The 245,027-nt window shown below is 40.4% G+C and overlaps 2 protein-coding genes across 6 annotated transcripts; one reads left to right on the forward strand and one right to left on the reverse strand.

The window, feature by feature from the left end:
- Positions 1–7,122: 7,122 nt before the first annotated feature.
- Positions 7,123–16,186, reverse strand: fgf20a (fibroblast growth factor 20a). Its single transcript, XM_043701650.2, has 3 exons — positions 15,614–16,186; positions 13,917–14,020; positions 7,123–9,106 (listed from the first exon to the last, which is right to left on the reverse strand). Exons 1-3 carry the CDS (start codon positions 15,885–15,887, stop codon positions 8,861–8,863), a joined length of 624 nt encoding a protein of 207 aa, XP_043557585.1. The 5' UTR covers positions 15,888–16,186; the 3' UTR covers positions 7,123–8,860.
- A 21,563-nt stretch (positions 16,187–37,749) lies between these two features.
- Positions 37,750–237,490, forward strand: micu3a (mitochondrial calcium uptake 3a). 5 transcript variants are annotated; one of them, XM_043690223.2, is made up of 15 exons: positions 37,750–38,211; positions 75,305–75,458; positions 101,991–102,022; positions 103,637–103,715; positions 113,792–113,839; positions 114,885–114,967; positions 134,175–134,249; positions 134,627–134,668; positions 149,513–149,611; positions 162,601–162,695; positions 184,096–184,267; positions 200,746–200,854; positions 202,623–202,780; positions 221,655–221,723; positions 236,193–237,490. In XM_043690223.2, the coding sequence occupies exons 1-14, from the start codon at positions 37,921–37,923 to the stop codon at positions 221,721–221,723; spliced, it is 1,506 nt and encodes a 501-aa protein (XP_043546158.2). In that variant the 5' UTR covers positions 37,750–37,920; the 3' UTR covers positions 236,193–237,490. The 5 variants fall into 5 exon arrangements, with proteins under 5 accessions (XP_043546158.2, XP_043546176.2, XP_043546168.2 ...); XM_043690241.2 differs by lacking the exon at positions 134,627–134,668 and having other exon boundaries at positions 134,175–134,246; XM_043690233.2 differs by lacking the exon at positions 134,627–134,668 and having other exon boundaries at positions 37,752–38,211.
- The last annotated feature ends 7,537 nt before the right edge of the window (positions 237,491–245,027 follow it).

Here is a 245,027-nt window from a genome sequence, read left to right on the forward strand (position 1 = left end):
AATAAAGAAATGAATATATAGCACCAACATCAGAAGTGTAACACTCATGGGTTCTGTGGCAAACTTCTTAATATTGATGATACTATCCAAAAAGCAAAACAAGCGAAGAGAGGAATGGGGTTATGAACTGCACTCCCTTTGAACATGAAGCAAAAGATGATGTTTTGATATTAGAAGATGACATGCTCGTTGCTTTAATTAAGAAGACTTCTATCAAATAAAAAAAACAATTCCATTATTTTCTTTAATTTCTTTCATATACAATCTCATTGTTGAGGACAAATGGAATTAAGAATAGAAGTGATCTATGTAGGAGAGCCAAAAGCCTTCACAATCCATTCAGCATTGATGTCACATTTCAGAAATAGCACACAATGGGCCTGATTTAACCTATTCGAAACCACTCACTTACAGAGTTAAAATCAGGTTCAATATTTGCAATTTAATCTTCAGATTTTATGATTATGGATGAAAAGAACTTATGAGATATCAGAAAGTGAGCTGTGTCACTCCTTTAACATTTGCTGCTCGTAAGTTATCAATCGTTTTCAATGGGCTTTTAATAAATATGCCCATTACATTTTCAAAATATGATCTAATAAAGAGATTTTTCTTTAATAAACTATAGTTGATAGCTGTAGGATCATAATTCTAATATACATAATGCTTTCATGAGGTAGTTTAAAAAGTGATTGTCCTGGTCAAATATTTTCTCAATCCCAGTTTTAAAATTAGAGCAAAATTGAATCAGTATCACAAATCTTATTGACCGTAAATTTTAATAATATAATAATTATTTCATTTTAATTTAAAAGTAAATGACAAACTAATTTACATTCAAATCAATGGTGATCAGTTAGCTCAGTTACTGGAGGGTTGATTTGCAGGTTGGAGTGATGTTAATGCTATGGGTTTAATTCCTGCATTAGCTGAGGTTACCATGAAGGATTCTCCTTCTCAATCTCTCCCTTTACCAAGGTGTGGTGATCCTCAGGTTAAGCCACCACCAGCTCTCTCTCTAATGAGGAAGAAAGTCTTTTTAGACTATGGTGATTTTACCTTTATTTAAATTAATCTGAGAAACTACTGTAAGGTAAGACTTAATATTTAACTAGAACTTGTAAAACTGTTACCAAACAATGATAATCAGATGAAGCCTGTTATTGTAAAGAAAATTAATACATCTTAGTGATATATACAAAATTTACTGATATTTTAAAACTATAAAATAATTGGGTAAATTGAGTTTGTTTTATTTAAGCAACTTGGCTGACAAAGTGACTCGGTGATTAGCACTACTGCCTCACAGTGCAAGTGTTCTGGGTTCAATTCCACCCTAAGGCAACCATCTGTGTGGAGTTTGCACATTCCCCCTGTGTCTGCATGGGTTTCCTCCCACAGTCCAAAAAATGTGCAAGTTAGGTGGATTGGCCATGCTAAATTGTCCATAGGGATGTGCAGCCTAGGTTGGTTAGCCATGGGATATATAGGGTTGTAGGGATAAAGTAGGGGATGGGATACTCTTCAGAAGGTCGGTGTGGACTTGATGGGTTGAATGACCTGCTTCCATTTTGTAGGGATTCTATGATTCAACTAGCTGGTTTGCAACACTGGAGCAATTAGGATTACAAAGAGCATAAAATAATTCAAACAAAATAATTAATTCTCCTAAACTTAGCTTTACAATTCATCAGTAATTTCTAAAATCTTATTGTTCGAAATGCACTCAAAATCTATGAACTGGTATTGTTTGCACAACTAATATTGTAGGATGGATGGAAATGTTATCAGTCAACTCATTTAGTTTCAAGTGTGGACATTTACAAAAAAGAATTCATAAAATAAAGCATATAGTATGTTGAATTTTGCTTACCATTAAAAATGCCATTATCCAGCAAAAAACACAGTCAGGGTCTGATTTAGGTAACTGTCATAGTGATCTTAATATCTTAGAACGATTCTTCTTTAGTTTATCTTAGTATCATCATTATTAGGTCATACTGACAACAAGCTCTTCAGCACAATGATGAACAATCTAGAAAATGACTAAGCAATAGAACCAAATTAATCAAATCAAATACATTTATCCAAAGTCTATATTATCTCTATATCACCCAACATTTCTCTCATTAAAGTATAAGGTCACACCTAGAATTTCTGCTGGGGCTGAAACCAGCCAAACAAGTAGAGAAGATTGAGGAATTTCAAAAATAAGTTGCATTCTGCAGAAGTCCTTTTACACTGGTTTAAAAATAATTGTATAGAAAGTCAGCTCCACCCAAAACTGATCAACTTGCAAAGTAATATAATTAACATGAAAAACTTCTATCAATTGGCTTTTAAAATTAAGACATTATTTTTTCTAGGTGCACAGGCAATAATAAGCATCCTTGAAAATCTCAGCAGGTCTGGCAGCATCTGTAAGGAGAGCAAAGAGCTGACATTTCGAGTCTAACTGACCCTTTGTCAAAGCTAAAAAAAAGGGGAGAAATAGGGAGGTATTTATACAAGGCTGAGAGAAGGTGAGTCATGGCTCCAGAAGCAAAGGTAGTAAAGGAGCTCTTTTCTCTCCTTACAGATGCTGCCAGACCTGCTGAGATTTTCCAGCATTTTCTCTTTTGGTTTCAGGTTCCAGCATCTGCAGTAATTTGCTTTTATTTTAATAAGCATCCTTAATAACTTGCCAAAAAAAATGGTCAATTTTCTAAGAAACAGACTCATACACACCAATTGAACGAATAAATTGTTCCATATTTTAATCTAAAGTTATTTCAAACAAAATTTTGAGCAGTTTTAAATTAGACATTCCTATTAAAATACTTATTTTTCTGTGATAAACCTATTTTCATGTGTATTAAAAGAACCGCGTTGGAACAGCACATAAACACTAATGTAGATTAGTCAGGCCAAATGCCAGTTTCTGTCCTGTAGCATTCTCATAGACATTTATAGGGCTTGAGGAGGCCATTTGGCCCATTGTATCCATATTGATCTGACTACACCAATCTCATTTTCCAGCTTCTGGTCCATAGCCTGGGAGGCTATGGCAATGCAAGTAAATATATTAATGCTGCGTAAATGTTTTGAGAGTTTATGACACCACCACCCTTAAAAGCAGTGACCTCCAGACTCTCACTACCCATAGAGTAAAAAAAACTCACTTCGACTCCCCTCTGAGCCTTTATCCATCAGTTGACCCACGATCTCCTGGATTGTTACAGAAATATTGCATTTTTTTCTCAAGCATGGATAAAATCTCAAAATGTAGAAGCCAAGTTTAAAACCTAGCTGCACTCTGCAATTTAGAAACTTCAGAGTTAGAACAGACAGTATTCATGCAGCTGGCCTTGGACAATCAATTCACTTTGAAAACAGACAGTTTCCCATTGGAACTGCCTGACCAGGTGCTAACGGCCAAATTGTTTCAGAACAAACTGCTGTTATCCCCTCCAGTGAACCTGCCTTTGTTAGAAGAATGTTACACAGATTAGGTGGCAGCAGGAGGCCAAAGACACGGTGTGACAAGGACGGCACTTGATAGTTGAAGGTTCAAAGCCATGTTCTGCAAATTCCAAATATGGAAATTAGTCACCCCATTGGATCTTCCTGCCTCCGCCCAATAGTAGTATTGGACATAGGCCGCAAAACCTTCAAGAAGGGGCAACTAGAGCATGAGCTCTCTCTCTCTCTCTCTCTCTGCTTTTTGCACCTTCTTCAATGACATCTGTAGAAAGACCACCTCAGTGTGATGACCCAAAGACTAGACCAGCTCTAGGCAAGAGTGGAAGCTCAAATTGGCAACTACAGATTCTGAAACATTAGCCAACCCTCAAAGATCAAGAAACAGCTTGCCCCGCCTTATTAAATGGCTTTCAGAAAATTCAACAATTCAAACACTGTGGTAGGGACCTGTGAATAGAGTGAAGTGAAGTAGATAGCTACTGTAGATTTGAGACTGTTTTCTGAAGAGTCCTATGAAGAGATTGGTAGAGTTCAATTAAAGTACATAGTAAAGTCTAATAAATATTGTCTTTCTTTGATGAAGTGTTTAATAAAGTTATGTTTGACATTTCCCTGATGCTTATCTCCTTTGTCCATCTCACTGTGTAATATGTCTGAGTTAAAAAGCAGTTACTGCAAATTGGTCAAGTTTAGTTAAGGGACATTTACACACCCTTACACTTCATAATATTTAAATCTATGTCCCTCATTTTATTGGCTCCTCTATTAATGGAAAATGTACCTTCCTGTTCACCCACCTATGTCCCTCATAACCTTATCTACCTCTATCAAATCCCTTCTCAATCTTTATTTAGAGAAGAAAAACAATCCCAGCCTATTCAATATTTCCCCATCGTTTAAAGTCTCGAACCCAGGCAGTATTCTGGTAAAACTCCTCTGGACCATCAAGTGCAATCACATCCTTCCTATAATGAGGTGACCAGAATTGCAGTACTCCCTTTGTGGCCTAACATTTTAAGCATAACTTCCTTCCTCTTCTATTCTATCCCTCAGCTTATAAAGGTAAATTTTTCATATGTCTTCTTAACTACCTTATCTACCTGTTCTGTTAACATCAGAGATCTGTAGATATGAGACGTTCCTCTAATCTTTTGTACTTTCCAGGATCTTACCATTCAAAGCGCAAACCCTTGCCTTGTTAGCCCTCCTGAAATTCATTACCTCACACTTCTCTGGGTTGAATTCCATTTGCCACTGCTTTGCCCATCTGTCAGTCCATTGATATCCTTCTCCAATTGATGGCTAAACTCCAATATGCTGCCCTACCAGTTTTCATGTCACATCCATGATCTTCTTCATCATATAATTTACATTTAAGTCCAAAAACAACAAACATCCTGGGGAAGTGTGCTGGAAACAGACTTGCAAACACAGAACAAATAAAATGCCACTTGGCCTTGGGTCCCATTGTCTCTTATTGTCTTGACTTATACATCATGAGGGACCTTATCAAAAGCCTTGCTAAAAGCTGATTCTAATCACTGAAGTATTATAAGGTATATTTTGCCATATGTAGGCCAGACGAGTGACTGTGACTTGCTTCTTAATTGATCAATAGGATCATTGAGTATGATTTCACTTCATGAAATTATCTGATTCAGCTGACAGTTGTAACAGGTCTTTCCACTGTAATAGATTGTGTAATTGTATCATCATTGGAATTTTCTTCATATGATCCTCTTGTCATCTTTTAACTCACCCAAAGCTGCATTCTTACATTCTGCATGAGTCAGGGGACACTACTTGAAAGTTAGGGATTGCCCTTTTAGGTCAGAGATGAGAGTTTTTTTTCTCTCAGAGTATTGTGCAACTTTGGAACTTGCTGCTTCAGAAGGCGGTAGAAGCCTGTCATATTTTTAAGGTCAAGGTAGTTGGATTCTTGTTAGGAAAGGGAATCAAAGATAATCGGTGTAGTTAAGAATGTGGAATTCAAAACAAACATGATCTTACTAAATTGCAGAGCAGACTCAAGAAGCCAAATTTTCTACTTCTCGTCCTAATCCTTATGTTGGTAACCATTCATTTTTGTGTAATTTTAATGACCCCCAGAGATGTACTATTAGGAATAAGGATCAGAACTTTTAGGAAAAAGTTATTTGATCCAATAAATCCAGCCCTTCTCAAATATCAAATTGTGGAGAAGCTACACTAAATCTACATGGCTAACATAACTGTCTTTCTGTGAGTGATGAGGGTTGATGTTTTTACAGCATGCTCTTTCTATCTTAAGATAATGGACATGCCTTTTTTTCTGTTAAATAATATCCTATATCTCAAAACACATATTTCATACCATTGAACACAGATGTTGACTTGGGCCTTAAGATACCTAAAATCAGGGGCATGAATGTCCATTACATGTGTTAAAGAATACCATAGCTAGAGTCAGTAGAAATGGTTCAAATCTGCTGCAGCAATATTCGTACAGAATATTAGTCTGATGTTTCAAGTTAGCATTGCATGTTTAAGTATAAAAATCTACAATTCAAGAGAGCTGCCAATGCAATCCACATCTGAAGTTTTTTCCCGATTGTCGAGACACCAGTAAAGTTCATAATATCATCCATTGTACTACTTATCATACTCTGGCAACAATGATGAAATAAAGTTTCTAAACAAAACTTCTGAATAGTATTTGTTATTTAATTCTGACAAGTGCTAATATTAATTTCAGTAATTATAAATTAAGAATTAGGAATTGCTTTCATATCAGATGACATTGAAGTTAGAGTTTATCAGACTTAGCAATCCTATTCATTGCCTTTTTAGTATCAATCTAAAGTGCACCAAAATATTTGAACTAGATCTTGCTTTTATAAAGTTGTAAAAGTGGGTCATTGCGTGCCAGTAACTCATTTAATATCTGCACTTTTTAAAAGATTTATTACGTACAAGAGCTACCACTTTATCTTTAAAATTTAAATGATATGGCTTGGAATATGCAGAACGAATCAAAATATTAATTATTCACTTTAACATTGTTGATTAGTATTGCGAAAAATGATTTTAACCTGCAGTCTATCAGTTTGGATCATGATTTGCCCTAACTCTGGCATCGAAGAACATGGCGCTCTAGCATTCATTGAGCTAAAATAATGTAGGTATCTACTTACACATTCCGCTATATATATTAAGGATCAACATTTATTATTATTTTATTCTTATTTGAAAAGATGTTAATTTCAATATTCACAAGATGTAGGGAACTGTACATACTTGGAAAATATTCAATGCCTATCAGTCTGTGAACTTCTCAAAGGTGAAGTTGGCTTTGCAGACTAATGTAGGAGTGGGTCAGACAGATATTTCAATTTACCAGCTCACTATGAATTTCTCATGTAAAAACTGGAGAACAGTATAGAAATTGTAATGTATTAACAATAAGAGAATTGCAATTTCATGGATGTCAAGGTACATAATTATGTAGCAAAACCACTGTTTAAAACACAACTATGAACTAAATCCATCCCATTTGATCTATAACAGTTAAAACCTCTGTTGGAATGCCTTATTATATTACTCAAACCTAACACCTTAATCATGGAAATGATTGTTCTTTCATTGTTAGATCTACAGATGAAAGAAGACATCATGTCAGTGAAACATTTTCAATACTTTAATTTCCTTTTAGAGGCATACTGCATTTAGTACAGAAGTAGAAAGGATTCTTTATAAAATGAAATGAAACGTGTGCTTCTCTCATGTTACAGTCAAGAAACAGCTACACATTAGATTATTACAAATAATAAAATGTCTCTGAAAGGAAAGTCTATGGATGAAACCTCTTGTTCCACAATGTAGTAATCGCTGTTTGCATTGAAAGATCCTCTGAGTGAATAATGGCACAGTTCATGTTGTGCTTTTTTTAAATCTCACCTGTACATTTCTCAGTAAAAATAAACTCTTCTTAATAAATAATTATATAAAATAAATATATGTGATTTGGAATTGTATAAATACATCCAACGTTGCCCAAGACAATGTGAGTTAAGGTTCTGCCCATATTTTTTGGATGCCGGTCATGTCAATGCACTAGAAGTTACTCTTTCATTGTGGTGATATTCTGTGGTAAGAGTGAAAAGTCTGGTAGTGCTCTTCACAGTTGACATTTTACCAAGGTGATATTTTTTCCAGTTACATGAAGAAACAAGTTAGTGTAACTATTATGTGAATCCCAAAAAGAAGGCACTGGCAGCAGGACATATTGAAGTTTATGATCAAATCAAGCCACCTCCCTTCATCTGCTGCTAAAATATAACATTACTGATATCAATAACTTGTAAACTCATAAATGTAAAGAATAAAATCTGGACCAGGTACTTTTTTTTCTTTCAGATAATGTAGGTATTGTAGGCTCAGCCAGCATTTGTTGTCCATCCCTATTTGCCATTGATAAGTTAGTAGTATGCCATTCTTGAACCACGGCTCATCATACTATAGGGACACCAACAGACCTGTTATGTTTGGAGTTCCAGAATTTTGATGCAGTGACAAAGAAGAATTGGCATGTAGTTCTAAGTCAGGATAGCATGTAACTTTGAGTTGAACTTGCAAATGGTGGTGGTATCCTTGTTGTCCTAGATGGTAGAGGTCACAAGTTTAGAATATGCTGTTGAAGCAGCCTTGATGAGTTACTGTGATGCATCTTGTTGATGGTAAATACTGCTACCACTATGTTTCAATGGTGGAGGGAGAATATTGACAGTGATGGGTGGCATACAATCGAACTAGTTGTCCTGTCCTACGTGGTGTTGTTTTGTCCTTCTTGAGTGTTATTGGAGCTGCATTTTTTCAAACAAGTAGAAAATATCCAACATATCTCTTGTGCTTGTAGATGGCAAACTAGCTCTGGGGAATCAGGAAGTGAGTCAAAGAATTCCTAATCTCTGAGCTGCTGTTAGTTTAATTTAATCTCTAGTCAATGATAACTCTGACGTTAGTAATCCCAATGATACTCATAGTGGTTTTCAGCAATGGTAATGCCATTGAATGTCATGGGAAAGTGGTTAGAAATGGTTATTATCTGATCCTTGCCACTTTGAGATCAAGTCTGGATGTTGTCAAGGCCTTGTAGCATTTGGACACACGTTGCTTCCGTTCTGAATAGTGAAGAATGACACTGAAAATTGTGCACTTCTAACTTCTGAAGACTGAAGGTCATCGATGAAGCAGCTGATTTACACACTTTTAGTGCTTCGTACTTGAAGAAACTAAGGCCACATCTCAGAGAGGGCATCCTCTCTCCAAATTACTTACAGCTGTAAGAAGCTGTTGTTCTACATCCTTGTTTCTGTGAAGAAAGATTAAATAATTCTTCTTCATCAGGTGCTGAACAGCTTCAACTATATCCTAATAAATCTCGATAGAGTTCAGGTACTTTCTCAGGATCCACAGGTCTTGGCAAGAAATGTGTAAACTTCTGATGCCTTTTGGATCTGCTTCCATCTCTTGGAGATCCATCTTTATTGAGTGCAATGAAATATCGTCTTCCGGTGTCATTGTGTTTGTACAGATTTGAGGAATAAGTATTGTACCAATTCTCTTCAAATTGCTCTCTGAAGATGCATTCTGCTGTCAGTTTCTCCTGAAAGGAAAATAAAGGAAAATGAAAGCTACAAAACTATAAAGAGTAGGTTAAAATACTGTTGATTTACAAATTTCTATCAGATTATAAAGCAGATTGCTTGCTGTAACTTGGCCATATTGGGGAATTAATTTATTTCTTAGAATGCAGTATTTTTCAGAATACAAAATAACCTTGTCCTAATTTCAGCAAGACTCCTATTCCATTCCTCAAGTTCTCTGTCTTAATTTCTAGCAATAGGCTATCAACTACTATTCATTATAAGTCTACTGATTCCCATAGTTATCTTGACTATGTATCCTCACATTCTACTCCCTGAAAAGATTCCATTCCATTTTTCCAGTTCCTTTGTCTCTGTCCCATCTCTTCTTATGATGCACCCTTCTACAACCAGGGATGGCATGATGGCTCAGTGGTTAGCATGCTACCTCACAGCACCAGGGGCCATGGTTCAATTCCCACCTCAGGCAATTGTCTGTGTGGAGTTTGCATGTTCTTCCAGTATCTGCGTGAGTTTCCTCTGGGTGCTCTAGTTTCTTCCCACAAACCAAAGATGTGCAATTCAGGCGAATTGGCCATGTTAAATTGCCCATAGTGTTAGGTGGCTTAGTCACAGGCAAATATAGGGTGGGATTCTGGGTGGGCTGCTCTTCGGAGGTTTGGTGTGGACTTGTTGGTCTGAAGGGCCTGTATCCATAATGAGGAAAGCTATTCTATAAAACCTGTATAACTTTTCCTTTTTCCTCAATTTCTATTTCTCGCCCTTCACACTGTGAGTGATGTAGTGAGTGATGGTATCAACCATATTTACCACATTTCTGCTCTCATTCCTTTCCATGATAGTGTTCCCCCGGTCCTCATCTTCCACCTTACCAAGCTCTATATTCAACCAATCATTTGAACCATTTCTGTTAGCTTCAGCATGATGTCACCACCAAATGCATATTCCCTCCCTTTCCCTTTCAACATTCTAAGGAAATTATTCCCTCTGTGACACACTGGTCCATTCTTCCTGAACAAGGGCTTATGCTCGAAACGTCGATTCTACTGTTCCCTGGATGCTGCCTGACCTGCTGCGCTGTTCCAGCAACACATTTCCAGCCCAGCATTCTTTAATCATGTCAAACATCTCAAACCCTTATCCCACACCTTTCCATTCAAACACTGGTGGTATATAAACTACCTTTTATCTTCTTTCTTTTCACCACTCTAGAACCCAAAAATGTTTTCAAAATACAGCTGCGATGTGTGTGCATTGCATTCACTGCTCACAATGTGGTCTCCTCTACATTAAGATGATTGCAGTCAGAAATGGAGGAAATCATAATGGGGAATAAAGAAATGGCAAAGAATTGAATACACATTTTGGTCTGTCTTCACAAAAGAGGACACAAGCAATCTCCAAAACTTGTTAGGTAACCAAGGGACTAGTGAGAGGGAGGAATTGAAGAACATCAGTATTAGTAAAACAAATATGGTGTATGAGAAATTAATGGGGTTAAACGCTGTAAAATCCCCACCTCCTGATAATTTGCATACTCCTAAAGGAAGACACGCTAGAAATATTAGATGCATTAGTGACCATCTTCCAAAATTCTGGAGACTCTAGAGCAGTTCCTGCAGATTGGAGAATAGCAAAGGTAACCCCATTATTTAAAAAAAGAGGGAAAGAAAAATATAGAGCATTACAGACCAATCAGCCTCATATCAGTAGTGGAGAAAAATGCTAGTATTTATTATAAACAACGTGATAACAGAATGCTTGGAAAGCACTAAAAGTGTTCGATAAAGTTAGCATGGGTTTATGAAAGAGAAATAAAGTTTAAATAACTTATTGGAGTTTTGAGGATGTAACTAGGGTAATAGATAAGGCAGAACCATTAGTTGCAAAGTATTTAAATTTCAAGAAGGTTTATTGCAATGTCCCACATAAGAGTCCAGTTGGCAACATTAAAGCACACAGGTTGTGGAGAAATATTCTGGATTGAATTGAGAATTGATTGACAGACTGAAAGCAGAGAGTGGGAGTAAATGAATCATTTTCTGGGTAGCAGGCAGTGACCAGTGGTGTAAGACAGCAATCAATAGCATAGAAGGCAGTGGAGACCAGGGCACTGAGTATATTCAAAAAAGAAATTCATCTTTTTAGATCTTTAAGGCTAGATTAGCATTCAATAGGTATAGAGAGAAAATGGGAATATGGCATTGAGATGGAGGATCAGCCATGATCATATTGAAGAAAAGGATACACTTCAAGGGCCAAATGGCTTATTTCTATCCCTTGCTTCTATGTTTCTATCCCAAGCCTCTGGTGGCCTGTAATTTAATTATCCATCTTGCTCTCACACTAACACTTCTGCCTTCAGTTTACTGTACTGTTCCAGTGAAGCTCAATACATTTCAGAAATGACCATTTAGCATTCAATAAGGCACTTCAAAGACTTTTGAGCTCAACAAATTATTGTCTCCATTTTGTTTCCTTTGTTTATTTTGTTTTCCTATATTCTTTCAAATAATACCAAACATGTTCTAGACACATCTTCTGTTTTTGTTTTCTGCCCCATCACAATTCCCTAAGTCCTGGAGGACTAACTTTTCTATCATTCGATACCTCCACCCAATCACAGATTTTCACTTTGTCCTTGCCCCATCCCTCCTTTGGTCAAACCCTATTACATTTATAACTTTTCCCAATTCTGATGAAATTTCACAGACCTGAAACACTAACTTTGTTTCTTTCTCTACACTTATGATGTCTAGCCTGCTATGATTTTTTCCAGTATTTTCTGTTTTATTTATATAAATATAGGAATGTCTGCAAGCATACAAACTTGTCATGTCCACACAAATTGTTTGAATGAAATAAATTTTATAAGGTCATTTAGATCCTTTAGACAATATGTGATTAATATAGATTCCACAATAAAAAATATTAAACAAATGTTCTTGATCTTGGACCAGGATATATTGAACAGCATGTGGTTGATTCTTAACTGCTGGAAGAAAAAGCAAGATCGATCCCAGCAGCAATGATTGCATCTATAGTTATAGAAATAGTGCTAATGTCCCAACATGTTATTTTTGTGGTCTCTCCAAATATACAATTGTCAATGTGATTGTGGCAGTTTTAGGAAACTTTACTCAAAAACTAAGTGATTCTTCTAAACCTTTGACCACAGCAATTAACTTATATTCAGTCATAAAAGCCTAAATCATCTAGACAATTTTATTTTGACCTTGGAACTTTTTTTATGGTTAGTGTTGACTGGACTGATATAAAATGACTAATTGTTAAATCAACATAAGATTGGAAATTATGTTTCAATCTTTAGAAACAACCTGTTCCGATGGGTGCCACAAGCCATTGCAGGGAACTTGTAATTTAAGCACCACCTGCTGGAACTTAAATCCATTACAGGAAGAAACGTATAAACGGTAATTTTGATTGTTACTACACTGTATGTAAAAATAATGTTGCTTGAAATTTACTTTTCACTCTATTCACAATTTATACGCAGCTTCTTTTATTTATTTTAGAACATTAATTACTATAATGGTTTCAATAAACTATATTAATTTACCAGTATTAATGTTATAAATGTAATAATATTCACCTGCTATGTGTTTGTAATTTCCAGTAAGATTTCTATTTTAATATGACATGTTTGGTGCACATTATTGTACCTTCATGATATAGAGGTAGGTGTAAAACAGTAAATGCACTTGCAAAATGTGCTGATCATTGTGCGAATCCACTACCTGTACTAATATTCTAGCTTGGTATATTTCTCTTAGACCGCACATTACATTAATTGGACCAAAAGCCTTGAATTCTCCCTGCACTCATTGACAATATCAGGACAGGTGCAGAACAGATTATACATAGGACAGAACTCCACCTCCTAGTAATGCTCCTGAATTAGAGTCACACACACCACACAACACTGAAGTGCTATTTTTGTTTCCACTGTGAGCTATGTTTACTACCTATCTGAATGAGATTACTTAATTAGTACTAAGTATTGAGCTGTAAAACTGTAGATTTGCAGGCTTGGGAGCTGGATTAAAAATGCAATGCTGTAGCAATCTAGTTAAATCCTTAATACAGCAGTTAACTCTAATACTGGATTTGTTTCTGGATAGCTTGGTTTTGAACAACTGTAAAATTAAAAATAAAACTTGCAGTACAAATTTCATAGAGACATATTTTGTACCTGCCAGAAATTAAACTTTTCGTTTCACATAAGAATTCCAGAAGCATTTTTAAAATAGATTATTTCTAATTGTCCAAAGAACTGAACTCTCCAAGTAATTCCCCAGCAAGCCACATCCAGCTATCATAGGAACTGAACATACAGGAGGAAATCTAAAATCTCATTGAGCAAAATTGCCCATTTTGATGCTTTTGAAGATATTTGAGAAATTAACATAATTATCTTTTTTACAAGCTAAAAACTGAATCACAATAGCTCTTGTTAAATCAATGAAGAGGAAGAGATAACTTCCTTCATGTTATACTGGCATTGTTTCAATCAATGATATAAAGTATTTGGCGATATACAACAACATACTAAATTATGAGGTTTCTTGATTAATAGCTCTCAGCTCTCAGACCCTCCTGCTGCCTTTCTCTTCAGCATTCCTAAGCGTTAAATATAGAAATTCGTGGGTCCAAGAGGCACTGATGGCGTTAGTATTCTGATTTATCTAGTACAAGATTTATCACAAAATATTCGCATTGCAATATTAAATGTAATCTGCTTTCCTAATATAAACGTCTCCATCAGTTTAAATAAATCGCATTACTTACTGAGCCGTACAGTTCTCCTTTATCGTTCATTCCCAGGTAGAGGCCACTATCCACTCCCCTAATGCTGACCAATCCCACAGCAATGCTGATAAATTCCAGGATCCCTGTAAAACAAGAAAGACTTGACAGTTTGTATGCCCAAAGACTTTTGAACAAGTTAATAAATGAAATGCTTACATTCGTTAGGCAATGGCGCGGTGTACTGCTATACATTTTGTGTTGTACTAACTGGCAAAAAAAACGATCAGAGCGGGCAGGGTTTTCTTGTGGGCTCGGAATAAACACTTTTTGGAAGTGGTTGTATAATTTTGTCCTTACAACACGACCCACATAATCTTAATCATTTCCGCTGCTGCTTGCCAAAACCTGAAGCTGCTTTTGGGCACCATTCCATATGGGTCTCTTGATGACACAGGTTTATTAGTGAGGCAAGAAGAGATTTTTTTTAAACTTTAAAATTAAAATAGCATTAATTTGCTGGACGGCGGGCTGGAAATGTCTGAATCGTGAACCCCTGCTGGAAGAATCGCCAACTCTGAGATATGTCATTGGTGTTGGCTCGGTGCCTGTGCAGCAAAAATGAGAAAGAATTGGGATAGAATCCGCTCCCGGAGACAGCTATTTTGTGTGAAAATTATTAAAGGACAATAAGGTGCTTGGTCCGGGCAACACGACCTGTTAGGATAGGTACTCGAGTCGGTGGGCTACCCAAGAGTGACTCCAATATTTGTGGTTTGTTATCATTTCCCATGTTTCAGTTGTGCCGCTAAGAATGGAACCACCGATATGTAAGTGCTCTCTCGTTTATGATTGCAATTCTGCAATTTATTTATTTCTTGAAACGCGGGGTGACTTTTTTTTCTGAATTACGTTCATGAAATTTTTTTTTAAAAATGCCTCAGCAAAATCGGCGTTAATAAAACATTACAGGTCAACCGTAGAGGGGTGTTTGTCCGATTACAGAGATCTCAAATTCGAGAATTCTGACGGGGGGAAAAAAGCTGTGATCCATCTCCTGGCCCGACCACATCAGTAAGAAAGAGCATGCGGGCATGGAGTTACAGAGCAACAAGCGTTTGCGAGGATGGTAGATGACTTGCTTGTAGGTATTTTAATTTAGCCTTGCCCTGATATTGATGACAGATGTGGTGGCAGGGGACCGCGGTAAGTTGTTGGTTAAACGTTACCTGAAAATAAAAGTGTAGTGATGATCCGCCTCTCCGATGTCCTCCGTGTACATCTACCCCCCACCCCCTACCCCCCATTAAGAAAACTGCGAGTGGTCTCGGCCTGGGGACATGTTTGTACCGAGCAGCGTGTTTCAGTGATATTCATTCCAAAGCTGGGGGATTCATCCTGAATCTTAATCGTCAAAAAACGTTCACCGGGATGACACCTAATCCACAAATGTAAAACATTGATCCATTTATTTTCATGTCCGCAGCACCTGCTAATGGTTAATATTTTCCTGCAGACGGGACTGATGCACAAATCCCGAACATTCAGCTAAAAGAAAAATGAATTGGAGATGGTATCAGAGACGTGAAACCAAAGCGAATAAATGTATCTCTGATTGTAATCGGAAACAGTGAATCTTCAGCGCACGTTTCAATGTGCCTGTGTGTAGTAACCTAGTGAAGTTTAACGGGTAAGGAAAATTGACGGAGGTGAGTTTAGAAAATAAAAGGCAGACGTACCGAAAGGGCTATGGTCCCGCCTGGTCCCCTGCACTGTTCCACCTGGAAGGATTTCCAAATGAAAGCCAGTCCTACAGTACAGCTGTCTCCTTCGCAGTATCCCCTGCAAGTGCACCAAGTCGGTGGTGGTGCTTCGCGATAACCTGCTTTCGGTCTGGGCGAGGTGATCGCTCAGGAGAACCGGCGAGTCAGCTGCGGGCAGGAAGAACGGAGCCGCGATGTGTCCAGCATCCAGACCGCCCAAGTAGCTCGCGATGTCGGCTAACGGGGCCATGGTGAGCCGCTTGACCGAGTACACCGTTACACACTAAAATGGGAGGGGGAACAAAAAGCACACAAAAATAAAAAACTCTAAAAAAAAACCAAGAAAATAAAAGGTCGCGCCCCTGATGATTTGCGTGGTTTTCACTCAGCGGTACACTATCTATTTCATGCTCTTAAAAAAGTCCAGAGACTTAACGCCGAAAGGAACATATTCTAGTTTGGTTCTGAAACGAATCAGATTAGCCGACTGTTTATATACATACCGTATGTAAATAAGCCCTCTGGGCATATGCTAATAAACTCGTCTCATTCCGATCGCCAGTTTTTATTTATTTACTTTCAAGTGCAACCCACACGACCACCATATTTTACACAATGTTCAGCAGACTAACAGTACAAACAATACATTAACAAGGCGAAAGGGAGTCACAGACTGTGCTCCCAATCTCCATATTAGGTGCCGAAAAGATGTCGAAAGCCTTCACTTACCTTTTGCTCAAGATAGTAATATATTCGAATTATTTCTCTGGTCCAGGACATGCATTTTATATAAACACCGGGGAGTTTGATTTAATGAGTACTGCTTGATGTCTGTGTATTACGTGGAACAGGTGCAAAGGGAAGGTACAAGTGGAGGCGTTACCTAACACTGGTACCTGCCCAGACACATTACAGCGAAAAAAAACCCAGTGATTTCTGGAACCAAACTTCAATCGCATATACAACACATGATGATAACATACTCTAGTACTGGTAAAGAGATTTCTCAGAAACGCAAAATAATAACTTGAGCCGCAATTATATTCTAATGAAACGTTATGCAAAGTCCCTTTCTGAACAAGAACATGTTTCATTTCGAAGTCATTTTATTTTGGATCAAGAAAAACACATGGGCGCATTATTATGAGTTAGCTCTTTATTTACCAGACTCTGGCGTGGAAACAGTACAGGGTTATAAGTATTATAGCAATTAGCTACATCTATTTATCAGTCATCCAATTCCAGGAAACACTGAATTCACTTTTTTCATAAACCTCTGTTAAAAGAAACGGCGGCATGTACTTTCTGAATCCATGTATATTAAAAAAAGCAAAATAGTGATTGAGCAGCGTTAGGTTTCCCAGAAACCATTCGAAAGTGTGCGTTAAATATTTGGGCTCTGCGTCGGAATTTCAGTCTTGATTTCTTCTTATAATCCCCGTGGTTCCAATGTCAATGAAATAGGTTCTTTTTTTACTGCGGTCACCTTGGCAATAAACATTAATGAAATAAACGACTTCAATGCATTACTTAATCCACTTGACAAGAACGATCCTTCCATACAACACGACAAAACTACTTTAAAAGGTTGCGTGTGCCTACGAATCAGGTTGGCAACGGTCCAGCAATGGAGGGATTTCCAACGTAATTATATTTTTGTCTTCAACAGTAATGATGAATTACACAAAACGACCTCATAACAGGTGTCTGTTGTATTATTGCAAATTGTAAACTATGAAGTCATGTGGTGGGTACTGCTAACCGCTCGAATTGCAAACTCAAAGCATATCTGTGTGAACACAATAACTGAAATGTTAACACTTCCACTGATCAGTTCTTTGAAATCTCTGTCTGATTGTAGTGTGGAATCAAAGAGAGCAGATCAAAGTTTGGAAAAATCCCATATTCAAACACGACGTTCTCAAAGCAACTTTTATGACTGCTTGAAGAGCAAGAGGCAATGGCTGGGGATCTGGTTTTTACACGTTGAAACGATTGGAATATTCAACGAAACGTACCGCTCATACAGAGCGTTGTTGAAGCAAATACCATTAATATAACATGCAATATTGTTAATCAATGTTTATACTCTAAAATGGGTGGCACCCTGAACATTTTCCGTACTCAATTGGTAAGGAGGATTTGATTACACAGCAAATTATATTTCCCTTGGGAATAATGATAAGGAAGTAACTTAATTGAATGTCTCGATTCCTTCAAATTATCTTCAACATTCCGAGCTATGATTGTATTTCTAGAGTGTTATTCTATTTTATTTGGGTTTGAGAACACCAATTCCGCCACTACGCTGACGGTCTCAGTCGTAGGGTTAATAATTATGACATCGTAAGTCCGGATTTGATTACCTTAAAAACATTTCGATTATTAACTCTTTTATGTGGAGTAATGAACAGCCTGATTAACGGCTAGGTCCGCAGCCCGCAATGGCTTGCAAGCCAAATTCTAGGCAGATCCATTGAACTAAATTGGGCGAGGTGGCGGGGAAAACCCGGCTTTAAAGATACTGGTTAAGTGTTTTTTAATTACCAGGCTGCATTCAAATCAAATGAGTCAGGAGATAGAGAACAGTGTCTGAGCACACATTTACAAAACGTCTCAATTGTTAATCTCAATGTAAGTGCAGTCGGCTGTAAAACCTCATGTCTAAATTCGGCATTATTGGTTGTTTAGATACCGGTAACGTTTAGTTCTACAATTCCTGGATCCTGGCTACGGTAGTCTATTCGGTATTCTCATTAAACACTATCGGAGTAGCTTTTTGAAAGTACCTGACAGAATTGATGGAGGTCACTATTTCTAGACAGACATTGCAGTCTGGATATTGAGACAATTATCTAATGTAGATGCAGAAATTTTGAGAACACCACCTTATTTCAGGTGAAGAAAATACACAAATCACCCATAAAACTTGCGTCAAAGCCTTGTTTTTAGATTGTTTTTGTTTAGTTTTCTATATTCCATTTCTTTGAAATGTTATTGGTGCCAGATTAGGGTGCCATTAATAACTAACAATTAGCCAGTATAGAATGAATGAAGTTGGAAGGACAAAGGCATATTTAATCATATTTCATTTTAAGAAAGAACTCCAAATTCTAGCAAAAGAATGAGCTTTAAAGTTGTCATAAAAATGGATAGTGCTGGAGAAACTCATCAGGTCTGCACCCAAGAAGGCTTTGGACTTAACATGTTAATCCTGTTTCTCTCTCCACTAAAGTTGCTGGACCTGCTGAGTTTCTCAAGAGTTTCTCTGAGTTTCTGTTTTCATTCCAGATAAACAGCATCCACAAGCAGTAATCCATGAGAACATCCAGTACCCTCACGTTGTGCATCACGTGGTGTTCAAGTTATGTGACTGTGCAGCAATGTAGGGATTTGATTATTAGAAACCAGCCATTAATCCACATGGTCAGCAATTAAAGTCAAATAGAAATGAGCAGAAATTTCAGTCTGATTTCATCTTTCTCACATTTAAATGAATAAGAAATACTAGGATTAGAGGTGAAGGTTAAAATGAGTGTGGATCAAAAAAAGATATATAGGAGAGATTGTTTAAACACAAGGTAAATAGAGTTATTTGTTCAAAAAGCGTTATTTTTGAGTTCTGAAGCAATTTGCTGAAATGATTACACACTCCCCTGAAGATTATTTTTCATCATCCACTGGACACTGACCAGACCCCAAAAGATTGGAAAACAACAAATGGGAGGTTGAGAGCTATCAACTAGGCCATTGACACACAACCATTCCCCTCACACATCCAGTCCTGTAAAAATTAAGCCACTGCTTCTATATTCTCCAAATTCAGACCCTCAAGAGGTATTTTCCCTTCCTCAACTATGATATCAAAATCACATTGTGAAATAACTATGCAATCATGAAACAAGAAAATGATTTAAGGAACAAGCAGTGTAACGTGGAATACAAAATCAAATAAGAAAAGATAAAATAATGAAACATCAGTGAACTATTCCTCTGTGATATATTTGTGTTTATGTCAATGCCAATTCCACCAGGATCAACACGAATTACTTCAACAGAGGTGGTGACATGTTGCTGTAGACTCTATCGCATGAAGGTCAACCAGAAGTGAGTCACTATATTCAATATTGGTTGAGAGGGTGGCAGTGGATGAAACTTAGAGATGTCATGAGATAGGTTTGCAATTATCTAGCCTGGATTTCTTTTGTTCTTGGGACAATGCAATAATTGGGATGATCGCCATTTATTACTCAACCCAAATCATCCTTGAAAAGGCAATGGTCGTCACTGCTTTCTTGAACCATTGCAGTCGGTGTGGTTTACAGCTACAGTGATATTAAGGAAGGAGATCCAGAAACACGGAAGCAACATAATTCCAGGCAAATAGAGAATATTCTGATGAGAACAGCTTTTTCTTTCATTGGAACCTCTTCAAGCACAAGTATGAGACAAGAAATCAAAACCTACATTTAGGCCTTTGTATCTGAGCTTATGTAATGAAAAATATATTTTTTTTATTTTTCAGGAAACTAGACCTGAGCAAATTTGCCCCTTATTATGACTCAAGGCCACAGTATGTGGTTAACACCTTATGCTCTCTGGCATTCAGTCTGTCTCTCTCTCTCTCTCTCTCTGTGGATGAATAAGTCAATAAGCTGTAAAAATAATCAATTAATTATTTTAAAATTCTGCTCTCCATCTCCTTCACAGAATAATTAGGAATAGAATATAATATTCTGCCTTGGTAAGGCACTTTGCATCCCAAGAACAAACAATATAATGCATAGTTTTAGTTCTTAAACATTACAATTGCAACTGAGAGTCATAGAATCATAGAGATGTACAGCACAGAAACAGACCCTTTGGTCTAAAGCGTCCATGCCAAACAGATATCCTAACCTCATCTAGTCCCATTTGCCAGCACTTGGCCCATATCTCTCTAAACCCTTCCTATTCATATACCCATCCAGATGTCTTTTTAATACTGTAATTGTACCAGCCCCTACCACTTCCTCTGGCAATTCATTCCATACATCCAACACCCTCTGTGTGAAAACATTGCACCTTAGGTCCATTTTATATCTTTACCCTCTCACCCTAAACCTATGCCCTCTAGTTCTGGACTCCCCCAACCCAGGGAAAAGATCTTGTCTATTTATCCTATCCATGCCCCTATCCATGATTTGATAAACTTCTGTAAAGTCACCCCTCAGCCTCTGATGCTCCATGGAAAACAGCCCCAGCCTATTCAGCCTCTCCCTATAGCTCAAATCCTCCAACCCTGGCAACATCCTTGTAAATCTTTTCTGAACCCTCTCAAGTTTCGCAACATCATTCCGATAGGAAGGAGACCAGAATTGCACATAATATTTCAAAAGTGGCCTAACCAATGTGCTGTACAACTGCAACATGACCTCCAAACTTCTATGCTCAATGCCCTGACCAATAAAGGAAAACATACCAAACACCTTCTTCACTATCCTATCTATCTGTGACTCTACTTTCAAGGAACTATGAATCTGCACTCCAAGATCTCTTTGTTCAGCAACACTCCCCAGGACCATGAAGTGTATAAGTGCTGCTCTGATTTGCTTTTCCAAAATGCAGTACCTTGCATTTATCTAAATTAAACTTCATCTGCCATTCCTCAGCCCATTGGCCCATCTGATCAACATCCTGTTGTACTCTGACGTAACTTTTTTTGCTGTCCATTACACCTCCAATTTTGGTGTCAACAGCAAACTTACTAACTATACCTCCTCTGTTCACATTCAAATCATTTGTATAAATGACGATAAGTAGTGGACCCAGCACCGATCCTTGTGGCACACAACTGGTCATACGCCCCCAGTCTGAAAAGCAACCCTCCTATACCACTCTGTCTTCAACCTTCAAGCCAGTTCTGTCTCCAAATGGCTAATTCTCCCTGTATCCCATGAAATCTAACCTTGCTAACCAATCTCCCATGAGGAACCTTGTCAAACGCCTTACTGAAGTCCATATAGATAAAGTCCACTGATCTGCCCTCATCAATTCTCTTTGTTACTACTTCAAACAACTCAATCAAGAAGTGAGACATGATTTCCCACACACAAAGCCATGCTGACTATCCGCATTCAGTCTTTGCATTTCCAAATGCATGCAAATCGTACTCCTCAGGATTCCCTCCAACAACGTACCCACCACCGATGTCAGGCTCACCGATCTATAGTTCCGTGACTTTTCATTAAACAGTGGCACCATGTTAGCCAACCTCGAGTCTTCCAGCAACTTACCTGTGACTATCGACGATAGAAATATCTCAGCAAGGGGCCCAGTAGTCACTTCCCTGGCTTCCCACAGAGGTCTCAGGGACACCTGATGAGGTCCTGGGAATTTATCCACATTTATGAGTTTCAAGTCACCCAGCATCTCCTCCTCTGTAATTTGGACAGTTTTTCAAGATGTCACCATCTATTTACCCACATTCTATACCTTCCATGTCCTTCTCCACAGTAAACATTGATGCAAAATACTCATTTAGTATCTTCCCCATCTCCTGTGGCTCCATACAGAGGCTGCCTTGCTGATCTTTGAGGGGCCTTATTCTCTCGCTAGTTACTTTTTTGTCCTTAGAGTATTTCTAAAATCCTGGAGAAAGTGGGAACTGCAAATGCTGGAGATCAGAGTCAAGAGTATAGTGCTGGAAAAGCACAGCAGGTCAGGCAACATCTGAGGAGCAGGAGAATCGACGTTTTAGGCATAAGCCCTTCATCAGGAATCAAACTTCAATTCTCCTGCTCCTCAGATGCTGCCTGACCTGATGTGCTTTTCCAGCACTACACTCTCGACACTATTTATAAAATCCCTTTGGATTCTCCTTAACCCTATTTGCCAAAGCTATCTCATGTCCACTTTTGCCCTCCTGATTTCCCTCTTAAGTATACTCCTACTGCCTTAATACTCTTATAAGGATCCATTCAATCTCTCCCACCTAGAGCTGACACATGCTTCCTTCTTTTTCTTAACCAAAACCTCAATTTCTCTTGTCATCCAGCTTTCCCTATGTTACAACATGGCCTAAACTCGCCTGCTTATTTTAAAACCAGCAACATAGAAAAAAACTATTCCGTGTAGTAATCTGTAAACATTCGAGTGGCCAAGAATTATTTAAAGTAAAAATTAACAACTTTATTTCTTAAAGTACAACAGAGAATAATTAACTAACAACTATTTACCATTCCTTACTCAAACCTATCTGTTACCTTCCCTTATATAATACTAGTCCAATAAAATTCCCAATCAAAATTTATAAACCACATTTCTTATCTCAGAACTAGGCAGGTTTCATTCTTCTATTCAGATTTTCCTGTGTCTTCTTTTCTTTTTCTTAGGAATTGCTGCATCACAGATTGCTGATCAAATAGGTACCTTTAAGAGAATTATTTTTCAAGCAGTCTATAGAAATACAGGGTTGGCAGTTCTCATCTCAACTGTTCAATTTTCCCTGGTCTTATACCCCCCCAAAGCATTGGATTGTGTCATTGGCTTTTAACATTGTCGGTATACTCAATTCAAATTGAATTGGAGTTTGATATTTTTCAGGGTATAGTTTAAACTGATCAGCCTAATTTCAAACTGTTTTTCTCATTTCCAGGCAACTCAGCGAGTGCTGTTTGTTGTTAACCAAATGTTACTTTGCAAATTCTCCAGCACTCGGTGTACTTGCCAAGTCCTTCACTCTCTTAAAGGTACACCCACATCTGCATAACACCTACACCTACCAGCCTTTCCTTTCACCCTAACAGGAATATGCTGTCTCTGGACGCTCGTTATCTCATTTTTTAAGCCTTCCCATTTTCCAGCCATCCCTTTACCTGCAAACATTTGCCCCAATCAAATTTTGAAAGTTCTTGCCTCACACTATGAAAATTAGCCATCCTTCAATTTAGAACGTCAACTTTTAGATCCGGTCTGTCCTTTTCCATTACTACTTTAAAACTAATAGAATTATAGTCACTGGCCCTAAAGTGCCCCCCCCCCCATTGACACCTCAGTCACCTGCCCTGCCTTATTTCCCAAGAGTTTGTCAGGTTTTGCACCTTCTCTAGTAGGTACATCTACATACTAAATCAGAAAATTGTCTTGTACACACTTAACAAATTCCTCCCCATCCAAACTCTTAACATTATTGCAGTCCCAGTCTATGTTTGGAAAGTTAAAATCCCCTACCACAACCACCCTATTATTCTTATGGATAATGTAAATCTCCTTACAAATTTGTTTCTCAATTCCTGCTGACTATTAGGGTGTCTATTATACAATTCCAATAAGGTGATCATCCCTTTCTTATTTCTGTTTCACCCAAACAACTTCCCTGGATGTATTCCCAGGAATATCCTCCCTAACTATAGCAGTAATGCTATGCCTTATCAAAAATGCCACTCCCCCTCCTCTCTTGCTCAACTTTCTATCCTTCCTATAGCATTTGGTAAAAATCACACAACACCAGATGAAGGAGCGTCGCTCTGAAAGCTAGTGTGCTTCCAATTAAACCTGTTGGACTATAACCTGGTATTGTGTGATTTTTAACTTTGTACACCCCAGTCCAACACCGCATCTCCAAATTCTAGCATTTGTATCCTGGAAAATTAAGCTGCCAGTCCTGTCCATCCCTGAGCCATGTTTCTGTAATTGCTGTGATATCCCAGTCCCATGTTCCCAACCATGCCATGAGTTTATCTGCCTTCCCTGTTAGGCCTCTTGCATCTAGTTCTCTGCTTTGTTTCTGCCTGCCTTGACTGTTTGACTTGCTCCTTTTCCCAACCTTACCAGTCTCAGATTGATTTCTTTCCTCACTATTTCCCTGTGTCCCACCATCCCACATTACTAGTTTGGGCTGTATGACAATTGTTGGATATAATAATGCACATCTCCCAGTATCAAGGTGCCTTAGTAAACTTTAATTATTGGGAATCAGGAGACAACTCTCCATTGGCTGGAAGATTCTTTGTGCCTAAATGTCCCACTTCATTGTATACTATATATTATATTATATATTATTTACCAATTACATGTCCAATCTGGAAATGTATTATTTGTCTTCCTCTAATGAAGCATATGTTTGTATAATTATACTAGCAAATTTGATGTTATACATAAATTTTCAAACAGTATTACTGATTCTTGAGTCCAGATGATTTATACTAAACAAAAACTGAAAGAACATTGGATGCTGGAAATCAGAAACAAAAACAGAAATTGCTGGCAAACCTCAGCAAGTCTGGCAGCATCTGTGGAGAGAAATCAAAGTTAACATTTAAGGTTCAGTAACCCTGCATCAGAACTCATGGTAGGAAAATGTTGGTTCATATTCAGAAGATGGGTGGGGGAGGGAAGAGGAATGAACAATAGGTTGAGATTGAACTCAAAGAGAGAGAAAAAACATTTTCTGGGTAAAGATCAGTCTGGGGCAATAAATAGCTACTAATAGGGATCATTAATGGCTGACAATAGGTTGTGTGTGATAGCAGCCCATTTGATGGCAAGGCCTGATGTGTGGGGTTTAGGGTAAGGACATGGGAGAAAGTGTTTAAGCCCTCAAATTGTTGAATTCCATGTTGAGTCCAGAGACTGCAGAGTTCCAGTGTGGAAAATGAGGTACTGTTCTTCCAACGACAAAGGAAGTCAGGAAATGTATCATAGAAAAAGAGAGAGCCTATAAAGTGGCTAAGAGCACTGGGAAATCAGAAGATTGAGAAGACTACAAAAACAAACAGAGGATAACAAAGAGAGAAATAAGGTAGGAGAGGATCAAATATGAAGGTAAGCTGGCCAGTAATATTAGAAATTATAGTAAAAGCTTCTTTCAATAAATAAGAAACAAATGAGAGGCAAAAGTAGAAATTGGGCCGCTCCAAATTGTTGCAGGAAGGCAAGTGATGAGAAATAAGGAAATAGCTGAAGAACTTAATAAGTATTTTGCGTCAGTTTTCACAGTGGAAGACGTAAGTAATATCCCAACAATTAAGGAGAATCAAGGGGCAGAGTTGAGTATGGTAGCCATTACAAAGGGGAAAGTGCTAGAAAAGCTAAAAGATCTAAAGATTTATAAATCTCCTGGCCCCAATGGGCTGCATCCTAGAGTTCTGAGGGAGGTGGCTGAAGAAATAGTGGAGGCTTTGGTTGTAATCTTTCAAAAATCACTGGAGTCAGGGCAAGTCCCAGATGTTTGGAAAATCACAGTTGTAACCCCCTTGTTCAAGAAAGGTACAAGACAAAAGATGAAAAATTATAGGCCAATTAGCCTAACCTCGGTTGTAGGTAAAATTCTAGAATCCATCATTAAGGATGAGATTTCTAAATTCTTGGAAGTGCAGGGTCAGATTAGAACAAGTCAGCATGGATTTAGTAAGGGGAGATTGTGCCTGACAAATCTGTTAGAATTCTTTGAAGAGGTAACAAGTAAGTTAGACCAGAGAAAGCCAGTGGATATTATCTACCTAGACTTCCAAAAGGCTTTTGATCAGGTGCCTCATGGGAGGCTGCTGAGTAAGGTGAGTAAGGTGTTCGAGGTAAGTTAATGGCATGGATTGGGGATTGGCTGTCTGACAGAAAGCAGAGAGTTGGGATAAAAGGTTCTTTTTCAGAATGGCAGCTAGTGACAAGTGGTGTACCGCAGGGTTCGGTGTTGGGGCCGCAGCTGTTCACTTTATATATTAATGATCTGGATGAAGGGACTGGGGGCATTCTGGTGAAGTTTGCTGATGATATGAAGTTAGGCGGACAGGCAGGTAGTACTGAGGAGGTGGGGAGGCTGCAGAAAGATTTAGACAGTTTAGGACAGTGTTCCAAGAAATGGTTGATTAAAAGTCAATGTGAGCAAATGCAAGGTCTTGCACTTCGGAAAAAAGAATACAGGGACGGACTATTTTCTAAACAATGAGAAAATTCCAAACAATGAGAAAATTCCTAAAGCCAAAGTACAAAAGGATCTGGGAGTGCTAGTCCAGGATTCTCTAAAGGTTGACTTGCAGGTTGAGTCAGTGGTTAAGAAAGCAAATGTAATGTTATCATTTATCTCAAGAGGGTTGAAATGTAATTGTAGCAATGTGCTACTGAGACTTTATAAAGCTCTGGTTAGGCCCCATTTAGAATACTGTGTCCAGCTTTGGGCCCCACACCTCAGGAAGGACATACTGGTACTGGAGCGTGTCCAGCAGAGATTCACATGAATGATCCCTGGAACGGTAAGCCTAACATTCGATGAATGGCTGAGGATCCTGGGATTGTATTCATTAGAGTTTAAAAGATTGAGGGGAGATCTAATAGAAACTTACAAGATAATGCATGGCTTAGAAAGTGTGGACGCTGGGAATTTGTTTTCATCAGGCAGGGATACTAGGACCCATGGGCACAGCCTTAGTATTAGAAGGGGTCAATTTAAAACGGAAATGAGGAGACATTTCTTCAGTCAGAGAATGGTAGGCCTGTGGAATTCATTGCCATGGAATGCAGTGGAGGCCGGGACGTTAAATGTCTTCAAGGCAGAGATTAATAAATTCTGAATCTCGCAAGGAATTAAGGGATACGGGGAGAGTGCGGGAAGGCGGCATTGAAATGCCCATCAGCCATTTGATGGGCCGAATGGCCTTACTTCCACTTCTATGTCTTATGGTTCTGTAAAGTTAACACATGGTCTGCGCTTCATTTCCTCAATGTAGAGGAAACCACTTAGTGAGCAACAAATCTCTCCTGCTCCTTGAATGCTGCTTGACCTGCTGTGCTTTTCCTGGCTCTCCAATATGTGCAGTCTTCACTTCCACCTTGCAATAAATACAGTAGACTAGACTGAGCAAAGTGCAGAAAAATCGCCACTTCACCTGGAAGGTGTATTTGGGGCCTTGGATGGTGAGGAGGAGGAAGTACACGCGTAGGTGTTACAACTTCTGGTATTGCAGGTGAAGGTGCCAAGAGATTTTGCAGACATGTTGGGAGTGAAGGAAGAGTGAGCTGGGTATCTCAGAGGTAACATCCCTGTCTAAGGCTGACAAGGGAGGGGAGGGAAATATGTGTCTGATAGTGACAACCCATTGATGGTGATAGAAATGGCAGCTAATGATCCTCTGGATGTTGATTTGGTGGGATGGTAGGTGAGGATGTTCACTTTACACTTCCCCAGAATGGCAACAACAAAAGGGTGTTGGTGTGACTCCATTAGACGCTTTGAAACCAGCTCGTGACTCCAAAGGCCACAGAACATTTGTGAAGGTGTCTTTTGAGCTGGGTTAGGAACACACAACTGGAAACCACCCCCTCAGCAAAGACTCATAGCAAGACCCGCTTAAGACTCACAGGCCAGCAGCACAACCCATGGCAGAAGACCATGAGGCAACCCAGAAAGCCCCAGGAGAAGATTTGTCCTGACTTATGAGACCCACCTTCATGGTACGGAACCATCTGCACGTCAGAGAGGAAGGAGATTCCTATGGCCCAGCTCAAACACGTGGATCAAGGCGGATAATATCTTTTCTCAGAAGGACAGAACTAGATAGTGAGTAAATATTGTGGGAATTTGGGAAATGCTCACAGTTCGTTAATAAAATTGAACTGTACTGCAAACGAAGTCTGTGTTAATATGTCCACCTCACCAACAAAGTTCTTGGGTCAGTTGTTTTTATACACAAACTGGTCAAAGTATCCAAAGCATGGACAACATTCTATTATTTCTGTGTCTGCAGAATATATTACTGCTTCCTTTTATATTCTTTGGAAAGTCAGCTTCATTCTTTCTCTTCACCTTTTTAACCTTGTTTCCTAACATTTTCATATTCTGCAAGTTTTTTTTATTTTGTTGTCTATGTACCTTTTTCTCCTTATTTTTGCTTGTTATTACTTTCTTAATGATCCATGGTATGTCATTACTGATTAGGTTTCTCTTTGCTTTTTAATGGGATACATTTCTTTTGGATTTAATTGATTACCATTTTGATTGTTTTCCACTGTTGATCTATAACTCCAACAATACATCTTTTTCCTTTATGTCTTTCTCGGCTCTGTTCTTCCTTCCGTAAAATATTATTTGTCACATTTTTCCAATTTTGGTCTTTGTCCTTCTCAATCTTTACCTTAAAACATAGCTTAATAATCATGGATGATTTTAACTATAACTTTTCACTCAATTTATGTATTCACTCATATATTACTTCTTCCATTTCCTATTAGTTGGTTTGCAAATCAGCTTTAATAGAATGATAGATCCTTTTTTTTATTTTCATCTACTTGGATTCTGTTCATAATCCTCATTTCCAAAGTCCCTTTTTCCTCCTGCCATGATGTTAATTAACTAGCCAAACCTACATTGTTTTTTGCCCATATTTTCAGATTGAGTTATAACTTCATAAATATATTTGTCAGACCTGTTCTTTATGTAGTCATGTTTCAATTGCTCTGATGACATTCAATTCTTCGCTATGAATTACTGCTTTCAATTTTTAACAGTGATATAAAACTTCCACTTTATACTTGCATTTGTTCTGTGAACATTTGTACCATTCTTGTTCCTTACCCTTGTTCTGACCTTTTTGATTTCCTATTTGTTTTAATTTCAGAAACCAGGCTATTTCTGCCAGGTTGCCCAGCCATACCATTTTTTTAGACTAAAAGTCCTATTGGTGGCCCTATTTAATCTTTCCTCTAAATAGAACATTGGTCCCACTTCAATCCAGGTGAAGTCCATCCTAACTGTACAGTTCTTTCCTATTTCTCCACTAGCTCCAATGAAACATAAAAGAATTCCCACTTTCCCACACAGATCATCAGGTAGACCTGCAGTTACCAAGGCAGATGGTGGCTGCCAAGTAAGTTTAATCAAGTTTCTCAATAAATAAGTCAATTCATGAAATACATCAAATCTTGTTTTAATGCATGGACCTTTACTGAGCTCTGCTTAAGAGGGTAGAATTAAAATTATAAACTTGTAGTCAGTGAGACGAGTTGCTTTCTTTGCTGAGGCTTCTAGTAATTTTTTTTAAGAGAATGCAAACTAATTTGCAGGTTTTTTTTTATAAATAGCAGCAGAAAAGATGGGTTATTTTCACTGATACTGCAACATATTCAAAGGAAAGGTCTCAAAATATTAGCTCGCTTAGGGTTTCATTTTTCCAAGGCCCATTAACTGCATGCTGAGAGTTTCAGATTGTACAAATTTCTGGTTTCCACTTTTTGTGCTACAACTGGAAATAACAAAATAAAACTTACAATAATGCAATCATACACTACCATCAAGCTTGTACCACCATAAAGTTACGACTATACTTACCTAACACTCGCTCCACCTTCCCACACTAAGCCCAAAACTTTGAGTGCTCATCCAAGTACTTTTTAAAGCTTGTGAAAGTGTTTTAAAGCACCTCTACTACCCTCCCAGGTACTGCATTCCAAATTCACACCATCCTCTGTGTGAAAATAAATTTCTTCAAGCCCCCACCAAACATCCTGACTTTCACCTTAAAACTACTGACTGTTCCCTCATTACTGACTGTTCAACGGCTGCTTTCTATCCACTCTGTCCATGGTCCTCAAAATCTTATTCACTTTAACCAGTTCCCTCTTAGTTTCTCTGCTGTAAAGAAAACAACCCAAACTTATCCAGCCTCTCTTTAAGATTAAACTGTCAATCCCAGGAAACATTCTGGTGAATCTCCTTTGCACCCCCTCCAGAACAATCAAATCCTTCCAATAGTACAATGATCAGAACTGCATACAGTACTCAAGCTGTTGACTAACCAGTTTTGTACAGCTCCAATATAACCTCTCTACTCTTATAATTTATGCCATGAGGGGCATGGATAGGGTAAACGGACAAAGTCTTTTCCCTGGGATGGGGGAGTCCAGACCTAGTGGGCATAGGTTTAGGGTGAGGGGGAAAGATATAAAAGGGACCCAAGGGACAACTTTTTTCATGCAGAGGGCGATGTGCATATGGAATGAGCAGCCACAGAAAGTGGTGGAGTTGTAACATTTAAAAGGCATTCTGAATGGGTATAAGAGGTAGGATTTGGAGGGATATGGGCTGGGTGCTGGCAGGTGGGACTAGATTGGGTTGGAATATCTGGTTGGCATGCTCAAGTTGGACCGAAGGATCTGTTTCCATGCTGTACATCTCTATGACTTTATAACTGATAAAGGCAAATTTCTTTATTACCCTACTAACCTGCCTTGCTACCTTCAGAGATCTGTAGACAAGGACCCAAGATCCCTCTATTCCTCTGAGCTTTCCACTATCCTGCCACTCATTGAGTACTAAACAAAAAAATAAAAGAACTGCGGTCGCTGGAAATCTGCAATAAAAACATAAATTGCTGGAAAAACTCAGCAGAACTGACAGCATCTGTGGAGAGAAAGCAGAGTTAACGTTTCAGATTCAGTGATCCTTCTTCAGAACTGTTTGTGTCCTACCACTCAGCTCACTTTGGATCCACCTTGCCAAATTACCCAGGATCCCATCTTCTCTTATTGTCTTTATCACTCTCACCAATGAGACCCTGGCAAAAGCTTTGAGGAAATTCATAAAATGACATCAACTTCACCACCCTTGTCTACACAACTGATCACCTCTTTGAAAAATTCAATAAATTTTTTAGGCATGACTTTCTTCTGATAAAGTCACGCCAACTATCCTTGACTAAACTTGATGGAGATTAATTCTCTCCTTCATTTATTGAATCATTTATTATTATGTGTATTCCATCTAATCAATATAAAATATAGCAAAAAGTGTGCACCATCGCCATGCATAGCACCATTCAAATTAACCTAAAATGAAATAAAAAATAGAAAAAGATAACATAAAGAGAGTCCAACTTTCCCTTCTCCACCACTCTGGGTGACGCCAGCCCATGCCACGCAGAAGTGAGAGACCCGCTCCAGGCTTCACAGGCCAGCTGACTCTGTACCACGCTGCCTCTGAAGATGCTGCTGCCACTCCAGAGCTCATTGAATTTTCTCTAATAGTTTCCCTATCGTTGATGTGAGATTCACTGTATTGTAATTCCTTAGTTTATCTCTACTACCTTTCTTGAAAGTGGAACCACATTAGCTGTCCTCCAGTCCTCTGGCACTTTCCCTGTTGCCATAAAGGATTTAAAAACTTGGGTCAGAACCCTTCACTCATCTCTCTCAGCAGCGTGGCATACAACTAACTATTCAGACCTAGGGATTGTTCATTTTTAAACCTGCTAAAACCTCCTAAGTATTTATACTTACTATGGAAATAGGCCCTTTTGCCCAACTTGTCCATGTTGATCAGATTTCCTAAACTGAACTCATCCCATTTGCCTGCATTTGGCTCATATCTCTGAAAATCTTTCCTATCCATATAACTATACTCTTAAATCTAGTCATAATAACAAAAATTGAAAACATTACTGCAGTTCAGGTTCATAATGTTTAATGTAACAAAAATGTAGTAAGTTAATAACTCTACTCAGCTCATGAAAATTGTCCATAGAAATTGCTACATGGTATTCCACATTACTGCTCTTCTATTTCCAGATGGCTGTGTGTGCATTTTTGTTCCTTTTTTCTATTTTTATCTATTGTTAATAAGGGGATGCATTTCTTTGAACACCCCTCTGCCCCCCCTCCACACTACTCCAAGATTGTTAAAGATCCCATTTAAACGTGTAAACAGAACTTCCTCCTAGTTTTAGCAACATAATGGAAGGAACTCGAAGGAAATTTATCCTGAAATATCATCATTCAGTTCAATTATCTGGATACCATGCTAAATGTTGTCCTAACTAGGCAATAAGATGTTTGTGCATACCAGAATTGGCAATTCTGTGTTTGGAAGTTTAAAAATAAAGTTTAGGACCAATTTGAGATCAAATCAAACAAGGCTGAACATGTCCAGAACCATTGTTATTACTAATTTTCTGTACTAATAGGAACCGTTGACAAGTTATCACAAGAAATTCACCAAGAAAGATTTTCTTTCCACCAAATCTTTACAGCATTAATAATATTAAAAACTATTACTAATGAACATTCCCACTGGATACTCTGAACTACAATATCAGATTGAATGTTAGCTTCCTTTGATAATGCATTTTTGTGCATTCAACTTCAAGTGGTACTTTGGAATAAGAACCTTTGTCAGATACACAGGAGAAAAAGCAGCCTAGAATGGAAACATGGAACCAAAAGAGTCATGTAACAACATATATTAAGTGGTTATCACTTTTTTTTATTATTTAAACAATTTTTCTAACCAATCTGTTCAGAGTGTGTTATTACACACTTCTGGAGTAGTTAGTACTTGAAGCTGGGCTTCCTAATCCTGGGGCAGGAACAAGACTTTTGCACCACAGGAGGATCCCCAGGTTATCACCTTATATCTATCATACTCAAACCTGATCAGTAAAGATATTTAAACTCCAGCAATTTTGTTTCACATCTGTTCCATTCATGAAAGTCATTATTGAAGTGAGTAATAATGCAACATCGGCAATTATATTAATTCATCAGTTAAATGTTCTAAGTTCCTGTTTAATTAAAGTATTATTTCGATCTAGGTTTACTTTAAAATTTTTAAAAGTGATCCAAGTTAGGAAGTTAATGTTTACTCCCTTTACCATGCTCATACCTGATTACCCGCATTCTAGAAACAGAGCTGGCATTTTTGGAATATTGCGTGCAATTCTGGTCTCCCTTCTTTCGGAAGGATGTTGTGAAACTTGAAAGGGTTCAGAGAAGATATACAAGCATGTTGCCAGTGTTGAAGGGTTTGAGCAGTAGGGAGAGGCTGAATAGACTGAGGTTGTTTTTCCTGGAGTGTCAGAGGCTGAGGGGTGACCTTATTGAGGTTTTTAAACTCATGAGAGGCATGGATAGGATAAATAGACAAGGTCTTTTCCCTGGGGTGGGGGCATCCATAACAAGAGGGCATAGGTTTAGGGGGAGAGTGGAAAGATTTAAAAGGCACCTAAGGGGCAACATTTTCAGCCAGAGGAAGTGGTGGAAACTGGTGTAATTACGACATTGAAAAGGCATCTGGTTGGGTATATGAATAAGAAGGGTTTAGAGAGATATGGGCCAAGTACTGGCAAATGGGACTAGATTAATTTAGGATATCTGGTCAGCATGGATGAGTTGGACTGAAGGATCTGTTTTCGTTCTGTACACCACTATGATTTTATGTGGAATAACTTGCGGGCGGCACGGTGGCACAGTGGTTAGCACTGCTGCCTCACAGTGCCAGAAGACCCAGGTTCAATTACCACCTTGGGCGACTGTCTGTGTGGTGTTTGCATATTTTCCCCGTGTCTGTGTGGGTTTCCTCCCACAGTCCAAAAGATGTGCAGGTTAGGTGAATTGGCCATGCTAAATTGCCCCTAGTGTTAGGTGTAGGGGAATGGGTCTGGGTGCGTTGCTCTTCGGAGGGTCAGTGTGGACTTGTTGGGCCGAAGGGCCTGTTTCCACACTGTAAGTAATCTAATCTAAACTTCAGTTGTTTAAATCATTTTTCATTTCAGTTGGGTTGAAATTTTTCCTCTTCCAGCATGTGCATCTTACCCACTTCTTCAGCTGGGGCCTGTTTCGTTGCTGCTTTTCAGTAGTTTTCAGTGGCAGCTTTCTGAGGTCCAAGCATTCCTTTGTCTCTCTGCCAGTAGCCATGCTTCTACATAACTCTTGATCACTCAATCTCAACACCATTTCATCATTATGGTATTACTTCAATCCAGCTGCATATTGTCTTTTATGTTTAGTTATTGAAGTGATTGCAAGGCAGATCTGCCCAGTCAGGATCTCATGGTAATGCTTACATGACGACAGCAAACCAAGCAGTATCGTATTGCCTTTCTATCCCATATATTAACCTCTTGAGAAGAGATGGATCTAACAGCATTTAGGGATTGGGAATGTGAATTGAATAAATTGAAGATTTGAATTTGGGATTGGGCAGGTAGTAGTCTGGGAGTAACAAGAAGTGACTGAGGTTGAGCAGACAGGGTAGTGAAAGACAATAAGACCGAGCATCAGTTAGGAATCTACATTTCTTGCAGCCTTACATTACTTACCAACTTGCTTATAAGCTCTCTGTGACTTTACATATAATGAATGAGAGGTTTTTCTGTTATACATATGGGCTGTAAATGTGAGAGCTGGGATGCTTTATCATTGAAAGGGTTCGAAGAAAGAATTTGCACTTGTGCATTACCTTTTACAACCTCAGGATAACTCAAGTGCTTGTGAAGTAAATTTGAATTCACTGTTGTAATACAGAAAATGTGACAATCAAATTTACGAACAAGTTCAGACAACAGCACTGAGGCAATGACCACATAGTTTGTGAGAAGATTTGTAGCTCGGGTGCTCGTTGTTGTGGTTGTTCGCCGAGCTGGGAATTTATGTTGCAGACGTTTCGTCCCCTGTCTAGGTGATATCCTCAGTGCTTGGGAGCCTCCTGTGAAGCACTTCTGTGATCTTTCCTCTGGCATTTGTAGTGGTTTGAATCTGCCGCTTCCGGTTGTCAGTTCCAGCTGTCCGCTGCAGTGGTCGGTATATTGGGTCCAGGTTGATGTCAAAACTGGGACAACACTACTGTTATAGGACAAGCCAAATAGAGATTAGCCAGGGAATTCCTAGAGGCATGGCACTCATCCACAGATTCAATCAATAAGCAGATCGACCTGGAGCCAATATACCGACCACTGCAGCGGACAGCTGGAACTGACAACCAGAAGCGGCAGATTCAAACCACTACAAATGCCGGAGGAAAGATCACAGAAGCGCTTCACAGGAGGCTCCCAAGCACTGAGGATGTCACCTAGACTGAGGACAAAACGTCTTCAACATAAATTCCCAGCTCAGCAAACAGAACCACAACAATGACACACAATTTATTTTATTGATGTGGATTGAGGTACAAATAATGACCAGCATACTGGGCTTAACTCCCCTCTCCTCTTCAAAATGGGATCCTTTACGATCAACTGAGAGAACTGACAGGGCCTTAGTTTAATATCAAATCCAAAGAATGATTCATCTAATGCTGCAGCACTCTGTCAGTACTGCACTGAAGTCCCAGACTGGACAATATGTTCAGATCATTGGAATGGATTTGACCCCATAAGGCTAAGGCTGATTTTCAAAGGAGTTTGAAAGAAACATGCTTGAAGATAATGATGTACTTTGTTTGATTAATACTTAGAAAATACATAGAATCCCTACAGTGTGGAAACAGGCCATTTGGCCCAATAAGTTCACACCAACTCTCCAAAAGGTAACCCACCCAGACCCATTCCCCTACTCTATTTCTCTACATTTCCCCTGACTGATGCACCTAACCGACATACCCCTATATACATTGGGCAATTTAGCATGGTCAATTCACCTAACCTGCACAACTTTGGACTGTGAGAGGAAACCGGAGCACCTGGAGGAAACCCACGCAGACACAAGGAGAATGTGCAAGCTCTACACAGAGAGTTGCCCCGAGGCTGGAATCGAATTGCATTGTGATGCGACAGTGCTGAATGTGCTGCCCATGATGTAGTTCTGAAATAATAAATGAGAAAGAAAACCTTTCAAAAATATTTTTAATTTTGGGGTTCTTTTCAAATTGCTACCTAATTTTGTCTTCATATTGGGCTGTTCTCATGCATGAACCTCAACTTAACTCAGCAAGCCTAAAGAATTTAACAGGAAATTCTATCTGGTAACTAACTTCGAACATTGTCTTGTATCTCCGTAGGATCCCTTATCAACTTTCCTCATTTTAAGTTTAATTTCTAAACAAATTATTTCATAAAACATATACAATGAATTAGTAGCAGCATATTACATAATTCTAAATTTACAATGGTCATCTTTTTATCCTACTCCTTAACTAGACAAAGGTAATTTTGATTATATTTCTATGAAACAAGTGAAATAATTATAAAATAAAATATTTCTATATTACATCGTATTCTCTTTAATGTCTAATCGGCATAGGAACCTAATTAATCTAAAACTTCAAAACAGTTTTCCACTCTTTAAACAATTTTAGCAGATGGGTTCCTTACAAAACTACTCCTCAAGCAGATGTTGATTTGAACAACTTCCTTTTCTATCCCAAAATAAGTTTTTTTTTATTCTTTCACAGGATGAGAGTGTCACTGGCTTGGCAACATTCATTGCCCATCCCTAATTATTCCCCATTTTGATTCTGTTTTCATTTTTATTTCATTGACTTCTGATTTGGAATGAGACATTACTGAAAGCTGTTTATGTCACAATGTGAGTTTACAATTCATGGTGAATCTTACCATGGTCTTTGGACATCCATCTTCACATAAAAACCATTGCCTCCATCACCACCCAGCACAGGGCATTCTAAGCATTGGGCAAACACTCTTCCTCCTATACAAATGGCACTTATCCTCCCAAGCATGGAGAAGTTCTTGCCATGCCCAAGGTAGTTTGGGTACACAAAAACCTGACATATCTGACACATGTCAGCCCCTTCTCCTCCGCCACAACCACTCTCTCCTGAAGATCTCAGCAGGACAGCCCTCCTCTTTGACCCATACACAAGACAGTTGTCTCTCTGCCTCATACTTCTATCCAGTCTCATTGAACAGCCCATCTCCTCCACTCCACCAAGGTCAGATCCCCAACCCTTCAGGACAGCCCCAGATCTGCCTCAACCACCCCTGATCCTCCATCCCCAGTACCTCTTCCCTCAGGAAAGACCCCTTTAACATGTGGACATCCTCTCCCCAGCCTCAGGAGAGCACTTTCCCCCTTAGTACAGTCCCTTCTCCCACAGGAGAGGCCACCCAACTCAGGAACAGCCCCACCCTTCTTCGGGGGGTCCTCCCTAACAGAAGAGCCATTTCCCCCTCAGGACAGTCCCATCCCCCACAGGAGGCCTCTCCTCCCGCCCCCACCCCACTCTAAGGACAGCCCTTCCATCCACTCCCCAGGACAGTCCCTCCTTTCTCAGGACAGCCCCTCTCTCTTCAGTGGGACGTCTCCTCACCCCTCCTCAGGACAGTCCCTCCCTCCTCAGTGGGACCTTTCCTTCTCTCCTCACGACAGTCCCTCCTTCCCTAGGAGAGCCCACCTCTCCTCAAGTGGTACCCCTCCTCTCCTCAGGACAGCCCCTCCCTCCTCAGTGGGGCCTCTCCTTTGGACAGACCTCCCTCTCTTCCCTGTGGGACTTTTCCTTCTCTCCTAAGGACAGTCCCTCCCTCCCTCCGCCCCAGGAGAGCCCCGCCCCTCGCGACTGCTCCATCCGACCGTTAACGGTAGCAATGGCTGCTTTGCGGGCTATGATGCGGCTGCAGCTCGTGAGCGGGGCCTCGCGGCGGGGGAGCACTTTCATCAGCTCCCTCCGCTCGAGGCGGCCCGCCGTGCTGGCGGCTGCCGGAGGGGCGGCGGTGGCTTCTTGTTGTTGTTGTTATTACTATTATCGTCATTCTTCATCTTCGCCGGAGTCGGGGAGCGCGACCAGGCGGGAGCGGCGGTACAGACTGGGCCTCCCCAGCGGGGATGTGTTTGCTCCGCTCTCTGTACCGACTGTAGAAGCTACCGGAAGGGCCAAGGTAGGTTTTTTTTTGCGGGTTTCTCTGCTGGGAGGGAGACTGGAGATGAGCCGTGGGAGCTGGGCAAAACCGCCGCCTTAGTTTAACACTGATCCGCAGAAATCACCTCAGCAAGATCGACCAGAAAATTAACAGATTTATTAAATTGCACTAATATTTGCTGCATTTTGTGTCGGTGAATATCCTGCAGGTTGAGATGTTGCCCCACCCGCCTTCCTTGCTGTCAATCCTCTCTGTGTTGTTCTTGTCTGATGTTGCTGAGCAACATCCCAGCTGCTGCCAATGGCTCGGATTTTCAACAATATCCTGGAGAGGCTGTAATAACAAATGTGTTCAAGAGTATTGAAGACTGTTATGTCTGTCTGGTCTGATTTAACCCCCCTCCCCCCGTTTCTGACCAGTCACCGATTCTCCAAGGGCTAAGGGGAAAAGGCAGAAAAGTGGAGTTGAGGATTATCGGATCAGTGGTGGTTACAGAGAATAACGGATCAGATTCAATGCCCCAGAAGGCCTACCTCAGTTCCCACGACTGTTTAAAAGATACAGTTGAATAGAACAAACACATTGTTCGCGAAACTCAGCAGATCTGACAGCATCTGTAGGAAGAAGGCAGAGTATCGTTTCGAGTCCGGCGACTCTTCAGCATCCGCAGTTATTTGCTTTTATACAATTGAATAAAATATGGCAATGTTTAATGGGGTATTAAGACAAGAAAGACCTGTTTCTAATTAGCAAAAGTCGTACAGGTAATAGTTGACAAATGGGAGCAGATTAAAAAAAACTTATAAACGGAAACGGTGAAAAAGGGCATAAATCCAGGGCCAAGAGGTTGTGGCTAGAAAATGCAGGGAGATGGTGTTTGGGGGTGGGGTAGGTGGGAACTGCCAGGGGCTAATTGGTAAATTAACAATTAAACAGTTAAATATCATTAATGAAGGTAAAGGAAGGCACTGGAAAATAAAATAGAAATTAACAAATTTACATATTTATTGCCTTTAACATCCTTTTGAAATTTTGAAGTGCAGTCTAATTATTTACTTTTGGAATTGTAATGTAGACACGTACAGTACACAGGTCAGTTTTCTTCAGTGCAGAGTTTTGCCAATAGTGTAGGTTCAATTCCTGTACTGGCTGAGGTAACCATGAAGAACTCACCCTGTCAACATCACTCCTTGCCTCAAGTGTGTCACCCTCAAATTAAACCACCACGACGCTGGTCTCTTTCTAGAGAGAGAGCAGCTCTACGGGAGAAAGTGAGGAGTGCAGATGCTGGAGGTCAGAGCTGAAAATGTGGTGCTGGAAAAGCGCAGCAGGTCAGGCAGCATCCAAGGAGCAGGAGAATCGACGTTTCGGGCATGAGCCCTTCTTCAGGAATGATTCCTGAAGGACGGCTCATGTCCGAAACGTCGATTCTCCTGCTCCATGGATTCTGCCTGACCTGCTGCGCTTTTCCAGCAACACATTTTCAGCAGAGAGCAGCTCTACATCCTGTAAGATTATGGTGACTTTATACAGGTCCTATAAACAACAATACAATAAATAGTCAGGTAACTTGTGTTGTTTGAAGTTATAAATGTTGGTTATACACAAATAAAATTCCTTTGCTTTCTCAGTAGTGCAGGGGGACCTTTTGCTCACTGAAGAAAACAGACAACTCAGTTAGTCAAAAGATGACACCTCATTCAGCAAAGTGAATGTTCATTATTTGGACTGCGCTTCTGAAGGAATAATGGAGGTATTTCAAGATAGGATTGGATAAGCACCTGAATGGAAATATTGGTAGGTACAGGGGAAAGATAGAGAAATGGAACTAAATTACTGTTGGGTTCAATGGACTGAATGGTCTGCTTCTATGATGTAAACATTCTATGATACAGGTCTAGTTTGCTGAAGAAGGGCTTATGTCCGAAACGTCGATTCTCCTGTTCCTTGGATGCTGCCTGACCTGCTGCGCTTTTCCAGCAACACATTTTCAGCTCTGATCTCCAGCCCTCACTTTCTCCTCCTAGTTTGCTTAATAACACTTAATCTAGCAAATGAAGGAGAAGTCCAAATAGTGTTGCTGAAAAGCATGATAGAACGATACCAAACAAATTTAGTACATTACTCAAAAGCAAAATATTGTTAATGCAGAAAAACTGAAATAGGATCAGAAAATGCTGTAAATACTCAGCATCTTTTAACATTTCATGTTGATGATCCTTTGTCAGAACACTTCTGGGCTTTCTGTGAAATGTTCAGTTCCCTGGTTGTACTGCACATTTTCAGCTTGGAATTCCAATCCCAGCTGTGTAAAACATGGGTGAGCACAGATATTCCGGGTTGAATCTGGTGAACATAAAAGAAAATGAGTGAAGAAAGAATGTGTTCTATTTTTATTTACGATTTATAACGTAAGTTGTTCAAGATCTCATGACTTTCAATGAATGACTTTGTTTGGTGAGTGAGTGGTTGGGTGACTGGGTCAGGTAGTCAGGATTGGGGGAGTTGTGGTCAAATGGGCATTTGGTCAGCTTGGGGCAGTCAGGAATTTGGGATCTGGGTTGTGTAATCTGGAAAAAGAGTCTGATGGGGTATTTGATTAAGGTGAGTAATTGTGTTGGGGTAATTGGGACATGTTTAATGTGTGGATAGGGAAGATTTGTGAGGGGACAACTGTGGTACTCTGTTCATTTGCACTGGTTAATCTCAGGAGATTAAACTGTGTAACATTTCCCAGATCTCCCAGTTGGAAACTATTGTGTGAGGATTGCACAAATCAATCATTAGACATTTAAACATCCAAGGCAATTATGGTATGTGCGTATATCAGAAATTCTATAGGATCCTGATGCACACCACAGGACATTGGTGTGTGTGTGTGCCCATTGGTCTCTTAAGGTAGTGAGACATGTAGACAAAGAGGTTAAGGAGGCATATGGGATAACTGCCTTTGGGACATTATTCAGGATGCTGGCTGGGATGGAGAGTTTATGAATTAAATTCTATTCAATTCCATTTATTGTCACGTGTACCGAGGCACAGTGAAAAGCTTTGTCTTGTGAGCAATACAGGCAGATCACAGTGATAAGTAAAATAGGTAAGTAAATAATAGGTAAACAGCGGCGAAAACAAAAGCACAGGTACAGGCGAATGTAAGAGTATTCTAGCAGCAGTAGGGTAGAAACTGTTCCGAAACTGACTGGTGCGTGTTCAGGCTTCTGACCCTTCTTCGCGATGGTAGAAGTTGTAGAATAGCATTGCTAGGGTGGGATGGATTTTTGAGAATGCTGGTGGCCTTTCCTTGACAGCAGACTTGGTAGATGGATTCTGTAGATGGGAGGTTGTCCTTTGTGATTGTCCAGGCCGAGTTCACCACTCACTGTAACCGTCTCTGATCTTGAATGGTACAGTTGCTATACCAAGTAGTGATACATCCAGACAGAATGCTTTTGATGGCGCACCTATAAAAGTTGGCAAGGGTATTCACCATCATGCCAAATTTCCTCAGCTGCCTGAGGAAGAAGAGATGTTGGGCCTTTGTAACCAGTGCACCTACGTGAAGAGTCCAAAAAGCCTGTTATGGATGACCACTCCCAGGAGCTTGACACTCTCCATTCCTTCCGCCTCTGAGCTGTTAATGCATAGGGTGGGCATGAGTAACATCCTGCCAAAAATCAATAATGAGTTCCTTGGTTTCGCCGGCATTGAGAGCTAGATTGTTCTCAGTGCACTATTTTTCCAGGTCTTCCACCTCCCCTCTGTAGTCTGTTTTGCCACCACCTGAGATTCGACTGACTATGGTGGTGTCATCAGCAAACTTGTAAATGGCATTAGTCTGGTATTTGGCGATGCAGTCATGGGTATACAGTGAGTACAGTAGGGGGCTGAGTACGCACCCCTGGGGAGCTCCAATGTTGAGTGTTAGTCATGATGAAATATTGTCCCCAATCTTCACTGATTGTAACCTGTGGGTCAGGAAAGTGAGGATCCGTTTGCAGAGAGTGGGGCTTAGTCCAAGATCACTAAGTTTAGTAATCAGTCTCAAGGGGATAATAGTGTTGAAGGCTGAACTGTAGTCAATGAGTAGGATTCTTACATAGCTGTTCTTGGTGTCAAGATGTTCTGGGAGGAGTGAAGGGCAAGTGATATGGCATCAGATGTGGATCTGTAGGTCCAATAGGCAAATTGGAGTGGGTCAAGAGTAATGGGGAGGCTTGTGAAGAGCGATTGGATAGACTGAGTTTGTTTCCTTTTGAGCAGGAGGCTGAGAAGGGACATGATTATAGGGCAGATAGAAAATAACTTTTCCCCTTGAAGGAGGGATCAGTGACTCAGGGGAATAGATGTAAGGTAAGGGACAGAGGTTTAGAGGAGATATGAAGAAAAACGTTTTCACCCAGAGGCTGGTGGAAATCTGGGACTCACTGCCCATAAGGGTGATTAGGGCAGAAACTTTCATAACATTTAAGTATTTACTTCTGCATTTGCAGTGCTAACATATATAAGGCTTTGAGCCAAGTGTTGGACAACAGGATCAAAATATTTATGTGCTTACCTTTGGCTCATATCCAATGGACCGAAGTGCCTTTCTGTGCTGTTGACCTCTATGTCACTGATACAGACTTAAATCAAGATTTTGCTATTCCAGACCAGGGCAGATTCTGGTCACTGTTTTATACAAAAGTGTGAGGCATATCAATTTCACAATATCTTTTATTGCTACAGAGTAGAGACATTTTATAGTTTTATAAACATCTACAATAGATATTGTTTTGACAAGTTACACTTGTATTTCTAAGGATCAATGTCAGACATGAGTGATGCATCAGAAATAAGTAGGATGTAATTTAGAGCAGTGAAAATAAAAATCCATAAGCGTTTAATATCCAAAGTATTTGAAGCATGAGTAAGGAAGTAATTATGGATAATTTTGAATCTGATCTTTATTAACATTTGCCATACACAGCACATTGTCTATCGCACCAGTCAGATAATCCAAACCACAGGACTCTGCATTTAATAATGTTGCTCTGTGATTGATATAACAGGAAATTTGCAAGTTTCCAGATGCATCAAAATATAAAGTTTAGGAACAGGCAATACTGATTACTGCAGCAAAGATATCTTTCCCTCTATCTCTTCATCATATCTGTTGTATCATCTTTATTCCAGAAAACCAACCTGGTTTTTTTTTTTAGAACTAATTGTATTGTCATTTTATTAGCCTTTGTAAAAAGAAATTGTGATTTATCTTATCTATAACATACACATTTTAGTCTGTTCCCAAATTTTGAACTTCTTGTTCAGTGAATGAATTGCCTGGATTAAATTTATCAACCCCCTTTATAATTTAAATGTGAATTATATTACTTTCTAAAGAAAATCAACTTCTTTGGTTCTGAGCTATTACTCATATTAGCTGAATTAATCTGGGTTGCTAACTTCTGTATTTGGTCAAAGGCAGTCACACTATATCATGAGCAGAATGGTACATACATTACTCAGGATGGGAGTTACAAATTTCAAGATCAAGATGCAGTTAAGATCACCTGTGGATTCTGTATTCCTTGCAACCAAACGTTTCTCTTTCAATCTGATATCTAGTCGTGCGACTCAAACGCCATAATGCTCACATCCATTCGTTGTGTGAACTGGATTCTGTAATCATGCATGTACTCTGACACATTTTTCTAAACTTTGGACTGATTAATGTGAGGTTAAATCTAAATTATCAGAAGTTTGATTTCATAAGCATAAATGCCCTAAACTTGGAAAACAATGTCACTGATGAGGTTAGTCTTTCCTTGATTAATTTAGACAATCCTGGATCAATGATGCTTCATTTTCTTAAACTGAAGAACTGTAAAGCACCATTTCAGCAATTTGACTTATCCATATTTAAGCCACGTTTCCTTCAAAGCTGGGTGTAGAGCATTCAAATTTAATTTAGTAGTTTTCAGTGTTGGCCAAATAGTCAGAGGTCCCAACATAGGCTGCAACCAGTAAAAATAGGTGACAACACCTCTTCTACCAAAATCCTCAATATCAGTACCCCACAAGGTTGCATAACTCAGCCCCCCATTATAGTCCTTATACACTCACAACTGTAAGGCCAAATTCCACACCAACTCCATTTGCAAGTTTGGTGATGACGCCACTGTCATAGGTTGGATCTCAAACAACGATGAGACAGAATACAGGAAAGTGATTGAGTGCTTAGTGGCATAGTGTAAAGACAACAGTCTTTCCATTAACATCAGCAAAATGAAGGAGCTGGTCATTGACTTCAGGAAGCAGAGTGGAGGACACACCCTTGTCAGCATCAATGGTATGGAGATGGTTGAGTGTGTCAAGTTTCTGGGAGTGGTAATCATCAACAATCTGTCCTGGTCCACCCACATCAACATGATAGTCAAGGAAGCACAACAACATCTCTACTTCCTCAGGAGGCTAAAGAAATTCAGCATTTCCACAAGGCCAGAACTAGAGGGCATAGGTTTAGGGTGAGAGGGGAAAGATATATGAGAGACCTAAGGGGCAACCTTTTCACATGGAAGGTGGTACAGGTATAGAATGAGCTGCCAGAGGAAGTGGTGGAGGCTGGTACAAATGCAGCATTTAAAAGGCATTTGGATGGGTATAAGAATAGGAAGGGTTTGGAGGGATATGGGCCAGCTGCTGGCAGGTGGGACTAGATTGGGTTGGGATATCTGGTCAGCAAGGACGGTTTAGACCTAAGGGTCTGTTTCCATGCTGTACATCTCGATTACTCTATGATTCTTACTAATTTTTATTGATGCACCATAGAAAGTATCCTGTGCGGATGCATCACAGCGCGGTTTGGCAACTGCTGTTCCCAAGACCAGAAGAAACTAGAAGACCAGTCATGATCATAGACCAGTCCACCTCACAAGCCAGCCTTCCATCCAATGATTTTATCTATACTTCCTGCTACTTCAGGAAAACAACAAACATAGTTAAAGACCTCTCTCGCTCAAGTTATACTCTCCTCCACCTTCTATCAAGCACAAGATAATAAATATTTAAATACGCATGCAAATAGATTCAAGAGCAGCTTCTTCCCTGCTGTTAACAGACTTTTGAATGGACTTCTGAAATGTTAATTCTGATCTCTCTCTGCACCTTCTCTGCGGCTGTAACACTGTATTCTGTACTCTGTTCTGCTACCTTGATGCACTTGTATGGTAAGTTTCACCTGTATAATGCACAAAACACTTTTCACTGTATCTCAGTACATGTGATGACAATAGATCAATCAATCACTGCATTTGACCAGTGCCTTAAACTGCAATGGCTACCTGGATCTTGTAGTCCCAACATCAGCGAACAGTGAAAATTTTGCCACAATTGAGGGTGATAATAGAACATCAAATTCTGCAAAGCCAACTTGTGCTGGAACTTGAAAGTTGTTGTTTCACAGAATGTCTCCCAGGAACCGATGTTGCTGGTTCTCTGTGTGTAAACTTTGCCTGATTCTTCTGTAAATGCACTTCTAGTTACCCTGATTCATTTAGAGCTGCTCTTAACTATTGTGGCTCCCTTTAAATCGGGGGAAATATCAAAGTACTAACTCCCTTGAACCCCCCCCCCCCCCACCCCCTCACTCCTCAGTCTTGCCAATATCGAAGAAGAACCGCATTTTTAAAAATTCATTCCTGCATTTGCATTGCCAGCATTTATTGCCTATTCCTAATAGCCGTCAAAGTAAGTGATAAGCTGCCTTCTTGAACTGCTGCAGTCCATGTGATTTAGGTAGATCCATATTGCCAATAGGGAGGAAGTTCCAGGAAATTGATACTGAAGGAAAAGCAATATATTTCCAAGTCAGTTTGATGGGCGGCTTGGAGGTCAATTTTCAGGTAGGTGTTCCAATGTATCTAATGCCCTTGTTCTTCTAGGTGGTAGTGGCCATTGGTTTGGAAGATACTATCTGAGGACATTGCTGAATTTCTGCAGTACATCTTGTAGACTGTATACACTGCTACTGAGCATCGATGGTGGATGTGGTGTCCTGAATGATGCTACGTTCTTGAGTGTTGTTAGAGCTATACTCATCCAGGTAAGTTGCAGGTATTCTGTCACAATCCTGATTTGTGCCTTTATAGATGGGGCAGGCTTTGGGCAGATGGGAGATGACTTGCTACAGTATTTCTAACCTGATCTTGGAGGGCACTGTGCTTATGTGGCCAGTCCAGTTCAATTTCTGGTCAATGGTAACCCCAGATTCTTGATAGTGTAGAATTCAGTGATGGTAATAGCAGTTGATGTCAAAGGCTGACTGTTAGATTCTGTCTTTTTTTTTAGATTAGATTACATTACAGTGTGGAAACAGGCCCTTCGGCCCAACAAGTCCACACCGACCCGCCAAAGCGCAACCCACCCATACCCCTACATCTTGTTGGAGATGGTTATTGCCTGACATTTGTATGTGCATGAGTGTTACTTTCCAGTTGTCAGCCCAAGCCTAGGTATTATCCAGATTTTTCTGTATTTGGAGATGGACTGTTTCTGTATCTAAGGAGTCTGGAATGGTGTAAATGTTGTTCATTCTTCAGTGAGCATGTTACTTCTGACCAGATGATGGAGAGAAGATCATTGAGAGAACATCTGAAAATGGTTGAGTCTAGGATACTACCCTGAGGAACTTTGAAAGATGTCCTGGAACGAAGATGACTGACCTCCAAAAAACGACAACATATATTCTCTCCAGATTTTCCTGCTATTATGGGAATCTCTGAGGTGTGTCCATATCCAGAACTGGAATTCAATATGTCCACATACCAGTCAGTATGTGTGAATTTTTCAAGTAGCAGTGCACCTTAGAAGGACTGTTGACACAAGCATCTTCCTGAATGCCAGATGTGACTGCAACCAGCAGAGAGTTTTCTCCTAGATTCCCATTGACACTAACTCCAGTTTTGCAAGGCACCTTGATGTCTCCCTCCCCCCCCCCAACCCAATCCCCAATTCTAGGGAAAATACCTTGGCTATTTGCCTTAACTATGTCCTTCATGATTTTATAAATCTCTAAGTTCACCCCTCCCATGAAGAGCCCTAGCTTATCCAACCTATAACTCAAACCCTCCAGTTCAGACAGCATCCTGGTAAATCCTTTCTGAACCCTGTCCAATTTAATAATATCCTTTCTAAGCAGGACAACCAGAAGTGTACACAGTACTCCAAAATTTGCCTCACCAACTTTCTGATACAATCTCAATATGATGTCCCAGCTGTTATACTCAAGGGTCTGAGCAGTGAAGGCAAGCGTGCTAAACGCTGCCTTAACCACCCTGTCTACCTGTCTTCTTTTAAAGAAAGCAACTTACAAAGAACTATGTACCTCAAACCCCAAGTCTTTCTGTTCCACAACACTTCCCAGGCCCCTATCATTAACCGTTTCTGGATTAGTGGTGCTGGAAAAGCACAGCAGTTCAGGCAGCATCTGAGGAGCAGTAAAATCGACGTTTCAGGCAAAAGCCCTTCATCAGGAATACCTATCATTAACTGTGTAGGTCCTGCCTTTGTATCTGCCCTCCTCAGCCCATTGGCCCAATTGATCAAGATCCTACTGATGATCCAGAGTAGAGTGATGACATCATAATTTGTTGGGTGGAAGTTGCGTTGCTTTTTGTGTCCAGGACTAAGCTGGGAAATATTCCACATCATTGGGTAGATACCACTGTTTGGAGCTGAACTGGAATGGCTTGGCTATGGGTCTGGCATGTTCTCAGTGCTATTGCTGGAATGTTGTCAGGCCCATTGCCTTTGCAGTATTCAGCACCCTCAGCCATTTCTTAGTGCTACATGGAATCAAATTGAAGATTGTTATCCCTGTGTCTTTGTTATGTGAAGGAAACTTGGTTGGGTCATTGACTCAGCACTTCTGTTGCTTATCTTGAGAGTAAGTTTACATTTCATTGCATCAATTATTGAAAGTAGACAGCATTCCAAACCTGGCAAATGGAGTCAAACTACAGAGAAAAGCCCATGCATTGGAAAACAAAAATGGGCAGAGAACTCTGTGGAAATTCAACTCCTCATTCAAATGCATAAAACTCTTGCCTTTTTAAGGGAAACCAAGATGATCTTTGGACTTTCAATACATGGACCAACACTAACAAAATCCAAAAGATTCTCCTCTCGTACAGTCACCTGCAGTAAAAAAAAACTGTTTACAAATACTCTTGTCAGAGCTCCATGATGTAAGTGAACCCTCTGAAAAATCTCCCACAACATGCAATCAATATGAAGTGATAACTGCTGTCAATTTGTTCAAAAACATCAAAGCAAGGCTGTTCCATCCCTGCAGAAGTACTGAAACTTGAAAGTGGCCTACTGATATTGGTTACTGGTTGAACAAAGGTATTCTAAATTACCTTTGAGATGCCGATGATGACATTCAAGAAAGGAGACAGCTTGAACCTAGTATTACTTGCAACTCTTGGGAATGTCCTTACTAAGTTATTTATTACTTGCATTTGTCTTTTACATGGGAGTTATTTTTAAAGTTTCTGTTCTTTCCTATCTGCCAGAGAACAACAGATCTTCTCAGCACATCAATTTCAGGAAAAGTGTAGAGAGCAAAACATTCCTTTGCACAAAGCTTACTTTTATCTTGATAACAATGGTTGTCCCACAGAACCTGTTCTCTGTCACTGTGTTGTCAAATGTTAAGCATGCCACTGATAGGTTCCCTCTAGGTGTTGTAATTAATTCCCTAGACTGGATCACTATACTCAAAATGTTAACTGTTTTTCTCCGAACAGATATTGCCAGGTCTAAGTTTCTCCAGCATTTGTGCCTTTGTTTCAGGTACTTCTCTTGTCTGAGAGAAGAACATAGACAAACATAAAATGAATTTATGGTGCAGGAAAAGTCAATTTGGCCAATCTGGCCAGTGCAAACTCTGTGTGGAACAATCAAGTGTGTCACACTCCCCTGCCTAATCTTAATGGTCCTGGAGGGTAATTGCATCCAATTTCCTTTTGAAATATTGTCTTCCCTTCCTCCACCATTTGAATATGGTAAATTGCACATCATTACCCGGAGATATGCAAAAAGAGTCTTCTTCACATCGGCCCCATGCCTCGTGCCCAACAACTTAAATCTGTGCCTCGTGTCTCTCAGGTTATCAAACAGTTTCTCTTTGTCTTCTGTTAGGACAGGCACTCCTGAAGAGAGAGAAAGCAATAATTCTCAAATGTTCATATCATATCATATGAAAGAGATATTTGAAATTCGATGAACATTCCACAAGTGCAAATTACATTCATTGACTTGATGGCTTTCCTTGAAGTGTAAAGATCTTGAATTATATGGGCCCATAAGGTCTGAAAAGGCTGGGCTTCCTTGGACACTGCAATGATGAAAAAGATTTTGATCTATTAAATTGAATTACTACTTATAAAACACATGATTCAACAATTTGTTCCAGGTCTTTTGATACAGTGGTCATCTTTGCTTGCCTGCCAAGAATATTACAAAGGCAAGGGAAGCTACCTGGAATCAGAAACGTCATAAAAGAGACATTTTGAAACACCTTTGGAGAAAGACCAGAGCTTCAACTCTGGAAGAGAAAGATGGAAACATCAGGAAACAATGAGTAGTCTGCTATAATCACTTGAGCAGTTAAAAGCTAGTACTTTCAGAATTAGAGAAGCAACAACTCTCTTCCCTTGTAGTTCCAACTACAAAGCTTACCTCTGAGTACTTTGACCATTTGATAGTGGAAGCCATCACATCTGTGGAGATAATACAGCAATCTTCCAGCTTTCACTTCAGATAATGCGACATTTTGACTTTGAAATGACAGGCTATCAAATCAATGCTTTCAAAATATGAACGAGCATCAAATAGAACTGTGACAGTTCTCACACTATTTATAATTTACCTGATTATGGTTGTTTGCCTCATCAAAGCTCCTTCTAAGAACATTTCAAACTATCCAGATGAAAAACCTCAGTTATCTCTATGCCAAAACTCAACTGACCACCATGAATATAGGTGACCTATAGTATGTAGTTGACTACACTTTTCATTGCCGTCTCAGCACCAGAACTCTTCCAATCTGCTGCAGAGACCTTCGCAAAACCCATTTAATCCAGACTTGGTCAGTCAAATATTCTAGTTTCCAGTTATATCAAAGGGGAGATTCTGGATTATGTTGAACAGTTTCCATACCTTCTCTCAAAAGACCACCATTGATTGAGAAGTGCGGTATCAGATCAGCTGTGCAGCTTAGCCTTCCATAAACTGCAACAGTGAATGTTTGACAAGGATCTCTGCAAGTCCACAAAAGTTCTAATATACAGAGCAGTTATTGTATTGGAGTGAGGCCTGGATTTTTAGTTTAGTTGGCAAGAGAGCTGGTTTGTAATGCCAACAGCATGAATTCGCTTGCTGAGGTTACCATGAGGTACTCTCCTCTTCAAGCTCCCATCTCATTTGAATTATGGTGACCTTCAGGTTAAACCATCACCGGTCACCTATCTTTATTTTCCTAATTTTTTTTTCCTGAAGAACTTGTACTGAAGAATCTGTGCTGAGGTACCTTGCCCCCTAAAATAGCATCATAAGTAGCAACTTGTCAACTTTTCACTGTACTCATTTGAGTATGTCACAATAAAAACTCATTCAATTAATTCAATTCAATTCTAATGAAAGAGTAGACCTATGGTACAGCAGGACTATAGCAACTTTACTTACTAGCAATGCCGAAGAGCTCTTGATAAATTCCACCAGTGATGTGTCTGCTGCCATCTCTGGATTCAATGAGAAGACCTTCAAACAATTGCTAGTGTCCTATTGAATCTTAATCTATAAGCATTCAGGAAAATCTCCTGTAAAATCAAAGATGTACTGGGCATTGAGTGGACTGTAAAATGTCTTCCTTGTCAGGTCCTGTTTTCTCAACTATCGAATGGGGCAGCATTCCAGATGAGAAAACAAACACTACAAAGCCAACCTGTAGCTCTCCTTCAAGCATTTACACTAATAATTGAGGAGCTTGGTACCCATCATTTAAACTGATGACAACTTTCCATTAGACTGCAATATATTTTGATTCCAAATGCTACACTAATGAGAGTGATAACAGAGAAGGAAAGCAAAGGAAACCAATTCCACACTCCAAATCCCGCTACATTTTGGGACATCCTGCCTCACGTGCCCAAACATCAAGAATTAGCCTGTTCTGTCACATGAAGATCCACGGCAAAAATCTCAATTGAGGATAGATGTCATTTTCCAGTCAAGGGGCAGGTGAGTACTCCAGTTGAGACCAAACTAGTATTTTGAAATTCACCATAACCACCTTGTTTGTATATTTGTGCCTCTTTATTGGACTGTACTAAGAGAAGTCAATGAAAAGTCTACGCCTAAACTCCCCAGAAGTCAGAAGTATGAGAATGATGGTATCAAGCACTGTTGGATAATGTAGAGGTTGCAAGATGTTTTCTTGTTTGAGGATTCTTGAGGTTCACAGTTTGACTAAAGAGTCAACTACTTAGGACTGAGATGAGAATTTTTTTGATTCAGTGTTGTCAATCTTCAGAATTTTATTTCCAAGAGAACTGCAAATGCTCTGTCAATAAGTATATTCAGAACAGATATTGAGAGGTTTTTGGGTACTAATGAAATTTGAAGGATTTGAAGGATAAAGAGAAGCAGGACAGCTGGCACACCTCATGCACCATTTGGCTTTGATATTATTAAGGAACCCTCAAAAACCTGTGGTGTCTGCTGTCAGTATTGCTATTTAATGGTTTGTTTTGAAGTAGGATTTGTGATTCAGTGAGCTTTATTTGCAACTGGGGATGGTTCATGGAATCATAGAACCCCTACAGTGCAGAAGGGGAGGAGGTCAGACTAGTGTCAAAAGTGCCTTGTGTAACATAGGAGAGAAGGTAGAGTCATACAGCCTCGAAACAGACCCTTTGGTCCAACCGGTCCATGCTGACTATGTTCCCAAACTAAACTAGTCCCATCTTTCTGCACTTGGTCCATATCCCTCCAAACCTTTCGTATTTATTTTAGAGATGATCTGTGTTCCAATGTTCCTTTCAGCAGTCATAAAGTCATAGAGATGTACAGCACAGAAAGAGACCCTTTGGTTCATGCAGACCAGTCATCCTAACATAATCTAGTCCTGTTCATTTCATACATGCACCACCCTTTGCATGAAAATGTTTGGCCCTTAGGACACTTTTAAATCCTTCCCCACTCATCCTACACCTATATCCTCTAATTCTGAACTTACCCAATCCAGGGAAAAGTCCTTGTCTATTTACCGTATCCATGCCCTCATGATTTTATAAACCTCTACAAGGTCACCCCTCAGCCTTCGGCACTCCAGGGAAAACATCTCCAACCTATTCAGCCTCTCCCTAAAGCTCAAGCACTCGAGCCCTGGCAGCATCCTTGAAAATCTTTTCTGAAGCCTTCTAAGTTTCACAACATCCTTCACATAGAAGGGAGACCAGAATCGCATGCAGTATTCCAAATGTGGCCTAACCAATGTCCTGTACAGACGCAACATGACCTCCCAACACCTATAATTGGTGCTCTGACTGATAAAGGAAAGCATTCCAAATGCCATCACTATTCTATCTACCTGCAACTCCACTTTGAAGCAAATATGAACCTTCATATTTTGGTTCTGAATGACTCCTTGAACTTCAAAGTGGCTGGTAGCCTGTCTAGAAATGCAACACATTGCAGGCTATAACTAACCATTGTTATTTTCTTTTGCACTGTAATTTGTGATCATTCGAAATTTATGACAGTGCCATGTCATCATTGCTGGATCTTGTGCCTGAGAGATCAGGACAAACGAGTGTTTCCTCTTAACCAATAAAATTGAAGAATCCTCACTGAAACATGCAGTGTCTGAAATGAATAGAATATTTAACTCCATGTCAAAAGAGAATTGTGAAGAATCATAGAATGTCGAAGGTGTGGAAGCTGGCCATTCGGCCCTTTCAATCCACAGCAACCCATGAAGAGCATCCCACTCTCTTCCTGTAACCCTGCATCTTCTACGGCCAGTCCATCTAAACTGTGTATCTTTGGATTGTGGAAGGAAACTGGAGCACTTGGCGGAAACACGCAGAAAAGGGAGGAATGTTTGCACAATTCCCTGAGGCTGGATCAAAGCTGGGTCCCTGGCACTGAGTCAGCAGTACTAACCACTGAGCCACCATGCCAACCACTGGCAGCAATAAAAATATATTATATATACAACATATATTGTAAGTAATTGTGGCTGCAGCGCTGATCCCTGTGCACTCCACTAGTTATATATTTCTGTACCGAAAATGACTCCCTTATCCCAACTCTAACATTATATGAACAATAATAGAAAATTGGCTATTTTCATCACCTTGGGTTCTTATCTTAAGTAGCGTAACATATGATTCCTTATCAAATGTTTTCCGAAAATTCAAATGTATTGCATCCACTGCTTTCGCTTTATCTCTGCTACTTGTTATCTCGTCAACGAATTCTAATTAAATTTGTTGGGCATGATTTCTCTTGTGGGAAACCAAGCTAACTCTGCTTGATCATATTACTCACTAAATGCTCAGCTGTTTCTTCCTTTTATAATAGATTCTAACTTTTCTAATAACAGGCTAAGCTAACTGGTCTATACCTACTTGTGTTTTTATCTCCTTCCCTTTTTATACAAAGGCATCGCTGGCAGTTTTCCAAACCTTAGAACTTTTCCAAAATCGAAAGATGGTTGGATAATTACTACCAGTCCATCTAACATCTCTGTAGCTATTTCTTTTAACATTCTAAGATACATCTCATCAAGTCCAGGGGCCTCCTTGTTCGTTCTTCTTATTAATTTCCCTATTACCTTTTCTCTAGTGATAATTACTATATTTATTTCTTCCCCTTTTGTCCCTTGATTATTTAGTAATTTTGGAATGCTATTGGTCTTCACAGTACAAAATACTCATCTTCCATTTGCTGGTTCCCCACTATTTCCCTAGCCTCGTTCTCTAAGGGGCCTATGATAACTTTGGTGTCTCTATTTCTTTTTATATATTTATATATTTAAAGAAGCTCTTGCTGTATGAAAAAAACCCTGTTGGGCCCATTTGGAATACTTTGAGTAGTACAATGTAAGCTTACAAGAATATAGTAACCCCTGAAATAAAGGTATGTTATGAGGAGAGATTATACAAGTTTAGGCCTGCCTTTCTCTAGAGTTTAGGTGATTAAGGGTGATCTGATCGAAGTCTTCAGCATATTAATAGGGAAAGGCAGGTAGATATGGAGAAACTATTTCCACTGATTGGGGATGCTAGCATTAGAGGGCATCGGCTGAAAATTGGGCCACACCATTCAGGACAAATGTTTGGAAGCACTTCTGTGCAAAAAACGTGGTAGAGGATTGGAACTTGCATCCACAAATGGCAATGGATACTGGATCGGTTCATTTTAAAACTGGAATAAATTTTTGTTAAGTTGAGGTATTATAGCTCCTCTAAAACAGAGTTAGGGAACTGGAACTGAAGCCGGAGATGGATGAACTGCAGATCATCCAGGAGGCTGAGAGAGAAATTGAGAGGATGCGTACAGGGAGGTGGTCACTCCTCAGACACAGGATAAGGACAGCTGGGGTTATAGTCAGGGGGAGGAAGGGGAAACAACAGGTAGAGCAGAGATCTCCTGTGTCCGTTCCCCTCAGCAATAAGTATACCGTTTTGGATACTGCTGGTGGGGATGGCCTACCAGGGGAAAGCCATAGTTGTCAGGTCTCTGGCACTGAGGCTCAGAAGGGAAAGGGGGAGAATACAAAAGTGCTAGTGGTAGGGGACGCAAAACTTAGATGGATTGACAGGCGATTTTGTGGTCAGGAATGGGACTCCCGGAAGGTATGTTGCCTCCCGGATGCCAGGATCCAGGATGTCGCTGATCGGTTTACAGGATTCTGAAGGGGAGGGTGAGCAGCTAGAAATCGTGGCACATGTTGGCACCAATGATACAGCCAGGAAAGGGATTGAGGATCTGAAAAGTGACTACAGAGAGTTAGGTTGGAAGCTGAAGAGCAGGACGAGTAGAGTAGTGATCTCAGGTTTGCTACCGGTACCACGAGACAGTGAGGTGAGGAAGCAGTCAGCGAATGCAGCTTAACAAGTGGCTGCGAGGCTGGTTCAGGAGGGAAGGATTCAGATACTTAGACCGTTGGGATGTCTTCTGGGGAAGGTGGAACCTGTACATGAAGGACAGGTTGCACCTGAACTGGAGGGGCACAAATGCCCTGGGTAGGAGATTTGTTTGTGTGGTTCAGGAGGACTAAACTATTTTGGCAAGGGGGTGGGAACCAGAGTACATATGAGAGGGGCATAGTTGTAGATGGAGCAGTGACAGGATGTAGTGAATCTATCAGGAAGGTTTTTCACGTGATGAAACAAAGGGATTGGTAAAAGTGTGTCTGTTTTAATGCAAGGAGTGTCAGAAATAAGAATGATGAACTTAGAGCATGGATCAGTACTTGGGACTATGATATTGTGGCCATAACGGAGATGTGGGTTTCACAGGGGCAGGAGTGATTGCTAGATGTTCCAGAGTTTAGAACGTTTAAAAAGAACAGGGAGGATGGAAAAAGAGGAGGGGGTGTAGCATTGCTAATCAGAGTGCATCACAGCTACAGAAACAAAGGTTGTCGAGGAAGGTTTGTCGACTGAGTCAGTATGGGTGGAAGTTAGGAACAGCAAGGGAGCACCTACCTCATTGGAGGTTTTCTACAGACCCCCTAGTAGCAGTAGGGCTATTGAAGAACTCAGGCCAGCAGATTTTGGAAAATGCAGATGTAGCAGGGTTGTTGTTATGGGTGACTTCAACTTTCCCAATATGGACTGGAACCTCCTTAGTGCAGATGGTTTGGATGGAGCCATTTTTATCAGGTGTGTTCAGAGGGTTTTGTTACTCAGTATGTAGACAGGCCGACGAGGGGAGAGGCCATTTTGGATTTGGTGCTCAGCAATAAGCCAGGACAGGTGTCAGATCTTACGGTGGGAGAACACTTTGGTGACAGTGACCACAACTACCTCACATTTATCATAGCCTTGGAGAGGGAAAGGAGCAGTTACCGAGGGAAGATATTTAATTGGGTGGAAAGGAAATTATGATGCTATCAGACAGGAGTTGGGCAGAACAGACATGCTGAGACTGTTTAAGGAGCAGTTGTTGTGAGTGATACACAAACATGTTCCTCTTAGACAGGGAAGAAGGGGTAAGATTAAGGACGAGAACAGAGGAGTTTCTCTTCAAAAGGAAGAAGGCAGCTTACGTAAGGTGGAGGAAGCAAGGATCTAGCACAGCTTTAGAGGAATACAGGCGTACTAGAAAAGAGCTCAGAAATTGACTGAAGAGAGCCAGGAGGGGGCACGGAAAAGGCTTGGCAGGAAGGGTTAGGGAGAACACAAAGGCATTTTACTCATACTTGAGGAAGAAGCGAATGATCATGGAGAAGGTATGGTCGGTCAGGGATAGCGTAGGGAACTTGTGCGTGGAGTCTGAGCAGATAGGGGAAGCCCTATCTGCTTCGGTTTTCACTAAGAAAAAGGGACCTTGTTGCAAATGAGAACCTTGAGGAGCTGGGAAACAGGTTTGAACAGATCAAGATTGATGAAGTTGAAGTGCTGGAAATTTTGGAAAACATTAAGATTGATAAATCCCCAGGGCCAGACCAGATTTATCCTAGACTACTCCGGGAAGCGAGAAAAGAGGCTGCTAAGCCGCTGGCGAGAATCGTTGCTTTCTTGCTCTCCACGGGAGTAGTATCAGAGGATTGGAGGGAGGCAAATGTTTGTCTTTTCAAAAAGGGGAATCGGGAAATCCCTGGCAATTACAAACCACTCAGTCTTACGTCTGTGGTCAGCAAGGTTTTGGAAAGTATTCTGAGGGATAGGATTTATGACTATTTGGAAAAGCAGAGCATGATTAAAGGCAGTCAGCATGGCTTTGTGAGGGGCAGGTCATGCCTCACAAAACTGATTGAGTTCTTTGAGGAGGTGATGAGACAGGTCGAAGAAGGTCGAGCAGTGGATGTGGTGTGTGTGGACTTCAGCAAGGTATTAGATAAGGCTCCCCATGGTAGGTTCATTAATAAAGTCAGGAAGTATGAGATACAGGGAGATTTGACTGGATTCAGAATTGTTTGGCTGACAGAAGGCAGAGAGTGGCTGTAGATGGAAAGTATTCTGCCTGGAGGCGAGTGGTGTCCTGCAGGGCTCTGTTCTTTGTAGTTTTTATAAATGACTTAGATGAGGAGGTTGAGGTGTGAGTTAATAAATTTGCCGATGATACAAAGGTTGGAGATGCTGTCGATAGTAAATAAGGGCTATTGCAGGCTGCAGCGCAACATAGACAGGATGCAGAGCTGTTCTGAGAAATCGCAGGTGGAGTTCAACCTGGATAAATGCGAAGTGATGCATTTTGAAGGTCAAACTTAAATGCTGAATATAAAATTAAAGATAGGATTCGTGGTAGTGTGGAGGAACAGAGGGATTTTGGTGTTCAAGTGCATAGATCCCTTAAAGTTGCCACCCAAGTGGATAGGGTTGTCAAGAAAGCATATGGTGTTTTGGCTTTCATTAACAGGGGGATAGAGTTTAAGAGCCGCGAGGTTTTGCTACAGCTCTACCAGTCCCTGGTGAGACCACACTTGGAATATTGTGTCCAGTTCTGGTCGCCCTATTATAGGAAAGATTCGGAGGCTTTGGAGAGGGTGCAAAGAAGGTTTACCAAGATGCTGCCTGAACTGGAGGGATTTTCTTACAAAGAGAGATTGACTAAGCTCTGGCTTTTCTCTCTGGAAAGAAGGAAGAAGAGAGGTGACCTGATCGAGGTGTAAAAGGTAATGAGAGATATGGATAGAGTCAATAGCCAGAGACGTTTTCTCAGGGTAGGATTGACTGGCACAAGGGGTCATAGTTTTAAGATATTAGGAGGAAGGTATAGAGGAGATGTCAGAGGTAGGTTCTTTACGCAGAGAGTTGTGAATGCATGAAATGCGTTGCCAGCGATGGTGGTGGATGCCGAGTCATTAGGGACATTTAAGTGACTGCTGGACATGCACATGGACAGCAGTGAATTGAGGACTGCCCAGGTTAGGTTATTTTATTTTAGATTAGGAATAATCCGCAGCACAACATCGTGGACCAAATGGCCTGTTCTGCACTGCACTTTTTTATGTTCTATGTTCTATGTTCTTTGGGATATGGAGTTTGGCCAGAGATCTGCTATGAAATTGTTGAATGGTGGAACAGGCTCGAAGGACTGAATGGCCTACTCCTGTTTTTATGTCAGTGTTGATATTACGTGCAAGTTTATCCTCAAAGGTTATCTTCTCCCTCTTGTGTTTTTTTTTCTCCTGAAGAAGGGTTTATGCCCGAAACGTCAATTCTCGTGTTCCCTGGATGCTGCCTGACCTACTGCGCTGTTCCAGCAACACATTTTCAGCTCTGATCTCCAGCATCTGCAGACCTCACTTTCTCCTTTTTCTCAGATAACTTATTAAAGCTACCTTATTAAACATGTTTTGAAATAGTGATGGAAAAGGATAGACCAGATCTAAAAGTTGAAGTTCTAAATTGGAGAAAGGCCAATTTTGACGGTATTAGGCAAGAACTTTCGAAAGTTGATTGGAGGCAGATGTTCACAGGTAAAGGGACGGCTAAAAAATGGGAAGCCTTCAGAAATGAGATAACAAGAATTCAGAGAAAGTATATTCCTGTCAGGGTGAAAGGAAAGGCTGGTAGGCATAGGGAATGCTGGATGACTACAGAAATTGAGGGTTTGGTGAAGAAAAAGAAGGAAGCATATGTCAGGTGAATCCTTAGAAGAGTATAAAGGAAGTAGGAGTATACTTAAAAGGAAAATCAGGAGTGCAGAAAGGGGACATGAGATAGCTTTGGCAAATAGAATTAAGGAGAATCCAAAGGGATTTTACAAATATATTAAGGACAAAAGGGTAACTTGGGAGAGAATAGGGCCCCTCAAAGATCAGCAAGGCGGCCTTTGTGTGGAGCCACAGAAAATGGGAGAGATATTAAATGAGTATTTTGCATCAGTATTTACTGTGGAAAAGGATATGGAAGATATAGAATGTAGGAAAATAGATGGTGACATCTTGCAAAATATCCATATTAAAGAGGAGGAAGTGCTGGATGTCTTGAAACAGTTAAACGTGGATAAATCCCCAGGACCTGATCAGGTGTACTCGAGAACTCTGGGTAGCTAGAGAAGTGATTGCTGGGCCTCTTGCTGAGATATTTGTGTCATCGATAGTCACAGGTGAGGTGCCGGAAGATGGAGGTTGGCAAACGTGGTGCCACTGTTTAAGAAGGGCGGTAAAGACAAGCCAGGGCACTGTACACTGGTGAGCCTGACGTCACTGGTGGGCAAGTTGTTGGAGGGAATCCTGAGGGACAGGATGTACATGTATTTGGAAAGGCATTGACTGATTAGGGATGGTTAACATGGCTTTGTGCGTGGGAAATCATATGTCTCAAACTTGATTGAGTTTTTTGAGGAAGTAACAAAGAAGATTGATGAGGGCAGAGCAGTAGATGTGATCTATATGGACTTCAGTAAGGCGTTTGGCAAGGTTCCCCATGGGAGACTGATTAGCAAGGTTACATCTCATGGAATACAGGGGGAACTAGCCATTTGGATACAGAACTGGCTCAAAGATAGAAGACAGAGTGTGGTGGTGGAGGGTTGTTTTTCAGATTGGAGGCCTGTGACCAGTGGAGTGCCACAAGAATCGGTGCTGGGTCCTTTACTTTTTGTCATTTACATAAATGATTTGAATGTGCGCATAAGAGTTACAGTTAGTAAGTTTACAGATTCCACCAAAATTGGAGGTGTAATGGACAGAAAAGAGGGTTACCTCAGATTACAACAGGATCTGGACCAGATGGGCCAATGGGCTGAGAAGTGGCAGATGGAGTTTAATTCAGATAAATGCGAGGTGCTGCATTTTGGGAAAGCAAATCTTAGCAGGACTTATACACTTAATGGTAAGGTCCTCGGGAGTGCTGCTGAACAAAGAGACCTTGGAGTGCAGATTCATAGCTTCTTGAAAGTGGAGTCGCAGGTAGATAGGATAGTGAAGAAGGCGTTTGGTATGCTTTCGTTTATTGGTCAGATTATGGAGTACAGGAGTTGGGAGGTCATGTTGCGGCTGTACAGTACATTGGTTAGGCCACTGTTGGAATATTGCGTGCAACTCTGGTCTCCTTCCTATTGGAAAGATGTTGTGAAACTTGAAAGGGTTCAGAAATGATTAACAAGGATGTTGCCAGGGTTGGAGGATTTAAGTTATAGGGAGAGGTTGAACAGGCTGGGGCTGTTTTCCCTGAAGCGTCAGAGGCTGAGGGGTGACCATATAGAGGTTTAGAAAATTATGAGGGGCATGGATAGGATAAACAGACAAAGTCTTTTCCCTGGGTTCGGGGAGTCCAGAACTAGAGGGCATAGGTTTAGGGTGAGAAGGGAAAGATATAAAAGAGACCTAAGGGGCAACTTTTTCACGCAGAGGGTGGTACGTGTATGGAATGAGCTGCCAGAAGATGTGGTGGAGGCTGGTACAATTGCAATATTTAAGAGGCATTTGGATGGGTATATGAATAGGAAGGGTTTGAAGGTATATGGGCTAGGTGCTGGCAGGTGGGACTAGATTGAGTTGGGATATCTGGTCAGCATGGACTGGTTGGACCGAAGGGTCTATTTCCATGCTGTACATCTCTATGACTCTATGTCGTGTTCCAAAATAGCCTGTTCACTAGTTGGATCCACAACACATGTTTCTAGGAAACAATACCGATCACACTGTATTCTTCCTTCTGGCTATCTCTGCCAATCTGCCTATTCCCGTCTACAAGAAGATCCCATGATTAATGTATTATAACTTTTGTGTGCCCTCATTTAATGTCACTCCTACCAAATACCTACTGTTAGGCAGCTGAAAGACTATTCCTACCCCTGTTGTCTTCCTCTTAATATTTCTTACCACTGCTTATATGGATGGATGTTTTCCACATCTTTGTCCACTGTCAACCTACTTATATTTTGTAGCCTCTTTATCCTCTTCACAATTTTCTTGCCTATGTTTTGACATCAACAAATTGGTAACCCATGTCTTTCTTCCCTTATTTTCTATTATTTATTAAATTGTAAGCATTTGAGGTCCCAGAGTCAATCCCTGTGGCACACTACTTGTTCCATCTGGCCAACATGGAAAAGTCTCACCTTATCCATTTTTGAGAAGATTTGTAGCTCAGGTTGATTATAAGTATGTAAGTTAGCTCACTGAGCTGGAAGATTTGTATTCAGGCGTTTCATCACCATACTAGGTAACATCATCAGTGAGAGTCTCTGGTGAAGCGCTGGTGGTATATCCTGCCTCTCTATCACCCATCTTAAGAAACCAAGACTATAAATAGAGAGGTGGAATATACCACCAGCGCTTCACCAGAGACACTCACTGATGTAACCTAATATGGTGACGAAACATCTAAAAATACATCTTTCAGCTCAGTGAGCTAACTTACATATTTAGTCTCTCTGTTAGCTAGTCAATTTTCTATCTATCAATATGCTGCTCCCTACACTGAGCTTTTGTCTTTCACAATAATGTCTTTTGGAAATTAGGTACAATCCATTCAATGGATTCTCCTTTATCTACAGTATTTGCACTGTCATCAAAGATCTCCAGTGGAGTTGTCAAACATGATTTCCCTTACAAGACCAAGCTGACACTGATTACCTTGAACTTATTTAAATACTTTGCTGTGACCTCTTTGATAATAGCTTGAAACATATTTCAATGATGGATATTTAATTAATTGGCCTTTAGTTTCCTGCATACTGTTACCCGCACTGTTTTTGAATAAAGGCATTGTATTTGCTACTTTTCATCTAATGGGGTCATCTCTGAATCATGGGAATTTTGGAAAATTTAGAATTTAAAATTTAAAATCAATGTCGTATTTTAAGACCGTAAGATCAAGTCTGATAGCCCACAGCTCTGGCAATTCAGTATGACATCTCTGGTGATTATTCCTCCCAACCATCCATTTCTGATTTATCACCGCTTCTGCCATGTAAATTACCTATTCAATTCATCATCGTTTTCTTTATTTCCCATTATCAGTTCTCTAGGTTGCCTTTTTAATGACCAAAGTTCACTTTAAATTATTTTTAAAGTATAGAAATGCTTACTATCACTTATTTCTATCTAGCTTTCTCTTATACTCAATTTTCCCTCTTCTTTTTTGATCAGTTTGCTGTTTATTATATTCTGTCCAATCTTCCAACTTGTCACCCATATTTGCATAATTGTATGTTTTTTCTTTAAGTTTAATATTGTTTAATATTGAAAATTTCTACTTAACAGTGGATGGTAGGTCTGTACCTTGGAATTTTGTCTTCCTTTTTGCATTCTGTGTACTCTGCAACTTCCCTCAATGTTGGGCACTGCATCTGGGTTATCATGCCTTTAGGCTAATTTGCCAATTAACTTTAGCCACTCTGCCTTCATGCCCTTACTTAAATTCAAAAACTAGTGTTTTACCCACTAATCTCTCTTCCTCAGTCTAAACATAACATTATAGTCACTATAACTTAGGTATGCCTTCAATATGATATCATTAAGTCCTACCTTGTTACGTATTACAATGCCTACTGTAATCTGCTCTCTGGTTGGCTCCAGACCATGCCGTTTTAAGAAACTATCCCAAAAATGTTCGATGAACTCATCTAGGCTGTCTTTATCCATTTGACTTTTACAGTTTGTATGCAGATTAAAATTTCCAGTGATTATTACTGTGCCTCTCTGACAAACTCTCTCAAATTCTTCTTTCTGCACCACTCTGCCATGTGGTTACTGGTAGGGGTTCTGTACACTCCCCCAGGTGACTTCTTGCCTTTATAATTTCTCATATCTACCCAAACTCTTTCCATGCTGTGTTTTCCTGAAGTTGGATCATTCTCTATATTGTGCTACTAACATCATTAACTAACAGCACCATTGTTCCATTTTTTTCCTAGACAGCTGTACTTCCTAAATGTTGGGCAGCCTTCCCAAACCATGTTATCCCACAACTGGGCGGCACGGTGGCACAGTGGTTAGCACTGCTGCCTCACAGCGCCAGAGACCCGGGTTCAATTCCCGCCTCAGACGACTGACTGTGTGGAGTTTGCACATTCTCCCCGTGTCTGCGTGGGTTTCCTCCGGGTGCTCCGGTTTCCTCCCACACTCCAAAAATGTGCAGATTAGGTGAATTGGTCACGCTAAATTGCCTGTAGTGTTAAGTGCAGGGGTAAATGTAGGGGAATGGGTCTGGGTGGGTGCGCTTCGGCGGGTCGGTGTGGACTTGTTGGGCCGAAGGGCCTGTTTCCACACTGTAAAGTAATCTAATCTAATCTAAACTTTGTCCTGTAATCGCTATCCGGTTATAACTATTTCTATTTGCTGTGTTTATCTGTTCATTCTATGTTGATCTATGTGCATTCAGAAACAGATCCTTTAGTTTTATACTTTTATCCTTTTAGTAAGTTCCAGCCCTAACTGTAGGTCAACTCTTGGATTCATACTTCCTGCCCCTCCCTGTTATGGTCTGTTTAAGTTTGATTACAGGAAATGATAATTTGATTATTAATATATTTCTCTCTGACCTTGACTCTTTGATTTACCACATCTGACCATATTTGATCTCTTACCCACACTAATTAGTTTAAAATCCTCTCTACTTCCGGAGTTATGCTGTTGGCAAGAACACCATCTCAATCACTGTTCAAGTGGGGATCATCCTATTAGCATAGATCGTACTTTCTCTGGTACTAATGCTAGAGCCCCTACGAACCGGAAGCCACTTCTCTCGCTCTACTCTTTGAGCCACTTATTCATCTCCCTAATCTGATTTCTGCTATTCCAATTTGCACATGGCTCAAATAATAATCTAGAGGTAACAATCTATGAAGTTCTGCTCAATGTAGCACCTATCTCATCCACCTCACAAAGGTGGTGGTTCTGCTGGTACCTGCATGAATCACATGTTTATGGACCAGAGCAGACCCCCTCAAAATATTTTAAAAAGGTAGCCTTGATTCCAGCTTTTTCTTATTTTAAAGGCAGATGTGAGTGGATATTCTAGGTGTGATGCAGCTGGTCAAACCACTCAACTTTAAGCAAAACAGAATTTATTTAGATACTATAGTTGAAACATGAACAAAAGAAAATGGAATTTAGAATAACTTAACTATTGGAAAACTTAACTGACCCGACACAGCAACTTAACCTTGTTAAAGTGACAACATTGTCACCCCATGTTAACTGGGTCCTTCCCCTCCCACTGCAAGTTCCTCTGACACCCTGAACGTGGGCAGGCAACACAGCTATCTGGATTTGAGTCTTTACTGCAGAGGACAGTGTCAGACCTCCTCCTAGAAGGTAGCTATTTTCATTATATTCCATCTTTTTGCCTCTTTTGAATGGTACCATAGTCAGAGAACTCATCTACTTTGCAGTTTCATTCACACAAGGTGGAAGGACATTAGACTTGTTGAATAATTGCAAAGGGTAAGGCTCTTATACTCCTGACCTCCTGTCCTCTGAGTCAGCTCACCTATTTCCCTGGCAGTCAGACTCTTGTGTCTCTTAATATTGACCATTTCAGACCACTGAATGCTAAAAGGTCTATGTACCTCCTGGTATAAAGAATCCAGGCAATCTTTCTCATTTGCAATATGTTGTCGTTTGTCTGTAATATGTCTGCAGTTTAATATCTGGCTAATAGACTTTGAACTGAAACTGCTTAAATGTCAAGCACTTGCTGCAAATGAGTTTGCTCTGCACCTAACTAGCAGCGAAGAGCTCAGTGTGCTTAATCAATGCTACATCACCTGTCCTGCTATTCTTTAAAAGGGAGAATAGACACTCATCTGAAAAAGAACAAAATGCAAAGGCTGGCTAATAGCAAGCGTGAAATGCTCATTCAAAGATACCAAACACAATGAGCTGAGTTTTCACCTTTGGCACTGTAGTATTTCTGAGATTCTGAGAGCTCATTATCTGAAGGATGCCTGCAACGATTCATCTAGCTGCCAGGGAAGTCTGCAACAAATTCATCCTGGCTCATTTCAGCTAACCCAAATATGTGAAGCTTGTTGACACAATGCTAAATCTACTGCCCATGCCTAAAACATGAAATTCAGCAGGCAGTGATCTCCATTTCATTTGCACCTTTTGTTCATTTTTTACTCTGGTCATACCATTCTCCTCCAAACTCATGTTCGTTTGGCAGTTGGAAAGTAATGGTGGACATGACTGGGTAATCAACATTTGAAATAAAATGCATGATTCCTTCCGATTCACTCAACAAATTTAGAATTCTTGAACCTTGCTAATTTAATTAGTGGTCATGCCTTCAGCAATCTAGGCCATAAACTTTGAACTCTTTCCCTAAATCATTCTATTCTCTTCATTAAAACATTCCTTATAGCATGCCTTTTTGGTCATCTGCCCCAATACCATCTTTTTGTGGCTGATTGGCATATTTTGCTTTATAAATCTCATGTCAGTTGTCTTAAAATGTTTTGTTACAGTAAAGATAATATAGAAGTAAATGTTCTCATGAGCATGTCCTGCCAATGGACAAATGTCCTGATTATTCTAGGTGACCATAAGAAGCAACTGAGTGTAATGGCTTTGGATTCTTGCAGTTCTCAGTTGTTATAGTCTCAAGGTTCAATTTTGAACCCAACCTTCCACTCCCACCCAGGCAACTCGGCTTTCCAATATGACTGTGATATTTGACATTTCCTTGATTTATGTGGAAGATTGCTTATAAATTTCCTATTCAGAAAATAGGACAAGAGAGCAGAGTATCTCTGCTAGGATATATGAAAAACAAAGTTACTAGGAATTTAGGGAACTGATAAGCATCTGCTACCTCCAAAAGCCAGTGTAGAATACAGATGTCTACACAGATTATGTGACATTAGTAGATTGGATAGAGCCAGTGTCACATGAACATTAACTCCATTAGAACCATTACCTAATACAACACGACTTCCTGTGAACTACACTGTTTTGTTTACCCGCTCTGTTCCCTGGAAAGATGAGCAGTGAGGAGAAAGCTACTGTTGCTTCTGCTCCTTTTAGATATTTCTGTTGTTGGCTCTCAACTAAACATAAAGTTCATACAATTTGAGCAATACCCAATAGATTACATTGACAAGAATGAGGTGGGATCATTGAGCTCAGTTGTTTGGATGGCTAGTTTGTGATGTGGAGTCACACCAACTGCATGGATTCAATTCCCACACCAGCTGCGGTTTTCATGAAGGACCTCTTAACCTCTCCCCTTGCCTGAGGCTTGGTGACCCTCGCGATATAAGTGACCAGCACCAGTTATCTCACTCCTATAGTGACAATACAATGGTGACTTGACAATATTTGAGCTCAGGCACACAAGCCTTCAATGTAACAAAAGTAACCTGTTAAGTTATGTAATTATGTCCTCTCAGTGCATAACATGAGCAAAAGCTTTTCTTTTGCCTAGTATTTCTTCAGCTCCCTCAATTCCAAACTGCTCTCTGCAAAATGTGGCTCATGTCCTGATTTCACAGTCTCTTTACCATCCAGATGGTTTAAATTGCAAAGAACATACCTTTTTTATTTTTCTTCTTGTTGAATTGTGGACCTAAGTGGGAAAAGGATGACTGTAAAAACAAATTACTGGAATTCATTGAGTTGTGTTTGTAATATTGCTTTGATCAAGCAGTGGGAGAAGATGTCCGAGGTGATACAGCACTTTGAATGAGCGTGCAGGGTATGTTTCACCCAGAGACGGGTTGTTGCTTGGTTTATCCTATCTGGGCAGTTGTGGAGGCCAGAAGTCATCAGCATAATCATCAACTCTGGCATCTTGTGTGTGAATAATACAGAGGCAGAAAGTGAGGGCTGCAGATGCTGGAGATCAGAGTCGAGACTGTGTTGCTGGAAAAGCACAGCAGGTCAGGCAGTATCCGAGGAGCAGGAGAATCGACATTTCAGGCATAGGCAGAAGGTCTCTAGATTACAAGAGACACCAGCGCGTGCGCGCGCTCTCTCCCTCTCTCTCTCTCTCTCTCCCTCTCTCTCTCTCCCTCTCTCTCTCTCCCTCTCTCTCTCTCTCCCTCTCTCTCTGTCCCTCTCTCTCTGTCCCTCTCTCTCTGTCCCTCTCTCTCTGTCCCTCTCTCTCTGTCCCTCTCTCTCTGTCCCTCTCTCTCTGTCCCTCTCTCTCTGTCCCTCTCTCTCTGTCCCTCTCTCTCTGTCCCTCTCTCTCTGTCCCTCTCTCTCTGTCCCTCTCTCTCTGTCCCTCTCTCTCTCCCTCTCTTGCGCTCTCTGTTGTCTTTAACCAGAGCAATTATTATGACCACTGCTATGTCGTCAGCAAAGAACTGAAAGGATCTGGAAATAAGGACATTGGAGATCAGAAGATCTTGGAATAAGAAAGGGAGATGGCATCAAATTCTGTCGACTAGTGGCATTGAACTGTTTCCCCTGTATTTTCTTGTCCCTTGATACCATAACTTGTTTGGTCTATCTGCATGTCTATGCAGGAGTTTAGAAAGGCGATAGAACTTGAGCTAGTAGGGTTACGTTAATAATTCATATTTGTTTGCCTGTGGTTAGAATTGATTTCTGTGATATATAGTCATTTTTTGTTAAGTACAGATATCTGGTCAGCATTTTCTGTTAACCTTAATCCATAAAACAGGTAAATTGGAGACGTATTTTGGCTGTAAAGGCATGTAAATACAGGGTGTACTGCAGTAATTCATCAAGTTTATTTTCAGCAGCACCCTCCAGCCTCTGGTGTCTGTCACAGCAGTCCACAACCAATAATATTGCAGAAATAGCATAATCTCCAAGTTCGTCTTGCAGTCAAATATCATGCTGACTTTGACATATCATTGTTCGTCATGAACAGACAAATTTCTGGTATTGAGGACATTGGCTGTAATGCAATAAGGGGGTACATCGGGTTCCAAGAGATCAATTGTGTTAGGGGACTCTCTAATCCAAGGTACAGACAGACATTTATGTGGCCAGCAGCGGGAAATCAGAATGGTGCGTTTCTTTCCTGGTGCCAGAATTAAGGATGTCTTAGAAAGGGTGCAGAATGATCTCAAGGGGGAAAGGGGCCAGCAAGAGGTCATTGTCCATATTGGAACCAATGACATAGGAAGGGAAAAGGTTGAGATTCTGAAGGGAGATTACAGAGAGTTAGGCAGGAATTTAAAAAAGAGGTCCTCGAGAGTAGTAATATCTGATTACATCCGGTGCTATGAGCTAGTGAGGGCAGGAATAGGAGGATAGAGCAGATGATGGCATGGCTGTGGAGCTAGTGTATGGGAAAAGGATTCACATTTTTGGACCATTGGAATCTCTTTTGGGGTAGAAGTGACCTGTACAAGAAGCATTGCACCTAAATTGGAAGGGGACTGGTAAGGAGATTTGCTAGAGCTGCTCGGGAGGATTTAAGCTAGTAAGGTGTGTGGAGGGGGGAGCCCAGGGAGATAGTGAGGCAAGAGATCAATCTAAGACTGGTACAGTTGAGAACAGAAGAGAGTCAAACAGGGCAGGCAGGGACAAGGCAGGACTAATAAATTAAACTGCATTTATTTCAATGTAAGGAGCCTAACAGGGAAGGCAGATGAACTCAGGGCATGGTTAGGAACATGGGACTGGGATATCGTATCAATTACAGAAACAAGGCTCAAGGATAGGCAGGACTGGCAGCTTAATGTTCCAGGATACAAATGCTACAGGAAAGATAGAAAGAGAGGAGGGGAAATGGCGTTTTTGATAAGGGATAGCATTACAGCTGTGCTGAGTGAGGATATTCCTGGAAATACGTCCAGGGATGTTATTTAGGTGAAACTGAGAAATAAGAAAGGGTGATCACCTTATTGGGATAGAATTATAGACCCCCTAATAGTCAGGGGGAAATTGAGAAACAAATTTGTAAGGAGATCTCTGCTATCTGTAAAAATAATAAGGTGATTATGGTTGGGGACTTTAACTTTCCGAACATAGATTGGGACTGCCATAGTGTTAAGGGTTTAGATGTTAAGTGTGTACAAGACAATTTTCTGATTCAGTATGTGGATGTGCAAAGAGAAGGTGCAAAACTTGACCTACTCTTGGGAAATAAGGCAGGGCGTGTGACTGACGTGTCAGTGGGGGAGCACTTTGGGGCCAGTGACCATATTTCAATTAGATTTAAAATAGTGATGGGAAAAGATAGATCAGATCTAAAAGTTGAAGTTCTAAATTGGAGAAAGGCCAATTTTGATGGTATTAGGCAAGAACTCTCAAAAGCTGACTGGAGGCAGATGTTTGCAGGTAAAGGGACAGCTGGAAAACGGGAAGCCTTCAGGAATCAGATAACGAGAATCTAGAGAAGATATATTCATGATAAGGTGAAAGGAAAGGTTGGTAGGTATAAGGAATGCTGGATGACTAAAGAAATTGAGGGTTTGGTTAAGAAAAAGAAGGAAACATATGTAAGGTATAGACAAGATAGATCGAGTGAATCCTTAGAGTATAAAGGAAGTAGGAGTGTACTTAAGAGGGAAATCAGGAGTGCAAAAAGGGGACATGAGATAGCTTTGACAAACAGAATTAAGCAAATACATTAAGGACAAAAGAATAATTAGAGAGAGAATGGAGCCCCTCAAAGATCAGCAAGGCGACCTTTGTGTGGAGCCACAGAAAATTAGGGTGATACTAAACAAGTATTCTGCACCAGTATTTACTGTGGAAAAGGATGTGGAAGATATAGAAAGTAGCAAACTAGATGGTGACACCTTGCAAAATGTCCATATTACAGAAGAGGAAGTGCTGGATGTCTTGAAACGCATAAAGGTGAATAAATCCCCAGGACCTGATCATGTGTACACTAGAACTCTGTGGGAAGCTAGAGAAGTGATTGCTGGGCCTCTTGTTGAGATATTTGTATCATCAATAGTCACAGGTGAGGTGCTTGCAGACTGGAGGTTGGCTAATGTGGTGCCAATCTTTAAAAAGGGTAGTAAGGACAAGCCAGGGAACTATAGACCAGTGGGCCTGATGTTGGTAGTGGGCAAGTTGTTGGAGGGAATCCTGTGGGACAGGATGTACATGTATTTGGAAAAGCTAGGACTGATTTGGGATAGTCAACATGGCTTTGTGCATGGGAAATCATGTCTCTCAAACTTGATTGAGTTTTTTGAGGAAGTAACAAAGAGGATTGATGAGGGCAGAGCGGTAGATGTGATCTATATGAACTTCAGTAAGGAGTTTGACAAGATTTCCCATGGGAGAATGGTTAGCAAGGTTAGATCTCACGGAATGCAAGGAGAACTAGCCATTTGGATACAGAAGTGGCTGAAAGGTGGAACACAAGGTGGTGGTGGTAGAGGGTTGTATTTCAGACTGGAGGCCTGTGACCAGTGGAATGCCACAAGGATTGGTGCTGGATCCTCTACTTTTTGTCATTTACATAAATGATTTGGATGCGAATATATGAGATACAGTTAGTAAGTTTGCAGATGACACCAAAATTGGAGGTGTAGTGGACAGCGAAGAAGGTTATATCAGAATACAACAGGATCTTGATCAGATGGGCCAATGGGCCGAGAAGTGACAGATGGAGTTTAATTCACATAAATGTGAGGTGCTGCTTTTTGGGAAAGCAAATCTTAGCAGGACTTATACACTTAATGGTGAGGTCCTTGGGAGTGTTGCTGAACAAAGAGACCTTGTCACTACATACTAAGGTTCTACCTGTCCCCGGTGTTGCGAAGGATGGGCCTGGCCTCGCTGCCGCAGAACGCTCCGAGTAGTTGGACCGTTCCGTATCACCTGTCCTTGGTGGAGAAATTTATGAAGAAAAACACCTTTGACCACAAGTCCATCAGGAAGTGGTCAGCACGTAGTGTCCTTGAGACCCTTCGGGAAAAGGAGAGGGCGGATCCTTTCGAGCGGTTCCCTGAGCAGACTGTCAAAGCCATTTGGCAGAATGCCTCATCGCCAGAACTTTCCAACAAGCACCAAGACATGGCTTGGCTGGTGGTGAGAAGGGCTCTGCCTGTGAGATCCTTTATGTACGCCCGGACTCTCTGCCGCACCGCACGCTGCCCTAGAAGCGGCTGCAGGGGGGACGAGACTGTCGCACACCTCATTCTGGAATGTGCCTATGCAGAGGAAGTCTGGAGAGGAATGCAGTGGTGTTTGTCGAGGTTCATCCCGAGCAGCGCTGTGACGCGGGACTCCGTGCTCTACGGCCTGTTCCCCGGGACGCACACCGAGACGAACATCAACTGCGTCTGGAGGATCATCAACTCGGTGAAGGATGCTCTCTGGGTGGTTCAAAACCTGTTGATCTTCCAGCTGAAGGAGTTGACCCCGACTGAGTGTTGCAGACTGGCACATTCCAGGACTACGTGTTGAGGGACACGCTGAAGCTTGGGGCAGCTGCCGCCAAGTCGCGGTGGGAAAAGACCACCGTGTAACATCTGCCTGCCTAAGAAGAACAGGGGGCCCACGCAGTCATTTGGGCTCTGCTGGCGCCTCAGCTCAATGTAATCGCACCAACCTGTAAATAAGAATGATTACTCTGTTTTGATAAGCAAAGAAATGGAATGTGTACATATGTATGACATGTCCAGTTGTATAGATCAAAGTATTTATGAATAAAGTATATTTTTGAAATAAAAAAAAGAGACCTTGGAGGGCAGGTTTATAGCTCCTTGAAAGTGGAGTCACAGGTAGATAGGATAGTTTGATATGCTTTTATTTATTGGTCAGAGTATTGAGTACAGGAGTTAGGAGGTCATGTTGCGGCTGTACAGGACATTGATTAGGCCACTTTTGGAATATTGCGTGCATTTCTGGTCTCCTTCCTATCATAAAGATGTTGTGAAACTTGAAAGGGTTCAGAAAAGATTAACAAGGATGTTGCTAGGGTTGGAGGATTTGATCTATGGAGAGAGCTGAACAGGCTGGGGCTGTTTTCCCTGGAGCGTCGGAGGCTGAGGAGTGACCTTATAGAGGTTTACAGAATTATGAGGGACATGGATAAGATAAATAGACAAAGTCTTTTTCCTGGGGTCGGTGTATCCAGAACTAGAGGGCATGGGTTTAGGGTGCGAGGGGAAAGATATAATAGAGACCTAAGGGGCAACTTTTTCCATGCAGACGATGGTACGTGTATGGAATGAGCTGCCAGAGGAAGTGGTGGAGGCTGGTGTGATTGCAACATTTAAGAGGCATTTGGATGGGTATATGAATAGGAAGGGTTTGGAGGAATATGTGCCAGGTGCTGGCAGGTGGGACTAGATTGGGTTGGAATGTCTGGTTGGTGTGGACAGGTTGGACCGAAGGGTCTGGTTCCATGCTGTACATCTCTATGACTTCATTAAAATAATTCAAGTTCCATGTGAAATATAATTGTGAAGCTACGGTAGTTTAAAAAATGCATATTGTGCCTCACCTACTGGAAAATTGTCATGAAATAGCTTCATGAATGTAATTGAAGTCTCAATATTTCAGACATTTATCTCAATTAGTCCAAAACTGAGACAAAAATGAGCTAAGACATATTATGTGTACCTAATGCGAACCATACTTCGGCTAGTTTTCAATTGGCTCTGGGGCAATCCTGCTTTTTACAGTTGATGTGTCATCTGTAATGGCACGGAAGTCCCAACTTTTTTTCTGCTGCTGTGGTTCTGTTCGCCGAGCTGGAAGTTTTTGTTGCAAACGTTTCGTCCCCTGGCTAGGCGACATCATCAGTGCTTGGGATGCTTTTTTTCTGCTTTTTATTTTTCTCAAAGGCCATATTTGTGTGACACTAAATCAATTTGCAACATCAGAATGTTGATTTGTAGCTCTTATTTGCTTTAATTTTCTCTTTTTACTGTAGTTGGTTTATTTGTCTCATCCTTAAATTTCAATTTCACACATGCCTCTCTTGTTTAACTATGAATATTCATTTAGTATTCAAACAAATCACTGTTTTTCACTTACCCTGTCTACCTGTGACTCCACTTTTGACTAACTAAGCCTGCACCCCAAGGTCTCTTTGTTCGGCAACATTCCCCAGGACCTTACCATTAAGTGTACAAGTCCTGCCCTATTTGCCTTTCCAAAATGTAGAACCTCATATTTGTCTAAATTAAACTTCATCTGCCACTCCTTGGCCCATTTGCCCATCTGGTCAAGGTCCCATTGTACTCTGTACTTTGAGATAATCTTCTTGGCTGTCTACTATACCAACAATATTGGTTTCATCTGCAAGCTTACTAATCATACCTTCTATATAAATGACCCAGCATCAATGTTGTTGCATGCCACTAGTGACAGGCTGCCACAATCTGAAAAGCAGCCCACTACGCCCACCCTCTGTTCCGTACATTTCAGCCAATTTTGTATTCAAATTGCTCCCCTCCCTGGATTCCATGTGACCTAACCTTGCGAACCAGACTACCATGTGGAACCTTGTTGAACACCTTGCTGAAGCCCATATCAACAATGTCTGCCACTCTGCCTTCATCTATCTTCTTCATCACTTCTTCAAAAACCTCCAAGTCAGAGACACAATTTTCCATGCACAAAGCCATGTTGACTATCCCTAATCAGTCCTTGCCCTTCTAAATACGTCACTCCTGTCTCTCATAATCCCCTATTTACTTCACGTATGTTAACGTTTTCATCACTCTTGTAATGATTTGAAGTTCACCAACAGTCAGTTGCTTGGTAGTGGCAAAACTGTACTCAGGCTGGTTTTAATTGCTGCTGAAGAAGCTTTTGATTAATCAACCTTAAGCTATCAATCACCTACTGGACAGTGCAGAGCTGATTATCTAATTGCTACCTCCTTGGTAGCTATTTAGTTATGCTCAATGGCTTGTCAAAGTACACATCTCATTGTACATAAAAGATTTTCAATTTCTTGCAGGGAACAGCTCATTGAGCCTACTGAAATATTTATTACTTGGAGAATCTGAATCTTCTCCATCAAGCAGGGATAATTTGTCTCTCTTTGTCGTACTAATCTGCATCTGGCTTAATGCTGTGGATTTCCTTCAATGCAGAAAAAGGAAGTCCAGAATATTTTTCCAAATGAATTTTGGAGAAGCCTTTTAAACTGATCATATTGCAGACTTTTCATTTTGACCATGTGACCAAGTCAGTTGTAATCAGTTAATTGCATGAGTATCTTTTTTTGGAGGGTGTGAATTGTATTTAATCTTCTTGAACTTATAAAAAGACATTTGATTTGAATAGTGTTAACTGGCTGCACAGTGTTTGAAACAGACTTCAGCTAGTTTTTAATTGGCTCTGGGCTAATCTTGCTTTATACAGTTGGTGTGTCATCTGTAATGGCACTGGAAGCCCCATCATTTTCTGCTTTTTATTTTTCTCAAAGATCATACATGTGTGATAGTAAACCAATTTGCATTTTCAGAGTGTTGATTTGTAGCTCTCATTTGCTGTATCTTCTCTTTTGATGTGTTTGCTTTTTCTCATCCTTAATTTTCAATTTTATAAATGCTTCTAATGTTTAAATATCCATGTTCGTTTAGTATTCAAAAGTATTGCAGTTTTTCAGCATGTGCCCTGAAATCATGTATATTTCATTCCTAAAGTTGGGTACTAACGGTAAAACAAAAAGTGTTATAGAAACTAAGCAGGCCTAGGATTATCTGTGAAGAGAGAAATAAAATTAACATTTTGAGTTTGATATGACTGTTTCACCAATGCTGGCAGATCCGAGTTTCTCCAGCACTTTGTTTTTATTTCTGATGTACAGCATCCATAGTACTTTTCCCTTAATGGGTACAAAAGTGTTAGTTGTGATTCTTTTTCATATTTAAGGAGAGTTTTATGGCCGAAGTGTCAAGTGACCTAACCAGAGAGGTGTAGTTATATTTCATACTAAAGAGATTTCTGTATGTTTGTGTATTGCAATAACAGTATCGAGAACGTGAAAAGTATAAAAAGAAAAGTTCATCTTATGGATTTTGTGCCTTACAGAATGTAGTAGAAGAATCTGATATTGAAGATGTGGAACTATACGTTTCTTCCCAAGAACAAAGATTTAGGCTGTTTACATCACTGGAGCATGAAGGTCAGCTATATATGACTCCACGAGACTTTATTGAATCTGTTACTACAGATGAACCAAGAGGTAAGGATATTGTGCTCTCAAATTATTTTAATTATGATCACTTTAAGGAACAGAACAGGAGCTATTATATTGCTAACTGTTTACAATAAAGGCCTATAAAGTTAGCATAAGACAGAAGAGACAATCTGGAAACAAATTTCAGCGAAGTCTAAAAATTGTAAAGGGTTTCAGTTATCCTAATATAAATCAGTGGAGGAATAGTAAAGGCAAGGACTGTGAAGAATTCGTAAAATGTTTACAGGAGAATTTAACAGTGTGTTTCTATCCCAATATAGAAGGAAGCACTGAATCTAGTTCTGGTTAATGAAACAAGACAAATGGAATGTGTTTCAGTGGGAGAACATATAGCTAATCATCATACTATGAATACTTTTAAAATATTAATGGAAGAGGGCAAAAATAATCAAGGGATCCAGTACAGGTGAATTGGAAACTGATGGGCCACAAAAACAGTGGATGAGCAATAATGGGGCTGTCAAGGAAAAGATTATTTGGATAAAAAGTAAGCATCGCTTGACAAGGAGGAAATGTAAGGAATTCAAAGCCAAAACTCTGAGTGAAAAAAGAAGTAAAGGTCAAAAGAAAATTAACTTTCTGATAATTGTCAGGTATAGATTACAATCAAAAATCGAGCACAGTTCAAGGGAAGACTGTTAAAGAATGTAAGAAGGGCAAAGTGTATGAGAAAATATTCATGGTGCCATAAAATACATGCAAAGTTATTTTATTTAAGACAAAAAGGAATTAATTAAAGATTGGGCCAATTAAGACTAAAACAAAAATCTTGAGAAGACCGTGTGCAGGATGGAGCTTCCAAATGAGTATTTTGCAAAACTCTCCTAAAGAAGAATGAAGCTGATATCACCAGAGAGGAGGAACAGTGAAGATATTGGCTGGAATCTTATACTGCTATTGGCAGTGGGAATCAAGGGCTGGCGAGCACACTTAATTTTGTGAGGGCTGAAATATCGGGTAGTGGGATGAAATTACAGATTTGAGGTTGAGGTATATTTGAGGTGGATTGAGCTTCTGGACAACAAGTGGCAGGAACCCAATTTTAATTATTAGTATGTTAAGCATATCATTAAATGATAATTTCACCATGTTAAATTGGAATGAGCCGAGCAGTGACTGAGAAACAAAGCCTTGAGATTCAGACTGGTTAAATGTGATGTGCAGGATGCAAAGTGATCTGGTAAATTTGAATTGAGTAGGACCTACTTTTCTTTTCGCATGGAACTTTTGTAGACATTAGGAGAGGAGATCTTGATGTGTTAAGAATGGGTGTTGGCATTACAAGGAGATTGGGGTACATCTGAAAAAGAGAGGGTGAATGTTGCTGGCTTTCTAAGTGGAACAGGATATAGCTGGCTGAGAAGGGGAGGGTGGATTGTGGGCTTTTGTTGGAACAGAGGGAAGAAAGTGGTCGGCCAATATGTGTATATTGAGTTCAAGTATGATTGCGGAGTGATCTGCGAATGGAAAGGTTTGTCCGGGAAGACCAGTTGTGAAGTCCTGAGAATTATCTGTAATGGAAGGCGGGTTGAATATGACTTGGATTGAGGGTGTGGTGTTGGAAAAGCACAACAGGTCAGATGGTATCTGAGGATTAGGAGAATCAATGTTTCCGGCATAAGCCCTTCATTATTATTCCTCAGGAAGGGCTTATGCCTGAAATGTCGATTCTGCTGCTCCTCAATGCTGCCTAACTTGCTGTACTTTTCCAGCACCACATTCTCCACTCTGACTTCCAGCAGTCCTCACTTTCTCCTTAATACGACTTGAGTCAGCTTCAAGGTGGCAAGATCTGTGGTAACATGGAGGTAGGTTAATTGAAAATTAAACTGCATTTATTTCAATGCAAGAGGCTTAACAGGTAAGACAGATGAACTCATGGCATGGTTGGGAATATGGGACTGGGATATCATAGCAATTGCAGAGATATGGCTCAGGAAAGGGCAGGACTGGCAGCTTAATGTTCCAGGGTATAGATGATAGAAAGAGTACAGGGAGGGGGAGTGGCATTTTTGATTAGGGATGACATTATGACTACTTAAGGAGGATATTGCAGGGAATATGTCCAGGGAAGCTATTTGGGTGGAACTGAGAAATAAGGAATGATCACCTTATTGGGAAATTGAGAAACAAATTTCTAAGAAGATCTCAGTTATCTGTAAAAATAATAAGGTGGTTATGATGGGGGATTTTAACTTTCCAAACATAGACTGGGAATGACGTAGTGTTAAGGGCTTGGGTGGAGAGGAATTTGTTAAGTGTGTACAAGGAAATTTTCTGATTCAGTAATATTGCGTGCAGTTCTGGTCTCCTTCCTATCAGAAAGATGTTGTGAAACTTGAAAGGGTTCAGAAAAGATTTACAAGGATGTTGCCAGGGTTGGAGGATTTGAGCTATAGGGAGAGGCTGAACAGGCTGGGGCTGTTTTCCCTGGAGTGTCGGAGGTTGAGGGGTGACCTTATAGAGGTTTACAAAATTATGAGGAGCATGGATAGGGTAAATAGGCAAAGTCTTTTCTTTGGGGTTGGCGAGTCCAGAACTAGAAGGCATAGGTTTAAGGTGAGAGGGGAAAGATATAAAAGAGACCTAATGGGTAACTTTTTCACGCAGAGGGTGGTACATGTATGGAATGAGCTGCCAGAGGAAGCGCTGGAGGCTGGTACAATTGCAACATTTAAGATGTATTTGGATGGGTATATGAATAGGAAGGGTTTGGAGGGATATGTGACCGGTGCTGGCAGGTGGGACTAGATTGGGTTGGGATATCTGGTCGGCATGGACTGGTTGGACTGAAGGATCTGTTTCCATGCTGTACATCTCTATGACTCTATGTGGATATACCTACTGGAGAAGATGCAAGCCTTGACCTACTCTTGGGAAATAAGACAAGGCAAGTGATTGAGGTGTCACTTTGGAGCCAGCGACCATAATTCTATTAGTTTTAAAATAGTGATGGAAAAGGATATACTGGATCTAAACATTGAAGTTCTAAATTAGAGAAAGACCAAATGTGACTATTTTACAAAGGTTGATTGGGGGCAGATGTTTGCAGATAAAGGGCTGGCTGGAAAATGGGAAACCTTCAAAAATGAGAGTCCAGAAACAGTATGGTTTTGTTAGGGTGAAGGGCAAGGCTCATTGGTGTAGGGAATGGTGGGTGACTAGAGAATTTGAGGTTTTGTTTAAGAATCAAAGAACCATATGTCAGGTATAGACAAAGATCAAATGAATCCTTTGAAGAGTATTAAGGCAGTAGGAGTATACTTAAGAGGGAAATCAGGAGAGGACATGAGATAGCTTTGGCAAAAAGGGTTAAGCAGAATCCAAAGGGATTTTATAACTACATTGAGACCAAAAAGGTAACTAGGAAGAGAACAGTGCCCCTTAAAGATCATAAAGGCTACCTATGTAGAATGGCAGCAGATGGGGGAGTTACTGTGTTTATTGTGGAGAAGGATATGGAAGATAGAGAAGGTGGGGAAATAAATAGCTACACCTTGAAAAAATGCCATATTATAGAGAAGGTGCTGGATGTTTTAAAATGCATAAAGGTGGATAAATCCCCCAGTCTTGATGAGGTGTGCCCTAGAACTCTGGGAAGCTAGAAAAGTGATTGCTGAGCCCCTTGCTGAGATAGTGGGCGGCACGGTGGTACAGTGGTTAGCACTGCTGCCTCACAGCGCCAGAGACCCGGGTTCAATTCCCGCCTCAGGCGACTGACTGTGTGGAGTTTGCACGTTCTCCCCGTGTCTGCGTGGGTTTCCTCCGGGTGCTCCGGTTTCCTCCCACAATCCAAAGATGTGCAGGGTCAGGTGAATTGGCCATACTAAATTACCTGTAGTGTTAGGTAAGGGGTAAATGTAGGGGTATGGGTGGGTTTCGCTTCGGCGGGGCGGTGTGGACTTGTTGGGCCGAAGGGCCTGTTTCCACACTGTAATCTAATCTAATCTAATCTAATCTATTTGTAGCATTGATAGCTACATGTGAGGTCCCGGAAGATTAAGGGTTGGCTAACCTTTAAGAAAGGTGGTAAAGCAAAGCCAGGGAACTGTAGACCAGTGAACCTGACATTGGTGGTGGGCAAGTTGTTGGATGGAATCCTGAGGAACAGGATTTATGTTAGAAACTTTACAGATGACCCCAAAATTGGAGGTGTAGTGGACAGCAAAGAAGATTACCTCAGAATAGAATTGGATCTTGATCAGATAGGCCAATGGGGCAAGGAGTGGCAGATAGAGTTTAATTGAGATATGTATAAGGTGCTGCATTTTGGAAAGGCAAATCAGGGTAGAACTTACACACTTAATGCTTAGGTCCTGGGGAGAGTTGCTGAAAAAAGAGACTTTGGAGTGCAGGTTCATTGTTCTTTAAAAGTGGAGTTGCAGATAATAAGATAATGAAGAAGGTGTTTGGTATACTTGCCTTCATTGGTCAGAGCATGGAGTTTCAGAGTTGGGAGGTCATGTTGCAGCTGTACAGGACATTGGTTCGGTCATTATTGGGATACTGTGCATAATTCTGTTCTGTCTGCTATAGGAAGGATGTTGTGAAATTTTAAAGGATTCCAATAAGATTTACATGGTTGTTAGAGTTGGAGGTTTTGCCCTAGAAGAGGTGGCATAACGGACTGGACCTATTTTCCCTGGAGCATCGGAGGCTGAGGTTTGTAAAACCATGAGGGACATCAATAGGGTAAATGGATAATGTTGTTTCCCTGGGGTGGGGAAGTCTAAAACTAGAGGGTATAGGTTTAGGGTGAGAAGGGAAAGATTTAAGAGGGATCTGAGGGGCAATCTTTTCACGCAAAGGCTGGTGCGTGTATGGAAGTGTTGGAGTCTGGTACAATTACAACATTTAAAGGCATCTGGATGGGTACATGAATAGGAAGGGTTAGAGGGAAAGGCCAAATGGGACTAGATTTATTTAGAATATCAGTTTGGCATGGACGAGTTGGACTGAAGGGTCTGTTTGAGTGATGTTTATCTCTATGACTCTGGAAATCTAAAATTGAACAAGAGTGATAATGGATAACTTCAGGATAATCAAAGGCAGGACAAAGGAATGAGGATAAGGCTGGTAGAGAAAAGGTTATATGTGTCAGAAGGAAGATTTAGAACGACTGCTTTCAGCTCAAGGGTCACTGGTGGTGTCCAGGTACATAACTGTGACAATATGAGGAATTCTCCAGAATACAGGTGGAAGATACAGCTCCAGAGTAGAGCTGGTTTGTGATTGCTATGATGTCATTTATGCAAAGTCTACCCTTCCTTTCATCAACTCTTCTAAGGGCAGACAGGAGGGCCATAAAGACTGTGCTGACCAAGTTTTTGTCTGTCTCTGTCCATAGTTAGGAAGGCAAAATGAGTCAAGTTCACTCAGTACTTCTGTTAGCTAAGCAACGTCTAGTGTAATGGGAGAGGGGTGGAGGAGAAGCAGCAGTTTATCCTCAGCATACCCTGAAATTATTGCTGGCAGGCCTGTTATGTACTGGTTGGAAATGTGTTGCTGGAAAAGCGCAGCAGGTCAGGCAGCATTCAGGGAACAGGAGAATCGACGTTTCGGGCATAAGCCCTTCTTCAGGAATGAGGAAAGTTTGTCCAGCAGGCTAAGATAAAAGGTAGGGAGGAGGGACTTGGGGGAGGGGCGTCGGAAATGTGATAGGTGGAAAGAGGTCAAGGTGAGGGTGATAGGTCAGACTGGGGTGGGGGCGGAGAGGTCGGGAAGAAGATCTCAGGTTAGGAAGGCGGTGCTGAATTTGATGGATTTGACTGAGACAGGGTGGGGGGGAGGGGAAATGAGGAAACTGGTGAAATCCGAGTTCATCCCTTGTGGTTGGAGGGTTCCTAGCCGGAAGATGAGGCGTTCTTCCTCCAACCGTCGTTTTGTTGTGGTCTGACGATGGAGGAGTCCAAAGACCTGCATATCCTTGGTGGAGTGGGAGGGGGAATTGAAATGTTGAGCTACAGGGTGGTTGGGTTGGTTGGTCCGGGTGTCCCAGAGGTGTTCTCTGAAACGCTCCGCAAGTAGCCGGCCTGTCTCCCCAATATAGAGGAGGCCACATCGGGTGCAGAGGATGCAATAGATGATATGTGTGGAGGTGCAGGTGAATCTGTGGCGGATATGGAAGTTTCCTTTGGGGCCTTGGAGGGAGGTGAGGGTGGAGGTGTGGGCGCAAGTCTTGCACCTCCTGCGGTTGCAGGGGAAGGTGCCGGGAGTGGAGGTTGGGTTGGTGGGGGGTGTGGATCTGACGAGGGAGTCACGGAGGGAGTGGTCTTTACGGAATGCTGATAGGGGAGGGGAGGGAAATATATCCTTGGTGGTGGGGTCCGTTTGGAGGTAGCGGAAATGACGGCGGATGATGCGCTGTACATGGAGATTGGTGGGGTGGTAGGTGAGGACCAGTGGGGTTCTGTCCTGGTGGCGGTTGGAGGGGCGGGGTTCAAGGGCGGAGGAGCGGGAAGTGGAAGATGTGCGGTGGAGGGCATCGTCGACCTCGTCGGGGGGGAAATTGCGGTCCTTGAAGAAGGAGGCCATCTGGGTTGTGCGTTTTTGGAACTGGTCCTCCTGGGAGCAGATGCGGCGGAGTCGAAGGAATTGGGAGAATGGAATGGCGTTTTTACAGAGGGCAGGATGGGAGGAGGTGTAGTCCAGGTAGCTGTGGGAGTCGGTCGGTTTGTAGTAGATGTCCGTGTTGATTCGGTCGCCTGAGATAGAAATAGAAAGGTTGAGGAAGGGGAGGGAGGAATCTGAGACTGTCCAGGTGAATTTGAGGTCGGGGTGGAAGGTGTTGGTGAAGTGGATGAACTGTTCAACTTCCTCGTGGGAGCACGAGGCGGCGCCGATACAGTCATCGATGTAGCGGAGGAAAAGGTGGGGGGTGGGGCCAGTGTAGTTGCGGAAGATGGATTGTTCCACATATCCTACGAAGAGGCAGGCATAGCTGGGGCCCATGCGGGTGCCCATGGCTACTCCTTTCGTTTGGAGGAAGTGGGAGGATTGGAAAGAGAAGTTGTTCAGGGTGAGGACCAGTTCAGTCAGTCGAAGGAGGGTGTCAGTGGAAGGGTACTGGTCGGTACGGCGGGAAAGAAAGAAGCGGAGGGCTTTGAGTCCTTCGTGATGGGGGATGGAGGTGTACAGGGACTGGATGTCCATGGTGAAAATAAGGCGTTGGGGACCGGGGAAGCGAAAATCATGGAGCAGGTGGAGGGCATGGGTAGTGTCCCGAACGTAGGTGGGGAGTTCTTGGACTAAGGGGGACAGGACGGTGTCAAGGTACGCAGAGATGAGTTCAGTGGGGCAGGAGCAGGCGGAGACTGGTGTACAATGGCATCTTCCTGACTTCGAGAAGAGGAGACACTTGGAAAAGGATAGAGGAGTAGTTTCCCTTTCTTTCCTAGTCACTGCTGTATTGAGCCCATGGCCATAATGACACTGTGCAGGCCCAAGTGAGGGAGGTGGTGGCCTAGCTGGATTGTTAATCCAGAGACTTAGCTAATATTCTGGAGACCAGGGTTCGGATCCTGCACAGCAGATGGTGGAATTTGAATTCAGTTTTAAAAAATCTAGAATTAAGAGTCTAATGATGACTGTGACTGTATTGTCAATTGTCAGAAAAGATCCATCTGGTTCACAATGCCCTTTAAGCAAGGAAACTGCCATCTGGCCTACATTTGACTTCAGACCCACAGCAATGTGGTTGACTCTTAACTGTCCTTTAGGCAGTTGGGTATGGCTATTGCACAAAATATGGAGGCATGGGATTGAGGGTGATTTAGCGGTTTGGATCAGAAATTGGCTAGCTGAAAGAAGACCGAGGGTGTGGTTGATGGGAAATGTTCATCCTGGAGTTCAGTTGCTAGTGGTGTACCCCAAGGATCTGTTTTGGGGTCACTGCTGTTTGTCATTTTTTATAAATGACCAAGATGAGGCCGTAGAAGGATGGATTAGTAAATTTGCGGATGACACCAAGGTCACTGGAGTTGTGGATAGTGCTGAAGGATGTTGCAGTTTACAGGGAGACGTAGATAAGCTGTAGAGCTGGGCTGAGAGGTGGCAAATGCGAAATAGTGTGAGGAGCTTGAAAGGAGCAACAGGAATAAAGAGTACTGGGCTAATGGTTAGATTCTTGATAGTGTAGATAAGCAGAGAGATCTCGGTGTCCATGTACATAGATCCCTGAAAGTTGCCACACAAGTTAATAGGGTTGCTAAGAAGGCATATGGTGAGCTAGTGTTTATTGGTAGAGAGATTGAATTTAGGAGCCACAAGGTCATGCTGCAGCTGTACAAAACTCTGGTGCGGCTGCACTTGGAGTATTACGTACAGTTCTGATCACCGTGTTATACAAAGGATGTGGAAGCTTTGGAAATGGTTCAGAGAAGACTTGCTAGGATGTTTCCTGGTATGGAGGGAAGGTCTTATGAGAAAAGGTTGAGGAACTTAAGGCTGTTTTTTGTTAGAGAAAAGGAGGTTGAGAGGTAACTTAATTGAGACATCTAAGATAATCAGAGGGTTAGATAGGATGGACAGTCAGGACCTTTTCCTTGGGTGGTGATGACTAGCACAAGGGGAAACAGTTTTAATTTGAGGGGTGATAGATATAGGACAGATGTCAGAGATAGGTTCTTTACTCAGAATAGTAGGGGCATGGAACTCCCTGTTTGCAACAGTAGTAGACTCGCCAACTTTAAGGGCATTTAAATGTTCATTGGCTAATCATATGGATGAAAATGGAACAGTGTAAGATAGATGGGCTTCAGATTGGTTTCACAGGTCAGCACAACATCGAGGGCCAAAGGGCCTGTACTGCGCTGTAATGTTCTATCTTCTCTGTTCTAATACTGCTCTAGCCATCAACTCTATCCTGCCTAGCATCCTCTTCCACTCACTCATTTATATTGCTTGATTCCCTTATGATTATCAACTTGTAGTGACTGCAGCATACCATACTGGTTGTAGAGTACAGGTGGACATAGATCTTTTTTCCTGCACAAGACCAAGTTTCGCCTGTGGACCCCATGGGAGCTAAACTCTGACCTCTGTCTGAGTTGCCTTGGTCAGGCAATCACCAGGAAACACTACTTGACATTCTTAGATAACTTGGAATAAATTTTTAAAGAAGGGAAAACTGACTGCCATTAAAGTTCTGTTGGACCTGGCTGGCTCTTCATGGAAGTCACCAATGTCTCCATGGAGGAAGCTACATGCTCATTTGCTGAGGCTATTGCAGAACTCAGGATCTGTATGGGAATGTCCACCTTTTACTCAAGGCTAGCATTTTTGACAGACCTTACATTTCCAAGTTTCTTGTGCTTGTTATATAGGCATATCATCTGTAAGTGGCAGAGCACAGCCTCCAACAGTTTTCCAATAGTTGTAACCTCAATCAGTTGCATGGATATGTCTGTGATAGTGACTCTGAGTCTAATCATGAAAATATTACTATTGAACTGAATGTCTCTTCACTGTCATGCAGTGGTGAGAATGCAGAATTAGCTGACAGTAATGCATATTCCTTTTCTAGATTCGCGTTTCATATCTACTTTCTGTATGCTGTATCTTAAACACAAGGTTGGGGACATCTTTGCTGTGAGCGTGAAATCCAATGTGTTTGAGCTCTTTGAATTAACTAAGTGTAGATTTTGTGTGTGTGTGTGTAAAATATCACATGTACAATTTTTGTTAAGGCAGAGCTCTTAAATTTGCTAGCAGTCATCAAACAGGATCAGCCACCATTATTGTCTGTCAGTTTTGCATCCTTTTACTTCAGTAATAGTCAAAATTCTGATTTCTGAGATGCCTCCTCCCACATCCTTCAGTCTTTGCCCTAAAGGCTGTAAGGATCAGGATCATATCACTTACAACCTGTCTCCTTATTGAGCATGTAGGTCAATGACAGCATCCATCACCTCCTGACTAATTGTTCCACACACTTGGAATTGGTACAATTTTCATATTATGAACTAGCTTCTGCATGACCAGATGTTCTATCTGTTACTGAAATCTGAAACTCTATCCTGCCTAGCATCCTCTTCCACTCACTCATTTATATTGCTTGATTCCTTATGATTATCAATTTGTAGTGACTGCAACATACCATACTGGTTGTAGAGTATAGGTGGACATAGATCTTTTTTCCTGCACAAGACCAAGTTTCGCCTGTGGACCCCATGGTTGCTAAACTCTGACCTCTGTCTGAGTTGCCTTGGTCAGACAATCACCAGGAAACACTACTTGACATTCCTAGATAACTTGGAAGTAGTACCTGCAAGGAGGCACGATTAAATTGTGGGATCACAATTGTCTGCTGTGAGACATCACTCCAGATTAGATTGTGGTAGCAGCAGTTGTAGTTATCCAGGAAATAAAAATTTGAAGGCGCTTGCAGCAATTGTAATCTAAAGGCATCTACTTGCACAGCCAGCTTGCTGTTGACAGATTGCAGCGAATGATTCAGGTTCTATCTTAGTGCCCTTTAGCCTCAACCTTCAGCCTCCATGATGTAATGGGGAGTTCAGTGATTTTTCTTCTGATGCCACAACACAATTGGTCAGGAACTTCATTCATGAATATCAAATTGGCTCACTATTGTGTGACTGGCATAGCTAGCATATTTGCCCGAATGTAAATCCTGCACACTTAAAATCCTGCCTTAATGACAAGATGCCACAAGATTCTGTCTATTGGATAGAAAACATAGAAAAGAGTGGCTTAACAGTTTGGCAGCATTCAAAGATAATGTCCCTCTGTTCAGATGGAATGCTCCCTAGATTGAGGGAAACTAAGGTGGAGCCAACCAATAGAGCTTTTGACTACAATCTTCTCCGCATTCTTGAATCTCTGGACGCTGCTGGAGAAATAGAAGCTTGGAATTGTTATACTATTATTCTGAGAAAGGAGAGGAAGAAAACTGCCAACTACTAGCTAATTAGCCTAATCTCACTGGTGTGAAATCTGAAACCTCATTATCTCTGACAAAAATACTTTGTTTTAAACTAAGAATAGAGTGATTTAATAATCGACAGCCAGCAGAGATTTGTAAAATCGCATTGGACCAATGTGTTTGAGCTCCTTGAATGAACTAAGTGTAGATTGTGTTTTTTTTGTGTGTGTGTATGTGTAAAATATCACATGTACAATTGTTGTAAAGGCAGAGCTCTTAAATTTGCTAGCAGTCATCAAACAGAGGTGGCATATTGCCTCTGGCACATCCACAGGATAGAAGGTATTCACATATCCAGTAACTTGGATGGTGTGATAGCTCAAAGCTGTGCTTAATTGGTGATGTGTAGGCCCTAAACATGGATTTTTGCACCTGAGAGTTTCTAGCTGACAACAGTGGAAAATGGTGACACCTCTTAAGGGCTGCCACACACTAGTATGATGACCAGTGGTGACAGCAACTTGATAAGTGACATCATCATTGAACATCACAATCTACATGCACACCTGGTAGCTTCATGTGTAGCACTTGCAATAGATCCTGCCTTCAATTCATAAAGGCTGCTTATTGCTACCTTCAGGGCAATTTGGGACGAACAATAAATGTCAGTCTGGCCAGTGATGTCCATATCCCATGAATAAATAATTTTTAAAAACTCTGTGAAGAGAGTAACCGAGTTAATGTTTCACTTATACTGAACTGCTCCAGATTATTACTCCAGTGATATTATCATCACATCTAGCAATTACCGAGACATGGCTCAGGGATGGGCAGAAGGGCTCATGAAGAAGGGCTCATGCCCGAAACGTCGATTCTCCTGCTCCTTGGATGCTGCCTGACCTGCTGCGCTTTTCCAGCAACACATTTTCAGCTCTGATCTCCAGCATCTGCAGTCCTCACTTTCTCCTCCAGGATGGACAGAACTGGCAGCTTAATGTTCCAGGATACAAATGCTACAGAAAGGATAGAAAGGGAGGCAAGAGAGGAGGGCGAGTGGCATTTTTGATAAGGGATAGCATTACAGCTGTGTTGAGGGAGGATATTTCTGGAACTGCATCCAGGGGAGAGTTATTTGGGTGGAACTGAGAAATAAGAAAGGGATGATCACCTTATTGGGATTGTATTATAGACCCCCTAATAGTCAGAGGAAAATTGAGAAACAAACTTGTAAGGAGATCTCAGCTATCTGTAAGAATAATAGGGTGGTTATGGTAGGGGATTTTAACTTTCCAAACGTAGACTGGGACTGACATAGTGTTAAGGGTTTAGATGGAGAGGAATTTGTTAAGTGTGTATAAGAAAATTTTATGATTCAGTATGTGGAGGTACCTACGAGAGAAGGTGCAAAGCTTGACCTACTCTTGGAAAATAAGGCAGGGCAGGTGACTGAGGTGTCAGTGGGGGGGAGCACTTTGGGGCCAGCGACCATATTTCTATTAATTTGTGTTGCAGACGTTTTATCCCCTGTCTAGGTGACATCCTCAGTGCTTGGGAGCCTCCTGTGAAGCGCTTCTGTGATGTTTCCTCCGGCATTTATAGTGATTTGTACCTGCCGCTTCCGGTTGTCAGTTCCAGCTGTCCGCTGCAGTGGCCGGTATATTGGGTCCAGGTCGATGTGCTTATTGATTGAATCTGTGGATGAGTGCCATGCCTCTAGGAATTCCCTGGCTAATCTCTGTTTTGCTTGTCCTATAATAGTAGTGTTACCCCAGTTGAACTCATGTTGCTTGTCACCTGCCAGGAATTCTTAGAGGCATTCCCACAAATTCCCAGCTCGGCGAACAGAACCACAACAACGAGCACCTGAGCTACAAATCTTCTCTGAAACTTTGAATATTTCTATTAAATTTAAAATAGTAATGGAAAAGGATAGACCGGATCTAAAAGTTGAAGTTCTAAATTGGAGAAAGGCCAATTTTGATGGTATTAGGTAAGAACTTTTGAAAGCTGATTGGAGGCAGATGTTCACAGGTAAAGGGACGGCTGGAAAATGGGAAGCCTTCAGGAATGAGATAACGAGAATCCAGAGAAAGTATATTCGTGTTAAGGTGAAAAGAAAGGCTAATAGGTATAAGGAATGCTGGATGACTAAAGAAATTGAGGGTTTGGTTAAGCAAAAGAAGGAAACTTATGTACGGTATAGACAGGATATATTGAGTGAATTCTTAGAAGAGTATAAAGGCGGTAGGAGTATACTTAAGAGGGAAATCAGGAGTGCAAAAACGGGGCATGAGATAGCTTTGGCAAATAGAATTAAGGAGAATCCAAAGGGTTTTTACAAATACATTAAGGACAAAAGGATAACGAGGGAGAGAATAGGGCCCTTCAAAGATCAGCAAGGCCATAGAAAATGAGGGAGATACTAAATGAGTATCCTGCATCAGTATTTACTGTGGAAAAGGATATGGAAGATATAGATTGTAGGGAAATAGATGGTCATACCTTGCAAAATGTTCATATTACAGTGGAGGAAGTGCTGGATGTCTTGAAACGCGTAAAGGTGGATAAATCCCCAGGTTGGCTAACATGGTACCACTGTTTAAGAAGGGTGGTAAGGACAAGCCAGGGAACAATGACGTCGGTGGTGGGCAAGTTATTGGAGGGAATGTACATGTATTTGGAAAGGCAAGGATTGATTAAGGATAGTCAACATGGCTTTGTGTGTGGGAAATCATGTCTCACAGACTTGATTGAGTTTTTGAAGAAGTAACCTAGAGGATTGATGAGGGCAGAGCGGTAGAGGTGATCTATATGGACTTTAGTAAGGTGTTCGACAAGGTTCCCCATGGGACACTGATTAGCAAGGTTAGATCTCATGGAATACAAGGAGAATTAGCTGCTTGGATACAGAACTGGCTCAAAGGCAGAAGACAGAGGGTTGTGGTGGAGGGTTGTTTTTCAGACTGGAGGCCTGTGACCAGTGGAGTTCTTGAGGATTGGTGCTGGGTTCTCTACATTTTGTTATTTACATAAATGATTTGGATGCGAGCATAAGTGGTACAGTTAGTAAGTTTGTAGACGACACCAAAATTGGAGGTATGGTGGACAGCAAAGAGGGTTACCTCAGATTACAACAGGATCTTGACCAGATGGGCCAATAGGCTGAGAAGTGGCAGATGGAGTTTAATTCACTTTGGGAAAGCAAATCTTAGCAGGTTTTATACACTTAATGGTAAGGTCCTAGGGAGTGTTGCTGAACAAAGAGAACTTGGAGAGCAGGTTCATAGCTCCTTGAAAGTGGAGTTGCAGGTAGATAGGATAGCGAAGAAGGCGTTTAGTATGCTTTCCTTCATTGGTCAGTGTATTGAGTACAGGAGTTGGGAGGTCATGTTGCGGCTGTACAGGACATTGGTTAGGCCACTGTTGGAATATTGCGTGCAGATCTGGTCTCCTTCCTATCGGAAAAATGTTGTGAAACTTGAAAGGGTTCAGAAAAGGTTTACAAGGATGTTGCCAGGGTTGGAGGATTTGAGCTATAGGGAGAGGCTGGGGCTGTTTTCCCTGAAGCGTTGGATATCATAGCAATTGCAGAGACATGGCTCAGGAAAGGGCAGGACTGGCAGCTTAATGTTCCAGGGTATAGATGATAGAAAGAGTACAGGGAGGGGGAGTGGCATTTTTGATTAGGGATGACATTATGACTACTTAAGGAGGATATTGCAGGGAATACGTCCAGGGAAGCTATTTGGGTGGAACTGAGAAATAAGGAATGATCACCTTATTGGGAAATTGAGAAACAAATTTCTAAGAAGATCTCAATTATCTGTAAAAATAATAAGGTGGTTATGATGGGGGATTTTAACTTTCCAAACATAGACTGGGACTGACGTAGTGTTAAGGGCTTGGGTGGAGAGGAATTTGTTAAGTGTGTACAAGGAAATTTTCTGATTCAGTAATATTGCGTGCAGTTCTGGTCTCCTTCCTATCAGAAAGATGTTGTGAAACTTGAAAAGGTTCAGAAAAGATTTACAAGGATGTTGCCTGGGTTGGAGGATTTAAGCTATAGGGAGAGGCTGGGGCTGTTTTCCCTGAAGCGTTGGAGGCTGAGGGTGACCTTGGAGGTTTACAAAATTATGAGGGGCATGAATAGGGTAAATAGACAAAGTCTTTTCCTTGGAGTTGGGGAGTCCAGAACTAGAGGGCATAGGTTTAGAGTGAGAGGGGAAAGATAAAAGAGACCTAAGGGGTAACTGTTTCACACAGAGGGTGGTACGTGTATGGAATGAGCTGCCAGAGGAAGTGCTGGAGGCTGGTACAATTGCAACATTTAAGAGGCATTTGGATGGGTATATGAATAGGAAGGGTTTGGAGGGATATGGGCCAGGTGCTGGCAGGTGGGACTAGATTGGGTTGGGATATCTGGTCGGCATGGACTGGTTGGACTGAAGGGTCTGTTTCCATGCTGTACATCTCTATGACTCTAGCACCATCTCTTCTCCAGCTTGTACTGAGATAATTAATTTTGTTGTGTATAAATGTCCAGCAGCAGCATTTTTCAAGTGTGTAGATGATACAAAACTCAGCAATACAATAAATAGAGATGATAGACTTCAGGAGAATATGGGTGGATAGGTAAGATGAGTAACAATGTGACAGATGCATTTCAATATGGCTGCATGTGATTTTCTTTTGCATTTTTGGGTGGAATAACAAACAGTATAACCTAAATGCTGCTATTCTGAGGGAGATGAAAGCGTTGCACCTGAAGAAGACCTGCTTATTCACAAATCTTTTAAGCTTGCAAGGCAAGTTGATCAAGAGGACCAGTTAATTGAAGCAGTTGAAATGTTACTCAACTTGCAGAAACAATCGGTTGTGCTATAACTCTCATTTCTTCAAAGCAAATTAGCTAGAATGTGGTTGAAGAGTTTACACCATTATTTGTAGAACAAAATCTTTCCTTACCTGTATTGGCTATAATGCAGTCCCAGTTCCATTACTTTAAATAATATTGTTATCGGCGATTTTCTTGTAACATGGGATCACATGGGACCGGAACTATCGCATTAAAGCAGAACTGACTGTAGAGATAAAAAAAACACAAAAATATTGAAGGCTTCCTAATCTTTCAAGTCTCTGCTGAGGCTTCAAGCAGAACATTATATGCAGTTCTGGGAGCTATACATCAGCAAGGACATTAAGGTCTTGAAGGTACTGTAAAGAAAGCTATGTAGACTGATTTATCCACAGTGGAGGGGCAACTCACTTAACAAACCAGCTGGTGTTCCTTCTGCTCGTATCTTTTGATGATCTAAATTTACCATCTTAATCATCTGCTACGTCAAATGGAAGGAACAGGAATGCAGTAAAGATATTGAAACTGTCAAGACTGCATCTTTTTATTTTCTGTATTTTGGATTATGGAGAAAAATGGGAAAAGGATTGTTTAAAGATAGTTGAAGGATTGCAATTTTATTGACACTTATTGTAACTGCTGTTTACACACTTGTTTGTTCAAGCAGCAGAAGAAGTCTAGTTACAGATGAATTGTCGACGAGGAATGTCTACGAATGAAGTTTCATCTGACAATAAGGAGCTGAGTTGGTCTGTGGTGTGGTGACTGATTACTTGGGACAAAGGCCTTCTACCTGTAAATAACTGTTACTAGCTCCCAGGTAACTGAACATCCAGTGGGTATGTTTGATGGAGAGCCTATTGGATCTCTGAAGGGAAAGATGTGTCCCTTTTCCCTGCGCTAAAAGCTACCGCATGCCTATGAAAACCACATTCTTTTTTCCTCAGCAGATGCTGTTATCTGTGATTCTTAAACCAATAAATCAGAAATTTTATAAGTGAGAACTGGCTAGCCTGTGCACATTCAAGCAAGTGAAAGTATCTGGAGATGGGAAATCAAGGAGCAGAGTCCTGACGAGCCAAAATGATCATCTCGGTCAACTCTTGAGGCCGGGGCACCTGAACTGCCATTCCAGTCTTTCCATCTGCCCATAACAGCATTTTTTTTTGTCTGTACTTGTGTATTTGGGGACTATATAAGGAGTAGGGAATTTAAGTTTTTACTAGTAGTGTTACATGTTAATGGTTCATAATTGTTATCTATAGTTAGAATCTATTTATTGTAATATGTAGTCATTCTTGTTAAGTAGAGAATCTGGTCCATGCTTTGTTTAAAGGGCACGGAAATTGGGGAATATTTGCACTTTATGAAATCTTTAACTTTTGTGATGACTCCAAGATGGTGAGGCTTGATTTTCAGTGCACTACCCAGTGAGGCGTAGCATAACTAAGGGTTTTGGTAAAGCAAGTGCAAAGAAACTGCCAGTAGGTCAGTAACCAGAGATCAAAATTAAAATAATTGATCAGTGCAAAGAAGAATGCAGGGAAATTTCTGCACATGCAAGCTGGTCAAGTCAGATACTGTTGAAAATTTGTAGTACTTGAATATGCACTTGAGTAATTTTCTGGATTGTTGAGGAAAAATTAGCACGTGGATCTAAGTTAGGCAGCTCTTACAAAAAGCCAGCACATGCACGATAGGCTAAATTGCCGCCCTCTACGATGGCATTTATCAAAGATTCTTCATGGCATGCCCAATACATTTGGTCTTGGCTGGGAACTATGATATAGTTAAAGTGCAAATTTGGTTCATTAATTTACTTTGTGTTACCTTGCAATTTTTGAATAAAATTAAAATCCTTTTTTATCCTTTTTTTTTACCTGGTGTTTCAAACCATCTTTGCATGAAATTAGATGTTGCTCACCTTGTAATATCATTAATGCTGGATTCTTGTAACTTTCCTCCACTAACGTGGTTCATAAAATGAATTAATTTACTCTTGTTGGAATTCACTTTTGTACCTGCCTTGGGTTTTATCATTTCTCTGTAATTCTTTTTAAAGTGGTACAAGAAGCCAAGTTTATTTTTATTTTTATTTGTTTTTCAAGACAAACAATTTTATAACTGTACTCTTTGATCCTTCCCCAACCAGATTCCTCTACTATTTTAAAAGATTTTTATTTGCTTGAGGACGAAAGACTAGCAATTGATGCTTATTGTGGTATATGAGTCATATTTAGCAAGGACATGTAAGGCTTCCTTCAAAAGGTGGGCAAAGCACTCTTTACTCCTCCTGACCCAAATAAAGCACTGGAAAATGTATTTACTTTCTTGAACTAGAAGCTGAGTATTCATTTTTCCTGTGAATTTATCAAGCTCTGACAATGGTCAAATTTAAGTGGGACTCTAAACAGTTGCAAACTTTACACGCTTATGGATTTGACGATTCCAGCTTGTAACCTCTGCCTCCTTTTTTGACTGATAGCTGCTGTTCTTAGTACTTTGAACCCCTGAGGCATCCATTAGACTTTAAAAGACATTTGCCGAATCTTCAAGTTGCTTCTAAAATGATTTTGTGTTGACTTCATATTGCTTTATACTACCAAGGGTGGTAATGTTTGAAATGATTTCTTAGCCCAATTACCTTTCTGTGGACAGAAAGTGACCTACTTCCACTCTAAGGACTAAGATCTTAAATATATTTGTGTTTGTAGAAAAGAATAAAAGTGAAGCAATCTATTCCCCAGGTGGGTAGCTGTACTTTACCTCACAACATTATGGGATGTTGAAAGGCAGACTTCAAGGAAGAGTATATATTATTTTATAAGCCAGTTACAAGAATAATATGGTTCATTTTGAATCTGTCAGAGCAATGCAAAGAATCTTATTTTAACACTTAACAATAATTGTTTCTATGTGCATTTTGTAACATGTTTCCTTTTAGTTTTTGCACTGGAATGTTATGCCCATGAAAGACGTTTTCTAGTCAGGGTGTGAAATACAGTAGTGGGTTACCTGTCATTAAATAGTATTGTGATTTTAGGGTGTTGATTTTATGGAAACAGGTTGACAAACATGGAAACACAATCCATTTTAGCTTTCTTTGGAGCTAAATCCAAAGTTGATGTATTTGTTGATGTTATATACATTGATCGCGGTAAGTAAGCTATAGTTTGCAAACATTTGAGGGATATAGAACCACCTACGATGTGTGATCTTTCTTTGCAGCACACCTCACCATTCTTATGGTATTTGTGTGACTGTTCAACATAAAGACATTTCTGCCCTTAAGAAATATACTTTGAGTAGATTTATTTCTCCATATTGTGCATTGATCGTACTTTGTTTAGATTCTTAAAATTTCTTGACTCGTGAAATATGATGTACCAGTTTAATTAAATTTATAGCTTTATGACCTTCTTCTCAAGAGGACTGCACTTATGTGCATAGCAAAGCTAGTTGTGTGAAGTATGTTGATGATGGGCAATTAGTGTCAATGGAGACATTGTTAGTTTATTATCTTGGTACATAAACAATAATTTGGATTTGGTACTAATGCAAATGCTTATGTAGACCTCTTTATTCCTAACTAAATACATGGCATCTAGTTCAACATTGTTCTATTTCCAATATAATTAGAATTTGCAGATTTAATTTTACTTTCACTGAGGTCTGTTATAAAATCTGTAATTTTCACACTTACATATAAAACAGCATAAAAATAATATAGTACTGCATGCTTTAATGTACTTATGCTGGAGAGATGATTAGGCTTTCAAAAGATCTATATAAGAAAGCTCTGTCAAAAGTTAAGCTTATAACTTAAAGCACAGACTACTGCATCCTAATCATAAACAAATTGTACTTTAAGTAGAACTGAAGTGATATTATTATGGCCATTAGTCTTTGAGACAGTAAAGTTGTTTTTTTTTTATTAATTGCTAATTTAATTTACATTATCAGGTCTATCACATTTGAGTTATTTAATTCAATCGTTGGATGCGGATACTATTGTTATTACCTGTCCCTAATTGCCCTTCAAAAAGTGGTGGTAAGCTGCTAGCTTGAACATTTCCGGTTTGTGTAGTGTTGGTGCACTAGAATGCTGTTAGACAGTTTGCAGGATTCTGCAGGATTCATGCAGAATAAGCAATATATTTCCATTTTGGGGTGATGTGTAATTTGAAGGAGAATTTTGTGGTTAGCACTGCTGCTGTCACCCCATACGTTCCATGAATTTTTCTTATTGTCTATCCACTGTCCTCCCCAATCTATCAAGGCCTCCTCACCTTCATATCTTCATAGTTTCCTTTATTAAAATTCAGCACCCTAGTCTCCCAATCAACTATCTCATTCTTCATCTTAATAAAAAATTCTATCATGGTGTGGTTGCTTATCCCCAAGGGGTCACGCACAACTAGATTGGCATTGATTCCCTTCTCACTACACAGTACTCAGTCTAAGATGGCCTGCTCTCAAGTTGGTTCCCCCACATATTGGTCAAGAAAACATCTAGTATACACTGAGTTTCTCGACTGCGGCTTTGTACCTCATTTGATCTATGTGCAGATTGAAATGACTCTCTTATATTCCTTTAGTTCATACTTCCTTAGCAGAACCTCTGCCCTAGTTTTACCTATGTCGTTCATATCTGTGAGCCATGACCACTGGATCTTTTACCCTCCCAGTCCAAGTTCCTCTGCGAGATATCCCGAACGCAAACACCAAGATAGGCAACACAACCTTCAGGACTCTTGATCCTGATCACATAGAACAGTGTCAATGTCCCTAACTATACTATCCCCAATTACAATGACATTTTGTCTTCTCTTCCCCGAGTTGAATGGCTCTTTGCACCATGATGTTGTGCAGTTGGCTCATCCACCCTGCAGACACCAGTCCCATCCACATAGGGGCAAAACCCTTGAAGCTGTTGGTCAAGGACAGTGGCTGAGTCTCCTGCAAGTCTATCTCCTAGATCCCTCTATCTGCATCACTCAGCCATACCCTCCTGTCCCTGGCCGCTGGATGAATTCAGGTTAGTTCATCCAGGGGTGTGACTGTCTTCTGAAACACAGCATCCAGGTAACTTCACTCCCTCCTTGATGTGTCGCAAAGGTTTGAAGCTCAGACTCCAGATCATCGACTTTGAGCTGGAGTTCCTTGAGCAGCCAATATTTACTACAGATGTGGTCACTGGAAACCATCACAGAACTAGAAAATGCCTCATTTTGAGGGAAGAGTACAACCAGAGGCCATCAAAAAATCCAATAACAATTTCGGTAAAAGCCCATTTGTTTTCTCCCAAAACATGGTAAGAATATGCAGCTTTCCACTACAGGGACTGTTTGAAGTGAAACGTAGTACAAATGCCTTTTAAAGTGAAGTTAGATAGGTTTATAATGGAAAAGCATAAAGATGGTTACAGTAGTACATTTAGCTGAAAAAGAAGGGAGAGGCTTGAGTTGAGATTCGAATGCTCCTATTGAATCTACCTTCACAACATGCTGAAGCTGTGCATTCTAGTATTCAATCAATTGCTGTGAGGAAAAAGTTTTTTGTCATTTTATTACTTTATTTGGCTGCTTATACTTTACATCTTTGCCCCCTTGTTCTTGAACATTTCGTGAATGAAAACACTATGCCCCTGTCTACACTCTCTGGACCCCTCATAACTTTGAATGTCTCTCTCATCTCCTCTCAACTTTGTATTCTCCCAGGAATAAAGTCTCAATATCTCCAAATAAATAAAAGCAAATTACTGCGGATGCTGGAATCTGAAACCAAAAGAGAAAATGCTGAAAAATCTCAGCAGATCTGGCAGCAACTGTCAGGAGAGAAAAGAGCTGACGTTTCGAGTCTAACTGATCCTTTGTCAATATCTCCAATCTGTCTTCATAAATGAATAAATTCATCTCTGGGGGAAAAAAAGAAGTGTTAAGCCTGAGGATGGAAAGGATTTTAGAATTCGGCAGAGCACCAAGAAAGGGATAATATAATTATGAAAGTAAACTAGAAAAAAGACAAAAGCTTTTATCGATATGTATAAAGAAAAAAAAATACAGTGTGGGCCCATTACAGGCAGGGTCAGAATTTATAAAGGAATATAAGGAAATAAACAAGTCCTTTGCCTTCATGAAAGATGCAAAAAAGACTTTGCAGACAACTTACCAGAGGACCTAGGGGCTAGTACAAAGGAGATTTGAGAGAAATTAGTATCAGTAAAAGTCTAATGCTGGAAAAATTAGTGGAATTGAAAGTTGGTAAATCTCTTGGACTTAATGTATATCCCGCAGTGTTCAAAGAGGTGGCTATGGAGATGATGAACACATTGGTTGCCCAAAATCCTCTAGCTTGTGGAATAATTCTTGCAGATTTAAAGATTGCAGATGTAAGTCCAGAATTTAAAGGAGGGAGCCTGTTAAGAAAAAATACTGAAATATTTTATAAAAGTTGTGATGACTGGACACGAAGAAAATAATGGTAGGATTAAGCAGAGTCAACATGCATTTATGGAAGAGAAATCATGTTTAATGAGCCTTTTGAAGATGTCAACAGCAGAGTAGATGTGGAGGAAGGCTTTTGGCCTTTTCCAAAAGGAGTAGGTGAAATTAGATCACAGGGATTAGGTTAATATACTGGCATGGATTGAGAATTGGATAATAGATAAAATATAGAGGGGAGGAATAAACTGGTTGGGTTCACGTTGCCAGGTTGTAACTAGTGGGGTACTGCAAGAATCAGTGCTTAGGCTCCAGTTATTCACAATCCATATAAATGATTAGATGTGGGGAGGGACCAAATGTAATATTTCTAAATTTTACTCGGGACATAAAGTACGGTGGAAACGTTTGTTGTGAGGAGGATGCAAAGAGGCTTCAGAAGGACTTACTCAAAATAAGTGAGCAGGTAAGAGTGAGACAAGTAGAATCTAATGTGGAAAACATCATTGGTAAACACAGATACAAAGAATTAATCTAGTACCTCTACTGTTCTTTCTACCTCCATATGTAAATCCCTTTTCTGTTTCCTAATCAACCATTTGTTCCTTTTATCACCATTTGCTAATTTTTTATCGTAACACAGAAGACTTTAGGATACTCTTACGTTCACTGTCGGTCTTATTTTCATAGTCTCATTGCTTCTTAAGCCTTTTCACTTCCTTTTATGTCTTCTATATTTAGACCTTATCTCTCGTATTATCTAGATGATAGATGTTCAAATTTGGAAAGTGCTGCTGAAGAAGCCTTTGTGACTTGCTGCATTGCACCTTGAAATGATGCACACTGCAGCTACAATGTGCCAATGAAGAAGATTTAAAGGTGTGGATAAGGTGTTGATTAAGTGGGCTGCTTTTCCTAGATGGTTTTGAAGCTCTTGAGTATTGCAGGAACTGAGGTAATTCAGATAAGGTGAGAGTATATCCTAACATAACCAATTAATACTCTTAATATTTGCTGCGATGAAAGTATTATGGAGGAGAAAGTGAGGATTGCAGATGCTGGAGATCAGAGTCGAGAGTGTGGTGCTGAAAAAGTACAGCAGGTTAGGCAGCATCTGAGGGGCAACATTTCAGGCAAAAGCCCTTCATAAGGATTCCTGATGAACAACTTTTGCCTGAAACATTGATATGCTGCCTGACCTGCTGTGCTTTTCCAGCACTAGACTCTTGGCAGCAAACATTATGTTTCCTACCTGCCATCCTTACACCCAACCTTAAACTTCTTAATTTTCATTTTTAGTCTATTATAAAAGAGGAATTGTCTCAACCTACTATAAAAGAAAGTCCTGCCAAAAATTAAATCAGAGTCATAGAGTTTTACAGCACGGAAACTGACCCTTCAGTCCAACCCGTTCATGCCGACAAGATATCCTAAATTAACGTAGTCCCATTTGTCAACATTTGGCTTCCTCTGAACCCTTTCTATTAATGTACTTGTCCAGTTGCCTTTTAAATATTGTAATTTAACCAGCATCCTCCACAGTCTCCAGCAGCTCGTTCCATATGTGAGCCAACCTCTGCTTTGAAAAGTTGCCCCATAAGTCCCTTTTTATCTTTCCCCTCTCACTTTAAACCTAGGTGCTCTAGCTTTAGAATCTCCTACCCTGGGAAATAAATTTTGGCTATTCACTCTATCCATGCCATTCATGATTTTATAAATCTCTATAAGGTCACCCGTCAGCCTCTGATGCTCCAGGGAAGATAGCCCCAGCCTATTCAGCCTCTCCCTATAGCTCAAACCTTCCAACCCCAGCAACGTCCTGGTAAATCTTTCCTGAAAGTTTTCAAGTTTACTAACACCTTCCCGAGAACAAGGATACCAGAAATGATCGCAGAATTACAAAATTATTAACAGAAGATCATATTCTTTTGGAATTTTTAAGCTATTACAGATAGTTAGCTCTTAAATCACAAACAGACAAAAGTTACAAACTTATTTTAAGAAATACTATTTGGCATACAAATGGTTAACAGCTATCTTTTTTATTTACAGGCTTGTAAGAAGCACTGTATCAACTCTACCTACATTTGTTCTTTGACATATCACAAGATTGTCAGGCTCACCATTTAGAGAAATCTGGAGTATGGGTCTCTTTAAAGCAGAAAATTTAGCCCTGTACTTGTTACCATCCTCATTAATTTTGTTGCTATTGAAAAACTACCCTTATCTTTTCATTATTGTTTCAAGTTTAAGTCTATAGCTGCAGTTGACATGGAAATTGCTATTTAGTTTGGGTTGGTACATTGATCTAGAATAGAGGAAGAATTACTTAGCAATTAATGCCTATTGTAGTTGACCAGAAAATATTTGATGCTGACACTGGATGCCCTGAAGTGACCAATATTCCATTTTTTAATTGGAGAAATGCCATCTTGACAAAAGCATTAGAAAAGGGTTTGTCACATTCGACACAAAGGCCTTAGTGATCAAAACCCTTGGGTTCTAAAAGAGGTGCAGAGATGATGGATGCACTAGCTATGAAGTTCAAAATTTTTTAAATTCAGGAATGACCCATCAGATTTGGCAATGGAGTAAGAAAACCAGTGCAAACCAATTAATCAGACATAACTATTGGGAAAATACTGGAATCTTATCTTGCAATGCATTTATTTTAATCAAGTATGATTTTCTATGTCAGCATGATTTTATAAAGGGAAAATTTATTTGATAAACTTGCAGTTTTTTTTTGAGGATTTAACTAGTGGGAGAGTTATTGGAGAACCAGTAGATTTGATATACCTGGAGTTCCAAAACACATTTGTTAAGGTCTCATGGAGTTTAGGATAATATTTTGACATGAGCAGAAGATTAGTTAATAGGAAGGAAGTAGAATCTGCATAAACTAAATTTGTGGGTAGGATGCTATTGGATGGACACAAGGATGGGGACCAATGCTGACACCTTTTTCCATTGTTTGGGGAATTTGAAATCGGGGTCACTATCAGGATAAGGGTCCAATCATTTAGTACGGAGATGAGAAATTACTTCGCCTAAAGAAATATGAAACCTTTGAATCCTTTATTCCAGGATATACCATTGTTGAATACGTTTACAGCAGGGATATACAGATTTTTGATTTCTTGGGAGATGGAGGAGAGGCAGGAAAGTAGGTTTGAAGTTAAGAATAATCATGATTGCATTGCACAGTGGAGGAGATTTCAATGGGCAATGTGGACCACTGCTGATCCTATTTCCTGTGCTCTTGTATCCAAGTTTAGAATATCACTGAGATGATCCGTGGTTATATTATGAAGCTTAACAAGTACTGCTATAAACTTAATAGAGTACTTTTATCTTCACAGTATCCATTCAGACTAACCCCCCAGTTTAGGAGGAGAAGATTGCAACTCATTAATTACCTGCCTGTACACCTGTTCAATTCCTGCAGACTTCCTCTCTCAGGGCTCAAGGTCGTTGGTTCCCTTTCTTGTGTAAAAGGCCTGAACAGGATCTCCTCCTTAACTGCACCAAATTCCTTCACCTGCCAGTTTTCTTGATTTAAGTCTCATTCTTAATGGAGTCAGTTTCCAGCTTCGTTTGCTATACGACTTACAAGAAATGTGTTCGGACACTTGTCACGTTTTACTTCCTAGAAAGTTTGATTGGCAAAAGAATTCCTACTTAAAGAAGGCATTAAATATTACATTGAAATATATTGTTCCTGATTTTTATCATCTTAATTATAGCATATCATTTCAGACTGGCAGGTGAGGGTGATGTGCTATGTCTGAACATATGTTATTTATAAGTGCTCATGGTATTCCCCTTCCCACCTCTCCTGTCTTAGTATGTTCACCCTGTTGGGGAAGGTGGGGCTCCTGCTGACAGAAGGCCCTTTTAGAAATTTGGGTACTAAAACAGGGTACAGCAGAAATATGTCTGAACATCTCTAACTAATATTCTCACCAAGTACACATTAGTGTCGTTTAGCACAGGCTATTTAATCTAATATTGCTTTCCTGTTTAACTGTTAACATTCTCCTTTTCATGCAACAGTCTAATTTATTTTAACCCTACCTATTCGTTCTACTTCAGCAACGTACATCGTAAGTTTGTGCCCTCATTGTTTTCACTGATTAGCAAGTTGGCAATCTATCACTATCTTATAACTCTTTACAATCTTGAAGACCCCCATCAAGTTACTGTCTTATCTTTGAGGCTTAGATGTACATTGATAGTAATCAGTTTTGATTTACAAATTTTAAAGGATACACACCAGTTTTATTTTCACAGTTTGTACGGTGCAATAAATAAAATAAATAAATTTTGTTTTGCAGGTTTTAGACCTCGGAAATCACTTTCAAAACAGGTGAGCAATCCTGAGACAGTGAGGCTGGTTTTAACATTTGGTTGGGTGTGGAAAACAAGCTGTTAAAGAATGGTTGTCTATTATACACCCAGCCTGATCTTTTCTTCCTCTCCTTATGATGGAAAAAATAATTGAGGGGGTTGTGTTGCTAATGACTGATCCATGACTGACAATTTTCTGCCTGTTTTCTTGCCAAAAGTAAAATTTACCTTCATAGTTTTCAAATATATCACAACTGAAATATTTAATTTGTCAAAAGATAAGAAAGAAGATAATCCAAAACTTTAGTAAATGCCTGCTTAAAAGCAGAAAAATTAGTAATTTAGAAGTTTTCTTTTTCTTACAATTAGTTTTATTGGAGGTTGAAAACTTGTAAACTATAGAGGACAACATGATTGCAGAATATTTACTAAATATATGGACCTAATATATATAACATGGTTGCTAAGTGCATTATGTTCAGGATTTGTATACACTATAAATACTAACATTGGTCTGAATTAAAAAGATGGGATTAGAAAATGTTATTTTTCATTTTAGATAAATTAATCCTGTATCAAAATATTGAAGATTATATTGATGTCTTCATATATCTCCCCTCCAACTTGTGATTTTCCACTCTGGGCTTATCTTTCCTGATGCTCAGAAGAGTAAATCAATGTTTCAATATCTAAGGAGAGCATCTTGGTGGATGGAAGAAAACTACTTCCATTCGTTATGGAGATATGGCCTAAAGCTCAGAGCCAGGTTTTTCATGGATTGGTGTAAAGCATAGTGCAGGTTTGGAACTCTTCCGTAAATGATGGTCTTTCCACTAATGGTATTTATTATTCAGCCAGTTAGACCTCATGCTGTGTCATTCTTTTTCCAATATCTTTAATGCTCCTCCTTCTCTTCTTTAAGACTTGCTTTAAAACGGACTTAATCTACCAATATTTTGTTAAACCTTGACGTTCACCTTTGACTCATTTTCCACTTCTCTGTGAAGAGGTTTTCAGATATTTTTCTACATTGCAACTTGCTGTTGGTTCGTTCAGAGGATGTCTTGCTAGTCAGACTGCCAGGAGGTTCTTCATGACCTCTCATTGGAATCTGCAAAGCAAGGTGAAATTATCTCACTTTTGCAGTCATTGTTGGGAGAGGTACATTTTCCTAAAGGAGGCTGTATTAACTAGTTGTGTTTGATGGACAGTTTTGAGTACTGACACAATTCCTGAAGGATATGAGGAATATTTTCTCAGGACGTGGGTCAATACAAAAGCAAATGTAGAGCATTTCCATTTCTCTGTGGATGCTTTTGGTGATCCTGTATAGCCACTTTTCCGTAAATGCCTGCCAGTGCGTGAAGTTCCATATTCTTTCATTTTTACCTGGAACTTTTTATTGTCCTTCGAAAATGTCAGTTATAGGTTGTGAAATCTTTGGAATGCTTGCAGATGTTTTGTCCCTCATCAGCCCTGTCTTTTAATTGTCTCCTGCAAGTGGGATTAATACCTTTAACATGTTTTAGAACTGATATAGATCTGTAGATGAAAATCTATTTAAAAGAAAATCTTGTTGAGATTTAACTTTTTCCCACTTAAAGCATTTTATTTCTTTACATGGGTTTTACAGGAATTGGAAAACATGCTTGCAGAAACACCTCCAGTATGGAAAGGCTCTTCAAGACTTTTTCGAACTTTACATGATAGAGGTGAGTGAAATACTCCAAATAAATTGGTAACGCATTTGTTTCTCATTATGAATTTATTAAATATATGCAAGTTTGTCTTGTAGCCAGTACTGATGTCATGGTTCAGTGATTACTCAAAATATTTGTATACAATGATGGACTATGGGAAAACATGATTCTAAGAGACTTCTGGTTTAACTGATTTGCTCCCTTGCTTCACTTTCAATTGATTTAGTTCAAAAGGAAACAATTATGATCAGTGAGCAAATTTAGTAAAAATAGATTGGCACTTTTTGGCAAACAAAGTCAAAATGTATGTGTAAGTTGTGTGGATGTCATAGATTTTGTGCTGAAAATGCAACTTACTTTTCATTGCTCTTTAGTTGCCATAATATTATAATTCCCTAAACATTGCTTACATTTAAACCAAATTTCAGTAATAACAAACCATTAAAGGTCTTAGAAAATGCAACCTTGACAAATGTAGAATTTTTAAAAATAACTTATTGCAAAGTACTTTCTTATTGATATTTTAAAAAATAATGTCACCTATTTCAAATAGTATATTTCTTCCATTTTCTTCCTCTTGAATGTTATGTCAGGTTTGATGATTGCATTCCATGAAGTAAAATTTTGAACATGTAAACACTTTGACATAGCACAGATTGCAATTTTAGTCTATTATTCTTCGAAATCACAATAGTTCCACCCTCCAACACATTACCTGTTATCCAATAAAAGTGTCTCTATGTGCATATAATTGTAATGTTTAAAAGAAAGCCCCAGGATATTTTATGAAGGCAACATGGGAAGTGGAGAACAAGCTAGAAAGAGAAGAATAAAGGAAATGTTATCAAAAACTTAAAGGAGGTTTTTAAAAGAGAACTGGAGATGTAAAGGTATAGCTGGAAATTTCAGACAGGAAGGTCCAATAGTTGAAGACTCTGACAAGGTGTAGTGAAGAGAATAGAGAAGGAATGTACCAGAGATGTACCCTTAGCAAATATGTGAAGAACTGCATACCAAAGAAGTCAGTCGGAGTGTTCCCTAATCGTAAACCTTGGATGAACCAGGAAATTCACCCGCTACTGAACACCAGACGTGCAGCATTCAAGTCTGATGTTCCAGACCAATACAGGAAATCCAGATATGACCTCTGTAAAGCCATCAGGAATGGCAAGGGGCAGTACCAGACCAAGTCTAAACCTACCAAACGCACTCCCACTGCCTATGGCAAGGCCTAAACAATATTAGGGTATACAAAATGAAACACGGCAAGATAGTGACAAAGTCACATGCTTCCCTGATACGCTCAATGCTTTCTATGCTCAGTTTGAGCAGAATGCCACCGGTGCGGTGATGCCTGCCCCAACAGCCCTGGACATACCTGTTCCTTTGGTCACTGCTGCATACTTCAGGTCGGTCCTACTGGGAGTCAACCGAAGGAAAGCATCATGCCCAGACTGTCCCCGGTCGAGCACTCTGGTCCTGTGTGGACCAACTGGCAGGGGTATTCACCGATATCTTCAACCTTTCCGATCTACAAGCTGAAGACCCCACTTGCTTCAATGAAACCACCATCATCCCCGTACCTGAGAAATCACTATCCTCCACTGGCTCTGACTTCAGTAATCCTGAAATGCTTCAAGGGCTGGTCATGGCCCACATCAACTCCAGTCTCCCAGCTTGCTTCGATCCCTTCCAGTTTGATTACTGACATAACAGGTCCATAGCGGATGCCATATCGCTAGCCCTGTACTCATCCCTGGAACATCTGGACAAGAAGGATACTTAAGTCAAACTCGCACTCATTGAAGTCAGCCTTCAGCACCATTATCCTCTGCAGACTGATCTCAAAACTCTGTGACCTTGGTCTCGGCTCCGCCCTGTGCAACTGATCCTCAGCTTTCTGACCCACAGACAGCAATTAGTGAAGGTAGGTAACTGCACTTCCTCCACAATAACACTCAACACTGGATCCCCAAGAATGTGTCCTCAGCCCCCTACTGTACTCACTATATACTTGTGACTGTGTTGCTAAATTCTGAAGGAACACCATCTGCAAGTTCGCTGACGAAATCAAACAACGATGAGTCAAAATATGTAAGGGAGACGGGGGGCTTGGTGACATGATGCAATGAAAACAACCTCTCTCTCAATGGCAGCAAAGCTAAAGAACTTATCATTGACTTCAGGAAGAAAGGAGGAGAACACACCCTCATCTGCATCAACGGAACTGAGATTGAGAGGATGGAGACCGTCAAGTTCCTCGGAGTGACGATAACAGACAGCAACTGTTCTGCTCTGAACAGTAAGAAGGTTCAAAAGGTGATGTGCACAGCCCAGACCATCACAGAAGCCAACCTGCCATCCTTGGATTCCATTAACACAGCTTGCTGCCGCAGAATGGCTGCCAACATCATCCAGACCCAAAACGCCCCGGTGATGATCTCCTATAATTTCTTCAGTCCAGTAGAAATTCAGAAGCCTGAACATGCACCAGCTGGTACAGGAACAGCTGCTTCCCGGCCGTTATTAGACTGATGAATAAGCTCTCTAGCCTCAAGTAATGCTGGTCTTGCTAACCTTGATCTCGCCTAGTGCATGCCCTGTGCAATGTAATCTGTCTGCCTCTGTCTGAGTCTTTTTGATCTGTACATCCTTGCTTACTATTATCAGCCTGTACTGCGCGTAAACAAAGCTTTTCACTGTACATTGATGCAGTTGACAATAAATCAATCAGAATCAGAGAAAAAAAATACAAAGAGGGCTAGGTATAATGGGGGATTTGGAATTGGCATCAGGAGAAGCCATGATGTGATAACACTTAGCACGGAAGTCTGTGGTAAATGAAGAAGACTTAGTTTAGGAGACAGTACATGTGGTAGAGTTGAAGAAAAGTTGAATTTTATAGCAAGAAAATTGGAATGGATTCAGGAGGTTATGGAAGCATGATTTCCACTTCTTTATAGAAGAGTGCTGTTTAAGTGATTTGGCATGTCATGATCAAAGTTAATCAAGACCAAGAGAACTTTATTTGGCAATTCATTTCACAGTATATCATTTAAAAAGAAATGTGGCTAGTAAAATTAAGTTATTGTATATATTTGTTTCTATGATGATTGCTTAAAGTACTTTTTAAATTAACAAGTAATTATTTTAGATGGGACAACACAGACGTTAGTTGAAATTAAAGGAAGATAGAAGTACTATAAAAACATCACTTTTATATTTGAAGGAAATATGTTAAATTCAGATGATTTCCAAAATGTACAAAGCCTTACTGTAGTTTGGGCTGAGTAATTAGAGGATCTAAAATGCAATTTAAAAAAAAAATGGAATGAAAGCCTTGGTATGCAACACTAAATATCAAGAGGATCATACCTTTTTTGTGCATTCTTGTGCCTCTTAATTATGCATTAACATCCTATTACTACATATTTTCCATTTCTATTAACATAATGTTAATACTTGGTCTCCAAAAGGAAGTTAATGTCTTTCTTTTCAAAAAACATTCAATACATATAGTGATGTTTGCAATTTATGTACAGGTAGTATTATTTAAGTATTAAACACGAAAAACTAAATGTTTCTGAAACTAGAGTGCGCAATCAATTGTAATGTCAAAAACATAACCCATGAAAAAGTGCTGAAATTACTGTGAATTTTCATTCCTTTTGTTGGTAGGAGTTTGTGCGATTTTTAGAACCTTACATTTCCAGAATGTTGCTCATTGTTGATGGATAAAGCTGCCATTTGAGCTTTGAGAAGTTAATTCCTACACTCCGAATACCTGTGATGTAGGTACTTTTCCACACTCAGACCAAATACCAAGGTTGGAACTGAAATTGAGCACCAGAACTGGGTTGAAACCTGTTAATCCTGGTGTTGAGTTTCAAACCAAAGCAAAGTCACTCACAAAGGCATTATGCTAGCCGTCAAACAAAGCTCATCTTTAGAAGGGCTTGTGAAGGCCCTCGAGAATGTTTAAGTCTATTTGAGGTCCCTGGCTAGCAAGACAATTTCATGTTCTTACTACACATATTTGTGAATAGAATTAACTGTTAGAGTAGCATTGAGTTACAGTGTATGCAAGAAACCTTTTTGTGAGGTGTTGCTGTGGAATTTTGCTGCTTAACAACATCTATTTGAACTTTTGCCTTGTCAGTGTCAATTATTTGAACTAGAATTTGAAGGCATTCACAAAGACACACAGCGACACTTTGTAATTCAGTGGGTATTAAGTATTTTGGTAATATAAACATTGCTTATTCATGGAAAGAACTTTAACAGAGAGTAGTATTGTCACAAACTTGACTGGAGGGGAAGAATTTTGCATTTGAATTTTGCAGGCTCCCGTGTAATCCTGCCAGGCTACTGCAAGACTGTATTTACTTCAGAAGCATCCATTTTCTGATCTATTTGAAGAAATAATTTTGAGTTTCTTTCTAAAATCAGTGTTTGTTTAGCAGAGAAAAATACCGGAGGATTATCTGACATGGCCATTTACACTTAAACTTGCTGACATCAAATATGGGAATACAAGTGCAGCATATGGCACCTTTATGCAACTGTATCAACAGTGCTAATTTATTTACAAGTTTGTCAGTAGTCTACATCATTGCTTCTGGTAATCTTGTGCTGCTAATTACATTCTGGTATGATTGATGAAGTTCTTTTTAACATTTTATTGAATAGAAATTGCTAAATTCCACTAATTCTCAATTCAAATTTTCATGAGCTTTTACTTTCAACTGTAAATATATTTAATTTTAAATATAAAATCAATGTATATAAATATAGTGTGCAAATTCAAAATTGAAATCCTCTGCAACCTCTTCTCTTCCTCCACTATTCCTCTCTTGCCTCCCTCTTATTCCTCTTATCCCTAACCCATTTTGAACACTTATTTGTTTGTCCTCAGTTATCCTTTTTTACATGATCTTGAATATTTATGTAAGTCAATAGAATACCAACAGTAAGGTTAAAGGTCTTCATAATTTCCATGAATTTCTCAGTCTGAATTTATATAAATTTAAATCTATGTTGTAAGTTTTTATGTCTGAATTTATACTGTCTCTGTAAATATGCATTGCTATAATTGCACTTTCCAGCGATTTAAGGCACTATATGGTGAGTAGAAAGATCACTTGCAGTTTCCAGTATAATTTGATGTGAATGTGTCAATACAGTACATTTTTTTTGTTGAAACCGACATCAGCAATCAAGACATTAATGATGAATGTCTGATCCAAAACTGAATAATTTTAATTGAGAGTTGTTAGGCAGTACATTTTTAGCACAGTATGTTATCCTCTTCTCATAAAATATGGCAGTGTCTTTATCTTCAAATTTCTCTTCTCGCAAAGAATACCATCCCAGTAGAATTTCTGAGTAGCTTATATATTTTAACACTTCATACTTCTATGAACATTCTAAACGTTAGAATTGTTATAGAGTCATAAAGCATAGCAACAGGCCTTTCACCCATGTTTATGCCAACCAACAAACACTAAGCTACCTGCATGTGGTCCATAGCCTGCTGTGCTAAAGTACTCGTCCAGATGCTGCTTAAATGTTGCAAGAGTACTTGCCTCCACTATCCTCTGTCAGCACGTTACGTATGTTTACCATCTTCTGGGTGAAATAATCTTTCCTCAGATCTCCTTTGAAACATTTACTCCTCACCTTAAACTTATGGCATCTGCTCTTCGATATCTCTGCCATGAGAGAGAGAGGTTCTCACGATCTACCCCGATTTATCCTCCACATCATTTAGTATACCTTAATTAGATCCCCCCACACCCTCAGCCTCCTGTGCTCCAGGGAAGACAAGCCCAGCTTATCCAGTTTCTTCTCAAACCTGAGACTTTCCATCCCAGGCAGCATCCCGGTGAATTTTGCACCAATTCCAATGCAGTCACATATTTCTGATTGTGGCAACCAGAACTGCACACATTCCACTGTGGCCTATCCAATGTAAAGTTGCAGCAAGACTTCCTTACACCTTCTGGGATCTATGGACTTGTACACCAAGGTTCTTTTGTTTCTCAGTACTTCCTAGGGAGTGACCATCCATTGTTTTTATCCTTCCCTTATTAGACCTCCTAAAATGCATCACCTCGTGCTTAGCGGGATTAAATTCCATCTGTCTGCTATTGCTCTGCCCAATTTAACAATTGATCAATATCGGACTGTAGTCTGAGACCATTCTCCTCGCTGTCAACAACACTATCAATTTTCATGTCATCTTCAAATTTACTAACCAAACCTTCTACATTCATGTCCAAGTCATTAAAGTGCATAATAAACAGCAAGGGCCCCAGCACTAATTCCTGTGATACACTGCTGGTCACAGGCTTCCAAATCCAAAAGCAACACTCCACCATCACTCTTTGCCTCCTATTTGTAAGCTAATTTTGGATCCAATTTATCAACTTGCTTTGGATCTCATTTGGTTACCTTTTGGAACAGCCTTTCAAGTGGGACCTTGTCAAAGACCTTACTGAAGTCAATGTAGACTGCATCAACTGGACTAGCCTCATCAATATATTTAGTCACCTTTTAAAAAGCTCAATTAGATTAATCAGAAAGCATCGTGGGCGGTACGGTGGCACAGTAGTTAGCACTGCTGCCTCACAGCGCCAGAGACCTGGGTTCAATTCCCGACTCAGGCGACGGACTGTGTGGAGTTTGCACATTCTCCCCGTGTCTGCGTGGGTTTCCTCCAGGTGCTCCGGTTTCCTCCCACAGTCCAAAAGATGTACAGGTCAGGTGAATTGGCCATGCTAAATTGCCTGTAGTGTTAGGTAAGAAGGGGTAAATGTAGGGGTATGGGTGGGTTGCGCTTCGGTGGGTCGGTGTGGACATGTTGGGCCGAAGGGCCTGTTTCCACACTAAGTAATCTAATCTAATCTAATCATCTCCCTCAAACAAATCTGTGTGGCCTCTTCCTGATCACTCCCTGCCTTTCCAAGTATTGATGAATCTTGTCCTTCAGAGTTTTTTCCAATAATTTGCCAACTGTTCGTGTCAGACTTAGTGGTGTATAATTACCTAATCTATCCTTGCTGCTCTTCTTGAACTAAGGAACCACATTAGTTATGTGACCAGTGAAGTATTAAATATCTTCTCCAGGGCTCCAACTTCCCCAGTCTCCTTCCAAAGCAGCCTGGGATACATCTCATCAGACCTGGGTATTTATGCACCTGTATGCCTGGTAAAACATGTAATACCTCCTCCTTATTAATCTTAATGTATTCTAGAACCTCACCATCCCAAATGAAATCCCCAGTTACAATGTCTTTATCTTTCTCCTCTGTGAATACAGATGGAAAGTATTCATTTAAGATCTCACTCAAGACCACTGGCTGCAATCACAGATTGCCACTTTGGACTCTTAATGGGTCCCACTTTTTCCCCACTAATCCCCTTACTCTTAATACACTTAATAAAAGCTTTGGGGTTTTTCTTGATCCCATCTGCCAAAGATATTTCATGGCTTCCTTTGACCTCCTAATTTCTTTTTAAGCAACCTCCTACACACTCTATACTTACGAAGGCACCCCCCCCCCCTCAACCCCCCTGTTTTTAATGCACCATATCTAACATATACCTCCTTGGTTTTCTTTATCAAACTTGACCTACAGAGTTTTCTGGAGTTGTTGCCCTTGTACTTCACTCTTCGAGGAGCATGATGGCCTTGAATTCTCTCTGTACAACTTTTAAAAGACTCCCATTTCCAAAGGTGACTCCCATTACCTGCAAGTAGCTGCACCCAATCTAACAATATTGAAATCAGCCTTCTCCAATTTAGACCCTTGCACTGTCCTTATCCCTTTCCATAATAACTGTAAAACTTATAAAATTATTGTCACTATACTCAAAAATGCTCACCCATTCAAACTTCAACCATTTGACCAATTTCACTCCCAAGGATTAGGTCCAGCACTAATCTATTTCTAGTAGGACTATCCATGTGCTGGCACAGAAAATCTCTCTTGTTACACTTTTTAAAAATTTCACTCTGTCTGCTTTTTCCATACTAAGGCAATCCCAGTTAATGGTTGCAAAGTTGAAGTCCCATACAATTATCAAGCTGCTTCTCTCACACCTTTGTGATTTGCTGACGTAGCTACTCCTCTATCTCCCTTTGACTGTTGGCAGGCCAGCAAGGTAATCGCTCCTTTTGTTTTTATTTCTAAGCTCCGTCCTGATGGCCTCACTTGAAGACTGTTCAAGCATGACCTCCCTCATTACTGCAGTGATAGTTTCCTTTATTAAACAGAAAACAAACTTATATAAATATCAGTGTCAAAGCTCACAGTGTAGTGGAAATAGGTAGGCAGTAACCTGAATTTGCTAGATTTGTACACGTCACAGCCTAAACTTGACTGTTAATGAGACTTGAGTATTCCCTGCCTACCATGGTAAGACCCATCCTACTGAAAGGTGTAGATTCTGCACCGTGTTTTCAAAAGGCATAAAGGACAAAAGTGAAATACCTTTGTGAACCTGCCATTAAAAACTGAAAATACTGGCAATACCCGACACCAGGTTATAATCCAACAGGTTTAATAGGAAGCACTAGCTTTATATTTGCTATAAATTCTGTGTCTTACAATTGTGTCCTCCACAACCACCTGATGAAGGAGCAGTGCTCCGAAAGCTAGTGCTTCCAGTTAAACCTGTTGGACTATAACCTGGTGTTGTGATTTTTAACTTTGTACACCCCAGTCCATCACCGGCATCTCCAAATCTGGAAATACCCAGCAGGTTTGTCAGCTTCTATAGAAAGAGAAACAGCTAATATTTTCAAGGTGTGACATTGATCAGAACTGATAAAGGGTCATACACTTCAAATGTTAACTCCTGTTTCGGTCACAGTGGATGCTGCCAGACCTGCTGAGTAATTCTAGCATTTTCTCCATTTATAGTGGAGAGAGAAAACCGATTCACTAAGATTTGGCAATATTATTTGGGAATTTTTATTTTCAAGTTTTAACTTAGTGTTTTGGAGTCCCTCCTCCATTGGGCCAGCAGGATGCTACTCCAACCTATGAGGATCTCATTAGGCTAGATACCCCTGCAGTGCCTCAATGGACATGGGCCTCCTGCCCAAATGTTCGAATAATCTGCCATCTTTATTTGGCACAAGACTTGTCATCTGTGGCTAGTTTTTCATCCACCACCATAAATCCAGCAGTGGAGCAGAAACTCTGGAATGTTGGATCATTGTTTATATTTTAGTTTGTTAGCTTGATTAAAATGTGTTGTGCAAGAGTAAAGCTTGTTACTTTTTGGATACTTTTATCCTGGAAATAACATACGTAATTTCTACCATATTTTTCTTAAGTTTCTGTGACCTTTTTATCATCTCTGTGGTTTTGCTGGACTGACCTCTTATTTTGTGGTAACCATTTCAAAATCTTTCTCCCATAGCACTCAATGCAGTCAACCAGAACTATCTGACCATAGGTCACAATTTACAATCTCTAAGGGCAGAATGCTTTTAGAGACTGGTAAATAGTTGTCTTCATGTTTAGTTATTTGTTGGCCGACAAATGGTTTCTCTTTGTTAGATGACAATCTCTGTAAAACAAATAAAAACAAAAGTAAAAAGTCTTCACATTAATTGACTGATTACTTAAGGATGTTTTACATCCTCTTATCAAAATTCAAGGAATTTCTTATCTGTAGGTGAATGTCACAGGTGTACCTCAATTTTATTTGCATTTGTAACTACTTGAAAGGTCAATCATGTTTGTTCTCTATCCTTATATGCTTTAAGGAACAAAAGCAACAAGTTGTAATGCAGAAGACTATTTAACTTCAACAAATCATTTTACTGTCTTTAGTTTTAATGTAAACAGGAAATAATTCCAAAAGGATGAAAACCTCATTACTGAGTATTTAAGTTACAATGCAAAAATGCACCCAGAAAAACATTGGGATAGACAGTCCACATCTCACATTCCAGAAGTATTGCGATGAATATTGATACTTGAAATGTTTTATTTGTTATGCTCACTGACCTACATTGATTTTGTTTTCTTATTTCAAAATAATGAAAAATGATACTTTTTCCCTACTTCTAGGTCTGATTGCCTACACAGAATATTTGTTTCTTTTGTGCATACTAACAAGTGAGTCGAAAACTAGCATGTTTAATAATCTTAACGGAAATGTTCTGCATATGTTAAGTTTATAATTGCTGCCATTTTGATTTTGAATCTAAGTAAACAGTTAAATAGCAACTTTCACAACTGTATGCTTGTAACCTTTGGCAAGTGCAGTATAAGTTAATTGAAGCATTAAAAAATCCATTACTAACTTTAGTTTTGAATTTGTATCACTATTATTTAGGTAATTATCACTTCTTTGCATTAAGAATCCCCATTAAATATTAGACTGATATCAAACTTGCACAAATTGCTAGAAGAACACAACAGGTATAGAAAGATAAAAATAATTAAAATTTCTGATGAAGACTTTTGTCAAAATTGAAAAAGAAGGTAAGTATTTTATTTAATACGAAATGTTTGGTACACTTTTAAAATGCTTAGATAATACTTCTCAACAATAAATATAATTTTAACTATTGGAAGTTGAATGATGTCTTCTAAGACAAAAGCACTCAATTAAGGTAAAATATAATGAATGATGCAGGAAATAAGTGTAAAATACAAGATATGAAGGAAAATGTTTGGCCCATGTATACCTAATACTTACTAACACTTCCTCTGCCTTTATTTTACCTTATTTATGCATAACATAACACATACATACTTGAAATTTGTACTGTTGTGTTTCCTTTTCGTAGATTTTTATTTTATAAACCTATTTTTACATTACTGATTCATGCCACAGTTTGAATTTTAATTTCATTATCTTTGAAAGGTTCGCCTACAATTATTTGTGTTAGTCTTATAAGTTGACAGCACTACACGTTGGTACATTGTTGCAGTGATATCACTCTTGCTAAGTGCCTTGAAACATTTTCCAATGTCCAAAGCACTATATAAGTTATAATACTTTAAATGCTTATTTAATATTATTAACTATCAATTAAACTGATCTGTGCACTACCTGTCGATTTATATGATAATACAAGCTCAGAAGCATTGAATATGCATTTGACATATTGCTGTTATATCTTTAATCTATTAGTATTTTGTACATATGTTGCAGAACCTCATGCAGGTTTTAAAATAGCTTTCAACATGTTTGATACTGATGGCAATGAAATGGTGGACAAGAAGGAGTTCTTAGTGGTATGTACTTTATACTGAATATTTGTATCTGAGTTTTAGTTTATAATTTAATGAAGATTTGATATTTTTTTCTGTCCAGTTAAAGTTTGCAAGATTAGCAAGATTGATATTGTTCAAGAATTATTGTTGTACTAATTTAGTGCTAAGGAAATTAAGTTGAGATTTTCTGAGATTTATCATAATTGTTTGTAAAACCACCATCTCTCTGACTTTCTCTTTGTCCACACATGCACGCTCATCAAGGCATTTTCAAATCATTCCATTTTATATCTTAGGGGCTGGCTCATTCTTAGAAGACAATAAGATATAGGAACAGAACTAGGCCATTCAGCTCATCAAGTCCTCTCAACCATTTGATCATGGCTTATGTTTCCTAACCCATTCTCTTGCTTCCGTTGCATAATGCTTGTCTTAAACGCTTTCAATAACTTGGCCTCCACAGCCTTCTGTGGCAATAAGTTCCACAGATTCACCACCCTCTGGGTGAAGAAATTCCTCCTGTTCACAGTTCTAAAAGATTATTGCTTCATTCTGGGGCTGTGCCCTGGGTTTTGGTATCTCCTACCAGTGGAAACATCATCTTCATGTTCTCTCTATCCAAGCTCCGTAGTATTCTGTCAGTTTCAATCAGATTCCCCCCTCATTCTTCTAAAGTCCATTGAGTACAAACCCAGAGTCCATAACCTCTCCATAAATGACAAATTCATCATCCCCAGTGTAAATGCTGTAAACTCCTTTGACGCCTTCCAGTACCAGCACGTGCTTAAATACTGGGACCAAAACTGATCACAATATTCCAAATGTGGTCTGTGACAATGCTGCCCCTTTAACAAGGCTATGTTGTCCTTGGCCTTTTTCAAGAGGGGTCATAAAGGCAGATTTGTCTGGAAATGGTTACTTTGAACAGTGGTAGGGGAGTGGCCAGTTCTTCCAGTTCAGAATTTTTCTGGTTTTAGTTTAGCAAGCTGTCAGAAAATTGCTGGGTACCGAGAGAAGCAGCTATAGTGAAAAGAGCGTGCATGTTTCAACAGAGTGCCATGACTTTCTCTCTGAAATCTCACCTGCTTGTAAGAAACTATGTTTGAATTTAACATTTGTTAATTGGTGTGTTTATGGGATGTTGCAGGGTTTGGAACAGCTTCGTTAAGTTGCAGTATCATATCGGTTGGGTTATCAAATAAGTTATGTTGTTCTAAATTCTGATTTCTTTTGATCCTGTTTCATCTGTAATGTTTTAGTAAATTCAGTTTTGTTTAAAGCTGAGTAGTTTGACCAGCTGCATCACTCTTGGAATATCCACCTTACATTTGCCTTTAAAAAAACAGTAAGAGTCTGGGCTACCTCCCTAAAACATTTAGTTATAGAGTCATAGAGATATACAGCATGGAAACAGACCCTTTGGTCCAACCTGTCCATGCCGACCAGCTATCCCAACCCAATTTAGTCCCACCTGCCAGCACCCGGCCCATATCCCTCCAAACCCTTCCTATTCTCATACCCATCCAAATGTCTTTTAAATGTTGCAATTGTATCAGCCTCCACCACTTCCTCTGGCAGCTCATTTCATACACATGCATGAAAAGGTTGCCCCTTAGGTCTCTTTTATATCCTTCCCCTCACACCCTAAACCTATGCCCTCTAGTTCTGGACTCCCCAACCCCAGGAAAAAGACTTTTTGTGTATTTCTCCTATCCATGCCCCTCATAATTTTGTAAACCTCTATAAGGTTTACAAAACCTCAGCCTCTATAAACCTCAGCCTCTAATGCTTCAGAGGAAAACAGCCCCAGCCTGTTCAGCCTCTCCCCATAGCTCAAATCCTCCAACCCTGGCAACATCCTTGTAAATCTTTTCGGAACCCTTTCAAGTTTCACAATATCTTTCTGATAGGAAGGAGATCAGAATTGCATGCAGTATTCCAACAGTGGCCTAACCAATGTCCTGTATAGCCTCAACATGACATCCCAACTCCTGTACTCCATACTCTGACCAATAAAAGAAAGCATACCAAACGCCGTCTTCACTATCCTATCTATCTGCGACTCCACTTTCAAGGAACTATGAACCTGCACTCCAAGATCTCTTTGTTCAGCAACACTGCCAAGTACCTTACCATTGTGTATAAGTCCTACTAAGGTTTGCTTTCCCAAAATGCAGTGTCTCTCATTTATCTGAATTAAACTCCATCTGTCACTTCTCGGCCCATTGGCCCATCTGATCAAGATCCTGTTGTAATCTGAGGTAACCTCCTTTGCTGTCCACTGCACCTCCAATTTTGGTGGCTTCTGCAAAGTTACTAACTGTATCGCTTATGCTTGCATCCAAATCATTTATGTAAATGATAAAAAGTAGAGAACCCAGCCCCAATCCTTGTGGCACTCCACTGGTCACAGGCCTCCAGTCTGAAAAACAACTCTCCACCACCACCACCACCCTCTGTGTTCTATCTTTCAGCCAGTTCTGTATCCAAATGGTTAGTTCTCCCTTTATTCCGTGAGATCTAACCTTGCTAACCAGTCTCCCATGGGGAACCTTGACGAACACCATACTGAAGTCCATATAGATCACCTCTACCTCTCTGCCCTCATCAATCCTCTTTGTTACTTCTTCAAAAAACTCAATCAAGTTTGTGAGACATGATTTCCTACGGACAAAGCCATATTGACTATCCCTAATGAGTCCTTACCTTTCCAAATACATGTACGTCCTGTCCATCAGGATTCCCTCCAACAACTTGCCCACCACCGACGTCAGGCTCACTGATCTATAGTTCCCTGGCTTGTACTTACTACCCTTCTTAAAGAGTGGCACCACGTTATCCAACCTCCAGTCTTCCGGCACCTCACCTGTGACTATCGATGATACAAATATTTCAGCAAGAGGCCCAGCAATCACTTCTCTAGATTCCCACAGAGTTCTAGAGTACACCTAATCAGGTCCTGGGGATTTATTCATGTTTATGCGTTTCAAGACATCTAGCATTTCCCCCTCTGTAGTATGGACATTTTTTGAGAGGGGCTCTGGCCTGGTTCATAACAGGTCTGACCAAAGCCTTATACAGCCTCAGCAATACATAGAACATAGAACATTACAGCGCAGTGCGGGCCCTTCGGCCCTCGGTGTTGCGCCTTCCTGTCATACTAATCTGCAGCCCATCCCACCCACACTATTCCATGTACGTTCATATGCCTGTCCAATGATGACTTAAATGCACTTAAACTTGGCGAATCTACTACCGTTGGAGGCAAAGCATTCCATACCCTTACTACTCTCTAAGTAAACAAGCTGCCTCTGACATCTGTCTTATACCTATCTCCCCTCACTTTAAAGTTGTGTCCCCTCAAGTTTGCCTTTCCCATACTTGGAAAAAGGCTCTCCCTGTCCACCCTATCTAACCCTCTGATTATCTTGTATGTCTCTATTAAGTCACCTCTCAACCTCCTTCTCTCTAACGAGAACAGCCTCAAGGCCCTCAGCCTTTCCTCTTAAGACATTCCTTCCATACCAGGCAACATCCTAGTAAATCTCCTCTGCACCCTTTCCAAAGCTTCCACATCCTTCTTATAATGCGGTGACCAGAACTGTACACAATACTCCCAAGTGTGGCCATACCAGAGCTTTGTACAGCTGCAGCATAACCTTCTGGTTCCAGAACTCAATTCCTCTATTAATAAAGGGCAAAACACTGTATGCCTTCTTAACAACCCTGTCTATCTGGGTGGCAACTTTCAGGGATCTGTGTACATGGACATCCAAGTCTCTCTGCCCATCTGCACTCCCAAGGATCGTACCATTAGCCCAGTAGTTTGCATTCCAATTACCCCGTCCAAAGTGTATCACCTCACACTTGTCCACATTAGACTCCATTTGCCACCTCTCAGCCCAGCTGTGCATCCTATCTATGTTTCTCTGCAACCTACTACATCCATCGTCACTATCCACAATTCCACCGACCTTAGTGTTGTCCGCAAATTTACTAACCCACCCTTCTAAACCCTCATCCAGGTCATTTATAAAAATGACGAACAGCAGTGGACCCAATACCAACCCTTGCTGTACGCCGCTAGTAAGTGGACACCAAAATGAACATGTTCCATTAACTACAACCCTCTGTATTCTTTCAGCAAGCCAATTACTGATCCAAACTGCACAATCCCATTCCTCCGCATTTTGTATAATAGCCTACTGTGGGGAACCTTATCAAACGCCTTGCTGAAATCCATATACACCAAATCAACCGGTTTACTCTCATCTACCTGTTTGGTCACTTTGTCAAAAAACTCAATAAGATTCGATAGGCACGACCTACCCTTCACAAAACCGTGCTGACTGTCCCTGATCAGATTATTCTTTTCTAGATGGTTATAAATCCTATCTCTTATAACCTTTTCCAACACTTTACCAACAATTGAAGTGAGACTCACTGGTCTGTAATTACCAGGGTTGTCTCTACTACCCTTTTTGAACTACCACATTTGCTATCCTCCAGTCCTCAGGCACTATTCCTGTAGACAATGATGATTTGAAGGTCAATGCCAAAGGCTCGGCAATCTCTTCCCTGGCTTCCCAGAGGATCCTAGGATAGATCCCATCCGGCCCAGGGGACTTGTCTATTTTCACACTCTGCAGTATTTGTAATACCTCTTCCTTGTGAACCTCGATCTCTTCTAGTCTAGATACAAGTATCTCTGTATCTTCCTCGCCAACATTTTCATTTTCTATAGTGAACACTGTCGGAAAATATTTATTTAGTGCTTCCCCTATCTCCTCTGACTGCACATTGCTAACACTGCATTTGCCTTCCTAACTGCCAACTGAACCCGCATGTTTATCTTAAAAGAATCCTGAACTTGGATTCCTAAGTCCCTGCCAGTCAACCCATTCTTTCCCATGCTACTACCTTGCCCCTAATGCAATGGGCTCTGAACTTATTTAGCATCCTCCTGTGGCGGCAGTGGGTGGCACGGTGGCACAGTGGTTAGCACTGCTGCCTCGCAGCGCCAGAGACCCGGGTTCAATTCCCGACTCAGGCGACTGACTGTGTGGAGTTTGCATGTTCTCCCCGTGTCTGCATGGGTTTCCTCCGGGTGCTCCGGTTTCCTCCCACAGTCCAAAGATGTGCAGGTTAGGTGAATTGGCCATACTAAATTGCCCGTAGTGTTAGGTAAGGGGTAAATGTAGGGGTATGGGTGGGTTTCGCTTCGGCGGGTCGGTGTGGACTTGTTGGGCCGAAGGGCCTGTTTCCACACTGTAATCTAATCTAATCTAATCTCACACAACTTCCTACTATTATCCTTGATTGGCCCTAAGTTAACTCTCGTCATTCTTTTATTCCTTAAATACCTATGGAAAGCCTTAGGATTAACCCTGATCCTATCTGCCAACAACTTCTCATGTCTCCTGGCTCTTCTGAGCTATCTTTTTAGGTCTTTCCTGACTTCCTTGTAACCCTCAAGCACCCTAACTGAGTTTTCACATTTTGTCCTAACATAAGCCGCCGCCTCCTTGAACAGGGATTCCATTTCCTTAGTAAACCACGGCTCACGGCGTTCTATATCTTCCTCCCTGCCTGACAGGTACATACATATCTAGGACACACAGAAGCTTTTCATTGAATAAGCTCCACATTTTTAATGTGCTCATCCCCTGCAGTTTTCTTCCCCATTCTACGCTTCCTAAATCTTGCCTAATTGCATCGTAATTTCCCTTCTCCCCCCCCAGCTGTAACTCTTGCTCGGTGGAGTACACCTATCCCTTTCCATCACTAACCTCAACCTGACAGAATTGTGATCGCTGTCTCCAAAGTGCTCACCTACTTCCAAATCTAACACCTGGCCAGGCTCGTTACATATGTTCTTTTATTCTTGCCCATATGAAATGAATGCTAACACTGCATTTGCCTTCCTAACTGCCAACTGAACCCGCATGTTTATCTTAAAAGAATCCTGAACTTGGATTCCTAAGTCCCTGCCAGTCAACCCATTCTTTCTCATGCTACTACCTTGCCCCTAATGCAATGGGCTCTGAACTTATTTAGCATCCTCCTGTGTGGCCATTTGTCAAAGGCCTTCTGGATCATGTCCATTGGCTCTCCATTTCCTGAAGAGCTCTCCTTTGTCTAAAAGGAATCTAACACAATATGTTAACCACTTTTCATATGCCTTTCTCATTTGTTGTTTATTTTCAGCAAATTCCATTTTCTACTCTACACACATCTATTGATTAATTGGTTGGATTGCCCAATTAACTGAAAATTGTAAAAATGAATCATAGATAAAGAAGGGTTACCGGAACTAATGTATTACTTTTGCAACAGTGGTCTTTTATCATGGAGTTCCTTCCCCTCAACAATCCAGGTTATGTTTATGTATATCTAAAATGACATTAACATTTACTAACTTTTGAAGTGAACTTTATTTGTGACACCACAGGAATATTCATTCAATATTTGATTTTTGAATCACAGAGTCATAGAAACTATATGCTGTTGGGATGGTATCAATCCTAGTTCTTCAGCTGCTATTCCCTTTTAAATTGCATCATAATCTCTGCCTCATTAGCACCTTGTAATACAGCAATGCATATTCTAATAGCTCTCCATTTCTGTACCTTTTGTTATTGATTTGCAACATGTTTTTGAGTTGTCTCTTGGATTTGCCTTCATTAAAAAAATTACTTTTTCAAGTCTTTCAGTGAAATCTATTCCTTGGTGAATGCGAGGATATGTGTTAGCAGCATGAATAGGTCCATCAGGCCTGCTCATTGGCTGATCTGATTGTAATTTTGACTCTGCATTCCAACCTATCCCTGATGTGAGAGCCCTCACTGATTTTCCATTATTTTTCTTTTCTTCTTTCAATTTTGGTCGGAGCTGCGAACTGAGAATTCTGAGCTAAAGGTGACTTTTATACTGTGGGTAACAGTTTGTGTTAAAAGGGAAACAGACCAAACCTGAGGCCAGGTCTGGAGTTAGTTGCAGTTTTGCTCCTGATAAAAGGTTCTGCAAGTGCTTTGTCACCAGGATAGAGCATTGTTTCAACAGATGGCAAAAATTGGCTATTAATGAGGTCAGTACCTGGGAACAGGAGCCAGCAAGTCTGAACAAATCATCATGCTCAAGCAAATGAGCAGATGTTGAATGGTAACTGGGATCTCGAGGAGATAGTCAGTCTGTCAAGGAGTGTTGGGGTAGTGTTGTAGAACAGTGGTTCAGCTAAGTAATTTTTTTAAAGTTTGCATGATATATAATGGGTTAAAAAAAAAAGTGTGGCACTGGAAAAGTACAGCAGGTCAGGCAGCATCCGAGGAGTAGGAGAGTTGACATTTCGGGCATAAGTCCTTCACCAGTCCTCACTTTCTCCATATAAATAGGGTAGCTAAGAAGGTGTTTAGCATGCTTGTTTTTATTGCTTAGATCTTTGAGTATAGGAGTTGGGATGTTATCTTGAGGTTGTACAAGACATTAGTGAGGCCTCTTCTGGAGTACTGTATTCAGTTCTGGTATCCCTGTGAGATGGAAGATACCAGGCTGAAGAAGGTTCAAAAGAGACCTGTTGCAGGTGTACTAAGTCTTCTGTGAATTGCTTCCAGTGCTTTTGTACCCATCAAATATGGAAACCTACACTGTAGACCAAATGTGATCTCACCAATGTCTTCTATAACTAAATCATTATCTTTCCTACTTTTGGTTTCAGTTCACCTCACAATAAACAATAACATTTTATTAGTATTCCTAACTGCTTGTATATCTGCATACTAATCTATTCACGTACTAGGATAAAAGATTACTCTGCACCACAGATCTCTGCAAAGTTTTGTTCATTTGGACTTTTATTCCTTTTCTTACCAAAATAGACAATTTCATATTTAACCACATTTGCTAGATCTTTGTCCACTTGCTTATCTGTATCCCTTTGTAATCTCCTTATATCTTCTTCACAACTTACTTACTTTCTTTCTTATCCTTGTGTCATCGGCAAATTTAGGAACCATATCTTAGATTCTTTCACCCAAGTTACTTATATAAATTGTAAAATATTGCGGCCCATCACTGACCCCTGTTGCGCACCACCCATTAGATCCAACCAAAAAAGGATCTGCTAATGTTTACACTTGCGTGCCTGTCAACTGCCAAGCTTTTATCCATGCTAAAATGTTACCTCTTATGTTTATACATAATCTTTTATTTAACAATCAAACAAAACTTCATTGCACAATTAAATCTAGATAAAATAGAACAAAACAAATTATTTACATAAAACACAAGTTTTAATATTTTACAATATATAAAACGCAATCCCATTAATTCCAAAAGCACTTTGTTACAATACTCACCATAGAGAACTCTGCCACATCTGTTAGAGCTTAATTTAACTTTGCTTCAGTTCTGGTCTGGAGAATCTGAAAGCCTCTTCCTTAGGTCTTCATACAACTGAGCTTAGATCTTCACAGTTTGAAATAACCAAGCACTTTGAGTTTTTCCGGTGTGAAGCTTTTTAATCTGCTGTGCAGCTGTGTAATCTCTTTAATGATCGAGACTTACATATGCCCTATGGCAGATGTTAAGCTAACTGGCCTATTGTTTCCTAGTTTGTGAGAAGATTTGTAGATCGGATGCTCGTTGTTGTTGTTCTGTTCGCCGAGCTGGGAATTTGTGTTGCAGGCGTTTCGTCCCCTGTCTAGGTGACATCCTCAGTGCTTGGGAGCCTCCAGTGCCTGGGCCCCCAAGCTCTGAGGATGTCACCTAGACAGGGGACGAAACGTCTGCAACACAAATTCCCAGCTCGGCGAACAGAACCACAACATATAGTTTCTTATTTTCGAATCCCCCTTTTCTTGAATAGAGGAGGTATATTTGTTACTTCACTGTTCAATGGAACCTTTCCTGAATGTAGGAATTTTTAAAAATTCTAATGTGTATCTACTATCTTATTAGCAACTTATTTTAAAACCTGAGAATGAAGTCCATCTGGTCAGGACACTTGTCAGCCCACAGATTTATCAGTTTGCTTAGTACCACTTGCCTCATTGTTGTAATTTCGTGGTCTCCCTTCTACCTCCTGATTTATATCTATTGGTGAATGTTTTTGTATCCTTTATTAATGAAGCAGAAGCTTAATATTGGTTCATCTCATCCACCATTTCATTGTTATCTACTGTTAATTTACCTTTCTCACTCTCTAGAGGACAAGCACTCACTTGCTGTTTTTCCTACGAAATAAGTCCTAAGATATGGTTCCTAAGTTTGCTGATGACATAAAGAAAGATAAGAAAGTAAGTTGTGAAGAGGATAGAAGGAGATAACTATGGAATATAGATGAGCAAGTCGACAAAGATTGAGCAATGGGAAAATATGAAGTTGTATATTTTGACTGGAAGAAGTATCTAAGGTTTTGTACTACCTAAGATGATACTGGGAATGGCAACATTGTACACTTTTTACAGTACTTGTGTGCTTCAATACTTGAATACATGTGACAATAAAATCTAATTCTAATTCTTTTTAAATACATGTCAAAACTATTGCTTGTAATTTTTGTTTTGTACTAGGTTTCTCTCATACTCCAATTTCTTCCTTCTGATTAACCTTTTATCATTCCCTTTCTGGCCTGCCACTCATCTTTGCACAGTTATAAGCTTTTCCCTTAAATTTGATTTCCATAAATGTTTAAATTAAACATGTATTGTGGATCTTCCCTTTAGAATGTTCCTTTATAATAGGAACATGCCTTTCCTAAACATTCTGAAATATCCCTTAAGTATCTTTCTCTGTGTCTGTCAATCAGCTTTCATGCCCACTTAGTTCCCCTTATTTGCATTGTGTCTTAGTCAAGTATTTTTAATGTTCTCCCTTTCAAACTTGAATTTAAAATTCAGTCATGTTTTGTCACTGCTGCCAAGGATGCCTTAACTTTGATATTAATTAATGTAATTTAGTTAATCTTGTAACATTAGACAACACCTTGATTTATCCAATATAACTTCCTTTCAGGTCAGATTCAAAAGGTGATGCTCTAAGAAACTTGGTTGAAAGCATTCTATGATCTCATTCAGGTTACGACTGCCAATCTGATTTTCCAGTTTATATGTAGATTAAAGTCACCCACGATTATTGCCACCACTATATAACGAGTACCCAGTATTTTTTTCAGGCATATTTTGTCCCATATTGTGGTTACTATCAGTGGGCCTGCAGACCACTTCAACTTCTTTCCTTTTCTGTTTCCCATCTCCAACCAAATTAATTCTACATCCTGATCTCCAGAACCAAGCTCATCTCTAACTATTGTATAAATGCCATTTTTGAAATACCAGCAATCTCCCTCCACCTTTATCTAGCTTCCTATTTGAATTTGATCTTCTGTTGTCGCATGTACCAAGCTACAGTGAAAAATGTTGGTTTGTGTGCTGTACAGACAGATTAACCATACAAAGTAGCAGAACAGAATATTACAACCACAGAAAAGGTGCAGAGAGAGAGATCAACACTAACATTTGAGAGACTCATTAAAAAATCTGTTAACAGTGGGGGGAGAAGCTGTTCTTGAATCTATTTGTAAGTGTTTTCAAACTTTGATATGTTCTACCTGACAGAAGAAGGTGGAAGAGAGTATAATTGGGGTGGGTGGGGTTTCTGATTATGTGTGGCAGTGTGAAGTCCCGAGGCAATGTGAAGTCTAAATGGAGTAAATAAATGGACTAGGCTGTGTTCACGATTCTCTGTAGTTTCTTGTGGTCTTGGGAAGAACAGTTGCTATATCATGCTGTGAAGCACCCATTTAGGATGTTTTCCATGATGCAGCAATAAAAATTAGTAAGAGTCCTTGTGGACATGCCGATTTTCCTTAGCTTCCTGAGGAAATAGAGACATTAGGAGAAAGTGAGGACTGCAGATGCTGGAGATCAGAGCTGAAAAATGTGCTGCTGGAAAAGCGCAGCAGGTCAGGCAGCATCCAAGGAGCAGGAGAATCGACGTTCCGAGCATAAGCCCTTCTTCAGGAAGTAGTGACATTGTTGTCCTTACTTGACTGTCGTCTTGACATGGATAGACTAGGACAGATTGTTGGTGATCATTACTCCTAGAATCTTGATGTTGTTGACCATCTCCACCTCAGCTCCATTGATGCAGATCCACTCTGCCTCCTGAAGTCAGTGACTAGCTTCTTCTTTTTGCTAATTTTGATGGAGAGATTGTTGGCTTTACGCCATGCAGCTAAGCACTCAATCTCTTCCCAGTATTTTGTCTCGTCGTTGTTTGTGATCTGACTTACAAAGGTGGCATCATCAGCAAACTTGTAAATGGAGTTGGGGCAGAAATTGGCAACACAGTCATGAGTGTATAAGGAGTATAGTAGGGAGCGGAATACATAACCTTGCAGGTCACCGGTGTTGAAGATTATGGTGGAGGAGGTGTTGTCACCTATTCTTATTTACTTTGTAAATGCTACATGCATTCAGAAACAGAATCTTTAGTTTTGTCATAGTTAAACAACATGGAAGCTGGGAACTTGGAGGAAATAAATAGTGATGTCTTGAAAAGTGTTCATCGTACGGAAGAAGAGATTCTGGAGATCTTAAAATGCATAAAGATAGATAAGTTCCTGGTGTTTCCCAGAACTTTCTGAGAAGCTTGGGCTCCTTGTTGAGATATTTGTGTAATTGACATCCACAGGTATGGGACCAGAAGACTGGAGATTGGCAAATGTGCTGCCATTAATTGAGAGGCTCTAAGGAAAAGCCAGAGCACTATAGACCAGTGAGCCTTACATCAGTGGTGGGTCAGTTGTTGGATGGGGATTTGGAGGGACAGGATTTACGTGCGTTTGGCAAGGCAAGAACTGATGAGAGATAGTCGACATGGCTTTGTGCATGGGAAATCATGTCTCACTAACTTAATTGTGTTTTTGAAGTGATGGCAGAGAAGATTGACAAAGACAGAGCAGTAGTTGTTGTCTATAAGTGTTCAATAAGGTTCAACGTGGTAAAGTAGTTAGTGAAGTTAGATCACATGGGATGTAGGGGGAGCTACCCAATTATTTACAAATTGGCTTGAAGATAGGAGATAGAAGGTGATGGCAAAAGGTTGTTGTTGGACTGGAGGCCTGTAACCAGCAGTGTGTCTCCAGAATCTGTGCTGGGTGCACCGCTTTTCAGCATTTATATCAATGATCTGGATGTGAATATAGAAGGTATAGTTAGTAAATTTGCAGATGATACCTAGATAGGTGGTACAGTGGACAATAAAGAAGATTGTCTCAGAGTGTAATGGGATTTTGATCAGATGGATCAAGGAGTGGCAGATGGAGTTTAATTTAGATAAATATGAGGTATTGCATTTTGGTAGGGCAAACCAGGGTTTGTTTTATACAGTTAATGATAGTGTCCTGGGGAGTGTTGCTGAACAAAGGAACCTGAGGGTGCAGGTGCATAGTTCCTTGAAAATGGAGTCACACCTAGAAGGTTGGTGAAGACGACATTTGGCACACTTGCCTTCATTGCTAAGATCTTTGAATATAGGAGATGGAACGTCATGTTGAAACCATACAGGACATTGGTGAGGCCACAATTAGAATACTGTGTACAATTGTGGTCACAATTCCAAAGGAAGGATGCTGTTAAACTTGAGAGGGTGCAGAAAACATGGACTGGAATGTTTGAGTTATCGGATGAGGCTGAATATGCTGGAGCTTTTTTCCTTGGAGCATCAAAAGCTGAGAGGTGACCTTAGGGGTTTATAAAATCATAGGGTGAAAGCCAGGCTCTTTTTCCGAGGACAAAGAGAGGGGAACCAAAACTAGATGACGTAGATTTAAGGTAAGGGGGAGTGAATTTTTAAAAGACCTAGGGGAGTACCTTTTTTTCATGTAGAAGGCGGTGCATGTATGGAACAAGCTGCCAGAGGTGGTAGTGGAGGCAGGTACAAATACAGCATTTAAAAGGCATCTGAATGGGAAGGATTTAAAGGGATATGGGCCAAATACTGGCAAATGGAACTAGGTCACATTGGAATATCTGGTTGGCATGGATGAGTTGGATCAAAGTGTTTGTTGCTGTGCTGTAAGTCTTTGACTCTAATATGCTATGAAACATCTAATCTTGATTGGTGTATGCTCCATCCTGCTATTCTCTGACTGCCATTTCCTATATTGATAAGATCTTTTCTCAACTTGTCTCTACTCTTTGATAAACAACATTTTTCCACATCTGATCTCACATCCCACTATTTAGTTTGAAATCTTCTTTACCTCCCTAGTTTATGCGGTTTGCAAGATACTTACTGCAGTATGGTTCATGTGTAGAACCATAGCCACCACATTCCCCAGTACTGGTGCTAGCGGACCATCAACCAGAACCCTTCTTCCACACCAGTCTTTGAATTATGTATTTGGTATTTTTGTTTTATGTACCCCATGCCAATTTGCACAGAGCTCGGGTGATAATCCAGAGATTATAATCTTTGATCAGAAAACAACAAATACTGATGATCACAGCAGGTAAGGCAGCATCCTTAGAGAGAGAGAGAGAGAGAGAGAGAGAGAGAGAGAGAGAGAGTGAGTGAGAGAGAGCAAGCTAACATTAAATTCAGGAGATTCTTCATCAGATCTAATCTTTGAGGTTCTGTTTTTCAATTGAATGTCGAGCTCTTCAAACTGATTATGCAGAACTTCTTTCCTAATTCTATCTATACCGTTGCTATCTACATGAACCACAACCATTAAATTCTCCTCCTGCCAGTGGGAGTTCATTTCCAGCAGATGTCCTGAACCATGGCACAGGCAAACTGCGCTCATTCATTGTTTTACCCCCTCCTCATTATATCGTCTATGACTACAATTCTTTTTGCTTACCTCATTTGGATCATATGAATCACAATACCATAGTCAGTTTGTATATCCACCTTGTAGCCCATTCTCATCTAAGTAGGCAAGAGAATCTTAGACCTACTAGACAATTGCAGAAGCTGACACTCCTACATTCCTCCTCCTCCTTACTTACTTCATAGAAAATCTCACCATATCCCTGACTACTGACAAAATCAAACTATCCTATCCTAAGTGGTGTGACTGTCTCTTGGTACAAAGAATTCAAGTAATGCCTCCCCCTGTCAAATGCATCATAGTATCTACAGTTTCATTTTTAGATTGTAAACTCTGAATCAGAGTCTTCCAACCTTAACTGCAGATGTTTCCTCTGAATCATTGGTATGCAGGAGATTCCATACACTGAATAATCATCCCCGTAATGGGTTTATAGTATTTACTTATGTTACCTTTAAATATTGTATTAACTTCATCACCAGTTTCATCACCACAAATTTAAGAATACAAAGGGCCTTATATCTATGTACAAGAGCCCGCAACAATTAGCTATCACCTTTTTCTAGTCAAGTCATAATTAATTTCTGTCAGCTTCAATGAATCTCAAAGCCTGCATACAGCACGCAAACATTTATAGGGTTAATATCTTCACACTCTGTCATCTCAGCTGTCCCTGATGTGGAATTCCAGATGAGCAAATTACTGCAGATGCTGAAATATGTACTGAAAACCAAAAATGCTGGATATCACAGTGGGTCAGGCAGCTTCCATGGAGAGAAAGCAAGCTCTTCATCGGAGCTGGAGTTATATGTGGAGGAGGCAGCATTTATTTAATAGTGGTGTTGGGCATGGGGGTGATGGTTTTTGAAGTATTGGGTGAATGAAGAATGATGATGGTTCAGGTTAAGTCATCAGAATATGGGAATAGCAGAACAGTGATCTGTCTAACTGCCAGACTGGAAAGAATAGACAGTTCCACTGGACTGAGGGAGGGAGAGAGGACATAGAGACAGGGAATGTAATAAACAAAGCTAAAAGACAGGGCAGGAATTGTTTCACAATTTGAAGGTGTTGAAATCAATATTGAGACCTTCCCATCTAAGAGCTAAAGTGCATAGTCTGAAGATGAGATATTGCTGCTCCAGTTTTTGCTGTGATTCGCTGGATCGTTGCAGTATGCTGAGGCCAGCAGGATGCTGTGTTAGAATGACTATGGGAAAGGTATTCCACAAAGGGTGTTGGTTGAAGAACAGACTAGGTTTTCATGGAGGGAATGATCCTTGTGAAATGCAGACGGGAGTGAAGGGAAGATGCATTTGATGTTGGCATTCTGCTGGAGTTGCCTGAAATAGCTAAGAATGATCACTTGAATGCAGAGGCTGGTGAGATGAGAAATGAGAACAAGGGAACCCATTCATGCTGTTGTGAGTGATGAGAAGGGGCAAGGATGGAAGCATGGGTGATAGGTCAGAGATAGTTGAGAGCCCTGTCAACGACAGTGGGCAGGAAAACACGGTTATGGAAGAAAACCGGTTCTCTTCCATTACCATGGTTTCCCGTCCACTGTGATTGATAGAGCCTCGACTGCATCCAACCTATTGCCCATGCTTCCGTCCTTGCCCTTCTCATCAATCACAATAGTAAGATTAGGTTCCTTTGTTATCATTTCTCATCCCACCAGCCTCCATGTTCAAGGGATCATTCTCAGCCACTTCAGACAAATAATGAAAAAATAAGAAATGAGTAAATCTGCAGGAAAATCACAGATGTGTAACAGTCTTTAGTTGCACCTGTATGAGTCTCAATAACCTTAGGCAGAAATTGCTTCCATGTACCTTCCCATCCATGGACCTAACCAGTGCTGAGATACCAAGATGGTTGATTCCTCACTTGGCATCCCTTCTCCTGACTCAATGCCTCTCTGCCTTAACAGCTGCCTCAGGGAAATCATTAAATTCTGCAATGGCACTGATCTTGGAAACAGAAGGACCTTGGGTTGCACGTCGATTACACTTTGAATTTATTGGGACATATTTGAGAGCATGGTTAGCATAGCAAATGGGATCTTGGATTTAATAAATATAGTCCATGAATACAAAAGCAGGGATGTTTTGTTGAGCCTTTATAAAGCACTGGTTAAACACCAACTATGATGTTCAGTTCTGACTTGAGGGAAGTTGGGAGTCTGCTTGAAATGATGCAGGAAAGAGTTCTATAATTCTCCCAAGATTGAGGAATTTTAGTTAGGTTCACTTGGAAGAGTTGCTCACTTGGAAGAGTCATTCACTTTGGAGCAAAGAGGCTTCAGGGCAGATTTGATAAAGTGTGCAAAATGATGGCAGATTTGCATAGGGTGGAAAAAGGAAAGTTCTGTCAAGCTGATATTGTAAGGGCTACAGATTATGGTTTTGGGCAAAAGATGCAGGCAAGATGTAAGGTAGAACCTTTTTACATGACTAGTGATAATGACTTGGGACTTACTCTCATGAGGGAACGGAAATGACCAATAGTTTCCAAAAATAATTAGATTGGCACTTAGAGGAAATCAACTTGCAGGGCTGTGAAGATCGAATACATGAAGTAGGATTGAAGTACTGGCATGGACTTAATGGGCCAAATCATTTTGACTCTAAATTGGCCAAGACCTAATTGATCAGTAGAAAAGATTTAAGAAGTTGAATGATCTACTTACAATTCATTAGGAATATATGCCTTACAGACTGCTGATGACACATCTATATTCCCTTAACTATGTGCTTGAAATTCATGAAATCCCATCACGAATTTGAGAATTTCCAAAGCAAGCAACAAAGAAACCTACTTCGGTAGTTTTGCTATTTGTCCAATTAAAGTTCATGTTTTTCTCCATAAGAACTTTCTTCATTTTCCTGACTCTCCTTAAAAAGAAAATTGGTGACCCCTAAACCTATGGAGATATTTCTGGAGTTTGTGGTTACATCCGTTCTGTGAACTTGCTCAGTATGCAGGTAAACGGTTTGCCCAAGTAAAATCATCCTGATTTTAGAATATCAGTTCACAAGCTTCAGGAACAGGAAAGTGTGGAAAGATATTGCGCCCCAGTTAGATTTTTGCTGCTTCGGGTGCAGTGAGTCAAACTGGTAAATAATCAACTATTCACCAAATATGGTAAGCCTACATGAATGTTGCAGTAACCTGACTTAACTGCCACAGAGCACCAACTCTATTTTAAGACCATAAGAAGTAGGAACTGGAATAGGCTGCTCGGCTCCTCGAGTTTGCTCTGCTATTCAGTAGGATCATAGCTGATCCGAAATTCTTCATTTCCACTTTAGTCTCAACTAGACTATTGTGTCCAGGTCTGGGTGCTATACTTTATGAAAAATGTGAAGACATTGTAGAGGCTTCCAGGAATGTGGAATTTTGGTTATGAAAATACATTAGAGAAGTTAAGACTGTTTTTTTAAAGAAGGGAAAACTAACAGGAGATATGATAGAAATTTTCAAAATAGTGAGGGTCCAGACAGGGTAGATTGGGGAAACTTCCCACTTGTGAAAGGATTGAGAGCAAAAGGGCACAGATTTCAGACAATGGCAAAAGAAACAAAAGTGAGTTGAGAAAAAGCTTTCTCGCATAGCGAATAATTAGTGTGGTCGAGGCAGATTCAATTGATGCATTCAAAGGGAGTTAGACTGTTATTTGAACTTGTCTCTGCAAGGTGTGGAGTTGTGCAAAAAGGCTGGAGAATGACACTGAGAAATGTTCATTTGGAGAGCTAGTGCAGAGACAATGGGCTGACTAGCCTCGATAATATAATAATTTTATTACATTATGTGATTGTCCCCTGCATGTCTCACAGCCTAAATCTCAGGAAGAGTAGTTAGTTGAAGAGCAATTAGCAAACGTGTATTCGCCCCCTTTCTTGGCAGTTAACAGGCATCAGAACATCTTCTGTATGCAGTACAGCACATTACAATATGTCCATCACCTTTTTGACCTTGACCTGTTCATATCACTAACCCCATCATAGTAAGCTTCTGTCTATTTGAACAGCAAAGCTGCAGTGGCAGAATCTTTTTTTTAAAAAATACTTTGAAATATTCATGTAATCATTTTGGGCTTATTTGTTAATTAATTGCTCAATAAGGTCAATACCTCTTTTCGGATACAGAAGAAAACATTGATGTAGGCCAAAGCTCTTTTACAACAATTTTAGCTTTTTAATCACAAATATCATTGTGGTTTGAATTTAAATCTTAAATGTTAGCAATTGTTACTTCAGATACTTTGATTTCTTTTTATCTTTTTTGTGCAGAAAGACTTTGAACTTTTCTTTTGTTTAAAATCTACAGAAAGTGTGTTTGACAAACTTATTCAGAATTTCAAATATTCTGTTTAGTTTTGGTAAAACTATTACATATATTATTTTATGCACAGTGAGTTGATCTTAGTTGCACATATCTTACTCTTATATGTCGAAAAGGCAACTCTGATCTGCAGTCCTCACTTTTTCCTGGTCCAATATTGTATGCCTTATTCTGAATCCATTGGCAATTCAAAATGCCTGGTGTGAACCACCTATCTACCTAAATGTAAATTGAATTTGATTGAACCAAACTTGCAAAAAACGAGTTTATATATGTATAACACTCAGAATAAATGTCGTATTCAACATATATTTAATATTTTGGATTTTTAAAAATCTTTATTCTCGAGTTATTTTTCAGTTAATTATGTACTTCATAGATGGCTATGTTATAAGACTTTGAGGAGAAAGTGAGGTCTGCAGATGCTGGAGATCAGAGCTGAAAATGTGTTGCTGGAAAAGCGCAGCAGGTCAGGCAGCATCCAGGGAACAGGAGAATCGACGTTTCGGGCATAAGCCCTTCTTTGGGCTTATGCCCGAAACGTCGATTCTCCTGTTCCCTGGATGCTGCCTGACCTGCTGCGCTTTTCCAGCAACACATTTTCAGCTATGTTATAAGACTTGTCAACAATTGGCAATAAATTTAGCAAGCAATCTTTTGATCAGCTTTGGTGCATTAATAAATATTTAACTACAATTACTCCTACAAAATACACAGGAAAAGTGATATTAGAATTATAAATGAGTATTTCCACTACATTGTACCAAGGAACTATATAACTATTGCCCCATATAACTCTTTCACTATGTTGGTTGTCTTATAAACAATCTTTAAAACTAATTTGCTTTTGGAGCTTACGTCATTGCAAGCCAATGTTATTATTGTAACATTATTCACTTTGATCTGTTGATTTTAATGGTCATTCTATGGAGTTTAGTTTAAAAGTAGGTTGCAAAATTGCATTTTTAGTTTAGCTGAACTTGGTTATTAATAATATTATTTGTAAAGATGACTTTGTAATCTAATTCAAAGATTTTATTGTAGCTTCAGGAAATCTTTAGAAAGAAAAATGAGAAACGAGGACGAAGAGGTGATGATGAGGAGAAGTCTGCACAGGTGGTGAGCACATGTATTTTCCTGTTTTTGATCCTGTGATCTGTGAGGAAGGTGGCTAGTTAAAAAGGATATCAACACCAGCTTAATCTTAATGGTATCACTTTCCCAATATTAATTACTATAACTTCAAAAATTTTGCTGTTAGTGATAATTTGAGTTTGAGATATAAATCATAGTTAACAGATCAAGGTTCCAGAATAAAAGGGGAAGTACTAATATTAGACCCACGGGTCCATTCTGTTCTGCTTGCCTGGTGTAACCTGAGAATTTGCTTGTATGACTGACTGTATGTTCTAATTGCTTTGTCTTTTCTTTCCCTTTCCTTTTCTCAATTTCTGACTACAATCTGTAATTTGAAACTGCACCATATGGCATGTAAGAATCTGCAACTTTTTGGTTATCAATATGCTCCTCCTCACAGTGTATGTATTGTTCTTTAATTATGTCTAGAATATTAAATTTTGCAGGATACATTATAGTAGCAACAAAATATAACGTAACTTGATGAGCAAAATTATTTTAGTTAAAAATATTTGAATTTTGCTTTGCAAGCTCCACTATTCTGCCTTTAGAAAACAAGTTATGCATAAGCTCTGATCAATATGATAAATGAAATTGTAATTAAAATATTATTCTGAATGGACTTGTAGAAACAGCAAATTCTAATATTTCCTAATGTTAATTTACAAAAAATGTTCTAACTCTTGAACACTTGTTAAGATTATGGTTAGATCTAGTAACAGCGTAACACTGGTTAATAGTAAACTTGCAGCATGTACCATTGTCTGTATTTTCATAAGATGAAAGAATATATTTAGTAGAAGACTATTTTGATTATATGTTGGGGATGGGATAAGCTAGATCAAGTAAAGATGGGGAAATCCCATTGCCTGAGGTAAGTAATCTGAACCAGATATTTCATCTGCATTTTCATCATCTTGAGCAGGTGGAAAACATAATAAATGTAAGTGCAGCCAAAAAAAACCAAATGATCTTTATTTTATATCTACACAAATTATGAAAGGTCTCAATGACTGTCAAACATCTCAGTTTATTATCTTAATTGCAGTATGGTTACCAGAGTTTCTCCACGGAGTCTAACTCTGCAAACAAAACTTGCATCCAAATAGTGTCGAGATAAGCCATCTATATCACCAACCCCTTTGACTAGTTTCTCCTTTTCCTTCACAATGGATCATATCTGTCCAGTGCTATCATTGCCGCAATTCCTCGGCTGGTCTTCTCCTTTGTCTAGATCTCTTTTCTTGTCATCTGTGCTCTATTCCAGCTGCTAGCATCTCCATTCCTTAGACCAATTAAAAGCCTCCCTGTTCCACTTCAGCCACAGGCCCATTTATTTCTCCTTGTGCTTTTTAAACCGCAGAAGCTTAAACTGGTGCATTAGTGATGTGAAGATCAACAGCCAAAGAAATAGTATATAATAGCCTATTGAAAGAAGATCCAAGTTTCCACAAGTGTCCGAGTCAGTCCCAAAACCCCATGTATAAAGTCCAGGCGATTCTCTTCTATTTGCAGTTGTTTTTTTTTTTGAAAATTCCGATTTATATTTTGTAGTTTTAAAACCTGCTCTTGGAGCTATTGTCTCAATGATTAAAATCCTCACTCATAATTCTAGGACCTCCAGTTTAAGTTGTCGATAAACTAATGGGAACAATAATTTATGCTTTGTAGCCTGAAATGGCTTTGATACATTGATAAGTACTGCAAAGGCGAAATGCTTGAAGACCTTTGCTTAGAGTCCAGGGCCTACTTCCTTCTGGTTTGAGCTTCAATCTTTGCACTCCTATATTGTTATAGACTCGTGTCCACCCTACTTCCATTATGTATGGGCCCTGCAATTTATTTCTCATGCTGTGTAACAGCAGGTACCAGTTAGGCCAATACTAACTAGTGCCATTTCTGCAGATCCAGCACAATGTGTACCACACTCATACTGGTGAAATGAGAAATTTCTGTATTAAGCTTCTGTCAAAGGAAAACAAATAAATAAGAGATAGTCAGAAGAATAAGACTTTTCGAAAAAGGGAGGCTGAAAATCATAGAACCTCGACAGTCTAGATAGAGACCATTCGGCCCATCAGATCTGCACTGAAAAGCATCCCACCCAGACCCACCCCCACCACCTTATCCCTATTTACCATAGCTAACCCACCTAGCCTGCACATCCCTGAAAAATATGGGGCAATTTACAATTGCTGATCCACCTAATCTGCACATCTTTAAACAGTGGGAGCAAAATGGAGCACCTGGTGGAAACCCACACAGACACAGACACACATGCAAACTCCACCCCACCAATCACCCAAGGCTGGAATTAAACCTGGGTCCCTGGCGCTGTGAGGCAGCAGTGCTAACCACGATGCTACCGTGCCGCCCCTCGAGTAAAAGACAGAAAAATCACAAAGAGAAAGGCATACACAGAAGAGAAAAAGACTTGCAGATATAGAGAAAAGTAGAAAGATTTCAAAAGAGTTACAGAGAAAGAATGATGAATGAGAAAATCAAAATTAAGGCAAAGAAATGGTAAGAATTAATGAACTTAACCATGAGATAAGCAGACCCAAATAAATTTGGGAACAGAAGATTAATGCTGAAGGGATATCTAGTTATTTTTTATTATTCGATAATTATTTTGACTTAAAAATAATGCTGCAAATAGTAATTTGTTACCATTTCTAATGTCCCGTAATTTGTAATTGTAATCAGAGCAGGCAGCAGTGATTTTATTGTCTACTGTCAGTGATTTTATTCTTCAGAAGATGTGCTGTTGAGGTTATTCCAGACTGCAGTCATTTGGAAATCATTGAACTGACAACTTCCACATGAATGGACTTTACAAAATTATACCTTGTTGCATGAAGTGAAACCGGGTTTTATAATAGCTGGCTAGCTTGAGCAACCTTTGGCCTTAGCCTCATTAAATGAGGAATTTAATATTTGTGGAATTTCAAATTTCTATATTGTGATATGAAATTCATATATACTCTAGTTGCTTGTCTGTGAAAATGCTGTGACCCTACTTGATTTTGTCACTTTTGCTGAATATCTGGTTGTCATGGCATCAAAAATAAACTGATCTCATGAAAGGGGAAATTCACAGTATAAAATGAAATAGATCATAGATTTAAAAAAAAACAGAAAATATTGGAAATACCTAAGTTAGTCAAGATCTGTTGCATGACAAGCAGAGGTAACATTTCAGGATGATCTCTCAAGTTTTGTTGATATTTCAATTTTTGAACATCCACAGTATTTTGGATTTCCAACTGTTTGTGGGTAGTTTTCTTCAAGGTTAGTGGCAACAAAGTTCATGTGTTTTTAAGTTCAAAGCAATAAATATAATTTCAGGTGCATTTGTTATTTCATTTGATGTTTTCATGAAAATCACCTGAAATGTTTCTTGTACGTCAGAAAGATTTGGCATGAAGTTTACTGTTAGTGCAAGGGATTTTAAAACCATTGTTGATTTTAAGCATTCTTTCCATCTCCATACCTTTGTTTCATCTCTTTAATCATGTCAGGTATATTTGTGTTCCACACGCAACTGTGTATAGAATACATTTGATAGCACATTATTTTTCCAGTATGTACCTGTTAATATGAGCTTACATTCTTTTGTGAAGGCAGAAGATTATGAACATCGGAAATTGGAACAGGAGCAAGTCACTTTGCTGCTTGACCTCCATAACTCTTCACTTCCTTGTAATTCAAAAACCTGTCTGATTTAGGTTAAGTATCTTCATTGACCCAGGCAATGCCAAAGATGAATGTTCATCTGAAGAAAAGAAATTTCTCTGTTTCTCTTAAATGGGACCCTTAGGGCTACTTGTGGAGTTCTCTCTGAGGGGAAACATTGGGTGAGAGTCAGAAAAATTCCCAGCCTCAAAGCCCACCTTTGGAAATACTGGTTCCAGAGACACCATTTTAATTGACTGAACAAATGCTGGTTGAAATCAGGCCAACCAACCCTGATAAAAATTTGGCTGCATAAGATATAGCAGCAGAATTGAACATTCGGTCCATCGCATCTACTCCACCATTTGATCGTGGCTGATCTGTTTCTAAACCCCATTCTCCTGCCTTCTCCCCAAAGCCTTTCATCCTCTTAACAATCAAGAATCTATTTAACTCTGTCTTAAATACCCTCACTGATTTATTACCACAGAGGGCTGTGGAGGCCAAATTCCACAGATTAACTCGCCTCTGGCTGAAGAAATTCCTCCTCATCTCGGTTCAAAAGGTCATCCCTTTGCTCTGAGGGTGTGTCCTCTGATCATGGTGACTCCTATTAGTGGAAACATCATCTCCAGTATTCTGTGTTTCAATCAGGTGTCCCCCTCAACCTTCTAAATTCCATCGAGTGCATCCCATAATCCTCTACTGCTCTTCATATATGTCAAGCCTTTCATCCCTGAGATGCTTCTGATAAACATCCTCTGGAAACCCTCCAAGGCCAGCACATTCCTCCTTAGATAGTGGTGCCAAAACTACTCTAATTTCCACATGGTATTCTATCTGCCACTTCTGTGCCTACTCTGCTAGCCAGTCCAAGTCCTTCTGCAGAGTTACCCCTTCCTCAACACTACCTGTCCCTCCAACTATCTTTGTATCATCTCTACATTTAGCAACAATGCCCTTCATTCTTTCACATCCACAGGGATTGCTAGATGCTGAGGCAGACTGTTTCAATGCCCTATCTAAGTACTGCCCAATATTTAAAAAGAACAGTCCTTGCAGCTCTGCTACCTCTCACAGCCTCATCCCACCAGGTCACCTCATGCCCTCCAGGTCAAAGTATTTCCCAGTGGCATATGATGCAACTTCTCCTACCCTCAATTCATCCATCATGCCAACATATGACACTTCAATAGCCATTTACCCACTATACACTGTATGGAAGCAATGAACCCTGAAGTGACAGTTAGACATGTTTTTATAAGAAACCTTAATAGTGTTTCAATCATAACTTTCCATTATATTTTTGAAAAAAGAAGCATTTTTCACTGCAACCCAGTAGAAGTGTTACAAACCCTTTAAGTTCCAATAGTTTAAACCACCAGGCACTTGAAACTACTTAATCTTGTGCAATTAAAACATTGTGAGATTGATAGACATTAAAAAATCTGAGCTACCAATCAAACAGGGATACTCAACAGAGTAATGGATACCTGGCTTCTCAACCAAGTCTGGCTGGACACGGAAGAAAAGCAGCCGTTGATTGGAGGAGCAGTTCTGTGCCATCTCTCTCTATCTATTTAAAGAAGGAAGTACAAAGAACAGTCCATTAAGGGATAGGCCTTTCGGCCCATTAAGCCTCTTCCGGCACGTGATGTCTTTACACAGTCCATTTCCCTCTCTTTCCTGCATATTCATTTATCTGTCAAAGTGCCTCTTAAACGTTGCTGTTGTATCTGTTTCTGCGACTTCCTCTGGCAGCTCATTCCAGGCACTTACCACTCTGTGTTTTTAAAAAAAGTGCCTCTCATATCTCCTTTAAACTTTCCTCTTTTTACCTTTGAACCGATGCTCTCTAATAATTGACATTTCTACCCTGGCAAAAAGACTTTGACTCTCCATTTTATCCATGCCTTTCATAATTTTGTAAACTTGTAACAGGTCATCCTTCAGTTTCCAATGTTCAAGTGAAAATGAACTAGAGTCATCCAATCTCTCCTTGTAGCTCATACCCTCCAAACCATGCAACATACTGGTAAATCTTTTTAGATTAGATTAGATTAGATTAGATTAGATTACTTACAGTGTGGAAACAGGCCCTTCGGCCCAACAAGCCCACACCGACCCGCAACCCACCCAGACCCATTCCCCTACACCTAACACTACGGGCAATTTAGCATGGCCAATTCACCTAACCTGCACATTTTTGGTCTGTGGGAGGAAACCGGAGCACCCGGAGGAAACCCACGCAGACACGGGGAGAACATGCAAACTCCACACAGTCAGTCGCCTGAGGTGGGAATTGAACCCAGGTCTCTGGTGCTGTGAGGCAGCAGTGCTAACCACTGTGCCACCGTGCCGCCCATAAATGCCCATTCTGTACCCTCTCCAAAGCCTCCACATACTTTTAGTGTGTGGTGACCAGAACTGTTTACATGACTTGTCAGTTTTTATACTTTGTGCCTTGCCCAGTGAAGGCAAGCACCTTATCTACTTGTGTTGCCATTTTCAGAGAACTGTGGACCGGTATGCCAAGATCCTGTGTACGTTAATGCTTCTAAGGATTTTGCCACTTACTGTATACATGTCGCCTCCATTAGACCTTCCAAAATGCATTACCTCACGTTTGTCCAGAATAAATTCCATCTGACATCTCTCCACCCAAGTCTCCAGCATATCTGTATCCTGGTGTATCCTCTGACAATCTCCTCACTACCTGCAGCTCCTCCAATGTTTGTGTTGTCTGCAAACTTATTAATCAGATAACCTGCATTCCCCTCCAAATCTTAGCGATTTTTGACAGCATTTGTATCTCAGGTTAAAGTTCTGGACGTAAGTTTGCTTGTTGAGCCAGAAGTGTTTCGTCACCATACTAGGTAACATCAGTGAGCCTCGGTGAAGCGCTGGTGGTGTGTCCCACTTTCTATTTATGTCTTTAGGTTACTTTGGGTGGGTTATGTCTTTTCCGTTTTTTTTCTCAGAGGATTGTAGAGGGGGTCCAGATCAATGTGAGCATTGATAGAGTTTCGGTTGGGATGCCATGCTTCAAAGAATTCTTGTGCGTGTCTCTGTTTGGCTTGTCCGAGGATGGATGTGTTGTCCCAGTCAAAATGGTGTCATTCTTAGTCTGTGTGTAAGGATGCTAACAATAATGAGTCATATCTTTTTTTTGTGGCAAGTTGATGTACATGTATCCTGGTGGCTAGTTTTCTGCCTGTTTGTCCGATTCAATTCCTTGAAGCATGGCATTCCAACCGGAACTCTTATCAATACACACATCAATCTGGACCCCATCTACAATCCTCTGAGAAAATGAACCGGAAATGACATCACCCACCCAAAGAAACCTAACCACATAAATAGAAAGCAGGACATAACACCAGCGCTTCACCAGAGGCACACTAATGATGTTACCTAGAATGGTGACGAAACGTCTGAAAACAAGCTTTCCAAGCTCAGCGGCAAACTTACATCCAACAGATATATTTGCACTGATCTCTACGGAACACCACTGGTCACAGATGGCCAGTCAGAAAAATATCCTTTCACTGCTATGCCCTGTCTTAGTTCTGTATCCAACTTGCTTGCTCGCCATGGATCCCATGGGGCTTCACCTTCTGTAGTAGAGTGGTGCTGGTAAAGCACAGCAGTTCAGGCAGCATCCGAGGAGCAGGAAAATCGACGTTTCAGGCAAAAGCCCTTCATCAGGAATACAGGCAGAGTGCCTGAAGGGTGGAGAGATAAATGAGAGGAGGGTGGGGGTGGGGAGAACGTAGCAGAGTACAATAGGTGAGTGGGGGTGGGGATGAAGGTGATAGGTCAGGGAGGAGGGTGAGGGAAGGTAGCAAAGAGTACAATGGGTGGATGGGGGTGGGATGAAGGTGATAGGTCAGAGAGGGGGGTGGAATGGATAGGTGGAAAAGAAAATAGGCCGGTAGGACAGGTCATGGGGATGGTGCTGAGCTGGAAGTTTGGAACTGGGGTGAGGTAAGGGAGGGGGAGTTGAGGAAACTGGTGGAAGTCCACATTGATGTCCTGGGGTTGAAGTGTTTGAAGGCGGAAGATGAGGCGTTCTTCCTCCAGGCGTCGGGTGGTGAGGGAGTGGCGGTGAAGGAGGCCCAGGACCTCCATGTCCTCGGCTGAATGGGAGGGGGAGTTGAAATGTTGGGCCACGGCAGTGTGGTTGATTGGTGCGGGTGTCCCAGAGATGATGTTCCCTAAAACGCTCTGCTAGGAGGCGTCCAGTCTCCCCAATGTAGAGGAGACCGCATCGGGAGCAGCGGATACAATAAATGATATTGGTGGATGTGCAGGTAAAACTTTGATGGATATGGAAGGCTCCTTTAGGGCCTTGGATGGAGTTGAGGGAGGAGGTGTGGGCGCAGGTTTTGCAATTCGTGCGGTGGCAGGGGAAGGTGCCAGGACGGGAGGGTGGGTTGTTGGGGGGCATGGACCTGACCAGGTAGTCACAGAGGGAACGGTCTTTGCGGAAGGCGGAAAGGGGTGCGGAGGGAAATATATCCCTAGTGGTGGGGTCCTTTTGGAGGTGGCGGAAATGTCGGCGGATGATTTGGTTTATGCGAAGGTTGGTAGGGTGGAAGGTGAGCACCGGGGTTTCTGTCCTTGTTACGGTTGGAGGGGTGGGGTCTGAGGGCGGATGTGCGGGATGTGGATGAGATGCATTGGAGGGCATCTTTAACCACGTGGGAAGGGAAATTGCTGTCTCTAACGAAGGAGGCCATCTGGTGTGTTCTGTGTGGAACTGGTCCTCCTGGGAGCAGATACGGTGGAGGCAGAGCAATTGGGAATACGGGATAGCATTTTTGCAGGAGGTAGGGTGGGAAGAGGTGTAATCCAGGTAGCTGTGGGAGTCAGTGGGTTTGTAAAAAAATGTCGGTGTCAAGTCGGTCGTCGTTGATGGAGATGGAGAGGTCCAGGAAGGGGAGGGAGGTATCAGAGATGGTCCAGGTAAATTTAAGGTCTGGGTGGAATGTGTTGGTGAAGTTGATGAATTGCTCAGCCTCCTCGCGGGAGCATGAGGTGGCACCAATGCAGTCATCAGTGTAGCGGAGGAAGAGGTGAAGAGTGATGCCGGTATAATTACGGAATGTGGACTGTTCTACGTAGCCAACAAAGAGACAGGCATGGCTGGGGCCCATACGGGTGCCCATGGCTACCCTTTTGGTCTGGAGAAAGTGGGAGGATTCGAAGGAGAAATTGTTAAGGGTGAGGACCAGTTCGGCCAAACGAGTGAAAGTGTCGATGGAAGGGTACTGTTGGGGACGTCAGGCGAGGAAGAAATGGAGGGCTTGGAGGCCCTGGTCATGGCGGATGGAGGTGTAGAGGGATTGGATATCCATGGTGAAGATGAGGCTTTGGGGGCCCGGAAAACGGAAATCTTGGAGGAGGTGGAGGGCATGGGTGATGTCTCAAACGTATGTGGGGAGTTCCTGGACTAGGGGGAACAGGACAGTGTCTAGGTAGGTAGAGATGAGTTCAGTGGGGCAGGAGCATGCTGAGACAATAGGTCGACCTAGGTGGTCAGGCTTGTGGATCTTGGAAAGGAGATAGAACCGGGCAGTGCGGGGTTCCCGTATTATTAAGTTGGAAGCTGTGGGTGGGAGATCTCCTGAGGTGATGAGGTTCTATATGGCCTGGGAGATGATGGTTTGGTTCGGGGGTGGGGGGGGGGTTGCAGGTGGGGTAGTCATGGTCGAGGGGGCGGTAGGAGGAGGTGTCCTCGAGTTGGCGTCTGGCTTCAGCAGTGTAGAGGTCAGTGCGCCAGACTACCACTGCACCCCCTTTATCTGCTGGCTTAATGGTGAGGTCAGAATTTGAGTGGAGGACAGCGCGTTGAGGGTGAGAGGTTGGAGTGTGGGAGGGGCATAGACAAATTGAGGCGGTTAATGTCCCGGCGGCAGTTGGAAATGAAGAGGTCGAGGGCGGGTAATAGGCCAACACGGGGTGCCCAGGAGAATGGAGTGTGTTGGAGGCGGGCGAAGATCCCAGCTCCCAGTCTTGCCAAGTTTTCACCATCCCTCTAGACCTCCCCCTCACTGAGGACAAATGATCAGTCCTCAGCAAAGGACTCCCCTTCATCCCCCTCCGCCCACCCATCAATGAATTTAATACACGCCGTGATATCGAACACTTCTTCCGCTGCCTTCCAATCTTTAACAATCAGGACTCCCACCCACCTTCCGAGGACCCCTTTGCCTGCCTCCAACACACTCCATCCACCTGGACATCCCGTGCTGGCCTATTAACCGCCCGCGATCTCTTCATTTCCAACTGCCGCCAGGACATTAACTGCCTCAATCTGTCTACGCCCCTCCCCCACTCCAACCTCTCACCCTCACAACACGCTGCCCTCCACTCCCGCTCCTCCAATCCCGACCTCACCATTAAGCCAGCAGATAAAGGGGGTGCAGTGGTAGTCTGGCGCACTGACCTCTACACCGCTGAAGCCAGACGCCAACTCGAGGACACCTCCTCCCACCACCCACTCGACCATGACCCCACCCCCCATCACCAAACCATCATCTCCCAGGCCATACAGAACCTCATCACCTCAGTAGATCTCCCACCCACAACTTCCAACCTCATAGTCTGGGAACCCCGCACTGCTTGGTTCTACCTCCTTCCCAAGATCCACAAGCCTGACCACCCTGGCCGACCCATTGTCTCAGCATGCTCCTGCCCCACTGAACTCATCTCTACTTACCTCGACACTGTCCTGTCCCCCCCAGTCCAGGAACTCCCCATATATGTTCGAGACACTACCCATGCCCTCCACCTCCTCCAAGACTTCTGTTTCCCCGGCCCCCAAAGCCTCATCTTCACCATGGATATCCAATCCCTCTACACCTCCATCCGCCATGACCAGGGCCTCCAAGCCCTCCATTTCTTCCTCTCCCGACGTCCCCAACAGTACCCTTCCACCAACACTTTCATTCGTTTGGGCGAACTGGTCTTCACCCTTAACAATTTCTCCTTCGAATATATCCCACCACCAGGGATATATTTTCCTCCCCACCCCTTTCCGCCTTCCGCAAAGACCGTTCCCTCCGTGGCTAGCTGGTCAAGTCCTTCCCCGCCAACAACCCACCCTCCCGTCCTGGCACCTTATCCTGCCACCGCAGGAATTGCAAAACCTGCACCCACACCTCCTCTCTCACCTCCATCCAAGGCCCTAAAGGAGCCTTCCACATCCATCAAAGTTTTACCTGCACATCCAAGAATATCATTTATTGTATCCGTTGCTCCCGATGCGGTCTCCTCTACATTGGGGAGACTGGACGCCTCCGAGCTGAGCGTTTTAGGGAACATCTCTGGGACACCCACACCAATCAACCACACTGCCCTGTGACCCAACATTTAAACACCCCCTCCCACTCAACCGACGACATGGAGGTCCTGGGCCTTCTTCACCGCTGCTCCCTCACCACCAGATGGCTGGAGGAAGAACGCCTCATCTTCCGCCTTCGAACACTTCAACTCCAGGGCATCAATGTGGACTTCCACCAGTTTCCTCATTTCCCCTTCCCTTACCTCACCCCAGTTCCAAACTTCCAGCTCAGCACCATCCCCATGACCTGTCCTACCGGCCTATTTTCTTTTCCACCTATCCACTCCACCCTCCTCTCTGACCTATCACCTTCATCCCACCCCCATCCACCCATTGTACTCTTTGCTACCTTCCCTCGCCCTCTTCCCTGACCTATCACCTTCATCCCCACCCCCACTCACCTATTGTACTTTATGCTACTTTCTCCCCACCCCCACCCTCCTCTCATTTATCTCTCCACCCTTCAGGCACTCTGCCTGTATTCCTGATGAAGGGCTTTTGCCCAAAACATCGATTTTCCTGCGCCTCAGATGCTGCCTGAACTGCTGTTCTTTACCAGCACCACTCTACTCCAGACTCTGGTTTCCAGCATTTGCAGTCATTGTTTTTACCTTCACCTTCTGTATCAGACTGTTATGAGGGAACTTGTCAAAAGCCTTGCTAAAGTCTGTGTAGACAATATCCACTGCTCACCCTCATCAATCATCTTTGTCACTGCCTTAAAAGGTTTAGTCAAGTTCGTGGGACATAACCTTCCCAAAACAAAGCCATACTGCTTATCACTAAAAGGTTGATATTTTTCCAAATAGGAATAAATCCTGTCCCTAAGATCTTCTCCATTAATTTCCCTACCATTGATGTTAACTTGATCAGCCTGTAATATCGTGAATTATCCCTTTGCCCTTCTTAAATAAAGGAACAACCTTGGCTAATCTCCAGTCCTCTGAGACTCTCCTATCTAAAGAGGATACAAAGATTTCACACAAGACCTCAGCCATTTCCTCCCTTGCCTCCCTCAGCATTCTAGGATAGATCCCGTCAGGTCTTGGGGACTTATCTCTCTTCATGCTTTTCAAAACACCCAATGCCTTTTATTTTATTGACATGCTCAAAAATGTCAATGTACCCCTCTCCAAACTCACCATCTAACATGTCCTTCTCCTTTGTGAATTCCAATGTGCAGTACTCATTAATGATCTCTCCCACTTCTTCTGTCTCCACTCATAATAAATTCCGCAATTTTCAAGGCGATGTTGGGATCCATTGCCTTCCGTGTGGGCTGATCCTGCTCTAGACCAGCTACAGCTCTGTCAATCAGACTCTCGAGTAGAAAGTGCTCCTTTCTGTGTGAATGGTGGAATCTCAAAGTCAAGTTCAGGGATTCTGGTCGTAGCGTAGTCAGCTTTCACAACTTCATGGTTCAGGACCTCTTTGGAGGAAACACCAGAGTGTGTACCGGATTCCTTCCTCCTGTATCTTTCCAGCTGACTGAACCTCATTATTAACCCAGCCACAGCTCTCACAGGTAAAAGAACTCTCAATAATTCCTTTGAAGAATGGAATTTTAGTCAACAGCAACCGGGTCATCCCATTTTTCAGGCAGTTCATGCACGGACTTTCGATCAGGTTTAGTCCCGCATCCTTGCCTCCTAAATCCTCCTTTGGGCATCAGGCTTAGTGGTTAGCACTGCTGCCTCATAGCACCAGGGTCCCAGGTTCGATTCCAGCCTCTGGCGACTGTCTGTGGAGTTTGCACATTCCCCCTGTCTGCGTGGGTTTCCTCCAGGGGGTGCTCCAGTTTCTTCCCACAGTTCAAAGATGTGCAGATCAGGTGAATTGGCCATGGTAAATTGCCCATAGTGTTAGGTGCTTTCGTCAGAGGGAAATGGGTCTAGGTGGGTTACTCTTTGGAGGTTCGGTGTGGACTGGTTGGGCCGAAGGGCCTGTTTCCACACTGTAGGGAATCTAATAATTGCCTCCTTTGTCCTTGAGTGGACCTGACCTTTCTCTAGCTGTCCTCTTACTCCTTAGATACATATAAAATGCCTTGGGATTTTCTTGAATCCTGTTTGCTAAAGAGATTTCATGGCTCCTATTAGCACCACCACTGACCCCCACCCCCCCCCCCCCCCCCCCATGAAAACCTCTTGTTTATGTTCTTTCCTGCTTTCTTAATATTTGAAGGCTCTGTCTGTTCCAGTTTCCTAAACCTTATGTATGCCTCTTTTTTTTTGACTAGGCTCACAATTTCTCTTGTCATCCCCTGAATCTTGCCTCCTTTATCCTTCATTTTCAGAAGAACACTGTTCCTAAATTCTAATCAACTAGTCTTTAAAAACTTCCCACAGGACAATGTGCATTTGGTTTCAAACAACTGCCCAAAATCTATATTCTCCAGTTCCTGCCTAATATTGTCATTGTTAGCCTTCCTTCAGTTTAGTCGTTTCACCCGAGGGCTGCTTTTATCCTTATTACTTAAGTAACTTAAAACTTAATGGAATTATGGTCACTTCCCAAAATGCTTGCTGACTGAAGCTTTGATCACCTGACTGGGTTAATTTCCCAATGCCAGGTGAAGTGTGTTTGTGGGGGTGACTTTTTTTTCTGGTTGTCCCTCGGTGAATTTTAGTACAAGGTCAAGTATGTTTGTGGGGTTTGGATTTGCCTGCTGTTCCTGTATATTTTGAGCATTGGTGGGAGGAGGGGCACATGAGGGGATTGACAAAAACGTTATAATTTGGTACGGGCACATGAGCAGCCATGAGTGCTATCTGGGGTCATACCTTGACAATGGAGACATGGAGGACCTTTTGAACTTATTTTCAACCCCCCCCCCCCATTTAAAAAAAGAAACTGAAACTAATATGGTCTCACCAGCAACCTATACAGTGGTATCAAGTCTTCTCTACTTGAATACTCCAGTGGAATTGAAGTAACAGATCAGCCATGAGTGAATTGAATGACGCAATAGACTCTGGGGCTGTATGATCTAATCCTCTTCCTATTTTTTATGCCTTTACAGAAAATTGACAAGTATTGTTTATAAACAAAAGCAGAAATTGCTGGTGGGCAGCAGATCTGGTGGGCATCTGTGGAGAGAAATCAGTTAATGTTTTGGGTCCAATGATTTTTCTTCAAAATCGAAGACCCATTCTGATTTCCAGCATCAGCGGTTCTTCAGATTTTTTTTATTTAGTCTTATGAAGATTTATAATTTACCAATGCAGGCGCATACCTTATTTTTGCCATACATCATGTTTATTTTCTTTTTGTCCTCAAGATTGTTCAAATCATTTGCCCCCCCCCCCCCCCCCCCACCCCCATTTCCATTGCACTGCAGAAGTAAATTTCTCATTTCAAGAATAAAAATCAAAACTTGCATTCTGTCTCTCTGGTACAGTGTCTTTGAGCTACAAATGTTAATTTCCATCATTGGTTTGGAAATTAGATAAATGGGTGAGAGTTGAGAACTGAAAATAAATCAGACACAGCCAAGTTCCATGTCAAGCACTATGAAGTTTGTTGAGTGGAGGTGAGGAAAAAGAGGAGTGTTTCCTCTATTGAGGAACATTGTGGAATATCAGCTTTATGAAAAGTTGCATCATCAGAAGAGGTGTGACAGAGCAACTGGAAGAAGGAATCGAGATGTAAGGAAATGTAGTTGAGATAACTGTGGGTGTCAGTGGGCATATAATGAATTCTTATATAACATATTCCTAGAAAGAAGTTGAGGAAGGGAAGAGAGATGAAAATTCAAAACCGAATATCTGAGATTTTCCACTTTGAATAGAGGGCAACAATACTGGAAAGAGAGATGAGGAAGGGAGTCAGAATAGGACTGGAATGAGGAATCTTCTACGCAACCTATAAAAATACAGGCATTGCTAGGACTCTTATCAGTGGAAATGAGTGAAGTTGAAGGAGAGGATGCTCAGTACGTGAACAAGTGCAGCCAACTGGAGGACAATTGTGATAATGGACAGATACTTGGATCTCTGTTATTTTTCCCACTTGTAATTTTCTGAATAGTTGTGCACAGAGGTAAATAACATTCTGTGTTGAAATTATATCAGGGATATTTAAAAATTTTTTACTTCTATTTCAATATCAAAATAAATACTGGAATAATTGACACTACAACTTTGTTTCTTCCTGAATGAACTTTCACCATGTGTCATTTATGTTGAACTTTACAACAGTTTTACCTTTTCAAACTCTGCAGGTGGTAAATAAAGATACCCCAAATCAAACCACAGACCGAAGTTACTGGGATACATTAAGACGTAACACCAGTCAAGCACTGTTTTCAGACCTTGCAGAGGTACAAAATCTGTGTGAAATCAAAAAACTGAAAGGTTTTCTAATTTTTTTTGTTCCAGATGCATTTTACATAGAATACAGTTATATTGTCACTTCGGTGTTACAATGTACAAATGGCAGTGCAACTGTTAAGTTAGGTCCCTAGACTTAAGGACTATGTAGTAGAGCAATGAAAAGTTGGAACTAATAATCCTGAGAATGGCAGTTTGAACATTTGATTTTTGATTTGAAAATCAAACTGATTTGAAGCAAAAGGCAAATCTAAGCAGCTGACTGTCAAAATTGGCGTAGAAGAATGCAAAATATGAGCTGAATTTTTGATTTTTATGGAGGCCTATCTCTGCGAGGCTGAGTTAGTGTTTTTGTGTGATTATCTGAAACTCACTTTGTTAGCTTGACACCGTGCTTCTGTGTCACCCTTCTCATCTAATGCTAGCCAAAAGTACTCATTGCTGCCATAATATCTTGGAATCCCTAGTGCAGTGCCATATTTAAAGGACAATTTGCACGCATCTGGCTGAGGAGCAAACCCTGGTGGGCACTTGCATTCAGAGGACAGCCAAAATCCAGAGACCTGCCTAGCCTCTGATGGGAGAGGACTCCATATTATTGGCAATTTATGACTTCCTTGATGTGCTCAAGCAGACACAAAAGGAGCAGGAAAGTTTGTTGGGAGCACTAGGAATCCTGACACACAAATGCAAAACTGCAGCAATATGCTTAGGGGCCTGCTGCCTCAGGCTTGCACATATTTTGCTGCTTCCATGACGTTTCGGGCATTTATAACTATATCACTCTAGCCATCTGCATGAACAGCAAGGCAACATGCTGGAACAAAGAACATTGGCATCACTCCAGCTGACTCTTCAGAAGGAAACAAGACAGTTCCTATAGGCAACAGGCGAAGCAGGAACCTCATACAGACCCTCCAGAAGTCTGAGGGCACTCCAGAGCTGCCCAAGCTTCCACCTTCACGTCTACAATAGGAGTCCAGGCCGAGGAGGATGCACCTACCTCTGGTTGGACGCGCTCCACATGTTTGGGTTCTCGAGCATTGCCAACCAAAATCCAAAGCTTGTGGACTGCACCAAAGGGCTCCCTCCACTCCAGCTGTTGAACATGAGATAGCACTGTGATAGTCCTCACTTTTGCCAAAGAAATAAGACAACCTTTCTGAGCACACGGTAGCACCAGTGGCTTGTTACGTAAATGCATTATTGCATTTGTAAGTTTATGTTTACTTTTCTTCAGCTAAGTACATGAGTATCCATTTAGCCATTGCTATAGCACTGAAGCCTTAATTCTACACAGCATTTCATTGAGTGTGATTCGAGATGTGGGAGATCAGGGAAAATTTGAATGTTCCTGGGGACTGTCTGCAGGGAATGCATTTTGTTGCAAATTCTAAGGGAGGATGGCCTCTCAGAGCAGTATAGCACCAACAGCCAGGTTTCTGGAGCCATGACTGACTCTACTGTAATGAGGGGAATATCAGGTTCCAAGATTGATGGTAATGGGACTCTAGTCTGGGGCACAGACAGACATTTCTGCTGCCGTCAGCAACACATTAGTTTAGAATGTTGCCTTCCTGCTGCCAGAGTCAAGGAAGTCTCAGAAAGGATGCAACATTCTGAACGGAGGAAGTGACCAGCTGGAAGTTGTTGTGCACATCGGAAAGGGAAAAGGGATGAGGTTCTTCAGAGAGAATATAGGAAACTGGGCAGAAGGTTAAAAAGTAGGTCTCCGAAGGAAGTAATATCTGGACTACTACTGGTGTCATGTGCTAATGAGAGTGGAAATAAGAGGAGAGAGTTGAAAGCATGGCTAAGGAACAGATGTGGGGGGCAAGGGTTCTCAAATTTGGATCATTGGGATCTCTTCATGTGTAGAAATGACCTGTATAAGTGGGATGGAGTATATCTGAATTGGAAGGGGACCAATATTATTGTCGGGAGGTTTGTTAGTGATACTTGGGAGGCTTTAAGCTAGTGGTGGACAGGATGAGGAGGTGTGTGTGTGTGCGCGCGTGCGTGTATAACCAGTGATAGTGAGGAACGTGACAAGGCTGAGGCTGGTGCAATAGATAAGGGGAGCAAGTCAAATAATCAAAGCAGATGAGGTAAAACTGATAAACTTTACTTCATTTACTTAATACAAGAGGTCTGACAACCAAGACAGATGAACTTCAGACATGATTGGGGAATCGTAGCTATTATAGAAAAGTAGCTCAGGACTGGCAGCTTAATGTTCTGGAGTACAGGTGCTATGGGAAGGATAAAAAGTTGGGTAAGAGAGGAGGGTAGGTGGCATTTTTGTTTAGGGATAACACTAAGACTGTACTTAGGATATTTGTGGGAGATTGTCCAGTGAAGTTATATAGGTGGAACTGAGAAATAACAAATGGAAGATCAGTTTGTTCGGGATTGGGGTGCTCTCATTTGTCTGTTTTACTGTATGGATACTGTGTGATGCTGTTGCCATTTTTAGCGCCTCAAATCATTTGAAATTGAAGCCCCTCCCTCAGAATAAAACACTTACTCCTCCAATCTCAGGTGTGGTCACAGCAATTTTCATCTTCATTGATATTTGAAATCTTGATATTTTGATATTGATATTTTCCACATAGTGGTCACTCATTAAGCAGAGAGTTTCAGGCTCAGCCTCTTACTGTTGGTGAACTCCCAAATGAACTTATCTTTCTTGGTAGACCTCCCCAACAACCCCGTAGGTTTTGAACTTCCCAAGTGCCACACCAAACCCCTCTATCTAAATCCTTATCTGCCAATCTTAACCATCCCCAAGCCTCAGACATATTTAACAAGCATCTTAGATGTAGTAATGTGTTGTTTTTACCTCCACTCCCACATGAAAGCCAATGTGCTGCTGACCCTCAATGAGACCCCCTCCCATTCAAAGCTCAATTGTCTTTGTTGTTGTTGTTGTTGAGCTGTCACCACCCTCCTTTATAAGTAATCCCCCTTGCATTCAGCATTCTGTCCCAATTGTAACTGTATTTACTGGCTCTTTCCTCTGTCCATTCTTCCTACCTCTCATCATTAGCCTCACCCCCATCTCCTTGACTTTATTGGATGGACCCTTAGGATTGACCATGGCACACTCTGTTGAGCTACTTAGCTGGACAGCTCAAAAGAATGAGTGACCATGTCTGATATCTATACAGCTTTCCAACTGACTTCATGCAATTGGTTGCACTGGACCAACAGGACTGACTGTGGCCTACTCACCAGATTGTAAAGATAAGAACCCTTTGACCATGACCACTTCCAAGCAGCCAGCTAACTGACTGTGCCTAAATCCCTCATGATATTAGAAGCTACCCTTGACTTACAGTATTAGAGCCCTTAATAAAGGATTGATTGACGGCTATTCCCCTTAGATTTTGAGACACGGCCATTTGTTTGAAGCACATGCAGTGTATTTGGTGCTTACATGTTTGGCACATGGGGCAGGTGTGACACTGATGTGACACTGTTTCCTATAACAGCATGTTTCATTCCCTGATGACTGCTGACGAGCTCTGTGTTTGTGCTGAAAGGCAAGGCAAGAATATTGTGAACGTTAGCTTTTGCTAAGGGGATAAAGCAAAAGAGATCAAGGCAAGGATGCTGTGCATATTGAAATAGGTAAAAAGTGAATGAGTGCTAAGAACAGGCAAGGAGGCATGAGATGCTGCCCGGTACAGTTCATGATCAGGGTGCTCGTCCCTGCATGTAAAATATTCTGGCAGCAGCATTCCAACGAGAGGTGGCACTGCACTCCAAAGTTAATATTGAAGTGCAGAAAAAACTGTTAGTGAGTTGGGGATGTGCCCTGATGATGCAGTGAGGCTGGTACATGAGGTGCCAACAGCCATGGACATGGTTGTATGCAGTCTGTCTGTGGAGCATGCCCTGAGATGGTGGTGCTGGGAGGTCTAGAGGAGCAGACAGTGAATTTGGGTTTCAGTGTAACTAATATGACTTACCAGACCTTTATTAAAAGACTAGTATTTCTTTTTCTTTCCACTAATGACATGACATCAGATGTGCGACTGTGCATGTGCAGGTAAATTAGTGGCCATTTTTACTTACAGCATACCTTTGATTTATCGTTGTCACATGTACTTGACATAGAGTGAAAAGTGTTGTTTTGTTTGCTACAAAGGCAGATTGTACCATACAAAGTGCATCAGCGTAACAGAACGGAGTTCAGAATAGTGTTACAGCCGCAGAGAGAGGGAGAGATGAGAATTAACATTTGGCAGGTCCATTCGAAAGTCTGATAGTAGCAGGAAAGTAGCTGTTTTTGAATTATTCATATGTGAATTCAAACTTTATCTTCTTCCTGACAAAAGAGAGTATAACCAGTGTCAGAGGGGTCTTTGATTATGTTGGTTGCTTTCCCGAAGCAGTGAGAAGTACAAATGGAGTCAATGGATGGAAGGCTGGTTTTTCTGATGGACGAGGTTGTATTCATGTCTGTCTGTAGTTTCTTGCAGTCTTGGGAAGAGCAGTTGCTATACCATTCTGTGATGCATCCAGATAAGACACTTTCTGTGGTGCATCAATAAAAATTAGTAAAAATCCTTGTGGACATGCCAAACTTCCTTAGCTTCCTGAGGAAGTAAAGGCGATGTTGTGCTTTCTTGATTGTCATTTAGACGTGTAGATTAGAACAGATTGTTGGAGATTATCACTACCAAGTACTTCAAGCTCTCGACCATTTCCACCTCTCCACTTTTGATGCAGATCCACTCCATTTCTTGAAGTCAGTGACCAGGTCCTTCATTTTTCTGATGTTGATGGAAAAATTGTTGTCTTTCCACCATGCTGCTAAACACTCCGTCTCTTCCTAGTATTCTGTCTTGTTGGTTGAGATCTGACCTACAACCGTGGTATCATTGGCAAACTTTAAAATAGAGTTGGAGTGGAATTTGGCCATAAAAAGCTGAATCTAGACTGAAACCTCATTAGAACAACTGCAATGGCATTAAAAATACTCATGTTATTGGTTAAATTTATGAACTTTACACTTGCTCTGTGTAAGCATGCTTGCATTCTTGCAATTTACACCTTCACATGAGTATGTGGAACACATGACCTGTTCCTTCAACGGTAACTTTGCAGGCTATAAATTGTTCGCATTGCAACCAACTGAATATCAGTTTATCAAATTTCTAATCAGCTGTTTTGTACAATTTATTGCAATCAAAGCTTATGTATTTTGTTTCCACCATATCACAAGTATTTTCAAATGCAGTAACCACTCAAAGGCTCATTTCCATTTGTTAGTTATCGCATTACGGAAGAGCACGGTGTGCATTTCTCCAAAACTGTCATAATTGAGTTTAAGATGGGATTTCAGTAAACGTGTCACCTAGTACTTTTGCTTTCTATAACAGCAGCAGTAACATGTAGGCTTCGCACAATATTTTCAACTTGGAGAGTTTAAAGTAGAGAAGAATGGAGACTTTGGATTTACATTCTTGGAAAATTAGTGCCAACTCACTGCCCAATGACTGGCACCACCTTAACAGCCATTCACAAATCAGTGCCTGTCCAACTTGCGACTTACTTTTGCCGGAGGTATAGAGTACAAAATCAAGTATATGACATTAAACCTTTATAAATCACTGGTTAGACTGAGACTATTCCACCAATATGCCAATTTTATCCAAAGACTACCTCACTTGAGAAACATCCACCCTTGATTTCCTATCTCTGGCTCAGGGAGAATACAGGAGGGTGTTGTTTGGATGCAAGAGGTTGTTTTGGCGAAGTGGAAAATCAGAAATTGCTAGAGATCTGTTAAAGTTAACCAGAGGACTATGTTATTAATTTTTATTAAAGTTTCCTGACCATTCCCCAGGATGGAATGAATGCTGATTGTGGTAAACCACAGCAGGGGCAACTTTGGGACTGGACTTGTAATAGTAATCTTATGACAAGGGATCAATGAATCCACAGCCTCCGATTTATTATGCTGCTTGTCTACTATGCAGTATTGGATGAACAGATGCAAAATAAGAAATTGCTGGAAAAACTCCATCTTGGCAGCATCTATGAAGGGAAGAGCTAAAGTTGTCATCACATGGGCTGCTGCCACAAACAACCCATTGTCAGCCACTAATGGCCCACATTAGCAGCTATCCGTTCTCTCAGCCTGACCTTTACCCATTACTTTGTCCACCAACAGTTTTTCCCTCTTTCTCCCTGGGCTCTATCACCACCCCTTCTCTATCATGTATGACAAATTTTTCCTAGCTACAATCAGTTCTGAAGAAGGGTTACTGGATCCCAAATATTAACTCTGCTTTCTCTTTTCTGCTTTCAGCTGCCAGAGCTGCTGAGTTGTTCCAGCAATTTCTGATTTTGTTTGATTTCCATCACACACCATTCTTTGGTCTTTTTGGATAAGCAGATGTTACTTTCAGTCAACAATTAAGAATACTAAAACCATTGTCTTCTAAATGTACACAAACTGCTTTCATTAATAAGACCACAAGACTATCAGAAATAGGAAAGGAGTAGACCGTCTGGCCGCTTGAACTTGCTTATCCTTCAATAGGATCAATGTTGATCCAGACATTTCCCATTGTGACAATGCTGCCCCTTTAACAAGGTTATTTTGTCCTTAGTTTTTTTTTCCAAGCAAGGTCATAAAGACAGAGGTGTTGAAATGTCTGGGCAAGAGCTTAGTTTAATAATGGCAGGGGCATGTTCAGTTTTCCCAGTTCAGGTTTTTATTAGTTTCTTTTAGTTGTAACAATGAGAAGCTGCTGCAGTGGAGGATGGTTCCTAACTAGCTTTCTCTCTAAAATCTCTTGTGTCTGTAAGAACCTGAATTTGAATTTACCCCTTACCAAGTGGTGTGTTTATGGGATGTTGCAGGAATTGGAATGGCTGCTTGATTAAGTTGCTCTAATGAGTTGGTTGGGTTTTCAAATAGTTGTTATTCTAAATTGTTTTCTTTTGTTTGTGTTTCAACTGTGTTTAAATAAATTCTGTTTGCTTAAAGCTGAGTAGTTTGCCTAGCTGGGTCACTCTCTAAAATCCATTTCACATCTGCCTTTAAAATAAGAAAACGTTAGGATCCAGGCCACCACCTTAAAATATTTTGATGGAGTCTGGCCTGGTCCATCATAATCCTGACCACTTTCCTACCCTGTCCCTGTAATCATTGATTTTCTGACTGATCAGAATCTATTTATTTTTCTCAAATTTGCACAAGAACTCTGTCCCCACAGCTGTCTATGTCAAGGAGTTCCAAAGTGTCTCAACCCTCAAAGAAGAAAGTCTTTCTCATCTCATTCATAGTCAGAAGTCAGTGACACCAGGTTATGGTCCAACAGGTTTATCTTAGGAATCTTGAGCTTTCAGAGTGCTGCTCCTTCATCACCTGACCTTGTCCACATCTGTCCTCCATCATCACCTTGACATCATCTCAGTCATATATTGGCACTCTGAGACTACGCTATCTGGTCCGAGACTATCCCATGAGGGGGAAACATCCTCTCAGCATCTACCCTGTCAATATTCTACATTCTTCTTAGTGTGGAATGTACATTAAAAATACAATGTATTCTTAATAAATATTCTAAACATACATTAAGAATCCTGTATGTTTTAATGAGATCACCGCTCACTCTTCTAAACTCTAGTATGTAGAGTCCCAATCTGTTTAGGCTTTGCTGAAAGAACATCCCTCCTTACTGGAGATGATTCTAGAAAACCTTCTCTGAACTGCCTCCAATGAAATGATATTTTTCCCTAAGTAAGGTGATCAAAACTGCTCACAGTACTCTAGATGGTACTCCTTCAGTACCTTTCCCACATTATACTCTTTTTGCCACATTTTGCCCATTTACTTAACCTATCAATATCTCTCTGTAAACTGTATTTCTCTTGCAATCTGCCTTTCCAACTATTTAGTGCCCACCTGGAAATGTCTGTATCCATTTCCTTCCTCCAAGTCATTATTATATTTTGTAAACAGTTGCAGTCCGAGTACTGATGATCCCAATAGAATCCCACTGGTCATGGGTCGCCAACCTGAGAAAAAAACCTCACTTTCTGTTTCTTGCCTATTAGCCAATTCTCTATCCATACCAATATACTGCCTCCAACACAGTGGACTATATCTATGACTTAATCTTGTGGGAGGTGCCTAGACAAACGTGTCCTGGATTTCAAAAACAACACGCCTGGTTCCCTCTAACCACCCTGGGTAAGACTTCCTTGAAAAAACCCTACTAAATTAGTCAGACAAGATTTCCCTTTCATAAGCCAAGTTGACTTTGCATGATTAGATTATGATTTTCCAAATGTGCTGCTATTACTTGCTTAATTGATTCCAATACTTTTCCAACAATGCATGTTAAGCTAATTGGCATATAGTTACCCACTTTTTGACTCCATCATCTCTTTTCTGGATAGGGGTTAGTATTAAAAATGTCAGTTTTCTAACTCTGTTACTTCTGTATGCAAGGATTGTTGGAAAATTATAACCAGTGCAGCCACTGTCACTACCTCTTTTAAGATTCTAGGATGCAAGCCATCAGGGCTTGGGGACTTCTCTACGTTTATCTTCATTCCACATTCTGACCATTTTTGCCACCAGAAAACAAACAACCCCATGACTAACCTGCAATCTTACCTGCTGCTTTACCTTTGATATTCTAATTTTCCATGCAACTGGAACCCCCCAAACTATTTAGTTTAAAATCCTATCGATAGCCCTGGTCATGCCATTTACCAGGATACTGGTCCCAGCATGATTGAGATGAGACAAGATTAGAGTGGTGCCGAAAAATGATTCTTGATGAAGGGCTTATGCCTGAAATGGCGATTCTCCTGCACTTTGGATGCTGCCTGACCTGCTGTGCTTTTCCAGCACTACACTCCCGACACTATTTATAAAATCCCTTATCATCTGCAAATATGTTAAAACTCAACACCCTAAAACCCCTCCCTGTGTTGTGGAAGAACAACGCAGCCCAAAAGCCCCTGGACCTACCTGGATCCAGGAACCATAGGGGATCCTGTGTGGGTGTTGTAAGGACTTTTGGAGCTGCTAGCAATGTCAGACAGTGGGAAATTCTGCTTACTGGCTTGCATTGCCTCCATGTCTAGTGATGCCACAATTTTTAAATTCACACTCTTGGCATTGTCCTTCCTTTCTCCAACAACCACCTGCAGCCCCACAATTCTTCAGGATCTCTGAAATAGGATCTGGAGAGACTAATTTATGAGAAACTCCATGTGATAACAGAACCTGACCCCCTCAGTTTATAATGAGATGTTTAGCCAGAATTTGAGTAAACTAAAACCAGTTGTGGTTACCCGAAGGCATGTGCAGCCATCCAAGCTCTTTAGTAGCAGTTACAGTCCATTAATGTTCTAGAAGCCAAGCTAAAGAAAATAGCATCCTGATCCAAAAGCTGAGAATGAACTGCTGCAGCTGGTTCTGTTATTTGAAGATAATATTGGTTTTTTAAACCATCCAGATTGAGTTGAGAGGGTTCTGCATTCTAGTTTTGATGACGACGCCAAGTGGAACAGGTTGGTCAAGTTTTGGCTAATTCTGAGAAGAGGAGCAATAAATTTGAGACAAAAGCAGAGTTTTAAAGGATTTTGTGACTGTGTTTCTTGCCTAGGTATGCTCTGGACTGAGTTTATAAGATGTGCCTTAATTATCTGCCATTTAGTGTGAAATTTGTAGTGTATAATCAGTTACAATTTGTGTGTTAATTGATGTTTAAAGCAAAGTGATTCTGGATATTAGGGTATAGGAAGTTATCTAAAATGGTATTTAGTGTTTGTTTTGAGTTTTATGTAGTAAAAATTGTTTTAAACTGTAGAATCTTGTGACTTATTCTTTTAGTAAATAACTGTTAGTTTGGATTTCATGATTTATAAATAAATTAGTTAGTGATCCCTACTGAGAAAGTAGTACCCATGTTTCATCACTTCTGGCCTTTGTGTATCCCCAATTTTATTTACTCCACCAATAATAGCTGTGTACTCGGCTACCTGGGCCCAAAGCTCTAGTATTCCTTCCATTAAATTATCCATCTCTCTACTTCTCCATCTTCTCTAAAACCTACCCCCTTTAATGATGATTATGGTCACCTGTCCTACTATTACTTAAAATGGTTACAATGCAGAAGGAAGCCATTCTTCTCATTGTTTCCATGCTCGCCCTTTGCAAGGGCAACTCAGCTGGTATTAATGTAATAATAGAACATCGAACATTACAGCAGTGGAAGAGGCCCTTCAGCCCACAGTCTCTTGTGCCAAACATGATGCCAAATTAAACTTATACCTTCTGCGTGCCCTTGGTCCATGTCCCTCCATTCCTTACATAATCATGTGTTTATCTGAAAGTCCCTTAAACACCCCTACTGTATCTACATCCAGCACCACCTGTGGCAGTGCGTTCCAGACTCCTACCACTCTGTGTAAATAAAAAAAAGACTTGCCCCTCACATCTCCTTTGAATGTTCCCCCTCTCACCTTAAATGTATGCCCCCTAGTATCTGGAGGGAAAAGATTCTGACTGTCAACTCTGTCTATACATCTCATAATTATACTGACTTCCAGCAAGCCTCCCCTCAGTCTTTGCCACTCCAGTGAAAACAATCCAAGTTTTTATAGCCTATTCTTATAGCTTGTCAAATTCTGAATTGTTAATGGGGTCGTGTGTACAACATTGGGACAGTTAACTACTATAATTACAAACTGCTTTTGGAAGATTCAGAGATCAGATTGCTGGGTAGGATTCAGATTAGAACTGGGGGTATGTGAATGCTGTTATCAATAGTGAAAGGCAAAAGAGAGCCCACATTCTGAAAAAAAGTCATACGTTTGCATGAGAAATTAGGCAGGTGAGGCAGACTTTGAAGCATACTGCAGCTTCTGTTTCTGCTTCTGCAACTGGCTATCAAAATATACTATAAAAAGCACTTGCTATCCGTCACCTCCAAATTTCATTGTTTGATATCCCAAAATCAGGGAAATTTGGACAGATGCAATTGAACTTAAATTGAGCTTTTTTTTTCCTTCTAGTTAACCACATTTATTTAAGTTCACATTTTAAAAAATATGTTTGTGCCATTTTGTATTACTCCTGATTTTCCTTGTGGTATTAGTTTACTTCTGATTTTCGGTACCTGTTTTGGTTTATCTTCAGTTATCAGTTTTATACCAACTATCGGATTTGTAGTCTCTTCAATTTATAATTTTGTTTCTTGGTATTTTATTTTTCTGTCAGCAACTAATGGTTTTGATTCATATTAAAATCACAGAATGACAGCACAGCAGGACACTGTTCAGCCTGTGCCAGCTTTAGTAAAGCTAACCAATTAGTCCCACCCTCGAGAGATATGTTATTAGTTTTTCCTACAAGTATGTATCCCTATCCTTTTTAAAAGTTACCATTTGGATTGCAAGAAGTGTGATTTTTTTTTTATTTAAACATTTTCTATGTTGTTTCTGGTTCTTCTACAATTTACCTTAATTCTCTGGTTATTGACCCTGCCGGAAACCATTTCTCCTTGGTGCCACTCTCAAAATCGTTGCAATTTTAGATACTTCAAAGAAATATCCTCTTGATCTTCCCTGCTCTAAGACAACCAATCCAGCTTCTGCAGTTTCTCCACATAACTGAAGTTCTTTATCCTTGGTACTGTCCTAGTATATTTCTCCTGCACTCTCTCCAAATCCTTGCTACTCTTCCTGAATTGTAGTGTGCAGAATTGAATAATAGACTAACTGAGACGTAGCCAATGTGTCACGAATGTTTAGGACAATTTGATCATGATTTTCCCTTTATCCAGGTCACATTACTTTTAGACGAGAGAGAAGTTATGCAACGGAATGGTAAACATATCATGCAAATGTTTGTGGAATAAATCATTGTGAAAACACTAATTTAAAAATAAAATGCATGAGATTCATCTAAAATCAATAGCTCAATGTAAATTATAAAACACTTCAGATTGAAGGAAATGTGAGAGACTGAATAAAGTAAAAAAGTTGTCATTTTGAAAGAATAAGTTTGAGTTTTGGAATACAGAGTTCAATCCTGGCCTCTGTGCTAATAGAAGGACGTTGTGAAACTTGAAAGGGTTCAGAAACCATTTACAGGGGGAAGCCAGGGTTGGAGGGTTTGAGCTATAGGGAAAGGCTAAGAGGCTGGGGCTATTTTCTCTGGAGCATTGAAGGCTGAGGAATGACATTTTAAAGGTTTATAATATCACGAAGAGCATAGATAGGATGAATAGTAACAGTATTTTCCCCAGTGTAGGGCAGTCCAAAACTAGAGGAAGAAGGTTAAATGTAAGAGGGGAAAGATTTATAAGGGACCTAAGGGGCAACGTTTTCACACAGGGTGATGGAATGAACTGCTAGAGAAAGTAGTGGATGCTGGTAGAATAACATTTCAAAGGCATCTGGATGGGTATGTGAGGAGGAAGGGTTTAGAGGGATGTGGGCCAAATGCTGGCAAATAGGATTAGATTAATTTAGGATTTCTGATTAGCATGGATGAGTTGAATGGAAGGGTCTGTTTCTGTGCTGTATGTCTCTATGACTGTAAATCTTTATTTTTATGTAATATGAATGCATAGTGGAGAGGAGCATGCAAACAAATGTACTTGAAGCTTTGAGAAGAAGAGAGTTCAGTGGAAAACAGAAAAATGCTCATTGTGCAGAAGATGGAAATGAGAGAAGAATTGTCTATGAGACAAACAGGAGTATGGAGAGGTGCTAGATGAGACTCGCCAGTTATGAGTGCAGTATTTTGAAAGACATATTTACTTTATAAAGTTGGTAGTTCTTTAGGGAAAGTGTTTTGATTAAATTGGAGAATTTTGATTCCAACAAGCAGACTTCGCACGTAAGGTTTACAAACGGATTTTTAAAAAATGTTTAGACCAGAAATATTTTAAAGCATGATGTACTAAGATCATTTTTATTTGTTTTGTTTCAGCGTGCAGAGGAAAATTTCTTTGTAGATACTACATTACTTGTGCATTTTTTTGGAAGGAGAGGCAAAGCGGAGCTGAATTTTGATGATTTTTACAAGTAAGTCATCAACTGAAAGTCTCCAAATTTAGTTGTGCTTGCTAATTTCATGATTAACTAGCTTTCATATATTAGTGTTATATTCAGCACATTTATAGTTTTTTTGATTTTTTAAACAGTTTTATATTTAGATATGAAATTGAAATATAGGACTAAATGAAGGCCATTCAGCCCATCAATTCCGCTTCATTCAATTGGATCATATCTAATCTAACAGCCCTCAATTCCACTTTTCTACCTTATCTCATACCAATTGATTACGTTATTGGTCTGCTGATCTCAGCCTTGAATATACTTAAGAATTAATACTGTACCCAGTCTCTACAGTGCTCTATGGTAAAAGAATTCCACTCATTTACTACCTTCAGAGAAGAAATTCCTCCTCATCCAGGTCTTAAATCGGTGACTCCTTGCTCTGAGATTATTGCCTCTAGTCCTAGAATCTCCCACAAGGGGAAATAACCTCTCTATATCTAGCTTGTCAAGCCTCCTGAGAAACTAATTTGTTTCAGTAAGGTTGCCTCTCATTCTCATAAACTCATGTACAAGGCTAACCTAGTCAACTTCTCCTTATGAAATCCCTCCACAGCTGGACTCAACCTAGTGAACCTTCTCTGGACTGTCCAATGCCAGTATATTTTTTCTTGGTTCAGGGGCCTAAATCTGTTCACAATATTCTAGTTGTGGTCTGACTAGTGCCTTGTATAGTTTCAGCAAGGTTTCCTTATTTTTATAAATCTAATCCCTTTGAAACAAAGGACTGCGTTCCATTTGCCTTTCCTATTACTTGTTGACTTTGAATGGTATCTTTTTGTGATGCATGCTACAGGATCTCCATGGCCCTCTATAGCTTCTTGCAGTCTTTCTCCATTTAAATAGTATTCAGCTCCTTTATTTTTGATGCAAAAATGCATAAGCTCACATTTTTGCATGTTGCGTTCCATCTGCCAGATTTTGCCTTCTCAACTAGCTTGTCCAGATCCCTCTACAGACTGTGTGCTATCCTTGCCAATTGCTTTAACTATTTTTGTGTCGTCCAAAAGCTTGGTAACGGCCCATCCACTCTCGTTGTCCAAGTTATACGTAAATAATTGTGGCTTCAGCATTGACCCAAGTGGGACTCCACTAATTACAGTTTACCATCCTGAAAATCCTCCCCTTATTATAAGTCCTGTCTTCTAATTGTTATTCAATCCTCTATCCATGCTATACCACATCTGGTATCCCATGGGCCCTGATCTTAGTAAGTATTCTTATATGAATTGACTTATTAAATGGTCTTTTGAAATCTGAATATGTTACATCTACTAGTTCTCCTCTATCTCTCTGCTTGTTATCTCCTCAAAGTCTTCAATAAATATTTCAAGGATCATTTCTCTTCAGGAAGCCATGCTAACTGTATTGTATATCTCCAAAGGCTATGTTATTATATCATTTATAATATACTCTTAACATTTTCCTAATGACAGATGTTAAGTTCGCTGGCCTGTATTTATATATATTTTAGTCCCCCATTTTGAATAAAGCTGTTACATTGGCAGTTTTGCAATCCTTTGAAACTTCTCCAGAATGTAAGGGCATTGGAAGATTACTACCGGTGTGTCCACTACCTCCATAACAACTTACTTTATTATCTTAGAATGCAATCCATTATGCAAGTAGATCTATTGGCCTTCAACTCCATTTGTTTCATCTGTACTTTGTTTCAGTGATATTTATTGTATTTACTTCTTCCATACCTTTTGCCCCTTCATTTATTCTTTTCTGAAATGCTGTTAATGGTCCACTGCTGCGAAGACTGATGCAAATTATTTATTCAACTCCTCTGTCACTTCCTCATTCCTCATTATTAATTTTCCTGTCTCATTCCTCTGAGCTATGTTCACTCTGGCCTCTTTTTTTCATATGTTTAAAGAAGATTCTACTGTCCATTTTTATATTCCTTGTCAGTTTACCCTTATTATTTTTTGTTCCTCCGTTATTATTTTTAATTACGTTTTTGGGGCCTTTAAAATTTACCCAGTCTTCTGGTTTACCACTAATCATTGTTACATTGTATATTTTTCTTTCAATTTGAAAATATCCTTAACTTTCTTGGTTAACCATAATTAATTTACTTTAGAGTGGTGCTGGAAAAGCACAGCAGTTCAGGCAGCATCCAAGGAGCAGAAAAATCGGTGTTTCAGGCAAAAGCCCTTCATCAGGAATAGAGACAGAGTGCCTGCAGAGTGGAGAGATAAATGAGAGGAGGGTGAGGTTGGGGAGAACTCTGCCGGTGTAGGTTGGGGAGAACTCTATAACTCTGCCAGTTTTGGTGTGATCTGCAAACATACCAATCAGACTACCTACATTTTCCTCCAGCTCATTTATATACATTACAAACAACAGAGGTCCAGCACTGTTGCTGCGGAATATACTAATTATCTCCATTGCAAAAGGCACTCTTGCATTGCTAGTCTCTGTCTTCAGTGGCCAGGCCACTTTTGTATCCAAAACGAAGGACCCGATACCCAGCATGAGCAAAACTAATATAGTGTACAAAATCCCATGCAAGGACTGCACAAAACACTATATAGGACAAACAGGAAGACAGCTAACGATCCGCATCCACGATCATCAACTAGCCACGAAACGACACGACCAGCTATCCCTAGTAGTCACACACGCAGACGACAAGCAACATGAATTTGACTGGGACAACACTACCATTATAGGGCAAGCGAAACAAAGAACAGCCAGGGAATTCCTAGAAGCATGGCACTCATCCACAAACTCCATCAACAAACACGTCAACCTGGACTCAATATACCGGCCACTACAGTGGACAGCTGAAACTGACAAGCGGAAGCGGCAGGGACAGGCCACTATAAATGCCGGAGGAAACACCACAGAAGCGCTTCACAGAAGGCTGCCAAGCACTGAGGATGTCACCTGGACAGGGGACGAAACGTTTGCAACAAAAACTTCCAGCTCAGCGAACAGAACCACAGCAATTTTTGTATCCGTCTAGCCAACTCATGCCATGAGACTCTACTTTCTATAGCAGCCTGCCATGGAGGTACCTCATCAAATGCCTCACTAAACTCCATGTAGACAACATCCACTGCCCTTCCCTCATCAATCATTCTTGTCTTGTCCTCAAAAAATGGTGAGACATAACCTTTCCCACCTAAACCCATCATGCCTATCACTTCTAAATGTGAATAAATCCTGTCTCTCAGTATCTTTTCCAACAGTTTCCCCACCATTGACATCAGGCTCACCAGCCTGTAATTACCTGGATTATCTCTGTTTCCCTTCTTAAACAAGGGAACAACGTTGGCCGTTCCTCCAGTCATCTGGAAACTCGCCAGAGGCCAAAGAGGATGTCTCCTAGGGAATATTTTACTCTGAGATCATTTATTAAATGTGCCTCATCCAATAGACAATAGATAGACAATAGACAATAGGTGCAGGAGTAGGCCATTCAGCCCTTCGAGCCTGCACCGCCATTCAACATGATCATGGCTGATCATTCCTAATCAATATCCTGTTCCTGCCTTATCTCCATAACTCTTGATTCCACTATCTTTGAGAGCTCTATCCAACGCTTTCTTAAATGAATCCAGAGACTGGGCCTCCACTGCCCTCTGGGACAGAGCATTTCACACAGCCACCACTCTCTGGGTGAAGAAGTTTCTCCTCATCTCTGTCCTAAATGGTCTACCCCGTATTTTTAAGCTGTGTCCTCTGGTTCGGCACTCACCCATCAGCGGAAACATGTTTCCTGCTGCCAGAGTGTCCAATCCTTTCATAATCTTATACATCTCAATCAGATCCCATCTCAGTCTTCTAAACTCAAGGGTATACAAGCCCAGTTGCTTCAGTCTTTCAGTGTAAGGTAATCCCGCCATTCCAGGAATTGACCTTGTGAACCTACACTGCACTCCCTCAATAGCCAGAATGTCTTTCCTCAAATTTGGAGACCAGAACTGCATGCAGTACTCCAGGTGTGGTCTCACCAGGGCCCTGTACAGCTGCAGAAGCACCTCTTTGCTTCTATACTCAATTCCTCTTGTTATGAAAGTCAGCATGCTATTAGCCTTCTTCACTACCTGCTGTACCTGCATGCTTGCCTTCATTGACTGGTGTACAAGAACACCCAGATCTCTCTGTACTGCCCCTTTACCTCAATTGATTCCATTGAGGTAGTAATCTGCCTTCCTGTTCTTGCCACCAAAGTGGATAACCATACATTTATCCACATTAAACAGCATCTGCCATGCATCTGCCACCTAACTTGTCCAGGTCACCCTGTAATCTCCTAACATCCTCATCACATTTCACCCTGCCACCCAGCTTTGTATCATCAGCAAATTTGCTAATGTTATTGCTGATACCATCTTCTATATCATTAACATATATTGTAAAAAGCTGTGGTCCCAGCACGGATCCCTGCGGTACCCCACTGGTCACTGCCTGCCATTCCGAAATGGAGCCGTTTATCACTACCCTTTGTTTCCTATCAGCCAACCAATTTTCAATCCAATCTAGCACTTTGCCCCCAATACCATGCACCCTAATTTTACTCACTAACCTCCTGTGTGGGACTTTATCAAAAGCTTTCTGAAAGTCCAGATACACTACATCTACTGGATCTCCGTCGTCCATCTTCAGAGTTACATTCTCAAAAAATTCAAGAAGATTAGTCAAGCATGATTTCCCCTTCATAAATCCATGCTGATTCTGTCCTATCCTGTTACTACTATCCAGATGTGCCGTAATTTCATCCTTTATAATGGACTCCAGCATCTTTCCCACCACTGAGGTCAGACTAACTGGTCTATAATTTCCTGCATTCTCTCTCCCACCTTTCTTAAAAAGTGGTATAACATTAGCCACCCTCCAATCCTCAGGAACCAACCCCGAATCTATCGAACTCTGGAAAATAATCACCAACGCATCCACAATTTCCCGAGCCACCACCTTCAGTACCCTGGGATGTCGACCATCAGGCCCCGGGGACTTATCAACCTTCAGACCCAACAGTCTCTCCAACACCAAAGCCTGGCAAATATAAATTCCCTTAAGTTCAGGTCCTTCAGCTACTGTTACCTCAGGGAGATTGCTTGTGTCTTCCCCAGTGAACACAGATCTGAAGTACCCATTTAATTCCTCTGCCATTTCTTTGTTCCCTGTAATATATTCCCCTGTTTCTGTCTTCAAGGGCCCAATTTTAGTCCTAACCATTTTTTTGCCTTTCACATACCTAAAAAAGCTTTTACTATCCTCCTTTATATTATTGGCCAATTTACCTTCGTACCTCATTTTTTCTATGCGTATTTCCTTCTTAGTAATCCTCTGTTGCTCTTTAAAAGCTTCACAGTCCTCAGTTTTCCCACTTATCTTTGCTATGTTATACTTTTTCTCTTTTAACTTTATATGTTTCTTAACTTCCCTCGTCAGCCACGGCCGCCCATGCCTCCTCCTGGGATCTTTCTTCCTTTTAGGAATGAACTGATCCTGCAACTTCTGCATTATACACAGAAATATCCGCCATTGTTCCTCCACGGTCATCCCTGCTAAGGTATTGCACCATTGAACTTTGGCCAGCTCCTACCTCATAGCTCCATAGTTCCCTTTATTCAACAGAAGTACTGTCACTTCCGACTGTACCGTCTCCCTCTCAAATTGCAGATTGAAGCTTAATGTATTGTGGTCACTACTTCCCAATGGCTCCTTCACTTCGATGTCTCTGACCAATTCTGGTTCGTTACACAATACCAGATCCAGAATTGCCTTCTCCCTGGTCGGCTCCAGCACCAGCTGCTCTAAGAATCCATCTCTGAGGCACTCCACAAAGTCTCTTTCTTGAGGTCCAATACCATCCTGATTCTCCCAGTCTACCTGCATGTTAAAATCCCCCATAACAACTGTAGTAACATCTTTACGACAGGCCAATTTCAGCTCCTGATTTAACTTACATCCGACATCCAGACTACTGTTTGGGAGCCTGTAGATGACTCCCAAGAGGGTCTTTTTACCCTTAGTATTTCGCAGCTCTATCCACACTGACTCTACATCCCCTGACTCTAGGTCCCCCCGCGCAAGAGACTGAATATCCTCCCTTATCAACAAGACCACCCTACCCCCTCTGCCCATCAGTCTGTCCTTACGATAGCACGTGTAGCCTTGAATATTCATTTTCCAGGCCCTGTCCACTTGAAGCCACATCTCAGTTATCCCCACAACATTGTATCTGCCAATTTCGAAAAGACCCTCAAGCTCATCCATCTTATGTCTAATGTTTCGTGCATTCATGTATAGTATTTTTAATTTGTTACTCCTCTCGCCCTTCCCATCAACCCCTATTTCTCTCAACCTTACAGCATGATCCCTTTCCGAGTTTTCTGCCTCATTGATACAGTTGTCTTTCTTGACTTCTCTTGTTCTAACTTTCCCTTCAATTTCCTTTTTAAACATCCAGTTTGTCCCCTCCCCCCCGCTACTTAGTTTAAATGTAGCAGTGTTGCAGTAGAAAACCTGCCTGACAAAATGCTGGTTCCTAACCTATTAAGGTGCAATCCGTCTCTCTTGTAGAATTTATGCTTACCATAAAATATACCCCAGTGATCCAAGAACTTAAATCCTTGCTTCCTGCACCAGTTCCCCAACCACACGTTCAAGTCCATTATCTCCCTGTTTCTGGCCACACCAGCCCGAGGAACTGGAAGCAAACCGGAGATAACCACCTTGGACGTCCTGCTTTTCAGCCTTCTTCCTAGTTCTCCGAAGTCCCGCTGTAGTATGTTCCTCCTCTTCTTCCCGACATCATTTGTGCCGACATGTACCACCACCTCTGGCTCTTCACCCTCGTCCTTGAGGATTTCCTGCACTCTGTCCGCGATGTCTTTCACCCTGGCACCAGGAAGGCAACACACCATCCTTAAATCCCGTCTGCTGCCACAAAAACCCCGGTCAGTTCCTCTCACTATGGAGTCCCCTATTACCACGGCTCTGTGCAATGTCCGGCTCTGTCTCTGCGCCAACTTTTGATTGACAGACCTGGCCGCCTTGCGAACTGGCAGTGTCATCAGTCTCTACTGTTTCCAAAAGCTTCAACTTGTTCCTGACAGGTACTTCTCCCGGGGTCTCTTGCACCTGTCTCCTCTCTGCCTTCCTCATCGTCTGCTCTCTTCAGGCATGAATGGTGTAATAACCTCGCTGAAGGTCTTGTCCAGAAAGATCTCGTTCTCTCGAATGAGCCTAAGGTCCTCGAGTTCTTTCATCAGCACTGCAATATGCTCGGTCAATAGCTGAATGTGCACACACTTTCCAAACATATACGAATCAGACACACCAGAGTCTTTGACCTCCCACATCAAGCACATAGCGCACTGAACCAGCTGGGCAGTCATGTCTTCACCCTCTTCAACTGTGGCGTAATCACTTCACTCAACCTCCTTGTCAAAGATTCCTGAGCTGAAGCCTCACTCTTCAATCCAAACTTCCTTAGACCCTCTTTTTGTGGCAAGTCTGTGGACTCTTAATTTAGGTTAGAGGAGGAGGGAGGGAGACTTTACTTTGTATGATCTAGGGTTTAGAACTCACCCTCTCTAATAGCAATCACTTACCTTCCCGACCGGCTTTGCGCTCCGCCTGAGCTTCCGCCCAGCTCCCGCCGCTCTCTGCTGCGAAAAGACCGTTGGCGTCTGATCCCATATCATCAGATTCTAATTAGTCTTATTCCAGGTTGAAGCCTCAACATATTGGTCTAAATGCATTCCATATAAATTCTTCGTTGTGGCTAATTCTGCCACTTTGACTTTCCCAATCGACTTGGTGTTTAAAATCACCATTGATTAATCTACTGTTTTAGTTAAAATGCCACCATTTCGGGGAGGATCCAAGATGGCGGCGACCCAGCAAGACTGAGTCTATAGTGCTCCTCCCAAGACTTGGGTACAGTGGGTCACCCACCCCCTACCACGCTCACCAAATCATTTATAATAGTTGTGTAATTTAATTAGTTGTGTAATATTACATTTTAAACAATTTAATCCTAAGTAAAAATGACTAAAGGGAAGGGAGCCCGCAGCTCTCAGCAAGCAGGAACCCCTCCCCCACCCTCTCCAGCTGCAGCAGAGGCGTCCACAGCCGCCCCGGGGGACTTACCTACAGTAACAAGCCTTGCAGAAATGATTTCCAAGCTGGATTTGAAGATCGATGCCTTTATTGCAGAATCCAGAAATCGGGACTCGCTCTCGGCCGCGCTGCAGAAGCACGCCCGAGAAATCCAAGAAATTGAATGCCGAGTCGGAGGGGCGGAGTTAAAGGCTGCGATCTCCGAAAATACCGCTCAATCGGCCGTGGATCAGGTCCGGAATCTCGAACAGCGAGTCCGGACCTTGGAAAATCATATTGACGACCTCGATAATCGAGGTCGTCGAAAAAATATTCGTTTGCTGGGCCTTCCCGAACGGGAAGAGGAAGGCCAGCTTACAGCATTCCTGGAGCAGTGGCTGCCACAGCTTTTAAATCTGCAAGCTGGATCAGGCCAGGTAAGGGTGGAATGGGCCTACCGGGTCGCAATACGGGCCTGGCTCGAACCAGCGCCCACACCCGGTCCTGTTCCGGTGCAGAGCTACAAGGAGAGGCAGATACTCCCAGAAGCCTCTAGAAATCTCGGAAAAGACCCCCAAGCTATGATCTATAAAGGATCCAAGATCCTGCTATTTCAGGACTTTTCCCCGGCTCTGGTTCAAAAGAGGAAGGCATTCGACGAGGGGAAGAAGCGTTTAAGGGACTTAAATATTCAGTACTTCTTACGCTACCCAGCGACGTTACGCTTTAACCATGAAGGATCCGTATATAACTTTGGATCACCAGAAAAGGCTAAGGAATTCTTGGACTCTCTTAGATAAACTGTAAGACATAATGGATGTTGGTCTGCCTTTCCCCCCGCTTTGGTTTATATCCCCCCCTTTTTTTTTTCTCTTACCTTACTGTTTAATATTATCATGGGGGGTGGGGAGAGGGATTTGATTTTCTCCCCCCCACCCTTGGGGTTGTTTTCTGTTATTATTTTATGTATATATGAGGGATGTATGTATATGTGTGTGTGTGTGTGTGTGTATATATATATCTATATATATATATATATAGAAGCTGGGGGATTTGGTTAATGTTGGTGGGGGGAGGTGGTTACCTTATTCAATTTTACCTCTCTCTAGGAGCGGTGTTGTTTTCCCCTTGTTATTTTGTATTATTATATTTAATTATTATTTGTTGAGGTGGTAATTTTATAGTTATATGTTTATATATGGTATTAACATTACCAAATATACCCAGGTGTTGGTATGGGTGGGGGTAGGGTGCTCACTGTTAACTCTAGCTTTGTATTATATTTGAATTCTCCTCATTTTATTGAGGAGTGCCTGGGTCAAGGGTGGGGCATTGGTTGGGAGAGGATATGATGGATTTTTGGAGAGGAAGTGACACCCCCTGGGAACAAGGGGGAAAACCTCCACTTAGATACGTTTTATATTTTTTTATTTAGAAATAGTTTTTTATTGTATTGTTGTGGGTGTATTAAAGAGGTTTTATTTTTGTAAATTTTATATGTTCTACGCTCGGGATGTTCTGGATAGGGTTCCCCCTCCCGAGGCGTCTCGGATTGGCCCAGAGGATTATGGTTGATCAGTCGGTTAAGTGGTGCACCTGGAATGTCAAGGGGAGTAATTCGCCAGTCAAAAGGAAGAAAATATTATCAAATCTTAAGAAGGAAAGAGTTGATATAGTTCTCCTACAGGAGACACACCTGTCAGATAAAGAACACTTGAAATTACGACAGGGCGGATTTGATCAGGCCTTTTTTTCTTCTTTTAGCTCAAAAAGCAGGGGAGTTGTTATTCTTGTTCGGAAGAATTTCCCTTTCAAAATCCTAAAGCAGATAAAAGACGAATCTGGACGATATATCTTGATTAAAGCCCTCGTAAATGGAGAGGAATATGGGATTTTAAATTTGTACTGCCCCCCGGCACACCCTTTTAAATTTATAACGGAAGCCTTTTCAAAATTGATGGCTTTTGATACCCGTCATATAATTATAGGGGGAGACTTTAATTGTATTATGGATCCGGAAATAGATAGGATTCCCAAGAGTACTGCAGGAGTATCTCCCAAATCTAGACAATTGATGGATCTGAATAAAGAATTAGGATTAGTAGATGTATGGAGATGTCTTCATCCACAGGGCAGAGATTTTTCTTTCTACTCTAATCCACATAAATGTCATACCAGAATTAATATGTTTTTTGCCCCCTCGATTTTTTTAAATTCCATATCATCCTGTAAAATAGGTAGTATAGCAATTTCCAACCACGCTGCTGTATATATGGAAACTAAGGCAAGGAACAATGGGACATCCCCTCGGCATTGGCGTATGGATCCCTTCCTAATGAAAGATAGTAAATTTGTAAAGTACTATTCTCAAGAATTTAAAACTATTTTAGAAATTAATTCAGGTACAGCTAGCAACCCGTCAATGATGTGGGAGACCATCAAAGCTTACACGCGAGGCTTGATCATCTCCTACTCAGCGACCCAGAAGAAATTAAAGGGAGAACAACAGCGTCTGCTTGAAGCCCGCTTAAAAGCGGCTGAAACAGCATACACTGATAGACCTTCTATTATTAAATTGCAAAGGATTACAGCTCTTAGGACAGCTCAACATTACACTTACTTAAACGGCTAAGAGGGAAATATTATTTGCAAAGCAAAGGTTATATAAATATGGCGACAAACCGGGTAGATACTTAGCATTTCTTGCAAAGAAAAAAAAGGCCCCTCAGACTATTACATCTATCAAGGAAAGTACGGGTATTTTGACTCATGATCACAAAAAGATTAATGCGATCTTTAGAGAATTTTATTCTGAGTTATATAAATCACAGGATTGTGAAGATAGGACGAACAGGATGCAGTCATTTTTTAAAAAATTGACTTTTCCAGGCCTAACTCCGGAACAAGTATCGGTCCTAAATGCTCCTCTTACACTCCAAGAAATACTTGATGCAATTAGGCAACTTCAGAATGGTAAGGCGCCGGGCCCAGATGGTTTTCAAGCTGAATTCTGTAAAGAATTTACAGAAATACTGGCTGGTCCACTTATGGATATGTATAACTATGCATATAGTCAGGGCTGTCTCCCGCCTTCGCTGAAAGAGGCAAATATCTCTCTTATCCTTAAAAAAGGAAAGGACCCAGAAGATTGTACATCATACAGTCCAATATCCTTGCTAAATGTAGATTTTAAAATCCTCTCTAAAACGTTAGCACTGAGACTAGAAAGGATACTGCCACATATTATAAAGGAGGATCAGATGGGATTTATTAAGGGCCATAGATCATCCAATAATATTAGAAGGGCTCTGAATATGATTCAAGCCTGTCATCAGGGAAAGATACCAGGAGTAGTGGTTTCATTAGACGCGGAAAAGGCATTTGATAGGGTCGAATGGTCATATTTGTTTTACACATTGGAGAGGTTTGGCGTTGGACAGGTGTTTACCAAATGGGTCTCAACATTGTATAGTGATCCCAAAGCAGTTGTGGTTACCAATGGATTAGGTTCGGATAGCTTCAGTGTGGGTAGGGGCTGCCATCAGGGATGTCCCCTCTCGCCATTGTTATTTACGCTAATAATTGAACCACTAGCAGAAGCTATACGAGCTGATCCTAATATAGTGGCCCCAAGGATTGGTACAGGTAAACATAAAATTACCCTTTATGCAGATGATATTCTTCTATTCCTCAGTAACCCTCTGATGTCCATACCTCGCCTAATCCAAGTTATCAATATATTTAGTGCATTCTCAGGCTATAAAATTAATTTTTCAAAATCGGAGTCTATGCCAATGGGTGGCCTTGCTATGATACCCCGCTTAGCGGACGGATCCCTTTTTCCCTTTCGCTGGTCCCTGGAGGGCTTCTTATATTTAGGCATTTTTATTACTCCAGTATTTGGTCAGTTGGATAAGGCTAATTTTGTGTATTTACTGGAAAGGATAAGGCAGGACCTCCAGCGATGGGGAGACCTACCAATTTCCTGGTTGAGTAGAATAGCACTAATCAAAATGAATGTCCTGCCCCGTCTCCTATATCCTATGAGAATGCTTCCGGTGATGCTGCCGAGGCTGGCTCTATGTAAATTATAGGGCTGGCTGAGTTCCTTTATCTGGAATCATAGGCGGCCCTCATTAAGCTGAAGAAGCTACAGCTTCCACAGGCAACGGGTGGATTGGACTTCCCAGACTTTAGGAAATATCAGTTAAGTTCCCTATTAAGTTACATAGCTGATTGGGTCTTGTCTGATCCACAATCAATCTGGTTGGACATCGAGGCCTCTCAAGTAAAATACCCACTTATTAACCTTTTATTCTCAGACAAGAGGAAAATCATTACAGATCACTGTAAAAATCCTATAATACTAAATACAATCAAGGCTTGCAATATAATGCGGCAAAATGAGGGCAATTCACATAAAACATCCCCCTATGCACCGATAGTGGGAGCATGGGGATTCCAACCGGGGTTAACAGATGCCACTTTTAAACTCTGGAGATCCAGGGGTATCTCATGTTTAGGGGATCTATTTAAAGACGGGGTCCTGATGTCTTTTGAACAGCTGCGTCAGAAATTCGGATTACCCAATGGAGACCTCTTTCGATACTTCCAAATTCGAGATTATATACAGAAGAAGACTACGTTATTAGATAGTCTTTATAAATCCGATAGAGAATGTAGTGTCCTACGACCAGTGGGGGTATCTTCCGTCAGTACTATTTATCATTTACTACATGATGAAGTATCAGGAGATATGGATAATCTGCTTAAAACATGGGATCAGGATTTGGGACTAGAAATCTCTATAGAAACGTGGAATGATATTTGGGAAAATGCTAGAAGAATTACTATCTGTAACAGAACCCAGGCTATCCAGCTGAAGATACTTCATAGGGCCCATATAGCACCGGTTCGATTGGCAAAATTTAAGGCAGGAGCATCTCCAACGTGTCCTAAATGCAAAATAGAGGTGGGCACTCTTGTACATTGCTTATGGACCTGTCATAAGATCCGTAGATATTGGACTAAAGTAGCAAGTACCCTGACAGAAATTTTAGGAACGGAAATTAAAGTGGACCCTGTATCTCTCCTCTTGGGCTTTTCGAACTTTCCCTCCCTGGACACGTACGGGAAGAGACTATTTTCTATTCTTTCTTTCTGTGCAAGGAAAAATATTTTGGTGAACTGGGCGGCTGAGGGCCCCCCTGGACATTTAAATTGGCACAGATTAATTATGGAATGTATTCCCCTTGACTTCCTTACAAATATGGTGCACCGAAAGACCGAATTATTTTATAAAATATGGCAGCCCTTCTTGAATTACATATATACAGATATTTCGGCTATCCTAACAAGGGCTTTTATTTAATTGAGATTACAAACTTGGCTGGTCCGGGGCCCTTCGGGGGAGGAATCCCGCACGAATACGGGTTTTATTACATCTGATGTTAACACATTCCGAGCATGTAAGAGACTTAAATATACACTCTGGTTAGTTGTAGGTTAGATTAGTAGATAGTTGAGTTTTGTTTGTTTTTTTTTCTTTTTTCGGTTTTTTTTGTTTTGTGTTTTTTTTGTTAAATTTTGGCTATTGTATATTTGAGCTAATTGTATATCAATGTTTATATCTGAGAGTTTTGTTTATTTTTGTAAACTTGTAAAAATGTTAAATTTCTAATAAAAATATCAATGAAAAAAAAATGCCACCATTCCTACTGATTTATTCTCCCTTCTGTTGCATCACTGCTGTTGCATTACTGGACCAGTCTTTCCAATATGTTGTTCCTCTTGGTATTTCTCACCTCCATCCATATGGATTCTGCATCTTCCAACCTAAAATCACTGATTGTTATCATACTTATTCTAACACATGATAACAAATGTTGCAGCACACTTCCCTACCTGCTTATACTTCTGAAAAGTCTAAACCCCTGACTATTTAGTTCCCAGCTTTGATTTCCTTGTAAACGTGTTGCCATAATGATTATAAAGATAATTCCTATAAAACTCTAGTTAGCCTATATCTAGAGAGACATATGGATTACAGTGTCAGGAGCTTGTAAAATATCTAACTATAATTGTGTGAATTTCATTGTTCCTGGGTGTGTTTTGAAACTGATTAGAGAAACTTTTGAGAAACAATTACTTGTTTTTTGCAGTTAGTGGCTACGCAACTTCAGAATTTTCACATTCTGTGGACTCCACAAAGAGCTGTCAGTTTCAGTTGAATAATGGCAATAAATGGCTTCCAGTCTAGCCATCATATAACTATAAAATCTTTGCCTTTACTTTGTCATTGTGGTTAAAGTTGAGGGAGCAAGATGAACTAAAAAGAGTTAGTTTTCCCATTAGTAGAACTAGAAGTTGTCTTATCAAGGTGCAGAAAATTTAGTTATCATATAAGTCACAAGGTAGCCTTGCAATATACAAATTTGATTGGCTATTAGACAGGCAGAATGGTAACAATTGATGCATCTCTTGCTATTTTAGTAGCAAACTTACATAGGTAAGCTGGTTAGCAAGGTTAGATCACATGGAATACAGGGAGAACAAACCATTTTGATACAGAACTGGTTCAAAGGTAGGAGACAGATGGTGGTGGTGGTGGAGGGTTGCTTTTCATACTGAGGCCCGTGACCAGCGGTAAACCACAAGGATCGGTGCTGAGTCCACTGCTTTTTGTCATTTATATAAATGATGTAGATGTGAACATAGGAAATATGGTGAGTAAGTTCTCAAACGGCACTAAAAATTGGTGGACAGTAAAGAAGGTTACCTCCGAGTACAACGGGACCTTGATCAGATGGGCTGAGGAATGGCAGCTGGAGTTTAATTTAAATTCATGTGAGGTGATGCATTTTTCAAAGACCTGGGGAGTGTGGCTGAGCAAAGAGACCTTGGAATGCAGGTTCATAGTTGCTTGGAAGTAGAGTTGCAGTTAGACAGGATAGTGAAGAAGGCATTTAGTATGCTTGCCTTTATTGGTCAAAGCATTGGGTATATTAGTTGGGAGGTCATGTGGCAGTTGTACAAGACATTGGTTAGGCTGCTTATGGAATATTGCATTCAATTCTGGTCTCCCTGCTATAGGAAAGATGTTATGAAACTTGCAAGGGTTCAGAAAAAGATTTACAAGGATCTTTGCAGGGTTTGAGCTATAGGCAGAGGCTGAATAGGCTGGGGCTATTTCCTCTGGAGCATCGGAAGCTGAGGGGTGACCTTATTGAGGTTTATAAAGTCATAATAGGGTAAATAGCCAAGGTCTTTTCCCCAAGGTAGCGGAGTTCAAAACTAGAGGGCATAGGTTTAAGGTGAGAGGGGAAAGATTTAAGAGGCACCTAAAAGGGTGTTGTGTGCATGAAATGAGCTGCCAGAGGAAGTGGTGAAGGCTGGTACAATTACAAACATTTAAAAGGCATCAGGATGGGTATAAAAATAGGAAGGGACGAGATTCATTTAGGATATCTGGGCAACATGGACGAGTTGGACCAAAGGGTCTTTTTCCATGTTGTACAGCTCTAAGGCTATAAATTTGATTTGAGATAACCCGGACTGATGAAAGCATAGAGGCCTGGTTGATCATTTTTAAAAGATCGTGTGACAGCAAATGTGTATGAACCATGAGACAAAGCCATCTTATAGAGTCATGAAAGTTAATGCACATGAAGAAGCCACTTCGTCCATCTTTGCCTTGAGCAACCCAAAATGAATTATTGACTGCGCTGTATCTTAATATTGATATTAACATTGCATTGTCTTTTCTTGTGCTTCATATATCCTAAAAGATATATTCATGTTTGCCTGGGGCAAAACCTGTCCTCCATGTAAAGGATTTTAACCCACTTTCCTTATAGAATTCACATAGCTACAGGTGAGAAATAACAAGGGAAGGAAGACATTGGTCGGAGTGGTCCTTAGACCTCTAATGTTTTCTGAGTAAAATGTCCTCTTGTAACTGATTCAAGCTGTAGAAAGTAGTTTTCAAAACCACCCCAATAAAATCCTTCATAATGTTGGAATTCACTGAAATAACTGCACAGAGGCCGGTATCCTGTCACCAAGGCAGTCCCATCCCGGGTCTGGGGACATAGGCCTGCTGTTGGGCTTGTTGCTTTTCCTGCGATGTTTCACCCTAGGTCCAGTTCCTTTGATTCAGACTCTGACATAGGCGCATGTACTGGATCATAGCCCATCTCTTGCACCCGAAGTGCCGAGAGAGAGAGAGAGAGATTCCTCCTCATCTTCCGATGGCAACAGTATCGAGGTTGCATCCATCTCAGACTGAGGTTTCTCAGCACTGGAAGGAAGGAGTGAAACTGTGGTTTCTGACAGACCTTTAGGCTGCTCTGAAGGGCCAGGTGTGTTTTTCTCCTGCCCCATTTGCGAAGTAACAGCTTTCAGGTGATCCACATTTTTTCAGGAAAGCCTCACTTACTTAAACTTTGTAAGTAACACAACCTGATCTCTCATCACCCTCACCTCATACCTCTACGAGGCCATTTCCATGGTTCTGGCACCAAACGTGGTCCGTGAATTAAATTGCTTCTCTCACTTAGAGGCAGCATGTGGCCAGCTTTGACGTTCCTGCCATTACACAGACACACTCCCCAAAAATCAGGTTGAACCTGGTGTGGAGTCTTCTTCCCGTCTGCAACTCTGCTGGAGCTTTGTTGTGTGTGGGGTGGTCCATAATCTAACAGGAACTGGGACAGTTTGGTATTAATTGATGCTGGAGGCTGCTTCTTTAAGCCTGCCTTGAACATTTCGACTGCTGTTTCTGCAAGATGGTATGGAGCTGTCTTTATGTGCCAAATGTCATTTGACTTCAGGAAATATTCAAATTCCCTGCTGGTAAGTGATGACCCATTGTCCGTAACCAGTACCTCTAGGAGTCCATATGTTATGACTGATGCTTGTGGCTTCTCAGTCTGCCTGAGTTAGCTGACCGAAGTTTATGCATGACCAACCACTTTGAATGGGCATCCACAAGGACCAAAAACATTGAGCCCGTGAAACGACTGGCATAGTCAACATGCAACCGAATCCAGGGTTTTCCTGGCCACTCCCAAGAATGTGGGGGCACTGCTGGTGGCAGTTTTTGTCCTTATTGGTATTCTGGACACTGCCTCACACCAATGCAGTTATGTCAGCATCCAACCTCGGTCACCAAACATAACCTCTTGCTAGCATTGTCAACTTGGAAACTCCTGGATGACCCAGGTAGAGTTCAGCCAGTATCAGGCTGTAACTTTACTCGGGGCAATCACCCTTGTTCCCTACAGTAACATGCCGTCTTCTATGGCGATCTGGCCTCGCCAAGTCCAGAAAGATTTCAGTGGCTGCTCAGTCTCCCCCATTAACAGCAGCTGTTTTAGTTTTGCTAGGGCAGTATCTTTGTGTCCTCAGTCAGATATTGTCAGCACTGATTGGAAAGGTGTTCAGGAAACTCAAAGCTAAAACCAGACGAAGCACCACCATTGGATTATCTGCCAGTGGGAGGCAGCTCATGGCATCCTTATTAGCCACTTGGCTTCCTGGTTGGTGTTCAAAATTGTGTTTGTACGTGCTGAGAATAAGGGCCCAACGCTGAATTCTAGCAGAAGCTATGGGTGGCACTGCCTTGTCTTCCTTCAGTAGCAGGGGTTTATGATCTGTTACGATGACAAATTCCTATCCATAAAAGTTACTGATATTGCCTCATGGCAAAGATGACCATCAAACCTTCCTTCTCTTGCATTCAACATCAGCCAAAGTCTGGGAAGCATAGGCTGTCGGGTGTTCCTCTCCACTGGACAACTGATGAGCCAACATTTCCCTAATACAGTATGGGGAGTCATAGCAGGTCAGCATTACCTCTTGCTTCGGATCGTAACGGGCCAATGATAGATGACAATATCTGCTTTTTCACTTCCCTAAAGGCTACTTCTTGGCTACAAGGCTATTTCCAAGGCTGACCCTTTTCCAATAGCAGGTGTAAGGGTGCCAAAATGGAGGTCAGGTTATGTGTGATAATTCACTAACCTAAGGAAATCTCTAAGCTCTGGTCCAGACATTGGAGCTGGGGCTCTTTGATCTGCCTCACTTTCTCTTCCAATAATGTAACCCATTTTGTCGGCTCTGTAACCCAAGTAGGACATTTGAGGTGCCTGGAATACACACTTTTTCCTCTCTAAGGCATACACCTGCCTAGGAAAAACATTTAAGCACTATATCCAAGTTTGCCAAGTGCTCTTAATGGTTCTTCCCTGTCATTAGTACATTATCCAGATAAATGGTAACCTGGGGTGCCCCTTGTAATGGTTCCCATGATCCGCTGGAAGAGGACACAGGTTGATAGTGGCCCAAATGGCAGTCTTATATATTGATATAAACCCTTACAGGTATTAATTGTAGCATGCTTCAGGGATTTCTGATCCAGTCACAATTGCAGGTAGGCATGGCTCACGTCCAGCTTTGTAAAGGCCAGCTCTCCTGCCAACTTTGCGTACAAGTCCTCTATGCGAGGGACCAGGCATTTATCCAGCTATGAGAAGCAATTTACCATCTGCTTAAAATCTTTACAAAGGTGAACTGAGTCGTCAGACTTCACCATCGGTACGACTGGAGCTGCCCAATCTGCAATGGTTTGATGTTTCCTTCGCTCTCCAGCCTTCTAATGTACAACTCTACTTTTGCCCGCAAGGCAAATGGCACTGGGCAAACCTTGCAAAATCTCAGAATTGCTTGTTGGTCAACATGTAAAGTGGTTTTGTTCCCTTTGATAGTCCTAAGCCCTTCCTGAAATATTCCTGGGTATTTCACTAGGACTTCACTGAGGCAGCTATTTTCTAATTGAAAAATGTTGAGCCAATCCAGGTGAACCTTTCTCAGCTAATTCCACCCCAATAGGCTTGCTCTCGAACATTTTTCTACCATAAGTTGTAACTGGACCAACTGCTTTTTGTAAGAGACCGGAACTGATATTGTACCCTTAATCTGCAACAGTTCCCTCATGTATGTTCTCAGTCTGGCTGAGGTCTTGTGCAAACTCAAGTGATTCATGTTAGACACAGATTCTGCAACCACAAGTGTGGCTGCGCTGGTATCAACCTCCCGAGGAATTGGGTGACCAAACATTAATTTTAAATATGCTCAATTTGGATAACACTAACCAATTTAATTGTTCCAACCCACATGTAGGGAACTTTCCAGGGTATGCTGTCTACTGGGTAGCAGCTGACAAGTTTTCTTACTCAAGTCAGGCCTTGTAGGACTCCTTTGCTGTCTCGAATCTGCAGAGCGGCAGCAGCTACAATGGCTTGCCGGCCCAGATCCCGAACAACGTTTTAGCCACTTGGTCAAGGCTTGGCTTTGTTGTGGGGTTCTGCTTTGAGTTGGCCTTGGGTCCCTCTGCTCAGGACATGTCCTGAGTGAGGCTCTGCAATTACCTACACTCAAGTGGTGTTCCCCAAGCTCAGAGAGGTAAGGGAGTCCACTTCCATTGGGATGCCTTGCAGCTCCCGTGCTCCGCTTGCTGCATTTTCTAACGACAATGCCAGTTGTAGTGCCTTTATATAGTCCAGCTGGGCTTCCGCTAATATCCGCTTCTTCATGGTTACATCATTAATCCCACATACCAAATGGTCTTTCAGCATCTCATTCAGTGTTAACCCAAAATCTCACACTTCTACCAGTTGTCTCAACCTTGTCAAAACTCTTGATACACATTCCCCTAGCTGTCGAACCGCTGAATAAAATCGATAGTTTCTTGGAATTAAAGGAGGTTTGGGGCTATAATAATCCTTAGCCAACTCCGTCAACTCTTGGAAAGTCTTAGTGTCTGGTGGCGCTGGGAAAGTTAAGCCCCTAATAACTACAGGTCCACATATAGTCAGAAAGGTTCATTATTGCTTTTCATCTGCCCTAATGTCATTTGTCCGAAAGAAATATTGTATTCTTTCCACTTATAAGGCCCAGTCTTCAACTGCAGAATCAAATAGGGCTTATGCTCAAAACATCAATTCTCCCGCTCCTCTGATGCTACCTGACCTGCGTGCTTTTCTAGCACCACACACTCTACTCTGATCTTCAGCATCTGCAGTCCTCATTTCCTCCCAGTTGTTAACCTGGGTCAATCAACAACCTTGTAGTCCATGAGGTCAACCTGGTTCCAATCACTACACACACTTTCAAATTTCTTGCCGTACACTTCAGCTATTGAAAGTAATTTATTTGTCACCTTTTAACTAAAGTTTTGCCCTTCTGATTTATTTTCTCTCATTAAAATATGACTGTCTTACAGATTGTGATTTGTTGTAGATTACTTTGGAAGCCTTAGATATGAGATGATATTTTGAACATCTCCAAAATTGTGACACTCTCTTCCTAGTGCGAAGACATACCTAAAAGGCAAAGAATTACAATTATACAGGATTTCATCTAAATGGTCAAATGACGTCTCTGCATATTTTGTTTCACTAGTACTTTTTACTCAGTTTTCTGAAATCATTTGAGATTTGGTAGAGGTGAGCAAGATTATGGGAAATTCCATTAAAGTGTATAATGAAAAGTATAATGAAAAGACCTTCATGGTTGAAGGTCAAAGACATGGGACACAGATTTAAAGTTGCAGACCAAATCCGAGTAAGGACTTTTAAATGCAGAGTGTGAGAATAGTGAGGATGGTGGAAGCGGTGATTATTAATTGATATCAAAAGAAAATTGGATCTGTGGGAAATAAATTAACAGGACTACAGTGATACAATGAAGGAAGAGGACTGACTGCATTCTGTAGAGAGAAACATGCTTTGATTGACTGAAAGGCCTTCTATACATAATGGCCTGTGACTCTGGGCTCCGCAGTAGAACCATACTTAGTGTTTTTTATTTAACACAGCATCAATTCTGTTTTTAATTTGTGAAATATAACTGCCCTATCCATTAACTTGTGCTTACAGCAGAAATTACTTACAATTCTATTATTTTCCACTAATGATGTTGTGCATAAAGAAGAAATACAATCCTTACCATATTTTGAAATTAATTGTATTTTGAATGCAGGCTGGCAGATTCATACTGTGTAAATGCAGTGGAAACAACATTATGTTTGCATGTACTTTAAATGGCTTGCGGGTTTAAGAACATTTTTACCCAATTGACTCTCAATTTCTCATTTCAATGCAGTCTATCCAGCACTACTGCTGTTTACAAGAATTTTTTCTGTGGTCCTACTCCAAAATTTGTACCAGTCATTTCTTTATAATATAAGGACAATTTAATTTGTGATTTCTCATCTATTCATCTTTGTAATGCTTAGGTTCATGGATAATATTCAGACTGAAATTTTGGAAACTGAATTCCTTTCATACTCCAAAGGCATGACCACAATTAGTGAAGAAGATTTTGCTCGTATTCTGCTACGTTTTACAAATGTAGACAACACAAGTACTTATCTGGAGTCAGTTCGTCAAAGGATTCCTGAAGAGAAGGTAGTTGGTTTTACATTTGTGGTCTCTGAAATCTTTCCCCAGGACGAGGGTCGAATCTTGATATTAAAATCAAATTTAATATTTCGTCATTTTTCTGTATTTAACAAACAAAGTACTTTAAAATCAGATTTCTCTCCTTAATAAAATCAAATACAAACAAATTGAGAGACAAGCATGGTGAAAAATTAGATCTTGAGAATGCTTTCAAAACTAATGAAAATATTGGAAGTAGTAAAGGATTTAAGAAGATTTGTTAAATCTAAGGTGAAGACAACTGATACCACCGTCTCAAGTCATGGAACAAAGTTAGTGTTCATGTTAAAGGGCAAGTTATTAGAGGCCCAGCCTAATGCTCTTAACACAGGTTCAAATCCCATCTCAGCAAATGGCAGAATTTAAATTCCAATCTATATTTGGAATCTAGTTCAGTTTTTGCTGGTGTAGACTGAATGATGGTGTCATCAAAATCACCTGCACTTTTGCCAGTTCTATCATTCACATGTTCATGTAATTATGTCGTTTTGGTCACCCTGTCATATTCCTGAATGGAATTCCCCTGGATATTTTCATCTGATGACATTATTACATATAAAGATTGCACACATTGTGACATCGTTTTTCTCCAACAGCGGTGGCACCAGTGTGGAAGCCAGACCTGGTGGCTCAGTCCAGTTCCACCACACTACAGGTAGATGTTATATCATTGCTATTTTGCCAGTTCTGAAGAACGGGTCACTAGACTTGAAATATTAACTCTTCTTTCTCTCTACAGATGCTGCTGGATATGCTGAGTTTCTCCAGCAATTGTACAGATTTTCAGAATCAGCAGTTCTCTGCTTTATTGTTTTAGAAATTATTTTTGGTGGTCATTTCTCACATGGTGCAGATTTGGGAGTGAGGTTTGATCCCAGAATCAGGATTCCAACCCCCAACCAGGAACTCTGAGTACAGTCTTCAATGCTATTCGTAACAGTTTTCAAATGCTAATGTTCAATAAGTTTGTCTAGTGGTTTATAGTTGGAAGCACAATTTCACCTGTGATGCTGTATTGTCTACATGCCCCAGAAGCCATTACTATTTTTTCAAACACTTGAAGTGAGAGTTCATGCCTAGGCAGGCATTTATTGCTCTTTCCTAGTTGCTTTGGGAATCGAAGAACAGAGAACAGTATAACATATGAACAAGCCCTTTGGCCCATGAAGGTATTGCCAACACATAATGTCTTTCTGAACCAGAACATTTTGTCTCTACACAGTCGGAATTGCTGTATTTCCTTCCTATTCATATAAGTGTCAAGGTGCTTCTTAAATATTGCTATTGTATCTGCTACTACTACCTTCTCTGTCGGTGCATTTCAGGCACTTACCACCCTCTGTGTACAAACACTTGCCTCTCAGCTCTACTTTAAACTTATCCCTTTTGCCTTAACCCTATATCCCCTAGAAATTGGCATTTTGACCTCAGGAAAAAGACTCTGACTATCCATTCTATGTATGTCTCTCATAATTTTGCAAAATTCTATCAGGCTACCTTTCATTCTCATTCAAACAAATGAAGTTTGTTGATTCTCTCACAGATGTTTTACGTACAGAAGACCATTTGATTGATTGTGTTTGTATTGGTATCATATTGGATCTCCTAACTCAGATACAAGACCATTTGGCCCATCATGTCTATATAAGTCATCAAACATCAATTTATTCTAATTCCATTTTCCAGCACTTATCCACTAGCCTTATATGCTAGGGATAGTGGTGAACCCACCTTACTGACCTGCTTGTTGGAATGATACTGTCACCCTGGTGTTATTCAGCAAGTTCCAGGATTATGACTCAGTGGAAACATGGTGATAAATGACAGATTTGAAGAGCTTGGAGAGTTTGAGCTATAGGGAAATGCTGAATAGGCTGGAGCTATTTTCCCTGGAGCGTCGGGGGCTGAGGGTTGACCTTATAGAGGTTTGTAAAATCACGAGGGGCATGGATAGGATAAAAAGACAAGTTATTTTTCCTGGGGTGGGGGAGCCCAGAACTAGAGGGCATAGCTTCAGGGTAAGAGGGGAAATATATAAAAGAGACCTAAGGAGCAACATTTTCCCATAGAGGGTGTTAGCATGTATGAAATGAACTGCCAGAGGAGATGGTGGAGGCTGGTACAATTACAGCATTTAGAAGACATCTGGATGGGTATATGAATAGGAAGGGTTTAGAGGGATATGGGCCAAGTGCTGGCAAATGGGACTAGATTAGGTTAGAATATCTGGTCGACATGGATGAGTTGGACCATGCTGTATTTTTTCCGTGCTGTACATCTCTATGATTCTGTCTATGACTCTAAATAACTTCCAGAGTTTTACAAAATGTGAGCAGAGCAAAGCTGTTGGAATGGGCGGACAAGCTGAAGTTGGGATTGTCTTTGTGAGAAAAGGGGAGGTAATTCCAGCAATAGCTTGGGCACTTAAATTTGCTGGAAATACCATTAGAGTGTTTGGAAATGGCTAGAATTCAATTGCAGATGAAGAGCTTGAAAACAAAAAAGAACTGAAACTGTTTGAATTACGATTAAAAACAGGAAAAAGAAAAGGAAGAATAGCCCTGGAAGAACAAAAAGGAAAGAAGGAGGCTTTCTAGGAATAAAGGGAAAAAGAGAGAAGAAAAGCAGAAGGAGTGAGAGTTTGAACTTCAGAATTTGGTCATCAGACAGGAAAGTTGACTTAAAAGGGTGAAGATAGGCTTAGTGAGGTCGAGCAAACATCATATCCAAATGTCTGGTGGTTTAAATATGTCCAAGCATTGTCTAAACTTGACAAGAAGGGTGTAGAAGCATTCTTAACTTCATTTGAAAAAGTGGCTAAACAAATGAAGTGGCCGATGACCATGTGGGTTTTGTTGATCCAAGCGAAGTTGGTAGGTAGAGCTAGTGAGGTTTTTGCATCACTATCAGAGCAGGTGTCTGGGGAGTATGATGGGGTGAAGAAATTCATCTTAAGTGCATATGAGCTAGTACCAGATGTCTGCAGACAATGTTTCAGGAATCTGAGGGACTATGGTCAAACCTACATTGAGTTTGCAAGAATCAAACAAAGTAATTTTGATAGATGGATAAGGGCATTAAATAGATCAAACATATAGCGCTCTTAGAGAGACGATTATTTTGGAGTTCAAACATTCACTTGAAGTAGTGAGAACTCACATGGAAGATCAGAGAGTTAAAATAGTGAGATTAGCAACTGAAAAGGCTGATGATAATGAGTTGGTTCATAAATCAAAGTTTGTCTTCCAACATCAGTTTCACTCTGTGAAGAATAAAGTTAGGGATAAGAGAAATCCTCAGTTGATAAGGCACAAGTAGGTTTCTTTTTTACCCTGTGAGAAACTATAAAGATAAAAGAGAAGTAAAAAGGCTAGGATGATTTTGCTGTAATAAAGTAAGCTACAGCAATGGCCAGAGTGAGGGTAGGGCTAATCAGGGATAGTGGAGGGAACTTTGTGCTTGGAGTCAGAGGAGGTAAGGGAAGTCTTAATATTTTGCTTTAGTATTCCCTGGTGAGAGGGACCTTGTCGTTTGTGAGGACAGTGTGAAACAGGCTGATATGCTGAAACAGTTTGAAGTTAAGAAGGTGGATGTACTTGAAATTTTGAAAACATGAGGATAAATAAGTCCCCTAGGCCATAAGGGATATATCCAATGTTACTACGGGAAGCGAGGGAGGAGATTGTTGCACCTTTGGTGATGAGCTTTGCATCCTCACTGTCCACTAGATGATTAGAAGGTGACAAACGTTATTCCCTTGTTCAAGAAAAGAAATAAGGACAACCCTGGGAATTACAGACTAGTCGGTGTTACATCAGTGGTGGGCAAATTAATTTACACTTGATCCAAGGAGTACAACTACTCCTTGGAAATGACATTGCTGGATCATAGATAGGACTGCTGCCTGCTGTGGTTGAAAAGCCAATGGAAAATCAGGCAACTGAGATATTACAGAAAGTATATCCTGGGATTTTTCCTGACTCTGACAACAAAGCCACAAAGCCACTGGTTGAAACAGGAGGAGAAATCTAAGAATAAAGATAAGGAGGTAGTAGTGGAGTGATTGGAGATCCTGTTTGATTGAATGGTCGAGAGAAACAGAAACAAGCACAGATGGGGGACAAAGTGGATATTTTTAGTTCAGAGAAATTAACTAAATTACAACAGAAAGATGAAAAACTGAAGCAATTGTGTAAGCTAAAGAAACTGTGTTTATTCCAGAATGTTACTATCTCAAAAATTATGTCTTAATGAGGAAATGGACACTATCACATATTCAAGCGGATAAGAAATGGGCAGAAATTCATTACGTTGTATTACCAGTGGGTTATAAAAAGGAGGTATTGCAGGTAACACATGAATTACTAGTAGGAGATTATTTAGGGGTAAGGAAAAATCAAGCCAAATTACAAAAACATTTTTACTGGCTTGGACCGCATAAGGATGTAGTTGAATTTTGCCAGATATGTTATACATGTCAGGTTATTGGAAAACCTCAGGCAGTGATAAAACCAGCACCTTTAATACCCATCCATGTATTTGAGGATCCTTTTACAAGGATCTTAATTGATTGCGTAGACCCCTACCGAAAATAAAAAGTGGGAATCAGTTTTTGTTGATGATAATAAATGTTGCCTGTAGATTTCCAGAGGGCATTCCACTACGCAATATCACAGCTAAAAGGATTGTAGAAGAGGTGCTCAAATTTTTCACTAGGTATGGACTACCCACAGTGATACAATCAGATCAAGGGTCAAATTTTACATCAAAATTATTCAGAGAAGTTATGGATTGCTTAGGAATAAAACAATTCAAATCCACTGCATATCATTCAGAATCACAGGGAGCACTAAAAAGGTGGCATTAAACTTTAAACACCAGTTTGAGGTTCTGGATGTAATTTTGCTCGCTGAGTTGGAAGGTTCATTTTTAGACGGTTCGTCACCATATTAGGTAACATCATCAGTGAGCCTCTGGTGAAGAACTGGTGTTATGACCCGCTTTCTATTTATGTGTTTAGGTTTCCTTGGGTTGGTGATGTAATTTCCTGTGTTGGTGATGTCATTTCCTGTTCATTTTCTGACAGGATGATAAATGGGGTCTAAGTCTATGTGTTTGTTGATAGATTTCTGATTGGAATGCCATGCTTCTAGGAATTCTCGTGCATGTCTCTGTTTGGCTTGCCCGAGGATGGATATGTTGTCCCAGTCAAAGTGGTGTCCTTCCACATCTGTATGTAAGGATAGTAGTGATAGTGGGTCATGTCTTTTTGTGGCAAGGTGATGTTCATATATCCTAGTGGCTAGTTTTCAGCTTGTTTGTCCAATATAGTGTTTGTTACAGTTCTTCCAAGGTATTTTGTAAATGACATTTGTTTTGCTTGTCCGTATAGAGTCTTTTAAGTTCATTAGCTGCTGTTTTAATGTGTGGATGGGTTTGTGAGCTACCATGATACCAAGAGGTCTGAGTATCTGGCAGTCATTTCTGAGATGTCTTTGATGCAGTGGAGAGTGGCTAGGGTTTCTAGGCGTGTTTTGTCTGCTTGTTTGGGTTTGTTGCTGAGAAATCTGCGGGCTGTGTTCATTGGGTACCTGTTCTTTTTGAATTCGCTGTATAGGCGATTTTTCGCTGGTCTTTTGTAGTTCCTCTGTGTTGTTGTGTGTGGTGGCTTGTTGAAATGATGTTCACAAACAACTACCTTCTCAAGGGCAATTAGTGTTGTGTAATAAATCCTAGCCTCTCCACTGACATCCACTTCCAATCAAAGATAATTTAAAATCAAAATAACAACTTTCTAGATTATTGCTAAATTTACATTAAACAAGCAAAGCCTCATTCTGAAAAAGCCAGTGATATTGAATCCAAAGAAATATCTAGTACTTCCAAGCAGTAAAATAAAATACAATTTTATATCCTGAAACAAGCAAGTTAAAGTGTGACCTGATTGAGCTCTTGCAGTAATTAAGGGAATTGAATGAATAACTGCACTACTGGAGGAATCCTGAAAAATGGAACATAACTGTGGAATTTAATGCACTGCCCTGAAGGCCATGTTGAAAATTTTAAAGCATGTTTATTTGTGAAGTAAAAGTATGAATGCATGCAAAATTAATCATGGAATTAAGATTTGAAAAAAAATGTATTTAGGAATGATGGGGCTAAATGGCCTGATCTCATCTTTTGACTTTAATAAATAATTCTTAAAAAGTCTGGTGAAAGTGAAGTAAGGGTAGTGCAATAATGTTTTAAAAAAAATTAATCACGAAAACAAGTAGCAATTTCTTTTGCACATGATAGACTGATTAACTAAGTACAATGATCGTACCACCTTACTTTGGTGAGTGAACTGTGTTAAACTGTGAAGGAAGAATGGAGAAAAAGTAAAGAAAGCAAAGCAGTGCACTGATTGTGGGCACAGCATTTCCAGCTGTTCTAATGGGCAATTATATTTTGAACCATAGAGTCCTATATTATACAATTCTTCTCATTATATTATCTGTTCTGCTATAACGCGGTAGTTACGTTCTTGTGCAACCTCGTGTTATAGAAAATCATGCAAAAGAAATAATGGGGCCAATGGGAAAAACAAGGTTAGGGGCGAACCACCAAAAATAGCAGTAAAAATCAAAACAAAAATAGTAGTTAGCCTAACGAATAATAGCACAGTCTTAAAAGAAAAGTTAAAGTCATAAATTTTAATAAAATAATACAATAAATATAACATTTTAAGGGGTTTCTGAGCTTGCTGAGTTACAATACTGTATTAAGACAGGCTGAGGTTCATCATCGGCATCATCTTTACTTTCAGGTGCAGTTCTGGGTGCAGGGTTTCGATGAAAGAAAATATTTAATCCATAATTGGATGGATGTAGTTCATTGTCTTCAGACTGTTTCTTGGGGGTTGGCTTTAAAAAAGCATTTAGTTTTTGCTGCTTTGCAGTCTTTCTTCCTTCATGAAGGAGCTGCTCATAGAGTGCCCGATAAGACTTTACGCCATGAACTGCTGTCCTGCTGCGTTCTACATTGTAGTCATTGTCTGCTAAGAACTGAAACTGCTTCTCAACTTCCCTCAGGGCAGAAGACATAAGAGAAGTGGGAAGTTCTCGTGGTGCTGCATCCTGGACTTGTTGCCATCATTTCAAACTTCAGTTTTCCTCATAGCAACAAATTGCTGTAGATTAACTGTGGTGAGGTCTTCACAATGGGATTCAAGCAACTCCTTGACATTCTCAATCTCCACTTCTTCAAATCCACCTTGCTTTACAAGAGTGACACAATGTTCTTTGATTGCTGGAAGCTCCTCTGACAGTTCAAAATCATGAAGAACATGTATGAGAAGCTTCAGCCAAACTGCATGCAAGCAGTCCTCACTGCCATCACCCAAGGCCTTCACAGTGATGTCAATAGCATTCTTAATGTTAAAGCTCTCCCAACATTGAAGAGCACCATCCTCATTATCCCTCTCTGTAGCTGCAATCAGCTGCTTGGACATGTGCTTGAAAGCTGCTATCGCACCCTAGTTCACGGGTTGAATGAGAGAGGTTGCGTTCAGAGATGTTTTCAGAAAGCTCACCAGTGGTGGAAAGATTGTTTAGTGCATTGTCCAGAATGAGGAGAATCTTGAAATGCAAATTCTTTCTCCTGCAATAATTTCTCAGAACATCCTCAAATACATCAACAGTAAGGTCATCCCGTCATCCAACCTCTATTGCTTGGCCTGAAGTAAATATCTGGAGTGGCCTTAAGGTAACCTTTCAAGGCTCGCAGGTTGCACAGTGATACAGCACCAAAGGCTTAAGCTTTAAAGCTCCACTAGCATTGGTAACCCAACAACACAGCCATAAAACCTTTGCAACCTTAAAACCTGGAGCATGTGTTTCATTCTTAGAAATGTCAGTTCTGGATGGCATTCACTTTCAGTATAAATCTATCTTGTCCAAATAGAAGATTTGAGCTAAGGTGTAGCCTTCTTCTTCAAACAAGGTTTTCACCACAGGAGGAAATGACAGCACATGTTCCTCGTCTGCACTGGCAGCTGTGCCACTTAACTTTGTTATGAAAAGCATAGCGGTTCTTAAATCCAACAAACCCGCCACTACTAGTGCTGAAGACAGGCACATCAGCAGGATTTTCTGTTATTTTTTCCTTAGGTCTTCATAAATTGATGAGGCTTTCTGTTTTATCATGAGACAGGTGGTCCTAGAACACTTTTCTGATTGATCTTCTATCCACACACTTGGAAGCCTCTCCATCCCCTCAAGTTCCTTTGTTCGTGATCTCTCAGACTTTCTAGCACTCAGCAGTGCAGGTTGCTTTAATTCTTTCTGCATTGTCTCTAATGGTGTGTAGAATAGACTCCTTTATACCTGTTGCACGAATAATATCACGTACTCTTCCATTCCACTCAAAACACTATATAACATGTAGCTTCTATTCAGTGTTTCTAGCCTTTCTTTAACAGTCACCACCCACAATTTTTCAACTGGATGTTTCCTGTTTACATTCTTGCAACTTTGTCCTTCCATATTCATGGAAACCACAGTCAAATTTGCAAAAAACAGGAACTAAAATTACTGAGTACAGCACTGTACCTTTCATGAAGCACTTTACCACAAAGCACGCAAGCCTACTCAACATGTGATGTCCTCCACGCACCACAGTTCCTATTGTCAAGGATGGAAATTTTATAATAGTCGGTGGGAGTTTGTAGTTTTAAGAAAAATCCTCAATTCACCAATCATGTTACAGCCAAATTGCATTGACAAAATGTGCATTAGAGGAGAACAACCTGTACTCTTCTAGGGCTATCTGCCCATTTATCAATTATCAGAAACAACAGAAATTAGTAAATTTTTAATTCATTTTGGTACTCTGGTGCAGCCTTTATATTCCGAAAATTTCATTATGAAAACAGATTTCATCACTTTAGAATGATTACCTAAATATTGTCCTTAAAAATCACTTTAAAATAAATCAATGATTTAATTGGCCAATCATTAAGTTTATTGATGTCAAAATCTTATCATTAGGTGGAGAGATTTTAAGAATTCAACTACTGAGAATAGTAGAGTGTCATTGTTCATCACTTCATTTGTTGATAACAGATGTCTGTTATCAGTGGTGTATCTGAGCGATAGAAAAATCTTGTGGTAAGTAATTGCATCAATGCAAATCAATAGAGCTGGTGTTACAGGTAATCCTTCAGGTGTGGGATGTTTTGGATATATTCCTTCTGTTTTTGTTTATAGAAGGATCAGCTTAATCTTTCTTTGAAAATGTGCAAACATTCTATTTGCTTTAAATTGCTTCGTGTTAATAGCTTTGACAGTTAAACTGGTGAAACCAGAAAAATCTGTTTATTTTGCATATTGGACACATTGCATAACTTCATAGCCTCATCTTAGAAAATGTATCATTACTAGATTCTTTTTCCATGGAGAGTGAATTACTAAAATTTGATTTGAACTGAGTTCCAGCTTTTTGTACTTAACCTGACATGCAGTATTTTACATTTTTATTTGTATGTAATTTCATTTTGATACTATAGATCAGATGGATACAATATCAACGTAAATATGGAGTCAAGTTCTGACAGCAATCAATTTCCAGTAATAAATCAAATTTAGAATTTTTTACTTTTCTCATCAAATAGTTGATTTCTTCACCTTCAAAAAGCTAGTTTTCCCTTTCCAACTATGTTTTTCAATGTCTACTTTTTTTATTACCTATATATCCTCAGTATTACCAATTAAATACTGCTCACACACCCAGATGCCAAAGAGTATCTTTCCTTCCCATTTTCCACACCCCTAAGAGCTTTGCTTTCTTTCACCAACACTCTGATCTGAGTGTCACTAAGGTATGCAATGCCAGAATTGAAATAACAATAGGAGCAACCTGATTCTATAATTGTGTACAATTAATTAACTACAATTGGTTTATGCAGACCATTACTTATCACTTGTCCAAATAGACATGTATTACAATAATCAAAACAAAAGTTATGCCACTATATTGATTAAAATTTATCAGAGACGGTTCAAATCAAAACAGAAAATATGCTCTATTTTCTGTTCCCTGGTTACTATACTCCCAAATTTTCATAAATTCTCATTTCTGATTTCTTCTTGAATTTGTTCATCCGTTTTTTTGCAGTTATGTAATATTTTCTCACATTTATTTGGTCATAATTGCCAGCTTAGTTATTAATAGTTCTATATCCGCTGATTTAGAAGATTGAGTCTAAGACCTATTCCAGGACTTTATCTAGGCTGACTATTCATTGCAGTAATTAGTGTGTGTTTTAGAGGTGTAATCTTTTAGATGAGACAGTAAACTGACCTTTGTTCAGATGGGCATAAAGAATAAAGGATTTCATTGCACAGTTTCAAAGAGTCAGGAGTTTGCCTTGAACCCTGGGCAATAGTCATCCTTCAGTGGTAGCACAAAACAACAAATTAACTGTGAATTCTCCTGTTTCTGACAAGTTATAGTCTGCTTTTGGCAGATTCATAGATATTTCAGGGAGAAGTTCCCCCCCTCACCCCCATTTTTTTTTCTGAAGAGAGTGTGTTTTATGATGTGATTCCCACAAGTCATAGATGCTCAAAGTTTGTGAGAAGATTTGTAGCTCGGGTGCTCGTTGCTGTGGTTCTGTTCGCCGAGCTGGAAATTTTTGTTGCAAACGTTTCGCCCCCTGTCTAGGTGACATCCTCAGTGCTTGGGAGCCTCCTGTGAAGCGCTTCTGTGGTGTTTCCTCCGGCATTTATAGTGGCCTGTCCCTGCCGCTTCCGGTTGTCAGTTTCAGCTGTCCGCTGTAGTGGCCGGTATATTGGGTCCAGGTCAATGTGTTTGTTGATGGAGTTTGTGGATGACTGCCATGCTTCTAGGAATTCCCTGGCTGTTCTCTGTTTGGCTTGCCCTATAATGGTAGTGTTGTCCCAGTCAAATTCATGTTGCTTGTCGTCTACGTGTATGGCTACTAGGGATAGCTGGTCGTGTCGTTTCGTGGCTAGTTGATGTTCGTGGATACCATTATAGGGCAAGCGAAACAAAGAACAGCCAGGGAATTTCTAGAAGCATGGCACTCATCCACAAACTCCATCAACAAACACATCGACCTGGACCCAATATACCGGCCACTACAGCAGACAGCTGAAACTGACAACCGGAAGCGGCAGGGACAGGCCACTATAAATGCCGGAGGAAACACCACAGAAGCGCTTCACAGGAGGCTCCCAAGCACTGAGGATGTCACCTAGACAGGGGACGAAACGTTTGCAACAAAAATTTCCAGCTCGGCGAACAGAACCACAGCAACAAGTCATAGAGTTATATGGACACAGACTCTTTGGTCCAACTCGTCCACGCCAAACAGGTATCTTAAACTGATTTTATCCGATTTGCCAGTATTTGGCCCATATCCCTTCAAGCCCTTCTTTCTTTGTGTACTCAGCCAGATCCCTCTCAAATGTTGTAATAGCACAAGACTCCACCACTTCCTCTGGAACTCATGCTATACAGACATCACCCTCTGCGTGAAAAACTTACCCCTCCAGCCCTTTATAAATTTCTCTTCTCCCCCCTCTTCCCCCCCCCACCACCCTCATCTTAAACCTATACACTCTAGTTTTGGAACACACACACCCCCCCTCCCCTCCCTTAGGAAAAAGACCTTGGCTATTCACCCTATCCGTGCCTCATTATTTTATAAACTTCTATAAGATCACCCCTCGGCGTCTGATGCTACAGGGGATAAAAGCCCCAGCCTATTCAGCCTTTCCCAATATCTCAAGCCCTCCAATCCCAGCAACTTCCTTGTAAGTCTTTTCTGAACCCCTTTCAAGTTTAATAACATCTTTCCTATAGCAGGGAGACCAAAATTGAATGCTGTATTCTAAAAGTGCAGCTACATAACAACATCGAACTCCTATACTCCATGCACTGACCAATGAAGGCAAGCATGCCGAATGCTGCCTTCACAACTCTGTCTACCTGCGACTCCACTTTTAAGGAACAATGCACCCCTTGGTCTGTTTGTTCTGCAACACTTCCCAGGGCCCTACCATTAACTGTATAAGTGCTGTCCTGGTTTGCTTTGTAAAAATGCGACACCTCAGATTTATCTAAATTAAACTCCATCTGCTACTCCTCAGCCTATTGGTACATCTGATCTAGGTCCCATTGTACTCTGAGGTAACCTTCTTCACTGTTCACGACACCACCAATTTTGGTGTCCTATCTTCACATCCAAATCATTTATGTAAACTATGAAAAACAGTGGACCCAGCACTAATCTTTGCAGCACTCAGCTGGTCACAGGCCTCCAGTCAAAAAAACAAACCTCTACTATCACCTTCTGTCTTCTACCTTCAAGCTAATTTTGTATTCAGTTGGAATCCATGTGATCTAACCTTGCTAACCAGTCTACTATGTGGAACACAAAGTCAGCAGGGCTCCTTTCTGCTGTAGCAAGGGTGTAATCCTGCAGTGTGAGCATTTCAAATCTCGAAAGATCTTATCTGCCCTTCAGGAGCATTTCGAATCTGTGGAACTGTAAAGCTGTTGGGTTATTTCAATAGAAAGCCTTTAATAATTGAATAGAAGACTGCCTGTTTTTGAAAGTTGAAAAAACTCATAATAGTCTCAATTGATGTTTGTTGCCATTACCCTAAACATTATCACATGGCATAATGAATTGGTTGCTTTCCACAACCTATAATCATAATACTGGGGAGGTTATAAGGTCACAGTTTGAAATCTCAAATAGGTTGTTAAAGGATTAGCTGTGTTTGTGAGGTTATGAATAGAAATATTTTATAAAGGGCATAAACACTTGAGTGTATTTAAATATATTAATTCAGATTTCATGAATGGCAAAAGTTTTCATATTTTGTGAACATGATATGACATCTGATGTCTGCCTCTGGTGGACATTGGATAAGTTGACCCAGAGGATAGAAGAGCAATTGGTGCAGAGCTGGCTGTGTGTTGACATTAAATTGACTTGGGATAATCTAGAGATATGTGGAGTATCATGAGTAGGGACTAGGTTGACCTTGTGGCTGTAAGGGGCAGTGTGAGTGGATGGGGAGTTGTGAGTTGGTTCAATTTATGTGGGAAGTATGGGTTGGCATGGAGGCTGAGAATATATTGGGAAGGATTGGGGCATATATTGACGTGTGGACTTGTGGCGAATTGAGGGCAAGTGGGCCTAATACTGAATAAAGTAATGGAACAAAGTCACAGAGAACCAAGGAGCCCTCTTGACCATCTCCAATCTTTGTTCACATGCAGTTGATTCAACTGTCATATTTGCCTTAAACTTCACATCCAAATATTAAAATCTCGTGTGACCCTTATTTTAGAAAGCCTTACTATGTAACAATGGTATGTATGAAACTAGTCAATTTAAAACAAAAACGCCCATTCACAGTTTGAACAAACTGCAATAATCCTATAAATGTGCCAATCAACCACCCCAATACAATATCAATAATAGAAAATGCAAGCACTTGACATCTCTTATCCTTGTACAAATACACATTGTCCCTTTGACAAAAGAGATCTTGAAAAAAAAATAACATTATAATCGCAAGACCTAAAGATATGAGAGCAGAATTAGTCCATTTGGCCTATCGAACTGGGATATGGGCTTGAACAGATCAAGCTTGAAGTTGATGTCTTGGAAATTTAGGCGAACATTAAGATTGATAAGTCCCCAGGGCCAGACCAGATTTTTCCTAGGTTGCTCCGGAACGCGAGAAAGGAGGTTGCTAAGTTGCTGGTGAAGATCTTTGCTTCCTCACTCTCCACAGGAGTAGTACCAGAGGATTGGAAGGAGGCGAATGTCCTTTCTCTTTTCAAGAAAGGTACAGAGGAATCTAGATTATCCGAACGAGATGGGTGGGCACTATTTCGTTCAGATAATCGATTATTCGGTTCATCGATTAAATGCCTTTCCTCTGGGGCTCCAAGTTTTTAAAGTCTGCTCCCAGTTCAGAAGCCATGGTGCACAAGACCCCGCCCCCCAGCCAACACCTCCCTCCAACTGTCCAACACCTTCCCCCCCCCCCGTCTCCCAAACTCGTCCAACACTTCCCCTGCCCCCCCCAGCACCACCGCCCCCCCCCCCCCCCCCCCCCATCCCTGTCCAGCACTGCCCCCGCCACGCCCAGCATCTAACAGTACTCCTACGCCCTTTCCAGGGCAGCCGGACTGGACACCAACAATAAGACTGCTGCTGCCTTTGTGGGGTAAGTCTCGAAATCTTGTGCGCGCACACACACACACAGCCACAGCCACAACTTTTTACTGCAACTTTTTGATAGGTTCCACCTCTGCCTTGTACAGCACAGGACAATGTTGGTCAGATTATCTGGGGAAGGGGGAGGTTAGGGTACACCCTTACATAGAACTCCAGGTAAAGTGTGGGGGGAGAGCGCGGGCGGGAGGTCAGTCATTTGGATACGGTGCCTGTTTAAACACTGTAAACAAAAGACACAATCACTGTTGGAAACACGTCTTTGATATAATGTTTCGATCGGGACCACGAGATCTCTTTCAGATAATCCAATTTTCGGATAATTGGTATTCGGATAATCGAGGTTCCTCTGTAATAGGAAAATCCCTGGCAATTACAGACTACTCAGTCTTACTCCTGTGGTCAGCAAAGTTTTGGAAAGAATTCTGAGGGATAGGATTTATGACAATTTGGAAAAGCATAGCGTGATTAAGGACAGTCAGCATGGCTTTGTGAGGGGTAGGTCGTGCCTAGCTAATCTTATTGAGTTCTTCGAGGAATTGAGGGGTGCGTAGGCACAACATCGTAGGCCAAAGGGCCTGTTCTATACTGTACTTTTCTATGTACTATTTTCTATCGAGTCTAATATGCTATTCAAAATTCCCTCTAAGCTTTGATCCCTTTACTAATCAAAAACCCATCTATCTCTGTCTTAAATACACTTAAGATTTGGCCTCCACGACCTCTCTGTGGTAATAGGTTCCACACACATTCTGATCTGACCAGCATGTAATACAGCCACAGCAATACGTTCCTGCTCATGTATTCTAGCATTCTCAAGATTGCCTCCACAGTGTAGGTAGTTGATCTAGATCTTATATATTGCATTATATTACCTACAGTGTGGAAATGGGCCCTTCAGCCCAACCAGTCCACACCGACCCTCTGAAGAGTAACCCACCCAGACCTATTTCCCATGCACGTAACAGTATGGGCAGTTTAGCATGGCCAATTCACCTGACCTGCACATCTTTGGACTGTGGGAGGAAACCGGAGCACCTGGAGAAAACCCCCCCAGACACGGGTAGAATGTGCAAGCTCCACACAGTCGCCCGAGGCTGGAATTGAATCTGGGGCCCTGGTGCTGTGAGGCAGCAGTGCTAACCACTGAGCCACCTTGCCACCCAATGGGAAATTTCCCTGGAGGTGGGAACATATTGGGGACCCACTCCCATGCAGCTCCCCTCAATTTTCCCATCAACGTTGCCTTTAAGCTTGCTATTACAGGGCTGGGAAGGTTCAGTTTGAATTTACTAGTGTTGATCAAAACCTGGAAATAAATTGACTGCCTATTTCTCAACCAAAGATGATGGTCAGTTTAAAGAAATCTACAGGTGTCAAAATGCATCTTAAAATTTAGTTAAATGTCGCCTCAGAAGACACAACAATAGTTTTTAAACATTTATGTGGAAGAAAAGATATGACCTGGAATACAGAAATTAAGCTTTTTATTGATATAAAAGTTATTAAGCCATTGCACTGTTCACAATGGTACTTGGTCATACCAAAAAAGCTGAATAAAGATACTCATTATCTGTGATTTCGTCCATTTACTTAATTTTTGTAGTGTAGTATTTTTTATTTCTATTTTAACTATAAAAAAAATTTGCTTTTCTTTGGTTTTAGTTACTTTTCTTGCCTTCAGAAGGATATAAATAGGGCAGTAGGTGAAGTTGTGCAATGTTCTAAAGGTTAGAATTTTCAGACAGACATGAGCAAATCTTTTACTTGGTGTCAAAAGTCAAAAGATCTGCTTTAGACGGCTATGTTTACAGACACTAAAAGTTGCCTGAATGTTGTAAGTAAACAATTAGTACTTGGCACTCATTAAAGAGTGCTTTTTTTCCCAAAACTTTATTTCAGTTTTATTGTGTTGAAAAGAACAGGTGAAAGAATCTTTGACCTAATCTGTGGAAAGTTTGCTGACCTTCAAAGATTTTTCACTCTGACTGATCATCAAGTCTAGTATTAACCTTCTATTGCTAGGTCATATCACACATGAAGTGTTAGTTATGGAACCCCACAGCAATAAATCAAATGTAGTGCCCAATCAGTTACAATTATAGACCTCTTAATTGAAGCCTATATACTACTTGAGTTACAAAATGTTTCACTTGATACTAATATATTGTTTACATTTTAGGGCATCACTTTTGATGAATTCAGATCTTTCTTTCAATTCCTGAATAACTTGGAGGACTTTGCCATTGCAATGCAGATGTATAATTTTGCAAATCGATCAATTGGGCAAGGTGAGCCAAGTTATATAATGCTAGTGTATTAATTTCAAAGTGTTTTCATAAGAACAACTTCATTGGAAAATTATTTTGCTCATTACCTTATTTCAGTTTGTGCTTTGATTAGCAGAGGAGGTTTTACACCTCAAAGTCTGCTTTGCATATTTACTTACATATTTGGAGTTATTAGCATAAATGTACATAATATCTAGTAAGATAGTTTTAAGGCCTTTTAGCCTTAACAGCGATATACACAAATTGTGATCCAAAACGGCCCAGATGTGAAGACTTTTTTTTACATAATCCTGGTTGGAAATTCCAAAGTTTCCTCAGCCATATTTTCAAACCACCTTCATCTATTCAATCTTTATCATGAATGTGCACAATGACAATTTTATTGAAGATGTCTGTTTTAGAAGGGTTTTCTCGTGGATATCGTAATTAGTTTGAGTTTTATCCTATTAAGTATCAACAACAACATGATTAACCTGTTTTCATGACCAGTTGTCTCTGCAACCATTGCTTTCTGTCCAGTTTTGCTCACCATTCAACTAGCTGACATGTCAGAAATCATGGACACTCTTCCCTTGAACCAGTATAGGCCTAACTATCTTCATTATTTTGCTGATGTTTGTTTTATAGGCCTGTCATCAAATTCTAGTAGAAGTCACTGTGATACTTTGATTTTCTGTTGCAATGTGAATTTGTTTCTCCTCTTAAATCTGGTGGGCAATCAGGACTGGTTTTGAAATCCAACTTTCTTGTTAATTTTTGGGTAAAGATTCAGCTGGATATCCAGGAGAAAGATTCCATTCTGACAATTTTTAAAATGTATTCTGCAGCTTTGTTTTCTAATGGCAACCGATTTTTTTTTTCTGTTTGTGCATTTATTCTTCGGCATCAGTCAAGGCTGTGCAGAGCTTCCTCCAATTGCTAACATTCTTTTCTGATACCTTGAATTTTCTAGTTGCCATACAATTCATCTGTTCTGTAATTTTAATACATTTAAGTTTAAACTGGGCCGAGTATTTCCTGTTCTTCATCTTACCATGTTGCAAATTGTAGGGTAGGAGCTTGCATCAGCAAGGTGGTAGGCTTACCATCACAAATTGACATATGAAGACACGAAGACTTGAAAAGCAACCTTCAGTGATGTCCTATTAATGATTCTATTAAGTAGATTTGAACCAGGGGGAATTTGACTTCTGTGGTGAGCAGGTAATAAGCGCAAAGCTTTGGAGTTAAAAGTCAAGATTCAACTCATGCATGAGATATATAGAAAATTATGAAAAATAGTTTTTGGCCGAATGTTGTGTATTAAAACTTACATATTTTCAATCATTATGGTACCAGATAATAGAATGTCATAGATATATATGAAAATATTTGTGTATTTAGAAAATTGCCACTAACTAAAACAAAACAGCAAGCTGTAACACTTGCCAAAACAGTTATTCATTTACCAAATCTTTGAATTGAAGTCATTCTTAATACTTTAAATTTCAGAGATCACTTTTTTGATGAATCATTTACTTACTCAAATCAGTTGTTTTTTGCAGCTGTGTATACAATATAATTTCTGAAAATTATATTGTATAGAGTCCATACAATTCTGCAAGCTAGCTTTTATTTTATCGTACGAAGTGTATTTTGGTAGAGAAGACATTATTAAAATTCTTGTTTCTAACTTGGTCAAAAATGTAAAAAGGTTCTTGACTGGGTATTTAAGCTTTTCTAAATGCAATTTAAAGTCTCACTTTTAATGCTTTTGTTGTTTATCCAGATGAGTTTAAGCGTGCTGTATATGTGGCTACAGACCTGAAGCTTTCTTCACACTTGGTAAATACAGTCTTCAAGATCTTTGATGTGGACAAAGATGATCAACTAAGTTACAAAGAATTCATTGGTGTTATGAAAGATCGACTGCACAGAGGATTTAGGGTAAGCACATATAGTTTTATAAAAGATTAATGGTAAATTGCTTTGAAAGAATATTTGCTTATCTTTACAACTTAATGGGTGATAATTACCTTAGAATCTTGCAATCTAAAAACACATATTACATCTTTAATGCATTTGAAAACAACTACAATACCAAGCACGTGTAGCTGAAGTAAACAGTAGCACTACTGGATTAGCCCAGTGTTATCTCAGACCACTATTTAATGTTTAAACTTCCAAGGATACCTTTATGAAATTTAGTCGTAGTACGTAACTGTGTTGTTTTTAAATCTTTCATCCATTTAAAGCATGGCCTACTTAAATTGACAATCCACCGTGGACAGATTCAAAGTTTTTTTTTTCGAATTTCTTTATACACTATTTGCTGTCCATAATTTTTTAAATGCTTCATAAATTTGCACATTATCTCATAGCAGAAGTGGTGTTCACATTATTTCAGCTTAGAGATTTCCTGTCCTCATTTTGGCAGTATTCAAAAGAAATTGTAGAATACTAACTATTATACCAAATTTTGTGTTGCTTCTAAAATTTACATATGCAAAATTAGGTGTAAACATTATTTAAAATCATAGTTTGGATTTTGTTATAGATGAATTAAGAGGACTATGCAGAATTCAGCAACCTTGAATTTCTAGCAATTACTTTTGGATTAACACATAATAGAAACTTGGGTAAATAATGCAGTACCTATGTAGTTACAGATTGTACTTATGTATGAGTGCAGCATCAGGTGTTGCATCAGCAGGTGTCTCAGCGGTGTAAACAGAAAGCAATGTTTAGCACAAAAGCAGTCTTGTCATCCAACAAAACCTTCTCACTGGCACTCAGCTGGGGTTCTGCCAGGACCAAGTAGCTCCTGACCTCATTACAATCTTGGTCCAAAACTGGACAAAAATGCTGAGCTCAAGAGGGGAAGTGAGAGTGACTGCCCTTCTTATGCAGGCTGCATTTGACTGTGTATAGTGTCAAGGAATTAAAGTCAATTGGAATCATGGAGGGAAACAAAAAATCCACACTTGTAGTCACACCTAACTCAAAGGAAAATGTTGTGGCTGCTGGAGTTCTGGAACCTCTCTGCAGGAGTTCCTTAGATTAGAGTCCTGTGCCCAACGACTTTTAGCTGCAATGTTAATGACCTTCTCTCCATCATATGATCAGAAATGGGAATGTTGGCTGATGATGCACAATGTTCAACATCCTCATTTGGAGAGTTTGTCTCCAAATGAGCATGATCTGGACAATATCCAAGCTTGGGCTGATAACTGGCAAGCAATGTTCATGCCCACAAGTGCCAAGCAATACCTCTTTCAAACAAGAGAGAATCTAACTATTTCCCCTTCACAGTCAATGGCATTACCTTTGCTGAATCCAAATAATATTTGGCATTATAGTTCATTACTTATTTTGAAACTTTTTGATGAAAAAGCATCTGTTTACTTTCTTGCTGCCATATATATCAATTTCTCCAATTCATTGGGTCATTGTATAATTTTAAACATATTATTGTGCTCCAAGGAGAATATTAAGTTGCCCCCTCCATCAAACCAACACATTTGTATGTTTGAGCGTCATACCAGTGGTGCAGTTAGTGATCAAAATCCTTCGGATTATCAATGATACCAGGTGGAATAGTTGCTTTTTCACATTTTGTGGTCAGGTTAATAGTAGTTAGATAGAAACACACAATGGTCCAAAATTTGCAGTTATAATTGTTAGCAATTGTTACTTAATAAAATTGACAGCAACTTGTGATGTTCACAGCTGCAGAATTAAATAGGGAAATTTGGAAGTTGATGTCACTAATGCCTTTTTCCACTAGCTGTAGTGTTGCAATTTTGGAGATGGAATCAATACAAAATGAGTTATTTGAATAACACTCATCAAATATGATCGAATGAACTATTAAGCAGAATTTATATAATATAAACCAAAAGTGGACACTTCCCAGAGCCACAAAATGAATTTGGGTAGTGAGGTGACTGATTTGCTTGCCAATGCACATGGAACTATAAGAACATTGAGTTATTTTTCATATCTGAATAGGTTGTGAAGTAATTAAAACTTCCCTTCCTTTGGTAGTGGCTTCATATCTCCAGCTAAGTAAAAGCTCTTGAACTCCAAATTTTTAAGCTCGCAGTAATGCATGAAAAAGCTCTATTTTATGAAAATGATATGATATATTTTCAAACAATTGGCCTAACTATCAGGAACTATTTATGAGGACAATCAAAAGGGATGCTTTGGACACATGACAGACACAAGATTTCTGATGAGGGTTTAATAAGGCATATTTGATCAGGCAGGCAGAAAATCTATGCCAGCAGCAAGAGCAAAAAAAAAGTCTTAACAAAAACATCTGATCTGAGCCCACATGTAGGCATAGACCTGAGTTAAAACATCAACAGAATGCGGGTAAGTGGAGTTTAAATGCCCATCAGCCATGATTGAATGGCGGAGTGGACTTGATGGGCCGAATGGCCTTACTTCCGCTCCTATGTCTTATGGTTTTAGAAATTGCTGGGAAAGTTCAGCAGGTCAGGCAGCACCTATGGAGAGAAATCCGAATTAACGTTCAGACCAGTGATCCTTCTTCTGACCTGAGTTGAACTTTCTACTTGAACTGTAGCAGGCTCTGCTTTTGCACCCTAAGTGGTATATAATAAGATAAATCCGTTACTGCAAATATATAACAACAAATAAATTCTTCTAAATTACTGGAGCTTTACTTAAGTAGCTCAGAAAGATTACAGATCTCCATTGTCTTAAGCCTTCACCAAAGGGAAAAGCAAATGGAACAAAGAAATATTGAAATCGTAAAATATAACTATATGGCTGCTTCTGTAATCCTTTTCTGAGTGTGTGTACAATTATTATGTTGAATAATAAACATTTATTTTCTTTTAAAACATAGAAAAATCTGTCATCTACTTATTACTAACAATTAAAGCATTTGGATTTAAAACCTTTTTTTAAAAAAAACATGCTTTCAGTCAAGAGGTATGTGAGGGAAGAAGAGATGTCTATCTATCATCCCTTCCTCTGTTCCTAACACTTAACATGAATTTCAACTTTTTATGTACTATTTTTTATGAGAGCATTGTTCCTAGAACCATATAGATGTGTCAAATTGAAAGTTGCATTGGAATTATAAAATTATTGACCGCAATTCCTTTCCATCAGTTTTCTTCAATGTTAGTAGAACATCCTGTCCCTTGACCACAAAATTCGAGCCAATATCTCCAATCATGGATGTCAAACTAATCAACTCTTGGAGGAAATGCTGTTGCAAGTAATATTGATAAGCCCAAAAATAGTTTAAAAATAATAGACTGGTGATAAAGATCTCTATTATTTTTCACAGCAACCTCAAGCAAGAACAGAAGCCTTATCAATTGTGAAAATTGATTTGCTATTAGAGATGCATTGCTTCACAAAAGTGACGGTTCTCAATTTAGTTGCATTTGGCAGCATGAGGTTCTTGCCTTTGTGTTGTAGATTAGCGATAAACTCATCTCTCAAAGTCAAGTGAAATAATTTCAGTATCATTTAAACACAGTGATAAGTATTAATTAATTATCAGCCAACCTGCTTTCAGTAAAACAATTAAAATTACAAATGTGAAGTCTTATTCCTTAGCTTTTGTTTACTAGAGTATTTTCAAAACAAATGAACAATTACTTTCTCTTTGCCCTCTGCCTCAATCTATTCATCCTTTACTTTCCTTTATTTCTCTCTCTGTACCTAATTATCTACTGTAACTTACATTTCCTTGTTCATATCTTGCCCTACTTATTTCACAATCTTTTAATTGGATTGTTTAAGGAGGTTCTTTTATTAATTGGATGCTTGTAGAGGATGCTGTGTTGTTTGCATTCTGTCCTAATAGTAGTATGCAGCACAAAGTATCAAGGACATTAAACTGACATAGTTAATATTATGTGAGCTCTGAAAATGTTAGTGTTGAAACTATATTAAGTTTCACCCTGTCTGATGGTAACCCACAGTACTGGGTGAAGAATTGGAGAAGTCCAGCACAAGGTTCCAGTGGAGAGAGATATGTCATCTCTGGCTCCTGTTGGTCAGTGTAATTAGCCTATATACCTTGTCATTATTTCTATCACACATTAAACTATGACTTGTTAAGGCAAGTGCCTCTTCTTATTATGACTCAGTTGTTGTTCATCTTCTATCATTGCTAACTAATTGGATTGACCCTTAGTCTTTGAAGGAGATTTGGGTGATTGGCACCGCAACATGCGACAGGTATGTCTTGCTATTGCAGACACTGTTCATAAGGATTTTTTGGGGTTGATTATACTGAAAATGTTTAGTAAACTTTGCTGCCATCTATTGGGTTATACTAGTATTAAAATGTCTATCAAAGTTAAAATAAGAATTTAAAAAAATAATTTTAATATCTTATACATTCTTCGAGTTTGTTGCATTTGGAAAAGAATTGTGTTGACATAGCTGGAAGTTGCATTTTTAAAAAAAAATTTACTGTGGTCGCTCAGAAGATAAGGTCTAAGAATTGGTCTGTGCTTCACTATTTCTTGAGACAGTTGTCTATTTTGAACCTTTGTTTTTGAGTATTTTAAAAGCAGTTACTGTTTTTCATTTAAATTGTGTCCCCTTCCAACGTGTGATAGTTTGAGCACTATTGCTTTGACAATCATGATTTTCTTCTTTGAAGCAAGATGGCAGTGAAAGAGACTAATGCCAACTTTTCCAACTCCATTCACACTCCAGCCTATTTTTATGTACATGAATTGCAAACAATTACCAACAGCTCAGCATGCAAGCAGGATGTTCATCACTGAGAGAAATGATAATTCCACAGCACACATTCATTTCTACACCTAGGACCTGATCAAGGCAAAAACAACCCGGAGATGAAAGAAAGATGAAAGAGCTCAGTTTATTTGGAAAGTTGAGATCAACTAACTGAATGGAAATCAGGCATAGCTCTGAATTTCATGTTTCAGTCTGCACTTACTTTCTCTAAGATGTTGACATGTATTATCTAGGCACCATTCCTTTTACCAAAGGAGTTGCTTGATATTGTCAATTTCCTGGTGTCCTTCATGTTCTATAATTGATCACACCTTCCTCGATGAGATATGACAATATAGTTGCTGCATAACACAAGATCAAGTGTGGTAGTAACAGTGAGCTCACTTCAAACATTATGAAGACTTTTTGTTTGAGAGATTTTATTTGTGGACTCTTCCTCAATCATATCTTTCCAGTTTAATTATTATGGTTTGATATACATTATTGTAATACTTCAATTAAATTTGATTCCATTTGATCATATTAACAACTTTGGAATTGTGTTTAGGCTAATGTAGTTAAGAGATTGATCAGAAATATTTGCTTAACTAATAAGATCAACTGTAGGTAATTGATGATGTGGAATATAATCTTTTGGGTCCAGCTTGCCTGTCTGATGCTTAGCATAGAACTCATTCTTTGCCATTTATTTTTCAACAATCTGTTTGACTGCGTGGGTTCAATTTAGGGATTAGTGAGCAAACTAACTCATGGTTTAATTATCATTTATTATTTCAAACGTGCTGCCTAGCAAGTCAGTATAAAAATCTAAGATGACCATGTAATTGAGAGTTTCTCTCTCTGATAAAAGCAATATTGACATCACAGAAAATCTGTACAGTCAAAGATTAGTCTGAAATGTCAACTGGGAACTGTCTTTAAATGGGTGTAAATTAGAGAAGTGTATCATTTCAAAGAAATAGCAATGCTTGGATTTAATTGAGAATCAGCAGTGGTAAAGAAGAACTAAGGCTAATATAATAAAGTAATGTAAGTAATCTAAATCAGGGTAAAGCTGATGTAAGGTAAATGAATTTATTCCATTTAAGTGATATAAGAGCTCAGCTCTAATGAATGGAATGTCTAGCCTTTGATGTGTGAAGTTATAGACCGCTGCTCGTCCTAGATATTCTACAAAATTCTGGCGGCTACAGAATCTTGAGCTCCAGGTTTCAAAACTCTAGCAGTAGCTGGGATCACTATGGCACCTCCATGAAGCTGACCTTTACATTGATGTCATGTTCTGAGAGGTGATCACACCACAGCTAAAAGGCCTGGAGACAGAAGGGAATGGATGGCCACCAAGCAGTCAAGACAAACATGCATACAATGTAGGAGTCCACTGGGGGCTTTCACTCAAATCAGTTTTCTATTATGGAAGCTGGTGAACGCATTGGTTCCTCAATGGTGTAGTCAGAGCCAAGTTTGTGGCATCACAAATAACTTGGTTATGTAGGAGGGGAGGAAGAAGAAAGCAAGACCAATAGTGATACCATTAGTTATAAGTACAGACATATGTTTATGTGGTTGTAGAATGACTGCAGGATGTTATGTTGCCTCCTTAGTGACAGGGTCAATGATGCTGAGGGATCTGAATGTGCAAGTCCATAGATCGCTGAAGGTGGCAGTGCATCTCGATAAAGTAGTAAACAAAAAGGCCTATTGCCTCCTTTGGAAGGGGATACGGGTAGGCAAGTTATGCTGCATCTTTATGGAAATTTACTTAGGCCACACTTGGAATATTGGAATATTCCAATACCAGAAGGATGTCGATACTTTGGAGATGGTACAGAAAAGGTTTACTAGGATGTTGACTGATGTGAGGGATTTTAGGTATGAAGAAAGGTTGGATAGAACTGAGTTTATTTTCACTGGAACGCAGGAGGTTGAGTGGGTGACCTGATAGAGGTTTTATAAGATTGAGAGTGGCATGGATAGAGTGGAAAGTATGAGGCTTTTTCCCAGAGTGGAGGGGTCAATTACTAGGGTACACAAGTACAAGGGTGAGGGGGGAAAAGTTTAAAAGAGATTTAAAGGTTAGTGAGTGCCTGGAACGTGCAGCCAGAGGAGATTGTGGAAGCAGACACAATAGTAGCATTCAAGAAGCACCTGGACAAATACATGAATAGGAAGGGAAGAGAGGGATATGGATCCTGTAAGTGAAGACCGTTTTAGTATGAAAGAGTAAAACGTCAGTGCAGGCTCGGAAGGCCGAATGGCTCGATTATGTGCTTTATTGTTCTTCGTTCTTCATTCTTCTTCATTCTTTACTCTTTGGTGTCACACGGCAGTTGCACAATCTTCCTCTGAGGAATGATGAATTGCCAGAAACCATAGTTCACATTGGTACCAATGACTTGAATAGGAAGGGAGAAGTACTTCAATTAGAATTTAGGAAGTTAGGTTGGAAATTAACAAGAAAGCCTCAAATGCGGTAATCTCTGGATTAGTCCCCATATGCAAAAGAGTACAGAAATAGAGGAATTAGGCAGATTAATGCATGGCAGAAAACATAATGCAGGTGGAAGGGCTTTAGATTTCTGGAAATAGCTGTGGGGAAGATGGCATTTGAACAGAGCCTTGTCTAAGTTCCTTGTGGGGTATATTGCTATTGTTACTTTAAACTAACTTGGCAGTATGTGGGAACCAAGAAAGAGTATTGAGGAAGAATACTAGAGCACACAAAATACTTAGAGCCTGAAAGTAGTAACATAGAGAATAGAAAATCAATAGATGAAGTCAGAGTAAAGGAGAAAGAAATAAAGTCTAAATCGGAGTTTCTGCACATCTATGTGAATGCATGAAGTATTGTAAATAAGATTAAGGCATCACATGCACAGATTACCATGTGAAATTATGATGTGGTGATAACAGACCTGGCTCAAGGAAGGAAAGGAGGATAGATGTTGATATTGGTTAAGTCAAGCATTACAATCCTGAAGGAAAAGGATGGCTGAGAAGATTTAAGGATCGAATCGATCTGACTAGATCTAAAGAACAAGAAGGGTGCAACTCCTTTCCAAGCCTGACTTGAAAATATATTGCCATTGTGTCATGTCAAAATTCTGACATTCCCTCCCTGAAGGCATTGTGGATCTACCTACAGTAAATGGACTGTAGCAGCTGAAGAAGGCCAGCTCATCGTCACCTTTTCAAGGACAACCAGGATGGACAATATTGGCCCGGTCAGTGACACATATTCCAGGAATGAATAGACAATAAAATTATGTTGCTTGGTGTACTGTACAGATTGTCAATTAGTAGGAAGTACGTAGAGGAGCAATTCTATAGGAAATTAGAGAAAAATGCAAACCTTACAGAATGATAATTGATTACTTTAACTTCCTGAATGTAGATTGTGCATCCTTTATGCTACCACTGTGCCAATGCCAAATGTTCCTAAATTATGGTCAGGAAAGTTTCTTGCATCAGTGGGTGTCCAGTTCAACTCAAAAATGGTGCACTGTTAGACCTAGTTCGTGGAAGTGATGTAGGCAATGTAGATAAAGTGTCAGTACAAGAACATTTAGCAGACAGTGATCATTGTATCATAAGGTTTAAGTTGGTGATAGCAAAGGACAATAGGATTTGGGGTAAGAATAATTCATTTTGGAGAGCTAACTATATTGGGGCAAGATGAGAGCTGGGCCAGATAGACTAAAACAAAGGGTTGACAGGAAATTACACATTGTATTTACACAATGGGCTACTTTCAAACAGGAGGTGGTAGGGTATAGTTAAGAAATATTCCTTCTAAAGGGAAAGAGAGGGCAAACCATTCCAGAGTTCTTGGATGAAAAAGGAGATAGTAGTTAAGATTAAGAAGTGTTCTTATGATAGGGTGGGGTATAAAATAAACCAATAGTAATAGGGGAAGGTGAAAAAAACCTTAAGGAAGCAAACTGAGATTAAGAAAAGATTTGTGGCTGACATTTAGGGGAATCCCAAAGTATTTTAAACACACATCAGTAGTAAAAGGAGAAGTAGGACTGTTTAAGGACCAAATAGAGGATTTATACATGAACTCGAGGCATCGCTGAGGAATTAAATGAATACTTTGAGGAAGTTCTGTCACATAAGAAGGTTATTCGTTAACTTGATAGGTTACTGATAGTTAAAGTGGACAAGGCTCCGGGATTGGATGAGATGCATCAAATGAAATTGAAGAAAGTGAGAATCGAAATTACAGAGGCACTAGCTATAATCTTTATCTTCCCTAGACTGGGGAGGTGCTGCAAGACTGGAGAATTGCAATTGTAACATGGTGGGGAATCTTCTAGAAACTATTATTTGGGGTGAAAATAGTAGTTATCCAATTGTAGGGTTATCTGTTTGGTTTACTCTGTCTTAAATTAGACATTGGCACAACTTGCTGACAATCATCATTGATCAATGTTTGCCAGCAGTGTCCACCCACAAGCCCAGGATCAGCCAGGGATGCAAGCCCTAGATCAGTGTGTCCAGGATGGAAATTGTAGGGAAACGGGTCATGGGCTGAGAAGAATAGGTGGTAGTAGTGAAGCAGGTTTGAGGGACCGAATGGCCTACTCCAGTTCCTATTTCTTATTGCCCGCGCTTCCTGCTGCCACGTCCATTGATCTGAAATTGAGTGCCTGGTCGTGAGAGACAACCAGTGGAAGAGGACTGCTTAAATACCAGTGAAAGTAAAATGAGGCCTTCTGGTGGGGATTAGAAGGGCATCATTAGATTCTGGAACGACATCAGCAGATTGGAAGTTAGAAAATCAAAGTATTTAAGAAAAATGGGAGAGAGGAAACTGGAAGCCAATTATGACATCAATCGTCATGAATCTATTACTTAAGGAAGTTTTAACAATGCATTTAGAAAACCATTGTATGATCAAACAACAGCAATATGATTTTACAGAAGGGTAATTGTATTTCATAAATTTAATAAACTTGTAAGAGGTTTTCTGAGGTCAAACTAGTAGGTTGGATTAGGGGAATCCGATGTGTACCTGAATTTCCAAACAACGTAATAAGCAAGATAGTGACTTATGGAGAATTGTAATTTGGAGATGCCGGTGTTGGACTGGGGTGTACAAACTTAAAAATCACACAACACCAGGTTATAGTCCAACAGGTTTAATTGGAAGTACACTAGCTTTCGGAGCGCCGCTCCTTCATCACAACCACCTGATGAAGGAGAATTATAGAATTCCTTCAGTGCAGGAGGAGGCCATCGATTCCACATGTACACCACACATACCAAAAACACACACCGCACACCCACTATGGAGCAATTTTTAGTATGGCCAATCCACCTAATCTGCATATCTTTGGACTGTGTGCAGGAACCAGAGTACATGGAGGAAACCCACACAGCCACATGGAGAATGTACGAATTCCACACACAGTTGCCCAAGGCTGGAATCAAACCCAGGTCCCTAGTGCAGTGAGACAGCAGTAATAATTGCTATTGGGAGTAATACAGAAGTTAACAGTCGGGAAGCAGTGAGTAGCAATAAATGGGATATTTTTCAAGTTGGCAGACTTTGTCACATGTTGGAAAAGTGTGACTTTGTCACATGATCAGTGATGGGGCCTCAACTATTTATGATCTAAATGACTGAGATACATAACACTGTCTCTGTCTAAATTTGCTGACAGTGAAAAGCTAGGTCGGAATGTAAGCTATGAGGAGGATACAAAAGGCTGCAAAGAGATTTAGACAGGTTAAGTGATTAGGCAATAAGATGACAGATGGAGTATAATGTGTGGAAGTGTGAAGTTTGTTGTGAAAATAAAAATTAATACCTTCGGCTTTGGATAGAGTGCAAAATAAAATAACTAGAATGTTGACTAGATTGGAGTCCATTAGCTATAAGGAGAGGTTGGACAAACTTGAGTTGTTTTCACTGGGCTGAGGGGCTATTTGATAGAAGTATGTAAAATTACTAAAGACATGGATAGGGTGGATAGACTTTTACTTTCTGTGTGGAAATGCCAAATACTTGGGGGTGTGAGAGGTGGGAGGTATTGTGGGCAAGGTTTAAGGTGAGGGGGGAAAGCTTAAAGGTGATGCAAGTGGGCATCAGAGCCGCCCCGCATTTGCCACGGGACTATGCCTACATCGGTAAAACTATAGGAATTCATTTTGTGTTTTAAACGGCAGCCGCAGCTAAAACCCACAGAACGCAGCAGCTGCCGGTCCGCCCACGTGACCGGGAGATGGGAGCCAGAGGACAGATCAAATCCACACTAGGCCAGACACAAACCATGACTCATAGACCGAAACTCCAGAGCTAATTAATATGGAAACCCATCTCCTAATCAAATCAAGAGACTGACTGAAACACACCCATATTCATCAATACAGAACCATCCTGACACAAAGGACAGGCATCCACCAGACAGGAACGAACAGACTAATACACACCAGCACCCGAAGGGAACAAAGGGGGGTGCTAGCCCCCAGCCCTCTCAGAGAGAGATAAGCAGATAGTACCCGGACCCGTTTACATAATCCAATTAGCACCCTATTGTGTGTACACTGCAACTCTCCTGGGACGGCAGGAAACCCACCATTTGCACCTACTCCAACGATGATGGGGAACTATCATCCCATTCATACTCAAAATCCTCACATCCTGACAAAGGAAGGTATATAATGTGTAGCAGCGCGCGGGAACAGCAGAACAGCTGAGATTCGGACCTCGGTTGGTCTCCGCCGGTGTTACTGTATCAATAAACGTTACCGATTGTTGAACCGCACTCTGGGCTCGGACTCATCCACGCTAACAGTGATGTGCAGCACAACCTTTGTGGCACAAGGTGGTAGGTGCTTTAAACACACTGCCAGTGAGGTGGTAGAAGCAAATGAGTCAACAATGTTTAAGAGGCATTTAGCCAGACACGTAAACTAAGGGGGAATAGAGTAATATGGAACATGTGCAGGCAGACAGAATTCGACCGTGACATCATGGTCGGTGCAGACACGGTGGACTGAAGGGCCTGTTTCTCTTTTGTACTGTTCTATGTTTTAATTCAAGCTGAGGAGGATGAGCCTACAGCTAGGCAGGATGCAGTCAGCTAAACTGGCCCCCGTAGGCTGAATTGCACCAGGTGTTCACTTCCCAAGCAACAGAGCCAACTACAAAGTACATTTCCTCCACCCCAACACTCTTGGACGCAACAAGACGAAGAGCATAAAGAAAACTTAGACATTCACTACTGTAACTATACAGTTACTTACACTTGTGGTGTCTCCGTAGCAAAGCTTTCACTGTCAGACCTCATTAAGTAATACCTATGTGAAAGATGAGCAGTGCCTTTGAGATATCCTGAGGCTGAAAGTAGTTGTAATGGCCAAACATTGCTCATCTATCGAGCCGCCAACTCTGACTGCAGATAGCCTCAAATGTCAGGAATGCAGGAAACATCATGCTGAGGAATGCAGCCAAGATATTGCGCTTTAACATGGGCAATATAGAGGCTAAACATGCGTAGTGAATGTGCCTAAGACTTGGCCTGCACACATCATTCCACATTTACCCTCATCTTGTGAGTGAGAGTAAAGTCAACATAGCCTGACCACTTCATTAAAAATCACAGAACACCAGGTTATAGTTCCCAACAGGTTTGTTTGGAAGCATTAGCTTTTGGAGTGCTGCTCCTTCATCAGGTGATTGTGGACTATAAGATCTTGTACTCTACAACCAATTGATGAAGGAGCAGCCTCTATATATAGAACCTCTGTATTGTTCATTCTATGTGCCAGCTTTTTTAAGGGTGTGCACTGACCGTCAAAGCTGGGGGCTGTGCAATGGGCAGCTCACATATCCGCTATTTTATAATGTATTGGATTCTGCCATTTTGTATAGTTTATTGTGCAATTGATGTTTGATTCAACATGGCAAGGTTCCGACTTTGTTTATTTGTGAGTGGTTTGCAGTCTCCACATGTGAAGTACAAATACATTTTAATAAAAGTATGTAAAATTCTTCAATTTACCTGTCCTGTTAGACCTGGATTAACAGAAAGCATGGACCAGGTTTCTGGACTTATCAAGAATTATGATTTATTACAAATAAATAGATTCTAGCTACTGATAACCAAGTAACTACTAGCTAAATCTCTAATCCCTTGTAACACTCCTCCAACACACAGGCACAGACAGACAAAAAAGACATGCATATTAGTGGAGGGAAAGACTGGGAAGGCAGTTCAAAGGTCCTTGTACACAGGGTTCGCTGAGATGATCCTTTTGCTTGCTACTCCTCTATCTCTCATCTCCATGTACTTTCACTTGCTGCAGGAGGCACAGAGTCACTTGATTTACAACTTATAAGGTCTCAGAATTATTGGTTGAAAGCTTACAGAAACAGGTGAGGGGAAATAAATTGGCTTTCTTCAAGCTTTAGGTATTTTTTAAACTGCAGAAAGACACCACCTCCCTCTCTGGAGGTCCAAAAGGCTTTTGATTGTCTTATTCACTCACAAAAGCTGTTCACCTGCCTAGAAGCTAATCACATTGTTATTAGGCAGGAGGCCTTTGTCATGACAGCTCCACAGAGCATAGCTATTTGTTGACAGCTGAACCTAATTTTTTTCCCTAACAATTCTAAAATGGTTGATTAGCATTTTTTCTTAGTAGTCCTAAATTTTCATTGATAAGCTTCACTGGCAACTTAATAAGCATTGAGTACTGCTTTTTTTCCTACTGCTCTGTACTCTGCAGATTGTTCTTCTGCTAACTGGCAGGCACAGCCATAATTGTAGCTGTCAAAACATTCTGTAACATTAATGTCCAAACATCTTTAGGTCACTTCATCTGTCCGGCTATCTTCGTAAATTAGGTAAAATACCTTTTCATCCTCCACAAAATTCTTCGTAAGATTAAATCTCTTGGAATGAGAATCATCCACTTTTACCGCCTCTTTCTTCCTTTACTGTTAACTTTTGTTTTAACAACTGATGTTGACCACTTTCAGTATCTTTTTGGAGTTTAAGTTTTAATCATTTCTTTTTCTTTTCCCTTGGTTTTCTTTAGTCACCACCTTTTTTTTCCCTTTCTCTCCTTGCTTTCCATCTTTTTTTGTATTTTCCTTCATTTTCCTTAGTCTCAGATTCTGTTCTTCCTCCCTTTGCATTTTGGGTTTTGTTAACTCTGTACCTTTCTATTATCCTCCACTTAGCTTTACATAAAAACTTCAAATATTTCACTCCCATATCTTCTAATTATAGCGAACTCTTAATAACATTTAAAGCCACCTTCATGTTTCTTTCAACAGACATTACCACAATGCCATTTTATGTCCAGATCCAGCACATATATATTACTTACATATTTTTGAAATTCCCTCTTAAATCTAGTAAATTCAAACCCTGAATGAGCCTCCTTTATGATCAGTTCATTTTATTCACTGAGCAAGTCAGATTGAAGACTGAAATATAGCTTGGTAGTTCTTTCTTTGTCTTGTTTTTATTCAATGAGGTGGACTTTCACTGAAACATAAGCATGCAATGCTGTAAATTTGATTTTAACACTAAGGCAGAAGTTCATTATGCAAATGCAATTAAATAAATCAAACTATTTACATAAAACACAACTCAAAAAATTTCAATATACAGTATATACAAACCCATCTATCCCAACACCACCACTTGGCAATATTTGAACAGCAATGAGAATGTTCCCTTCTCAGTGACATCTTTAGATTTAATTGTTAGCTTCAGTTGCAGGTCAGGGAGCTTGATAGCCCATTCCTTGCATACTCTCACAACTGACCTTAAATGTTTTCAGTATCATATTATCACCTAGAGTGTTCTAAAAAAAAATCTTCTGTTTGGAACTTTCAAACTGAAATCCTTATACTAAGGTAACCTATTTCATAATTGTTTTGAATTCTCTCCTTTCTCCAGGAGGAATTGTTTTATTACATATAACTCCAAACAGGACTTCTGTGAAATAAAATAAATCAAAAACTTTACTAGGTTTCTCCCTTAAAGTAATAAATTCCTAATTCTTCTAAATGAAAACAACTAATTTTTCCCCCGTATGCTTGTAAAACGTACATAATATGAAAAAGTCCTCATTCATACTGGATGTGAGCATAAGAGGTATAAGTTAGTAAGTTTGCAGATGACACCAAAATTGGAGGTGTAGTGGACAGCGAAGAAGATTACCTCGGATTACAACGGGATCTTGATCAGATGGGCCAATGGCAGATGAATTTGATTTAGATAAATGTGAGGTGTTGCATTTTGGGAAAGCAAATCTGAGCAGGAATTACACACTTAATGGTAAGGTAATAGGGAGTGTTGCTGAACAAAGAGACCTTGGAGTGCAGGTTCATAGCTCCTTGAAAGTGGAGTTGCAGGTAGATAGGATAGTGAAGGCGGCGTTTGGTATGCTTTCCTTTATTGGTCAGAGTATTGAATGTAGGAATTGGAAGGTCACGTTGTGGCTGTACAGGACATTGGTTAGGCCACTGTTGGAAGATTGTGTGCAATTCTGGTCTCCCTATTGGAAAGATGTTGTGAAACTTGATAGGGTTCAGAAAATATTTACAAGTATGTTGCCAGGGTTGGAGGATTTGAGCTACAGAGAGAGGTTGAATAGGTTAGGGTTGCTTTCCCTGGACCATCAGAGGCTGAGGGCTGAACCTATGGAGGTTTATAAAATCATGAGGTACATGGATAAGATAAATAGACAAAGTCTTTTCCCTGGGATGGGGGAGTCTAGAACTAGAGGGCACAGGTTTAGGGTGAGAGGAGAAAGTATAAAAGAGACCTAAGGGGAAATGTTTTCATTCAGAGGGTGGTATGTGTATGGAATGAACTGCTGGAGGCTAGTACAATTGGAACATTTAAAAGGCATCTGCATGGGTATATGAATAGGAAGGGTTTAGAGAGATGTGGGTCGGATGCTGGCACGTGGGACTAGATTGGGTTGAGATATCTGGTCAGCATAGACCAGTTGGATTGAAGGGTCTGTTTCTGTGCTATACATCTCTATGACTCTCTGACTCTCAGTTTTTTTCTAAATGGCTTAAGAAGTACTGACAAATTAATCATTAAACCCCCTCAGACACAGGCCAAAGTTCATATGTCACTAGTTCAAAGCCCAAATTGTAAAATAAATCATATTAAAATATGTATAAATAGTTAGTACCTGCTAAAACATCAAGACAAAACAATCGTCATTCACGTCGAAGTGAATTTTTAATTACTGCCAGACAACCACAGAAAATTTAATTTTAGACATTTTCCTTCTCATTTTAATTATTGTTCACACTTTTAAAATGTATATTTTGTCATCTTTTGCTTTTGCATGTGATTTTACATTGAATTGGATATTTCAATTTACACTTTCTCTTTTAGACTACATGTACTTCTTTAAGATGTCTTCAATTTGTTTGTTGAAAAGACACGATTGCCTGCTCAAAACTCTTAGATCCCAGATCCCTCTATAGTGAGTCACAACTTTGACTATCTGATGGCCGAAAAGCTCTATAAAGACCGTACTACCGTTGCTGTTAGATCAGTGGCTATACAATCAGTAACAAAATATGCATGCTTCCATTGTAAATCGAGCATGAAGGAGGGAGACCCAGCTGTATATGCAGAGTGGGCTGGTTATGACAAGCGGTGGAACCCTGCTTGTTTTGTCTGCAGCATCTGCAGTGAACTGCATGGGGATATGCTCTACCTTTGGAAGAAAGGAAAACTATACTGTGGACGTCACTACTGTGACACTGAGAAATCACATTGTGCTGGCTGAGATGAGTTAATATTCAGCAATGAAGGCCAGAATTGGCACTTGAGCATTTCTGCTGTTTTGAGTGTAACTGTGTCCTTGCCAGAGAAATCTATGTTATGGTGAATGACGAACCTGTCTGCAAACCTTGCTATGTGAAGCTTCATGCTGCGGTGTGCCAGTGTTGTCACAATGTCATTGATCCTAAGGCCCAGCATGTTACATATGGGAAATACAGTTGTCATGCTACACCTGACTGCTTCCTGTGCTCTTGCTGCGGCAAGTGTCTGTTTGGCCTGGAATTCATGCCCGTGGCAGGAATGCTGTTCTGCTCTGTGGACTGCAAGAAGAAGTTGATGCCTTGAACATGATTAACTGAAACAAATTTAAATACTGTTCACAAAACCCTGCAGAAATTCATTGGTAAGTGTAATGAATAACAACTTTGATCCCAAAATCTAAATGGATATGTAATGAATTTTTTATGTTTCTTTAAAAACTGGACAGCAAAGAGAATGAATTGTTTTTGAAAACAGGGGTTTACCAAAATGACTGCATAATTTCACAGGAAAGAATTTGATACATATTGTGACCTCTGCTTTTGTGGCTGTGGGTTCCTGCAATGTATAGATGATCAGGAGCTAAGGAGCTGTTTATAAGTGAAGCTGATTGGTGTTCAATTAACTGAGCAGGTTGGAATTGGAAATGGGTTACAGACATAGTCTGAGCAGGTGCTATGACTTTTGAATTGATAATTCAGACTGATATTGCAAGCAAATCAGTCACTCTGAACTTCTTGCAAACCAGTGGAAGCTTCGAGAGAAAGACAAAAGAACACTAAGGGTCTGGCTGTCTGAAGAAAGATCATCTCAACATTGGAATCGGGAGGCAAATACCACTGAACAACTTTCCAGTTGTTTCTATCTCTGGTGATAATCAACTTAAGCTATTTGTGTGTGAGGGGGACAGTTTATAAAGGTTTTAGTTAGTAGTGTTATATGCCAACAATTTATATCTATTTATCTGTAACTGTTGTCTAATTGCTTATAATAAAGAACAATTTTTGTTGCATTAGAAAACTGTTCAATACTTTCTATGAACATTTGACTGAAAGTCAGGTAAATTGGAGTACCGTGCATACCTTTTAAAAAAATTGACATGACTCTGGGACTCAATTTATGGTGCACAACCTCAGCAAGTCATTACCTATATTGTACCCAATATAATATAATACTCCAGTTCTAAACTATGTACTTTTCAATCTGTCTCAAGCAAGGTTATTGGAGATCCACTTTCAAGACAAATACCTTGAAATTCCAGAAAATCTTGATAAATGTTAGATACTTCAGTCAAATTTGTGAGAAGTTTCATTTAATCCATTATTATATCTGCAAATCTAATCACATTTGATTTTAACAGCAAAAGCAAATTTTTCTTAGAAAATACTTTAAAATTCCTGCAGGTTATACTGTATATGTTTGTGATTGTGAAGAGTTAACTGGTTCATATATAGGTGTGAGATATTTGCTCACTGTAGTAGTCTGTTGTTTTGTTTGATTGAAATTGACCTACAACTTGATAGTAGTTTCCAAGTAGTTTTTATTGTTCAATTTGAAATCAGATTAGAATAAAATTGTAGATAACCTGACGTGTTAATCTTTCAAAATAAAGATTTCCTACTAAATATTGCCATATGTTTAAGATATAAAACAATATTCAATGTGCTGTCAACTCATTTGTTGCCTTTAATGTTTTAAGTATCCAGTTTGGTATTAGTGACCATAGTAAAAGTAACTCGTCCTTACTATAATAAAAGCAAAATATCGTGGATGTTGGAAATACGAATAATGATGGAAAAACTCAGCAGTTCTGAAGAAATGTTAGCTCTATTTGTATTTCCGCAGGTGCTACCAGTCCTGCTGAGTTTCTCCAGCATCCTCTCTGTTTAGTCAGACTGAATCATAGTATAACAGTATGAATTGGGGGGGGGGGGGGGGGGTTGCTTCTACACTAATAAGATTCAACTTCGAGGTAATTCATGTTACGCCTTATTTAAAAGAGCAAAAAAAGATTTTCTTAAAAACTTGCATTTATATGAAATCCATTTTGCTAAATTATGGCATCAAAATAAGAAACAGTAAGTTTCACTAACACTGATTTTTGCCAATCTAATATTTGCTACTAAGTTACCAAGTTGGACAATGTACATTTCACTTTTAAGATATTAGAAGTCAGAAATCGTTAAAGCTACAACTTGTTCACTACTCTCAAGCATTTTTTTCTACCTTGAATCCAATAGGGCTACAAGTCTACACAGGGATATCCCAGTTTCAAAGTTTGCCTGAAGAAAGAATTTGTCACCAGATAAGTATGTTGAATTTGTAATTTGCTTCTTTTTGAAGTGATACTTTCGTGGTTTGGCTTATGTACTTAGCATTGACATATACAATGCAATTCCATCAAAGGTTTTTTTTTTCGATTAACAGTGTGTCACCATAATCTTGTTGAGCATTAGCATCAGAACAGTGCTTCCTAATATTCCTCAGATTGGAATTGCTTTCTACATTTGACGGTCTGCCTGAAGATTAAGTAAGACTTCAAGTTGTGGCAAAGGAACTGAGTTACAATTCTGCTCAAATTGCTTACTTGCACGCTGGTAACATATTATTCAATGATTTTAAATATTATGTTGCCAGATGTTTAAAAAACACTTCAATTTAGGCAAACAATTTGAGCTCATTTTAGCTAATATAATGAGGAACTATTAGAGTAATAGAGATATATAGCACGGAAATAGACCCTTCAATCCAACTCGTCCATGCCGACCATATATCCCAATCCAATCTAGTCCCACCTGCCAGCACCCAGCCCATATCCCTCCAAACCGTTCCTATTCATATACCCATCCAGATGCTTTTTAAATGTTGCATTTGTACTAACCTCTACCACTTCCTCTGACAGCTCGTTCCATACACGTACCACCCTCTGCGTGAAAAAGTTGTCCCTTAGGTCTCTTTTATATCTTTCCCTCTCACCCTAAACCTATGTCCTCTAGTTCTAATTGGAGTTGGTGGATGTGTTAAAGGATAATACATTGGATGCGGAGATGGTAGGTGAAGACAAGGGGGAACCCTATCTTTATCACCTTTGGAGAGGGCGGGGGGGGGTGGAGTTTAAAGCAGTGGAGCAGAGAATGGAGGAGGTACGGTGGAGGGCTATCTCGATAACGGGGGGAAAGCACTTTGTTCAAAATAGGTGAACATCTAGGATGCTTGGGAATGGAAGTCTCCTTGTCTGAGCAGATGCGGCAGAGGTGGAGGAATTGGGAAATTAGCTTAGAGTTGTTGCAGAATATGGGTGGAAGGAGATGTGCGTCAAAAAGTTGAGAGGTGTCCGAGATAGACCAAGTGAATTTAAGGGCGATGTGGAAGTTGTGGGTGAAGCTGATAAACTGCTCCAGTTCAGCCTGGGTGCAGGAAACAGTATCGATGTAGTCATCAATGTAACGGCAGAAGATGTGGGGCACAGTGCCTGTGTAGGTACAGAGGAGGGACTATTCAATGTCGCCAACAAAGAGGCATAGCTCGCGCCCATTCTCCCCCCACCCCCCAGATTTGGAGGAAATAGGAAGAGTTAAAGGAAAAGTTATTAAGGGTGAGGACTAGTTCGGTGAGGTGGAGGAGGTGTTGATGGAGGGGGACTGGATGGGTCTGTTGGAGAGGATGAAGCTGAAGGTCTGAAGGGTATCCTTGTGGGGTATGGACGTGTATAAGGACTGCACGTCCATAGTGAAGATGAAGCACCGGGGGCCGGGGAACTAAAGGTTACTGAAGAGGTGGAGGGCATGGTTAGTGTTGTGGAAGTAGATGGGAAGTGTCTGAACCAAGGGGAAGAGGATAGAGTCAAGATAGGAAGAAATCAGTTCGGTGGGGCAGGAACATGTGGAGATGATAGGTCAGCCAGAGTAGGTTGGCTTATGGATCTTGGGTAGCAGGTAGAGCTGGGCAGCGTGGGGCTGGGGGACTATGTAAGGTTGGAGACAGTGGAGGGTAGATCACCAGAAGCAGTGAAGTCACAACATTGTGAGGAATTCTGGCATTTTGAGTAACGGTGGGGTCGTTGTCAAGTGGGAGATAGGACGTGGTTACAGACTGCTAGCGTTCGGCCTCTGTGACATTAAGGTCTGTCCTCCAAAAGTGGGAAGCAGTCAGTCTTGCAGGTCCAGTACAACAAGTCCACTGGTTCAGAGAATGTCAGTTTTGAAGCTGCAGAGTTATGATTCAGGGGCTGTTCCAGATTGATCAAAGAGTGCAGGCCATTGATCATCCTGGCGGTCTTGCTGAATGTTATGGGAGTTATCAGGGGCCACTGCTTTGGTGGGAATTTGGGGAAGTCATTTGTAGTGGATTGGAGGCAGCATGTTGGGATACAGAGCGCGATAGGATTTTGAAGAGGCAACTCCATATATAAAGTTGGGAAACAATAATGCATTAGAGGACTTGGGGTACTGCAGGAAGGGAGTCATCAACGGTCACCATCCCTGGATTTGTTTAGAGGGCAATGTATCACAGTATTTGTCAGAAGTAAGCTGTAGGCACAGGCTTCAGGGGTCAAATGGATATTTGTGTGGAATCTGGAGTCTGGTCCAGGTCCCTTGCGCTCCTTTTGCCTTGCCACTGGTGCTAAACGCTAGTGATAGAGTGTAAGTCCAAGCACATATTCAGCAGACAGTGGGCTGAAGCTCGCTCTCCTTTGCAGCCACTAACCTGTCTCCAGAGGCAGCCAAATATACATGCGCTGGCACTCGCACAGTACAAATGGTATCAATGGGCTCCAAATCCAGCTTGCTGTGTGTTTCCAACAAACTGGCTATTGCTGCTCTGTCAGTTTGTGCATTTTAATGAAGTTAATGGCTGACAATGTATGGGTCCTCTCTGCTGGGGCTGAGTAAGTACCTTGTCTCTAGCAGTCCTCTAAGTGCTAGTGTCCTTGGACAATATTTGCTCAACCATTTACAGAGGCATGCTAGTTTTGTGCCCATTAGAACATCTCGCCGAGTCTAATCTAGATAAAGTACCCATCTAGTCATCAGTATCTGAGGTGGTGGGGATTAAAGGTGATAATTTTGCTGGTGCTTCCTTTGAGGAATTTGTGTCGTCTTTCTAAGAAGTGGAGGAGATGATATCTAGAGGCACTGATCTCTTGAAGGCAGAGACTGAGAGGATGTCACTTGTGCCTTCAGAAGGCAAGAGAAAGATTGTTTTGTGAAATATGGGGAGAAGCTTTCTGCATGTTTAAAATTAATTTAGTGGCCATTACGGGAGAGTGGTGCAGTATTAGACAATGAATCTTACTTGGTTGCTGAGATATGGAGATCCGCATACTGCACAGGTAAGCATGACCTTTTCCCACTAAGGCGAGAATACTCTCCTCATAGACAGATGAATGTTGGGCACTCCAGCACCTGCCTTGCCTCTCTGACCTATTTTGGGGTATTTTCTCCTGGAATGTGACATGCAAAGATTAAATCGGATGAAAATGGCTAATACAGCTGTTGGTGATTCAGGAAAAGTGGTGAGCTGTCCCTTGTGAGTAAGTAGGAGGTGCAGAGAATAGGAAGAATTAAAATTCTAGATAGATGGAATGTATGACAAGGTTGAGGGAAGAAATAGCGTGTGATAGTGGGAGTGGTAGTCAATGAGCCTTGGTGGGAAGTTGTGCACAATGATGGTGTTGAGGCTGCTTTCTTGAACTGCTACCTATAACCATTTAGACATCACCATCTCCTTATGTTGCAGTTTGTAGATGTCCACAGTTGATTTAGGACATCCATTTTACTATTCTTTGCCAACTTCTGCAGATTGGTATAAATGCAGTATTCAAATTACTTGCTTTCAGATACAGTTTATTACTCATTCTCAGTTTAATCAATCTTTCCGTTCTGATAAAACTGCCTCCAATGTCAAAAATGTCCTCTTAGTATCCAGTTTCAATGCACTCAACTGATATATTGTTACAATTGTGAGGTTTATAAAATTATGTTTTAGAACAATGTTTTAAAGTGATCTGAACTCTGCTTGACAATAGGCCTAAGTGGTTAAAGATTAAAGGAAGATCCAATTTGAGCTACTGAAGTGATGGCATGAGATGTTCACAGTTGGGGACAATGACAGCAAATTCTGAGTTCACAATGGTTAGATACTTGAGTCTCCCAAAGGCTCAAAAATTTGTTGAAAGTGTGGGGTTCACGGAATCACAGACTTAGTACATTGCACAAGTTATTTGGCCTATCATGGCTGTCTTGGTGCTCTGATTAAGCATTTCACTTATAGTCATAGGGTCATAGAGCTGTACAGCATGGAAACAGACCCTTCGGTCCAAATCATCCACACTAACCAGGTATCCTAAAGTAAGCTAGTCCCATTTGTCAGCATTTGGCCCATATAACCCCCAAACCCTTCCTATTAATATGCCCATTTGGATATCTTTTAAATGTTTTTAATTGTATCAGTTTCCACCATTCCATTTCTCTGTGTGGAAAAAATTGCTCCGTAGGTCCCTTTTGAAGTCTTTCCCCTCTTGCCTTAAACTTATGCTGTCTAGTTTTGGACTCCCTGACCCCATGGAAAAGACCTTTGCTATTCACCCTATCCATGCCTGTCATTACTTTATAAACTTTTATAAAGCCAACCCTCAGCCTCCAACACTCCAGGAAAAAGAGCCACAGCCTATTCAGCCTCTCCCTATAGCTCAAGCCCTCCAACTTCGGCAAATCTTTTCTGAATCCTTTCAAGTTTCACAACATCCTTCCTATAGCGGGGTCCCGAAACTGAATTCAGTATTCCAATAGTGACCTAGCCAATGTCCTGTACAGCCACAACATGACCTCCCAACTCCTATATTAAATGCACTGTCCAATAAAGGCAAGCATACCAAACAGTACCTTCACTATCTTGCCAGCATGCAATTCCATTTTCAAGGAAATATGAACCTGCACACCAAGGTTTCTTTGTTCAGCAACACTCCCAAGGTCATTACCATTAAATGTATAAGTTCAGCCCCAATTTTTCTTTCCAAAATGCAGCAGCTGACATTTATCTAAATTAAACTCAATCTGCCACTCCTCAGCTCATCAAACTATCTGATTAATATCCTGTTATACTCTGAGGTAACCTTTGGTGTCCACTACACCACCAGTCTTATCTTTACCCTGCCTTCTCCTGTAACCCTGCTCGTTGTTCTTTTTCAAACAACAATCTCATTCAATTTTGAATGTCTCAATTGAACCTGCCTCCTCAGGCGGTGCATTTCAGACATTAATCATTTGTTACATGAAAAATGTTTTCTCATTACTTTCATATTTAGTCATTCTTGATCCTTTCATAAGTGGAAAGTTTAACTGTCTAAATAGTTCTTTAAACTATCCATATAGTTCGAAAGTCAGAGTTGGGTTCTCATGATAGCTGATTATCATTTCAACCTTCGATACTGGCCCTTATGATTCATATTGCCATTGGGAAGGGTGCAGAGGAAGCCACATAAAGATCACATTGCTGGCTTTCCGAGAATATAGCAGGATATCAAATGTTTCTTCATCTACCTGGATCTGGGAAAGAGGAACCATCGGGAAACCACAAAGTGTCTATGATTCACCCCGTGGATGGGAGTTTGTGCTCAATTGGGAAAAGTCCAAATTTATGATGAGATTAAATAAATAAGAATCAAGAGTCAGCTGGGTTGAGATGGAAAGGGAAAAACAGTCTCTGGGAAAAGAAAATCTCACTGCTAGCAAACTGTGAAAAGAGCAACATCCTGGAGCAAACACTAATTTTGGATTGATTTATGGAAAATCGAATGTCTATTGTTACAGACTGGGGAGAAATATGATAATAGGGTTCCTTTATTCCATATCTGAACTGATCAAAAAGTGTTTTTATGCATTTTTCTAAAACAAAATTTTTAATCCCTGAGTTTTATAACTGTCAAGAACAGACAAATAACTGGTATTGTCTAAAATAAATATGTTTATTATTTAACACTCAAATATATGCACAACCATACCCATTTGCACACTCTGACAAACACACACGTACATTCGAGAAAAGATTATAATTACAAAAGCTACCGTTTATTTTATGTCCTAAAAGTTTGAGCTCTTTGTCACACTTGCGTTTCCTGTGCTGAAGACTTAAAAAGGATGCATGCCAAAATCTTTTTGGCCCATTAAAAAAACACATGTTGAAGTTTACAAAGAATGATTTGCAATGTTTTACCACTTACATAACAGATTTGTCATGTACCACTCCAGGTGAAGTGCAATTGAAGCCCATAGTGACACCCTGATTTGGTTCCTTAAATAGGGCGGTCAAGGAAATCTGATGACCCAAAGTACTAGTTCTTAGTACTTCGTTAGAATTAAGCTTCTTAGCTGGGTTGAGTACTTTCACTGATCTTGATGTTTCTTCCACTCTATCCAGAAAATATGCTTTATTAGGTTGTTGATAAGGCAATCTAGAGGCAGAATTTTCGTAGCCCCAAAATGATCGGATATTGACAAGAAAATTAGGAGAATTGCATGAGATGTCCAACAAAAGCTTTCCACACTGACAAGAAGTCGCATTTTCAGTTGTTGAATGGCAAGACATGCACAAACATCCTCATTATTGTGCTATCTCACCTCATTGATATGTAGTTTCCCATTCACCCACATGCTGGATAGAAACTAAACGGTGACGATTCCTGACATGGAAATGAGACCAGTTTCCAGGCAACTCCAGCTTATGATTTGCTCCTTTCTATCTCCATCAGTCACCAAATCTCAGAGTACATTCCATGGGTAGTGTCTGCATGCACCCCACATTCGGCAAGACTTCCAGCTCACTCTAGTAAGACAGGGTGCCGGTTACTCTTGGACAGACATGTCTTGCACAGATGATCGGTCCTTAACTGGATACACTGGAGTTTAAAGATAGTGCCAGTGCCAGGAACATTGGTAGTCATTCCTCCATGTCTACAAGGATTCCATTCTTGTAAACCTGTGCGAACAGTGAATTTGCAGGTACCGAGCTTAATAACTTATAGTAAAATTAGGGTTAGGTCCTTGGGCCTCAAGATTTATGACTTTTTGCCGATTATTTTTGGGGTTTTTTTTTAGTTAAAATAATAAACACTAAAGCACTTGAAATAAAAGGTACTATCTGAATGAAATATTCACAACAATTCTAGTGTGATGCAACTTAGCGATAAAAGTGAGAAGTTTTGTATACAAGGTCAGGCATTTTTAGGGGAGATTAAGGGTGATTACTGGTGTGGGAGGGGGACGATATTGCAGACATACCTCTCTCCCAGTCACTCTTACCCAATGATGTATCCTCCTCCTCTACCACCATTTGGCAGATGTCCTCAACCTGAGTGACTGTGATCATACTTGTGAAGGTATAAGGGGAAGAGCTGCATACTGAAACAGTTTGGAGAGCGAGATTGCCGCAGAAGTGAAAGTAGTTCAGGATAGGCAAATTTTGTTGGTGAATTTTGAATGATTGGTTTCTTTTTTGGCAGAGTAGACAAATGTTCAAGTTGTGAGTTCACAAATATGGAGGAAAATCTGTATGTCCCAGTGGCCAGTTTCTCCACATGTGGCAAGTGGAACAATATGATGAGCGTTGTTCTCTGGAATGTTTGTGGTATCTAAGCTATCATGAAACAGTGGGATTAAAATATTTTTGTATGTTCGCACACCATAGTGATATACTAATATTTTTCAAATCCATTCACTGGATTTCAACTGTGGAGTCAAAGCTTGCTAACTGTATTGACAAAGCAGTTTTAAAACTATTTGGAGAAGAGAGCTGAAAATGTGTTGCTGGAAAAGCGCAGCAGGTCAGGCAGCATCCAAGGAACAGGAGAATCGATGTTTCGGGCATGAGCCCTTCTTCAGGAATGAGGAAAGATTTGGAGAAGAGAACCCATTAACCACAGGAAACATCTTTTGAATTTTAATTACTTCTCATAGACATATCTAGAAACGTTGTTTGCCTTCTAATAACTTCATCAAGACATGAAGATTTGATCAGGGTCATGTAGTTCTATTTGTATTGGCAAGGAAGAAAAGGTCATCTGACCTTGCAACTTTTTTGTTTTCCCAAATAAGCTGTCCATTTTGACTATACAAGTTCATGTTGCATAAGTGAGATTCTACGTAAAGGATAGTGCAGAGTTTATCTGTGAAGTGTCTTTATGGTTGAGCCCAGGAATACGAATGGGTAAATTACATTCCACAGTTCGATGTATGAGTTGGCCACCAAGATGGTTCTTAGTTAATAGTATCTTAGTCAACTGTCAAAGTAAATGTCCTAAGATGTGAAATCTTGATGTCTAATTTTTTTCAGCTAGTAACTGGATGTTCAAATTTCTTTTAAACATTATACAGTCTTAAGCTAATTTAATGATTGCAAGCTTATTCAACTGATGTACACTTAGCCCATCATGTATTTCAGGCAATCTAAGTAATGCCATAAGTGATCAGATGATATATCTAATACATCTATACATTTATTTTAGTATGGTTTAATATACATCATAACCAACCACAATGTACAATGTGGAGTTGAGATTCAGTATTTATGCAAAAGAAATCTTGAAAGGCTATCCGATATGTTCGTTACTAATGTATCATCTGTTGGTAATTTGATAAAATCCACATGTAGTCCGTCAGTGAAGTGTACTATTAATATGGTAAAGTTTATATGGAGAGATTCATTTATATTGCATTTCTTAATTTTATAGTTTCCTAATAATTGGTTTAATTAGCTGAAAGTAATTTGAGGTAATTCATGCTGACTATCTCCTTGGTTACATGGAATTTCATAGCATTTGAAATGTGTCATACAGCCCAGCTAGTCTGTGCTAGTGTTTATAATCCACTCATAGTTATGCTAGTACGCAGAAAACAATATTTACAGAAGAATATTAAAGGCACCATAATATGTTGATATGATGCCAAATCTGGGAAGTTTATTTCTTTATTTTTCTGACATTAATGCCCAAATATGAAGTCCCGCTAGCTCAATAATGCTGTTCTCCTTTTTGAAAAAAAAGATTTTTATTTTTAGCTTTGCATTAAGAGAATACATTTCTATTTATCTTAACTCTTCTTGCTACTTATAACACGTTATATGTAGGGGTTTGGTGGGATGCATACAGTATGCAGACATTTCTATGATACCTAATTTTATGAATACTATACATGTTAGTGTACCTAACTGAAGGAAGATGGGATTGCAATATGAATGTTTTATTGCTGTGAATATGAATATTTGATACAGGAAGCAAAAGGTGTGGAAAACTAATAAATTATAGGACTGAAGTTTGATTTTTTTTTTGTTGAGGAATGGAGAGGAGTTGAAGTACACCCCATCGTGCATATTTATGGACCCCAGAGGTACATCCATTAATTTTACTGGATTAACAAGGATAAACATTGGCAGAATGTAGACCATCTTCACAAATATCTGGGCTGCATTATTATCCATTGTTACTCTCTCACCTCAAGCAGCTTAAAATAAAACAGCTTATAGGTCTGCTTTTTAAAATACGAACAACTAATCTAATGTTCTCCCAACCAACCTTATTAATTTAATTACATTTTCATTGTAAATGTTATGCCAACTTGGCAGAGATTTCTCAGAAATTAATCGGGCAACAGCCTGACTTGTTTGTATTCACATGTTCTTACCTTTGAACTAATGCCCTAGACTCCTCCATTAGCAACCCTGTCCATTATGTTCTGTCCAACCAGCAGGGCAAAACCCCCAGCGTTGGCAGTACAGTGATGTATAGTTGGCTGGGTATGGCCTCGGGACCCTGTTATAAAGTCTCATAATATCACTTTAAATATGGCTAAGGAAATCTTATAAGGATAGCACTTGCACAAAAGTTTCAATGTTGCTACTGGACCACTGAGGCCCAGTAGCAACATTACTGACCAAGCTAACTGAAAACTGAAATACATAGTTGCTAACCTGGACCTTTGATAAGTAGTCAGACATACAACAAAAAGCAAGTCCTGCTTGACCACCAACTCATCGAGTTACCTGTCGCTGATGCATTTATCTGTAACAATATTGGTAGCAGTGACCACAGCAGTGCCCTCATGAAATCTGCTTCCACATTAAAGTACCCTATATAGTATCTTGTGACTTTACCACCACATTACATGAGATCATTTCAAAACACATTACAGTTCAAACCTCTGTATCCAAGAAACTGTATGGACTACTGGCAATAGCAGAATTGTATTCTATCCCAATATGTAACATTATGGCTTGGCATATACCTTACTCCACCTGATGCAGTGAGGAGTCTAGGAGATCATTGGATATTGGGGATGTCATTGGACTAGTAATCCAAATGGATTGATAATACTATGGCTTTTAAAGGTTTATTTTATCTTTTTTTTAAATGAAGAGTTGAGACAGACATGCCAAGCAGTCTGTTCAAGCCATTTAAATAAACAGCTTGTGAGGCCTTGGGTTTTTTTTTTAAGTTGGAACTATGGAAACAGCCTGAACAGTGTGGTCGAGTTCCCACAGAACCAGGATTTTTAGTTTTAGCTTTCTGCAGTTGCTGGGATCTTTAAATTGGATGAGCAAGCTCTTATTCCTCTCTATTACAGCTCAAAGCTGGAGTTCTCTTCCTGCCGCTAGAATTGCATGTGAGACAATCTGTTTTACTGAAATTGCCTTTGCCAAGGGAGTGTTTATGAGATGTTATTATATTGGAACTGATACATAGTAGTTTATATGTAGAGTAGAACCTCAATTATCCAAAAGAGATGGGTGGGGAATATTTTGTTCAGATAATCAATCTGATTGTAAACAGCGGTAATTTGAGTGCCAGGAATCTGAACATTTCTCGATTATCCGGCAATGTAGGAGGGAGGGCTTAAAATATGTAGATAATTGGGATGCCTTCGGGGGAAGGTGGGACCTGTACATGAAGGATGGGTTGCACCTGAACTGGAAGGGGACCAATGTCCTGGGTGGAAGGTTTGCTCGAGTAGTTCAGGAGGGTTTAAACTAGTATGGCAGAGGGGTGGGAACCTGAGCTATATATGGTGGTGAGAGTTGATGGAGATGAGGCAATAGCAAGAGGTAGCGCAGCCAGTGGGAAGGAATTTCCTGGGAAAGAACCAAGGGATTGGTTAAAGTGTGTTTGCTTTAATGCAAGGAGTATCAGGAATAAAAGTGATGAGCTTAGAGCATGGATCAGTACCTGGTGCTATGATGTTGTGGCCATATCAGAGACATGGGTTTCTCAGGGGCAGGAATGGTTGCTGGATGTTCCAGGGTTTAGAACATTTAAAAAGAATAGGGAGGGGGTGTAACACTGCTAATCAGAGAGGGTATCACAGCTACAGAAGTTACTGTTGTCGAGGAGGGTCTGCCTATTAAGTCAGTATGGGTGGAAATTAGGAACAGTAAGGGAGCAGTCACCTCATTGGGGGTTTTCTACAAGGGACCCCAATAGCAGCAGGGAGATTGAAGAAAGCATAGGTCGGCAGATTTTGGAAAAGTGTGAATGTAGCAGGGTTGTTGTAATGGGTGACTTTAACTTTCCCAATATTGATTGGAACCTCCTTCGAGCCGATGGTTTAGAAGCAGCTGTTTTTGTAAGGTGCGTTCAGGAGGGTTTTCTAACTCAGTACGTTGACAGGCCAACAAGGGGAGAGGCAATTTTGGATTTGGTGCTCGGCAATGAGCCGGGGCAGGTGTCAGATCTTGCGATGGGAGAGCATTTTGGTGATAGTGACCACAATTGCCTCACATTCTGCATAGCTATGGAGAAGGAGAGAAGCAGGCACAATGGGAGGATATTTAATTGGGGAAAAGGAAACTATGATGCTATCAGACATGAGTTGGGAAGCATGGACTGGGAGCAATTGTTCCATGGAAAGGGCACTATAGACATGTGGAGACTGTTTAAGGAACAGTTGTTGCGAGTGATGCATAAATGTGTTCCTCTGAGACCGGCAAGAAGGGGTAAGATAAAAGAACCTTGGATGACGAGAGCGGAGGAGCTCTTCTCGTCAAAAGAAAAGACAGCATACGTAAGATGGAAGAAGCAAGGGTCTTGCTCAGCTCTAGAGGATTACAGGCAGGCGAGGAAGGAGCTCAAAAAATGGTCTGAGTAGAGCCAGGAGGGGACACGAAAAAGGCTTGGCAGGAAGGATTAGGGAGAATCCAAAGGCATTTTACACGTATGTACGGAATAAGAAAATGATCAAAGAAAGAGTAGGGCCGATCAGGGATAACTTGTATATAGAATCTGAGGAGGTAGGCGAAGCCCTAAATGAGTTTTTTCCTTCTGTCTTTACTAAAGAAAAGGACCTTGTAGTGAATGAAACCATTGAGGAGCAGGTAAGCAGGCTGGAACAGATAGAGATTGAGGAAGCTGATGTGCTGAAAATTTTGACAAACATTAAAATTGACAAGTCGCCAGGGCCAGACCCGATTTGTCCTCAGCTGCTTTGGGAAGTGAGAAATGTGATTGCTTCGCCGCTAGCGAAGATCTTTGCATCCTCACTCTCCACCAGAGTCGTACCTGAGGACTGGAGGGAGGCAAATGTAATTCCTCTCTTCAGGAAAGGAAATAGGGAAATCCCTGGCAAATACAGACCAGTCAGTCTCACGTCTGTCATCTGCAAGGTGTTAGAAAGGATTCTGAGGGATAGGATTTATGACCATCTAGAAGAGCATGGCTTGATTAAATGCAGTCATGCCTCACAAATCTTATTGAGTTCTTTGAGGATGTTACTAGACAAGTTGATCAGGATCGAGCAGTGGATGTGGTGTATATGGACTTCAGCAAAGCATTTGATAAGGTTCCCCATGGTAGGCTCGTTCAAAAGATCAGGAGGTATGGGATACAGGGAAATTTAGCTGTCTGGATACAGAATTGGCTGGTCGACAGAAGACAGCGAGTGGTAGTGGAAGGAAAGTATTCTGCCTGGAAGTCAGTGGTGAGTGGTGTTCCACAGGGCTCTGTTCTTGGTTGTGTTGTATATCTTATTCTGTTAAGTATTTTCATAGTTACAGTTAAGCCAGTTCTTTAATTTTTATTTTGTCTGTATTTTAACTGTAGCTTAATATTCATAGTTTGACCAATTGAATTGTATCTGGAACACAATGCCTTACATGTACCTTAGAATAAGGAAAAGTAAGGGTCTAGACTATCATCTTAATATATTTTGAGGGGATTTGGTTTGGCCTAGTCCATAACAGTTTGAATCCCGCCACAGTCGCGAGTGGATTTTTGACTTCCATTGATGAATATGAAATGTAGAGCTACACACAAATTGTGTGTGTAAAAGTATCGTCTATTGCTGTGAAAACCAATCTGCTTCACAGACAACCTCTAACAGAGGATTTTTTTTCATCCTTGCATGGTAAGACCTACACAACAAAATCGTTGACTCTAAACTACTCTCTGAAATTACGTAATGAACCACTCAATTCAAGGGCAGGTAAGGATGGCCAACAGCTGCTGACCTTGCAAGACTCATCCACATCCCATGAAAAACTAAAAGAATTTATTTTTAATTGACTCGGGGACGTGGGCATCAGTGGCTGGCAATATTTATTGCCAATCCCCAGCATATCAGAAGAGGCACGAAGTATACCAAAATGGTGCAAATTTGGTCAAGTTCCAACACAGGACAAATATTCCTGCTAAACTTAAGCAGTATGCTGTTATCACAGCTAAATGATTCCACTTTAACCTATCAGACCAAAGCATTGCAGTCTTTCGACATCTCGTCATAGATGATGGTGGACATTTAAACATCTAATAGGAGCAAGAGGCTCCACAAACATCCCCAGCCTCAATTACAGCAAAGCCAAGAAGTCTCAGTTGAACATTTTCAATGATCTACAATCAGAAATGCTAAGTGGATGATTTGTCTTGGCCTCCCCAAAATTTCCACTACGATATATATCAATCCATCAACAGAGTAAGTTTCATTTACTTATTCAAAATTGCTAGGTTTCAGTCTACCAGGATCAGTCCTCACTGCAACTTAATTCAAACATCAACAAAAAAAGCTTAATTCCCAAGCTGAGTTGAGAGTGACTACCCTTGACAAAAGTGCTGCATATGATAAGGGCCCTAGTAAAATTACAGTCACTGGAAATCTGGGCAAAAATTAGCTGAAAGGAAATTATTGTTATTGAATGATAATCATCATTGACCTAGGATACTGCTACAATCTTCAGCTTTTTCATCACTGACTGACCCTCCATCTTTAAGTCAGAATTGGGGATGTTTGCTATAATTGTACAGTGTTTAGTTCCATTCTCAACTGCTTAGACACTGAAGCAGTCCAGGCCTTAAAAGCAGACATGAGTTGCATAGAGGCAAAGAAAGGTTTAGTAAAAGAATTGCAAAACTTATATCCAAGGTAACTGAAAGCACAGTCATATAGTAATTAAACATTAGGGATATAGAAGATGCCATAACTGAAGGAATGCGAAGATTTCAAAGGGTCATTGGAGGAGAAGGTTTCAGAGATCTGGAGAGAAACAATGGATCAATTTGAAACAAGGATGAGAATTTTAAAATTGAGATATTTCCCTTTAGGAAACCAGTGCAGGCCAGCAAGCACAGAATTGATGGGTGAATGGGACTTGGTGTGAGTTAGGATGCAGACAACAAAGTTTTGCTAAACTCCAGTTTACAGACCATAATAGATGGAGGGTCAGCGAGGGGCATTGGAGCAGTCAAGTATCGAGGTAATAAATATTATTTAACTCTTTTTTTTCTCTTTTTTTTTTCAACACAGATGGTCAAGTGCCTGACTGGAAAGGTTACTGCAAACCTACATGAAAGGAAATGAATATTTTTTGAACAAATTTGAAGGAAATGTAAAGCATGCTACTTCTGATTTCTGGAATGTTATCATAAAAACCCCAATTTAAGGTCTAATGTTAACTGGTAAGGTAGATTTATGCAAAAAAAGTTAACCTTATTTGATTAATAGGAATATTACTGCATTATAGTAACTTTTATTCACTGCTCAAATTGTTCTACTTTGTATGTTGATGTGAATGTTGTCTTAAATTAATAGAACTGACAAGCACATGTGATTTTTCTGTATATTATGCCTTGCTTCACAGCTGAAAATCTTTACAGTGCAGGATATGGAATGAGTAGTCAAGAAAAATAATGTGATAAACTCTTACACGTGGACGTGAGCACCATATCCACTCATCACTCGACTTTGATGTTTGCAGCTAACATAATATATTAAAAGTATAGACAAAATTGCTTTTGAACATTAATCTCAAGATGTATTTGGTTCGTGATGGGAAAAGTAGACCTACAAACTATTAGAAACATTTAATTTTATGTTTTTCAATACAAATTATTTATTATTCTATCTGTAGAGATATTTATAGAGAAGCTAGATAAGTATAGGAATGAATAAAGAGGAGGATTTATTTATAGGTTTTGATGAAGAGGAATGAGAAGATCGTCATATGAAGAACAAATACTGCTAGACCAGCTGGGCTGAATAGCCTGTTTTTGTGTGGTGGACTGTAATTCTACACAATTTATGTAAACTCAAATCATGAAAGCAATGAAATGTTTGAAAATTACTTTTAGAGAATATTGACAAATCACTGGTTCCTTATCATTTAAAGCTGTCAGTGTGTACTATTTCAGTTAATTCTTAAAACAATTGTGTTGATATCTCCTCAAAGCAAGGTTCACTTTTATTTTATTATCTTTATTCTATAATATGCTGCATTCCATTTACTATTCACATATTTATTGTATTAGGATAGGGATTGTTTTGCATTTCATTTGATGTGTACTTCAAATGAATATACTTTTCATATAATAAGCATTTAAATGTAATGTTCTAATTCAGAATTGGCTACTGCAGCTGTCACAGTTACAATTACAGTTGTTACATCAATGATTCATAATTCAGTGTCTGCAAAATCAACTTTTATAGCTTTAGTTACATGTTAGAATCAAGCAATATATTCTTATTTTCAAAAAGATAAATAACTCAATTATTTGCAGAATATAACGTATTGATTTAAAAACAATAATAAAGCTATTGAGAGCAAGTATATTTTGTTATATTCAAATTGTATTTTGACTTTGAAAGCTAGTAATCACATGGCTGAAAACCATTCCATTGTTCTGCTATACTGAGATTCAAACATGTAAAATGATCATTCTTTACAGAAACTACTATCCTCTCTTAGCAACTATGTGAAACTGAAAGAACTATCTGATACTTGAAAAAACAGAACAAAGATCAGTACATCAAACAATGCAAGATACAATACTGATAATTTGTGGCATCTTACTGATTAGTCTCAACATATATTTTCAAATTATTTTTACCAATGTTTTAAGGGCATCTTTACCATTAGATTAACAAATCTAAGTGAGGTGCTGCAGCAGGCTTTTAAATGCTAATTTTACCACACTGCACTGCAACTATGGCATCATTTTGTTTTGAATTAATACAACAAATTTACAGAAGCAATGTATCATATTGAAACAAATGAAAGATATACCGCAGTTTAATCATACCGAAAGTACTGATAATGCTTTATATCTACCAAATTTAAAACACATGCTTAATGACTAAATAATTTTGTTCTTCTCTTGCCTATATATACCTTACCTGTGAATTTGCAATTTTTGTCTCCTCCCTCTCCAAAACACACTCTCAATTGAATATTTCTTTATTTTTCCTAACTCATTGATCTTTCATGTTGAAATAGTTGTTCCACCAACTGTGCATTTAAGAACAGTTCCAAGCACATTCTTCAAGCACCGATACAGTCATTGATGTAGCGGAGGAAAAGGTAGGGGTGGTGCCAGTGTAGCTGCGGAAGATGGACTGTTCCACATATTCGATGGATACACTGGCACCACCCCCCACCTTTTCCTCCACCACATCTATGACTGTATCGGCGCTACCTCGTGCTCCCACGAGGAGGTTGAACAGTTCATCCACTTTACCAACACCTTCCACCCGACCTCAAATTTACCTGGACCGTCTCAGACTCCTCCCTCCCCTTCCTAGACCTCTCCATTCTATCTCGGACGACCGACTCAACACGAACGTTTATTATAAACCGACTGACTCCCACAGCTACCTAGATTACACCTCTCCTACCCTGCCCCCTGTAAAAACGCCATCCCATATTCCTAATTCCTTCGCCTCTGCCGCATCTGTTCCCAAGAGGACCAATTCAAATACCGAACAACCCAGATGGCCTCCTTCAAAGACCCAAATTTCCCCTCAGACGTGGTTGACGATGCTATCCACCGCATCTCCTCCACTTCCCGCTCCTCCGCCCTTGAACCCTGCCCCTCCAATCGCCACCAGGACAGAACCCCACTGGTCCTCACCTACCACCCCACCAACCTCCAGATACATCGTATCATCCTTCGTCATTTCCGCCACCTCCAAACAGACCCTGCCACCAAGGATATATTTCCCTCCCCTCCCCTATCAGCGTTCCGGAAAGACCACTCCCTCCGCGACTCCCTCGTCAGGTCCACACCCCCCACCAACCCAACCTCCACTCCCGGCACCTTCCCCTGCAACCGCAAGAAATGCAAAACATGCGCCTACACCTTCCCCCTCACTTCCCTCCAAGGCCCCAAGGGATCCTTCCATATCCATCACAAATTCACCTGCACCTCCACCTGCATCCGCTGCACCCGATGTGGCCTCCTATACATTGGGGAGACATGCCGCCTACTTGCAGAACGTTTCAGAGAACACCTCTGGGATACCCGTACCAATCAACTCAACCGCCCAGTGGCTGAACACTTTAACTCCCCCTCCCACTCCACCAAGGGCATGCCGGTCCTTGGCCTCCTCCATCGCCAGACCATGGCAACATGACGCCTGGAGGAAGAGCGCCTCATCTTCCGCTTAGGAACCCTCCAACCACAAGGGATGAATGCAGATTTCTCCACGTTCCTCATTTCCCCTCCCCCCATCTTTTCTCAGTCCCAACCCTCGGACTCAGCACCGCCTTCTTGATCTGCAATCATCTTCCCGACCTCTCCGCCCCCAACCCTTCTCCAGCCTATCACCCTCACCTTAACCTCCTTCCACCTATCGCATTCCCAACACCCCTCTCCCAAGTCCCTCCTCCCTACCTTTTATCTTAGCCTGCTTGGCACACCCTCCTCATTCCTGAAGAAGGGCTTATGCCCGAAACGTTGAATCTCCTGCTCCTTTGATGCTGCCTGACATGCTGCGCTTTTCCAGCAACACATTTTTCAGCTGTTTTCGATATCAGTATGTCAAGGAACTTAGCTATTCTGGGTTGAGTTCTGTAGAATAGCAATATTTGACTTTAAATGTTAACTCTACTATCTTTTTGCAGATGCTGCAAGGTCTGCTGGTATTTCCTGCACTTTTTTTATTTTGGATGTAATATTTTATTCAGTTTGAAAGTAATTTAATTTAGTCTGAAACTATGGTCTTAAATCTAAAAACAGCAAATTATGTCAAATCTGACGTTTAACTTAATGGAAACCAGGGGAAAACTAGATTAGATTAGATTACAGTGTGGAAACAGGCCCTTCGGCCCAACAAGTCCACACCGACCCGCCGAAGCGCAACCCAGCCATACCCCTACATTTACCCCTTACCTAACACTATGGGCAATTTAGCATGGCCAATTCACCTGACCCGCACATCTTTGGACAGTGGGAGGAAACCGGAGCACCCGGAGGAAACCCACGCAGACACGGGGAGAATGTGCAAACTCCACACAGTCAGTCGCCTGAGGCAGGAATTGAACCCAGGTCTCTGGCGCTGTGAGGCAGCAGTGCTAACCACTGTGCCACCGTGCCGCCCAATTCTCGGCTGTTTGTTGTCATACCTGGCACAAAGGAAAATTGTTGTGATGCTTGGATGCCAGTCATCTCAGCTCAAAGACATGTGCAACAATTCCTCAGGGCAGTGTCCTAGGCACAACCACCTCCAGTTGCTTTATCAATGGCCTTCCCTCCATCGTAAGGTCAGAAGTGGAATGTTCGCTGATGATTGCACAATATTCAGCAAAATTCGTAACTGTTCAGATACTAAAGCAGTCCATGTCCAAATGCAGCAATACCTGGACAATATCCAGGCTTTGACTGAAAAGTGGCAAGTAACATTAGTACCATACAAATGCCAGGCAGTGACTAGCTCCAGTAAGAAAGAATCTAACCATTGCCCCTTGACATTCAGAGGAGTTATCATCTCCTAATAAACCAGTAGCAACAGCTATCTGTTTCCTATTTATATACCTATAAGGAGGTTGGTGGATTCCCCGTTACGTTACTGCCAGATTCCCTTCATAGCCTCTCTTTCCTACACTATGGAAACAGGCCATTCTGCCCAACACTTAATTGTTGCTGAAATAAAAGACCTTGAAGTGCAGGTTCATTGTTCCTTGAAAGTAAAGTCACAGGTAGATAGGATAGTGAAGAAGGCGTTTGGTACGCTTTACTTTATTGATCAGACTGTTGAGTATAGGTGTTGGGAGGTCATGTTGCTGCTGTACAGGACATTGGTTAGGCCACTTTTGGAATACTGCGTGCAATTCTGGTCTCCTTCCTATTGGAAGAATGTTGTGAAACTTGAAAGGGTTCAGAAAAGATTTACAAGTCTTTTGCCACGATTGGAGGATTTGAGCTATCGAGAGAGGCTGAATAGGCTGGGGCTGTTTTCCCTGCAGCATTAGAGGCTGAGGGGTGACCTTATAGAGATTTATAAAATCATGAGGGGCATGGATAGGATAAATCGATAAGGTCTTTTCCCTGCGGTAGGGGAGTCCAGAACATTGAGGGTAGGTTCAGGGTGAGAGGGGAAAGATATAAAAGGGACCTAAGGGGCAGTTTTTTCACACAGATGGTGGTGTATGTATGGAATGAGCTGCCAGAGAAAGTGGTGGAGGCTGGTACAATTACAGCATTCAAAAGGCACCTGGATGGGTATATGAATAGGTAAGATTTAGAGAGATATGGGCCAAATGCTTGCAAATGGGACTAGATGAAGTTAGGATAACTGGTCTGCGATAACAGGTTGGATTGAAGGGTCTATTTCCATGCGATGCACCTCTATTACTCTTAAGTTCACACCGACTCTCTGGAGAGCATCCGATCCGGACTCACCCCCCCCCCCCCCCCCCCACCAAGCCCACCTCAGTTCCTGAAACCCTGCACTTCCCATGGCTAATCCACCTAACCTACACATCCCTGGACAGTATGGGCAATTTAGCATGACCAGTCCACTTAACCTGCACACCTTTGGACTGTGGGAGGAAACCGGGAGCATCCAGAGCAAACCCACGCAGACAGGGAAAGAATGTGCAAACTCCACAGTCACCTCAGGCTGGAATTGAATCTGTGCCCCTGTGCTGTAAGGCATCAGTGCTAACTACTGAGCAACTGTGGCATGTCCTTTTACTATTTCCCTCTGAATCTCCTGTATTTGGCTTGGCCTTAATTGTTTACCCACCTCATATCTATCGTAAGGACATCTTTGTATTATTTTACTTTCTGTTTCTTTGGTCATCCAGGTAAGGTCTGAATTTGCTCTAGTTGACCACTTTTTGGAGCTTGGGCATCATTTATTTGTAAATCCATATTAATGACTTGGACAAAGAAAATAAGTGTAATGTTTCCAAGTTTTCAGATAATACCTAACTATCTGAAAAAGTAAACAATGAAGTAAACTAAGAGCTGTAGCAGGCTATGGAAGTTAGGTGAATGGCCAAGAACACGACAGATGAAGTACATTGTAGAGAAATTTGAATTTTTTTTTGAATGGTCAGACACTGGACAGACATACATTCAGAGGAATCAATGTTTAATTTCTGTAAAAGAACAGTAACTGTACTACAACAAGTACTTGGTTGTGATTGGTGGCTGGAGATGATTAGATTGGGTTGGAGGGTGCAGGAGTTTGTGGATGTTGTCAAGTATGGCCAGGATTCTAGTCGGTTTTGGGGTGGTGGAGGTAGTCGGGTGCCTGTGCACCATAGCACCATAGCTTGAGACAGGCTCCTTCAATATCTTTGCAAACCCTGCAGCCCTGAACATTCTTACCTGCTGTTCCAGAAATATCATCCTTATCAACAACCCCCAAGATCAGGGTGTGTATCCAGCTGAGCAGAGCAAGGAATATCGACAGCTGTTCTTTTCTTCACCATGTATGCTTGCACACTTGTGATATGCAAGTCACCAAACATAGACCCAACTGTCAACCTTATTGGTCCCAAAGTATGAGTATCTGAGGTGGTGCATGATTCCATTGATAGTACACCATCAAAGTGAGTGATCTCACAATAGTAGTTGTATTGTGAGATGCTTGAAGGTCCTGTGATAACTGGTAAGATGTTCAGTGATCATTATATTAATGATCATATTTCACTCCATGATGCCATCAATAAGAATGATAGATAATTTTGTGTCCTCATTTGAGGCCTGATCTCACCTTATCCCATATCTTTTGGGGTTTTAACCCTTCAGCTTTACATAACCAATTGTTCCCCTCCATTGGAATGAGATGATATGATCCTCTGTACCACCAATTCTGTGTCCAGATGGCCCATTCAATTCCTCAGACCCGCTGCACCATTCAATAAGATCCTGACCGATCTGACGGTGGTTTTAATTTTACTTCCTCCAATATACACCCTTCCCACCCTCACCTTATCCTTGGCCCCTTTGCCAGGTGTCACATGACACCAGATTATAGTCCAACAGATTTCTCACCTCTCACTCCCCTAAATTTCAATGTGTATAGACCTAACCTGCTGAACTAATCCTCATAAGATAATTATTTCATCCCAGGAATCAACCTAGTGTACCTTCTCTGAGCTGCCTCTGATGCAAATGTAACACTCCTTAAAGAAGGAGACCAAAACAATTGCAGTACTCTAGATATGGTGTCACCACTGCAACAATTGCAACTAGACTTCTGAATTTTATATTCAGTTTCCCCCTCCCCCCCGCCCCATCATTAAAGACTAACATTTTGTTTTCCTCCTTTATTGTTTGCTACACCTGTATGTTAAAATTTGTGATTTTTGTCTGAGGACACCCAAATCCCACTTTATTGCAGCATTTGAATATATTTTCCTATTAAATGATATTCCACTTCCATATTCTTCCAAAATGAAAATTTTTCCCTAATATCCACTTCACCTCCTACATTCCCAATGAATTTAATAAATTTGTCAAGCACATGTTGAATGTGTTATGATTTTCTAAATGTCTCATTGATATTTTATTTAGAATGGATTCCAGCATTTTCCTAATGACAGGCTTACTGGTCTGCATTGTGCCTCCCTCTTTTAATGAATAGTGGCTTTATTTTTGGGGTTTCCAAGCTTTGTGCAGTGGAGGTTAACCAGGTTAATTATTGGGTGAGACTGTCTGATGAGGAAAGGGTATTTGTTCAGTCCATCCTTTGCTGCTTTTGAACAGAGGTCACTATTTATAAATAAGAGTTTGCATATTTTAGACAGGTGTTTTCTTTTCTCTCTCTGAATGTGGTAAGACTTTGGACCTCCCTACCTGAAAAGATGATGAAAGCAGAGACTTTGAATATTTTTAATGTAGATGTAGAGATATTCTTAGTAAACAAGGAATTGAAAAGTTTTCAGGGGTAAATGGGAATATGGAGTAGAGCTCACAAACAGATTGGCTCAGAGATGAGGAAGTTCTTCTCTCAGTACATATCTTTGGAATTCTTTACCCTAAGATAAATTGAGTCTAAGCCAGTGAATATAGCCAAGGCTAAATTAGACAGAGTTTTGGTCCACAAGGTATCCAAGTAAATGGGATTAAGGATATGATCTTCTTGAATGGTGGGGTATGCTTGAAAACCAACTGGACTACCTCTGTCCTATTTCTTGTAGGACCACACTGTTGAAACATTTGCTGCTACTGTTGAAACTAGTGAGAATTGCTTGTGACTCTTTTTTTTAAAATGTAATTATAACAGCATTCTGAATTTATCACTCTTGATCTTGTGATGAAGCTGTTTCTTTTTAAAAATATTTTTATTGAGAATTCTTTCTTTACAAAATTATAGAATTACAAAAATATATAACAACCTAAAATTATAAAGCAATTACAATGACCTAACTACTACTCTACTCTACAAAACAAGTCAAAACTACACTTCCTACAAATCGAGAAATAATTAAGTAAATTACACCAGTCAGCGCAACCAAAGCTCCCAACCTCCAGGAGCATTAGTTATTATGCCTGTATTTATTCGGGATTCTTCCTCTCAGGCTCAAAAAATGCCCTAATCAATATGGCAGACAAACCTGCGTCTAGGTAGTACAAAAAGGGTTGCCATGTCTTATAGAAAAGTTCAGCTTTATAATGCGCCATGTTTGTAAGGAAATCCAGAGGGCTGTGTTCCATAACTAATCTACATCATCCCAGCAGGCCTCAGACACCCAGCTTATGAAAATGTTCTTCCCCGTACAATAAGTGAGAATGTAAAATAGCTTTTTCCCATACACATCTAAGGAAGATAAATTCGACAGGCCCAAGAGAAGAGATACTGGGTCTACCTTGACTTCAGTCCCCAGGACCTCTATGACTCATGCTACAGCGC

Source organism: Chiloscyllium plagiosum, unplaced genomic scaffold, assembly GCF_037043375.1.
Source record: "Chiloscyllium plagiosum isolate Xiang-an unplaced genomic scaffold, Cpla_swu_hap1 HiC_scaffold_1, whole genome shotgun sequence".
NCBI lineage: Eukaryota > Metazoa > Chordata > Chondrichthyes > Orectolobiformes > Hemiscylliidae > Chiloscyllium > Chiloscyllium plagiosum.

What these genes read in the sequence shown, in the direction of transcription:
- fgf20a (XM_043701650.2), bottom strand. Translation starts at nt 15,887, where the DNA reads ATGGCCCCGTTAGCCGACATCGCGAGCTACTTGGGCGGTCTGGATGCT. An exon ending in GCGGGACCATAGCCCTTTCG is followed by an intron (nt 14,021 to 15,613) that starts GTACGTCTGCCT and finishes CTTGTTTTACAG; the next exon opens with GGATCCTGGAATTTATCAGC. An exon ending in AAGGAGAACTGTACGGCTCA is followed by an intron (nt 9,107 to 13,916) that starts GTAAGTAATGCG and finishes TTTTCCTTTCAG; the next exon opens with GAGAAACTGACAGCAGAATG.
- micu3a (XM_043690223.2), top strand. Translation starts at nt 37,921, where the DNA reads ATGGCTGCTTTGCGGGCTATGATGCGGCTGCAGCTCGTGAGCGGGGCC. An exon ending in ACAAGAAGGAGTTCTTAGTG is followed by an intron (nt 114,968 to 134,174) that starts GTATGTACTTTA and finishes ATTTTATTGTAG; the next exon opens with CTTCAGGAAATCTTTAGAAA. An exon ending in AGGAGAAGTCTGCACAGGTG is followed by an intron (nt 134,250 to 134,626) that starts GTGAGCACATGT and finishes ATGGCATGTAAG; the next exon opens with AATCTGCAACTTTTTGGTTA.